Consider the following 288,358-nt stretch of genomic DNA (forward strand, 5'->3'; position numbering starts at 1 on the left):
CTCGGAGCGGAGTTGAATTAAATACATCTCATCTTTGAAGTGCATCGTCCCCGGAATATCGCATCGCACTGTGGCAATTTGTCTACAATTGTAGCATAAAAATTATTACGAGTTGAGAACTTCCGATAGTGTTATCGCATCGGATAGAAATATATTTCCAGATCACACCTTATAACCATAATATCCGGACGTGAAATACTATAGATAGGTTTGGAATTAAATCGGGTCCAGAGATTTTGCATCGGCATTGTGGAACTGGGCGATAGTTGAATGACATTCATCCTGGGAAACTACGATTTCCGATTGAGATCGCACCGGAGCAGTTGTTAACCGATATATATCATAGCATTGTGGGAATTGTTGACAATTATGATAATAAAAGTCTTTCCGAATAGCGATCACCGATTGGCATCACATTGGCTGGATGAACGAATATATTGAAGGGTAGTGTCAAAAGCCCAATTTGTTTGCAGAAGAACGAAAGTAGATGTGAGTAAATCATGAACTGAGGATGAAGAGAAGTGCTTTTGCAAATCGAGTGGAGGAATTCCATTTTATTGGTATTCGGCTTCTGGATAAAATCAGAGTTATATGAGTTGTCATAGCGAAAGACTGGGCGCAGAGGCATTTGCATAAGTCAACATTGAAGCGGGTTGAATCAAGACCAGAACGCGGGATGAATGATTCGATTTGAGGAGTCAGAACTCAAGGGCGACATTTATGTGAAGTTGGAGACAATGAATCGATTGATTATGGAAGCGCACAAGTAGAAGAGTTAGATTTTCTCTGAATGTAGATATTCAAAGTAGAGGTCGAGCACAACACTGATATAGAGCAAAGTCGGGTTCGATAATGGAGAAGGTAAGTAATTGCCAGTTTTAATATCTGGTTTGTTGAGGATTGTCAAAATCGAATGTGTATTGGCATTCAGTCCAGTCAACATAGGGGCGCTGATGGTATTTAAATCAGAGTCTTATCTGGGGATTTGTTGATGATGAATTTGTATATACACGAGAGAGTAAAGATTATGGGTTATGCAGGTTTAACCTACGTCAAAATTATGTAGCATTAAATCATGAATTAACAATGTGATACATAAAGGAGAAGTGGTTGAGTCTTGTTCCTCTACATGAGGGTCAAACATTATGACTAGACTTTCTTCCTATAAATTCACATTATCTTGAGTGGTAATTACATGTGTTAGGTTCATGAAATTAGAAATATGTTTCTTGTAAGTGTGGTGTCTTGCTAATTTTCCCAATGGAACAGGGATGTTCACTTTCTCTAACTCCTTTTCAATACTAAAAGTATGTATGCATTTTTCTACCTTAATTTGTTCATCTGCCTCCTTATTTTCTTGGATTTTTTTGCTTTTACTGTTCAGGAAGCTTTGCCTACTTTGTTTCATTTGGCTTTGCTTGTTGAGATTGTGATGACTCTCATATAATGACTGGAACCGTGTGGATAGGTTCCTTCCCTTTGTCATTACTTTTTTGTGTACTAGGTTGGAACTGATCATCGTTTTGATCTTGAGTTCTAGACCTTTTCCTACATCTCATATCATATCTCTTATGAAATTTAGCCTGCATCAAGTCTGAAAACTTCTTATAGTAAGAATTGATCTCCTCTTCATCTGAAAGGGTTTGAGGATCCAAATCTACACCTTCTTCCTATGCCTCAACTTCTTCTTCTGACAATGTAGAATATTGATTCTCTTGAAATTCTAGTGCTTCTCCCAAACTTTCCTATGGTTCATCCTCTATATACAAAGTTGGTTGAACCTAATCATGTTGATATTTCCTCTCCCTCTGTAGAATCTGTAGAGAGGGACTCTTAAACTGGGGATTGAAATTCTTTGGGCCTTGTTGGATTTGTCTTGGAGGATTTTTATTTTCCAACTCTAACTTTACCAGCTTATTTGAAATTTTTCTAATCACTTTAGTCATTTCATATCACTTTTGCTCTTGCATATATTTTTGCTGCCTTGGAGAACCAACCTCTTCTTTCCTGTTTCTCCTATCTTTTTTTTTTTTATCTGTTAGACTAACCTAAGTAACCACGGGGGATTTGAACCGGTGACATATCGCAAGGAGTGCCTTAACAGCGCACCCATTCACCGTCAATCCAAAGCCCCGTGGGCTTTCTTGTTTCTCCTATCAACATGTCCTATTTTTTCTTTTAATTTTCCTATTGTTTCTAGATTTTCTTCCACCTCTAAAGCATCAGTCTAAATTTGATCAACGGTAGGCATTTTTATTTCACCCAAATCAAAGCCAAAATCAAAATCAAAGGCCCCTGCAGAGACTACCTTTGTAGATATTAGTGGAGGCTTGATTTATGTTGGAAGACTGTTGCAAATTTTGTTAAATCTTTTTATGAATTCAACAACACATTCATTATCCTTTTTCTTTATTCCATTAAATTTTGTTAAAAAGTATTCATGGTGCTTCTTTTCTCCCCAATTCTGCATGAAAACATTTTCTAATTCTTCCCATGTATTAATGGAAATAGAAGGTAAGATTTTAAACCATTTTCTTTCTTCTCCATCTAAAAACAGCCTCATGAAAACATTAAGATATTCAAAATTAAGGTTTTCAGCAAATGCACAGAATGTTGCGATGTGATTTTCATCTATTGCCTCATCTTCTCCAATGAAACGAGGAAAAAGTTTAAAATATTCTTGTGTCATAGCATTCATTGGTTGTGGAAGATTCAAAGGATCATGTTTGTTAAGAAAAAACCCTACTATTTCCATTTCCTGAAGTGGGGGTGGAGGGAGATTTAGTGGATGTGATGTAGATGAAACAAGAGGGATTGTAGTTGTTGAAAATGTTTGTGATATGACTACAAGAACTTGATATGTGAAGGGTATAATGATATATTTAATCTCTTCAAATTCCAAGAAAAATGGGAAAGAAAAAGAAAAGGATTGAGAAGATTATTGCTCTAATTTAGGCTCAGAAAAAGGAAAGCTAGGAGGGGTAAACTCTCCTTCAAAAAAGTCTAAAATATTTGGAGGAACTTTAGGGGTATTTATTTTAGCCTTTTCGAAATGGAACTTGAAGCCATAGGAGTAGATATGGTAAGACTAGGGGTTTTTGGAGACCTTTCTCTCCAAAAATGCTTTGGAAGAAGTCTCTCCAGGTCAGATAAAAATGGTGTTTTCTGTTGGGAAATATGAGAGTGAGTGTGAAGTCTTCTTAGGGCCAGGATTACTAATTATTAATTCCCTCTAATGAGTGATCTTGGCTAGACTTACTTTTCTTACCAATAAAAGAAATTCTCAAAATATACCGAGGGAAAAATGTTCAAATATGTTCTCTAGCAATGACACCAAAATATGTTTTCACCCTATAGACAACCTCTAGGTTGAAAGGAGGTGAGTGCCTATGACATTTACATAGTTCAAATATATATATATATATTTAGTTTTCTATTTTTCCCCAGAGAAAACCGACAAAATGTAGTGCAGTTTAACTCTTGGAAGAATTAACAAAATGCTTCAATTGGCTTGTATATCTATGGTTACAACCCTTTATGACATTGTAGTATGGTGAGAATAATTTCTAAGTATATAGATTTAAATGTATGGGGCTAAACAAAATCCTATACATTAAATCTTAGCAGAAAATATGAAAGAGAAGAAAATGAATTGATGAAACTATGGAGCACATCATTAAGGCTTATTTATGTAAAAACTATAGGTATATTTTTCTTTTCACAACATTGATACATTTATTTATGGAAAGAAACTAGTAACTTCATTAAACGAGTTCCAGAAAGAAGAACAACACAATGAAATAATTAAAGAGAAAATAGGCACATATTATAACCATCAAATATCTGGAATCACTTGAATCTTTATTAATCTTCCAAAAGGCTTTACACATTACACAAAGAATGACAAGAAAAGCCTCTAAGGAAAAAAAATTGAACTACAAAACTTGGGACCCTTCTCTTTGTCTTTCTATCTCTTATTATAGAAGATATTACATTCAAGAATTGTTATAAGTAAATATCAAACTATCTAGCTATCCTATCTATTTTCCAGTTGTCTAACTATCTTCTAACTAAAACTTAAAACTTATACATTATTACAAAATAAAGTCCTCACGCTTAAATATTCACATGGGCAGTGGAAATTTTTATGAAAATTTTAGGGGCTAATATTCACAAGTGGGCTAATTTTATATTCTTTTTCCAAAAAAAGATTTGTTGATTTCCATTTTTTCTAAAAATTATTCGCCCAAAATTTTATAGCATAAAATTGATTTACCTTAAAAATTGCCAAAATTTTATATAGAGTCTATATAAAATTATTAGAAATTTGAATACTTTTACAAAAATATTGACAAACATTTTACAAATTGAATATTATGTACTAGCGAGATTCGGCAAGGTTTCTAAACCTTAAAATAAATTTCCAACCTTAAAATTTTTCTTGGGGAACTTTGCCCCTAAGGCTCAACGCTTAGTTCCTCAACTCCAATTGTATCCTGCTGGAGTAGATGTTCAAAACTCTCCCAAAGGATTTTATATAGAGTTGGACATTGAATCATCCTTTGGAAGAGAACCTACAACTCGGAAAATTTGGTATAATTAGGTGTTGATTCAAACAAGGTCTTCATTAGCCACAACAACTGAAAGTCTCTTTGTAGGAAATTAACCATTATTTTTCCTTTCAGCACTATAGTTTTCTCAAGTGATGACTCTAATCTACACTTTGCACCTATTAGTTCCTACTCATAAAATTCCCAAGAGAGAAAACTCCCATCTATACCCTAGTATCTTGGCATCCCAACTCTCTGTCTTTGAACAAACCTAGAGTAAAAAGAAACAACATTTTTTTTACCACTTCCAACTTATGCTCAGTCTGAATGCACATATTATTTTTCTCAAATCTTCTATCGATTTCCATAATAACTATGATTTTGTCAACAATGTATATCGTCTTCAGTTTTGCTGCAAATTTTTCATTCAAAAATGTAAGGATCTTTCTTGCTTTTTTGGCCTCTTTCTGGATCTCCTTCTTTCATGAAGTTACAACTTTCGTAACATTGGTGATTGTAACTTTGTCTTCAGCAACAACCTGGAAATACCTCCATGTGGAATTCACCTATTGAATTATATCATCCCAAATGACTTTCCTGGCTTCAATTAAGGAAAGGTGTCCCTTCATATACTCTTCATCTCCTTTATCTCATCTTGAGATGACTAGTATTTTTAAGAAATATCTTCATTTTCTAAATTAGCAGATCCTAATTGTTTCTCTTTAACCCCCAAGTCTGTTTGAGATAGTGTCAATTGATCCCATAGTTTTTTCATCTCTACCTCTGAAAGTGTGAGTTCAATCATTACTTGAGTTCAAATTCACTAGACACTACAATTGGGCACACATGATTTTTGAAAGTCTTCTACAGGTCTTGGACCTTTTTCTTTTAAAGATATTATCTCATTATTTATGTCTTTCAGATGAATTATTAATTGTTCCTTTTCTTTCTCTTCAAAAGCCAATTCATCAGTTTGCTTTCTATCACAAGCATTTTGAACTCTTGCCTCGGTGACTTCATTTGAGCTTTTGTTCCTTGTATCATAGTTTTTATAGCTTCTCTCTCGTATGGGTCAACACCTAGCTTAATAATCAATTCTTTGAAGCCTTCATTTTGCAAATACAAAGCTCTAGAATTAGCCTTCTCCTATTTTATTCTGTTTTAGGCCTTTCTAGGAGATTTTATTCCTTGCTAATTATCAATGAGGCTTTGCTTAAATCATTATATATCATCTCACCCAATTTCCTGTCCAAATTAAAACCTTATCATGTAAAGGAGCATCAAGAATTTTTAAGGCTGAAAATGTGAAGTTGGGTTACACTTGTTTATGAAACGCCCCCGAAAAATTCCTAACCTCATTTTTTCAGCCGAGCAAAATTTTTTTTTGGCTGAATTCCCTAAATTTATTTGGTTGAACTATTATACAAACATTTTTCTGAACTTTTGGCCATTTAGACTAACACCGATCATTAAACATAATTTTCGTCGAAGTTGAAAAAGTGGGAAAAAAAATTAGTTTGGCCAAATAAATAATTCGATAGAGCTAGGTTTTTCAGCCAAAAAAATGTTTATATATATCTTGGGTCATACGTTGTTGTGAAGTTTTCTGCTCTATTGATTTGTCTATTGTGTGAAATCCAATCATAGTTGTGTTGTGTTGTGTGGTCTATTGTTGAACGATCTTGTGTTGTGTGGTCTGTTGTCAAGCATTGTTATGTCGTCTGTTGCTGATCATTATTATGTGGTATGTTGTCGAGCACCGTTGTGTGGTTTTTTGTCAAGTGCTGAAACCAACCAGGTGATTGACACATTTTGTATTTTTATGATTTTTTTTAATTTAGTGAAATATTTTTATGATATTTTTGTTATGTTTCTTGTTTTTTCTTTTAGCGTGGAAGATTTCTCAGTGTGTTCATCAACCCTCATCGATGGAAGCTCCTCATCCAAACCAGGTAAGTCGTCATCACCAGTAAATTTTTTTAGTATACAATAAGCTCCTTGTATCAAATAGGAAATCAAGCCAGTAGTAGAGGTTGCTGCTATGACCACCATCATTGGCTTTGTTCATATCTCCTATTTTTATTTTCTTTTATACCAATTGTCTAATGGAAATGGAATCTTGTATTTTCCTTTTTTTAATGATAATGGACATCCCCATTCCTCAAATTTATACCATTGAAAAAATAACAATATCAAAAAAACTTCCTGGTGTTCGCTAGAAAAGCACTGCGAATGTAATCAATCTCAAATTCTTCTCATCTGTGAACCATATGCACCCATCATTTTTCAAACATCATAGGAACATCATTCATTGTTAGGTTGGGCCTTATGATTATAACATCTCGACTTCTCATGACTCTAACCCAAAATACATTAATAGAGAATATATGCAAGCAAATAACATTTGCATTCTCCATATAATAGTAAGAAACATGCCTTGTTCTTTCGTCGTGCTGAAGATAAATATCTAACATAATGTAAGCTTAATCTGATCTAAGTGATTAGGGAAACCTGAAACCCTTGTTCATTTCTATACAGGTAATGTTCAATCTTATGTAGAAGTGTGATGAGTACATGTAACTGATTATGGAAACAACGTATACAGCTAGTGTTACAACATAACTAGTAATCTTAATCATATAGGAAACATAGAACCATTACCATTGTTACTTATATTAGGTGAATAGCTCATATTACACAAAGGTATAAGCTTAGTTATAATATATGTCCCATGTATTGAATATGGGAACATTGGTGATTAATGTACACAATAGATATGGGTTATTATGTTGTAAGTAAGTCGTGATTGATTAGAGTTAGAAGCTTAGATTGTCATAACAAGAAAAAAACATTCATGTACAAGCTCATAATACACTCTCTATGTTAGCTGGGATTTTAAATTCTAATCCTTCTCCATATTTTTCCTTTTCCATTTGGTGAAAATGCTTCAGTAGTTGGCTCAGTCCTTCATTCGGATATGGGAAAATTGAATCTGCACTTATTCTAAGTTCTCCTGAAGAGGGAAATATCTGTTTACAAAAAAATAGATAAGAAATTTCAATATGTCATTCAAACTTATAAGGATTGAACTTATAATACAAATCTAGACAACAATCAAATTTACCTATAACCATTTGCATTTCCTTTGAAGGGCTTCATGGTATGCACCCATCCTTTTTCCAGCATCATAGGAACATCATTCATTGTTAGGTTGGGCCTTATGATTATAACATCTCCACTTCTCATGAATCTAACCCAAAATACATCAAAAGAGAATATATGCAAGTGGATAACGTTTGCATTCTTCATATAACAGTAAGAAACAGACCTTGTTCTTTCGTCATGCTGAAGATAAATCTCTAACATAATGTAAGCTTAATATGATCTAAGTGATTTGGGAAACTTGAAACCCATGTTCATTTCTATACAGGTAATGTTCAATCTTATGAGAAGTGTGATAAGTACATGTAACTAATTATTGAAACAACGTATATAGCTAGTGTTACAATAGATCCAGTAAGCTTAATCATACAAGAAACATATAACCATTACCATTGTTGTTTAGATTAGGTGAATAAATCATATTATATAAAGGTATAAGCTTAGTTATGATATATGTCCCATGTATTGAATATGGGAACACTCGTGATTAATGTACACAATAGATATGGGTTAGTAAGTTGTAAGTAAGTTGTGTTTGATTAGAGTTACAAGCTTAGATTGTCATAACAGGAACAAGACATTCATGTACAAACTCGTAATACACTCTCTGTGTCTGCTAGGATTTTAAATTCTAATCCATGTCTATCTTTTTCCTTTTCCATTTGATGAAAAGGCTTTAGTAGTTGGCTCAGTCCTTCACTCAGATATGGGAAATTTGAATCTGCACTTACTCTGAGTTCTCCTGGAGAGGGAAATCTCTAGTTACAAAAAATAGAAAAGAAATCACAATATGTTGTTCAAACTTATAAGGATTGAAATTATAATAAAAATCTAGACAACCATAAAATTTACCTGTAACCATTTTCATTACCTTTAAATGACTTCATGGGTGACATAAATATCTAGCACCTCAAGCCTACCTACACATTTTCAAGTGCATCATATAGGGCCTTCCTATTTTTCCTAGAAAGCCATTGCAACACAATCACAGAGAGATTATTATTACAGATAGACCTTAAGTTCAATTGATCATTCGACATGTGTAATATGCACCCATATAAAAAAATTTGTTGCTCATAATAAAAATGTTGGTCGTTGATTATTGGTATTGGCCTAATGATTTTTCCTTATTCATGGATGCTATACTATTGTTGTTCACATCCTCTCTTATTGAATGACCAATCTGCCTGTCTAGTGAAACTACTATGTATTTCTGAGAGCTGCTCCAAGCACGATTTCTTCAATTGAAAAATCACAAATAAACCATAAAATACTCTCTCAATTGGACCAAAAATCCTTCTCAATATTACCTTAGAAAATTCTAATTGCAGGTTTATTTTTCTTTTTGAAACTACTAAAATTTTGTTTTCATTTAATAAAAATTTAATAGATTAATGAATTGAAAAGATTCAAATAGGAACGAAAAATTCTGAATTGATGGACTTGATGCTTGATAAAGCACCCTGCCAAGGCTAAACAAAATATCTCCCGGTTTTTTATGCCAAGGTTAAAACATTGTACAAAATAATTTCCACGATGTGATAAGAAGAATAGACTCTGATCTATGTCCTCCTAAGAAATAAAATCACCATATTATTAATGCATCTGCATACTTCTGGCAGAAGATTCAACTACCACATTAAATCCTAGCACAATTAAGAAATCTCTAAATTAAAAAAGATTATTTGTAGCAACAATACAATATAGATATCATATATACTAAAAAATTAAATGTATGATTCCACATTACATACTTATAATGAATCAAAGAATGTACAAATCCTGTACTAGAATTAATTGAAATAAAATTGGACAAAGATTAAAAAAACACTTTTCAAAAATGGGTATTTTCATTTGAGTTGAAATGGTGGTCTCATCACCATCATTGACTTAAATCTTTTAATTACATTTAATTTCTAGGATGAATTAATTTGATTACTTGTTTGAATGGCGAAGGAAAACATTAATGAGTAATTATAGTGTTGGCATTTCTTTGCCATCTTTTTTTGGTGTTTTAGTTTTAATGTTATTGAGTTTCTAACTAGAGTGTTGGCATTTCTTTGTCATGCTATTTTTGGTGTTTTAATTTTAATGTTATTGTGTTGACTTATGCTACCTTGATTTATCTCTTGAAACTATTTCCAAATGCCCCAAAATGCTCTGAAGAGAAGCCCTACGATTATTAGGAGCCCCTACTCGATCAAAATGTTCTATGTTGAGAATATGTGCATAAGATGAACTGTCAAAGCATTAGAAATGATGCACCTATCAACAATTCTAGTATCAGCACATAACATTTTAATTGACAAGATGAAAACTTTGATCGATGAAGAGGATGCCAATGAAAAAGTAGATGACATCATGGCCATTGAACAACCTTGATGCTTCTTAGTAACATATTTTCCATGCTTATGTTGTTATATGTTCATTTACTTTTCTTTATTCATTATGTGTAATTGATATTGCTTCTCTATTTTCTTGGAACATATGTCCTATTAGCTTCCTCAGATGAAACATAATACACTTAATTGAAGTTTATTGTAATTTCTCTTCTCAAGTAGTAGTTTCTTTTTTAGATACATCATTTAAATTTCTATTTTGTTGGGTGCATGAGATTGAAGCTAATTAGAGTGTTGGCATTTCTTTGTAATCTATTTTTGGTGTTTTAAATTTAATGTTAATGGGTTTACTTGTTCTACCTTGATTTGCTTCCCTATTTTACTGGAACATGGGCCATATCATCTTCCAAAGATGAGGAAAAATACACTTAATTGAAGGTTCTTGTACTTGCTCTTTTGAAGTAGTAGTTTTTTTTTTAGATGCATATTTTTCATTTTTATTTTGTTGGGTGCATGAGATTGAAGCTAATTAGAGTGTTGGTATTTCTCTTCCATTTATTTTTGGTGTTTTAATTTTAATGTTATTGGGTTGACTTGTTCTACCTTAATTTATCTCATAGAACAACCTTGATGTTTCTTTGTACATACTTTCCTTGTTTCTATTGTTATATGTTCATTTATGTTTCCTTATCTCGTAGAACAACCTTGATGCTTCTTGGTAACATACTTTCCTTGTTTCTGTTGTTATATGTTCATTTATGTTTCCTCAATTGAAGGTTCTTGTACTTGCTCTTTTCAAGTAATAGTTTTCTTTTCAAGATACATATTTTTCATTTCTATTTTGTTGGGTGCATAAGATTGAAGCTAATTAGAGTGTTGGCATTGCTTTGTCATCTATTTTTTGTGTTTTAATTTTAATGTTATTGGATTGCTAATTAGCGTGTTGCCATTTCTTTTTCATCCCTTTTTGGTGTTTTAATTTTAATGTTAATTGGGTTAACTTGTTCTACCTTGATTTATCTTTTAGAACAACCTTGATGATTCTTGGTAACATATGTTCATTGCTTTTGTTTTTATATGTTCATTTATGTTTTCTTTTTCATTATGTGTATTTCACTTTGCTTCCCTATTTGTTTGGAACACGGGTCTTATCACCTTCCTAATATGAGGCAAAATACACTTAATTGAAGGTTCTTGTACTTTCTCTTTTCAAGTAGTAGTTTCTTTTGAGAACATATTTTTCATTTCTAGTTTGTTAGGTACATGAAATTGAAGCTAATTAAGTGTTGGCATTGCTTTGACATCTATTTTTGGTGTTTTAATTTTAATGTTATGGGGTTGATTTCTTCTACCTTGATTTATCTCATAGAACAACCTTGATGCTTCTTGGTAAGTTCATACTTTCCTTGTTTCTGTTGTTATATGTTCATTTATGTTTTCTCAATTGAAGGTTCTTGTACTTGCTCTTTTCAAGTAGTAGTTTCTTTTTTAGATACATCTTTTTCATTTCTATTTTGTTGGGTGCATGAGATTGAAGATAATTAGAGTGTTAGCATTGCTTTTTTAACCACTTATGGTGTTTTAATTTTAATGTTAATGGGTTGACTTGTTCTACCTTGATTTATCTTGTAGAACAACCTTGATGATTCTTGGTAACATACTTTCCTTGATTTTGTTGTTATATGTTCACTTATGTTTCTTTTCTTCATGTATATTTCACTTTGCTTCCTTATTTGCTTGGAACATGGGTCTTGTCATCTTGCTAAGATGAGGCAGAATACACTTAATTGAAGGTTCTTGTACTTGCTATTTTCATGTAGTAGTTTCTTTTTGAGATACATCTTTTTCATTTCTATTTTGTTGGGTGCATGAGGTTGAAGCTAATTAGAGTGTTGGCATTGCTTTGTCATCTATTTTTGGTGTTTTAATTTTAATGTTATTGGGTTGCTAATTAGAGTGTTGACATTGTTTTTTCATCCATTTATGCGTGTTTTAATTTTAATATTAATTGGGTTGACTTGTTCTATCTTGATTTATCTTGTAGAACAACCTTGATGATTCTTGGTAACATACTTTCCTTGCTTTTTTTGTTATATGTTCATTTATGTTTTCTTTTTCATTATGTGTACTTCAATTTGCTTCCCTATTTTCTTGTAACATGGGTCTTATCATCTTGCTAAGATGAGGCTGAATACACTTAATTGAAGGTTTTTGTACTTTTTCTTTTCATGTAGTAGTTTCTTTTTTAGATACATTTTTTTCATTTCTATTTTGTTGGGTGCATGAGTTTGAAGGTAATTAGAGCATTGGCATCGATTTGTCATCTATTTTTGGTGTTTTAATTCTAATGTTATTGGGTTGCTAATTAGAGTGTTGGAATTTCTTTGTCATCAATTTTCGGTGTTTTAATCTTAATGCTATTGGGTAGTTAATTAATTTATGGCATTGCTTTGTCATCTATTTTTGGTGTTGAATTTTATTGTTATGATGTTGATTTGTTCTACCTTGATTTATCTTGTAGAACAACCTTGATTCTTCTTGGTAAGTTCATACTTTCCTTGTTTCTGTTGTTATATATTCATTTATATTTCCTCAATTGAAGGTTCTTGTGCTTGCTATTTTCAGGTAGTAGTTTCTTTTCGAGATACATCTTTTTTATTTCTATTTTTTTGGGTGCATAAGGTTGAAACAAGTTAAGTGTTGGCATTTCTTTGCCATCTATTTTTTGTGTTTTAATTTTATTGTTATTGGGTTGCTAATTATATGTTCATTTATGTTAAATTTTTCATTATGTGTAATTCACTTTGCTTCCCTATTTTCTTAGAACATGGGTCTATTAGCTTCTTAAGATGAGGTAGAATACCCTCAATTGAAGGTTCTTGTACTTGTTCTCTTCAAGTAGTAGTTTCTTTTTGAGATACATACATCGTTTTCATTTCTATTTTGTTGGGTGCATGAGATTGAAGCTAATTAGAGTGTTGACATTACATTGTCATGTATTTTTGATGCTTTAATTTTAATGCTAATTTTTTAATTTTAAGAAGGTAATGTATAGATATTAAATTTACTAGAATAAAATTGGTTCTATCATTTTTCATTTTTTTCTTCTTTAACTATCGTTTTGAAAGAAGCATATAAATAGAACCATATCTAGCATATAAATAAACATGTATTATAGCTTTAATAAACAAATTTTATAACAAGGCATGAATAAGTGTTAAATTTCCAAGAATGAAAATAAAAATAAATTAAGAAATACTTTCAAACTAGGCATGAATAAGTATTAAATTTCCAGGAATGAAAATATAAATAAATTAAGAAATACTTTCAAATTTGGATGATTTGAAGCTAAGTTGAATGAATTAAATATTTGTAGTTGAGTTGAATTAGAGATCTCTAGTTGTCTTCTTCTTTCAATTGTCCAACCATCCAACCAAGTAGAAACAATCTTTCTTGTTACCTAGCCTTCCGACATATTTGTCTAAGCAATAATATTTTCTACAACCTAACAATACCTATATAAATATATTAAATTCATTTTATTGATTTTTTTTTTTACAGTGATTATAAAACCCATTAAACATGGTTGAGAAATGGGAATTATGCATAGAAGTTTCTTGTTATCCCAATCCAAGGAAAGCAGTGATTATTTATATGCTATGCAATATTGTGATGAACAAATTCCTCCAAAAGAAAAGGAATATACCTGGAAGAACAACAAACAATGAAGCATATTATATTGCATTGATAAAAGGCTTAGGAAAAGCTAGGGAATATGGATCTAATGGAATTGTAGGCTTCACCAATTATGAACTTGTGTACAACTAGATGGTGTGTACCAAGTTAAAAATGAGAGGTTAAAGCAATTGCATGGAAAAGAAAAAAAATATTGTCATTCAATTTCAATCATTTAGCATAAGACATTGTGCAAATGTTAATAGGATGTCTAGTGATCTATTGTATGGGGCAATGCTAATTCAATATTTGTGTTTGAAAGATGAATTACTGTTAAGAAGTTCTCCATCAATATTTATTGATAGACATTGTAATATATATTTGATATGTGTGTGCTTTCTAGCTATCAATGTGTCATTTTTAATGACCATGTGTTTTTTTCAATTCTATACCAAGTGTGCCCTCATTATGTAAGCACAACTTGATGAACTTGACATGTTTTAGAAAATTTTGTATTTAATTTTCAAAATGTGCATGCTTCAACACTAGTGTTTGTAGGCTTTCAATGTTTTTAAATATCAATTTTAAGACCTTAAAATACATGATGCAATTTCAAGGGTTAAATCAATTAAATGCATAAGGTAACTTCAAGGGTTATCTCAATTTTCTGAATTTGTAATCTTTTTAAATAGAAATTTTAATGTTTTCAAATGCATGTTGTAACTTGAAGAGTTACAACAATTTTTTTGAATTCATGATCTTTTTAAATAGAATTTTTTTAAAAATTTGTAAATATACAAGGTAACTTTTTAAATATCATGCATATTTATATATCTATAGATATCCATATCATGGATGCACATTTTCCACATGATTCTTCGAGGTGAACATCAATAGAGTCTCATGCATCTACTAGAGCGGGAGGTTGAGGTTGTGGATCAAAGAGAATATCAAATGAATTGGGGGAGGTCCATTGTTCACATCGTGGTGTATGTGTGTGTGTGTGTGTGTGTGTGCATTTACTTAAATGATAAATAAATAGATTCATATGTATGTACATATGAATATTGAAAATTGATTTTATATTTTTCTAGATGATTCGCTCACAATGTTTTCACGTGATGGTGGTCAACATTCGCTGAGTGGTCATCAATCTCAGGGTGGTCAACATCATTTTGGTAAACTATACATGTCTATATTGCATACATGTATGAATAGATTTGTTCATATTTTTTTATATTTATGAAATTCTATATATTGATCGAGAGCGTGAAAATTATGGTCCAAGTAGACATAAACAAAGTTGGGTGGTTCAAGAAGAAGGCCAGAATTCAATTACTCTTTATCCATCAGATATTTTGAATGAGATTCCTTGGGAGACAACCCTCATACAATGCACATTAAAAAATTGCAAAACTCATTATTCTAAACTGAGGAAAGATCTTGGAAGTTTGGAGCTCCCTACAGAGAGTAGAAAAATGTTGGGATGGGGTCCCTAGGGGCAGAAAGGAATTAATTAATAGTTTTTTGTAACAAATTTTGTAAACGATGTAAAGTCTTTGCAATTTGTGGATGTGGAGTGTGTAGTTGAATAAAAGCCAAAGGGGCTTAGCCAATTGTTTTAAGTAAAGTTATGAGTCAGTTTTGAGATTCACCCATGGTCTGCAGACCATGGCATTGTATGAAAAAATTCTCTAGATACTTGAGTCTTAGCAAAAGGAAGAGGTAACTAGATGGAAAAAAAGATAGAGAATTGGGTTGATTGAAGAGTCCTTGGGTAGAAGCTAAATCAGGAAGGATCTTCTTCCTACGCTTAAGTAGAGGAAGGGAGGCTACGCAGCTGAGTGCACAGAGGCCTAGGTAGAGTCCGCAATTGAGTGCGTGGACCCCTGTAGTTGTGTGCATAGGGATGATTGATTCTGTAAGCCATGAATTAAAGATTAAAAAAGACAAGTTTTTGAAGAATTATTTAGTATTTATGTTCATGTTTGTTTATTCTATATGCCACTAATAAATGACTTATTTTATAAAATATTGATTGAATGCTATGTGATTATCTTGAATCTGACCTAATAATGTACACAATGCATGTTTAAATACTTCTACGAAGTCTCTGATGATTTCTCTTATGTTTACTGACGACTTAAGTAGATTTTCACGAACGCCAATTTAGGATTGCTTTCTCATGCACACAAATTGGTAGATAGGCAGGTAAAGGTCCAAAAGGACTAACCGTGGACCTTCGCAAAGGTTTGAAAGCTGTTACAATAGAGTTATAGTGGCAAGCACTAGGAATATATTTCTCTACGCGAAGATAGATCTAAGGTGTTGGAAGACATCACACTAGTCTCTGTATGTAGAAACTTGGTTCTTACATCCCCCCATAATGCTTTGGGTGAGACTGTAGCTTGTGCTACAAGGGTTGTTTCCAAAAGGGCCAGTAGTGTAGGGTTTTATTAGTTGGCGCAACTAACTTCGAACCTGGGTTAGGACCCCCTAAGCCAACAAATGGTTCTGTTTCTGGGACCAGGATCTGCTTAAAGAGATGTGTGATGTTGCATCATTGGAATTTGACTAAGAAAGAAATTGAAAATTGGTTGGATCGAAAGATTCACGAGTTCGCGGCATAATAGAATAGGAGTCCGCGCCTGTTGAAGGAGGATTGGTTGAATAGATATAAGTATACTAAGATACACAATATCTTCTTCTGCACCTTCCCCATTGAACTATATGAGTGGTTAGCCAAATTGACAGACAATCAAGGAAGGTGGAAGCTAGATAGCCCTATAGTGTGGATTCCAGAATCAGTGCGATGACAAGAAGCTTATGACAACAAGATCGCTTGGGCTATCGATCATTGACTCAATCGAATTCTTAGAGGATTTGTTACAGAATTTGTAGTTGATACCTCAGTCAGCTATAGCAAAGCGGAGGGTAGATTTTTCAAAGGACCATGAGGTAAGTGTTTATTATCATTGAATACTTGGATTAAAATTCTATTATGTGAAAAACGGGTGATGCCATTACCTTGATGATTGGAGCTGTGCAAAGTGGAAGAGTTTTTAGAAATCACGAAGGATCAGTACTAGAGTATAGTCCATTGATTGGACCTCCTTCAAACGATGATGAAGGGGTGGGGTAGACTATGCCACGAAGGGTTGTTCAGCTAATCACTAAGGGGATTCCTAGAATAAATCATCCTTCCGCTCCACCTCCACCTCCACCTCCACCACCACCATTCAACATGGAAAACATAATGAAGATGTCGATCTTCAAGGGCATAGGAAGCGAAGATCCAAAGAAGTTCTAGTTTGTAGTGAATGTTGTATGGACAATGCAATAGATCACCGATGATAATATAAAGAAAGCACAGTTGGTTACTGCTTTTCAGGATAGCGCGCTAACCTGGTACATTAAGTATTGCATTGATAATCCTCTTGCAACACTAGCAGAGACTAAGATGACTTTGAAAAAAGAATTTACTAATCCTAAGTCTAACTTAGAGTCAATGATTGAATTCAAAGAGATCATGATGAAGGTGGAAGAGACACCGTGGGACTTTGATCAAAGGTTGAAGTGCCAGATCAGATAGGCTAACATGTAGATCTTGGATAGCCAACATCATAACTAGTTTATTATGTTGCTTCTACCCCATTTGAGAATCACTCTGTCACAACAGAAGATAGATACACAGGCAGAATCCTTGGAGATCACAATGAGGCTACATGCATCACCTATTTAGGATACGAACCTGGGAGTGTTACAGACCCACTTACAATTAGCAAGCTTACACCTAGATTTACAGAGTTTAAAGAAAGACAAGGATACTAAACCATAAATGCGCACAGAAGTTTGGTGTTTGAAGTGCAAGGGCCATGGGCATGATAAGGATCATTGTCCCATCTACACGAATTATTGTAGGAGAGGGGTTGATTCCCTTCAAACCAAAAGCCACAACAGGGCCGAGCATGGGGGCTGCATTGTGGTGTGCCATTTGTCAAGTTACTGGGAAACATGTGACGGATAATTACCATTTACTTCAAAAGTTCGTTCGGACACCCCAGCAATTGTTCTATAATTTCTGCAAATCTGTGGGCCACAACGAGCGCCCTTTTTGAAGCTATGAGATGATGGGAAAGAACCCCTACATACTGTATGCAAGCATAAACTTGGCCTTGATGTAAAGGCGGCAAAGGAGTATGCAAAGGTTATCAGTGTCGAGGACGGGGTCGAGGAGGAGGAGGACCTGGTAGAGGTGACAGTCAGATTATCTACTACAACTGCGGATAGTCGAGGGCACCATGCGTGAGAATACCATAATCCTACACACCCATCATGTCAATATTGCATACAATTTGACCATACTATAGAAGAATGCCCGGTGCTAATAGAAAAAATGCAAGAGAATAAAATGCAGCCTCAACAATTGACGCAGAATTTACAAATGATGAGGGTTGATCCTCGCGAAGAAGATCCAAGCATTAATATTGTGTTGCGAAGTGGAATGACAACTGGCACTGATAAAGGTAAATAACCTGAAGAAGAGGGATGGGTCCGCAAAGCTCCAGAGAAAGAAGTTAGCTTTGATTTGGATCGCGCTAAGGAAACATTTATGGAAGCCAAGAAGAGCTTCGTTGAGGCCTCCACCTTAGGAAGCTAGGACAAGATGCAAGAAATCAATGCACTTGCAGAGGTTGATCCTTCTGTACTCACTACGTTTTTGGAAACTTGCATGAAGTTGTTGCATAATAGAAAAGTTGTTGAAGGCCTACAGGAATTAATAAATAAATGTTCTAGCAAAGAGATTCACCTGATGGACACTGCATGGTCAGAAACATTGTCAAGCATAAGGCACGAGCAGGGCAAGAGGTGAGGCTAATAGTGCAAATAGGTGATTATGAAATGGATCGGGTCATCTTGGCTCTGGGGTCTGATGTGAATGTTTTACCAAAACAAACATGGGAAAGGATGGGGAGACCTGCGCTATAGTGGTCTTCAATTCAACTCAAAATGGTGAGCCAGTAGAAAATCATCCCCATGGAACAATTATATGGAGTAACAGTTGACATTGAAGGTGCGAGAGCAATGATAGAATTTGACATTATAGAAATTATCGATGACATTAATCCCTACCCCGTGCTCCTAGGAATTGACTATGTTATTGATATGAACGGGGTCATTAATTTGAAGAAGAGGACAATATCATTTGAAACAAATTCACTTCGAGTTATAGTGCCACTGGTTCTGGTAGAAGGGGCGCGCTATACTGAACCACTCTGCGATTATGAACAAAGTGATGATGAACTAGATCAAATTTATAAGATAACAACACGAGACTAAGACTGGATCAATCCAATGGCAGATGGGTGGATTATATGGGACCAGGAGAGTTCCTACACTCATGATTCAAATGAGGAGTTAGAGCATTGGCAGAATTTCTTACATGAATTTTATACATTGCGATGAAATATGATGATGAAGGCGATGCGCTGTGTTTCGTCGGAGGTAAGAAAATTACCTTATTATGATGGTTTAACTAATGTAGATCTATTATTGGGGGAATTTGAGTATGAGGTCCTTGAGGACCACCGCTTCCAAGCATTAGAGTTGGCACTATGCGCTATGCCTGCATGATGGTGGGGTACGCATAAGGATAGTTTTGTTGGATGGAAATATTACAGAAGAATGATGAAGCTACGATTTGGGCATGCTAACACTAGAATAAATAAGAAGTATAATGGAAAGGATGATCCACGCGATCACCTGGAAAAATGGATTAAGGCATGGGGCACAAAACCGCAGCCAGAGTGGGTACACATGTTTTGTCATACCTTGGATACAATCCCCATGAACTGGTATCTTGAAATGGAGCTCTGCCATGGCACCATAGAATGAAATGTATTGAAGGAAGGGTTCTTATTGAATTTTAGTTTTGAGGACAGGTTTGCAAGCATCAATGAAGCACTGCAAGAAATTAAAGCGGTTATCTTTAGAACACCAAAGGAACCTATGGAATGGACCCAACCAGACTAGAGCACCCAGTTGTGCCATGCATTGGAATGATATAATGTGACCACTGAAGAGGAAGAAGAAGACCCAAGGAACATCAATATTCTAGAGGCAGAAGGACATCATGAATTCAAAGGTCCACAAATAGAAAGCCCAAACATCTCCACACCTTTGAAGACAAATCAAGTAAACATTGTCATTAAAGAAGAATTGAAGTTCACAAAAATTGGAGATTATTGGGACAACGCTATAGTAAATAAAGTTGTTGAATTACTTCGTGAATACCAAGATCTCTTTCCCACTAAGTTTTCTTATTTAAAGGGCATCATCGACGATTTGGGCATCATGATGATCACATTGAAACTAGATGCGAAGCCCATTAAACAGAGGCCTTATCACCTTAATCCTAAGTATAAGAAAATGTTCGCCAAGAGATTAATAAGATGCAAGAGGCAGGCATCATAAAACTTGTTGAAGAATCTGATTGTATGAGCCTGATGGTGGCCTAAGAGAAGAAACAAAAAAGAAAAAATAAGGATTTGTGTAGATCTATAGAATCTTAACAATGCTTGTGTTCACGATCCATTCCCAATGTCATTTACAGATGAACTGTTAGACAATTTTGGAGGGAAGCAGGCCTATTCCTTTACTGATGGGTTCTCGAGATATCATCAAATCAAGATCACGCCAGAGGATAGAAGCAAAACAACCTCCGCAACAGAGTGGGGTTGTTTTCAGTACACTGTGATGCCATTTGGACTAAAGAATGCACTTGCAATATTTTCCCATGTAGTCATAGCATCGTTCAAGGAGTTCATTCATAAGTTTCTAGAACAATACTTTGATGACTGGATGGTGTTTGGATTAGTGAAGCGCCATGTAGTGAGTCTGTGCCTCATGATGGATACATGTCACAAATACTAGATATTGTTGAATTTTTAAAAATGCATATTCTCAGTACCTTTCGAGATCTTGTTGGGTCATGTTGTGTGAAAACAAGGATTGATGGTTGACCCTACAAATATTGTGGTAATTGTAAACTTGGAGGCCCCTAGGAAAGTCAAGTAGTTGTGCGCAACGCTGGAGATACGGGATGCTATAAAAATTTATCAAATATTATGCTAAAATTTCTACGCCCATGGAGAAACTGCTAAAGAAGGACATGACATTTAGTTGAGATGAAGAATGTCAGTGAAACTTAGATGTGTTGAAAGAAAATATGGTCACTGCGCTGATCTTAGTATTCCCCGATTGGAAAAGGGAGTTTCATGTACATGTGGATGCTTCTTGCATTGCACTAGGTGCAGTATTAACACAGGACGTGAAGGAGAACTGGACCATCCTCTCACCTTCGCGAGTAGGAAGTTATCGAAGGTCGAAAGAAACTATAAAATAACTGAGTGCAAAGGGCTAGCCATGGTCTACACACTGCAAAAATTCAGGCGCTATTTGTTAGGAGGGAATTTCAAGATGTATACAGGTCATTTTTCCTTGAAATACCCAGTCAACAAGCCTGTGTTGTGGGGGGATATCTACAGATGGTTGCTATTATTTCAGGAGTATGACTTGGAAGTCATTGTGAAGCCATGAAGGTTAAATGTGAGACTTGACCATTTGCTGCGGATTGAAATAGGAGAGAAACCTAGTAACCTAGAGTAAGGGTTTCCAGATGTGCAACTCTTTATGGTGCTTGTAGAGGATGACCATTTTGTAGACATTATTCACTTCTTGACTATGAGGATGACACCAAAAGGATATACAAGTTAGCAGAAGAAGGGATTAGTAGTGCGTGTGGCCAATTTTCAGTTATCACGGGACATTTGTATAAAATGGGTGCAGATGAAAATATTGCGAAGATATGTGTCGTACTTTGAGCAGGACAAAATTCTCACTGAAGCTCATGGGGGAGCTGAGGGAGGCCACTATGCAGGCAAAGAAACTGCACAAAATAATTTTCACACAAGTCTATGGTGGCTAAAATTTCACAAGGATTCCAAGGCATACTATAAGAAGTGCGATGCATGTCAAAGAACTGGCAGACCATCATGAAGGAATGACTTATCCCTACATCCTCAGGTGTCCTTGCAGGCATTTAAGAAGTGGGTGATTGATTTTGTTGGGCCAATTCAGTCCCCTAGAAAGAAAACTGGCGTGTGCTATATTATCATTGTGATGAAATATCTAACCAGATGGGTGGAAGCATAGCTGGTTAAGGATTGTACAGGGGCTACGGTAGAAAAATTCTTGTTTGAGTATGTCTTAACCAGATTTGGATGCTTGAAAGTGTTGATGAGTGACAAGGGTATACACTTTTTTGAACGAAATGATCAATGCATTGACTGAGGAATTCAAGGTCTACTAACAGAAGAGTACACCATATCACCCATAGGAAAATGAAACTGTTGAAGCCTTTAACAAAATTTTGGAGAACGCATTGATGAAGATCTACAACATGTAGTAGAATGACTAGAATGTACACATACCTGCAGTGCTATGGGATTATAGGACTACTTGTAAGAAGCTGATAGGACAAATGTCATTCAGATTGATCTATGGGGTCGAAGTTGTAATGTCGATGGAATACACTGTGCCTAGTCTATGCATAGCAGCTTTGACAGACAATTGATGGTGCTCGAAGAATATCTATTTTTGGTAGGATTCCATCAATAAGTATAGAACAAATGCAAAAAATCATGGCATGATCACCATATCAAGCTTCGCACATTCAGGGTAAGTGATCTTGTCCTATTATATGATGTAAATTCACTAAATTTCCAGGTAAATTCTAGATGCATCGATTAGGGCCATATATTGTCAAAGAAATTATAGATGGAGGTGTAGTTCAGCTTATGAAGCTGAATGAGGAACCCTTCTTGAGAAGAATGAATGGAGTAGGTTGAAGTTGTATACAGGGGATCTCGCGTAGTGACTATATAGCAGCAATATAGTCTTAGTGCTCTAAACAGTCGCAAGGGAGCACAGGACTATAAACTACACTACTCGATTTGAAGGACAAAGCAGTGAGTAGGCTGCACAGAGAGAGGCGAAGATGAAACAAATGAAGTTGTGCTTAGGAAGCTGTGCTATGGTAAAATGCATCATGAAGCCCAATAGGACAATAACCGTTGGAGTTACTATTCATGACTTGATGGCCAAAAAATGGTTAAGAGCAGCAGGATGGCAGTAATTAAGGAAAAAACCTTTGAAGATTTGCCACCAAAACAACATTTATTATCAAAAATTGGGGGCAACAGTTGGATTTGAAATAAAAAACCCCTATAAATTACTCATGTCGGTCCAATAGAGAACACTTTGTGCTCTAAGACTTGTTGATTTTTTTTGTCTGTTGCCTATGAGCCGAGCACTCTGGAAAGAATTCCTGTTATGATCAAACTTTTCTCCCTTAGCCTTCAAGTTATTTATGGAGAGAATTACTGCCACTAACCCCGCCGAAGCACTAATTTCAAGAGTTGTTGTGTCCGGCACAGCAGGACCGAAAGTGTCTAGTGTAGAGGCTGCCTGTGGTGCCAAAAGCACCAAGGTCACTTAGGCCAAAGCAGACTATGGCTAAAGAAAAGCAGCCTACTACAAAGGAAAGTAAACCAAGCATGAAGGAAAAATAGAAGAAGTCAGTGTCATTGCACGTGTCACTGAGGAAGCATACCAAAACACAGGCAAAGAAGAAAAAGGACAAACACCCAGAAAGACTGGTGGATCTGGAAATGGAAGAATTCTAGGAATGGAGGATATTGATGTCGGAGGGGTGGAGCTGAGGATGAGGCTACTTAAGTATATCCCTCTACACAAGGGAAAAGCTAAGGTCACGAAGGATCCCAATACGGGAAAATTTTTAGTGTCAACACATTTGTTGCCTAAGAAAGTTGTGTTCGATGGTCCTAGGCTGGCGCGCATTCCATTTCTCAAAATTGAATATTGGGACCTCGCGAACCATACAAAGTTTCCGCACTTGACAACTCACGAGTACATGTAGAAAGTCTACTTTGAAGACACGAGGGTTACAACTTTGGAGCCCATGAAGTGGGTGTGTGGTGTTGAGCAGTCAGGATTGCTTAATTTGTTGTTAGTGCCACATTATCATTGTTCCCCCATTAATACAGTCTGTGTGTGCCAGCTCCTCATGTTGGTTCATGATGGGTGCCTATGGCTTAGGGAGCCTATTGTCACACGGAATCTGTCAAGGGTGCGGACACGACTGACCTTCCTAGAAGTCTAAGACATTCTAATGACAAACAAGACAAAATGGAGTGATCTTTCTCTAAATACACCTTTTACAACATGAAAACTACAAGTGTTTAGGCTTACCTTATTCCAAAACGCTGTTGTTGAAGTCCGTTCTTGACGATCCGGATGAGCTCCTCCTTCAAGTCAATTCCTGCAACCACAAACAATCAAACAATTACCAAGCACTTGCATTTCATATAATAAAACATATATTCAACATGCAGACCAAGGAACACATGAAATAACTCATTAACACAAGCTATTGAGAAAAATAAACCAGTTTGTATTAATAACGAAACAAAGAAACTCTTACAACCTGGCCTTGGTGTTGTGCAAGTTCCTCCCAGGGTCCATCAAGGGTTTTCCTCTACTTTGACAAAGCTCACCCTCTCCCAAGTAGAATCAAGTGAAGACAATCTCTCCTCACAAAGGCTCTAATGGAAGACCTAAATCCTGCAGCATTTACCCAAAGAAAATGTATAGCTCCAACCTCCTCTCCTTCTGGCTCAATGCCTTTATTTATAGTGTTGTAAAGAGGTTATTCAGGTCCACTATCAATGGGATCATCCTCCTCTTTGGGTGGGATAGCTCCCTTATGGATGGGATAAGTTCCCCCTTAATAGAGATGAATGAACCAACTGGAGGCGCATCCATTTCATCAAACCGACCTCTAGAATGTTCTAGAAGTAACCACAAGTAACTTTTTCAAGATAAAACTCGTGCATTTTTCCTTTTACAGAGGGACGCACCTGTCCCTTAACATACAGAGCGTCCATGGACGCAGATTTTGTGAACATGGTCAGCGTCCCCGCAGGTAAGGCTAGAGAGAACCTGCGACCCCAGAGATAAACATAGTTTTTACAAGACTTTCTCTCTTCTTTGAGTTTGAGATGGATAACAGAGGCATGAGACTTGCCTAAGAGGGTAGCATGACTGTTGATTTGAGCCATACTAACTGTAAGTAGTCAAGGTGACATTTTTTGGTGTAACAGATTGCCCCCTAAAGTGCGAAGCCTGGAATAGAGTAGGGTTTTGTAATTCTAGGAAGGGTGAAGCGCTTTATCATTTCAAGGATTGTCTTGTGGATGGCCTGGTTGGAACCTGCAATTTTCAACACAAAATACATGGATAAGATTGACTATCCCTGAGTCAGTCCTTACAGCAACATTTCTTCAACTTGAACAATGATTTCGTGTTGCAGGCTTGCCTGCAACAAGTCACTTTCTATCGACATCGACACATTATCTAGAAAGATGACTTAGGAATCGACAGTACCTTGAAGTAGAGTAGAGTCGCCAATTTGTCGTGGCGGAAAAAGTCGTTTGTGCGGACACAACTGACCTCCCTAGGAGTCTAAACTCTCTAGCGACAAACAAGACAAAATGGAGTGATCTTTCTCTAAATATACCTTTTAAAACATGAAAACTACAAGTGTTTAGGCTTACCTTATTCCAAAACGCGGTTGTTGTAGTCCATCCTTGCCGATCCGGATGAGCTCCTCCTTCAAGTCAATTCCTGCAACCACAAACAATCAAACAATTACCAAGCACTTGCATTTCATATAATAAAACATATATTCAACATGCAGACCAAGGAACACATGAAATAACTCATTAACACAAGCTATTGAGAAAAATAAACCAGTTTGTATTAATAACGAAACAAAGAAACTCTTACAACCTGGCCTTGGTGTTGTGCAAGTTCCTCCCAGGGTCCATCAAGGGTTTTCCTCTACTTTGACAAAGCTCACCCACTTCCAAGTAGAATCAAGCAAAGACAATCTCTCCTCACAAGGTTCTAAATGGGAGTCCTAATTCCTGCAGCATTTACCCAAAGAAAATGTATAGCTCCAACCTCCTCTCCTTCTGGCTCAATGCCTTTATTTATAGTGCTGTAAAGAGGTTATTCAGGTCCACTATCAATGGGATCATCCCCCTCTTTGGGTGGGATAGCTCCCTTATTGATGGGATAAGTTCCCCCTTAATAGAGATGCATGAACCAACTGGAGGTGCATCCATTTCATCAAACCGACCTCTAGAATGTTCTAGAAGTAACCACAAGTAACTTTTTCAAGATAAAACTCGCGCATTTTGCCTTTTACAGAGGGACGCACCTGTCCCTTAACATACAGAGTGTCCATGGACGCAGATTTTGTGAACATGGTCAGCGTCCCTGCAGGTAAGGCTAGAGAGAACCTGCAACCCCAGAGATAAACATAGTTTTTACAAGACTTTCTCTCTTCTTTGAGTTTGAGATGGATAACAGAGGCATGAGACTTGCCTAAGAGGGTAGCATGACTGTTGATTTGAGCCATACTAACTGTAAGTAGTCAAGGTGACATTTTTTAGTGTAACACCTATCCCTATCACCGACATGTTAATCCATAGGATCCCAAAGATACCTTACAAAGGCACAAACCCTACCAAGGAGTTTGGAGGAAAAACTGGAGAGAAAGAATTGGCAGACAAGATGAAGAAGGAGTTTGGACTGATAAAAAAGTCGCAAGGCTATTCTATCACATCCATATCAGACCCGGTAGTGCATTTGGCTGCTTAGATACTAGCAGGCAAGGTAATGAGAAAATGTCGCGAGGATGAAGTTCCGGTGTCGGTCATTTCACTCACATTGCAGTGCACAAAGGGGGTTCAGTACAACTGGGCCAAGTATCTATGTCAGGAGTTCCTCGTGAACTTTCATGAGGCCCAGGAGGAGAGAAAGCCATTTCACTATGCATGGCTACTATTTTCAATCATTTTGGTTGCTTGGAGATTACTGGAGGATAGTCAGTTTCCTCCGCACAAAGAGGAATTTCCCGAGGCAGCATGATTTGCCTCGTTATGGGCATCAAAAGATCCAAAATGGGTTAAGGAGACAAAGATATTTTGGGTGTTCATGGATATGGACATGCACATGGTGATTATCCAACGGCCAAGATTTCCCCCACCTTGTAAATCCAGCTCTCAGATATGCAGAATTCAAAGTCGATTTTCACAGGGTATCGATCAAAGCACGTAAATACCCTAAGAAGAACTGGCACGCGTTGCCTTATATGGTGATAGATACAGACATCCAAGAAGTCATGGGGTTGTGGCCACGGGAATAGTGCACACCTATGGAGTTAGATGCAGGCACAAGCAAAGGCATATAGAGATTGGCTGCGCAGAAGTAGAAGGACGCTGCTCACCAGGCTGTGTAGACCTTAGCTACGCAAAAGAAGAAGGAGGCTGCTATGACAGCTGTGGAGAAGGCCAGTCTAGAAGAGTGTTATGAAACAAGCTCACAAAGAGATATAAAAGAACGATCAATGCCTAAGAAATCAACTTCTTTGAGGGGGCAACCTCCTTTACATTACACAAATGAAAAATTCTTGGATGATACAAATGACAAGACCTCCTTTCTATATATAGGAGTCTAAGGGGTCCTAATATAATCAGGTTCGACATAAAAATAATAATGTAAGGGCAAAACAATCACAATAGTGGGCTTCTATGGGGCACAATAATAATAATATGGGGACTAAATGGGCACAACAATATAATAAGGGGGTTGCACTAATAACAATAAGGGGTTACACTAGTAGTATAGGGACTTAACATGCCCCTCTCCTTCAAAAAGTGTTTTCCTCAATGCTTTAGTAGTTCTCGATGCTTCTATAAACAATTCGAGTCCTCTCATGTGGAAGCTTCAGTGGGTAAGTTCTTCCACTTGATGAGATACTCTAAAATTGATTGATTTCATAGTTTTCGGTTCTTGTTTCCGTGACCGCTTCAGGTTCCAATATGATTTTTCCTTCCTCGTCAAGTTCCGAAAATATTGTTTGAACTTGGACATTCTGCAACTTTTGAATGAGTTCCCACCCTACTTCGTCATTCTTCCATTCATCCCTTGCTTTGTTTATCGAATTTGGTTGGATTTTTATGCCCACATCTAGCATTTCTGCAACCATATGTTCAATTTCACTCCTTTGGGAATATGAATATCTGTAAGGCCTGATGTTTGGAGGAACACTTCCTGGAATGAAATGAATAGCATGATCTTGATCACAAATATGTGGGAGGCCTTTGGGAATCTCATGTAGAAATTTTGAATAATATGACACTTATTCACAGAGATTATCCTGATTATACACTATTGCGGAATACATGCATAATACATAACCTCCTCTGCGTTGATCATCAATTTAGCAGCATCAAAAATAATGAAACATCAATCGCATGTGCACATTAACACAGTATGTAACCGGGGAAAGCATACAGCTAAAACCCCCAACTATCTGTATATTATAATGATTGAGAACATGTAGCAATACATAGTATAATACCCCTCACAAGTACTCAGTACTATCTCCACCTTTTACACACAAAACTAGCTTAGATCGGATGCCTCAAATCTCCTCCATCGTTTGCCTGCCTCCACTGTGCAATCCTGCATGAGAATAATGATAATGGCTGATCCAAACTCATATTTCTTTGGCTTGGGATCCAAAATCACGTGAGCACAAACTACAATTTCTTGGGTATTTTCCCACACTGTGCAGTCCTCATTGGCATAACTCAATCCCATTGATTGTGCAAGATCTCATGCACAACTATAGTCACAACTGATAACAATCTCAACCTCTAACACCTGTCTCCACTGAACTGTCCATGCACTTTAACTGATGTATTCTTTAGTTGCTTTATGAGTTAATAATTAGTGAATTAATTATATAATTAATTCACACAACTCATCACTAGTGTATTCTGCAATTAGACTAAATACAACTAGTTCAACTAAGTCAAACTAAACACAACTCCACCAACTCCACATCCAACTCCACAGAACTCACATGCATGAGTTCTAACTGAAGTCCTCCATGCAATACCTCAACTAACACATAAGAAACCACGTGATTCCTTCTATCAGTTGCATGTGCCACATCTGTATCTCAAACTGAAGTGCTCCAAGAGGATAAGATAATGTTTATAGTCCACATATTATTATGAGACAATAATATTCGACTGTTCTATTTTTAGCCTGGCAGTCTAAAAATAGACTCCGCCCATATGTCCAAAAATAGAAGTCCATCTTTTTTTACCAACATGACCAATCATCCACAAATAGCATTCCGCAACTCATAGACCATGATCCATATGTCTAAAAATAGACATAGTCTAAAAATATACTTTGCGCCAAAAATAGCCTACAGGCCCACTTTGTGAAGGCAACTCCTTTCCACTAAGCTCCATCATCTTGTTGCATTTTCAACATCTCAAATACCTTGGAATGATTGTCCAATACTTTTTGGAGATCTAGAGAAATAGATGATTTCGATGTGGGGACCTCTAGTGAACATAATTGTGCAATTATGCCTTGTTTTTCTTTCTTTAGAAGCTTTTTCATTCTGTTAGTGCTGATTATATTTCTTGGTTTCCTTCGATACCCCTTAATTCAACTTCCTTCCTTCTGAAGAAAATTTCATGAAAAGTTCTTGAAAATTAAAAGCTACTGTACCCAAGGATTGTAACCATTGGACTCCAAGTACAACATCAACACCACCCATTGGAATGGAAAGCATTGGGCTATTCAATACCTATTCTCTCATGGATAGCTTGATATTATGGCACTTTCCAGAGAAATTTATGGTTCCTCCCCTTGCAACCATAACTTGACACTCTGGTGCTGGATATAGGAAGAATTCAATTCCTTGGCTATCTTACAATGAATAAAATTATGGGTATTGCCCGAATCAATCAACACAATTACTTTTTTCTTCTTGATATGTCCTTCTATCTTGATAGTTCAAGGACCGATAATTTCGGCCAATGCATTACAAGATATGTTTGATTCATTTCTTCTTTCTCTCGGGTTGGTTTCTAGTGAGTATCCTTTTCTTTTGATGTTTCTTGATCCTTTTATTTATGATATTTCACTTCTTGAACCTTCTTCTTCTTGATACATCCTTCTATAATAAGAGGTTGAGGAGTGGTAACTCCTGCCAATGTAGTAAAAGATATGGTCAGATTCATTTCTTCTTTTTCTAGGGTTGGTTCCTGGTGTATATCCTCTTCTTTTAACGTTTCTTGATCCTTTTCTTCCTCCTTTCATAATCTATTTCAAATAATTTCTTCTCAGAACACTTATGACCTTTAATATATTTGCTATCACAATTGTAACAAAGCTCTTTTTCTCTTTTTTCTTCCAATTGTTGTGGTGTCAACCTTGTAGGTTATGGAAGGCTAGGAGAAACAACACTTCCATATTTATAGTTGTGAGTGGTAGACTTCCTTGTCGTCATAATTTTTCTTTCCACTTTTCTTGCCAACCTGTATGCCTTCTCCAATGAATCAGATTCCCAAAGGCAAACCTCATGTTGGATGTTATCTTTTAAAGTCCCTATGAAGATAAAAATCCTTCTCTTCTCTGGAATATCATATACCCTTATATTCAACTTTTGGAATTCCTCAATGTGCTCCACATTAAACCCTTTTGTTTCAGATCTATCAATTGTCTAAACAAGGTGTTGCTCTTTGTCTCCTCATAATGTGCTATCATTTCCTCCGCGAAAATTGACCAAATGATAAGTTATTTACCAGAACAAATCCTGCTATACCATACAAATTGATTTGGTTCTAAATATAAAGATGCAATATGTACCTTTTGTAATAGTTGTACATCATGTAGGTAAAAATATTGCTCCATCTGTAGTATCCAATTTACCGTAACCTTGCCATCAAACTTCCTCATATTATTTTTTCTTGATTTTAGGAGATTGATCTTGAATCTATTGTATCTCTGAAATTTTGGATCTCCATGGTCTGAAATTGCGACCAATCCCTCAAGATGACTTGATTATATACTTTTTTAGTAGAGCGAACTTGTATGAAGTGCCACGTGTCACTGTTTCAACCTTCTGACTTGCAACTGTTATATAGAAAACTATAGGTCGTCCTATTTCTGTAACTTCTTACGAAATTTCAATCTGATACTCAAAGGGAAAGTTATGATGATTCCCCCAGGTCAAATGTTTGGGATGTAACTTGGGAGCCTGCAAAATCCCTAACTTCCTTGGACAATATCCTCCGAAAATATAGAGAGACAAGATATAAAATTCAGACCCGATCTTAAGAAATGTTTCGGCTCAAATGGGTTTTAATTTCAGAGTTTGAACTTTTGTATAACAAAAGTTATAGCAAACATTCCATGATGAACTATTTGATATGGAATTCTAGAGCTTGAAAAAACCCTAACTTCCTCAGATCATATATCCGAAAATATAGTGAGACAAGATCTAAAATTCATACCAAAGGTTCCAAATTATTTCGGATCAAATGGATTTTTGTTAGCTTCTAAAACTTTGTAGAAAAAAAGTTATATCAAAAATGCCACGATGACCTGTTTGGAGAAGCAAAACCCTAGAATCAAATCTCTGATACCAAATGTTATTAAACTAGCTCACAAAAAGATAGAAAAGAAAGATCAACACCTTAGAAATCAGCCTCTTTGTGGGGACAACCTCCTTTACATTATAGAAATGAATAATTCTTGGATGATACAGATAACAAGACCTCCTTTATATATATAGGAGTCTAACAGGTCATAATATAATTAGATCCAACATAACAATAATAATGTAAGTGCACAACAATCACAATAGTGGACTTCTATGGGGCACAATAATAACAATATGGGGACTACATGGGAACAAAAATATAATAAGGGGGTTGCACTAATAACAATAATGGGTTACACTAGTAGTATAGGGACCTAACAAAAAGGAGTGCGTTGCCAAGGCCCAGGCAGAGTGTGAGTAGAAGGATGCAGAGGACATCGAATAGTCTACTTCACACTACACTGATAAACAAGAACTATTCGAGCAAAGAGGAGTTAGCAGTGAAGAGAAAACAACTCCTTTCATCCTGAAGAAGTGCATGCAGGCACAGTAGAGTGGGAAGTGAAAGAAACAAAAGTCTGACAAATAGACGCATGTGAATCCCATGCTGCTGATAGAGGGTGATCTTGACGAGATTAGTGACAAAATTCGGTACACCACGATAGAGGTGTTGCAACAATTCGAGCAGAAATATATGCAAATGCTTGGAGGCATCCAAAAGGATCTGTGCAAGCTGCAGATCCAAGCAAGAAGAATTCAGGAAGATGTAGGGAAGGCAAGCAGAGCGCAATCAAACCTGATGCATGGAAGGAGTGTAGTATCAAAGATATACTGGCCCTAGGACATCAGAATCTTTCCTTCGCCTGAAGGGTCAGTCTGCACAGAGATGTAGGAGCAGTACGTGGTGCTTCACACAATAAAAAACATGGGGTTGAACTTGTCGCACTGCCGCTTGAGTCTCTGAATGCACTAAATCAAGAAGTTGTGGAGTAGCTCAGGATCAAAGAACAATGTGCACTCACTATCATCGGTGAGTTCAAAGTTAACAATCAGCAGATTTTTGTGGAAAAAACTAAGGCCTTGAAGGAGTAGGAAGATTTGCGCACACAACATCAGAATTTTGTCGCAATAATTGAGCAAGCCTACAAATCTATACTTGAGTTGGGTATACCTGATGATGTAGAGGCTTCAGCCAAGGTAAAAAAATTGGCTGCTGCAGTGCATGCTTTGAAGGAGAAGGCTAACAAGGTGACTTTTGACCTTAGGATGCAGTTAACTGAGCTGCAGTTAAATTTGTAGCTGACCACACCTCCGAAGGTTCGGGAATAAAGGAATGTGATGATTAAAGAATCTATGGCTCAATTAGATGTTGATGTTCAAGGGTGCGACAACCTCTTCACTCAGGCACTGGGCCTCTGGGATACATTGTAGGAGGATCCTACATTGCAAAAATTAAGCACGGATCTTAGGAAAGTGCAACAACAATATGATGAAATTAGCACGACAGCATGGACATTGGCATCAGTCCAATGCTTCGCACATTTACAGGAAAGTAAGCCAAAGTTGTTGTACATTTAGGAATTGCAGAAGAACAAGTTTGTGCTCAGTGCACGACTTGAGCCTTAGATAGAGGAAGCCAGCCAATTCTCACAGACCATTATTGAGAAGCTAAAGGCTATGTAGCAGACATAGAGGACTACGCAGCTGGAAATAGAGGGGCAAACCATGGAGAAGTTGGTCTAGGAGGTGCAGCAGGTGATAAAACAGAGTACAGTGGAGCTCCAAGCACTTACTAAAGCATTCAACGAACTCTGCCAGAAAGTAGAACAACCAGATTAGTGACTCAAAGGCGAGTCATGATCTTTGCATTGGGGGCCTGTTGGGATGGGGTCCCTAGGGGCAGAAAGGAATTAATTAGTAATTTTTTTGTAAGAAAATTTGTAAAAAATGTAAAGTCTCCTCAATTTGGGGACGCAGAGCGCATAGTTGAATAAAATTCAAAGGGGCTTAGCCCATTGTTTTAAGTAAAGTTCTGAGTTGGCCTTGATATTCACCCATGGTCTGCGAACCATGGCATCATATGAAAAAATATATAAATAGTTGATTCTTAGTGAAAGGAAGAGGTAACTAGATGGAAAAAAAGATAGAGAATTGGGTTGATCGAAGAGTCTTGGGCAGAAGCTAAGGTAGGAATGCTCTGCTTCATGTGCATAGGTAGAGGAAGGGAGGCTCCATAGGTAAGCGCGCGAAGGCCTAGGTAGAGTCCATAGATGAGTGCACAGACCCCTGAAACTGTGTGTGCAGGGAAGATTGAGTTTGTAAGCCATGAATTGAAGATCAAAAAAGACAAGTTTCTGAAGAATTATTGAGTATTTATGTTCATGTCTGTTTATGTTATATGCCACTGATAAATGACTTGTTTTATGAAATATTGATTGAATGCTACGTGATTATCTTGAATCAGTCTTAATAATGTACACAATGCATGTTTAAACACTTCTGTGAAGTCTCTAGTGATTTCTCTTATGTTTACTAATGACTTAAGTAGATCTGTGCAAACACCAATTTAGGATTTCTTTTTGATGCACACAAGTAGGTAGATCAGCTGCCAAAGGTCCACAAGGACTAATCATGGACCTTCATGAAGGTCTGAAGGTGATTTTAACATAGTTACAATGAGGAGCCCTAGGAATTTGTTGATCTGCGTGGACACAGATCTAAGTTGTTGGAAGACATCACACTAATCTCTGGATGCAAAAACTTGGTTCTTGTATCCCCCCATACTGCTTTGGGTGAAATTGGAGCCTGTGCTATGTGGGTTGTTGCTGAAAGGGCCAGTAGTGTAGGGTTCTATTGGTTGGCGCAACTAACTCCGAACTTGGGTCATGACCCCCTAAGCTAACAAGAAAGCTTAGAAATAGTTACACACTCCATAAGCTCATTTCTTGAAGTTTACGAGAAGCTTAGGCCAACCACAAATTCATTTATTAATATGATGAGGCATAGAAAGGAAGAATCGATGGGTCCCGATAAATGAGGCGAGGTTAATAAAAGAGTTACAAATAAGATGCAAAATATTTGTTTAATTTCAAAGAATGGTTGAAAAGAAAATTTTTGAAGGTGCAATATTTCAAACACTTTGATATAACTTTCCATCTGTATGATAGGTTCCTTGCAATGTATGGAAAGCTACCATGGAATGATGAGGTTCCAATTTATTTTGAAAAATTATTTTATGCATAATTTTTTTGGGGTATGAAACCCTATTACAATGACCTTCCATCCTAATATTATGATACTAGGAAAGGTTGATTATATAGTCAGAAGGGCACATTATGTGATGTTGAATTTCCTCGCCCTCAGCCACCTTTGGTACACCAACCTCCTCGCATGGTAACTTTGCAGTCAGAGATGTATGCCACTTCTCAAATTAGTGGAGAAGGAAGGTATGCCATTATAGATAACATACAAAGTGCATTGATCGGAATTGATATTGGTCTAAATCGACAAAGAGAACGAGCTAATGCACATGCAAGTTTCGTATATAAAAAAATGAGTAGATAGATAATATGAATGGTTAAGAACTTAAAGCATATGCAAAGGCTTGTCATAATGGTTGGCAAGACCTAATTGTTCATGAAGAAGAGGGTGTGGGAATGGTATGTGTCAATGTTCATGGTTGATATTTTAATGTAATTTGTAATGTATGTGTTAATGTTGATTCACATACATTTTGTTATTTTTTTAGATATAATCTAACAAAATTGTATCATATGTTCACCATTTTTAGTTAAATCGTTTGTTGAACGAAAATTTTGATAATGTCACGGTCCCAGGTTCAGGTTCCAATGCAGATATTTTGAGAGATGTTATTTTTTTTAAGAGTTCATGTTGATATAGTTATTATCCTACTTTTATTATATCGGTATATTGTGACTTGGCATTTTTTTAAAAGAAATAATTGAAGGTATATATAATTAAATGTTAACAAATTATGATTCCAGCCAATCTTTTGGACATAGTGCCACCCTCTTCCTCCCTATTAGGAGATGTGCCACAAGTATTGAATATTTCACTTATGTTTTGTTATAAATTGAAGTGCAAGTTTCATTAAAAAATGATTTATAGATTTATCTTATAATTTTAAAATTTTGGAATTTTAGGTTTGGGAAGATTTCCATCATCCAGGGACTTTAGTGATGGAGTCGACAATGGGGATAGGATCATCTAAACAATTTGAAACAATCATGTAACGATTTTTTTAATATTGTGAGTTTATGCATTTTCATACATGCAATTTAAAATTTCTAATATATACATGTACATGTATTGTACAAAGCATCAAGGAGGGCACAATGCAATATCAACACCAAAAGGGCACAATGGAGGGAAAAAACCATGAGGTATTGCATGGAATTTTAAAATAAATATAATTTTGTTTTGATGATCTTACATTCTCATTTAATTTTAAAACATTAAAAATTAATTTTAAAGTCCATAATCTTATGTATATATGAAATTAAACATGTTGTGAAGGGCACCCATGATTCAGAGGAGAGCACCAGGAGGTTGATAGATTGTATATTAGAGCGAGATTATTTAAATTGATGCAACTTTTTATTTGAAAGTTTTTTAACGTTATATTTACTTTTATCATGATATAAATTTTGGATATATTTAAATTAAAAAAATTTATTTTGAATTGATGAAACTTTTTATTTGACAACTTTTTATTATATATTTTAAAATTTTGGACATATTTTAGATGTTGAACTCTTTATTGTGATCTAATACGTGCTAGTTTTGGAGTTTATGTACATTTTGCATGGTACAATTAATGTATGGTTTGATGCTTAAAAATTGGTTTTACATATTTAAGTCCATGAATATGTAGTGCAATGAAAATAAATTTGCATTTAATGCATGCTAATTTTGGAGTTTATGTACATTTTGCATGGTATAATTGATGTATGGTTTGATGCTTAAAACTTGGTTTTACATATTTAAGTTCATGAATATGTAGTGCAATGAAAGTAAATTTGCATTTAATACATGCTAATTTTGGAGTTTATGTACATTTTTCATGGTACAATTGATGTATGGTTTGATGCTTAAAACTTGGTTTTACATATTTAAGTTCATGAATATGTAGTGCAATGAAAGTAAATTTGCATTTAGTTGGTACATTTTGCATTCAATCATTCCTATAATGTTAGTAGATGATTCTTAGGTTTTGTTTAAAGTTGTTTTGTCTTGACTTATTTAAAATGAATCTATTAAAATTGCAAATTACAAAATGTGGTATGCATTTTGCATTTGAATGAATCAAGTATAATTCGATGTAGATGTCTAAAATAATGATAACTTAAAATTGCATTATAAAATATGGTACATGTACATTTTGCATTCATGTATAGAAATGATACTATGGATGTCCCTTCATATGGTACATGCATTTTTCATTTGAATGAATCAAGTATAATTCGATGTAGATGTCTAAAATAATGATAAATTAAAATTGCATTAGAAAATATGGTACATGTACATTTTGCAATCATGTATAGAAAGGATACTATGGATGTCCCTTCATATTTAACTTTTAATCTTAAGTTCTTTGAATGCACATTTACATAAGTTAGATAAAATTGCATTATAAAACATGGCCCACAATTTGCATGATGCATGCATGGCTTGATGCTTTTAAATGTTTTACATATTTGCATTTAGTTGGTACATTTTGCATTCAATCATTCCTATAATGTTAGTAGATGATTCTTCGGTTTTGTTTAAAGTTGTTTTGTCTTCAAGACTTATTTCAAATGAATCTGTTAAAATTGAAAATTACAAAATGTCGTTTGCATTTTGCATTTGAATGAATCAAGTATAACATGATGTAGATATCAAACAATGATAACAATTTTGATGATGCATGTGCATGGTTTGATTCTTTTAAAGGTTTTACATATAATTTAAGTTCATGAATATGTAGAAATGAAAGTAAATTTTCATTTAGTTGGTACATTTTGCATTTAATCATTCATATAATGTTAGTAAATGATTCTTAGTAAATTACTCAACCAACCACAATCACAAATTAACAGAGAAGTAACAGCGCTCGACTCAACCAACTACAATCACAAATTAATAGAGCAGTAACAATGTAGTATACATCACAAATTAACAGAGCAGTAAATCCCCAATACAGGTCTACATAACAAGCAATATACATATAAATTTGTAACTCAATACAAGACCCAATGAATATCACTTTCACATCATCACATTCTTAAGAATGTACAACTTAAGAGTGCACAAAAAGAAATGCTGACAATGTACTTGACTCTAAGTTCTCAAATATGAATCCAAGTATCTAAGAAATTGTTAGGTTGTTCAATTAAAAAAATTCTAATGGAATTCCATCTTCAATGATCCGTTCATGGTCAACTTTTGACATTCTCCATTTTTTAACTTTCAATTGTTTTTTTAATTGAACTTCTATCAACTTTATGTGCATTGCACACACCAAGTGACTATATTGACAACTTATGACATCAGGTTGATAGTCTTGAAAGTAAACATTACTCTCATTTTGGTGAGTTTCTTGGAAAAAATAACCTTTCAGTATAATAGACCCTCTTTCATATATAAAACCGTTATCATCATAATATTCCAAGAACTTCATCTCTTTTTTCAGTACACTGCATCAAATAATACTTGACATTTTATATGTTGTTAGTGGGTGCAACTACAACAAAAAATCTCTAGCACAATAAAAAAAAGTGTAAATTCATATCATAATTTACATGAAATTAATTTTATCAATATGGACTTGATTTTATTATCTATTTCTAGAGCTCTATATTTTAACTATTATCTAGATACTTATACACATTGATTTTAAAAACATAAAACATATATATATATATATATATATATATATATATATATATATTGAAATCAACTGAAACGTTACCTTCTCTAACAAGATCAGAAACGTAATCACCTTCAGATGATGCTATAGTCTCCTTTGATTCCATATGATCCCCTTTGTATTTAGTTTTGTATGTTGCCAAGGTTTTACATACATATTGTTTTCACAAACATCATTGGATTGTGTGTCCTTTATGCAAACAGGACAAAAACAAGAATATTTTCTTTTATCAAATGCAAACGCATTTTGGTAATCCTTTGTTTTAATTGAATGCAATTTTTGAGTCCCTTTTAATGTTTCATCTTCATATTTAATTGATCTATCTACATCTTCGATTCCAATATACCAAAAAAGCCTATATTAAATTCAAACAACAATTTAAATATGTTATTTCAAATACAATTTATACATGTTGAAGTTAATCATTTTCATATTGTTTAAACTATATAATTTATAAATGTTTAAAATTAAAAAATTAATAAAAATTATCATATATTAAAACTATATGCAAGTCAATTTGTACATATATGTACATACCTTTGAACCTCCCTTGATCGGTTAGTCTGATAGCTTAGTCCAACATTGCACCATTGAAAAACTTGTTTAGCTGAAACATGTCTAGTGGTCCATTTGATATCTTCGAAGTGATCATTTTATACATGCCCCTACACCATCAAATTCTCCTTTTCCATGACTAGTCTCAAAGAAATTCCAATGATGTTTAATGTGGGTTTTCTTATGAAAACGACATAACCAAAAGAATGATCGTGAAGATTTGAATTGAATTGTGCATCCATCTGACCATATCTAATTTTCATTGAATTTTATTCCACGACCTTTCAATGAGTCATAAATCTTATCAAAAAAATGTTGTACAAAATGTGTATCATGCATACAATCATCGTTGATTTAAAAAGTGATATTCTTTAATAACATGTCCATTCTCATTAGTGCTTTCCATATCATAAACATTTTGTTCAGCATGTATATATAGAATATGGACAAACACAGTGACTTGGTCAGAATGATAATATTCACTATGTATTTCATTTTTTGCAACAAATGTGTAATTCTTTGCAAAATCAATTATTGACAAAATGGTCCCTAGTGGAAAACTTTCACGGAATTTTTTGAATTGTAAGTCATATCATCGAGCTCTATGCGAATGATTGGTGTACTTATAAATTTTTGTCTCAAATTTCTTCAAAAACTCTATCACGAGAATCTCTTATTCTTTTAATTCAATCATTTTAGCACTTGTACTATTATTTGAACTAATCGATGTATGGATATATTCATATCTCTTCCATTTCACTTTTAGGTTAGACAATGATTGATCATTTATATCAATAGAATATTTGTTGTGAAATAAAGTCAAATTTCCACAATGATCACATTTTTTACCACCAACACATTTCTTTTGGTAAAATAATTCATGACTTTCCCTTTCACATAGAATTTTGGATATGAAACCATGGATAGTGGAAGGAGGAGGTGAATTTTTCCAAAATGTTTTACCAAAATTAAGGAAGGTGTCATAATATAATTGAAATTCCACATGATAATGACAACAACAAGTGTCGCGTACAGTGATAGGTTTAACATACCATGGTTTTTGTTGCACAAAAGTACTGATTGAGACATTAATTCCACAATTCTCTTCTATGAACTTATTGAACAACTCTATCTGAGTGGTGTCCAAGATATGTTTTGCATGTTCTTCATATTGATTTCATGTTATTCTTTGCCACATCACATCCCTTGCTTTTGGTGAAACACGTGAATTTTTCATCCAATATTCATATATTATTTTTTTAACATCTTGTTCAAGTCTACCTTTGTATGGTTTCCTACAAATAACTGTCCAACAAGAGAGCTCATCATTTACATTTATTTGTAATCAAAATTTCCTATGTTTGTGCAATGTCTTCCGTGAGGTCCCTAATATTTTTGCCATAGATTTTACCAAATGATTTTCTTTAGTACTTGATGAAACCACTTCCATTTGTATTGCTCTACGTGCATTTATATTACTTGTCTTTCTAGATCTTCCAATTGATTTTAAAGCACTATTTATATTTTAAATCACATTTTCCTTCACCTTTTTATCTTTCATTGATTTTTGAATACCCAATTGAGTTGTAGCATCTTTTAATTTCTTTGATGTTAAGAGACCTCTCAAAATTTGGGTTTGAAATTTCACACTTTTATCTTTGAAGAACTTCTCAATAATGACTTTAGCACGATATCGTATAATATGGTCAGTTTTTTTATCTCCATATATGTCAGTGTCAACATTTTCTAACATCTCATTATCGATATTGATTTCATCTGTACATATGAAAATTAAATGTAAATGGATATAAATATTCATTAAATAATAAAATTAAAAGATAGAGTTTGAATGAAATTGAAATTAATAAATATGTATCACTTCAATAATACACACACACACACATATATATAATGGTGATTCAACTTCTTCATTTGAATCTCTTTTAACATTTTTAATATCTTCATCAATGTTATGAGGAATATCTCTCTCTGTTTACATTGCAAAATATTTTTCAAATTAGTTCAACAAATAAAAATTGAATTTCACAATACACTAGTTAGATTTTAAATATCATTTATAATATTTACATTAACATACCTGCTTCAACTTCTAGTTGAGATTGATTTTCTCTTTCAAAATTTGTGCATTCTTCTTTCTTTCTTTTGTAATAGTTTCTTTTGTATTCTCTACACCCCTCAATATCTCTTGTTCGATCATATTTTTTCTTGCAATTTCTTTGATTTCCCATGATAATTCAATCTATGTACATTTTTAAAATCCAATTTCAAAAAGTCAATTTCAAAAAATTCTGCAAAAAAGATTCACTTTCGAAATTTAGGCCAAAAAGCTCACTTTAAAAATTCAGCAAAAAAGAGTTACTTTAAAAAAATTCACTGTAAAAATTCAGCCAAAAAAGTTTACTTTCAAAAAAAATCACTTTAAAAATTCAGCACAAAAAGTCACTTTAAAAATTCAGCGTAAAAAACTTACTTTAAAAATTAAGCCCAAAAAACTTACTTTAAAAATAAAGCTAAAATATCTCACTTTAAAAATTCAGCCCAAAAAAATTACTTTAAAAATTAAGTTAAAAAATCTCACTTAAAAAATTCAGCCCAAAGAACTTACTTTAAAAATTAAGCTAAAAAATCCCACTTAAAAAATTTAGCTTAAAAGACTTACTTTAAAAATTAAGGCCAAAACATTTTCTCCAAAAAGTTCAGCCCAAAAAACTTCCTCCAAAAAGTTCAGCGCAAAAAAATATTTACCTTAAAACTTTACTCCAAATGAGTAAAGTGTGTGAAAATGAAGTTTTGGCTCCACTTATTTATATTGTTTCATGCGAAACATTTTTTCGGAGGGTCGCATTGTTTCATTTTTGCGGCCGACAGAAAATATCATAACATTTTTTGTTGAACTTTCAAAATTATTTCGGCTGAACTTTTAAAATAATTTGGCCGAATTATTTTTCCGTTTATTTTAATGGATATTGACGAAAAACACAAGTTCAACTGAATGTAATTTTAATTCGGACAAACTGTTTTAACCTGCAACAACTCGACTTTAATCACGTTTTTCCAATTTCAGAATGATTAAAATCCATCAAATATGATGAATTTGTTTTCAGAACAAAACCCAAAATTTGCATAATTGAATCTAATTTAAGTATATATAAATTTTATGGAATTTCATAGAAATTTGCTAATTTTAATTAATTTTCTAAAATTTTGTGTGCAAAAAATTTCAGAAGGACATTATGATTCAATGAAATCAAAATTTTGTATCTTCCAAAATACACTATAAAAAAAAATATGAAATATTTACAGTTCATTACACTGGTCCGTCTTTTGTAATGGGTAGTTTTTAGATTTTTAGTTTATAACTAATATGTTGAGAAATTGGATGCTTAGCTAAACATCTTCAAAATCTATAGTTTTTTCATATTGGTTCAATTCAAAAAATTCTAGTAATTATGATGTGCATCAGTTGGTTTCATAAATATAATGATATTGAAATAGAGTCTGTCTAGATTGTTGCAACACATTTCGTTTTACAAAAATGCCAAGTTAACAAAGAATACACTAATGCTAAAAAACATGGTGTGTTTTGAATCCCTTGATTTTTAAAAACAAACAGTCAAACAATTGCTAAGTTGACATATCAAATGTGAATAAAAAAATTCTAAAAAATAATTAATAGAAAGCTAATAAAATTTCTGACAACTTTCCTTTTTATTATAAAATGAAATTCTAGACAAAAAATTCATTTGGCTTTTCGAAAGTTGAATAACTTCTAAAAATGATATTTTTTTCTCAGAAAAGGGCAAAAAGTGTAACCTAACTTCACATTTTCACCCTTAAAGATAAATCTAGATTCTTAAACTCAACACCTGAAGGGAGTGACTGTACATTAGGATGCACTAGAGACAATTTCAATTGATTTCTTTATAAGTCCATTGCTGAAAGAAACTTGATCTAGAAAGAAAAATATGCCTGCATGGCCAATTGGGACATCACCTCACCTTTCACATTTTGACTTTTTTCTTCAATGACTTGGTAGTTCTTTAGTGTTGTATCAATCACCAAAGAACTTGCTTCACCTGTGGGTAGTGTCGAATATGTATAACTAGAGGTCACAATAAGCCTAGGGTTTCTGAGATTCATTTGGAAGCTTGGTTGGTTAAAGGTCTCTTCTGTCAACTTGCATTTCCTCGTCACTTTCAGCCTGTAATTTATCTTTCTTTGATGGTTGTACCTCCTCCTCATGTACATCCATTTCTTCTATGGTATTTATTTCTAGATACTTCTCTTTAATTGGAGGAGTTTCATTTTCTAACTCTGAATTAATAGGCCAAACATTTTGATTTTCTTTACATTCAATTTCATGCCTACTTTCTTGGCAGGGAAAATTTTAAGGATGGAAAATTATCTTGAAGTTTAAAAACATTGGCGAATATCACTAGTCCCTAATATGCGAACTATAAAATGTTAATTGATGTATTTGTAAATTTATTCAAATTTATAATGATGTTATATATACTCTCTATATAATGTTGGTTATTTTTAAGGTAAAATAATTTTATATTGTAAAATTTGGGCGAATCATTTTTATAAAAAATGGAAATTGGAGAATAATTTTTTGGAAAAATCATGAAAAATTAGCTCACTTACGAATATTAGCCCCTAAAATTTTCCTTGTTTCTTGGGATTATGGTGATAAATTGACATTTTTTCTTCTTTGATAGATGACCTGGTTAGGGTCATATTGCCATGTTTCTCCAGGCTCAAAATGGAATTCCTTCATCACCTACTCTACCTAAGCAAGAGGTTATGAATGGACCAACAATATTTTCGAATTTAAACATGTAACCTCTGCACCTGGGAAGAAAATGGACTTGGTCAACATGTAGGCTTTGTCTTATGAACTCTAGAGAGAAAATTCTGATGGGTAGGAAAATTGGAAATCTATAAGGCCTCTCTTCGTATCCATACAACCTTATTTATGTAAAATCTTCAAAAAGGTACCAATCTTCTACCCTAGTATCCTTACTGAGTTGTAACAACTACTTTTGATGTGCTAAAATTCTTAGGGGTGGTGCACCATTCAAAATAGTGTGAGAAGTTTCCATGTATGTGGATAAGAAATGGGGGAATCCTTCATTATTAGTATTTCTTTTGACTACATTTTTCCACTAAACTACCAACTTCCTCTATCCTTTAGAATCAAAGGTGCTCAAACCCAAGTATTAAAAGTTATCTATATGAGTATACAGAAGAAGATAGACCAGAATGTATGGAAGAGTGAAGGGATTTTCAATATGGAAATTATTAAATTTAAATTTTATGGATTGATCTAGATATGAAGGTATATCAAAGACCACATCTGGCTACAACATTTGATTTAGGTACCCTAAGGCCATTCTGGTCACATTCCTGTATCATATTCTCCAATTAATGATAAGATGGTAGCTAAGATTCTTTATGCATCTTGAGAGAAGGAATACATTGGGTAAGTTTTAGTCCCTGGAGGAATTTGTGTCCCTCAAGGAAAAATTAGTGTAAACAAGGCTTGTTTTTTTTCTTCAGATAACTGAGTGAAGTTCAAAAGTAGTGAGTCTTCAATGAATGGTTTTGAGTTTTGGGTATTGGGGAAACAAAAGGCTTTATAGATGAGGTCATTTGTAACCTCAAGGATATTCTCCCCTTTAGAATAAGCAACAAAATTCCATTTGCAGATGCTAGCCATATCAAAAATTTGAGGAACTAATAAGTAGCAAGGGTTATAACATGATATAGACCATATTGCACAACCCTAAAATAATCCTCTTTATTTAGAAAACAACCAAAATAATCAAGCTGAAATTCTTCAAGGTTGAGGGGACAAAAAGAATCATGAATTTCACCCTTAGTGTCCATCAAAGGCTCTTTAGTTGTAGGATTAGAAACTGCAGGTTTTGGATCTGATTTCTGACCTCTATTTAGGTTAATCATAATGACAATTAGGATTTAGTGTAGATTCTGAATGCTTGGTGTTGGCATGAAATGGTAGGAGTTAAGGAGGATGGATTATTTTTTGACCTGGACACTAAGTAGAAAAGTTATCTTAATATGAAAAATTATAAGGAACCGATGGGTAAAACTGCTTAACAAACCCTTTAACCTTTCGTGACAAGTTGGAAAATGAATTTTGGTAATGAGTACAAATGACAAGAGAGATGATATGATAGATGAAAAACATGGATGGTGACGTTGGAAGATGAGGTGGAAGGGTGAGGGAGGGAAGAGGGATCACTTGGAAATCTCACTTAGCAGGTGCAGTGGTCATGTGCTGAAATTGAAAGCGGTTTGGAGAAATCTTTTACCACATTTTGTCGCTCCTCTCTAGTAGTTTCTGAAAAATAATTTTGGGTGGAAAAATGAATATTGGTCATTGATCGTAAGATCGTTAGGATTGCAATCTCGCCTTGTGTCATCCCTTCCAATTTTAAAAAATCATGTAATTCGACCCGACACATTTTAGTGCGATGTGGCTACCCATGAATGTAATGTGATCTACTATCAAATTTACACAGTGGTTAACCTTCAACTTTAATTGTTGTTGACCCACTTGCACATTAATTTTTTTCAATCTTGGAATATGTTAGAATCATAATAATAATCAAATAGGCTCTAACCCTTCTACAAATCCATTTTATCCCTATATATATATATATTTCATTTTTTGATATTTTTGGAAGAAACCAAGACTTGGACTACAATAGGGTCAATAAAACCAAAAAGTTGATTAGTTACATTAGCTAGAAAGAGGGAGCTATAATATCATGGATGGATACAATATTAATTAAACTTTGATAGAAAACCCAAATAAGATTGTAATAAAAAAAAGAAGATGATTTATCTAGGGTAATATCCTGTAGTAAGAACTTGAAGAGTTTTGATATCATTGTATCAACAGTTGATTAGTTCGATCTAAGAACACATTTATTGTGTTGACAATACTAATGGTGATAGATATATCATTGTTGAGTGAAAGCTAATATAATTTATCGGAAGCGCATGAAAGAAGAATTATTTTACAAAGAAAGAAGATGTAAAGGCTTGTACAATTAGTTGTGAAGAAGATTGGCTCCATAAGGTGTTTGGTGAACTAATTGATGACACGTTGGATTTAAATCTATTAGAGAACTAGGAATGTCAAAGCTCATTGTGATGTGATGCAGATATGAGACAAGAAGCTACAATAGATCTCCATAAAAGAACAAGTAGTCGTTGCATTGATGAGTATCTTTGACAAGCTTAGGCTTGTGATTATTTCTCCCTGTTTGAGAGGGAGTGATGATCTCCTCCCTGTTTGAGAGGGAGTGAAGGTGGACACATTATTATTCATGTGACATACACTATGGGTAGGAATAATAGTCGTAAGCCTAGTGAAGGCACTGATAATGAGAATGGTGGATTGGATAAGCGTATGGGGCTGATATTCTTTGAGGATTTGTATCTAAGACAAGAATAGTCCCAAGTACTAATATTATTTGAGGATGGGTATCCAAGATAAGAATAGTCCTATGAGGACATACTTTGTGAACATATGGATGGGGTATGTTCCTAAAGAGGTGGTGGTGTCCAAATTTATGCCTCTCAGCATTGTACTATAATCTAGTGGAGAGAGAGACCTTGTTAGTTAAGGCCTTGCTATTTTATACAATGTTGGTTATGATGATGTTTATCAATCCAAAACCTTCTTATGAGAATATTTCAATTTGAAATTATCATGTTGTGCCATTGTGAAAACCTCCCTAGTTAAGTGGGAGCTTTGGAAATGTAACTAGTTTCGATCTTCATAATGTAATTCAAATGTACTATTTATGTATTTATTATATTCAATATTATTAGTTATTTCTAGTCAAAGCATGTTCTTCATTCTTCTAGGGCCAATTGAGTCAAATGAAAATTTATTATGAGTTAAAGTAATGTAATTGAGTCAAAGTCCCATTTGGACTTGTAAAAGAAATAAAATTATTTTATCTTGAGTCAAAAGAGTCAAATATGTCACCACAAGACCAAGTCGTACCTGCTTGAATAGTTCACCTAAGAGGCATATTTTCAACCTCCTTGACATGTATAAATATAAGGTAATTCGATCACCTGAGGATCCAATCAATTCAACAATCCATCGCATCGATGTTTGTGCCAAGATAAGAAAAAAAATTATTGAAGTCAAGGGAGAGAGAAGAAAGTCAAAGGAGAGAGAATATGTGTTGTTTATTCCCTAGTTCTACTCACACATGTGCAATTTCCTGAGGCAAATTCTCTGTTATTGTAGGCTTGAAATTTCACGGACCAAAAGTTTAGGAGATGAATAGATTTTAGAGATTTTACTAGTGTTGAATTTTGTTGGCTTTGAGTTCTTGGAGGTGGCTTGGAGGAGGGTTGACTTGGGTATTTGTGGAAATCTTAGTATTGGTCTTGGGTCTTGGATATCTCACTTTGATCTGATTCTATAAGAAGAGGATTTTCTTGGGCTTCCCCCTTGTAGGGTTTTTCCCTAGCTTGGGGCCTAATTTCTTTTGTTCTTTGTCTCTTATGATCTTCATGTTTTATACATTTTTGTAATTGATTGATGAAGAGGATATAAATTTAATATGAAGCCAACAAACATTCACAAGTAATTATCAAGTTAAGAGAAATCTACCCTTATCTACAAGCATCTTGATTTCTCAATGGTTCATTGAAGAACTCCACCCTCTAGCTAGCCTATGATACCATCAGAGCAAGCTAGGAATAATGAATATGGGTGTATTATATAAGTAGTTCAACCAAGATAAATTCCATTGGTAATTTTGTAAGCTATAGGCACCCATGTTACATGTCTCCTATAGTGTCCAAGAACTTTGTTCTTTGATTCTCTGTGCCTTAGAAGTCTCTTAATCTTGTAATTTTCAGTGACAACATATAGAGTTGTGGTCAATGACATAAAAATTCTTTCATATTTTCTTTGTTTTTCTAGCTCTTTCCATAAGTAAATCTCCTTAATTTCATGGTTAGTCTAGTCTATATGCTCATGACACTTCATTTTATACTATTTTCTCCTTTATAACTCTTATTCTCTTCCCTTTTTCCCAATATCATCTTTCCCATTTGAATTTCCTGTGAATAATTTTCTAACAAGTCCCCCTCCACTACTTCTTGTTTCAATAATGTAGGGGAGACACTTGCTAAAGTATAGGAGTGATGGCTTTAATCTAGGAACTAGTTTTCTCGACTACTCATAGCTTTAATAGGGTGAAGATGATAAGGTAGGATAGTTAGAGGAATAATAAAGGAATCCCTTAGACTCCCTTACCTTTCACCCACTTGTAACATTATAATCATTAGAGGTGTTCACTATTCACTGGTTTTGGTCATCATCATTTTATCAATTACAAAACTAAGATATTTACAATTTTTACAACACCATAATATATATAACTCATAGTCATCAATATAGTAGAAAGTAAAAATATCCATCTATAATTGTAAACAAATTTAATTACAATTTTTTCCAAAAAAATAAATTGAAATTTTACAAAAATCTTAAAATTGATATATATATATATTGCTAAAAATAAATTAAATATTAATGAATATATTTATTTATATATACGTAATAGAAAAATCATTATAGCCTACGGAGCTTTGGATTGACGGTGAATGAGTGTGTTGTTAAGGCACTCCTTGTGATAGGTCATTGGTTCAAATCCCCCGTGGGTACTTAGGTTAGTCTTAACTAAGAAAAAAAAAATAGAAAAGTCATTATATATATTTATACTTAATAATATAAGTTAATAAATAATAATATAGCCATTTGATACACATCAATATTTATAATATATCATTAGAATAGATGTTTTTGTTTTTTTGGGACTTTATAGTGAAAATTTCCTCAAATTGTGCTAACAATTTCAGTAACCACGTCTCCAAAATCTTTGCTCAATCTCATAAAAAATTGCATAAAAAATAGAACAATCTCACTGCCAAGAATTATCAATGCCATTAAATCACTAGTCTTTTACACGAGAAAGACTGAAAATGTGTTTACATTATGTTTCAAAAAGAGAGACATATAATCATCACATAGTCATGGAGAATATACAATCATCACATTAATTTGGATTCACAAGCATAAATGAGTGTTGACCAAGTCTTTAATCCAAATCACGTGAAAATTGATAAACCACCAAGTGACGTGAATATTGATAAACCACCAATGTTGGAGAGGGATGTTTCTATCATGCCCCTTCCCTTAAATATATGTTGTTGACTTTAAAGGAACAAATTTGAAACATAAAATACTAATGGCTAAGCATGGATATATGTAACTGTGTGTGATTATGCTCCAGAACAATAATTACACGAGTGTATTTCGGTGAAAATTAAGGCTGTTTTTTATTACAGATGAATGTAATAAAAAGTGTGGGATGTTAATAATTTTTTTTTAAATAAGATTAATAGTTGCTATAAAGTATAGTTTCTGTCTCTATGGTTAATTAATTGATTTTCTTCACACAGATTTTTGCATAGTGGAAGCTCTCTGCACAAGTATTTGTTCTCCGCGCAATCACTTCCGCACAACCAACTCCTCACAACCTAATTCGATTGTCTTCATTTACATATTTGAAAGAAATTTTAAAACTTGAATTTTTTTTTTTAAATTCAATTTAGGTAATTTAGGTAAAGTAAGAAGCTTCCTTGTGCAAATGCAGATGCAGATTTCCAATTGTGTGGAGCCTCCTTATGAGGAGCTTTGACTGCTGAGTTGTGTCCCACACACTCAAACGAAGCTCCACAAATTTACAATAATAAATTATCATTGATATAATAGTGGCTGATGAAATTTACGTAAAACAAAATCAATTCTTCTGCGAGGGCATTGTGGACCTTCGCATAAGGAACACTAGTTGAAAATACTTGTAGCCCACCTTGCTCCTAAGCACAAAAATTATTAATTAATTAGCTGAGATGCAAAGTAACCATTATGTGGAGGCTTTCATTTCGCTCTGCACCTACGCACAATGAAAGCCTCCACACAACGTATTCTCTACATAATGGAATCCAGACAGTGGCATCTATCGTGTCTATAGTTTGGAGAACGCAATGACCTAACAGTCTTATCCCTACAACCCCCATTGGCATTCGTATTTGTAAACCATAAAAGAATAGAACCAAAGAAAATGGAGGGCGAGTATTGTTTCTACTAAATAATCAATTGACTTGTTCTTATTTTTTTTAGCTCAGTAACTTAGTTAGCACGGAAGTGATAGATCTCTCTCTACACTCAAGTTAGCTGGGGTGCAGGAATAGTTTCATAAGTACACTAGCGTACTTCGTAAGACACGACCGACGTATCTATGTACCAGCACCAAGAAGTAGGACCTGACTAATCCAAAAGGGCGAGATTCAGGGTTTCATCCCTGTAATATCAACATAAGTATGCTAGACTTGGAAGTCATACCCAATCTAAAAGTATGTATTCCTACTGCTCCTGTAATTGTTTGAGCCTTTCTCGATCTCAAACTTAAGAATCAACTAATTCATGTCCAAAAGCTACTATCGTAAGCGAAGGAGAAAATGAAACTTCTACCCTTGCTTATGCTACTGTTGAAACTGGATCAACTGGCACACTTACTTGCACTATCCATGCTACTTGTTTTGTTGCTAGCATTGTTAAGCCACTTGTAGGGCAAAGGGAATACGTGATCGAGAGTGAAACACTTCTTTCCTCACTTTTGGGTGGACGGATAAACAACTTGGATCATGATGGAAAAATGGGCCAGGGCTATGGTTAAATGGGTTAAAAGAAATGTCTTACCCGTAACGAAATGTGTTCCGGTTCCATGTGTGCATCAAGTAGTTTACTGAGTCTCACCCACCTACTAGCAGACGATCGAGATGGAAAACATGAAAAGGAAGTAGCGTTTTGCCTCTATTGGCATTCCATAAAGACGCCCCTTTTTATTAATTAGGGATCAATTCAATATGCTAGATTGCCCGCAAAAGTTTTGAAACTAGCTAAAATGGAGGGAGAGGATTCATAGCTCTCCATCAATAATGTCTCATCTAGCTAGTTATGTTATATTTGGTAATGTCTCATCTAGCTAGTTATGTTATATTTGGTAAGGATTTAGTCTATCTCTATTTTCCATTGATGCTAGTAGATCTTCAATTAGTAGATCTAACTCAGATATTACTTCAATCAATGGGTAAATTGCCTTGACCTCTATTGTTGGTGGAGAAACAATGAGAAATAAATTAATTGGAACTTTAGTTGAAATGGGCTCTTCCAGTGATGGATTTGGATATGATGTTTTCACTCAAGAAACAGGATTTACGAATGATTTCTTTGTTCTAGCCACCTTTTCTTATGGTTCTTTAGCTATCACATTCTCTTTATCTCCCCTTGGAAGGAATGCATGCTTACTATATCTAGTGCTTCAACCTAGTCGACTAGCACATTTACTTGTTCAACTAGTTTCATATCTTGTAGTAGAAGATCCAATAGTTTAAGATCGAGATTTAGATTTAAAATCAATGGCCTTAAAGAAGAAGGGAGGCTTGTTGATTCCTCTAGTAAAAAAAAAAACATATTCTAGATATCCTAAATATTTCAAAATACATAATTGAAAAGCTCATGTCATAATCATAGATTCTTTCTTCTAGCTTGTCTTTGTAGTTGATTCATTTCAGTATCACTGATGAAATCCCATTCAAGCCTTACTCCATAAGCAATGACCCTGCAAATTTTTATCGGATTTACAAACAATGACGAGAATGGTTCACAGTACCAAAAACTGCACCCACTTCATTACAAATGGAGTAATTCTAGCATCATTGTGATCATTATTGCTTGTTTCCAATGTCATGAAAACATGAATATGGTGGATATGCAAAAAATATAAAAGAATTCTTTAGCTTCAAGGGCTTTGTAGCTTTAGGTATGCAGCATAGAAGGAAGCACACAAATTACCCAATATTACACCAAGTGGCTTGCCCACATCATGAATATCATATTACCATTTGTTTTGATCTCGATTTGTCAGGGTGTTGTTGTATTTCCATTTGTGAAGAAAGTTTATTCTTTACTCTCATGGATTATAGGGTGTGATGCTCACATTAATTGATGTAAGAGTCTTAGATATCATTATAATTGTATCATTAAATAAACAAATTTAATTATTTTGTCAATACATTTCCATTGCCGAGGAAGTCCATTATACAGAGGCCCTCTGCACAATGAACTTCCACACATGGAACACCCATTGGAAAGGCTTGGGAACAACCTTGCTCCTAAGCACAAAAATTATTAATTAATTGGTTGAGATGCGAAGTACCATTGTGTGAGGGCTTTCATTGTTCAGAGGTTCGGAGTTACTCCACATCTCTGCATAATGAAAGCCTCCACATAATGGTGTATCCACACACCACATATATAATTTGGAGAATTCTACCACCAAAATGTATCATCCCTACGACCCCCATGGCATTCGTATTTATAGACCATAAAGAGATAGCACCAAATCAAACATAGGGTGAGTAATGTTTCTTCTAAGTAATCAATTGACTTGAGTATGTGTAATCAATTGAGTATGTGTTACTGTAATAAACTTTTAATATGAAAATAGTTATAAGCAAATATTTTTTATATAGTTAATTCAAAAAATTAGATTTAAAGTGTATGACAATGACACACATGACTTAATTAAATAACATCCAATATGCATGAAACAATCTTTTCAGCAATGATAACTGAATATTTTTGGCAAGGAATAAGGATGTATATAGCTAATTATATTGCTATAAGAACAAAAGATAAGGATCAGAGGTTTTGCTTGATAGAGAGACTGAGCTGGATGCATAAGGGTTTAATGTAGGCATGGAATTTCAATATTGGGCTTGATATCTTTCCATCCAATTGTTCGAGATCCATGAAGGTCAGAGTCTCGAGGAAATGACCTATATTAATATTATTTAGATGAAATTTTTTTATAGGAATTTCATTTTGCTAAGTGGGGAGACATTGTGAAAGCTCCGAACAATAATAATATTAATTGGAGATTTGTTCATCCCACTCCCCTCACCTACCTAAAGGATCTGCAATCACGTCATTCCTAACATCATTAGGCAGTGTAGTAGAATAACAGTGTCACTAACAAAAACCAAAAATAAAATTCCCTCGTCCAGGGTGTTGAGAAATCTAGGGTAATCTAAGTTAGGGTGATTTCTCTTAATTTGATCATTTCTTGTGATTTTCTTTTTCTTAACTTGATATACTTGTAATTAGTTTCTTCTTTCACTTGATTATTATTGTGATATTATCATCAAACATCTATGAAACTATGAAGATCAATAAGACAAGAGGATACAAAATGTAGGTTTCTAGTCAGGGCCAAAACCTCTCCCTTTGAGAGGAAAACCCATAAGAATCCTTCTCTTATTATAGAATCTTCAAATTAAGAATTCCAAGATCTAAGACCCTTTAAAAACACCACTCCAAGACCAAGTCAAACTTTCCTTATATTAAATTTATTCTTCAAAGTTAACGCATGTCAACTTGCTATAGAACTGCTTCAACTTCACAAATTTAGACCTACAATTCTTTGACTGCAAGTTTTGCCTAATTATAGAAACCCTAGCTTGCACATGTCGATGGAATATGGAAAGATGGGTCTCCTTCTTCCTTCACTCAGTGTGCTTCGTTCTCCCTAGAATTGTGTCTTGCAAACTTGATTCCTTCTAATAAAAAACTTGGCTTCTTTAGGTGACTGTAATCTGATCCTTGCTACAACAAAATCAATGCCCTAATTTTACATGTGTGAAAGGATGGAACCCAAAAATCATATTTCAGAACTTTGATCTTTTTCCTTTTTTAATTTCCTCTTCTTTATTCATCCTATTAGGTCTTCTTCTTATCCTTATGTGAATTTCTTGGTTACTCTTAGATGCTCTTCTTATGAGGTCGAGTACCTCTTATATATAGTCTTTCTTTGGGGTTCAAACTGCCATTACGAGGCCAAATTGTCCTCTCCTATAGGCTGACTTGTTTATAGCTAAGACGACTTGATCTTGGAGGGTATTTATGACACAAATTGACTTACATAAATTCCTTTGACTTGATACATGATTCCCAATAGAGTCTTTTACATATTACAATGACTATTTGACCTCTTTGACTCTATGAAATAACCCTAGAAGCACACAATGGGTGCTTGACCTAATAACAAAATGACATAGAGCATGAAACCCATGCTCAAAATAATAATAAATTTTCTTTTATCAAATACATAAAATCAAGATTACATAAGACATGATGAAAACCGGACCTAGTTACATTTTCCAAGACTCCCTCTTAACGAGGGAGGTATTAATGATACATATGAGGTACATGGAAATTCTCATAATGAAGAATCTTCACAAGAAGAGTTAGATTTTAAGTCATATCATAATCTATCTTATCATCTTATATCAATGCATCTCATTATATCAACCAGCATTGTCACATAGCAAGGCCTTCACTATCAACTCTATCTCTCTACTAGATTAGAGAATAATGTCAGGGAGATAAATGATTTATAGACACCTTCATCATTGTCTCTTAAGGCATATACCCTATTATGTTCCTATACCAATAGGAGTCATAATTTTTTAATAGCTGAGGTAAATCTGTAATATGTACATACCTTTTCTTCCTGCAAATGTTTTCCATATTCAAAAAAAGAAAAAAAATGTAAAGAGGGTATGTCCTAAAATAAAAATCAAAGGACAAAAAGAGTAAAAAAGGTCAAAAAAGATGAAAAAATGAACCCCAACGAAAAAGAAAAATACCATGAAAGTGTGAAAGTCAAAATGCCACTACCATTTACTTTTGATATAGAATAAAAAGATTGTGTGCAGCTTGTTACCTTTGCCACAATCCATGGATAGTCAATATGTTTAAACTTGGCTATTTCATGTTTTAAATTTCATGTTCATAGATAGAGAAATAAAATCTGACCAAATTGTTTAATCTTGGCAGATAAGTAGATAGGTAGAGTTAATAAAAGGAGCTCAACTGTTTAATCTGAGCCCTTGGATGTAATAAGGTTAGATTTAGATAGATTTCTATTGTAAAAGAAATAAAAGGTTTTGATAAGGGTTTTCCAGCTTAAGTGCACCCTAATAAAGAGTAGAAAAAATGGTAGGATGAGTAGATGGGTAAGTAGTTGAATGGTTGTAGAATTGTGATGATTGATTAGATAAGATCATATCATTTACCTTCATAATCAAATTTTTGAAGTATGGATGATAATTGAGCATTTACCAAAGTACACAAAGTCAATTGATTAACCTCCCTCATTCATTACATTTTTCACTTAACTAATTTCCAAGGAAAATCTTAAAGTACCTAAAACCTTAAGTTAAAGGGGCTCAGAGCATTTCTCTGACTTTTGGAGGGACCAGACCCTTGGCCTAATGACTTATAGGTCCTAAGTACTAAAAGTACCCTCACAAGCATTCACCCCTTCCATAATTTACTCATTTTCCCCTTTCCCTAACGATAAAACCTTAGAAAAGTGATCACCCCCAAGTAAACCCCTTTTCCGAAAAAACCCACAAAATAACACTAAGCCTAAGTTATAATGTGTTTATACAAAGTCAATGAATTATAAATATACATTGTACTTAGCGCTAAATCCATTTACCACTTTCATTCATATTAACATTATTTATATATTAATTCCTGAAATTAATCAATTAGTGGTTAATTAATAATCTATCTTCGCCAATGAAATCACTCCCGATGTCATTAAACCTCCATAATCTGCAATTAATTAAACTAGCCACGCTTAAACCTTTGTCGGGCCCCTCCATTAAACTCCATATCAAATCCCCACCCTGATCAACATACGATTTGGTCCCTTTTGATCCAATGGTCGACGATCATATCAGGCAGCCTCCGAAGGCTGACCTTTACCCGCCTAATATGGGTGGTTTCACTATTCACCCCACTGCAACGTAGCGCCCGATGAATGGTGTCGAGCGACCTCCCCCAAAAACTACTCTAGACTGAAAGCAGTGCGATATGAACCCGCTTACTACCTCCCGCTAGAAGACAAAATATCTCATCCCCCGCTTAACGCCAAATGTACCTTTCCCTTTGTACCCACCAAAATAATTGAATTTGCGAATAAAACTAAAAAACTCATTATTTTTAGTTTTATCATCAAAGAGACCACTCGAACCTCCATGCAAGCACTAGAGTACATGCAACCGTCAACCCATGTCCAATTGTCAACTTGCTAAAGCTGCTGAAACTCCAAACCACCTTCCAGTTACGTGTGCTTCCTGCAAACTGTGCACAGTCGCCCATCACTCCGTTCAAAGCTGAAACCAAGTATTTACCCAAATTCGCTGAGAAACCTTGTTTTATTCCTGAACCTTAACTCAAATTACTTTAAATTACTAAGTAATTCAGTAAAATAGTTGCCTAGTGACTCCAAAATACTCTCAATTAGACCAGTTTTCCCCAATTTCACTGAAAACCCTTCACCCCCGTCCTTGAATCCACAAGAACCAAGGATGGATGCTCCAATTGCATTGAACGTCCTACCAATTTCTACTCCCCACAAGGATTTAGACCATCTCCCATTGGCAGATAAAGATTTTCAAATTAAAGATACCTCTATCCAAGAATCCCCTTTGAAACTATACTGCAAGTACAGAGACCGGTAACTGAACCATGTAGACAAAATAGGTCTTTGGGAATCAAGTTTACCCAAGTACCAATTCCCCAAAGTTCATATCTTCCAAATATTATCCACTATTTCCATATGAACTATAGTCCCATCCAAAGAGTAGTAATGACCCCCAACCATTCTGTATTATTTACCATCACTGCTGAGTCCATAAATAAAATGTTGCAATTGCAACCAAGCCAAAACCTGGCCCCTCTTTCTATTGGAGATTTGCTTAATAGATTCCCTACACTCACCTCAATCAAACTTGATCAGTTATTCTAAACCTTCATTAGGGAAGAGCAATACATTCCAAAGGATCCTCCACCATACATGTCTACCATATTCTCTGATCTTGGCCAAGACATCATAGAAATGATATCCAGTGTGTTAGGCCAGACTACAAGTGAATTTTTTGATGAAATTATTATAGCCTTTATGTCCATTTACACTCCTCGACAGCCATCAGCCATCATGTTTGACTATGCTAAGTTCATTGCAGATAAGATGCATGAACAATTCATGAGGATGGACAATGAAAGAGTGTTCAAATATTCTTCAGTTTTATATCATCTTTTCCTGTATTATCAAGCTGATAAATTCCCAATCACACTCCAAAAGCTTGATACCAGAGGCAACCCTAGATCAGTGGTCTTCTGGACTTCATTAATCCACCTATATGACTCTCAATATTCTTATATTGATTTCATAGATCTCTTTGTGCACCCGGTGGCAACTATGTTATTGGGAAGTCCTCCCCCCAAAATCAGTGTAGATATCAGGAGGGTCCTATAGTTGTCTAAACAATATAGAGTGGGAGATTGGTACTTATACCATAATCACACTAAAATAAGAATATATGGATGTGATTTGGCTCCCTACAAACTACCCAGATACCTCCCCATGAGATTTTTTTCTCTGGAGTACTACAGGAAAATGATTAATTCAGATGAGGTGCATTTTGTGAAGGCCAAGAAGAAAGCTCAACTTAGAATAAAAGATCAGCTTGGCCCATTTATATGTAACAGTAGGGAAGCAGGAAAGGAAGCAGAAGAAATCCTCCAAAGGTTGAAACTGAAACAAAGTTTTATCTGGAGATATGACCCTTTAGAGTTCATTTGCAATAGGAGACAAAAGAACAAATTATCTCCTTATATCCACCACAGAATTCTTGAAATTGAATATGCTAATCAACAAGAATGGGTGGAAAACACTTTGGTATACCAAGATATCACAAAAGTTTTTGTAAATAATGTATTGATTGATTTAGAAAGAACACTTGATGAAGATTCATTTGTACATGTGCCAGGAGAATCCCAATCTCAAAGGGAATCACAGGGACACAGTGGGCAAACAGTAGAAGGATGATCTCAAGAGAAAGAGGAATCAGAGTAGCCAGAGATATCAGAAGAACTTGCTCAGCCAGAACATATCATGAGTAATCCACCTATTTTATAGACTCCTCTAAATGAGGAGAAGAATCCCAAGAGAGATAGAGAGGAGGCCACTCCTTCTAGTAGACCTGTTGCCCAGACTTATGTCAAGAGGCAAAGGTTGAATCCATTTTCAGAACAAGAGTTCACTGAAGAAATAGTTGGAACTGCAGGTATAGAAAGAGTAGAAAGCAGGCAGACCACTCCCTCAAGAGGTACACAAGAACCTTCCACTTCATAGGCTCAAATGCTGGAGAGACAACAGAGCATGGAAGTATCCTCATTCAGAGCTCCAAGTGGCCAAAGCCAAGACATCAGAGAGAAATACAAATAAATAAAAGCTAGGAATGAAAAATTGAAGGCCCAAAGCTATGCACATTACCTCAAAATGGCTCCTACTAATTAGACAAGGCTAATGTTAGCCTTTGATGTGAAAGAAGGTAAAATACAGATGAATTTCATGAAGCCTACTACACAGCAGCCTAGGCCAATTGTAGATTACTTGAAAATAGACTTTGAATTATTTGAAAAGGATATCCATCCTATTGACCAAATAGAATTATACAAGCAGACTGGGGAAATGGTCTATTCCACTTTGACTAGCAAGGGTATTGTAGCACACCAACTCCAAAATTCGTTGAATAATATATCAGTGCAATTCTAGTTAGAGAAGGCCTCTTCACATGATAAAGTCCTTGGATGACTTAGTCATAGAACTGGGGCATGATCCCAAGGATGTGAAAGCTGTAGAAAAGCTTATTAAAAAGAAAAATGATGACATAGCTGCACTGAAAAAGAATCTCAAAATTCCTCCTCTGCATCATCCTCAGACAGCTGAAGTATGGGAAACTCGAAAGGAGGAAGAGCTTATGGACTTAGTCCTTAAGATGAATGATCAATTAAAATAAACAGAGAAAGAGCTGGATAACATGATACAATCTAGACAGAGTGAGTTGGCCAACACTCCCCAGACCATTATTCCTAGATTCTCTACAGCAATACCCTCCACATTGGTTGCTTCCTTAGCACCAACAGTTCCACCAACTACAACCATACCAGTCACAGGTACATCAGCAGGCATAGGTGCATCTACAAGTGCAGGTACTTCCACAGAAAAAATAGTTGAATTGGTAAAAGCCATGGAGGAAATGTCCATCCAGGCTACTGAGCTTAAGAAACTTAGAGAAAAAGTGTCAAGTTTGGAAACTGATTGCAAACTTGCACAAATACAACAGAAAGAAGAAGCTCAAAAGAATCAAAGAATGGGAGAAAGAATAAAAGTCCTTGAAAAGGATTTGACATTGCAACAACCATTAGGAGATATGAAGGATATACTTTTGGCCAACATCATTAAATCTATCAATGATGTTTGGCCATCTATTCAAGTAATTTTTGAACAAACTGAACTGGTAAAAGTGGCTATAGAAGCAATTCACAAGACAATGGAAGAATTGGGAGATAAACCTGAAGAGGCCAACCAATTGATAACATTTTTGAACAGCAGAAACAGGTACCAGCTGGATGAACTGGGAATAGAAGATAGAACAAGAACAATCATAGAAATAAAGAAGATTCTTACCAAGAGGAACCTCATGCTCAGTCTTGAGAAAAAATGCCAGAGCATCCAAGCTGACATTGATAGATTTATGACCAAATTTGGTATTTTAAGAGAAAAAGGACTTCCCAGTCCTATGGTAATACATGACAAGCTGATGACCCAAGATGATTATGTTGAAAGACTAAACAAGTTGGCCAGCAGCCAAGCTAGTACTTCAAGGGTAAAATCTTTGCCCACTGGAAAGGTATTATATGATAATCTGGAAAATCTGTTTTTTCTAGAGCATGAGGTCAAGCACTTGTTCGTCAACAGGCCAAATTTTGCCAAGTATACTGAAGCTGACAAGATATATAGAAAGATGATAAGGATGAAATTACTTGAAGGTGAATGGTGGATGAAATTGATAGATTTACTATAAAGTTACTGCAGTAAATCTATCTAGCAGCCAGGTAAAACAGATCAAACAGGGTTAAAGTGTAGCAGGTAAAGTGTATCAGTAGGTTGAAGACATAAAGTAATTCTAGTACATGGGTATCAAGCAACTGAAAGAGCCAAATCCGAATTACAACAGCCAGCACAGTCACAATAAAAGGGACAACATGAAGGCAGTTTCCCATCTGTCTCTATCTTCATGCCTGAAGATCTTTTTGATTCCCTAGATTAATTCTCATATTGTTATGAGATATTTTGTAACATTTTTTGTATAAGTCCTTAATAGTTCGAAGTAATTAGTGTGGATTAAAATGCATTTCTGTAGACATTTTATATTGAACCAAGGAGCTATTGTACTCAAGACTGGACTGGTTTTGTCGGGTTATGAAATAAAGATAAGGACATTTCACTGGATTCTTGTGCACAATTCAAACCAAATAAGTATTGTCTATTCATCTTTAAATATTGTTTTCTCATCATGTTATAAATATTCACATGTCTCTTATGAAATCTGAAAAGTAAACAAGGATTGATACCTCAGAATTAGCTTAAATGCTCTCTGTTTTAACTGTTTACTTTCTATATGTTTTCTACTAAACTATCTTGGTCTGGGAATCTTAATTGCTCCATACTTCTGTAGTTCCCTCCCCCCCCCCCCCTTTGGTCCATAGTAAAGTATTCTTAGTCCTTCTTTTCTTCATCTTAATCCCAGTTAAGGATTCTTCATTTCCCTTTGCCCTAGCTAGGACTACCTCATCCATTTGAACCTACATATTTGGTTTTTGCTATGCTAACCTACCCTGTGAACTCTTACTTTAGTGATTGATCTGATCCAGTTAAGAGACTCTTTGATTGAATCCATAGCCCAATGTCCTAAATACTTGTTCTACCCATCTGTTTTCTTAATTCCACCACCCAATCAAAACAAAAAAATTATGTGCACTAAGAACTAGCCTAAATTCCTACCCAAAACAAAGTTAAATTATAAAGAGAGATCCCTCTCTGGACTTAGGTTGGCTAGAAACCAAGTCTAAAAGATTATGTTTTTGGTTACCTTAGATTATTCCTTCTTTATAACTTCTAGGGAAGACTTCTGAGTGATAACATACCCCATATAGATGTTCAAGGTATTTACTTTTAGGACCATTCCCATCTTGGATTTACACATCCTCATGAAATTTCCTCTTTGACTATTGTTACCTATTCAATGTCCTATCATCCTCAAAGAGTATTAGAATCAATCTCAGATGCTTACCTAATCCTCCATTATTTCTCCATAACATGAAGACAAGAATGATGTGTCTATTTCTCCCTCTCAACTAGGGTTTATTTACTCATTCCTATAAAAGGAATATACCCAATCTCTCTCTTAAATAGGGACTTGTTACCAAAAACAACTATCTACTCTTCAGTGGAGATCATGGTACTCTCAGTTGCTTATAGGGCTCCTTCTTTACACATCATCAAGTCATGGATGAAATTCAACTTCTTCATCATGGAGCTTTCTTCTTCATAACTTCTTCATAGGACATTGACCATCTTCTTCATCACTTCCCTTCAACGAAACATAGTATTGAACCAATAGACTTGACATCCTTCTCTTCATCGGAAAGTGACGCTTCTTCATCGCCATCTAGCTCTCTTTCATACAACTACCTCTTCCAGTCATGTTCCTTGCAGGATTTTCCATTCAAGTCTATGTGATCTATTTGTAGGTGGATCTTTACAACCCTCTTCTAGTAGCCCCATTTCCAACCCAACTAGATGCTTTCTTCCAAAAATAAAAAATAAACTTTAAAAATGTAATTACCTCTTAATGATGGGATTTCATCATATTATAAGCTTCCATAATATCAACATCCTACATATTGTATAAATCCATCTCCAAGACACTTATCAAGGTTCTCCTTCTTCATTGTGCATATCATGGTCTTCATACCTTCTCCATGGAGATGTCATGGTTAATCCTTAGATGTTGATCACTCATCTTATTTCTAGGTATATCTTTACAAACTATCCTTCTAGCTTCATTATATATTTCCTCCTCAAGATTTCAATTCATAATTTAATCATATAAGGAAAAATTGTTTCCAACCACCTCATATTCTTCATGAGTTCATATTATGTCATTATGTAGAAGAGTTCAAGGCACATTGTATTCATTCCTTCATGTATTATACATAAGGATGAATTCCTTCTTCTTTCATCATGTTAATGAGATAGAGCATTCTAAATATTCTATCTGCAACCATATGATGACATTACTTCATCTACTTATTACCAAATATATATATATATACCTCTTCCTTTCATGTGATCACCTAACTTCCTCCCTTTCCTTTTTTGGAGAGGAAAATGCTTCAACTATCTTTGCACGCTACACTTTTATGTCATCATACTTTCATGCTTCTAAATTGTGGATTCCATACTAGGTGGAATGTGATACTTCTTTAAATAGTGATGAAACCTCTTAACAAGGATTCTAGTGGAGGATTTTGATGACCCTCATTCTACAAATTCTTATTTTTAATGATGATGATGTATCTTTCTTACCTTGCTAGATGACTTTCTTTGACCATATAAACTGCTACTTTAGTTATTCTTCTAATGATGATGTCATGAGCTACTTCATTTTTATCATGTAATATGACATCTTCAACCATATCCTTTTTCATGCTTCTAGAATGATGTCATCTCAATTTTTCTATAAATCATCTTGCAATGCATCCTACCATGATTTGATGACTTCTATATGCTAAAAAAATAAATTAAATGTATGTGAAATACCTCTTAATAGTAGAGTTATTTCACTTCCTCCTTCTTTGTCTTCTTTTCTTCCGGTTCTTCTACTTCTTCAATCACATGGGCTTCAATCCTTTCTTTTCTCTTCTTGTTTCCCTTCTTAATTTTAGGGAAATTCCCTTTGAAGTGCCCATATTCATTAGATTCACAGCACTGGATTTTAGACATATCAATTTTATTTTGAAACTTCTTTCGAGGGTCAAACTTTCCGAATTTCCCTTTCCTCCTTGTCATTGTTGCATATGCTTGTGTTTGTTCATTTGATCCAACATTGTTCTTTGCCTCTAATTTTGTTTCTTCTCTTGCATAATGACCACATATCATTGAATGGAGTGGATTCCTTCTTCCCATAGATGCTTGATCAAACATTGTTTCTCCCAATTGGGCACAACACAACTTGGTCCAGCTTTGGTCAAAGACTCCTCATTTTGAGGAGCAGAGTGTGCAATGTCAGGGAAGTTCTATTTATCATACAATGTTTAGGGGCTTCGAGGTGGGTCAAAGCCCCTCATTTTGTAATGGGAATGGAGTTTTAGTTCATTGTTTTGTTGAGCCCATGTGATGGGGACCATGGTTGTTGTAGTGATGTAATGTATTTAAGTACATGTAATTCTTTGTTGAAGATCATCATTAGATCACATCATCAAGAGAGCACAAGTGATCAAGTCTTTTGTTCTCTATTTTGGGTCTTAAGGAAAGGATTTGTAGCTGAGTGCATGGAGGCCTTAGAAGAGTCTGTAGCTGAGTGCGCAGACCACCTGCAGCTGGGTGCATAGGTAAATAAGTTCAAGTTGTATGTGCTGAAAGATCTATCTTAATAAAGAATAAGAAGTTTTGGTGAAGTCTTTTGTATCTATATATGTTATTTGTGTTCTATATGTTTATGCGAAGTAATTGCAAGTAGTTGGTACGTTAGCACAACTTTTATTGTTTTGTAATGTGTTTATATTAAAATGAATGTGACAAAGTCTGTAGTTAGAATACACTATGCAGTAATGTTATGAATGTTAGAAGGATGATTAAAGTACATAAAAGCGAATTTAAGATCCACTCTGCACTGTTCATCAAGGTTGTAGAAACCTGGTTCTGCAATCGCCCATAGCCACCTATAGTGAGACCTTGACCTTCTTGCGAGTCGTTGCTGAGAGGGTCGATGTATGAGGGTTTTGTTAGTGTGAAGTACAAACCAAACCTGGCTCAAGCCCAACCGAGCCAAAGAATGGTTTTGTTCCTAAGACCAGGATCTATTTGAGGGATGTGGATGTGGCATCCATCAAAGAAGGAAATAAAAGATTGGGTAGATCAGAAAGAATGAGAATTTGTAGTTTAGGAAAACAAAAATCCACGATTGTCAACTGAAGCCTGGTTTCAGAAGTATCTCTTTACAGAACAACATGAGATCTTCTTCGTGGCATTTGCTAATGAACTATATGAATGGGTATCAAAGTTGACCAAGCATAAGACTTGTTTCAAAAATGACGAGCCTACCGTGTGGAGACTTGAATTGATACAAAGACTCAATAATCCTAACAACAATATCTCAAGAGCAGTTGATTTTTTATTGACAATATGCTTGAAAGATTTATTACCGAGTTAGCAATAGACACAACTGTATCTTACAGCGAAGCTAACTGAAGATTTTTCAAGGGTCCGCTAGGTAAGTACCTAAATTATTTGAAGCTGCAGATTAAAATTAGTTTGTGAGAAAATGGTGTACTACGAATGCAGTCAAATTAATGTTTGTATGAAGAGGGAATAATTCTGAACTAGGACCGGGGTCTACGCAAACTAGAAAGTGATATAGAGTACAATGGGAACCAAATTTTTTTATTGAGATTGACTAGTCCCTTGTTAGGTGTGTCTGAGAGTGAAGAAGAAGGAAGTAACCCCACCACCCTGCAGTATTCCCCCTCCCATCTTGAAGGTGTGTCAAAGTTAGGAGTTGAGAAAAATCAGGGCATATTTGGGATTCCCCATCCACCTACTCCTCTTACCCCCCATCCCCCTCCCAATAATTCCCCTATGCCCCCTCCCCCTCCCCCTAACCCCCCAAGAAGAAAAATGGTCGATGACATTAACCTTCTTATCTTTAGAGGAATTGGATTAGAGGATCCTAAGTAGTTCTGGTTGTTAGTTGATGTAGTATGGAAAGCAACATAGATCACTGAAGAATATGTAAACAAGTCACAACTCATCACAACTCTACCAGAAAGAGCGTTGACATGGCACATGAAGTATTTTGTGACTAACCAGGCCGCTTTTTTGGATGATATTAAGAAAGTGTTGGTATCATAATTCAAGAAGCCAAAATTAGAATCACAGTGCATCACAGATCTAAAGGAAATAAAACAGATGATTATTGAGTCTATGTGGGAGTTGGATCATTGATTCAAGTTGTTAATGGGGCAAGTAAGCTTTAACATACCCCTGGAACAACATAAAGAATGGTTTATAGTTGTGCTACTACCACATATCAGGTTACCCTTGACGTAGCAGAAGATAGTGACTAAAGTCGAAGCATTGGAGATTGTAATGAAGTTGGAACCCTCGTTGATCCGATATACTCATGTAGGAGTAGAGAAAATTAAAACTCCACTAGAAAATTTGACCTTGGAATTGCAAGATATCAAGAAAGCTAAAGAAACCAGATTGGAAGTGTGGTGTACAAAATGCAAAGTAGAGGGCCATTATAAGGATCAATGCCCTGTGTTAATAGATTACTTAGCAAGTGGAGAACCTAATATAGTAAACCTAGGATCAAGTTTGTGGTGCGATATTTGTAGAACGAGAGGCAAACATTTCTATGAAGATTTCTATTTATTACAAAAGTATGTGCAGACCCCAAAGCAGTTGTTTTGCAAATTTTGTAAATCAATAGGCCATGATAAGAGAAACGGCTAAAGTTATGACTTGATGTTCGAGCACACTACCGATGCTTATAGACTACAAACTGAAGGACATACACAAGAGGAGACAAGACAACATACTAGTCAAGGAGGTTTCCAAGGATGAGGATGAGGAGTTGGTCGAGGACGCGGCCATATTATCTGTTATAACTGTGGACAGGCAGGGCACTTGTAAAGAGACTGTCAAAACCCTACTACAACCTATAGCTACTACAAATCTTTTTATCACGTGATAAAAGAATGTACCATCCTTATCACGAAGATGTAGGAGAAAAGGAACCAACATCCCACAGCAAATGTTCAAATGATGACCGATGAGCCAAGGGAGGATGAACCGCACACCAACATCATAACAAGGAGTGGAGGTGTGACGAGAGACAATGTGAACGTGTTGCCTAAGAAAACCTGGGAGCTAATCGAAATACTGAAGTTGCAATGGTCATCGATAAAGTCGAGGATGGCCAACCAACAAAAGATTGTCCCTATGGGAAGGTTATCTGGCATCATAGTAGACATTGAAGGAGTCTGAACCATTGCAGACTTCGAAGTGATTGAAATTGTAGATGATAGCAAACCCTATCCAATGCTGCTTGGATTGGATTGGGCTTTTGATAATTTGGTGATAATCGATTTGAAGAAGAGAAAAATGATGTTCGAAAAAGATGATATGAGGGTCATTGTCCCTCTAGACCCCTCAGAAGAAGTGCACTATATAGAGCCTATCCGGGATGAGTATTAAGATGCAGATGTTGACAACATTTATCAAATAATAGATAAGAAAGAAGATTGGATTAATCCTACTACAGATGGAAAGATGGGCTGGGAACAGGATAGTTCTTATAGTTCAGATTCCGAGGAAGAACTAGAAAATTAGCATAACAGGTTATATGAAGTCTCTACCACAAAATCACTTCGCTGCATAACTTCTGATGTATGTGATCTGCCTTATTATCATAGAATTGGAGATATAAGTATGTTTCTTGATGAATATGAAAGATAAATACCATAATAACAAAGGTTGCAAGCTTTGGATGTAGCCCTGAGGGTTGCACCTCCTCGATGGCATGGTACTCATAAAAGAAATATAGCATATTGGCAATAGTGTCAAAGATTAATTTGGATTAGGTTTGGCTAAATCGACATAGAAATAGAAGTAAAGTATGATGGTAAGGTTGATCCCTAGGAGCATATTCATCGTTGCACTTCGGTTTGGAAAGAAAATCCATAATAAGAGGGGGTACATGGGTTTATCCACACACTAGAAACGATTCCTATGAATTGGTATCTTGAAACATAATTGCGACATGGAAATGTGAACTAGATAGATTTCATTGAAGGGTTCATACTCACATTTAGTTTTGAAGATGATTTCTGTGTATAGACTTGGATCTTCAAGTAATTAGAGAAAATATTTTTTAGAATGGAGCTCCATTAACTTGACAGCATGATTGGGTTGCACAATTACAAAATTCATTGGAATGTTATAATATCACTGTTGAAGAAGATCAATATTTGCGCAATATTGATATACCAGAATCAGAAGAACATCATGAAGTTGTTGGACCAAAACCAAAAATATCGGATATAAAACAGCGAGTAAAAACACAAAAAGTGAATATTGGGATAGAGGAAGACCCGAAGTTTGCGATTATTAGAGACTATTGGAATGCAGAAACAATTAGTCAAATCATAGAGCTACTACATGAATACCAGGGGCTATTCCCTAGGAATTTTTCAAAAATGAAGGACATATTATGAGATATAGGCGTTATGAGGATCCATCTGAAACCTTACATGAAGTCTATGAAGCAAAGACCCTATAGGTTGAATCTGAAATACAAAGAAAAGGTGAAGGAAGAATTCAACAAACTGCTAGCAGTAGGGATCATCTATCGACAGTTGTTGTTGTTCCAAGAGTATGATTTTGAGGATGTATTCAAGCTAGGAAGATTGAATGTCGAGCCCAAACATTTGTCGATATTGGAGATAGGAGAAAAACCCACCAGTATCGAAGATAACCTTCCCAACACACAATTGTTCGCAATCAGGGTTGAGAATATTATTCAGTTTCTAGCCACAGGAATGGCGCCCAAAGAGTACACTAAACAATAGAAGGAGTTGATGGTAAAAGAAGTTTATTTCACGTTGATTGCAAGGAACTTGTATAAATGGGACAAGATGAAATACTATGAAGATATGTCCCAGAACATGAAAGGTAGAGTATTTTAGGAGAAGCTCATGGAGGAGTCGCAGGTGGACATTATGTAGGAAAGGCCACTGCACAGAAAATCTTGAGAGTTGGGTTATGGTGGCCTACAGTATGTAAGGATGAAAAAGAGTTTTGTCGAGTGTGTGATATATCTCAAAGAATAGGAAGGCCATCTAGAAGAGAATAAATGCCATTAAATCCATAGGTGATGTTTCAAGCATTTGACGAATGGGCTATTGAATTTGTTGGACCTATTAACCCACCAGGAAAGAAGACTGGCTTAAGATACACAATCATTGCAACTGATTATTTGACGAGGTGGGCTGAGGCACCGAAATCGAAGGCTTGCAGCGCAGATACTTCTGCAAAGTTCATTTCTGAATACATTATGTCCAGATTTGGGTGTCTGAATATATTAATGAGTGACCGAGGCTCACATTTCTTGAATCATACTATTGAGGTGTTGACTAAAGAGTTTCAAGTACACCATCAGAAACGTACCCCATATCACCCTCAAGCAAATGGGATAGTCGAAGCTTTCAATACAATTATGGAGAATGCACTCAAAAAAGTGTGCAATGTGTAAAAATGACTAGGATCTAAGGACTCAAGTGATGTTATGGGCATATAAGACAACATGCAAGAAATTGACAGGCCATGCACCTTTTAGGTTGGTATATGGACAAGAAGCAGTCATGCCTATGGAGTACATTGTGCCCAGTTTAAGAATTGCAGCCTTCACAGACATGGAAGATTATGATATAATGGAGGAGAGGATGGCACAATTTCTTGCTTTGGAAGAGGATAGGTTTATAGCAGGTTTTCATCAGCAAGTACAAAAAGAAAGGGAGAAAGCCTGACATGACAGGCACATAAAGCAAAATACATTACAAGAAGGAGATCTTGTACTCTTATATGATGGAAAATTCGTGAAGTTCCCAAGAAAATTTAAGACACATTGGTTAGGATTGTATATCATCAAACATGTCTCTGATGGTGGTGCAATTTAGCTCACGAAGTTAAACAATCAGTTGATTCTAGGACGAGTGAATGGTCGTAAATTGAAGGTATACAAGGATGACTCTTTCCCTGGAGCTTCATACTAAAAGATGAAAGGAGAAGAGTCTTAGTGTCACTTGTAGTTGAAAGTGGGCACTGAACTATAAACTACTTTGTAGAAGGGAACTTCACCGAAGAAGGCTACTACATGATATTTAGGGGTATGCCGAAGTCAAAAAGAACCACGCCAAAGGAGGATTACTACATGATATTCATAACTATGTCGAATTCTAAAAGAACTGTGACAAAGGGTAGATTAAGTGCAATTGTCAAAGATAACCAGAAAAATATGATCATTGGAAGGAAAAAGTTTTCGTTAAAAGGGGTGGGAGAAACACATTTATGAAGCAAATATGGTCAGATCTAGCACCATACCTACATTAAATGAACAATATCTAAGCTAATCATGAGGTTCGAAATTCAAATTCACTATAAAATTTGTGTCCCACTCCACATTTTACACTTTTCTATTTGGAGAATTCAGTTTGAGAATTTGCAATCAAGAGTGAGTTAAGTGTGTTATTGTATGCCTAAGAGAAGCTTTGAATAAATTTCTCAAGAATTTATAGAGAAAGGGCTAGAAGGAGTCATGGAAGCCCAAGCTGGTCACTCTAGATCATTGAATTTACCCCTGTCCCCAAGGCGTGCAAGGTCACCACAGAAACAAGTAGTTACAGAAGAATAACCCAAGAAAAGACTCGAAAAGAGGTCAGCTAAAGCCTTTGGAGTAGAGCTAAGAATGTCCCCAAGGAAGAAGATAAAAAAAGAGCAGTGGATGAAGAGCAATCAAAATAATAAACCTAAGGAGAAGTTGAAGAAATGAGTACAGTAGGAAGAACTAGAGGAAATCCATGATGGCGAGGAGGAATCTGAGATGCACCAGATGGAGAGAGAGGGCACATAAATTCCCTATGTACTACCACCATATTTTCCACCAAGTAAATTGGGCACCAAGCTGGTTAAGGACCCAAAAGACACAAAGTTTGGCACTTTCACACCTTTGCTACTAGAAAAAGTTCCATTTGAAGGTGAAGTGTTGGGGAAAATCCTGAAAGTAAAAATGGAAGATTGAGACTTTAATGATAGAAGTAAATATCCACAGTTCAAGTTGAGCAAGTACCTACACCAGGTCTATTATCCAGAGAGAAAAGTTATGAGGTTGGAGCTACACCAATGGGATGCAGGATTACAAAGATTAGGCTTGCTAAACATGCTATACGTGCCAAAATTCAGTAGAAGCACATCCAACATAGCTTGTCTTCGAAAATTACTAGTATTGGTGCATGACAGATGCCTTTGGTTGGGGAAGAGGATCTCAATTCATGAGATGCTGATAAGAAGGATTACTGGACTGCCCTACCAAGGGAAGAACCCCACCAAAGAGTTCGTTGACAAAAACCTAGACAAGGAAATGACATAGACAATGAGGGATAAGTTTAGGATTATCAAGACGTCACGCGGTTACAATATCAACTCTATCAACGATAAAGGGTTGTGCTTAGCCACACACATTTTAGCAGGAAAAATAATGAGGAAATGCAAAGAAAATGAATTCCCCATAGCTGTGGTTTCTTTGCCTACGCAGTGTAGCACTGGGGTTTAGTTCAACTAGTTCAGCTACATATGCAAGGAATTTTTGGAGGATTGTTGCAAGGCACAGGAGGAAGGAAAAGAATTTCAATATGCATGGTTGATTTTGATCATTGCGCTATTATCATGGAAGGAGCTAGAGGACTCACAATTCTGTCAATCGAAATAGATGTATGTGAAGTCACGCAGTATGCCTTACTGTGGCATACCAAAGGAGTCTTTGCACGTGTAGGAGAACAAAATTTTCTTTGTTCTATTAGACATGGATTTTCACATTGTGGTGAACCAATATCCCAGGTTATCACCTAGCTTGTATGAGCAGTATCAGAACATCACAACATTCAAGGCAGATTTTCATAGAGTATACATCAAGGCTCGGAAGGATCCAATGGAGACATGGTAGCCTATGCCATATTTGGTCACTAAAGATGACCTGCTCGCAATAATACAATAATGGTTAGCTGAATGGATGAACCCAACCATAGATGACAGTGAAGAAGTGGGGGGCACCACACAGCATGTAGGTCCGAGTGGGAAAGACAAAGGAAAAGAAGTAGAGGAACCAGAGCCAAAGACAAAGCCATAGACAGAACAAGATATGAAGGACTCTCTTAGCAACATAGATCCAATAGGGGAATCACCATTCATCACCAAAGGAGGGTACCTACAGTAACTACATCAGTCGCACAAAAGAAACAGAAGGTGAGAAAATCTAAGGGCATGATACCACTTGGACTCACCGATGGTGACATCGACGAGATTGAAGAAAAGGTCTAGGAAGTAATATTAGGGACCTGGAACAAGGTCGTTGATCGCTACAAAATGATCTTGACAGATGTGCAGCAAAGCATCACGGAGTTAAAGGTACTAGTGCAGACAGCCAGAAAATCGGCACAGATAAATCATCTATTGGAGCCAGAGCGATAGATAGAGCCAATAATTGGATTGAGGATTTTACAGATACTAGGTGGAGGATTATATTTGAATCCATTGAGGACAAAGAGGTAGCAAGAGGGTGGGATTGTATTAACATTAAAATCACCTCACTTCCAACTCAAGTATTACACAATTTCCATCAAAGTATTGCAGATGAATTCAAGGAGCAAGAACAACTTACTTCACTATTAAGCATTTAGGTGGAAAAGGAAAGAGCTTCACTGAAGAAGGCATTTGATCAATTTATCAAAGAAATGGATGAAGCATGCTAGCAACAACATCAACTAGAGGAAGCCATTATAAAATCTTGTAGTGAAGTTCAAGACGCAAAGGTCCTCGAAGAAGAATCGCCAACAGAGAAGGTAGTGAAGCTCGACTTCGCAATAAAGGGGTAAAAGAATAAGCTTGCAAAAGTAAATTTTGAATATGAAGTGAAGATTTATGAGCTGCAAATAAGGTTGCAATGAATCATGCCATTGAAGGTACATGAGAAAAGGGAGATGGATATAAAAACTGCAGTGAAAGGCATCTCCGGAACAATGGTGGATTGTGGAAAGTTACTAGATGAGACTATGTAGATTTTGACCTCACTACAAGAGGATGCAAATATTCAGAGGATTGAAGAGGACCTACAAGTGAAGCAGAAGTGGCTTAAAGAGATCTTGGCAACTGTGAAGACCTTACCAGTCTCGCAGAGGCTCGCCAACATCATTGAAGGGAAGAATCTCCAGAAACAGATTGAAGATCTCTAGAGGAAAGAGAATATTTTGACAAAGAGAACTCAGCCATGGAAAGATGAGGGCCTATAGCTTTTACAAGAAGTAGATTAAAGGCTTAGGGAGCTATGACAGGGGGAGAAAGAACTGTTGCAAAAGATTGTATGACCAAACACAGAGGCATTGCTGGAAGAAGTGTGCCGAGAGGAAAAGCAGGTAGCAGAAATAGGATGGTAGTACAATGTCATATACAATAGCATCACGTTAAATATCAAGGGCATCACAGCTGACTAGCTTGGGATGAGTCACATTTAAGTGTTGGGGGCCTGTTGGGCACGACCCAACTTGGTCCAATTTTGGTCAAAGACTCCACATTTTGAGGAGTAGAGTGCACGAAGTACGTGAAGTTCTATTTACTGTGTAGTGTTTAGGGGCTTCGGGGAGGGTTGAAGCCCGTCATTTTGTAATGAGTATCGGCATTTTAGTTCATTTTTTTGTTTATTCCATGGTTTCTGGACCATATTTTTTGTAGAAATGTAATGTATTTAAGGACATGTAATTCTTTGTCAAAGATCATCATTAGATCACATCATAGAGAGAGCATAGGTGATCGAGTCTTTTTTTCTATGTTTTGGTTCTTATGGAATGGCTCCGCAGCTAAGTGCGTGGAGGCCTTGGAAGATTTTGCAGCTGAGTGCACAAACCACCTGTAGCTGGGTGTACAGGTCGATAAGTTGTATGTACTAAAAGATCTATCTTAATAAAGAATAAGAAGTTTTGGTGAAGTCTTTTGTATATGTATCTGTTATTTATGTTCTATCTATTTATGCGAAGTAATTGCAAGTAATTGGTATGTTAGCACAATTTTTATTGTTCTATAATGTGTTTATATTAAAATGAATGTGACAAAGTCTGTAGTAAGAATACATTGTGCAATAATATTATGAAAGCTAGAAGGATGATTAAAGTACAGAAAAGTGAAGTTAAGAGCCACTCCACGCAATCCCCCAAGGTTGCAGAAAGCTGGTTCTACAATCATTGTTGGCTTTAGGGGGCTTGACCTAGGTTCAGCGTTAGTTAGCCAAACAAATACCTATGCTATTGGCCCTTTCGGTATTAGCCCAACTGAAGTCTCACCCGAAGTAGTATGGGGGGATGTTGGAACCAGGTTCCCGCACCCTTGAGATGGTTGTGATGTCAGTTTATTCCAACCATACCTGCCTTCACACAGGTTTCTTAGCCCTCTTTTCCACTCTTCTTTACCTTCGTGAAAGGGTACAATTGGGAGCAGCCCTAACCTGCAGCTCAAGAACTTTCACGCTGCTAAGGCAGTGAACTGCAATATCTCCCAAACTAGGTTAAGTGTCTTACTTATCTAATTAACCGATCTTAGTTATCTTCACATAAACAGATGTTCTTACTTGCATTCACTTAACCAACATATTTACATACATTTGCACATCATATAAGCATTATAAGTGAAATTCATACCAGACATAACAAGATTCATAAATAGAAAATAAAGATGTAGAAATTGTAGAATACTTCTCTTTATTGATAATTCTGGACGATTACAGACTCGAACTGCCTTGCGCACTCAACTACAGGGGTCCACGCACTTAGCTACAGAGTACTAGGCCTCTACACACTCAGCAACAGAGCTTCTACCTACGCTACAACCCAAGCTTAGACTTCTACTTCAGAGCTATCTCTCATACATCATATCTTCATTCTTCGTTTATTTTGATTCTTCTAGCTACTTAGAGCTTAGCTCTTTTTATACAATCCCATGGTCTATGGACCATGGGTAGATCTTTTACAGCCGATATTACATTTCCAAAATAAGGATGGACAACCCTATGACTCTTTAACACCTACGCTCTCCGCGACCATAAAATGTGGAGTCTTTACACTTGGATTACAAAATTTGACCAAAATATGGGCTTTTAGCCTCAAAACTGCTCTTGGGGGATCCTGCGCCCAACAGGCCCCCAACACAAACATTATGACTCGCCCTTGAGTCACTCTATAGGTGTGGAGTGTTGAAAAGTGTGCAATAAGAAATGCTAAATTTAGGAAGTGCTAAAAATATAACTTCTAAAAATAGTAGTTTGGCCATGAGCATTTTCGCCACCTTTGGTGAGAGGTGAAATTGCTAAAAATAGCATCTTATAAAAATAGCATTTCAGGGTCCCTTCCTATTTATAGCAGTCACTGGTCTATCTATAGGAAGTAAATTCGAATTTGGTTTTACCAGCAGTTTGTTGATGCTTGCATGCATGTGACAACTATTATTTTTAGATAACTATGTATTCACTCATGGATAACTGATGCTTGTCAGTTTTGTCAAAGACCCAGTTGAGATCAGATGTGGGACAATGTACTATCAGATTCTAGGATATTTCTAGTAAGTGTTCCTTGCATGGGGAAGGAAGCTTGTTCCTTCTATGACTGCGTAGTTGGACTTGAGGTGACAACAATTATGATTAGGCCAATTTACATGTGTTTTGTAATTAGACCCCAATCAAAACTGCGCAAGGAAATAGGAGCTTGTACCTAAGGTGCAGCCTTTATATACAAGGTTAGGTAGTCCATGAGCTACATCATCAAAGTACAGAGAGAGCAGGATAGCTTTTGAGCTAATTCTTTTTGGATGTTGTTGAGGATTTCCACTTGATTGATAATACAGAGATGGGGTTTTAGGCTGGTGCCTTTCCTGGATAAATTCTTTTGTGTTATGTGTGATTGATTCCTTCTTATCAGTTATATGTCTTCATGCTTGATGTTGCTCATGGTTGATTAGCTTTCGCAAATTTTATGGTAGATGTAGATCTAGTATTATGCTTTAGTACATTGCATATATCAGTTTGATCTATAGGTGAAATTTCTACATGATATCAGTGAACTAGTTAATTTGTAGAGAAAATTCTACATGGTATCAGAGCTAGCTGATTTGTAGAAAAAATCTACATGGTATCGAAGCATAGGTGATCAAGGAGAGAATAGTATATTGAGAGGAGATTTCAAAGATTTGAGTTTTGGGCCGAGAGTTTGCAAAGAAGATCTGAAAATTTTTGTACAAAATTTTCAACAATAAATAGCATATTTGGATTCCTTGTAGAAAAATACCCCCCAAAAAAAAATCGGCTGAATCGGAGTTCGGATGAGGGAGATATCGATGATTTAAAACAACGCTTTTTGTAGAAAATTTCATTACGGCGGGAAATATGAAACAGATTGGTGTGCTAGCCAAGAACCTGTATGCGCATGAGGTACAAGATGCATGAAAATCCTTGAGAAGAAAGGAAAAGGTTAGATACTTTGGTGGTTGAGAGGGAGAGTACATTACCTTTCAACATGCAGTGCCAAAAGAAGTCTCAGACAATTATGAAGGAGCCATGGTTGGTGCAGCAACTTCAAGAGGTTGTGGAGCAACCACAACAAGGGAAGCTGGGAGGAGATCGAGTAGAGACATCTACGCATGCAGAGACCTCCAGTAGGGGGAAATTCAAGCCAGGTGGGATGAGGGATCACATGCAGCCATACCTCTAGGTAGGAGGTGGGGCGATGTAGATTAATCGTCCCAAGGAGGAGGGGTAGGATCCTTGAGGTACCCAACTTCTTGGATGAGACCTTGCTATGGGAGCCCCGATGTGGAGTAGCAGGAACTGACTGATTGGGTAGAGACAGATGCGAATGGAGTAGCAGAGAGAGATATAGTGCAGGGAATCCCAGGACAGTGCAGAGCATGCAGGTTGTAGCATCGCGAGAGGCACAAGTGTGTTGCACAGTGTAGGGTAGCATAGAGAAGGGTACAATGGTGCAAGATGCATGGAGATGTTGCATTAGCGCAGAGGTCAGAGAGGGAGCACTTGTCAGTAGCAGGTAGAGCTTCAACATCAGAGTAAGTTTCTAGCCCAATAGAGTGGTCAGTTGGGACTTTTTTTGTTCCGAGTGTTGCTGGAGCAACCACACTTGGTAGATGTGTTGCATGTAGAACATTCCAGAGTTACAGGATCAAGTTCGAGAGGAAGCCTTTCTTGTTGAGAGGGAGTGTTAAAAAGTGTGCAATAAGAAATGCTAAATTTTGGAAGTGCTAAAAATAGAACTGCTAAAAATAGCACTTCTAAAATAGCAGTTTGGCCAATGAGCATTTTGGCCACCTTGGGTGAGAGGTGAAACAACTAAAAATAACATCTTCGAAAAATATCATTTCTATGTCCCTTCCTATTTGTAGCAGTCCCTGGTCTATCTATAGAAAGTAAATTTGAATTTGGTCTTACAAATAGTTTGGAATATTAATTAATTAATTCTCCATGAGTTAATTAGTTAAGGAAAATAAAACTTCAAGTATTTGTGAGAACATGCAATTATTTCTCCACTAATTGGGGAATGTGTCCTTGATTTACTCCATTGATTGAGGAATTAAGGATGAGTTCTATATTGGGAGGATTAGTTGACTTAGTTTAACTTAGTCAAGTTCAGTTAGATTAATTTAACAAGTTATTAAATTAATGAGATATGGTTTGTTGATGCTTGCATGCATGTGACAACGATTATTTTCAGATAATTGTGTATTCACTCATGGATAATTGATGCATGTCAGTTCTATCAGAAACCTAGTTGGGATCAAATGTGGGACAATGTATTATCAGATGCTAGGATATTTCTAGTAAGTATTCCTTGCATGGGGAAGGAAGCTTGTTCCTTCTATGAATGCATAGTTGGACCTGAGGTGATAGCAGGTATGATCAGGCCAATTTACATATGTTTTGTAATTGGACCCCAATGGAAACTGCGTAAGGAAATAGGAGCTTGGACCTAAGGTGCAGCCTCTATAAACAGGGCTAGGTAGTCCATGAGCTACATCATTAGAGTACAGAGAGAGCGGGATAGCTTTTGAGCTGATTCTTTTTGTATGTTGTTGAGGATTTCCACTTGATTGATAATACAGAGATGTGGTTTTAGGCTGGTTCTTTTCCCGGATAAATTATTCTGTGTTGTGTGATTGATTCCTTCTCATTAGTTATATGTGTTCATGCTTGATGTTACTCATGGTTGATTAGCTTCCACAAAGTTTATGGTATATGTAGATCTAGTATTTAGTACATTGCATATATGAGTTTGATCTGTAGGTGAAATTTCTATATGATATCAGTAGAGAAAATTCTACACGGAGATATTAGTGTGAAGACCTCCCAGCTCCGTTTGGATGATCGCAACCTCGGTAGTGCACTAAGTGGCTGCCTGTTGGACTTCTTCTACTCGTTGCTCGGTGGTTGCCGCTGAACTGCTACCTTGAATCTTCTACATGAGTTTTCCTTCAATGGAATCTATGATCATATATGCCTCATATATCCATGGTTGTAGGTGCACTTTTAGGACCGCTTCTTTGTGTCGAGCAACATCCACCTGTTCCTTAAGTGCCTTTGCCTCTTGCATCTGTGCAAGCCTCTGTGTAAGGGTGACCATTTGCATAGTCCCTTTAACCTCGTCATACCTTTGTTGTAGCTTGCGTGCCTCTGTCTCCAGGCGCTCTACATTCGGGTCCTCCTGCAAGGTGGTCAGGACCTCGAATGATTGTTCAAAGAGTCACGTGCAGTCTGCTATTGCACTGTTGACTACTACTATTGTTGTTGTAACAGCGGTGCTACATTGTTCCCTGACTTCTAGCAGAGTTGAAGGCTGAGCCTGCAACTATAATTCTACGATCTATAGATCTCAGCTCCATCTGAATCTTGGCCATCTATGTTTGAGCATCATGCACCCTTGTGGCCAACTTGCGGACGTGCCCCTCAACCAGTTCTTCTACTTGAATGTCCAGCTTTGAGACCATTCGGCAAGCTTCCTCCACAACCCACATGATCTGCTTATTTTTTCCACTACCTCGTTACGTTGTAGGCCCAACTGCTCGATGTTGATGCGCTGCTCACTCATCATCTATAGAGCGCAACTTTCCTGGGCCCTAAGTTCTGTGGTGACTCCATCCTGCAAGAGGTGGAGTGTCTCTCGAGGGAGCGTGGCCATATTCAATCCCACCCCTTTCAGACTGCTGACCATGGGCCTGTCGGCCTCATTTTCTATAGTAAGTTCCTCTTCTGGTAGAAGTATCGCATTGGTCACCTTTGTACGTGACATCTCCTTGGTAGGTAAAATGCCGATCGCGAGGCCGGTGGACACTCTGCCAACCTATGGAGTGCGAACCTGCAACTCCTACAACTCTATCTGGAGAGACCCTAATATCAATTGTTGTTTCTCTTTGAACCATTGAATGGCCTCTGAAGTAACATCCCTCACTATTTCTCCAATGTCATGCAAATCCCCCTCAGTGAGGGTGATTGGGTCGAAGGATGTCTTTGACGCCTTGGCTTTATTTCATGGCATTGATATCTGTTGTGGGTGTTGATGCTTGAGTTGGGTGGACATGGTCTACAGGTCCACACCACCTTTTTCTTTTGGCTCCTCTATTTCTTCTTCAGTCCCAGGTGAAGCTGACTTCTATCCTTCGTTCTCTTCTCCTCCTATCTTCTGCTATTCGGCCAATTTCGTGGTGTTGCGTGTTGCCTGGGTCTTGGCATCCACTTACTCTTTCCTACGCTTCTCAGCCAATTGCACCATTCTGAGCTTTGTTTCTTCCTTCTTGCATTGCACGGTAGACTTGTCCGTTTCCACCATGAAGCCTGCTGGAGTGCGCCACTCTAGTGGCCAAGACTGAGGACTACAAAGATAACATCATCAGTTGCCAAATATGGTAAGTTATCTCATGTCTTCATGGGGTCCTTTTGCACCCTGATAAAGACATGGTGGAAACCCACTTTGAACTCTAAGAAGATCTACAAACTAGTGTATACTATGGGCGACAACCGCGGCTTGCGATTGATCCCCATCCGAATACTCATCTCCATCAATATCCAAAATATCTTGATTTCTTTTATGCACTGCACATCCTTGGTCACCCACAACAAATCATACTTCACTGCCTCTGGAAGGTACGGCACGACCGAAGGGAATTAGCTGTCTTCTAGCAGCTCCCATGCCACCAGTATGATTGACAACAGGAGCCACACGTAGTGAAACATCATACCCTGCTCCTGTGCCTTGCGATAGTGCACAAGGAACTTGCCGCATAGATAATTTGTCCAGTTGAACTAGAATCCTTCAATTCATTGGGCTGCCAATGCAATCACAAGCACAGACACCTCATCCACGCAGCACTTCCGCATCACCTTCCCTGCCAATATTTTTGTTTCTACCTTAACTGCAGGGTTGTTAATGCTGGAGATGGCATATCCCCGCTTCTTCTTTTCCAACTTAAATTTCTTCTTCATAGCTCTCGTGAGGGCCAACTCACCACCTTTTCCTTCTGATATATTGGTTGGATCCTCCCCTGAGTAAGGCAGTCATGTGATCCAATGGATCAACTGGTCTGTGATGGGAATGGGCTCCTCCAGCCACAAACACCCATCATGCACCAAGAAGAGCGACTGCCTAATGACGAAGACAGTCATTGGGGCGTGGTGGTAATGCGATACCCAAAGCAGGTTGAGAAACCTAGATTTCTCTGCGCCCTTGAGCCATGTCCGCAGCTCCAATTCAATCATTCCAATAGTCACGTCAATCCGTCAGTGCATTAGCTGCTCAGTCACTAAATGAGGGAATTTCTCGTGATCTGCAAGGTCCCAATCTTCAAACTTTAATACAGGAACCCACCCTAGATGTGGCCCCTCAAAAAAATGTCATCCAGGAGCAACAAAGTTTGCAGGGAGCTCTTGCTCTTGTCTATGTCCTTTGGTGCCTTGGGTTTGCCCTTGCACGGAGGAACATATTTGGGTAACCTCATAATAGGGTCCGCACCTTGGGTTTCAACTTCCATTTCCAAATCCTCCTCATTTGCTTCCAGATTAATGGCCTTCCCCTTTTCCTGCAAAGTGAGCTTGGTCGTCTGTGGGTTTATTGGTGAGACGTGTACCGGTATCATAGCCTGCTTATCCTTATTTGGTCTCGGTATTGTGGGTGATTTAGGGACTTCAACTATCACTCTGGCACTCTTTGGGGTAGCTTCTACTACCTCAATTTCCTACGCGGCTTCCTTGGGTGTTGACATCACTCTATTTAGGAGGGCTTGCGTCACTTTCAGAAATCTCTCAAACGTTGAACTTGCTCTCAAAGCCTCAAAATTTGTAAGGTCCATACAAACCTGATAGCGCAACAATTGAATTTTCAAAATGCCAAGTTTTTTTTGCTGGACAGCCGCCCGTGATTTATAGGGATTTTTGAATTCAAATGCAACCATTCCCCCCACATTTGTCCCATTAATTCTAGATTGGCGGCGAATTTTCAAGAATCTAATCCATAAATTTCACCTTAAATGTCTACTGCCCACTCCTTTTGGCCATAAACCAACCATCAAATCATGAACAATGACTTTAATAGTCACTTTCTAGCATACCTGTGCACTATTTCCATGAGTAGCACAGTTTCCTTTGCGTTGTCATGGACCTTGTGACACTTCGCTGCTTCACGCAGTCCTGAAATCATGCAGCTCCCCAACCCGAGCAGTGTAGTTTATATTCTCGTGCCTCCTTTCAGCTACCTAGAGCACTAAGACTGTGCTTCTGTCACTTAGTCAGATGGTCGACCCACCTGTGTATGGCTTCAATTGACTGCCATTCACCTTTCCTAGGAAGGGATCTCCATTCAACTTAACCAACTAGACCGCTCCTCTTTCGGTAATCTCCTTAACAACATACGGCCCTAACCAGTGCATCATAAATTTTCTGAGGAATTTATCAAACTTACTATCATACAACAAAAGTAAATCATTTACCCTGAATGTGCGTAGCTTGATGTGTCAATTGTGCCATGCCTTTTCACGCTACTTTTGGACCTGTTGGTGAAATCCAACCAAAAATCTCTCTTCATCAAGCTCATCCAACTGCATGAACCTCTCTTCCAGGGCTCCACGATCCATCATACCTGTGAGCACTGTTATGCGTAGACTAGGCACAATATGTTCCATAGGCATTTTGGCATCCACCCATAGACAAGCCTAAAAGGGGTTTGTCCCGTCAGCATTTTTCATGTTGTTCGATAAGCCCACAATATTGGAGGTATGCGTAGGTCCCAATCACTTTGTTGGGCATTGAAAACCTTGTTCAGTGCATTTTCAAGCACTTTGTTGAATGTCTCCACTGTCCCATTAGCCTGTGGGTGACACGGTGTGCTCTTTTGGTGATATACCTGAAATTCTTCCGTTAGTGCACTGATCATCTCATTCAGGAAGTGTGTACCACGATCACACATCAAGATCCTTAGACATCTGAATCACATCAGTATATGTTCAAATAAGAACTTTTTGGTTGTCACGCCCATGCAATCCTTCATCAACTGCGCTTCTGCCCAATGATTCAAGTACTTCGTCGCAGTGATAATGTACCTCACTCCTGTCTTCCCTTGGGGCTAAAAGGGTCCCACAAAATCTATTGCCCACTTTTCGAAGTGTTGCAATGCCATTTGTGGATTCAAAGGCATTTCATTCCTCCATGATGGCCTGCCTGTTCTTTGACATACATCACACACCTTGCAATATGCTTTTGAATCCTAATGAAGGGTTGGCCACCACAATCCGACACGTAGAATATTCTGCGCAGTTTCTCTCCCTGCATAATTTCCTCTCGTGGCACCCCATGATCATCCACAAGGATGCTTCTTCATTCAAACTCAGGTACATACCATCACAATATCTCATTAGTCCCATCTTGTATAGATGCTGAGAAATGATAGAGAAATCTATCGCGTGCACCACTAATTCCTTCTTTTGCTGGACAGAGTATCCTTCCGGTACAGTTCTTGTTGTTAGGAAGTGTATTATATCCTCGAAATGACCATCCACGACACGCACCATAAATAGTTGCACGTTAGGAAATCCTTCTTCCAAGTTAGTAGGTTCCTCCCTTGTTTCGATGCGTGATAGATGGTCTAGTCCCGCGTTCAATATTCCAGGCTTCACAACAACTGCAAAATCGTACTCTTGGAACAATAAGAGCCATCTATAGATTCACCCCCCCCCAACACAGGGTTATTGACTAGGTACTTTAGTGCAGATTGACCCATATACATATTAAAGTGCCCTCCTAGCAAGTAGTGTCGATATTTCTGGAGCACATACGCCATAGCTAGCCCCTTGTGTTTAGTGGTAGAATAGTTCTTCTCTGCTTTGGATAATATGTGGCTTGCGAATGTTATAGGGTGTTCTAAGCCTTCTTTGCCATCCTGTGTTAGTACTGCCCCCAGCACTATACATGATGTATCAACATGTACATGAAACTCTTTCTTCCAGTTCAAGAAGACTAGATTCAGCGCAGTAACCATCTTTTCTTTCAATATATCCAAGCTTTTCTTATAATCATCATTCTAGCAGAATGAGACATCCTTCTTCAACAATTTTTCCATCGGCATGGTGATCTGGGCATAGGCTTTGATAAACTTTCTGTATTATCCCATATGTCCCAAAGTACCGTGCAACTATTTCACACTCCTCGGCGATTCCAAGTTTAGAATCACCATGATCTTTGTGGGGTCTACCATTAGCCCTTATCTGCAAACCACATGCCCCAATAGGTTCCCAAAAGGAATGAAAAACAAACACTTCTTGAGGTTGAGCACGATCTGGTATCTTCGACAGGTATCCAGCATCAAGCGCAAGCTCACTACATGGCACTTAACCAGCCCAAATACAGTCCAGTCATCAAAATAGACCTCCAGGAACTTATGAATAAATTCCTTGAATGTCGTGACAACCATGCACGAAAAGATAGCAGGCGCATTCTTCAACCCAAATAGCATTACAGTGTATTGAAAACAACCCCACTCAGTCGTGAAGGTTGTCTTGCTCCTATCCTCTGGTGTGATTTTGATTTGGTGGTACCCAAAGAACCCATCAGTGAAGGAGTATGCTTCCTGGCCACCTACATTGTCCAACACTTCATCCATGAACGGAGTTGGGAAAGGATCATGCACACAAGCATCATTCAATTTTCTGAGATCCACACATATCCTTATTTCATCCTTTTGCTTCTTCTCTTGCACCACCATTGGGCTTACCCAAGTGGATTCTTCCACTGGCTCAATGATGCCTGCTACTAGCATTTTGTCTAGCTCTAAGCGGACCTTCTCCTTGTATTTCGGATTTAGGCAGTAAGGCCTCTGCTTAAATAGCTTCGTGTCAGGTTTTAAAGTGATCTTCATCACTCCTAGACCTCTGATTATTCCTTTAAAATCCGTAAGCTTGGTAGGGAATAAGTCCTGGTATTCAAGGAGCAATTCAGTGACATTATCACTACCGCGTCATCCCAGTAGTCTCCAATCTTATCAAATTTGGGTTCTGCCTCCATACCAATGTTCCCCTATTTAGTTCTCACCAGCACAGTTATATCAGTGTTCTCAATCTGTGGTCCTTGAACCTCATGGTGGGCTTCTGTTTCTAGAATGTTAATCTTCCGCAGATCTTTGTCCTCCTCTTTAGCAGTTACATTATAACATTCTAGCGTGCAACTCAGTCGAGTCTCCCATTCAGTCTGAATCAGGTCTAAAGGATCCCGCGGTATCCTAAAGATGGTTGCTTTCACCTCTTGTAGCGCTTCATCAATACTGTCAAACCCATCCTCAAAATTGAATGTCATCATGAATCCTTGGGATAACATCCAAGGTATGACAAAATAGGTGCACCCACTTAGGTTGTGGCTTTTCTCCATAAACCTACATCCATTTGGCCAAATGCATGCATAGATCATCCTGCCCATCATACTTGTCTATGAGCCGCATCTCAAGCTTCCCAAATCATGCTCTCATCATCCTCCTACATTCATACCAATCATCAAAGCTTCCCTTGTGCATACCCCACCATCTTGCGAGCATAGCACGCAGTGCCTCGGCCAAGGCTTGGAAGCGTTGCTTTTTAGGAACATCTCTTTCAAATGCATCCAAAATGGTATCTACCTCATTTACACCATCATAAATAGGTAGATTTCTTACCTATGAAGACACATAGTGCAACGACCGGGTCATCATGTTTCAATTCAGCGTAGTTACTTCATGTAACTAATTCTTCCAGTGTTCTATTCCTTCATGTTGGCATTATGATTCTGGTTTGGCTCTATGGTATAGGTGTTGTACTTGATGGCAACTCACTCTAGTGGCAAAACTCCTTTCAGGCTCTTAAAATGATGGAAAATAAGAGGTTCGTAGGTGCATCATTCAAAAGGTGCGGACCCGCAGGTTCGTCATCCAGGGAGTGCGGACATACCCGCAGGTTCACCGTTCATAAGGTGCGGTCCCCCAGTTCACTCACTCCAATGCAGAGAAGCGCGCTCACATGGGGTATCCTATGTTTGGCCCTTGGTATTTAGCCCCTCTTTTACGATCCTATGGTTTTGGCCCATGGTATAGGATCTAATTTATTGAACCCCGGTTTGGATCCCTTGTATTGATTTTTGATGGTTTTGTCCCATGGTGTGGATAAGGGTTTGACATTAAAAAGGGGAAGGAGATCACTTGGCTAGACACTTGTGAAAATTGAATATCTTAAGATCTGAAATTTGGGGTGTTTGGTTTTACAAAGCTAGATCTAAATCAAGGAGAAATCTTAAGGCGAATCTATTGATAAGTCGTGAACTCTCAGGTGCATGATCAGATCTGTGGATCTGACTGACTGTGGCACATGGAAGACTATTAATTTGGCCCTAATCATAGGTTCGCAGGTGATACACAGTGTAATTGCGGGGGTACGCGGTGCAGGAGAAGACACAGTGTGGGGGTACACAGCGCAACAAAACGCGCAGTGCGAGGTACGCAGTGCAGAAAAAAACAAGGTGCGGAGATACGTAGAGGCACAGAAGGATAAGTGCGGAGGTCCGTGATCAGACATAGAGTACAGTGTGTATCTGAGTTGAGGTACGCAATTCAGCAGAAGGAGAAATTACGGTGGTACGCAGAGCAGCAGAAGGATACGGTGTGGATCTGCACAGTTTAGGCACAGAAAAGCTGCGGATATCGCAGGTTCATATCAGTGAAGTTGCGGACCTGTCTTAAAACATTTGTTGGCTGTCTTTTATCTATTGCTGCAGAGTTCTGGGTTTAGATTTCTGGTATTACTTTTCTGTTTACAGCATTTTGAGAAGTTGGGTGATTCATTAGTTGATTATATAAGGAGATTGGGTGATTTGCATGTACTTGATGATTATTTGATCTTCTTGGATCCAGTCTGAAAATTAATGAAATGTGGTCCTTAAAGAAGTAGAAGAGCAAAGGGGGTTGTAGCTCCCTTCCAGGAGAGACTAGAAAATGAGAGAGAGTTGTAGCTCTTTGCAGGTTGTAGCCTGCGTACTGGTAAAGCACTGCACCAGTACAAAATCCTTGTAAAAGAAGTTTCTAATTGAAAGAAGATAGATACATATTGCAGCAGGTGGTTTTCACCCACATTGGGTTTCCACCTTATATCTGGTGTTCTTTGGTGTGCTTATCTATTTTTCTTGTTCTTTTTCATTATTATATGGCACTGACATACAAATTAATGATCAATATCTGAAGAATAAATTAAAGTATAAATCTGCAAGGCATATTGAAAAGAATTTGATAATACTGATTCACCCCCTCCCTCTTAGTATTATTTCCAACAATTGGTATCAGAGCAAGTTCTTCAGAAGAAGCTTGATCGCTTGAAGAAAGATCTTGCATCATGAGCTACTACGAGAGGGAAGCATCAATCAGGCCACCGATTTTTTATGGGACAAACTTCGTTTATTTGAAGGTAAGAGTTACTGCCTATCTTCAATCTCTTGGTACAAAAGTCTGGGATATCATAGATACAGGGTACACTTTTCCATCAGCAACTCCTACAGATCCGGCTGAGAAGAAGAAATATGAAACGAACGCAAAGGCGGTCAATACTCTATTAGGATGCCTATGTCAATCTGAATTTGTCAAGGTAATGCAGTTTAAATCTACAAAAGAGATGGGACAAGATTGTTCTGAGCTATGAAGGGGATGATTAGGTAAAAAGAGAAAAACTTCAAACCCTCAGGATTCAGTATGAAAATCTTAGGATGTATAATGATGAAAGTGTGGCTAACTATTTTCTTCGTGTAGATGAGATTGTTAATTGTATGAAAAATTTGGGTGAAGAAATAAAAGAGGTTGTTGTGGTTGAAAAAGTTCTAAGATTGTTGTCCCCTAGGTTTGAATCTAAAGTTTCTGCTATAGAAGAAAAAGAGAATCTACAAAGCCTTAAAATGGCACAGCTGCACAAAATTCTAACTGCTTATGAAATGAGGAAAGGAGGTCCATCAGACAGGAGAGAAGTTGCCTTCAAGGCTTCAGGCAAAGGCGAGTACTACGAGTCAGGACACATGTCAGAAGAAGAAGAAGAATCAAATTTTGTCAGAAATCTTCAACGGGTACTGAACGGTTCCGAGGTAAGTTACCTTTCAAATGCTTTGCTTGTGGAAGAGTTGGTCACTATGCTGCCAAATGTCCTCACAAGGATAAGATTGACAAAGGGAAGGAACCTGTTAGATGGAAAAAGAAACAGAATGCAACTAACAAAAGTTACTACACTCATGAATACAGTGATGGCCTATAAAATAGTGATGAAGATGAACGAGGTAATTATTATAAACTTTTAATGAATTTTGAAGATGATGATTACATTGATGCTATAGATGTGGATGAATTTTATGAAGAGATTTCTAGACTCAAGACATGTTTAGAAGAAAAGAATGTAATCATTGATACTCTGCAATTTCAACTTGATGAAAAAGAAAAATCTCTTGAAAAGTTAGAATGTGAAATTGTTGGCCTTAGAAAAGAAATTGAGAAAACGAAGGTTCTTAATCTTAAGTTTGTTAAAGGATCTAAAACTCTGGATGAGATTATCAATGTACAACGTTCTCCTCTAATCAAGACAAGTCTGGGTTATAATGGAGAAACATCTCAAGCATCCACCTCAAAGAGTTATCTTGATGCAGCAAGGAGGAATGAGCAAAAGCCCGATGGAGATCATCAGGTAAAGCAGGGACGAATTACATCAATAACAAACAGAGACTACCAAGTAAACCAAGGGCAATGCATCTTAAGGGTGAACAAAAGCTACAACTAGCCACAGGTAAAAACTTCTCAATTTGCTTCAAGAATGGATGACAGTAGAAATTACAATTATTTGGATGGTAGATTTGATAATCGCAGAAGTTTCTTCAATGGCCAATGTTTCTCTTGCCATAACGTTGGTCACAAAGCAGCTCAATGTGTTGCCTATAAGACAATCATGACTAGAGAAGCTCAAAAACAAAGAAGTATGACTGGGATTACGAAAAGGACCTATAACAACTTTTTGACCCTTGAGAATGAAATTGAATGTTCTATTTGTAATAACTTCGGTCATGAAGATTCTGAATGCAGGAGCAGGTTTCGACAGACAAAGGAACAAGCCTCAAGCACCCGAACATGGAAAATAAAGGAACCACAACCAGAAAGATGTGGGATAGCCTTTTATACAGAAGGATAGGAAAATCTATGGTACGTCGACAGCGGATGTTCGAAGCATATGACAGGTGATAAAGAAAAAATTGAATCATATACTGCTTTAGAAAAGGGTAAGAAAGTCTCTTTTGGAAATGATACCCCTTGCAGCCATAAAAGGAAAAGGCACTGCTCAGTTGAAAGAAAAGGTCAAAGCTGGAAATGTTTTGTATGTTGATGGCTTCAAGCATAATCTACTGAGTGTCAGTCAGATGTGTGATCAAGGTACCAAGGTAGTATTTCGATCAAATGGATGTAGCGTTCGTGATCTTGATACACGAAAAACAGTGATCAAAGGCAGAAGAACTCCAAATAATCTATACATATTTGAAGAAGGACAACAACAATGCTATTTGAGCAAGGATGATGAACATTGGTTATGGCACCGGAGGTTGGGGCATTTAAGCTTTTCACAAATAAGGAAAGCATGCAAATACCAGGCAGTTTGTGGTCTTCCAGATATCAAAATTCCAGACAACACCATATGTAGATCATGTCAATTTGGTAAGAAAACCAGAACTAACTTCCCTGAGAAAGAAGGATCAGCCAGCAGGCCTCTTGAACTAGTCCATACAGATGTATGTGGTCCATTTAGGACAAGGTCACCTTGAGGAGAAGAATACTTTATATTATTCATTGACGACTTCTCCAGGATGGTTTGGTTGGGACTTATGAAACACAAGGACGAAGCATTCAAATCTTTCAAAGCCTTGGCTGAAAACGAATCAAATCACAAAATTAAGTGCCTCAAGTCCGACAGAGGTGGGGAGTTTACCTCAAATGAATTTTTTGATTTCTGTGAAGAACATGGAATAAGAATGGAATTCTCTACAGCTAGGACTCCTCAGCAAAATGGAGTGGTGGAAAGGATGAACAGAACGGTCCAACAATTGACTCATTCTATGCTTGATGAGTCTGGGACTCCCGCAATCTTCTCGGGTGAAGCTGCATTTGCTGTGGTTGTTATTCTCAACAAAACAAATGTCCGAGTGAACAACACTCAAACTCCTCATGAGCTCTGTTATGGTGAGACTCCTTTGGTAAAGCATTTCAAAATTTTCGGGAGCAAATGCTATATCAAAAACACTGATGAACAGCTTGGCAAACTTGAACCTAGAGCAAATGAAGGCATTCTCCTTGGTTATTCTCCCCACAGCAAAGCATATAAGTGTTACAATAAAAGACTTGGAATAATTGTTGACAGCATTGATGTAGTGGTTGATGAAAAAGGATACATCCCTAGGCAAGTAAATCATGAAAATATCGAAGAAGATGAAGACTACTCTCCAGATCAGACAAATGATGAAGAAGAACCTCAAAAGGAACCTGAGGAGCAAATAAGGATAGAAGAGAAGACTCCATCCAGGTACGTTCAGAAGAATCATCCAGAATCTCAGATTTTGGGGCAGAAAGAAGCAGGTGTACAAACAAGAAGAACAATTACAGAAGCCTCAAGCTATTTGGCATTTCTCTCCTCCACTGAACCACAAAATGTAAAAGAGGCATGCAAAGATGAATGATGGGTCAAGGCGATGGATGAAGAACTTGAGCAGATCGAAAAGAACAACACTTGGGAATTGGTTCCTAGACCAAAAGATAAGAATGTCATAGGGACAAAATGGATCTTCAAAAATAAGTTGAATGAAAATGGAGAAGTAATTAGAAACAAGGCCAAACTTGTGTGTAAAGGGTATGTTCAACAAGAAGGAATAGACTTCGAAGAAACTTTTGCTCCCGTTGCTAAACTTGAGGCCATCCGAATGTTCCTTGCTCTCTCAAGCTTTCAGAAGTTCAAAGTTTTTCAAATGGACGTGAAATCAGCCTTTCTGAATAGGGACTTAGAAGAAGAAGTGTACATTGAGCAACCAGATGGTTTCATCCTTTGGAATGATCCAAATCTTGTATGCAGACTAAAGAAGGATCTCTATGATCTTAAACAGGCTCCAAGGGCTTGGTACTACCATTTGGACAAATATCTTCATCAACAAGGTTTTTCAAAGGGATCAACAGATAGCAATCTTTACATAAAAATTGAAAATGACAAATTACTAACACTTGTTGTGTATGTAGATGATATTATCTTTGGCAACAATGAAGAAGCTATGAGTCAAAGCTTTGCCTTGGTGATGCAGAAAGAATTCGAAATGTCTTTGCTTGGAGAACTGACATATTTTCTTGGATTGCAAATCCAACAAAATGAAGGCGGGATCTTCTTGTCTCAAACCAAGTATCTCAAGCAGATTTTGAAGAAATATGGCATGGAAGATGCAAAACCAGTATGTACCCCCATGGTCACAGGATGTAGCCTCAATGCAAATGATGAATCAGTAGCAGTGCATCAACCAACCTACAGATCTATGATTGGAAGTCTACTTTATTTAACAGGTACCCGACCAGACATCATGCATGCAGTGGGAATAGTTGGAAGATTTCAGGCAAATCCAAAGGAAACTCATCTTCAGGCAGTGAAGAGAATTTTCAAGTACCTTCAAGGAACTCAAAACTATGGCTTATAGTATCCTAGAGATTTAGATCTCACACTTCATGCTTATAAAGATGCAGATTGGGCCGGAAGCGTGGATGACAGGAAGAGCAGAAGTGGTGGTGCATTCTTTATGGGTTCCAGATTAGTATCTTGGTTCAGCAAGAAACAGAGTTCAATTGCTTTATCTACAGCTGAAGCGGAATATGTGGCTGCTGCATCTTGTTGCACTCAACTCATTTGGATGATGCAGACCTTGCAGGATTTTCAAATCACTTGTACTCCACCTATCTCCATCTTATGTGATAATACAAGTGCAATCAGCATTTCAAAGAACCCAGTCATGCATTCAAAGACCAAGCACATACCGATCAAGTATCACTTTCTCAGGGAACAAGTGATTGAAAAAAAGGTCAAGTTGGAGTATGTTCCTTCTAAGGAATAAGTTGCTACTATACTCACCAAACCATTGCCCAGGGAGACCTTTGAATACCTCAGGCAAAATCTGGGGGTAGTTGGTGCATCATCTTGTTGTTGAATCTCATCTATTGTTGGTTGTACGTGAGGTTCATTTGGGGTATACACATACATTTGCTGGCTTATGGATTGGTCGAAGATCGAATGGCACAGGTTCAGGGGGAGCACATATAATGCATTGTTGGCATTATGGTAGCACAGAAGGAGAACATGGATGCTGATCTAAATATTGCTGCAATATGTCTCTATCTCTTTCTCTTATGGTATATGGAGGATTATGGTTTGTAGATCTGGTTTACCATCAGGGGGAGCATGATCAAAGATTTAAGCATGGTCTCAAGGGGAGCATAACCCTTTGCCCTCAATGTCAAAGGGGGAGAGTGATTGGTTGTTGCCATCAAGTCCAAAGGGGGAGATTATTGGCAATATGATTCTGGTTTGGCTCTATGGTACAAGTGTTGTACTTGATGGCAACTCACTCAAGTGGCAAAACTTCTTTCAGGCTCTTAAAATGATGGAAAATAAGAGGTTCGCAGGTGCATCGTTCAAAAGGTGCGGACCCACAGGTTCGCCATCCAGGGAGTGTGGACATACCCGCAGGTTCACCGTTCATAAGGTACAGTCCCCCAGTTCACTCACTCCAATGCAGAAAAGCGCGCTCACATGGGGTATCCTATGTTTGGCCCTTGGTATTTAGCCCGTCTTTTATGATCCTATGGTTTTGGCCCATGGTATAGGATCTAATTTATTGAACCCCGTTTGGATCCCTTGTATTGATTTTTGATGGTTTTGTCCCATGGTGTGGATAAGGGTTTGACTATAAAAAGGGGAAGGAGATCACTTGGCTAGACGCTTGTGAAAATTGAATATCTTAAGATCTGAAATTTTGGGTGTTTGGTTTTACAAAGCTAGATCTAAATCAAGGAGAAATCTTAAGGCGAATCTATTGATAAGTCGTGAACTCTCAGGCGCATGATCAGATCTATGGATTTGACTGACTGTGGCACATGGAAGACTGTTAATTTGGCCCTAATCAGAGGTTCGCAGGTGATACACGGTGTAATTGCTGGGGTACGCGGTGTAGGAGAAGACACAGTGCGGGGGTACGCAGTGCAACAGAAGGCACAGTGCGAGGTACGCAGCGCAGAACAAAACAAGGTGCGGAGATATGCAAAGGAACAGAAGGATTAGCGCGGAGTTCCGTGGTCAGACATAGAGTACAGTGTGTATCTGAGTTGAGGTACGCAGTTCAGCAGAAGGAGAAATTGTGGTGGTACGCAGAGCAGTAGAAGGATACGGTGCGGATCTGCGCAGTTCAGGCACAGAAAGGCTGCGGATATCCACAAGTTCGTATCGGTGAAGTTGCAGACCTGTCTTAAAACATTTGTTGGCTATATTTTATCTATTGCTGCAGAGTTCTAGGTTTAGATTTCTGGTATTAATTTTTTGTTTACAGCATTCTGAGAAGTTGGGTGATTCATTAGTTGATTATATAAGGCGATTGGGTGATTTTCATGTACTTGATGATTATTTGATCTTCTTGGATCCAGTCTGAAAATTAATGAAACGTGGTCCTTAAAGAATTAGAAGAGCAAAGGGTGTTGTAGCTCCCTCCCAGGAGAGACTGGAAAACGAGAGAGAGTTGTAGCTCTCTGCAGGTTGCAGCCTGCGTACTGGTAAAGGACTGCACCTGTACAAAATCTTTGTAAAATAAGTTTCTAATTGAAAGAAGACAGAGACATATTGCAGCAGGTGGCTTTCACCCACGTTGGGTTTCCACCTTATATCTGGTGTTCTTTGGTGTGCTTATCTATTTTTCTTGTTCTTGTTCATTATTATATGGCACTGACATACAAATTAATGATCAATATTTGAAGAATAAATTAAAGTATAAATCTGGAAGGCATATTGAAAAGAATTTGATAATACTGATTCACCCCCCCCCCCCCCCGTCTTAGTATTATTTCCAACACTTCATCGGAATCCGAAGTGCAAGAACTCTTGCACTCCCATATAATCTATCCATCCGCAGTGGGAATTACCTAGTCTTGGTCTTGCGTTGTTATCTTATAGATGCAACCTAGATCATCATCACTTTCATAATCAAGGACTGGTTCTGTATAGTGTGATCATTCAGTAGGATCCATGGGTATTATTATGTGCAGTGATTTCTTCTCAAAGATCATCTTTTTCTTCTTTAGATTGATTACCCCATTCATATCAGTAGCCTAGTCAATTCCCAGGAGCATAGGGTAGGGATTACTATCATCTACAATCTCTATTACTTCAAAATATGCTAGCACGCTCACTACCTCAATATCCATGGTCACCCCCTGCAGCCGCCCCATGGGTATGATTTTCTGCTCATTTTCCATCCTTAGCTGAATCGAAGACCATTACAATGCAGGTCTCCCCATTCACTGCCAAGTTTGATTCAACAGAACATTCACATCTAATCCTAGGTCCAAAATGACCTGATTCATTTCATATTCTCCTATTTGTGCGGTCAGTCTCATCTCTCTTCCCGTCCTTTTTTTATGCTTGCCAATTTTTCGTACTACGCGCAACTCACCTAGTGCAGTCCTAGCACATCTATTGATGAGTTCTTGTAACCCTTTCACAGCCTTACTATCACGCAGTAACTTCATACAAGTTTCCATGAAAGTAGTGAGCATAGAAAAGTCCATCTCCAGCTCAGGCTTATCCTTTCTTCTTGAAGTGGAGGCCTCAATGAAGCTCTTCTTAGCTTCCATGAAGGCTTCCCGAGCGCACTCCAAATCAAACTCAGCCTCTTTCATCGAGGCCTTACGAACCCATGTATTGCCTTCTGGTTGTTTCCCCTTGTCATTTCCCATCGTGATTCCACTTTGGAGCACTATATTTACGTTCGGATCTTCCTCGTGCAGCTCAGACCTCATCATCTATAAGTTCTGAGTTGGGGAGGTGGTAGCGCCCCTTTGTCACGTATCCTAGCTATTAGCGTAGGACAATCTTCCATCTCATGATCAAACAATGTGCAATACTTGCACGATGGATGTATTGGATTAGTGCAATCACAGGCACAATGTCCTAGTACTCCACAATTGTAGCAAATCAACTGTCCTCAACCTCTACCAGGTCCTCCTCCACCTCGGCCTCATCCATGCCCCTAAAATCCTATCCGTGCCATCCCTATATTCTAGTCAAGGGGTCGTGTTTCGACCTAAATCCTATAGGCAGGAGTTCTATCCATCATCAATTCATATCTCCTACAAGTATGCTCATCATGTCCTACCAACCTACAAAAGTTGCAGAACAACTATTGTGGTGCTTGCACATACTTCTATAGCAAGTGATAGTTATCCGTGGCATGTTTTCCAGCTACCTGATAGATAACGCACCATAAAGCAGGTGTCATTCTAGGTCCTGCTTGAGCTTCCGACCTTAAAGGGATTGGTCCTCCTCCTACAAGGTAATTTGCAAAGACTGGGCAATGGTCTTTGTCGTGATCCTGACTATTGCATTTCAAACACCATACCTCCTTGCATACCTCTGGCTGAACTATCCTGTCCTACTTCAGACTTTGCATCTCAAGGCACAGATTTTTTTAGTTGTGCATGGATCTGATGGACTCCTATATTAGGATCCTACATCAGAGTCTCATGTAGTCTCATGGAAATCTCCAAGGCCACTTCCTGAGTTGTTATCTTTTGCTGCGACAACGCACTCCTTAAGTGTGGTAGTAGTGAAGCCATAAACCACTCATGATGTTTTCCATCTATCAAATTCATGTTGGCTTCATGGATTGTACATTTCAGCCTCTGATCTAGTTCCCAAGGCATCTTGCCTGGTTGCATCGCGATCTCTTTGAAACCCACAATCAATTGCGCCTCAGATTTAGTTCTGCTAAATTCCCTAATTAGTGCTACTTGAATGTCTACTGCTCTAGCATTCGGGTTATCGTTAGAGTACTTAATATAACAGGTTAGCGTGTGATCCTGCAGAGTGCTAACCAGTGTCGCTTTCTTCATATGATCATCTGTAACACCTTGAGCTTCCCATACTACCCTCACAACGAACCAGAATTGCTCAGGGTCCTCATTTTCCAAGCCTTTGAACAAAGGCAACTTCACTGTATTCGCTATACTGAATTGCGATGGAGGTGAAGGTGGTATGGGTGAAGTTGGAGGTGATGGCGGTGAAGTTATAGATGGTGTGGGTAGAGGTGGTATTCACGGGAATCCTTGCCTTATCAACTAAATAGCTCTTTGCGGAGAAACCTTCGTTATTCCTTCTTCGTCCCTTTGTGGAGGTGAAATCAAGGGGCTATACTCTGGACCCTTATTTCCTTCATTTCTATAACATTTTCCACTTCATGTAGTCCCAAACGTCAAGGTAGTTGCATAACCCGTTTTTCGCACAACATAATTTTAATCCAAGTATTCAATGAATTTACGTACTTACCTCACAGTCCTTTGAAAAAGCGTTGCTCTGCCTCACTATAGTTGAATGAGGTGCCGACTATGAATTTAGTCACAAATCTTCCTATGACGCGATCAAGCCAATGATCAATAGGGAGGGTGATCTTATTCTTCGATGCTTCCAACCTTTGCACTAGATCTAGGGTCCACACAATAGGACCGCCAAGTTTCCACCTTCCTTGGCTATCTGCTAGCTTTGCGATCCCCTCGTACAACTTAACTGGAAAGGAGGTGAAAAATATTTCATGGATCTCCGTATACAGCTATCAGTCCAACCACTATTCTTTTGACAGTCGCGGGTTTCTATTTTCTTATGCCACAAACTCGTGGATATTTCTATCCAACCAGTCTCCAATATCCTTCTTAGTCAAATTCCAATGATACAACATCACACATCTTTTATGCAGATTGTGGTCCCTGCGATGGAACCATTTGTTGGCTTGAGTGGGCCTAACCCAAGTTTAGCACTAGTTAGCCAACCAAATCCCTACACTATTGGCCCTTTCAGCATCATCCCATGGAGCACGAACTGAAGTCTGACCCGAAGCAGTATGGGGGGATGCTGGAACCAAGTTTCCGCACCCTTGATATGGTTGTGATGTCGGTTTATTCCAGCTATATCTACCTTCATGCAGGATTCTTAGCCCTCAGTTCCACTCTTCGGTACTTTCACGAAAGGGTACAACTGGCTTTCGCACAGCCTCAACCTACGGCTCAGAGACTTTCACGCTACTAGGGCAGTGAACTGTGATATCTCCCAAACTAGACTAAGTGTCTTACTTATCTTACTAACCAATATTAGTTGGCTTCATGTAAACATATGTTCTTATTTGCGTTCACTTAACCAACACATTTACATACATTCATGCATCATATAAGCATTATAAGTGAAATTCATACCCAACATAATATTTTGCATAAACAGGAAATAAAGACGCAGAAATTTTATAATACTTCTCTTTATTGATAATTCCAGACAATTACAGACTCGACCCGCCCTGCGCACTCAGCTGCAGGGGTCCGTGCACTCAGCTGCAAACTTATAGGCCTCTGCACACTCAGCCTCAAAGCCTCTACCTACGCTACAACCCAAGCTTAGACTTCTACTTGAGAGCTATCTCTCATACATGGTATCTTCATTCTTCCTTTATTTTGATTCTTCTAACTACTTAGAGCATAGCTCTTTTTATAAAATCCCATGGTTCCATCCCATGGTCCGGGCATCATAGGCAGATCTTTTACAACTAACATTACATATCCAAAATAAGGGCGAACAACCCTATGACTCTTTAACACATGCGTGCTTTGCGACCACAAAATGCGAAGTATTTACACTTGGATTACAAAATTTGACCAAAATATGGGTTTTTAGCCCCAAAACTGCTCTTGTGGGATCCTACACCCAACAATCACCCATAGCCACCTCAAGTGAGACTTTGACATTCTTATGGGTCGTTGCCGAAAGGGTCGGTGTCTGAGGGTTTTGTTGGTGTGAAGTACAAGTCAAACCTAGGTCAAAACCAACTGAGCCAACACTCCTAGCTCTTGTAGTTGATATTTTATTTTAGATATCTTCATGACATATGAGGTTACCCCTTCTTTCCTTGATACTTTCATCTTGTATAGTTTGATTCTGAACTATATGATTTCTCCTGCAGTGCTTACAAAAAACAACCCCACCAATTTGCCATATATCTCTTATGATGTCTTCAAATTTGCTACATAGGGGAAGAGAGAATCCTTGATTGATTCAATGGAGATCCTTTGAGCTCTTATTTATCCTTTCATGTACTTCAATAGTGCTTGAGATTGATCTTGTGGAGGTTTGGTGATTGAGCCCTTAACATATTCAATAACTTCATTCTCCATAAGAATTAAATCTATTCTCTTATTCCATGCAAATTAGTTTGATGCCCCAACAAGTTTATTGTTCTCCTTGCAGAAAGATGTCGTTCGGTTTGTAGGTTGAGACATAAAATACAAATTACTTACTTGTAAAATGAAGATACCTCCTTGATGGTTTCTTCCACTAGTTGCTTCCTTGATGATGTCTTCCTTCTTCAAGAATGACAACGCTTCTTCTTCAATATAAGAAGAGATTGTCCTTTTCTTTTAAAGATGTTTGAGATGTGATCCTTTCTTCAAATAGAGGGATTTCACTTTTATTTTGATGATGAAGTTCTCTTCTTTCCTTGGTTCATGATTATCAAATGTTGAGGCTTCCAAGAGTACTCCAATTGTGTAGGGTCCTTGAGGTCTTCTTCTTCTTCCAAGAGTTGTGATGATATGATACTTGTGTGTGATGGATAGTCCTCCTTGATGTTCTTTGATTTCCTTGATGATTTCCTCATGCTTCACCCTTATGTATCCTTTTTTAATTGGATGATCTTCAAGTTTACTTTCCTTGTCACCTTAGCTCTGATACCATGTTGAGAAATTTAGGGGAAACTAAGTTAGGTTGATTTATCTTACTTTGATAATTGCTTGTGATGTTCATTTTCTTACTTGATATACTTGTAATTAGCTTCTTCTTTCACTTGATTATTATTGTGTTCTATCATCAAACAACTACTAAAATATGAAGATCAATGAGAGAAGACGTGTTATAGACATTTTTGGGCACTGCAACCCCAATCAAACACGTCCATAAATCAAGGGCTCCTAGGTCCCTAAAAGTGTTGTTCCATACCCTAAAAGAACAAGGTCAGTTGATTACATCATCTCCCAGAAGTTCTCCATGAAAAACTGCTCAGAACTGGTCAAAACTGGACCATCTCACTTGCTCCATGGTCAAAGTGCGATGCATCCCACCTAATGCACATGGGAGGTGTGATGCATACTAAAAAGTCCTTCTATGGGGTGGTATGGGTGAGAGTGGACAAATGGCAGAGACAGTTTGCATGGTGGATGATCATGGAATCTTCCAGAAGCTTCTCCTGTGACACTTGCTCCTCTGAATTCGCCCAAGGATGAGTAAGAGATCATCAATCTCCAAGTGGAATCAAGAACTATCATGGAGAGGACACTAATCAGAATCCCAAAAGCTGACTCACCCCCCTGCAATCATCTATATATCGATCCCTCATCCCAAAGATCCAGAGGCTGGAACTTTGTATCTTGTAAGGAAGTGTTGTTGGTTTCTTGTTGGAATATCATAGTGTTGGGTGATCTAAGCTTTTCATGAGGTGAAAGAAGGGCTTTCATGGCTGAGGATGATGTTGGGTCAGAATAATTGGCTGTAATCCTCTTTGCTTATTCTTGATATTAATAAAGCTATTTAAGTTTTCCTCCACATTCTTGTATGTTTGATGATATATGCATTTGTGTGGTCAATATACATCTGGTCCTATATTGTTTATGATTGTAGATCTTTGTTCTTCGATAGTATTATGCTGCTTTGATTCCATAGGTGCTCTTTGAAGCTGGGTAGATGAAGGAGAAGCGGCAAGGATCTGTCAGAAGGGAGAGGAACCGAGCAAGGAACCAAGTGCAAGACTGAGGTTGGTGTCCTTCATTCCACTCTCATCTACTTCTCATAAAGGAAAACGAAAGTAGTTTTAGTTTGTTTGTTTCTAAGATAGCTACAAATCTTAGTGGGACTAGCAGATCTGAGTGGACACTATATTTCCCGATAACAAAATGGCGACTCCACTGGGGATTGAATAGATTGTTTTTTTGTCTATATTTGTTTGTTTTATAAACTTACAGATGGAGCCTAAATTCAAGCCAGCTAGCCTTCGAACTGCATTTGCTACGCAAGTGCAAAGTAGATCATTGCTGCTTTAGTCTATCTCCGGGTTTTGTTTATAAACAGAACAATTGATTTGCAAACCTTCCAATTGCCCTAGTGGTGGCTCTAGTAACCTCATTAGATTAGCCCCTATGATTTCTATTTGCTATACATCATTTGCTCGGCCTAAATCCCTGAACTGAGCTGCAAACTGCCACCAAGAGCCAAGTAAAGTCTCATCCTGGTACCATCGCACCCTCTCTTCAAGGAAATCTGGATGCATCGCACTTCCCGTGTGCAGTAGGTGGGATGCATCCCTGTTTCCCTGTGTTACATGTGTGGTGATTAGAAAAGGCTAATTTTGCCTCCAAGTTTTGGTTTTTCTTCACTCCTTTCAGCTCTATTCTGGAGGTTTTCTGTCTGTGATCAGTATACTATTGTGGAAACCCCCCTTCCTTTCCATCATTCTACCTCCATTGTGCAAAGAACTGTGAATGTTCTATGAATTTTCCGCCATTTTCAGTTCTGTTTTACGAAGTAGTAGCATAGTCGAACTATTGTCTTTTGATTTGAAAGTGTCGCAAGTGTCGTTTTCAGTCAAATAAAAGAATTCCGTTGTTCTTGATGGTCTATTATATAGTTACTCTTGTATTTGATTTGAATTAGTAGTTTTTCAAGTGTCAAAAACAGTTTTCAATTCAAAATAGTAAAGTGTCGTCATTATCTTCCTTTCGTTTTGAAGAGAAATTTGTTAGTACTGTCGCTTTGAAAAGATAATTCAGATTTGTACTTAGCATTCTTCTTGTCATTCACGCATTAAGAAAGTTGAAAACAAATACATGCATGTGCATTTGCATTTAGACTGCTTGTTGGTTTGATTTAGGACAATGCATCTAGTGTGTGATCTTTGCTCTATGTTGAAAGAATATCATCTCTCTTTCTTTAGTAGCTAGGATTTTCATTGCAAAAAGAAGATTAAACGATTGTTTAACATCTTAGATTGCATTTTAGGAATTGTACATCTACATCACACAGTGAACTTGAAAGGCAAATTTCTTAATAAAGATCAACTGTAAAATAAATTTAATGAACCTAAAAACGCTTTGGAACCTAACACACAACATCTAGAAGTTTAGGCTAGAGATGTATTCCGGCGTCGTAAAGCCTGGTAACTATCGCTTTCACTGTTGGTTGGGTGATTCCTCCTCTTTGATACGACAAGTGCCAGTATGGACTTGTGCTCCCATGTACCGTCGAGTATATATTGGGAGACCACAATAGGCTATATCCTTTATCCATAGGAAGCTGTGTCTGCTGCCCTATCGATCAAAATGCACTGAACACAGCATTTGGGAAGATTGATTGACGTACCGTAAAAAGTATTTTGCAATTTTGCGATTAGTTTGGTAATCCCTCTATCTAGATTTCTAGAGTAGTCTGTTTCGTTCCTTTTCAGACTCCTTAAAGGAAAAATTCCATCTGAGCACTTGTCACTTCAGGCTCATTAAAAATCGAAAGCTACTAGAGTCATCTTTTGTTTTTTCTCAACTCTTAAAAATTGAAAAAACAAGTTGTGTCAAAGCGTCTAAAATTCATTTAATTTGGAAACATTTTCCCCTTTATTTTTAGTTGATCGAGTAATCCCAATCGTGGAAGAAAGTCAATTGAAACCCCGTCGTTCACGGAGACTTACGAGTCAATCGTCTTTGTCCCCAGAATCAAAACTGTTCCAGACAAAGTGAACTTGTTTAATTGGCTCAAAGTCCCCTGGTCAGGTTGGAACAAGTGTTCCGACACCCTCGGAGACTCCGGTTACTCCAAACATTTCTGGTACTCCTGCCTTTACAGAAGAAGTTCCGCAGCCACAAGAGGACAGTAGAACTGATCCTAGCGTGAAGGCAAACACTTCTATACCTAAACCAGCTACATCCATAGCTGATTCGGAAGGTGTTGTTCCCCGAACATCAGTCGCTGCAGAATCTATACCTTCTTCGGCACCGAAAATATTTTACGGACCTGATGGTCTACCTCTTCCACCTAATTTGATTGCTAGAAGAGATTGTAGAGGATCCACCATCTAGTACTCCATCGTAATTTGGAGTAGGGGTCACTCTATATCCTTCTTCATTAGTAATTAGTTCACCGTTATTGGAAGTTCCTGTAGAATCACTAGGAAACCTTTTGGTTAGACTAGATATGTCTGAACAACCATCGACTTCTATGACTGTGTCATCTGACACAACAGCGGAAGAACTTCCTGCTGCTACTCCAACAATGTTCGTCGACGTATTGTCTGTCATAATTAGCTCTCAATCACTGGATGGGATCCATCCAGGGGCTGTTTCAACGGTATGGTCTATTCCTGCTTGTTCATCCGGAATAATATCTAGAATCTCTTATGTTGAGTCTTAGCAAATTGATCCTTCGCAATATCAATTTGGGCAGTCTGGTCCTCAAAGGCAAATAATTCCCTTAAGAACCGGATTACTGCCGTATGGGGGGCAATATGCCCTTTCATTGTCTCCTCTAGGAGGTCAAACATACGAGAGTTCCCAACAGAATTCAGGTTATGCTGGAATTACATCCAGTGGTTGGATGCCAATACTGCCTCAACAACCAAGAGTTGTATACTCAATGCAACAAAGTATGCCTATGTCAAATATTCCCACTACACCAGCTATTGTGACAGTGTCGCAAGTACAAGTGTTACTTGTTGTATGCCAACCTCAAGTCTCTCAGGTCGCAATCCAACAGCCCCTTGTCCCTGTGACGCCACCACAATCATCGGTCAGTGGCTCCTTAACTGGAGTGACCTAGGCTCAAATGGGTATCATTACCCCTCATCTCAGTCAAACAGCCAGTATTGGGCAACAGCACATGGTCTCTCAACCATGGCTGGTGCAATATCAACAACCACAATTCCAACAAGTTTACCAAGGATCTGAGCACCAAGTCTTTGCCAGTAATGGGCAGCCCTATATTCAAAACCGGCAACATCAACCATTTCATAATGGTTATGCTTATCAACCTTATCAAAGTTATCAGCATCAAATGCACTATGGTGGTATGCAAACACCCACTGTTCAGGCAATCCCATCTTATCCTGGGAACGCTTCGCCAAACCTGAATCAACAGTTGCCCTTCGTGACAACTTTAGAGTTACAAGATCTAAACCGACTAACAAACAATCCAATTGCTTACGCCCCTTGGTGGCCAACGATTCCTCACAAACTTCTGTCAGATATTCCTAAATTTAATGGAAATCTGGGTGAAGACTCGTCGAATCATGTGATGACCTTTCACCTATGGTGTTCATCTAACACTCTAAATGATGATTCGATCGGGCTTCGCCTTTTTCAGCGAATGTTAACTGGCCCAGCAGCAAAATGGTATATTGAATTACCTAGAGCTTCGTTTGATAACTTCAGTGCCCTAGCCACAACCTTTTTAACCCATTTTCAGTTACCCATAAGGTACAAAATGGGAACAAAGCTTCTTACCAATTTCAAGCAAACGACGGCCACTCACATATCCAATCATATTCATCAGTGGCGACGTCATCGTAGAATGGTAAAAACATATGTTCTTGATCAGCTATTGGCTAAATGGTTTATTAAGTCATTGTTACCTTCTATTACGGAATATGTGGCAAAGGGAGGAGTCGTCACTGAAGAGCAAGTAATTGCTCATGCACAATATCTAGACTTGACCTATACTCACTCTGGCACGCTCTACAATAAAATCCCTGATGCTCTTAGATCAAAATTTTCCGTTCCTCCATCTCCTAAATCAAACAAAGACTCTCATGCCAGGGACGGCATGATAGGAATGACCAGCACAAAAATCGTAAATGCCAAGTCGAAAAAGGCCCGTACGGTTTCAGGTCAAAATGCAAATGAAGAACTTCTCGCCTCAGAAGTAAATGCCGTATCGACTGACAAAGGAAAAGAAACCAAGCAACCAGGAGGCAAGAAGAAAAAGAAAGGGAAGAAGAAAAAACAGGAGGATTCATCCCCTAAAAAATCTTCTGCAAACCCTTCTGGAGATAGGAAACCAAAAAGTCCATGCCTAATATGTGATGAGGATCATTGGACAAGAGAGTGTCCGTATAAAGCTGAGCTTAGAAAATTCTTCAAGAATTCAAAAACCTCGGCAGTATTGACTGATCCGTTTCCAAATCCAGGAACAAATCTGGTTGCTAGTGACAATGCTTCCCCGTCCCAAGTGCTAATGTTGTCAGTTTCAAAGCAGCAAAACGATGCTTTGATATCGACAAGGAATAAAGATTACGGGAATCCACAGCTGTCGGACAACAAGGCCAATGATCAACCCAGTAGTTCGACAACAACTTTGACCAAAGTTGTGCCACCCATTATTCCTGAACTAATGATAAAGCTACCAAAGGGAGTAGTACACAAACCGACATTTAATACTCGTGCCAGAGCAGCACAGCATTATAATATAGTGGAGGATATAGCCCAATCGCCATCCGCTATGTCAACACTTGAGGTTCTGCAAAATTGCCCCTCCCAAAAGAAGGCTTTATTATCAGCGATAGGTGGGTTTGACCCAACGGATTCCAATCTTGTGTCCTTTAATCACAAAGGATATGACCCTCAGTTACCAACTCAACTAGCTTTCCTCATTCAAGTGAAAGCCCCCAACAGAACTGTTCATCGAACAATTATTGATAAGGGGGCATCTACATGTATTATGTCAATGAGTTGCTGGAAAACTTTAGGATCTCCACCCTTATCACGATCTTCGACAACATTAAAAGCATTTGATGGACGAACATACACCCCATATGGGATTTTAAGTAACTTGCAAGTCGAACTGGGGGGGAAAACAGTAGAAATAGATGTTGAAGTAATTGATGGAAACCTCGATTAAAACATCCTATTGGGAAGGCCCTAGATATATGTTATGGCAACCGTTGTGTCGACCTATTTCAGGAAGATTGCATTTCCCTTTCAAGGAGGAATTACAATCGTCGACCAACAAACTTTTCTCCCCAATAGTTCAAAAGTTATGGGAAGCATTCCAATGATCCATGGAAGCCCTCATTCGCTTCAAAATATTGGAGTAGGCCTACTAAAAGACCCTATATTAATGGGGACTTTTGCCCTGCCACCTCCAATCAATCTGGCGGAAGTGGAAACGATGGGAACCTACAATATGATATCTTCTATTCAAAAGATCTCCGAAAATGATATTAACATGGATCATTTGCAGGTATTGCCTCTAAGCCCAATAGAAATTTTATAGCAATCAATTTTTCTGGCATGGGAGGCAAACCCAAATCAACGCTCATCAAGCGTTTGGATAGATAGGTCTAAGGAATATGGTACCCCTATAGATCCTTGGTCGCAAGTACATTATATAGACGAAGGAATTGTTCAGTCAATGATGATTGACGGGGCACCATGGGGAGATTACCACCATCGTTCCCATCTTCTGGATTACAAAGAAGATACTCCTAGTGACCTTCATCATCCCTCATTTTTTGATTTTCTATCAAATACTGTAAACATGGTGAATTCCAAGCGAAACTTGTCCAATATTGAAGAGACTATCACCATAAATATCTCGACCAAAACAGATGTTGTAGAGAATATTCATGTCGGCAAATCTTGTTCTCCTTCAGAACTAGAAATATATAATGCTCTTTTTCGCAAATTCAGAAATGTCTTTGCTTGGTCGTATGATGAAATGCCTGGAATTGACTCGAGCATAGTTGAACATGAAATTAAGATGTATCCAGATGTCAAACCAGTACAACAACGGCTACGGCAGGTGCACCCTAAGAAAGCCACCACCATTAAGGCTAAAATTGAAAAACTTCTCCATGTTGGTTTTATTTACCTAGTTCCTCTAACCGATTGGGTATCAAATATTGTTCCTGTTATGAAAAAACAAGGAATGATCAGAGTGTGTGTTGATTATAGGGATGTAAATCAAGCTTGTCCGAAAGACAACTACCCTACACCCTTCATTGACCAGATAATTGATGAATGCACCGGATGTGAAATCTTCTCATTTATGGATGGATTTTTTGGGTATAATCAAATAAATATCCGCCCACAAGACCAGTCAAAGACTGCAATTATTTGTCCGTGCGGCACATTTGCATATCGCAACCTACCCTTTGGTTTAAAGAACGCGGGGGCAACATTTCGGAGGGCAATGAATTATGCCTTCCATGATATCAAAAACATCGTTCAACCATATCTCGACAATCTTCTAGCTCATTTGCAAAAGCAGACCGATCATCCGCAGCATTTGAGAGAGATATTTCTACACTGTCGACACTACAAGATATGACTCAATCCACACAAATGTGTATTTTGTGTCAGTTCTGGTCGTTTACTTGGCTTTGTGGTCTCAAAGGACGGGATTCGTCTCGACCCATGTAAGGTTGTGGCAATCGTTAATTCACCTCCACCTTCAAATTTGCTTTAGATTCAGAAACTCCAAGGGAAAGCAAATTTTCTGAGGAGGTTCATTCCAAATTACGCCAAACTTGCTAAAGGTTATACTCGTCTATTGAAAAAAGGAGTACCCTTCGTCTGGGATCAAGTCGCGCAAACTTCCTTTGATGATTTAAAAGAATCCCTAATAAAAGCATCATTAATGTATGCTCCTGATTATCAAAAAGACTTTAACCTGTATCTAGCTACAGCGGATACAACCATCGCAATGGTTTTAGTTCAAGAAGACAATGGAATTGAACATCCTATATATTATTTAAGTCGAAACTTAAAATATACAGAAAGCAAGTACTCCTATGTTGAAAAGCTAGCTCTCGCAGCTGTTCAAGCGATACAGAGATTTCGACACTATATCCTCTTTCGAAAAACTACCATTCTGTCAGATTGCAACCCCATGACTTATATATTGTCGCGACAGTTGCTGGGGGGAAAATATTCAAAATGGATAGCAATTCTACAAGAGTTTGATCTGGAATTTATAAAATCCAAATCAAAGAAATCCCTAGTTTTCGCGGAGTTACTATGTGATCTCCCATCGTTGTCCAACGATGTAACATCAGAAGAAGCAATCGTGGACGAATCTTTGTTTCTGATATCTTCAAGCAATCCGTGGTATGGAGACATAATAATATATCTCCAAACCCAAACATATAGGTCTAATACCTCCCGCTCGGAACAACGACACATTCGATACCAAGCAAAAGACTACATGATCGTCGGTGATACACTTTACCGTCATGGTGTTGATATAGTTCTGAGGAGGTGCCTCACACACGAGGAGGCCGAAAAAGTCCTGAATGATTGCCATTCAGGCGTGTGTGGGGGGCATCAATCTGGTTACGCTACCGCGAAAAAGATTTTACGAGCAAGATACTTCTGGCCAACAATGTTTAAAGATTGCATAACCACAGTTAGAAGTTGCCATGCATGTCAAATCTTTGATTGAAAAACCAGAATACCACCCGCACCTCTGCAACCAGTAGTTGTTGTTGGGCCATTCGCCAAATGGGGCATAGATTTCGTGACATGTAACCCCACCTCGACCGAGGGGCATGGGCATATCATAGTCGCAGTAGACTATTTTACCAAATGGGCCGAGGCGATGCCTACATTAAACAACAGCGGTGAAACGGATAACCTCTTATTTTTCAATCATGTAGTCTCCAGATTCGGCGTTCCATAGGCCATAGTCACAGATCATGGATCGCATTTTCGCAATCACATGATGGTTGAGTTGGCTGCCAAGTTAGGGTTGTCCCACAACAGCTCTACTCCGTATTATCCACAGGCTAACAGAGAGGTTGAGGCAATCAACAAGGTCTTGAAGTGGATGCTACAAAGGATGATTGGAGTCCACAAAAGGAGTTGGCACCTGATCTTGTACTCAGCCTTATGGGCATACCGGACATCGATGAGGAATGCAACCGGGTTTACACCCTTTCAATTGGTGTATGGCCTAGAAGCAATCTTACCAATTCAGTGTGAAATCTCGTCCCTCAAACTCACAGTCGACCTTCTCCCCGGAACTTCTGAAGAAGAGGCTCGTTTCTTGGAACTAATCCAATTAGATGAAACCTATCGTGATGCCAATTTGGCTAACGAAGCCCATAATAAATGAGTCAAGGTGTAGTTCGACAAGAATGTCAAACCCCGTGTCTTCTCAAAAGGTGGCCTGGTCTTACTTTACGACCAGGAATCCGACAAATTGGGAGCAGGTAAGTTCAAATCCTTCTGGATGGACCCCTATATTTTTAAACATGTATTAGGAAAAGGAGCCTATGAGTTAGTAGATTATGATAGGATTCCACTGGTGAAACCTCACAACGGGTTGTACCTTAAGCGTTACTATGATTGACTCAAGATAGTAACCCCTATGCTTTTGTTACAATTTTGTTTTCGCTAAGGGTAATTGTTCTGGTTAAGTGATCTGCTTTTACATTTGTTGTAGATGTCAGACCTATTGGAATCATTTGTTGGATATGCCGATGGAGCGAGTCGTAGTTCGCGGAACCTATCTTTTGTGGCCTGGACCATCTTCGATCCAAGCGGCGAGTTAGTGAATTTCAGAGGGGTATGTATTGGTCGGTCAACAAACAATATTTCTGAATACAACACGTTGATAGAGCTCTTCTCTAATGCCATTACGCGTGGCATATTCCAACTATTCGTCAGGCTAGACTCACAACTCGTCATCCTACAGCTCACTGGTATCTACTCTGTACGGAATCCAGCTATCTATCGCATGTTCCTAAGGGTCAAGATTTTGGAAAGGCAGTTTGATTCTGTTCAATATCAGCATATTTTCATAAACTTAAACACATTAACAGACTCATTGGCAAATTATGTGTTAGATAGACATTTGCAACATTTATAAAAGAAGCATTTCATCAAATATTTGCATCAAGATCATGTAACTCAACCAAAATAAAGTCCAGGAAATAAAATATATATATATATAACTATTTATGGTTCATACATAATGTTCTGTAACCAAGAAAAAATCGGTCAAATGACCCAAAACTAAAAATGCTAGGGGGCAGCCTAGTCTAATGATGCTGGTGATAACAAGTCACTGCATGTGCAATCATGCGTAAAAGCCTAGTCCATCGACTCGGCACGCCAGTAGTATGTCGCTGCAACCTCAGGGGCAGCTCGTCGGTCCTCACGTCTGGAATACCAAGAGTGAGGCCCTCGACCTAATCCTACAATGCTGAAAGGGTCTCATCCACATCAAGGTTACGAAGGATGGCCCTCCCCACAGCCTCTCCTGCTGGAGCGGCAGCTGGTACTCTCAGACGTACTACTGGCCAAACTGGTCCAACATCTGCATGAGCACATGAGTTTTGATTAGTCCTGATAGAAGAAAGCATAAGAGCATTATAAAAAGAAACGATGAATAGAGATATGGTCAGAGAATTTACCAATAACACCCCACTCCTCACCAACCGGCAGCACCAAATCCGGGTCACCCCGGAAATCCATACCAGCATATGGATACTTGGAAAAAACCATCTCCTGATAGTTAAACCACTCGAAAAAGGTATTAGAAAAGGAAACCTAGGACTGACCAGCGTGTCGGCCCATAAGGTCGACCCATCTCTATATCCGTGGCTCAATCGATAGAGGTAAGCCAAGTCAGATGTACTGTGGCTGCATCAATGGGATCTTTTCCAAGGTGAAAGTGGTCAAAATAGAACCATAGCCGAAGTTCTTCAATTTTCCATTTTTTACCTTGGTCAGTTGTTCTTTCATCACAGGGAGTACTGCGTCACACCAGTGGAACACCTTCGGTTCTAGGCATTCCAAGGCATACTGCATGTAGGACCTGTTAGCCACGTGAGGAGCCAGGATGCATTGCACCTTTCGATATATATATAAAGGGTGCGATGGAGCCAGGGAGAATTTTTAAAACCCCAGAGGCTCAGAAAAATAGGGAAACATGCACATAATTCAAAAAGTAAGGAATGCAACTGAAGAGCTCAAGTTTAGCTCCTACCTGGTCCAAACGGCACTGAGAATCATCCACAGAATCTCTCGAAATCAGCTGGTGAAAATCAAGGGGGAAAAACACCTCCAGAGCTCCAACAAACCAAAGTTCAAATGAAATGGTAAAATGAGGGGTAAAAAACCACTTTTAAATTGCTTTTCACATAATTCAAGTAAAATATTAGTTTTTTAACTCATTTTGAAACATATATTGTCCATTTCTAACCAGTTTGATGAAGCAATTGAACAGGCAGTACAACCATTGAAGGAACAAAGTGATTAATGGTGAAATTAAATCAATGACCATTATCACGAGCAGTTTTTATGTGGAGTTCAAGCTCATTAAAAATTAAACATAAGCAATGAGCAAATGTTTCCCCCAAAGTTTAAGCTCATTAAAAAATGAACCAATTTCTGGTAAATAACCATTGTGAACACATTATCATCAGCTTTTGAGCCTTGGTCGTGTTCTCATCATCACCTCCACTCTATTTTAGCCGATCATTCACCTCCATTTGATTTTTTACCCCTTTTGAGGAACAGCTGCGAAGAGTGATCATGTTAGCCATCCTTGTGACACTACCGTGATTGGAAAATTCCAAACCTTACTTGGAATCAGTTGCTACCTGAAATTATCACTCGTTCCTAAAAAATGAGTCTCCTTTAAGCTCTTTTCACCTGAATCGTAAAATATGAAAAGATTGCCAAGCGATTGGCCTCTCTAGCTCGTTAAAGCGACCGAAAGTGCTATCCCTCCTCTAGATTTTAATGTTTTTGGACCTGAGGGATTATTACACAAAAAGATCGAGTGCTTGTCTTGTTTGGCTCGTTAAAATTACTGAAAAATCATCCCTTTCTTATTATTTTATACTTTTTCGGACTTAACGGATTACATGAAGAAAAAGGATTATTGGAGTTTCCTTTACGTCCCTTTCAGACTCTCTAAAATTGAAAAGGACTGAGTTATCTTTTTCGTTAAACTCGTTAAAACCGAATAGTGACAAACTTGTCCGTACAAACAAGAACAAGTTTCACTGTCGCTAGGCTCGTTAAAATATAGCGGCAGGTTTGCCCGAAGGGAAAATTATAGAACAAGGATATGTTATCCTCCTCAAGCATGACAAAAATAAAGAGGTACTGGTCAGCAATGACTAGGGAAAAATTGGGAAGAAAACTTTATTGGTAGCAAGTTGCTCTTGAACATGACACTTTCACTCCGCATCCAAGTCGGGTTGGGTTGTTCCGTTCACTGGTCATATCACCATTGGTCCATCACACCATCCACATTTTGGGTTAATGCTACCAATCCATCATGTTAGTGTTGCCGGTATGTTCAAGAGAAGTCGCTCAGTGAATTCACCTGTGTCTCATCCGCTGCAATACATTCACGCTCCATTCTTTCATGACTGCCACCCTAAACCCTATATCATCAGACCGTTTTCACCTCCAAAATCATTTACTCCGTTCTGTGTCGTAGATGTGGGATTCATTAAGGTCCTCCTATGGTGGGTCGCTTCTTGTCGACATCAGCTCATTATCCAAGAAGTCGACTTAGGAACAACCCTTTTAGTACTTTGAAGCTTGCATGCCTCAATGGCAAGTTTCTCACTTCCGGTGATAGGTTTACATCAATGGCCTTCAACCGAAAGATTTTGCGTGGTGTTCGACGCTGAGTCCCTTATTCACACCACGCGAATTGTACTGTAGTACCTTGAGGGTCATCATCATTATTGGTGATTCCTCTCGCGCCTGTTAACAGCTTACATCATTGGCTGGTAATCAGGCGATGTCTTTCCATGTTCGATTCCATAACATCTTTCACATGGATCAACTTGTACTCCTAGTGAAGATTGAACGAGTTTGAAGACCCTAGATCTAGTTTCATCCATCCGGGCTGCGATATATTCAGGAAAATAAAGACATCAAATGTACATTGTTGTTGCACAGATGATCATCCGAATCAAATGATGATGACTCTATTAGAATCATCAGACTCCCGCACATACAGTTGTTTGTATTATGTACATGAATATGAATTTATAAATCTAAGCATGGGAATTCCCGTCTCAGCTAGATCATGAAAAATATTATGAAGATAATGTATTGTATTGTATCTTATTACAGGTCGCCTTCCAGCTTGAAAAAACTTCAAATCCTCATGATAATGCATTTCACCCGACATCAAAAGATTAATGACCTCTTGCTCTAGGGGGTAGCTGTTATAGACATTTTTGGGCACTGTAACCCCAATCAAACATGTCCATAAACCAAGCACTCCTAAGTCCCTAAAAGTGTTGTTCCATACCCTAAAAGAACAAGGTCAGCTGATTACTTCATCTCCCAGAAGTTCTCCATGAAAAACCGCTCAGAACTGGTCAAAACTGGACCATCTCACCTGCTCCATGGTCAAAGTGTGATGCATCCCACCTAATTCACATGGGAGGTGTGATGCATACTGAAAAGCCCTTCTATGGGGTGCAATGGGCAAGAGTGGACAAATGGCAGAGACAGTTTGCGAGGTGGATGATCATGGAATCTTCCAGAAGCTTCTCCTGTGACACTTCCCTCTATGAATTCACCCAAGGATGAGTAAGAGATCATCAATCTCCAAGTGGAATCAAGAACTATCAGAGAGAGGACATTAATCAGAATTGCAGAAGCTGACTCACCCCCCTGCAATCATCTATATATGGATCCCTCATCCCAAAGATCCAGAGGCTGGAATTTTGTATCTTGTAAGGAAGTGTTGTTGGTTTCTCGTTGGCATATCATAGTGTTGGGTGATCTAAGCTTTTCATGAGGTGAAAGAAGGGCTTTCATGCTGTAGGATGATGCTGGGTTAGAACAATTGGTTGTAATCCTCTTTGCTTATTCTTGATATTAATAAAGTTATTCACGTTTTCCTCCACATTCTTGTATGTTTGATGATATATGCATTTGCGTGGTCAATATACATCTAGTCCTATATTGTTTATGATTGTAGATCTCTGTTCTTCGATAGTATTATGCTACTTTGATTCCATAGGTGCTCTTTGAAGCTGGGTAGATGAAGGAGAAGCAGCAAGGATCTGTCAGAAGGGAGAGGAACCGAGCAAGGAACCAAGCGCAAGACTGAGGATGGTGTCCTTCATTCCACTCTCATCTACTTCTCATAAAGGAAAACGAAAGTAGTTTTAGTTTGTTTGTTTCTAAGATAGCTACCAGTCTTAGTGGGACTAGCAGATCTGAGTGGACACTAGATTTCCCGATAACAAGAATACACAAAATGTAGGTTGCTAGCTATGGCCAAAACCTCTCCCTTTGAGAAGAAAACCCACAAGAATTATTATCTTCTTATATAATCTTCAAACGATGAATTCCAAGACCTAAGACCATTGACAAAGACCCCTCCAAGACCAAGTCAACCTTTTCTTAGATGAAATTTCTTCTTCAAAGTTAACCCAAGTCAACTTGCTTCAAAACTGCTTCAACTTCACAAATTAGAACATGCAATTCCTCTATTGCAATTTCAACCTAATTGTAGAAACCCTAAGTTGCATGTGTGGGTGGAATAAGGTAATATGGGTCTCCTTCTTCCTTCACTCAATGTGCTTCTTTCTCCTTAAAATTTTAGCTTTCAAACTTGATTCCTTCTAATACAAAAGTCTTCTTCTTTAGGTGACTATAATTCGATCCTTGCTACAGCAAAATCGATGCCCTAATTTCACACGTGTGGGAGGATGGAACCCAAAAATCAGATTTTAGAACTTTTATCTTTTTCTTTTTTTAGTTTCCTCTTCTTTGCTCGTCCTATTAGGTCTTCTTATTATCCTTATGTGAATTTATTGGTTACTCATGGATGCTCTTCTTATGAGGTCGAGTACCTGTTATATATAGTCTTTCTTTGGGGTTTTAACTATTATTATTATGAGGCCAACTTGTCCTCTCTTATAGTCTGACTTGATGATAGGTAGGCTGACATGATCTTGGAGGGTATTTATGACACAATTTGACTTGATACATGTTGCCCAATAGGGTCTTTTGCATATTACAATGATTCTTTGACTTATTTGACTCTATGACATAGCCTTATAAGCACATAATGGGTGTTTGACCTAATAACAAAATCAGATAGAGCATGAAACCCATGCTCAAAATAATAATAAATTTCATTTTATCAAATACATACAATCAAGATTACATAAGACATTATGAAGACCGCACCTAGTTACATTTTCCAACACACGGGAATTATGTCCCATGCGTTGAAAATAGCAACAAGAAATGTTAATAATAAAATAAAGAAATTTCCTAATTTAATTTGTCCTCGAATTAACTTGGGAATAAAATTGTAATTCCATATCTCATGACAACTTGTAATAGTTAACTAAGTTAATTTGGCTTAGTTGGCTCAATTAATTCGAGTTGAGGGTCTAACTAGAGTCATATAGAGTCTCCTATAATTAGGAGCACTAGTTGAGTTGATTTTGGGTTGTAAATATTTAATTCAGTCTAACTAAGTTAAATTCAATTAAAATAGTTCCAACTAATGGAGAAATTAGTGGGAGATCTAGTAGTGGAGTGCTGCCTATAGTAGTGGGGTGCTTCCTACAGTAGTGGGGTGTTTCTTAAAGTACAATGCGCTACTACCTGGAGTGCAATGTGTTGCTTCTTGTAGTACAATGTGCTGTTTCTAGAAGTGGAGTGTGTTGTTTCCTGCAATATAGTGTGGTACTTCCTGCAATCAAGTGTGGTGCTTCTTGTAGTGATCAACTAGTAAAGTGAAGATTCACTCATAATTAACTCATGCATGTCAGATAATAGAAATACCCAGATGAGATTGGAGTTCATTGATAGTGTACTATCAGTTGTAAAATCATCTAAATTAAACTAATGATGCATGCAATCAGAAAAATCCCTATGAGTATTGCCCAATTCATAATTGAGAAATTTCTTAATTAAATAGAGGATAATTCCTTGAGGAACAACGCAAAGAAATAGGGACTTGGGAAAGTAAGAATTTGGCTAAGTATTTGCTTGAGCTTGTCTAGGAATAAGTGAGATAGATAAATATAGTGTAGAGGTTGCTCGGGCTTGAGCAACACATAGTAATATTCTCATATTTTCTAATTAATGCAATATACATATGTCAGGGGTTTTTAGTTGTGTCTTTCCCCAAAACATAATTGTATTATGTGTGATTGATTTCTTTCTCTTATATGCTTCATGATTTCATCAATCATTTAGTATTTCCACTGATGATTAGAGTATATTCAAGTTAATTATTTTAGCATATTACAATTTTCAATTTGAATCTACAAATAATTTCTACATGATATCAAAGCCAAAATCACTATAGCAAAGGATAATACATGTTTGTCTTTTGCAGGAAAAATTGAATTTGCAGTATCATACTTTAGAGCCAACGCGATTTCATTCTATGGACCGTGACTGGAATATGCCCTTGAGGGCATTTTGAACTATATTGCTTGGAAGGATAGGATGGAGGCAGTGTTGGAAGACAATAGGCTTAAGGAATTCATAGAAAAGGATATTCCTAAGCCTCCAATAGCTGATGCTCAGGATCTGGCAGAGTGGAGAAAGTGTGTGGAAAAGGCGAGAAGGATTATCCTAAGAAGATTTTGAGATCATATTGTCTCGAACCTCCATGATAAGGAGACTCCATATGCAATGTGGAAGGCATTGACAGATCTGTTCCAAAACATAAGTGACCACTACAAGCTAGCATTGAAGAAAAAGCTCAGAAAAATCAAGATGTAGAAGGGCAACATAATACTAAAGTACTTGACCAAGTTTGCCCAATGTCGAGATGAGCTTGGAAGTGTCGGTGTTATAGTTGATGAAGACAATCTGGTGAGTTTCACACTTCTAGGCCTTCCCAAGAGCTGGCACAAATACCAAGACTAATTTGGTGAGAGGGAGAAGCTACAAGATTGGGAGCATTTTTGGTCCGACTTGGTGCAAGAAGAGATTCGGCGGAACACCAGAGATGGGACCTCATCCAAAGAAGTGGAAGAGGATTTCACATTAGTAAGCAAAGAAAAGAAATCCAAGGGAAAGCAGTCCTAAGGTGAGGAGGGCGGCGAGAAGAAGGAATTTCCGAACATCAAGTGTTTTCACTATCACGAGTTTGGCCACTATGCCATGAAATTCCCACAAAAGAAAGAAAGCAAGGAGCCTATAGTAGCAACAATGAAGCTCTAGCTTCAAAATTCGAACTTGATTTCACTCTCATTGTATGCATGGAAAGCACTGTAATGGGAAGCATGTGGTATCTCAATAGCGATGCCTCATTTCATATGACAGGGAATAGAGATCTCTTTAGTGAATTTGAGGAGAAAGACCTCACGTAGAACATAGAGTTTGGAGATGATGGGAGGTATAGCATGACAGGTATTGGTATAATTACTTTTTAGAGGGCGTCTAGCTCCCCTCTTAGACTCACATATGTGATGTATGTTCCAAGGCTAAAGAAGAATCTTGTTTGCGTCGCGGTATTGGAAGATCGTGGCTACAATGTGAGATTTAGAAAACAAAAGGTTTTCCTTAAACACATCGACATAGGACAAGTGAAACAAATCGGTGTGTGAGTCAAGAACCAGTATGCACTTGAGTTACAAGATGCATGCAAAGCCTTGAGGAGAAATGAAAAGGTTAGAGACTTGGTGGTTGAGAGGGAGCATGAGTTACCTCTTAACATGCAACCTTATAAGCAGCCTCAATAAGTTGTGGAGCAGAAACAATTGGAGAATCAAAGAGGAGGTTGAGTGGAGACATCCATTCAAGCAAAGGCATCGTGTAGGGGGGGATTTCGAGCCATGTGGGAAGAGGGAGCACATGTAGCCACACCTCTAGGTGAGAGGTGGGCTGATGTGAAGCAATAGTCCCAAAAGTGCAAAAAATTGGGCAGGGTCCATGGAGGTGTGTTTGTCTCATGGATCATTACCTTGCTACGGGGGGGGGGGACCACAATATTCAATAGTAGGAGGATCAGTGTCAGTCAGATACTGAGCAGTGCAGAGCAGAGTTGACAACAGAGTAGGAGGCTCAGTAGAAGAGTCAACAACAACACAATTTTTCGTAGTAGACAGTTGCAGACACGATTCAATTTATTATTGGATTCTTTTTAGTTGCAGATGTTGTAGTGACAACAACAACATTGACAAGTTTTGCATGCATAACATTCCAAAGGCAATAGATTCGGATATATGTGAATCTCTTTCTTGTTGAGAGGGAGTGTTGAAAATAACAAGAAGAAATTTTAAAAATAACATCAAGAAAAATCCTAATTTAATTTGTCCTTGAATTAAATTGGGAATAAAATTGTAATTCTATATCTCATGACAACTTGTAATAGTTAACTAAGTTAATTTGACTTAGTTGGGTCAATTAATTTGACTTGAGGGTCTAACTAGAGTCCTGTAGAGTGTCTCCTACAATTAGGAGCACTACTTGAGTTTATTTTGAGTTGTAATTATTTAATTCAGTTTACTAATGGAAGAATCAGTGGGAGGTCTAGTAGTGGCGTGATGCCTGAAGTACAGTGAAGTGTTGCCTGAAGTGTAGTGTGGTGCTACCAATAGTAAAGTGGAGTGTTTCCTGAAGTGCAGTGTGGTGGTTCTTGCAGTATAGTGTGGTGTTGCCTATAGTCGAGTGTGGTCCTGCCTGCAGTGATCAACCAATAAACTGAAGATTCACTCATAATTGACTCATGCATGTCAAATCAGAGAAACACCCAGTTGAGATTGGAGTTCAGAGACAATGAAATATCAGTTGTAAAATAATCTAAATTAAACCGATGGTGCATGCAATAAAAAAAAGTCCTATGAGGATTGCGCAATTCATAATTGAGGAATTTTCTAATTAAATAGAGGCTAATTCATTGAGGAACAACACAAGGAAATAGGAACCTGGGCAAGCAATAATTTGCCTAAGTATTGGTTTGAGTTTTTCTAGGACGCAGTGAGATAAATAAAGATAGAGCAGAAGTTGCTCGGGCTTGAAAAGAATATTGTAATCTTCTTGTATTTTCTTATTAATGCAATATACAAATAGGCGGGGTTTAGTTATGGCTTTCCCCAAAAAATCATTGTGTTATGTGTGATTGAATTCTTTCTCTTATATGCTTCGTGATTTCATCGATCTTTTATTGTTTCAGCTGATGAGTAGAGTAGATTCAAGTCAATTATTTTAGCATATTACAATTTGTAGTTTGAATCTATAAGGAATTTCTACATCATTAGAGCTCACTCAACCAATAAAAAATTAGAATTAAGATTACTAGAAAATTAGAAAAATATTTTCGAATTTACGAGAAAATAAGCTTTTTTTCTAGACTTTGGTTAGAATTGCAATAATTTCCAAAAAATATTGAAAGTCAATGCACTTTGACACAAGGTGGTTACTCTAGTCCCTAGGGACATAGAGACTAATAAAGAACTTTGGTTTTGAATGAAATTAGAGGTTGGATAAATTCATAATAATGGGATTTATATTGAGAAAAAGAATTAAAGTGGTCTTCCCTAATTTTTGTAAACATCACTTTGAGTTGGCTACTCTAGTCATTTTGCTCTTGCTCTTGATAAGTTTTTTTTATTATTATTCATTCAGTTTATAAAACAAGTTAATATGTATTTGTAAAATTTAATTCAAACATATAAACAAGTTAATATGTATTTGTAAAATTTAATTCAAACATATAAGAAAATTATTGTTGTTTTATAGAAAAGATTTTTAGGTTAATATTGATTTTTGCATTGGATCAATATTATAATATCAATTAAATTTATATTAGCTAATAGAGAAGAATATTGTTATCTTTCCTATCAATTATATTATTGTAATGACTTTAAATCTGGTTTTCTATTCACCAAAATTTTGTAGTTGAATAACCTTGTACCTAAAAATTATTCATCGAACTTTTGCCATAATTATTCGTTATCATTGTGCATCACCATGAAACATTTTATATTATAAAATTTCATAGTGGCATAAAATATTGTGTAACCGGACATGATGAAAGTTTGGTCTAATAATCCAGTGTGGTGACTTGATGATTTGTGATGAAGTTAGGGCTGAGATCTCAACAACAGCCCTAACTTGGAGAGACACTAACGTGTCATGCAATCTATAAAAGAACGGTTGGAAAATGGTTTTATAAACAAGTGTGCGAGGAGAACCTATGCATAAAAATAGGATTGAACACTGGTCAGAAATATTGTGTGTTTTTCCGTTGAGAGGTGGTTGTGGACGCATCCACATTATCTTTGTGAAGAGTCATTAATGAAGAGAAACATGTGTATAGTGAGTGGTGTAAGCTCTCATGTATATACACATGCATAAAATTAATGAAGTGAAACATGTGTATGGTGAAAGGGGTAAGTTATTTGTTTTTATTGGTAATACTTCTTTTTTAGTTTATAAGCATGGTTTTTAGAAAGTGTTTTTCGTGAATTTTTCAGATTTAATTTCTCTATATTTAACAGAAATTTATTGAAATCACAAGTTTGATGGGTATCCCCTGCACAATAAAAATGTCTTAAAAATTTTACATGATGCTGAATCCATATATAATCAAAACTAATTTAAATAACATAAATCAAGATTTCACCACAAATTTTGACACTAAAAACTCAAAAAAACACACTAAAAACAACTCCTTATCAATACAATTAAACGACCTATTATTACATTTAAATAAATATAAATATAACAATAAATAGGTACAACCCTAGGCTGCCCATTATTACATTTAAATAAATATAAATATAACAATAAATATTTACAACCCTACAGCATTAATAGGTCCATAGCCTTTTAAATATTAGTTGACTTATACAACAACGCATGAGGCCTGTTAAAACATTCAATATTAGTTAGTTGTACAACCATTCATAAGGCCAATATTAAAAAATATTCCTCTATTTCTGGCCGGATAGTATAAATCCACATGTATATCAAAGGACATACACCGACCATACCAAGATGGTCGGTGTGCCTTCTGGGCGGTGGTATAAATCCACATGTATATCAAATTAAATCCGTGTACCATTTGTCTGAGGACGCCACATAAATAAGTTCACAACACCGCGTAGAAGATTAGGTCGTTAAATGTCAGTCTGTGTACCGGCACGTTAATTTTTTAACTAATTAAAAAATATATATATAATTTTTTTTTGGGTATGAAATGGGCTTTGGTTTATTATTTGAAATATAGTTTTCAATATATAAATTAATTTAAAATTTTAAAAATGTTGAGAGGTTAAATTTGATGGGTATTTATTTATATTTTATTTATTTAATTGTTAAATATTGATATTTTAAAATCTATATGTTATTTATGAAGTTTATTTAATTTTTAACACTGTGAATTTGATGGGTAAATTCAAAAATTTACCCACATAAATATATATGCAATTCCAAACAATATTACATAAAATAAAAGAAGTTAGCCAAATAAGTATACAAATATTAAGACCCTATGAGACTGCAAGATAAGCCCAAAATGCTCCTATAGTGTTGAGACTCGAGTATAATCATAGATTCGTTGATAGTGGGTCTCTGGACACATAAAATAAAAAAATTCAAAATAAGAGATATTTATTAACATAATTAATATAATCATCAAAATACCAATAATAAGATTTAGACCACAAGTATAAGGTCTCTTGGACTTTTAGGCCCATGAATATCATTGAAAGGTTCCTTAGATTTGTCAAAGGTTCTATCTACTTCAAAAACATGAAATGTATTTATGTGGTGCTTTGTTCATGTGAGACCTCTTATATTGGAGAAATCCATCGCTCTATAAAATAGAAGATTCAAGAGCACGTACGCAACTGACATTAGAAATTGTAGGAATCGCTCCATGTTGAGAAGACAAAGCACCACATTTGTATCGAAGAGTCCCAAGTCATTACCAAGATTGATCATTCCCATCACCTAAAATTCAAGGAGGCCATATAAATTGTGAGAAGATCCAATATATGAATAAGGACAATGGATAGAATATCAACCATTGTTGGATCCTACCCTTCCTAAGCGTCTTCATCCTTACTCCCCTTTCTTTCATTTATTTGGTCTGTTTCATTTTTCTTTTTTTTTCTTTCTTTAATTTTTTAATCTTAATTTATATTTTTCTCATTTTCTTATTCATTTCCAATAATTATCTTATCATTTTTCTTGCATTCTTGTTATAAAATTTTATTCGATCTTAATTTGTTATAGTTTTTTAATCCTTTTTATAGTTTTATGTATTTAAATGTATAACTTTTTATTCTCATATATATATTTTTTCTATTCCTTTTTAATTCTTATATATATATATATATATATATAGATATAGATAGATATAGATATTAATTCATTTTCCATTTCACATTTTTAACAACAACTATTATTATTATTTTATATATATATATATATATATATATATATATATATATATATATATATTCTAATATTAAGATATTTTTTGGTTTGTTAATCTGGTTTTTTTAGTCGATTTATTTATTAATATATTTTTATTTTTCATTTTTTTCTTTTTATTATTTTTTTATCTGTATTTTTTATATTATATTTATATTTCTAATTTTTTATTTTTTTATTTATTTTTATGTCTTTTAGTTTAATAATGATTTAATTTTTTTTTACTTATGATGATGAACTATATTTTGTGGTTCAAAACACATGGATCTGAAAATCATCAATGTGATTTATCCGAAATAGTTGTTCATAAATTTAAAATAGATTAAATTATATGTATTAAAAAATATATATTTTTATTAATAAGGTTTTTAATCACAAAATAAAATATAATAAAGAAAATAAATAAATATTGGATTAATTAAAAAAAATATTAATTAGAAATTTGATTAAAATGGTTTTACTATAATTTTCAAAATTAATAAAATGAGAAAGAAATTGAGAATGTGGAAAACCTAATATAACTAGGAACTCATTCACTTAATAATGTAAATTTGACTTATGACTAATATTCAATTAATTATTTATTTTTAATTTTAACGAAAAGAAATTAAGACTCTGTAACTTGATGATAAACATAACCATGATAGAAATAAAAGATCCTATAGTTTTCCTTTTGAATGAGCAATAAATTAATTGATTGTTGAGCCAAGACTTGCATAAATTTTGATGGGTAGTAACCACTAGTACGTCTACACATTTAGAGTTTAACTCCTAAGACATGTTGAGAAAAACATAAATAGTGGTGGAAAGTAGCTTATGGTCAATATATTATTTATGTGAATATGAGTTATTTTCAAGAATTTTAATTTTCGATGAAACATCACTACACAAATAGAAAAAATCATATATGAGTATTGGAACCATATCCATAAATTGTGGCATAAAATATGTGATGGCATTCAAAAATTGAACTAGTCCCAACCCTTCTTCCAGCTTCTAGGCTAGAAAAAAATTTACCCTTAAAAGAAAATTAAAATATCAAAATTATTAGTCAATCACAAAGGTTAAATTAAATTTCTATATTTCAAAAAAAGGGAATAATTTTAATAACCCGTGATTTTTTGTCAAAATTAGGAGAGTCCAGAGTCCCAAGTAGCATAGACATCACTCTGACAAGTTCATAGAAGAGACCAGTTGGATGACCTTATACGAGTTAAGTCACCGAGTCTTGCAATTCAGAGTCAACTAAAACATGTTATCTAAACAAAGAGGTGATTCTTATGCGGGTGTGTCCTCTGGGCAGGCGACTCACGAATTGCAATGAAAGTATTGATAAATTTTAGTATTTTGATGGGAAACATAGTGCGTTACAAGCATAAAAAAGTTATTAAAAATGTGATCTATATGGAGTCTTCAGAGAGATCATTCCACAAACCGTAAATGATTGTTCTAACTTTTGACTCATATATTCATTTCACTGTCTGAAATCTTATTATGCAACGTGGGAAATTAATGAGGAAGTAAGGCTATGCTATCTTTGAGCCTAATGCTTGTTAACTTATTTTCTTACTTCACACAATCACAATTTTATTTGAAGTTGTTGGGAATGGGTCCTCTAGGGTCAATTTTGTGGTTAAAAGCCCAAGTTTTGGGGCTAAAGGCCCAAGTTTTGTATAAAGAATGTAAAGTCTCCAAACTTTGTGGTCGCGGAGCGTGAAGATGTAAACACTCAAAAAGGGTTTTCGCCCTTAGTTTAGATAGTTTGTGTCGACTTGATGATATCTTCTCTTGGTTCGCGAGCCGTGGGAATGTATAAAAAGGGAGTATGAGAAGAGTCTAAGGCAAGCTTTTAGTAGAGTTCTAAGTAAGTTTGTGGGCCTGTGAGAGCTAAGAGCAAAGAGTCTTAGCATAGGTAGAGGCTATACAGTTGAGTGCACAAATGTCTAGGGTAGAAGTTCGCAACTGAGTGCGCAGACCCCTGTAGCTGTGTGCACAGGGAAGTTAGAGTCTGTACTGGAGATCTGAACCATCAATAAAGAGAATTATTCTAGAGAAATCTGTGTATGAGCTATTTTACTATTGTTATGAATGTTGCGATTATGTTATGTTGAGTACTGGATTTATGGTTTAATGTTATATTGATGCACGATTCTATGTATTTTACGTTGTCATATGAATGCAAGTAAGAATATATGTTTACGTGAAGATAATCATAATACATGTTGAAGTTAACCAATACTTAAGCTCATCTGGGTAGACACAGAAGTAAGGGTAATTACAGAGGTGTGTAAGTGACTAAATTGACTATTTAGGGTCTAGGAAGGACGATCAAAGACTTTCGAGAAGGTTTCAAAGCAAAATAAGAGAAGTACTTTGATAAGCCCTAAAGGGCTTATAGGTTTGCATGAAGGAAGGGTTATCATATAAAACGACATCACAACCATCTCAGGGTGTGGAATCTTGGTTCATGCATCCCCCCATACTGCTTCGGGTGAGACTTCAGTCCGCACTCCGCGGATTGATGCCGAAAGGGCTAGTAGTGTAGGGATTTTCTTGGCTAACTAACGTTGAACCTGGGTCAGGGCCCATTAAGCCAACAAATGGTTCCGTTCCCGAGACCGGGATCTGCATAATGAGATGTGTGATGTCATGTCATTGGAATCCAACTAAGAAAGAAATCGAAGACTGGTTAGATAGAAAGATCCACGAATTCGCGATGCAAGAAAACATGAATCCGTGGTTGACGAAAGAACAGTGGTTGGAAAAATAACTGTACACAAAAATACACGATATCTCGTTTTGTTCCTTCCCGATCGAGTTGTACGAGTGGATCACGAAATTGGCAGATGGCCAAGGAAGGTGGAGGCTTGATGGTCCAATAGTCTGGACCCCAGAGTTAGTGCGGAGATTAGAAGCCTCTGAAGATAAGATCGTGCGCGCTATCAATCATTGGCTCGATCGTATCATAGGAGGGTTTGTGACAGAGTTTGCAGTCGATACCTCTGTTAGTTATAACGAAGCAGAGCGCCGCTTCTTCAAGGGGTCACGAGGTAAGTATTTAAAATCGTTAAATACTTGGATTAAGATGTTATTGTGTGAAAAGCGGGTTATGCAACTACCTTGATGTTTGGGGCTACGCGAAGTGGAAGGACATTCAGGAACAAGGAAAGAAGAGGCCCTGAGTATAGCCCGCTAATTGAACCCCCTTCTGAGTGACGACGAGGAAGCAACACAGGCATATCGGTAGAGCGTTGTTCATTTGATAAAGCAAGGATTCCCACGAATACCCCATCCACCCACACCACCTCCATCTTCACCTCCACTACATACACCTTCGCCTACACCACTGCCAGCTCTGCCATCATTCAATATGGCAAACTCTGTAAAGCTACCTATTTTCAAGGGCATGGGAAATGAAGATCCAGACCAGTTTTGGTTCATCGCGAAGGGTGTATTGGAAGCTCAAGGTATCATGGATGATCAAATGAAGAAAGCAACATTGGTTAGTGCTTTGTAGGATCGCGCACTGACATGGTACATTAAGTATTGCACTAATAATTCGATATCTACGTTGGCAGATATCTAGACTGCACTGAATAAGGAATTCAGTAGATCTAAGTCTGAAGCGTGATCAATTATGGGATTCAAAGAGATCATGACGAAGCCTAGTGAGACACCCTGGGATCTGGATCAGAGATTGAATTTTATGATCCGTGAGGCTAACATGAATCTGACTGATGGGCAGCACCGCAAATGGTTTATGGCTTTGCTCCTACCTCATCTAAGGGTTGCGCCATCACAACAGAAGATTGGGACCCAGGCGGAAGCTTTGGAAATTGCGATGAGATTGCATGAGATACTGATGCAAGATGCTAATCTGGGGATTCAATAGATTCATGCACAGTTGAAGAATCTTTGCCTATAAATGCAAAGTCTGAAGAAAGATAGAACAAATCATCCTGAGGTGCACGAAGAAGTTTGGTGCCTAAAGTGAAAAATCCAAGGGCATGACAAAGATCACTGTCCGGTTTTCGCAAATTATGTTGTAGCAAGGGGACCAATGCCTCTAAGGCTGGAAGCTCTAGCAAGGCCAAGTACAGGGCCTGTGCTATGGTGTGCTATATGTCAGGTAGCTGGAAAACGCGCGATGGACAATTTCCATTTACTGCAGAAATTCGTACAGACACCACAACAACTCTTCTGCAACTTCAGTCAATAAGTGGGTCATGATGAGAACAATTTCCATAGTTACAAATTAATGATGGATAGAACACCTGCGTATACAGTGCAGGTAGAAACGCGTCCTCTAGACCAAGGTGCTGGAGGAGCATGAGACGAGTATCAGGGGCGTGGACGAGGTCAAGGTGGAGGAGGACCTGATAGAGGTCGAGGGCAGGTTATTTGTTACAATTATGGGGGACCAGGACATTATGCACGAGACTTCCTGAATCTGACACGTCTATCATGCCGCTATTGTACTCAGTTTGACCATGCAACAAAGGATTGCCCTATATTGTTGGCTAAGATACGCGAAAAGGGGGCACAACCTCAGCAGCCGACTCAAAACCTACAGATGATGAGGGTTGAGCCTCGCGAGGAAGATCCTAAGGTAAATATTATGCTGTGGAGTGGAGCGACGACTCGTGAAGATAAGGGGAAGCTGCCTAAAGAAGGTGAGTGGGTTCGCAAAGCACCAAAAAAGAAGATCGGGTTTGATCTGAAACACGTAAAAGAAATGTTTATGGAAGCCAAGAAAAGCTTCGTTGAGGCCTCTACCTCAGGGAATCAGGAGAAGCCGGCTAAAGAAATGGACCCGTCCATGATTACCACATTCTTGGAGACCTGCACGAAACTGCTACACAATAGCAAGGCTATGAAGGGACTGCAGGAGCTGATCAATAGGTGCGTTGGGAAGGAAAACTCTACTGATGGACCACGAGTAGTCAGAAAGATTGGCAGGCATAAGACAAGAACGAGGCGTGAGATGAGGCTGACTGCACAAATAGGAGGATATGAGGTGGATCAAGTTATTTTAGATTTTGGATCGGATGCAAATGTTTTTCCAAAACAGACATGGGAGAGAATGGGGAGACCTGCGTTACAGTGGTCTTTGATTCAGTTAAGGATGGCGAATCAGCAAAAAATCATGCCAATGGGGAGGCTGCAGGGGGTAACAGTTGATATTGAGGGTGCGGGCGCATTAGCTGATTTTGAAGTGAGAGAGATTGTGGATGACAACAATCCCTACCCGATGCTCCTTGGGATCGATTGGGCCACTGACATGAATAGGGTAATCAACCTGAAGAAGCGAAAGATGATATTTGAGAAGAAATCACTCTGCATAGTGGTGCCACTAGATCCTGCAGAAGGACCGCGCTATACTAAACCAGTCCGCGATTGTGGAAGTGAGGACAATTTGGACCAGATTTACAAGATAACAATTCAAGATCAAGATTGGGTGAATCTGATAGAAGACAGACATATTGCATGGGACCGCGAGAGTTCTTGCACATCAAATTCAGATGATAAACTGGAGCATTGGTAGAATCGACTACATGAAGTATCTATGTTGTGTTGTAATATGATGACCAAGTTGTTGCGCTGTGTATCATCAGAAGTAAGAAATCTGCCTTACTATGATGGTTTAATTGATGTTAATCACTTTTTGGATGCATTTGAGAGAGAAGTGCCGGAGAAACATCACTTCCAGGCCCTGGACTCGGCGCTGCACGCTACGCCTGTGAGGTGGTCAGGCACACATAAGGACAATTTTGGTGATTGGCGGGTATACATAAAAATGATGAGAGTGTGGTTTGGTCAACCATAAGTCTAGCTAACAAAAATGTATGATGGTAGGAATGATCCGCGAGACCATTTGGCCAAATGGACTGAAGTGTATGGAGCGAAGCCTCAGCCAGAGTGAGTCCATCTATTTTGTCATACCTTGGATGTTATACCGATAAATTGGTAATTGGAGATAGAACTCTGTCATGGCACTGAAGAATGGGATGTTTTGCGCCAAGTATTTTTTTATGACGTTCAGTTTTGAGGATGGGTTTGAATGTATCGACAAAGTGTTGCAGGAGGTTAAGGCAGTGATCTTCAGAATACCATAGGATCCTCTAGATTTGATTCAACCTGATTGGACTACCCAGCTGAGCCACGCACTGGAGTGCTACAATGTAACAACGGAAGAAGAAGACAAAGACCTGAGGAAGATTAATATCCTAGATACTAAAGGTCACCGTGAAGTTGAAGGATCGCAACTAGAGAACCTAGACATAACCGAGCTGCTCAAAACTAGATAGGTGAACATTGGCACGGAGGCAGAGCCGAAGTTTGCAACGATTGGGACTACTGGGACAACGCGACAGTAGATAAGGTTGCCGAACTACTCCATGAATATCAGGATCTATTCCACATGGAGTTTTTAGATCTGAAAGAGATAATAGGGGACTTGGGTGTCATGAAGATCACTCTAAAAATGGACACGAAGCCAATTAAGCAAAGACCTTACCGCCTCAATCTGAAGTATAAAGAAAGGGCCCGTTTGGAGTTGGATAAATGCTTGCAGTAGTTATCAATGAAATAGTCGAGGAGTCTGATTGGGTAAGCCCAATGGTAGTTTAGGCCAAGAAAGAGAAGGATGAGATACTGATATGTGTAGATCTCAGGAAGTTTAATGAAGCCTCTGTGCATGATCCCTTCCCAACTCTGTTCACTAATGAGGTGCTGGATAATGTTGGCAGCCAAGAAGTATATTCGTTTACTAATGGGTTCTCAGGGTACCATTAGATCAAGATCGTGCTAGATGATAGGAGTAAGATGACCTTCATGACTGAATGAGGATGCTTCTAGTATACGGTGATGCCTTTTGGGCTGAAGAACGCATCGGGAATCTTCTCGCACGTAGGCATCGCAGCATTCAAGGATTTCATTCACACATTTTTGGAGGTATACTTTGATGATTGGACAGTGTTTGGACTGGTAAAGAGCCATGTAGCAAGTCTATGCTTGATTCTAGATACATGCTGGAGGTACCAGATCGCACTCAATCTGAAGAAATGTTTGTTCTGTGTCCCTTTTGGGATCTTGCTAGGCCACATGGTATGCAGACAAGGCTTGATGGTAGAACCTGCGAAGATCACAGTAATAATCAATTTGGAGGCACCAAGAAGTGTGAAATAGTTGCGCACACTGTTGGGGCATACAAGGTACTATACAAAGTTCATCAAAAGCTATGCCCAGATCACCGCACCGATGGAGAAACTATTAAAAAAGGATGCTACATTCTGCTGGAATGAGGAATGTCAGAAGAGCTTGGATGTGCTCAAAGATAAGATGGTCATCGCGCCGATCCTAGTCTTCCCAAATTGGAAGAAGGAATTTCATGTGCATGTGGACGCGTTGTGTATTGCACTGGGAGCAGTACTGACATGGGCTGGTGAGGGAGAATTGGATCACCGCATAGCGTTCGCAAGTAGGAAGCTATCTAAAGATGAGAAGAATTTTTCAACGACAGAGCGCGAAGGTCTGGCCATGGTATACGCGCTCCAAAAGTTTATGCTCTACTTGCTAGGTGGATAGTTTAAGATGTATACCGATCATTCTGCATTGAAATACTTGGTGAACAAGCCTGTGTTGGGGGGGGAATATGAAGATGGCTATTGTTGTTTCAAGAATATGATTTTGAAGTTATTGTGAAACCAGGACGATTGAATGTTGGACCAGATCATCTATCGTGCATTGAAACAAGAGAGGAGCGTGCTAAGTTGGAGGAAGGACTACCTGACGTGCAACTTTTTGTAGTGCGCATCGCGGACAGTCACTTTGAAGATATTATACACTTCCTAATGACGGGAACGACTCTAGAAGGATATACTAGCCAACAAAAGAAGGAATTGGTGGTGCACGTGGCAGACTTTTTTGTCATTGCAGGACACTTGTATAAAATGGGATCAGATGAAATACTGCGACGTTATGTGCCAGAATTTGAATGAAAAAACATCCTTGTTGAGGCTCATGGAGGAGTCACGAGAGGACATTATGTGGGCAAAGCAACAACGCAAAAGATTCTACGCACTGGGTTGTGGTGGCCGACACTGCATAAGGATTCAAAAGCGTATTGTAGGGCATGTGATGCATGCCAAAGGACTTGCAAACCCCCGCGAAGGGATGAGCTACCACTAAATCCACAGATATCATTACAACTCTTCGAGAAATGGGTGATTGACTTTGTGGGACCAATTCATCCTCCAGGAAAGAAAACGGGTGTGCAGTACATCATCACTGCGACTGAGTATTTAACCAGATGGGTGGAGGCACAACTTGTAAAGGTCTATACAAGCATGACAACAACAAAATTAATCTTTGAGTACGTGATGACAAGGTTTGGTTGTCCAAAAATTTTAATGAGCAATAGCGGTACGCATTTTCTTAATGACACAATCAGCGTGATGATGGAGGAATTTCAGGTTTACCATTAGAACAACACGCCATATCACCCACAGGCTAATGGAATGGTAGAAGCGTTTAATAAGATTCTAGAGAGCGTGCTGACAAAGGTTTGTAATACGCAAAGAAATGACTGGGATGTGTGCGTACCCACAGTGCTATGGGCTTACAGAGCAACTTGTAAGAAGCTGACTGGAAAATGCCTTTCAGGCTAGTTTATGGCATTGAAGTTGTGATGCCAATGGAATACATTTTACCTAGTCTGCGCATAGTGGAATTCACAGGAATGGTGGATTGCAGAGCCATGGAAGAAAGGCTCACGTAGCTGGAAGAACTGGAAGAAGATAGGTTATGGATGGATTCCATCAGCAAGTTCAAAAGGAACGTGAAAAGGCATGGCACGATCGACACATCAAACTGCGCACCTTCAAGGTAAATGATTTAGTGTTATTATATGACGCAAGTTTGATAAATTTCTAGGAAAATTTCAGATGCATTGGCTGGGGCCCTATGTCATCAAGGAGATTACTGATGGTGGAGCAGCTCAGTTGGTAAAGTTGAATGGAGAGTCATTCCAAGGGAGGGTGAATGGTAGCCAATTGAAGCCATACATCGGGGATGCGGTCAGATGACTCTATGGTGGAAGCATAGTCTTAGTGCTCCAGGCAACTATAAGGAGACGAGAGACTATAAACTACACTACCCAGGTTGTAGAGATGCGCCATTGGGGTACTGCGTAGAATGGAGGATTGTCATAGTATCAGCAGAAGCATGAGGGGAACTGCGCTATTGAAGGAGAGACTGCGCACGGAAGTCGAAAAGTGACCGTTATGGTCATTGTTCATGACTTGACAGTGGGAAAATGGCTAAATGGAGCGAGGGGGCAGCAATTAAGTTAGAATTTAAGAGCAAGATCTTTGAAAATCTCCTGCCACTCTTGCATTTATGAACCGATTTTGGGGGGAACAGTCGGATTCAAATTCGAAATTTCCTATAAATTACGGATGGCCAACCAACGAAAAACACTTGAAATTTTGAGAATTGAGGTTTTGAGCTATCAGGAGCGCATGAACCTTGATTATTTCGAGGCTTTGGTAGTGAGTGAATTGTTTGAGAAATTGTTGAAGGAGACTCAGCAGCTTTTAACTAGCATTATGTCGGTACCTGTGGAGACTGCAAGTATTGGGGAAGCCATGGCAGCTGAAGGAGTTGTCCCAGAGGTAGCGAGTGTAGAGGTACCTGCAGAAGTACCCAAATTGCCAGGGTTGCCCAGGCCGAGGCCTATGCTGCCCAAAGAAGGTCCTAAGATGAAGAAGGATAAGAAGAAAGCAACACAGCCGTGCGAGAGTCGCTATGGAAACACCAGAAGAAAGAAAAGGATACTGCACAGGAGAAGGCCAAGGTAGTAGACCTGAAACCCGATGAGGACATTGAGGACATCAAGGTGGGTGTAGAAGACGTTGATATGGGAACAAAAGACGTTGACATTGAGGGGGTAGACCCTATCTCCAAGCTGCCACCATATCTCCCTTCACGCCGAGGCAAGACGAAGGTACCAAAAGACATCAACGAGAAAAAAATCACACTGTTCACCTCATTGCTACTAGAAAAAATCACATTCGAAGGACCACGCTTGGTGCGTATCCCCCTTTTGAAGCTGGAGGACTAGGATTTAGCAGATACAAAATGCTTTCCCCACTTGGAGACTAATACATTCATGCATCGTGTCTTCTATAGGGACTCTGGTGTGACCGTGCTAGAACCAAGAAAGTGGATAAAAGGGGTGGATAAGGCAGGATTATTGAACCTGCTATGGGTGCCGCATTACAACCGTGCACCCATAACTTTGATAGTGATCAAGCAACTATTATGCTTTGTGCACGATGGGTGCCCGTGGTTAGGAGATCCAATACCAATCACTCACATGTTGATCCACAGGATCACCTTGCTCCTAAACTCAGGTTTGAATCTGGCCATGGCATCTGGCGGAAAGTTGAGTGAGCGTGACCTCGCTGAACGTATGAAGGACAAGTTCAAGCTTGCCAAAAAGCCGCACGACGACTCCATCTCCAGCAAAACTGATCCCGTGGTTAAAGGAGCCACTCATATCTAGCAGGGAAGATTATGAGGAAGTGTCGTGCAAATGAAGTGCCGACACCGGTGGTTTCTTTAGCAGCCCATTGTGCAGAGGGCATACAATTTAACTGGGCTCACTACCTCTATAGTGAGCTCCTTGCAAACTGCAGAGAAGCACAGGATCAAAGCTATTGGGTCAAGAAAAATATATGTTTTCTCCTTGGTAATAGTTTTATTTAGCACCCATCCTCACATGATTATCTTTGTTTATGGATAAAAGTAGAGGAGATAACAGTTAAAGTTGGGTAAAATTAATCAGTAACAAATTAGATGAATCTAAGCAGGAAAAATTGATTTGTACTATATTTATGTGCAGAAGACGTGAATTGGAAAATAGTTATTCAATCAACAGAACATCAGCATCTTATAAAGGAAAAAGACGGTGTCTAAGGCAAAGCAGGACAATGGAATACCGGGCAAACTGATGCTATTTTATGATGAAATTAGATCGAGTATTGTGAAATCCTCAGGATCCCCTGATTCCGACGATTTTATTTTATCTATTTACTTTCCTAATTGTTATATTTAAGGCTGAAAGGAAAACTGCATGACTAGTTCAGAAATTCACATTTCATATTATTCTTTTGGACATATAATATTGTTGCTTTGGTGATGATGTAACTCTGTTATCCATATTAATGAAGAAGAATTCGTTTAAATCATAATTATATTCTTAGTATCTCATAGCGGAGACTTTTGGCTACTCTGGGCCTAGTCAAGAGAAGATCTACTGCTTCACCTGTGCTATAATCTTTTCTATTTTATTCTTTACTGTTTGTTAATGTTAAGTTAATATCATTTTGATTATCATGAGGATTGTCGATTCAATTTGCTTTTGTTGTTCATTCGATATTCATATTTAACCGTGTGTTATATATGAGTAATGTTTTTGGTTAGATTTGTTATGTAGTTCTAGCATTAGATCGTTGATTCGTTCCAAGTAATGTTATCATATATTTCAGAGATAGAATTGATCGCTTTCCGCAATATAGTTATTCGTTGTTAAGATATCATTTTCTATTCAATTATTAGTTGTTGTTCAATTATCATTTGTTGTTCAATTGCTGTAGTCTCTTTAATAATTGAGTGAGTTAGTTTCAATTCCATTTAAGGCTGCCAAGTGTGATTCGTTATAGTTGTATTCAGATTCATTTTCTTTCATGATAGGTTAAGTAGAATTGCAAAGTATGTTATGAGTTTCTTTCAGAATTGTTTGGATTGAGTTTGAAAAGATAGTCATTAGCAATTGCAACGATTTGTTATTAGTTAACCTCTAAATTCACTGCATATATAGTGATGACACTCTTGAAATAAAAAGAATTTCCTTGGGTTGACAATTAATGTAGGAATTAAGATTGCCTGTAAAAAAGGCATCTTAATGCACCAATATTTTGGCACTGTTTCCATGGAGAGTGTTTCAAAGTGATTTCCTTTGTATCTTACTACAAAGGAATTGGGTTTTAAAAACGGGAGGTAAGAACCTATGTACCTAGCACGTAAAGTGCTTGCTTACCAGCCCTCTTTTCAGCAAAATCTTAGAGGTTAAATAGGAATAGGTTTTTATGAATGACTAGGAATAGAAAGATAGAAAAAGATCAGAACCCCCCACCTAAATCCATAAAACCCAAGGGATCAGTGAACCTTGGGAGAACGAACTTTATAGACGAAATTGTAAGAAAAGAAGAGTCTCAAGCATTAATAGGATTCTGGGTTGTATCTTGAAAATGTCCTATTGTAACCCCTTAGGCATCAAGCTAACCATTTGTAGCTTACACTGAGATTCAAAGCCAAATTAGAGGATCTGAGAAGAGTCTTCAAATTACAACAAACTTATGTTCTGATCCTCTACAAGAGGGAAAGTCGTGTAACTTAAGAGAAGGAGAGGGAGAAACTACTGGAACTGCTAAGGAAAGACCTCAGCTATCGGAACAAGGGTCTCCTGTGATCCCAGATCTAGGCAGTGATACAAAGCCAACCTAGATTGCTAATCCTCCACTTACTCAAAAAGCACCCCCTGAAATCCCTGAAGGATATTGGCACATCTTTGACCAAATGGAAAATCAACCACCTCAAGGTCAAACCTTGACATTGGAATACCCCATAGTTGACCAAGTAGCTAATGCCCCCATGAAGGCTATTCCTCTGCAGAGCATCCCAACTTTTCATGGGATGATCATAGAGAATCTGGATGCATTCCTGTATGAATTTGATGTCCTCTACAGAGGGTATGACTACACCACTGACCCTCAAAAGCTAAAATTGTTCCCTTCTACTCTGAAAGGAGCATATTTAAGATGGTTCATGGGTCTGGGTGGACATACTATTAATTATTGGGATGATATGAAGAATTCCTTCCTCACAAGATACCAGGACTTTTGCAAGGCTAGGGAGCTAAAATATGAAATATTTAAGATGGCTGCAAAGGATAATGAAACTCTAGAAGAATACATCAAACGGTTTCATTATAACTTGCAGAGATCTCCACACACCACCTTACCAAATAAGTCCTAAGATCTATCTTAATTAAAGGAATGAAAGAAGAGTGGATAGAAACTCTAAACTTAATGGGGAAAGGGGATATTTCTTAAGAATATTATGATGAAATCATTTGCTTGTGTATCAGGTGTTCATGAGGAAGCACATGCATAGGAGCAGGAAGTCAAGATTCCATGAGAAGAGGAAACAAACCCTACAATGGAGGCATACCACAAATGGAAATCGGTAACCTCCTGGAAGATTTCAAGACGGACATGGGCACCCTCACGATGCAGTTGGATGTTGTACAGGCTAAACAGAAACAAGCCTTAGCAGAACAAAACTTGGTCATTTTTTTCCCACGCTGTCAAAAGAAGCACAACAATAGGAGTGTCCATTAGACATGGTTCAAACATGCACCATCTGTACCAAGGATCATGCCACTGAATAGTGTCCATCACTCCCGAGGCTGAAAGCAGTGTTCAAGGAAGCAGAAGAAGAGATAGAGCTAGTGTATCTAATGAACCATCATTGATAGTGGTAGGCCAAACCTACTGGTATGTCATAAGATGCATCCCAATTCTTTCCTTCTTCACACTTTAATCAGAAACAGAACCCTAGGGCAGCATGGTAAGGCCAATCACCTTATTCGAATTGGCAACCTCATCCATTCCCTATGACACCATGGTCAACTCAATCCTTTGTAGATAATGGTTGGCCAAATTCTCCTTTTACTCTTATTTGGCAAGGTAATCCCTATCAATCCCAGTGGCCTGCCTCCACTTCTCAAAATCTGAACTGGTCTACAAATTGGCAGTGACCTTTGGGAATATCCAATACTCCTATGGGGACAGGTCCTCAACCTCAACCTGCATTGTCAGCTCCTTATCCATTACAGCAAAATCCTCAGCCTCTTCTGCACCCTCAACTGCCAGCCCAACTGAATCTGAATCCCAATAATAGATAGATTCAACTGGTGCAGATTGTCGAAAGCTCAGACTATGAGATTGAACAAAAAGAATGTAATGAACTAAGATTGAGGTCAGGACGTATCATCACCCCTGAGGAAAATAGGGATCAACCATCAATTGAGATCGAAACACCACCTGTACATATACCACCAGCTGTAATAAATACTGAAATAAAACAAGGAGAAGAGACAAATCAGCATAAATATCCTGAGGAACTCATAGTCACTTCCCCCCCGTTCCCTGAAAGGCTTGACACAAGAGGTTGACGAAATGAGGTTATAATTGGAAAATAGACTAATGGTTAACTTTATAACCAATTAGATTTACTTAATGGATTTTGTACGTGGCTTTATTTTTCCTAAGGGTCCCGCTTTTCCTCCTAATCACTGCTGGTCCCACTTAACTTTTCCTCGGAAGCGAGCACTTCGATCCACATCATCGATTTCAGATTTCTAGATCCAACGACTATCGTGTTGTATCACGCACCAACTAGCCGAACAATCACCACCATCAATTTACCCCGCTTGATCCAACATTCATCGTGCAATCTCTCGTAGACTCTAACACGATCGTTACCAAATTGAGAGCATGCGAGAAAAGCTATTTTGGTGTGCTATGTGTCAAGCGCTAAGGCTAATCACGTGGAATCGAAACAATACTACTTACCACTTTATGAGTGCTCGATATACCACTTCCCGCTCATGAAATACAACCCATGTCCTTATTACTTAACTTTAATAAAGACGATTTAAGTAAGGTTTAGCGCTTTAACCCCAATATTAACCTTAAACATGAATCGACATTAATTAACAATAAAACACATAAATGGTTGTGATTTATAAATAATACGTTTAAATAGAGGAAAATACACGATAGAGTTCAGAACGCCGATACATAGTTATGAATGAACTTTTGCACTAGGATTAACATGCAACCCCATTCTTCATCCTTTATTCAATGAAATATAAATTATAGAGTCTTGGACCTTGTGACCTGATTACAACAATTTCCTGACCTCTGTTCTATCTCAAACCCTATCTCTGTCACTCAAAACTCTCTTTTCAACACGCTATCCTCTATCATCTCCTCCCTATCATTACATTCTTTTTCTCTTTTATGAATTGAATCCTATCCTAACTGCACTAACAACTCAATCCCTATTTTAATTAATCTAACAATTAAATCTCTATTCTCAAGCTCTGTTACACACCTATGCTAACAACTTATCTCTTAGTCTAAAATAATACAATATTCCAATTATTACAATAATGAAGTAAAGATCACTTTTGAGAGGTCCAACCCTCTCTACTAAAACTGACTTTGACCACTCAGGTCAATGAAATTCATCTCACTTTAGCCACAACATGTGAACATACAATTACAATGCTGGCTAACTCTGGATGCTCCTGCATCAGACTCCCAGGGAAGAAAAGAATCATCCCTCAGACTTTCAGGGTTTACTCCATACTTCTGCAACTCTGCTGCTGTTAACCAACTAGCATCCCCCATTGGTTGTCCCTTCCATTTGACAAATTACTGAAAATAAACCTGTCCTCTGGTTCTTTTGGAGACTCTTTTCTCCAAAACAACTTCCACCTCTTTCTTGACTATCTTTGAAATTTTTTCTTCCCAGTTTAAAGTTTGAACTTCATCTTTTGTAGATTCCTTCTGTAGTTCTGACTCGATCTCTTTGTATGGATAAAAATCTGCAACATTGAAAATATGTGATATTCCAATTCCTTCTGGCAATTCAATTTCATAAGCATTAGTTGAAAACTTCCTCACAATCCTGCATGTTCCTATCTGTTACAGGGAAAAGTGTCTACACAGAACTGCTTATCCCACTAAGGTGTGGTAGCTACCTTAGAAACAAACAAAGTAAAGCTACTTTCGTTTTTCCTTTATGAAATATAGATGAGAGAAGAACAAAGAATACCAACCTATGTCTTGTACTTATCTCCTAGTTCGATTCCTCTCTCTCTTGATAGTCCTTCGCTACTTGCTTCCTTGTACGCCCAGCTTCACAGAGTACCTGTAGGATCAAAGTAGCATAACACTATACAAGAACATGGATCTATAGTCATAAACAATCTAGGATTAGATGTAAATTGACCATACAAATGCATAAAACATAAATGACACAAAGAGTATGGAGAAAAACATGAATAGCTTTTATTGATAATCAAGAAAGAGCCAAGGGAGTTACAACCAGTTGTTCTGACCCAGCATCATCCTCTCAGCATGTAAGCCCTTCTTCACCTCATACAAATCTTAGATCACCCAACACTATGATGTTGTCTCAAGAAACCAACATCAATTCCTTACAAGATGCAAAATTCCAGCCTCTGGATCTCTGGGATGAGGGATCCATATATAGATATCTGTAAGGGAGATGAGTCAGCTTGTGATTTGATTAGTGTCTTCCCTCTGATAGTTCTTGCTTCCACTTGGAGATTGATGATCTCTTACTCATCCTTGGTCGAATTCAGAGAGGCAAGTGTCACAGGAGAAGTTTCTGGAAGATTCCATGCCTCTCCACCTCGCGGATTGACACTGCCATTTGTCACTTCTCGCCCATCGCACCCCATAGAAGGGATTTTTGAAATGCAACGCACCCACAGAGTGTACTTAGGTGAGATGCAACGCACTTTGCCTATGGAGCAGCTGAAATGATCCTGTTTTGACCAGTTCTGAGCAGTTTTTCATGGAGAACTTCTGGGAGAAGCTGTAATCAGTTGACCTTGTTCCTTTAGGGGTTAGAACAACACTTTTAGGGACTTAGGAGCCCTTGGTTTATGGACATTTTATGCTTGGGGTTGCAGTGGCCAAAAATGTCTATAACGGTTGCCCCCTAAATCATGAGGTTGTTAATCTTTTGATGTCGGGTGAAATGCTTTATTATGAGGATCCGAAGTTCTTTCAAGCTGGGAGGAAACCTGTAATAAGATACAATACAATACATTATCTTCATAATATTTTCATGATCTAGCTAACGCGGGAATTTCCATGCTCAGCTTTATAAATTCATTTTCATGTACATAGGACAGACAATCGTCTGAGTGTAGACTGATGATTCTGGTAGAGTCATCATCCCTTTGATTGGATGATTATCTGTGCAGCAATGATGTACATTTGATGTCTTTATCTCCCTGAATATATATCACAGCTCGGATGGATGAAACTAGATCCGGGGTCTTCAATCACGTTCAATCTTCACTCGAAGTACAAGTCTATCCATGTGAGAGATGTTCTGCAGTCGAACATGGAAAGACATCCCCTGATTACCAGCCATTGATGTAAGCTGTTAACAGGCGCGAGAGGAATCACCGATAATGATAATGACCCTCAAGGTACTGCAGTACAATTTACGTGGTGTGAATAAAGGACTTGGCATCGAACACCACGCAAAATCTTTCGGTCGAAGGTCATTGATGTAAACCTGTTGCCGGAAGTGAGAAACTTGCCATTGAGGCATGCAAGCTTCAAAGTACTGAACGGGGTGTTCCTAGATCAACTTATTGGATAATGAGCTGATGTCGACAAGAAGCGATCCGTCATAGGAGGGCCTTAATGAATCCCACATCAATGACACGGAATGGAGCAAATGATTTTAATGGAGGTGAAAACGATCTGGTGACATAAGGTTCAGGGTGGCGGTCATGAAAGAATGGAGTGTAAATGTATTGTAGCGGGTGAGACACAGGTGAATTCTCTGAATGACTTCTCTTGAACATATCGGTGACACTAACGTGATGGATTGGTAGCATCAACCCCAAATGTGGATGGTGTGATGGGACCATGGTGATGTGACTGGTGAATGAAACAACCCAACCCGACTCGGATGCGGAGTGAAAGTGTCATGTTCAAGAGCGACTTGCTACCAACAAAGTTTCTTCAAGTTTTCTTCCCAATTTTTCCCCAGTCATTGCTGACCAGTACCTCTTTATTTTTGTCAAGCTTGAGGAGGATAACATATGCTTGTTCTATAATTTTCCCTTCAGGCAAACCCATCGCTATGTTTTAACGAGCCTAGTGATAGTGAAACTCATTATTGTCTTTTATGGACAAGTTTGTCGCTATTAAGTTTTAATGAGTTTAACGACAAAGATAACTTGGTCCTTTTCAATTTTAGAGAGTCTGAAAAGGGACGTAAAGGAAACTCCAAAATTCCTTTTTCGTCATCTAATCCCTTAACTCCGAAAAAGTATAAAACAATACAAAATGGATAAATTTTTGATACTTTTAATGAGCGAATGAAACAAGCGCTCGATCTTTTTGTGTAATAATCCCTCAGGTCCAAAAAGATTAAAATCTAAAGGAGGGATAGCACTTCCGGTCCCTTTAACGAGCTGGAGAGGCCAATGGCTCGGCAGTATTTTCATATTTTACGAGTCAGTTGAAAAGAGCTTAAAGGAGACTCGTCTTTTGAGGAACGAGTGATAAAATTGGGTAGCAGCTGATTCCAGGTAAGGTTTGGAATTTTCGAATCACGGCAGTGTTACAAGGATGGCTAGTGGTATCACTCTTCGCAGCTGTTCCTCAAAATGGGGTAAACAATCAAATGGAGGTGAATGATCGGCCAATACAGAGTGGAGGTGATGATGAGAACACGACCAAGGCTTTAAAGGCTGAAGTACTACATTCACGATGGTTATTTACCGGGAAATAGTTCATTCTTTTAATGAGCTTAAACGCGGGGAGAAACATTTGCTCATGACTTATGTTTATTTTTTAACGAGTTGAACTATGTGCTAAAACTGCTCGATTAATCCAGTCGAAAAATAAGAATGTCTCATACATGAAAATGACAATTTTTAGAGTTTTGCCCCACATCCTTTCTTTATGCAAGTTAGGAAATGACCAATCCTACGAGTTTAAAGGGTTAGAGGACCTACAAATTTAAAAAATAAATGGTCGCTCTTCGCTTGCACGCCAAAAGGTTTGCATGCCCCCAGGTATAAAATAAAGCTTCAACATCACCTTTCATTCTATCGACAAAACATTTGTTTTATTAGGAAAGGTCTACCTCTTTCAGGTTACCAAAGATTGTTCTATTCACACCACAAACAAAACACTTCTTTGGCGATGTCTACCGAAATAGACAAAGGTGAGACAATCTACTCACATAACTTTGACGAGGGAATCTTATTCCAGTCTAGCCCCCTTTTCCAATCACGGATGGGAGTAAAAACTAGTCATATATCTCTCGCGGAAACCTACCCTATACCTGAAGTTTTCCTGCCGAAGCAGACCAGGGTGCATGCCCCCTGGGTTTCATTCATGTCCCCCAAATCACTCGCGCTCATTAGGTGGACGGACTGGAGATTGATGAGACATTCCTTGTGTGAAAAGACCATCTAGGGATGGTATATGACTATTTACTATTCGTGATCCGGGAAATGAAAGCTGGTCTACGAGCTTGACCACTCTTCCTTCGTGCGGAAAACACATTACTCTAAAGAGTGATGAGACAATTGCTCCCATGCAATAAATATAGTCTCATCCAAGGAGTAGATTATAATCCAGGGGTCCTTGGACTACCATTATGTTCATTTGAACGGTTTTCCCTCTCAATGTTATGGGCACATTGGGAAGGATCCCTAACGGTCGACTGGTTCCTTTGTCAAAGCCTGTTAGATTTCTCATCTCAGGCAAAAGTGATGGCGAACCAAGCGCTTTCCAAGCAGTCAAGGAAAGGATACTCACAGAAGCCCCTTCATCTATGATGGTACCGGCTATAACCATTCTATATATTTGAGCAATGATTCAGAATGGTACACTAGCCGGTAAATGGGGTCTGCCGAGTTGATTCCAGTCGAAGGAAACAACTAGGTTGCTTGGAGGTGGGATCGAATAGATGGTCGGGTATGACTCTGACGAACTTCCTTCCTACAGTAAAGGAATGGGTAAATTTCCCCCATGTTCATCGGAGTTTGTGCTTACGAAAAGAATTTGGACGGTGTCATCCTTGTTCTCTTCGGTGATTGTATCATTTGAAGATGGAACCTCTGAAGGCAAGACCGGGTCAACTGCTGCCTCGACCTTTTGACTTTCGTCTGGTATGGGTTCAGATGGTTCATCTTCAATGATAGATTCTTCAGCCGACCACTTGGGCGGGTCAGCCGATTTTCAACTGGTGACAGACTCGGCAAGAGTTTTTTATATCCAGGAGGGAGTCTTAATGGTGAAACCGGACGATCATCCAAAACTCTTTTAGCCTCATCTAAGAAGGGACAATCGTGGATGGCATGATCGCCTTCGCACAGTTTACAAGGAAATCTATATTTTCCTTTTTGTCCTGGGGCTTCACTTTCACTAGTTGGCGGTGTGTTTTCAACATGATCATCAGAGGTTGACGACACCGGGTTGTGCAAACGAGGAGACCAGTCCCTTAAGATCTGAGGGATGCAGGGACAATATCTATGATAGTGGTCTCCTTTGCAAATGACACATGGCGATTTAGGCCTGGTCGGTGCAGTGTGTGGATTTTCGCTAGACAATGCTTGGTTGCCCCCTTTCGCTTTTGGCTCCTTCTTCTTCTTCTTTTCCTTCTTCTTCTCAGGTACTTGATTTTTGGCTTTACCAGCCCCATCAAGCGAAGAGGAAGGAGGAGAGGAAGAATTGGAGGAAGTAGAAGGTTGGTGGGTAACTCTGGATTCGTCTAGTTGCTGACTCGATTGTTCAGGAATTGCAGTGTTCTGAACGACAGAGGTTGAGAAGAGCCATACGGGCAAGCCGATTGTCAATCCTGGAAGCGACAATGTGGCCATATGGGGTGCACCAACATCTCCCCAAGAGGAGAAGGGACTAGGATTTCCTCCAAGGGGAATTCCTTGGTTGGTGGATTCCATTTTCTCAACCTAAGATCAACGTAGGAAAGGGTGATGATTATTCTGTTTAAAATAAATTTTAGACGCTTTGACACAACTTGTTTTTTCAATTTTAAAGAGTCGAGAAAAAACAAAAGATGACTCTAGTCGCCTTCGATTTTTAATGAGCCTGAAGTGACAAGTGCTCAGATGGACCTTTTCCGTTAAGGAGTCTGAAAAGGAACGAAAGGGACTACTGTGGAAATCTAGGTAGAGGGATTACCAAACCAATCGCAAAACTGTAGAATACTTTTTATGGTACGGCAGTCAATCTTCCCGAATGCTGTGTTCAGTGCATTGCGATCGATAGGGCGGTAGACACGGCTTCCTATGGATAAAGGATTAAGCCTATTGTGGTCTCCCAAAATATACTTGACGGTACGTGGGAGGACAAGTCCGTACTGGCACTTATCGTCTCAAAGTGGAGGAATCACCCAACCATCAGTGAGAAAAATAGTTACCAGGCTTTACAACGCCGGAATACGTCTCTAGCCTAGACTTCTAGATGTTGTGCGTTAGGTTCCAAAGTGTTGTTAGATTCATTAAATTTATTTTATAGTTGATCTTGCTTAAGAAATTTTCCTTTCAGGTTCACCGCGAGATGTAGATGTACAATTCCTAAAATGAAATCTAAGATGATAAACAGTATTTTTTATCTTCTTTGTGCAATGAAAATCCTAGCTACTAAGGAAAGAGAGACAATATTCTTTCACAAAGAGCATAGAGCACACACTATATGCACTGTCCTAAATCAAACCAATCAAACAGTCTAAATGCAAATGCACATGCATGTATTTGTTTTCGGCTTTCTTAGTATGTGAATGATAAAAAGAAAGCTAATGCGCAAATCTGAATTACTTTTCAAGCGACAATTACTAACAAGTTTCTTTTCAAAATCACAAATGAAGACAATCACAACACTTTACGATTCGGAAATGAATACTTGCTTTCAACGCTAGAAAAACTACAAATTCAGACCAAATACAATAGTAATAGGGTAATCAACTATCAAGAGCAACCAAACTCTCTCCTATGAATGAAAATGACACTTGCGACACTTTCAAATCAAGAAACGACAGTACAATTACATTACTTTTTGCAAAGAAAAACTGAAAATGACTCAACAAATACACAAAAACATTTACAGTTCTTTTGCACAATGGAGGCGGAATATCAGCAAGGAAAGGGGTTTCAAACAGAGATATACTGATTACAAACAACAAAACTCATAAAAAGAACTGAAAAGAATGAACACATAAACCAAAACTGAGGAACAATGCCTACTCTGATCAGCGCACCTGTAACATAGTGAACTTGAAATGCAGCGCACCTACTACACTCGGGAAGTGCGCTGAATTTCAGATTCACAGAACAGAGCCTGCGCTGGGCTAGAGACGAGACTTTTCTTGGGTTCCGGGTCACAGTTTTCAGTTCAGTTCAAGGGTTTTGGCCGAGCAAATGGTAATCAGTAAACCAACAATCAGGGGTAGATCTAAGGAGGTTACTAGAGCTACCACTAGGGCGATCAAAGAGTTTGTAAATTAGTTGTTTAATTCATAAACAAATCCCTGAGATTGACTGAAGCGACATTTATCTACTTTTCATTTGCATAGAAAATGCAGTTCGAAAGCTACCTGGCTCGACTTCAGGTTCCGTCTGTAAGTTTATAAAATAAACAACAAGGAAGATAAACAAACAACCTAGTCGTTCCCCAGCGGAGTCGCCATTTTGTTACAGGGAAAAGTGTCTACACAGAACTGCTTATCCCACTAAGGTGTGGTAGCTACCTTAGAAACAAACAAAGTAAAGCTACTTTCATTTTTCCTTTATGAAATATAGATGAGAGAAGAACAAAGAAGACCAACCTCTGTCTTGTGCTTATCTCCTAGTTCGATTCCTCTCTCTCTTGATAGTCCTTCGCTACTTGCTTCCTTGTATGCTCAGCTTCACAGAGTACCTGTAGGATCAAAGTAGCATAACACTATACAAGAACATGGATCTATAGTCATAAACAATCTAGGATCAGATGTAAATTGACCATACAAATGCATAAAACATGAATGACACAAGAGTATGGATAAAAACTTGAATAGCTTTTATTGATAATCAAGAAAGAGCCAAGGGAGTTACAACCAGTTGTTCTGACCCAGCATCATCCTCTCAGCAAGTAAGCTCTTCTTCACCTCATACAAATCTTAGATCACCCAACACTATGATGTTGTCTCAAGAAACCAACAAGAATTCCTTACAAGATGCAAAATTCCAGCCTCTGGATCTCTGGGATGAGGGATCCATATATAGATATCTGTAAGGGAGATGAGTCAGCTTGTGATTTGATTAGTGTCTTCCCTCTGATAGTTCTTGCTTCCACTTGGAGATTGATGATCTCTTACTCATCCTTGGTCAAATTCAGAGAGGCAAGTGTCACAGGAGAAGTTTCTGGAAGATTCCATGCCTCTCCACCTCGCGGATTGACACTGCCATTTGTCACTTCTCGCCCATCGCACCCCATAGAAGGGCTTTTTGAAATGCAACGCACCCACGGAGTGTACTTAGGTGAATGCAATGCACTTTGCCTATGGAGCAGCTGAAATGATCATGTTTTGACCAGTTCTTAGCAGTTTTTCATGGAGAACTTCTGGGAGAAGCTGTAATCAGTTGACCTTCTTCCTTTAGGGGTTAGAACAACACTTTTAGGGACTTAGGAGCCCTTGGTTTATGGAAATTTTGTTGTAGTGCCCAAAAATGTCTATAACACTATCTTTTTCATCATTAGTTTATTATAAGTACCAACAAGAAATGTTTCTTTTCTCAAGTATACCATTACTAGATCCCCCAGTTCGAATTCCTTTTCTCTCCTCTTCATATCAGCTCTCTATTTATATTTACCGCTGCTTTCTTGCAATTTTTTTTTGACATCTTCTTGTAGTCTCTGCATCTTCTCTACAAACTCTTCAACTTTTGCACTTCTTGTCTCCTGTTTACCCAAATTTCTGAGTTCATACACACCTCTTGGATTCATTCCAAAAACAATTTGAAATGGACTCATTCTAGTACTTCGGTTTGGAGTGTCATTATAAGCAAAATCAGCTTGAGCAAGTGCTAAATCCCACTGATTAGGATTTTGATACACTAAACTTCTCAATATGTTTCCCAAACATTTGTTTACCACTTCAGTTTGTCCTTGGATAAGATAATCTAACCACTGACTTCTGTTATGAATTGCTGGATTTTGTACAATTGCATAAATATCTTTGAATTTTGCATCATCTTTATACATATCAACCATTTCTTCAAATCCAATAATATCAACTCTTAGTTCTTGTATAATGAAATTTACCTTGCTCAAAGCATCAACAACTTTGTTCAACTTACCACTTGTGTGTTTTATCAACAAAAGTGAAAGTCTGTAAAAAATCTACCCACTTGGCATGTTTTTGGTTCAATTTTGGCTGGTTTTTTATGAACTTCAATGCATGATTTTTAGAATATAATACAAACTCCTTTAGTAGCAAATAATGTCTCCATTTTTTAAAGCTTGTGCAATAGCATAAAATTCTTTATCATAAGAAGAATACTTCTTCCTAGCTTCATTTAGTTTCTCACTAAAGTAAGCTATTGGTCTATGTTCCTAACTCAAAATTGCTCCAATTGCAACTCCACTAGCATCAGTTTCAACTTGAAAAACTTTCTCAAAATCAGGTAAAGTTAAAACTGGTTTCTCTGTGATTTTCTTCTTCAGCAACTTAAAATTTCTATCTACTACTTCTGTCCACTTGAATGGTTGATTAGTCTCTTTGATTGTCTCAATAATTGGTGCACAAATCTGACTAAAACCTCTGTTAATTTTTCTATAAAACTTGCAAGACCATGAAAGCTTCTTACCTCAAATATGTTTCTTTGAGTAGGCCAGTTTCAAATTGCTTGGACTTTCTCTGGATCCATTTTCAAGCCTTCTTTAGAAACTACAAATCCCAAATAGATTAATTTTTCATGAAACTACATTTCTTTAGATTTATCAGTATTTTCTCCCTCTGTAGAGTTTTTAAAACCAACTTAAGATGCTCCAGGTGTTCTTCTTTGCTTCTACTGAAAACTAAAATATCATCAAGGTAAACAATAACAAATGTTCTTGCATATTCCTTCAAGCCTTCATTCATTAATCTCATGAATGTGATAGGTGCATTAGTGAGTCCAAAAGGCATCACTAACCACTCATACAAACCACTATTTGTTTTAAATGCAGTCTTCCATTCAGCTCCTTCTTTAATCCTGATTTGATGATATCCACTCTTCAAATCTATCTTAGTAAAATACTTTGACCCACTCAAACAATCCATCAAATCATCCATGCATGGTAAAGGAAATCTATACCTGATAGTAATCTTGTTTATGGCTCTAGAATTTGTACACATACGCTATTTGCCTCCTTTCTTTGGACTGAGTACTATTGGTACAACACATGGACTGAGACACTCTCTGATCAATCCCTTATCCATTAGTTCTTGCACTTGTCTTCCAACTTCTGCATTCTCTTGAGGAGTTAATCGGTGTGCTACTTTGTTTGTCAAACTTGCTCCAGGTATTAGATCAATATGATGACTAATACTCCTAATTGGTGGTAATGCATTTGGCAACTCATCCATAATAATTCAGCACAATCATTCAACAGAGTTTTGATTTCTTCAGGTAAATCATCTATGTTTGTGGAATTTAAAATTACCTTAGGTCTCCCTATGACAGCAAAATGCATTTTTGCACCTTTTCCAACTTATTGCAACAACTCCTTTCCACTCATTAGCATAACACTGTTTCCAGGTACCTCTTTGCCCACTTCATCCTTTAATGGTAGCAGTGTGTGTTTATTTCCATCCTTCTCCAAAGTGTAAGTATTTCTTCCCCATCATGAATAGTGTTTCGATCAAACTTCCAAGGTGTTCCCAGCAACACATGGCATATATCCATTGGAATTACATCACACAATATTACATCCTTATAAGTACCAATCTGTATCTCTACCTTGCATTTTCTGTCACAATAATCTGAAGTCCTTTTTTCAGCCATGACACTTTGTAAGGAGTAGGGTGTGCTGTTTTCACATATCCTAGCTTGTCCACCATTTCTGTAGAAACAAGGTTATCAGTGCTCCCACTATCAATTATCACTTTGCAACATTTTCCCTTGGACTTGCATGTAGTTCTGAATGAACTCTTTCTCTGAGCTGGTTCTCATGTCTCTTTCTCTGCCTTAAGCAATACCCTTTTCAACAACAAGGATTCTCCTACTTGAGGTGATTCTTCCTTGTCTACAATTTGAGGTTTTTCTTCCTTTGCCTCAGCCACATTCACATTCCTCTGACTTGTTGCTTTATTATGAGGACAGTCCCATGATCTATGTCCCCATTCTCCACATGTATAACACTGAATTTCTCTTCCTTGTCCCCTTCCTCTGGGTGCAAATCTTCCTCTATTAAAGTCTCCCCTCTATGGTGGTTTGCTACTTGAACTTCCTACTTCACTTTGATGGTGCTGAAATCTTGGTCTAGTAGTTCCTATACCTCTTGCTAAACTTTTTCCTCTATTCCTTTGATTTTGTTTCCTCAACATCTTCTCTTCTTCCTTCAAAGCTACTTGATAGGCATCTTCAATTGTCTTCGGCCTTAGCAAGATAATTTCATCCTTTATATCGTAGCTTAAGCCATTGATATACCTGGATACCTTCTCTTCGTCATCCTCTACATGTCTTGCTCTAATGTTCAACTTGTAAAACTCTTCTGTGTACTCTTTAACAATCATGATTTTTTGTCTCAAGTTTTTCAATTGTCTAAAAAGATTTAACTGATAATTTTTTGGCATAAATTTGGCTTCCAGTTTACTTACCATTTTATCCCATTGTTTGATCTTGGCTTCCCTTTCCTTGCTCTAGATGTTTGTAATTCATCCCACCAGATAGCTGCATGACCCTTCAATCTGGTAACTGCAAATTTCACCTTCTTTTTGTCATCAACCTCCTCCTCATAGTCAAAATACTTGTCTAATGAACTGATCCAGTCCATCAACTCTTCTACATTGAGATTCCCATCATATAAAGGTATTTCCACCTTTGGTATTCCACATGCTTTGGCCAACACCTTGATAACTTTGGCAACTTCACTTTTAACCTCTTCTTCTTCCTCAAAAGATTCTTTTGTTGCACTGGCATCTCCTTCATCAGTTGCTCTCCTCTGAGCAGTCTCCATTGTCTCCATCCTTGTACGTAGACTTCGGATCTCATCCAGTAGAACTGCATTCACTATAGGTCTTCCTTAACCTATGCCAGCACCTCTCCTCGATGGCATGTTTGCTGTAGCAAAACTTAATCTCTATGCCCTGATACCAAAATGACGGAAGAGGTTGACAAAATGAGGTTATAATCAGAAAATAGAATAATGGTTAACTTTATAACCAATCAGCTTTACTTAAACGGATTTTGTACGTGGCTTTTTTTTTCTTGAGGGTCCCTCTTTTCCTCCTAATCACTGTTGGTCCCACTTAACTTTTCCTCAGAAACAAGTGCTTCGATCCGCACTGTCGATTTCAGCTTTCTAGATCCAATGGCTATCGCGTCATATCACGCACTAACTAGCCGAACGATCACCATCGTCGATTTACCCCGCTTGATCCAACATTCATCACACAATCTCGCACAGACTCTAGCACGGTTGTTATCAAACTAAGAGCACATGCGAAAAGCTATTTTGGCATGCTACTTGTCAAGCGCTAAGGCTAATCGCATAGACTCGGAACAATACTACTTACCACTTTATGAGTGCACGATATACTGCTTCCCGCTCATCAAATACAACCCACGTGCTTATTACTTAACTTTAAGAAAGACGCTTGAAGTAAGGTTTAGCACTTTAACCCCAATATTAACCTTAAACATGAATCAACATTGATTAATGATAAAACACATAAATGGTTGTAATTTATAAATAATACGTTTAAATAGAGGAAAATACCTGATAGAGTTCAGAATGCTGATACACAGTTATGAATGAAGTTTTGCACCAGGATTAGCACACAACCCCATTCTTCATCCTTTATTCGATGAAATATAAATTACAGAGTCTTGGCCCTCGCAACTTGATTACAAAAATTTCCTTACCTTTGTTCTATCTCAAACCCTATCTCTATCACTCAATACTCTTGCTTCCATACTCTATCCTCTATCATCTCCTTTCTATCATTACATTCTTTTTCTCTTTTATGAATTGAATCCTATCCTAATTGCACTAACAACTCGATCCCTACTTTAATCAATCTAGCAATTAAATCTCTATTCTCAAGCTCTGTTACACACCCATGCTAACAACTAATCTCTTAGTATAAAATAATACAATATCCCAATTATTACAATAATGAAGTAAAGATCACTTTCAAGAGGTCCAACCCTCTCTACTAAAACTGACTTTGACCACCCAGGTCAATGAAATTCATCTCACTTTAGCCACAACATGTGAACATACAATCACATTGTTGGCTAAGTCCAGATGCTCCTACATTAAGGTTAATGATACCTAAGCCGATTGTTTACCCATATTTTGATCTTGTAGGGGAGCTAAAAAATCTTTGTATAAAAATTCTGCTCCTCCAGGCCATCCAAGACATTCCCATCTATGCTAAAACAATTAAAGAGCTATGTGTAAAGAATCCTGTGAGGAAAGCAAAAAATTCACCCACCATTCATATTGTAGGAACCTTATCTGTTTTACTCTTGGGAGGGGAAACTCTAGTAAAGTATGAAGATATCAGGAAGCCCATAGTGATAGTTCAAATATATGGCCGCTCTTTTCCCAATACACTAGTTGATTTGGGTGCAACCATTAACATTTTAACATAAGAAACCTGTTAAGAACTTGGTATTACAGCCTTGGAACCAACCACCACCTTACTAGAGCTTGTTGATTGTTCGATGGTAAAGCTAGAAGTAATTTTACAAGATATTATGGTTTTTGTTGATTCATGGGAATATCAATTAGATTTTCTTGTTATAATCCCGAAGAGTCGATTGGATGGGCACCCTCTGATACTGGCCTGACCTTTGTTGGTGACAAATGATGCATATATAGGTTGTCGGGAGGGAAGCATGACTATTGTAAAGGGGGATGCTGTAAAAATTCTTGTTTTATATCCCCCTGCCAAACCAAGTCTACCCATTGTAAAAATATGTAAACAACCATCAGCATACTTAAAGGAAAGCATCCGTTAACCACTCACAGTAGCAGAGGTACTTGAATTCAAAGATCAGGCTAACGATGACGTTATCAACAACTTTATCCATCAGCCAGCTAATGTGAGCACTGTAAAGTGTCAAATGATAAAAGAAATTCTAGATAATGAAGCCTTGGAAGATCCCTTGAAGGATATCAATGATCAACACATCTAGATGACTATTGTTCATAATAGCAATCCTATGGAAATTGAACCAGGAAAAGTTTTAAACATTAATGATAGCCTAGAAAGTGATCAGCAGCAAAATCTTATTCAGGTCCTGCAAAAATATAAGGGGCCTTTTGTCTAGGATTATCTTGACATGAAGGGTATAGATCCAGACCTGTGTACACATCACATCTATACTGAAAAGGATGCTCGCCCTATGTGACAACCTCAGCGGAGATTGAATCCGCATCTCAAAGACATTGTGAAAGAAGAGTTACAGAAGTTGTTGGATGTGAATTTCATTTATCCTATTTCGGATACCAAATAGGTTTCTCCATTGGTGGTCGTCCCCAAGAAAAATGGGAAGTGGTGTATCTGTGTGGATTACCGGTAATTGAATAAGGCAGCATAGAAAGATCACTTCCCTCTTCCCTTTATTGATTAGGTCCTTGATACTTTTGCAGGGAAGCAGTTCCTTTCCTTTCTAGATGGCTTCAGTAGCTACAATCAAATTCAAATCGCCCCTAAAGATCAAGACAAAATAAACTTCACTTGTCCTTGGGGTACGTTCGCTTACAAAGTGTTACCATTTGGCTTATGCAATTCCCCAACCACGTTTCAAAGAGCTATACTCAACATTTTTTCCGACCTGATAAATGAATGACTTGAGGTATATATGGATGACTTTAATCCATATGGAGATGACTTTGATCAAGCACTGCAAACATTAGAAAATGTTTTAGAATGATGCATTGCTACCAGGTTATGTTTAAGAAATTTCAAGTGTCACATGATGATGACCGAAGGCGTAATATTGGGACATTATATTTCTGCATCAGGGATATAGGTAGATCCAACAAAATATAGGTAATTCTATTACTACCTACACCCTGTACTCAAACGAATGTAAGTAGCTTCCTAGGATATGCAGGCTATTATTGCAGGTTTATTAAAAACGTTTCACAAATTGCTTTGCCTTTATATGATTTAACTAGAAACATTGATTTCAAGTGGTCTGAGAAATGTGACACAGCTTTTACAGGTTTAAAGAAACTAGTCTCGACAGCACCAGTATTATGAGGACCAAAATTGGGATCTGCCTTTTCACATATCCACAAACGCATCATATGCAACGATAGGCGCTGTCCTCGGCCAGGAGGAGGACATAAAACCATATGCTATATATTATATTAGCAAAAATATTACTGCTGCAGAGATCAATTATACAGTAATAGAAAAAGAATTCTTAGCTGTCATTTATGCCATAAAAAAATTTAGACATTATATAATAGGCTACCAAGTTTTTCTATATACCGATCACTTTGCCATTCGGTGTTTAGCTAACAAACCTATCACAAATGGTTGAGTGACTCATTGGTTATTGCTCTTGCAGGAGTTTGACATCACTATCAAAGATCGTCCAAGGAAAACCCAGTTGTTTATTTTTTGTCCCGAGTTTCGAAGATAAATGATCCACTGGCAGTGAATGAAAAATTTCCAAATGAGCGTTTGTTTTCTGTAGCAGTCAAGACGCTATGAAATGCAGATGTGGCAAATTATTTGGCAGTGTGGAAGCTCCCCGGGCATTTTACAACAAGGGAAAGGAAACATATCGTTTAGTGCAGTGCCTGATTCTCTTGGATTGAAATATATCTTTTTCACACAAGGTCCGATATGTTTATATGCAGATGCATTCGTGAGGATGAGATTTATGACATCCTGAAGGCTTGCCATGATGAGCCCTGTGGGGGACACTTCATAGATTGAAGGACAGGGCATAAGGTACTGCATATGGGCTATTATTCGCCCACTATTTTTAAAGATGCTAAGAAATATGCCTAGGCTTGTGATAGCTGCCAAAGGATGGGCCGACCCAACCAATCTGATGAAACTCCACTGCAACCCCTTCGAACAATGGGCATTGGACTTTGTTGGTCCATTCCATCCGTCATCGAATCAGAAAGCCTACATACTGGTTGCCACAGATTATGTGATGAAATGGGTGGAAATAGTAGATTTACCAAGAGCTACAGAGGAAGTCGTGATTAACTTCCTCTTTGGGCTATTCGTGCGGTATGGTTTACCACGGGAAGTGATAACAGATGGGGGAGGGCAATTTGTAGGACACAAGATTACAACCACTCTCAGAAATCATCACATTACACACATGATCACTTCCCCGTATCACCCGTAGGTGAACGAGCAGGTCGAAAGCACCAATAAGGTCATTGAAGCAATTTTGACCAAGACAGTCTCAACACATCGGTGAGACTGGGCTGCTAGACTGCTAGAGGCCTTGTGGGCCTATCGCACAACTTGGAGGAATACTACTGGATACTCTTCATACCAACTCGTGTTCAGCAAAGAACCTATTTTTCTGATTGAATTTGAAATAAAGACTCTAATAATGGCTCAGGAAGTGGGACTAGATTTAAAAGAAGCCCAAACCAAGTGGTTTCATTAAGTCAACGAACTAGATGAGGCTCGACTGCTTGCTCTGCAACGGACTGCAATTATTCAACAGCAAAGGGAACGTGGCACGATAGCCTTATAAAAAAAAAAGATGTTTCAAAAAGGGGATTGCACACTTCTCTATGACTCCAGGTTCCAGGATTTTCCGGGAAAGTTGCAAACAAGATGGGTTAGCCCTTATGAAATTCAGGAAGTACATAACAATGGTACTCTCAATTTGACTACCATTTACAAGGCCAACCATTCTTTCAAGGTGAATGGGCATTGGGTGCATCTCTACCACAAACCACTCACGAAGGAGTCTTTCTGCGAGCAAGTACATGAGGACCCCTCCATGAAAATTTTAGCTGTAGGGAGCGATGACCCAACAACTTTTCTTTGGTAAAATTGTGATTTTATTTAAATTGTAAATAATGTATATGTTCCTCTGATTGATTGCAATTCAGTAGGCATTTCCATGTAAATATGAGATTTCTTTTTGTTTTTGGTAAGTGTTATTCAATTGATTGAATGATTGATTTTCAATCAATTGAATAGAAACATTTTGTTTTCTTGCTATTCAAATGATTGAACGATTGCTCTTAAATCGATTGAAAAACACTTTTGTGTTTTTATTTGTTGTTCAAACGATTGAACAACACTTTCGTGTTTTCTCTTTTTTCATTTCTGTTGTTCAAACCATTGAACAATTTCTTTTCAATCGATTGAACAACACTTCTACATTTTGATTTTGCTGTTCAAACGATTGAACGATTTTTGTTCAATCGATTGAACATCACTTGTGCGTTTTTTATTTACTATTCAAATGATTGAATGATCGTTGTTCAATTGATTGAACATCACTATCGCGTTTTCTTTTTTCGATTTTGTTGTTCAATCGATTAAATAACACTTTTTCGTTTCTCTTTTTTTCAATTTCATTGTTCAAACAATTGAACGATCACTGTTCAATCAATTGAACAACACTTTTGCGTTTTTTATTTGTTGTTAAAATGATTGAATTATTGTTGTTCAATCGATTGAAAAACACTTTTGCATTTTCTTTTTCGATATTTTATATTCAAATGATTGAATGATTGTTGCTCAATTGATTTAACAACACTTTCACGTTGTTTTATTTTCGATTTTTGTTGTTCAAATTATTGAACGATTATTGTTTAATCGATTGAACAAAACTTTTGCATTTTTTTATTTATTTTTGCTGTTCAAATGATTGAACGATTGTTGTTCAATCGATCGAACAACACTTTTGCATTGTTTTCTTTTTTGATATTTGTTGTTCAAATGATTGAACGATTACTGTTCAATCGATTGAACAACACTTTTGCATTCTTTTGTTTTCGATTTTTTTTGTTCAAGCGATTGAACGATTGTTGTTTGATCGATTGAACAACATTTTCGTGTTGTTTTCTTTTCAATTTTTGTTGTTCAAATGATTGAACGATTGTTCAATTGATTGAACAACACTTTTGCATTCTTTTATATTTTTGTTGTTCAAACGATTGAACGATTGATATTCAATCAATTGAACATCAATTTTGTTTTCTTTTTGAGTTTGTTGTTTAATCAATTGAACAACACTTTTTGTGATTTTTATGGGAAGAAATGTTATTTCTTTTATTGTTTCATTATCGGTCATTATGTCATCTTTTTTTTTTCTTTTATGTTTTGAATAAACACCATTTGAGTGGATTTGTGCTTAACATAAAGAAAAAACAATAATGCCAATACCATTATGATCTATGAAGCCTTTTTATGGTTATCTTTATTCAAAAGCTGATATGGTGCATCTCTATAATGACTGGTTGAACATATTTTCTTTGGACACATCATAAAATGATTCATTATTTTAAAACCATGCTGGCTTATTTTTCACACTTTCAAATGGATAAATCCCTTTGATATGATGATATGGGGGTAAAAGTATAAACTTTCATTGGAATTTTTCTTACTTCTTACACCATCCCTGACTCTTAAGGAGTAAATGAGCCTCCCTCTTTTTACAATAAAAGCATCAAAATATGAAAATACAACAAAAAGAGGATAGGGGGTCTCATCACGAGCCAGCCTACCATGATCATAAGGATGTAACAGGTGACATTCCATGTTGGCCACCAAACCAAGGTAATGACCTTCTTGATAATTAAAACTATCAGAAGGACAGGGGGTCTCATCATGAGCCAACCTGATCACTTTGATATATCCTAGTGAATGGCACTATGATTATTTGGTCACCATGCCAGCATAGTGGTCTCTTTATGACAAGAAAAGAAGGAATCATCTACATGCTAAAAGGAGGACTCTGGCTCATTTGTGGGGTGAAAAAGCAACCTTGTCGACACCATGAACATCTACTAGAAGCAGTGGCTTTGCTTGTGGTATCAGAGTATTATCTTACATTGCCAAATGCTCTCTATTCTATTACCACCTATGGATTTGTTTCTAAGGAAATTTCCCATTTGAACATCACTCTTACAAGCCAACATGCATGGTAACTTATGTTATATATTCATTATATTATATTTTTCCAATCACTTTATGACAATCATTAATACTTACCGCCAATTATGTGTTTGTTACTAATACCACTTAAGGTGAAAATATTTTGACATAATAATTTAAATATCTATTTTTTATTTTTCGGCCATTTTACCTCTGATACATGTATTGCTTTAATTTATTTGTCATAAATTGCGTCACTTTTATGGATTGGTTGCCCGGATTTATAGATTACCAATTCGTTCTATTTCTTTTCACATGCTTGGTAGACGTGGATGCCCTTTTCTCATTGGAGGGGGGATGGTTTGCGTGTGAACAACATGTGTGACAATTATGGATAATTGAGTGATAATTATTAAATTGATTTCCGGGTAAAGGACTGCATGATGATTGTGTATGTGTAATAATTATCAAAGTATTTCTAATTGGAGAAAAGACGGCGACCATTATGGATGGCATGCGGATTTATTATGAGCCTGTGTCAAATATGGCTGACGAGACAAATGACTTGACTGTATATGTTGTTAATTCCCAAAACAACGTCATTTTCCTGTTAATTGCTTTAATGTTCTTTGTTGCTGTTCTAAACTGTGAAAGTGAAAGAGAAGTCCATACGAGTGAATCAGTCACATGAAAACAAAAACAATGAGAGGTAGAGCTATTTGAAATGAACCCAGAGTGCTCATGGTATCAGACTAGGTTCGTGCAATTCTCAAGCGCACCGACTGGCTACAATATCTGAATAAATTGCAAGGATTTCATGAAGAAATGACACTCGAATTCCTGCACAATTCGCAGAATGGAAACACCATAGTAAGAGGCAAGGACATAACAGTCTCTGAAGCGGTCATAGCCGAGGTCATTGGACTTCAGGCTTAGGGAACAAAGTGGACAGACAAGCACGTCCTTCTGCACAGTGCGGTCGCAGTGTTCCAGGACCCATGCAAGCAATTGGTGCGAATAGGAAAAGGGATTCACGCTTCAGTGTTAAGGCAGCCATGGAAAGAATTGGCAGTGATTTTGCAATGGTACATCACATGCTACAGTTGTCAAGATGTGGTAAAGCCTGGCCAACTCAAATTGTTAGCCATCCTAAAACATAAAATTTCAGTTAATTTGTCGTTTTATTTGAATTCCCTATTGCATGATGTCGCTCATCGAGTTAGGAAAGCTAAGGACCCACACACAGTCATCAGTCATCATGGACTGATCAAATTGATTATCATGCATGGACTGGCCCAGTAGTAGCTAACCTGGGACAATATTGTAAATCCTACTCTGGCCCCACCTCCAGAAAACCTAGCAATAGAACAACAAGGGCCAAGAACCCCAGGTTCGAGAAGGACACTGAAAAGAAAGAATTCCTCTGTGCCCTTGAACCCAGCCAAACATAGGCGCTCTGTGTGGGTGAGGTCCCAGCGACATACCCCAATTTAAACAAATGAGGCCGAGCCATCTCATAAATGACCTCCAAGTCTGCAAAATGCCCCTTTGTAAGACTATGAGGAAGAGGTGGCCAGGGTATGGGAAAACATGGGGATATTTGGTGAGGGAAGAGAATAATATGAGAATGTTGAAGGATAGAATTGTACCCCCAACCAGTTTGCCTCTGTCGATAGCCCTGATTGTGATCAAACCCTACCATTTACTGATTTCTTGGAAGAACAGAGGGAACCAGTCCCTTCTGTGGAAAAACCCCTTGAAGCCGAAGTATTTGAAAAGGAAGCCACTAGAGAAGAAAATCAGACAACAGATACCGGTCCATTGGACCCCCCAGCTGAAGAAAATCATACAGATGAAACCTTGGGAGATGGAAATCAACCAGGCAATACAATATTTTATAAGTCCCCTAAGAACGAGGCCTACCCAAAAGAAAACCTGGAGAATGATACCTTCTCAGGAGACACCATTTTATTGGGGTCTCCTAAGAGGAAAATTCATGACGAAGAAGAGCCAGAAGGTGAAGCTCCATCGGGAGATACAGTTCCAATTGAAACCCTCCCTAATGCTGACACAATACCACCTGAGCATGAACTTGAGGAAAATGCAGTTGCACCACCGCCAGTTGGAAGTCCCAGAATAAAGAAGTCCTACAAGGAAAGGCTCAAAAAAATTCTTAAAAAGTATAGAAAACATAAGAGAATAATTGGGCAACTTAGACAGTGGTTAAAAGAAGAAATCAGAGCCAGAAAATTGAAAGTGGAAATGGAGACCACAGGAACACAGACAAAACATTGTTCTAGAAAAGATGTTGAAACCCAAACTGAGATTCTTTTGGTCTGTTCAAAGGAAACTCAGATAGAGCCATGTCTTGTAGAGGACACTGAAATGCAGACTGAAGACCCCTGTGTTTGTTCACAGGAGACCCAAACGGACTACCCTACTATGAACATTGTCATTCAGGGTGATGCTCAAGAAAGCATCCAAAATGATTTTTTCATAATTCGAGAAGCAGTCGAGGCTGCTGTCCAAACTGAGCCTATGGAGACACAAGATAATGAGGAGACACCTACTTACATTCCATTAGTAAGGGAGGCATTTATTAGGAGGATGCAAAATGAACTACTGAAGGTTTAGTAGGAATTAACACAACACAAAGAAGAAGTAGTGCCCCTACGTATACATCAAGAATTAAGGAAAAAAATTGAGGCACTCACAACTACTAAGGATGAGACCTTTGCTTCGTAGAAGGCTGAACAGAAAAAGGTTGAGAAAGCACAGGACAAGTTAGAAAAGGCTAAAGAGCAGTTGGAAATTGTCAGCTCTCTTTATTTAGACAGCCTGTCATGTAGAGCTCCTGCTACAAACTATGCATTATTCCTCCTGGAAAGGTACCTCCTATGAAAATCAAAGTTAAGGCTGGCAAGTCTGTGGAAATCAAAACTACCCTGAACTTTGTCAAGTGCTTCAGAGAGCAGAAAGAGAAGGTACAATGCCTCCTTTGTGAACTTTACATGCACAATTTCTTTTTGGAAGATGACAGAGACAACAACCCTAACCCCTTTATAGGGGATGTCCAATTCCATGCATTTCTTTCTTTTGCTACTAACCAACTCAAGTGGTCCAAGGCTCACAATAATTTTAGAAAGCGTGAATATCGAATTGACCTATGGGTTAGGGGGGAACGTACAAAACCCCTACATCTCTATGTCAGGCACAAGCAATTTATGAAGCGAGCTAGTGTTGTAGGCCAATTAGGGCCATTCCACATAGATATTATACAAGCTGGAAATGAGTACTTCCAAGAGATCAAGGATGAAGCCTTGTTTGTAGCTAGACAAAGGTGGGAGGTCTCCAACAATACTGTTAGAAACTGAGAACCATTTGGATAACGGAACTTTAAAGCTGCCTCCTCTCATTTCCATAAATACAGTAACATGGTCTTAACCATGGGGCCTGAATGGATAGGATGTCGGTATAGAACCCCAATCATATGGTATCCTCCAGATAAGTATCGCAGTGACTACAACTTGAAGGATCAAGAAGTAAACTAGGATTTCACTGTACTTAAGAAGAAAAATGGCTTCAGAGTTTATAAGGAGGAGGTATACCCTACCTATTCCCTAACCCAGCGACACCTAAACCATTTAATTGCATGAAGACATGCAACAAGGTAGGTTGGGGAGTATGTTGGGCCAAGAAAAAGGTATGTTTTCTCCTTGGTAATAGCTTTATTTGGCACCCATCCTCACATGATTATCTTTGTTTATGGATAAAAGTAGATGAAATAAAAGTTAAAGTTGGGTAAAATTAATCAGTAACAAATTAGATGAATCTAAGCAGGAAAAACTGATTTTGACTATCTTTATGTGCAGAAGACACTAATTGGACGATAGTTTTTCAATTAATAGAACATCAACATCTCATAAAGGAAAAAGACAGCGTCTGAGGCAAAGCAGGACAGCAGAAGACCGCGCAGATCGATGCTAGTTTATGATGAAATCAGATCGAGTATTGCGAAATCCTCAAGATCCCTTGATCTTGAGGATTTTCTTTTATCTATTTACTTTTCTAATTGTTATATATAAGGTCGAAAGGAAAACTGCATGAATATTTCAGAAATTCACAGTTCATAATTATTCTTTTGGACATATAATACTGTTACTTTGGTGATGCTGTAACTATGTTATCCGTATTAATGAAGAACACTGCATTTAAATCATAATTATATTCTGAGTATCTCATAGCGGAGATTTCTAGTGACTTTGTGCCCAGTCAAGAGAGATTTCTATAATCTTTTCTATTTTATTCTTTACTGTTTGTTAATGTTAAGTTAATGTCATTTTGATTATCGTGAGGATTGTTGATTCGATTTTCTTTTGTTGTTCATTCGAGATTCAGATTTAGCCGTGTGTTATATATGAGTAATTCTTTTGGTTAAATTGGTTATGTAGTTCCATAATTAGCTCGCTCATTCATTCCAAGTAATGTTATCATAGATTTCAGAGATATAATTGATCACTTTCTGAAATATAGTTATTTGTTGTTCAGATATCATTTGTTGTTCATAGTTGCTGTTCAATTGGAATTTGTTGTTCAATTGACATAGTCTCTTTAATAATTGAGTGAGTTAGTTTCAATTCCATTTAAGGCTACCAAGTGTGATTCGTTATAGTTGTATTTAGATTCATTTGCTTTCATGATAGGTTAAGTAGAATTGCAAAGTATGTTATGAGTTTCTTTCAGAGTTACTTCTTTCAGAATTGTTTGGATTGAGTTTGAAAAGATAGTCATTAGAAATTGCAATGATTTGTTATTAGTTAACCTCTCCATTCACTTCATATATACTACTGACACTCTTGATATAAAAAGACTTGCCTTGGGTTAACAATTAATGTAGGAATTAAGATTTCCTGTAAAAAAGACATCTTAGTGCACCAACAAAAGCAAGGCTTTCCACTACGCATGGTTGTCACACTTCGATTGTACTGGTTGCGTGGGACTTACCGAGGATAGTCAATTTCCTTTGATTGCACCAGAGATGCCAGAAGCAGCGAAGTTTGCTTCGCTCTGGGCCACGAAGGACCCCCAAGGGATCAAGGATAGCAAGATATTCTAGGCTTTTATGGAATCGAGCATCCGCGCCGTCATCAACCGCAAGCTGTGGATCTCACCGACTATCTTTGAGTAGTTGTCTGAATATGTGGAGTTCAAGTTGAGCTTCCACTGTGTGTCCATCAGAGCGCAGAAGGACCCTGCACAAAAATAGAATTATCTTCCATACTTGGCGACGGATGATGCAATTGCCATGGTTTTGGAGAGTTGGCCTACAAAGTGGCGTAAGGCCTCAGACTTGTCAGCTGGGACTAGTAAGTCTACCACAAAGCAGAATAAGGAAGAGGCTAGGTTAAAGATAGAGCAGTTGGATGAAAAACAAAGGAAGGAAGCTGATGATAAAGCCACAGTAAGGTGCACATCGAAAACACAGGTAAAAGAGGAGGAGGAAGAGGATGATCGGGACTCTAATAGGAGTCAGAAGTCACCTTCATCATAGACAGATGAGGAGGAGCAGCGCTCAAAGCAGGGAGGAGAAGACCTAGAGACTACTCCATTCCAGGTTAAGCACACATGGGAGCAGGAGAAAGTAGGGCCATGAAAGAAGTCCAAGTCTAGCAAATCATCCCTAGAACCAATCACCTCGATAGAGGGTGATCTGAACAATATCGGTGATACAGTGAGGGACGCGACTACAGAACTGTTGCAACAGTTCGAGCAGCAACAGAAACAAGCCTAGGTCGTCATTCAAACAGGTCTACGCAAGCTGCAAATCCAGGCTACTAGGGTGCAGACCACCGTAGGGTAGGGCAGCGTGGCGTTGAGCCGTTTCGCATTGAAAACCTTAGACATGGCAGAGATGGTTCGTACAATGGATCTGCGTGCTGTCACACTACTAGATGGAGCATTGACCGCAGAAACCAAGGTTGACAGGGCCATTGTCAGCACCATCAAACAAGTGGGGTTAAACTTGGTCGTGCTTCCAAGTGAAGCCCTTCACACCCTGTTGGATGGTGTGATCGTGGAAATACGGGCTCAAGAACAACGCGCTTTGAACGTTATCAGCGAGCAGAAGGTGAACAATGCACAGATGTTCACCGAAAAATCATCTATGATTTATCTTCTTAAGAAGATCACAGAAAAGAATGAGCGCACAACAATTGTGGTGGCTGAGGCATGATGGAGTGTTCCAGAGCTAAACATCCTCGAAGATGCACTAGTCAACGTAAGGATCTGGAAGCTCGTTGCAGGTGTGCGTAAGGCACGAACAGAGCTGGCTAAGGTTCAGTTTGAACTGAACCTTAAGATCACAGAACTTGAGTTGAGGGCTCAGCCCTCAACTCCGCAAGAAGTCAGAGAGTGGTGTGTGACCGCTGTAAAAGATGTTGTTGCAAGTATTGACATCACAGTGAAGGATTGCACTGCACTCTTTGAGCAGGCGCTCGAAGTAGTGACCAATCTGTAGGAAGATCCCAACCTGGAAAGACAAGAAACTGAAGCACGGGAGCTGTAGCAGAAGTATGATGAGGTCAAAGCGATGGCGCGCACCATCGCCATCATGCAAAGGTTGGCAAAATTGCAAGAAGCAAAGGTATTAAAGGAACAAGTGGATGCAACTAAGTGCAAGGAGGCAGTACTGAAGGCTAGATTGGGGCCTTGGCTGGAGGAAGCCTATCTATTCACTGCTTCCATTGAAGGGAAGTTGGCCAGTCTATAGCCAACACAACAAAAAATACAGGCAGATAGCACAGAGCTAGTGATAAAGCATCTGGTCGAGCAGGTTAAGCAGGCAATGACCCAGTGTAACACCAAGGTTGCAGTCGTACAGGTGGAGCTGGGAAGTCTTTGTGACAAGATCTCTGCATCAGCTGAGTGACTCAAGGTGAGTCACCATATTTTTTTTGGGGGCCTATTGGGAACGGGTCCCCTAGGGTCAATTTTGGGGTTAAAAGCACAAGTTTTGGGGCTAAAGACCCAAGTTTTGTATAAAGAATGTAAATTCTCCACATTTTGTGGTTGCGAGTGTTATCACTCAGGTTGTCCTTCTGGTCGGCATCAAAAGGATACGGCCGAGGTAACCACAGAACAATCTTTGGACTGCAGGTTCTAGCCCACCTGCAATTAGAGAGGGCTCTCTCTTTTTTGATTTAGCTTTGTTGATAATGTTTTTAGGCTAGTTATTGAGTTCAAAGGGTTTTGTTTTGTTTTTGGTGGGAAGGATGATGCTTTCAAGTAAAGAGGCAAGGACAGCATGAAAGTTCTAGAACCATTGGGCGTGGAGTCAAAGAGTAGGATTGCTGGTGCATTTTCTTGGTCACAAGAGGGAATATGGAGCAAGCTAGCTGCGTATGAAACAATCATTCAAGGTAAAAGGGGTGGATTAAAGGCTAAGGAATGAGGGGCAATTTAAGAATCTCTCATTCAGATTAGCAGAAAGAAGACAAATGAGCCCTATCTAGGAGCAGTTAAGAATTCCTAGATAACAGTCATTCATATATGAAAATAGGTCAAACATGAGCCATAACAGAATTCATGTTTATGCCTAATTCAAGAGGAAAACATTAAGAAGCCACAGAAACTGAGCATAGAGTGCAACCAAGCAAGTTCTGAGCCAATCCTTTGTTCTGTGACTCGACCATGTGTGAAATTGAAATAACAGAGATAAGGAAAACTTATTGATTCATATAGCAGCACAAGAATTCCACATTCAATTCTTCAAACCATTAGACACAGAGCAGACAGTCATTCCTCGAAAGCTTTTCAAGAATCTTTGATTAAGTAAAACATCTCCGATATCCAATGCGAGTCTCTAATGAGGATTATCAATCAACCAACCCTTTAAACAATACAGAGGGTTGGTATATATAGGGAAAATTATCCAAAAACTAACCTATTACAGCCGACCTAAACAGGTCTGAAAGAAAATGATTACTTTAACCTAATCTTATCCAGAAATAAATGCATGAAAATATCTTTGGGCTGCGCTGAGGGCAGCTGTATCAAAACTGAGTTAATGTCTGTCCTGGGTAGCCCAGTGCAGTCCTTCTGTAATAACTGCAATTTTTCCTTTATCTCCACCTCTAACTTGGTTTTGCTACTGTTTTGTTGGCATTAATGTGCACTAATCCCGACCAGATAGGGTTTTAAATGCCCTTAACTACTTTTCTGACTTTGATGAAGGTTTTTAATTTTCACCTGATTTGATGTTGCTGAACTGATACTCTCTGTCGCTTCCTGATACTCTTTGGCGCTGATCATGTAGTCTTTAAAATCTTCTGAATGGTTTAGGGTGTCCCATCGATCCTTCATGGCAGCTACTCGGCCTTCTGTTGCTTTAAAAAGTGTGTTTGCCCCCTTCTGAATGCTTCGCGAAGAAAAACGGGTCATTCTGCGCCTTTCGGGCTTGCTGGGGGCTGCACGATAAGGGGCTTTCCATTTTGGCCCATTTCCTATCTAGGCGCTAATCGCGCATGAAAAATTGCCTCAAAATCTGAATCTGGGCTTCCTAAGCATGATTTTTGCCTTTCGCGCCTTTTTGAGTGATGACGTCAGCATGACATCAGCGGGTGGGACCCAATACGGTGGGTGATGTGGCGGGATGACGTCAGCAGTACGGCGAGTGACATGGTGGTACGCAGTGGCAGTGACGTGGCAGTACACAGTGGCAGTGACGTGGTGGGAGGCCGACGCAGGCAGATGACGCAGTGGGATGACGTCACTAGGTGGAGGACGTGGCGCTGATGTCACCCAGGGGAGGGCGTTTGGCGGTTTCGGGCGCATCGCCTTTGCACTGAAGCGGTTTGGGAGGAGGGGGCTCCGCCACACCCAGGAGGGCGACGCGTGGCAGGAGTACGATGGGAAAACCGCCGAACTCCCGGACGCTAACCCTCAGCGTGTTGGCGTATGAAAAGACCTGCCCACCGTAGATCTTGGGCGGGCCAGATCTAACGGCTGGTGAGACAGTTGAAGCAGGGGAAGGTTAGTGACGGGGCCCGTGCGTTATTTTATTTGTTTATTCATACGGCGGGGGGGGTTTAAACATTAATAAAGTGGGTTTTTGGGTTTATATCGAGCGGGGGTTAAATAATAGTTTAACGTTTAACATAACATTTAAACATTTAACTTTGGGAATAATGACTGCGGAGGGTAGAGATATGAGGCTTTGATGAGTGAGGGATAAGGTATATGTTATTAGCCTAATGAGAGGTTAGGTTAATTGCAAGGTTGGGAGACGGAAGAGTTAATAGGAGCCCCAAACGGACTGTTATTTGTCAGACCTAAAGAGATATGGCTATAGTGCCAAGGGAAGGGGATATTACTATTTTTGGGATTTTATATAATTTTTGTAGTAAGTGGGGATGGGGAATAGTTAGGGAGCTATATAGTAGAATTAGGAATTAATGTGAATTTATGAAGTGAAAGTAGAGCATAAGGCTAAGTTTCAAAAGTAAAACTTAGACATAGGGGTAAATGAGAGTGAGAAATGATTTTACACAAGAAATGTGGCTTCTTTTCATTGAAGAAAGCCAATATTTACCTTGATGTTTCACAGAAATGAAGTAAGACTAGGACTTGTTGGGCAGATCCCAAGGTCCTTTAGGGGGATGTTAGTAAGATACTTTTAGGGGGAGTGAAGGGAAGTTAGACATGCTTCTAGAATTCTGCCACCAAAACACTGCTTTGCTACCTCTACCACTAATGAGATGAGCTTTCCTTGTCGAGGCCAACACTGAAGGTGATCTTGCTTCTGCAACCCCAGGCTACCTACCCAGCCTAATACACCTAGCATTTTTTGTTACTTCAGGAAGGGTGCACTTAGACTTGCAGACCCTACTTTACAATTTTTCTTTTTGACTGCCCTCCTATCTAAATCTATCCTTATTTCTTCCAAGGGCCCAGATTAAGCAATTGGAGTCCTTTGTTTCTCTACCTGTCTACAAATCTGCCAAGATTAAGCTGTTTGGACAGATATCAATTCTCTATATTCTAAAACAAGAAATTGAAACCTAGGGAAGCCAAGATTAAGCTGTCTGGACTTCCCTTAACAGAACATTCTTCAAAAATGGTTAAGTCATCAAAATTGGAATACAGCAGTGGCATTTGGACTGGCACACTTTCATGGCCTCTTCTTTGGCCTTTTTCTGGAAATATGGAGCATTGATGGATGCAAAGTATGACATATTTGGCATGTAAAACTGTCAATCATGAAAGATGAACACCTGTTGCAACAGGAGGCTAACAGTGGCTCCACTTGGGGATGGCTTTTCCTTGTGAAAAGCCAAGAACAACAGGTCAGACTGCCTTGATCTTCTTATTGTTGTTGTGGATGGAAAAACTTCTTTATGCTGGCTGTTTATAGTGTGAAACTTTCAAATATGAACAACTCCCTCCTCAACTGAATTACCATAAACTGCATAGCATCGCCTGCTTTCTTCTGCGTGCTTGATGTTATGTACAGTATTGCTTGAGCATTATGCCTTTGAAAAACAGAGGTCAAAACTGATGTGTTTCCTTTAGCTCTGGTCTAGAAACAGTTGCTGATGTGAAATTTAAAGAATGCTCCTCTCTTATTGATACTGTTTGACTGAAGACTGCAAGCTGCCCACTGTTTTCTTTCACCATAAATTTCTGTGGTATGATAGTGCTACTATTGCTGTTTTACCGAGTTAAATGTAGAGACAGAGCTTTAAAGAATGGAATATTGGCAATTGGCTGTGTCTTCACAAACATTACTGCTGCTCCTCTAACACTCAGATTGCTTACACATAAACTAAAAAACAGAGCGCTGATATATACAAATATCAATGTACAAAGGATATATACAGAGCTGGATTGTATCCCTTTAAAAGGGATCATGGTAATGTTTCAGCATTCGGCCATTCACAGGGCCTTCTTCAGCTGTGCTGCCCTCTACAGATTTGAGAAAATATGTGTTATTTCCCTGAACAGCAGAAATAATGAATGGCCCTTTCCATAAAAAATCAAATTTTGCATGTTTTCCCTTGTCTTCTCTTCGTGAATCCCACCTTAGAACTTTGTCACCCATATAGAAATCCTCAGCCTTAGCTCTCTTATCAAACATCCTTTTGAGCTTTTCTTGCAAAATCTGAGCTCTGTCATAAACTTGCTCTCTGGTTTGCTGAAGGTGAATGGTTTGGTTGATTCTTCGTTGAATGTCGTTTGGTTTAGCCTGAATCTGCTGTAACAGTCTGATAGTAGGGATGCCCAAAGATGAAGGAAACCTGGCTTCCATGCCATATACTAGCTCATAAGGGCTCATCCCAATGGATTTCTTTGTCGAAAGTCTGTCTGCCCATAGGGCATTTGTGAGCTTTCTATGCCAGTTCTTCTTGTTTTCTTCTAGCACTTTATTTATGATATTAATCAGGCTCTTATTAGATGACTCAGCCAAGCCATTACCTTGGGGGTAATAGGCTGTGGAATGCCCCAAGGTGATGTGAAATTTGTGGCAAAAATTGATCATTTTTTTGGATTTAAAAGCAGCGGCGTTATTAGTAATGATCTTCTCAGGGCAGCCAAATCTAGAAAGGATGTTGCACTCAAGGAATTGGATAATGATGGTGTCATTGGCTTGTCTGCATGGGATGGCCTCAACCCACTTGGTGAAATAGTCGGTGGCTATTAAAATCCATTTGTGCTGGACTGAGGAAGAGGGATGGATTTCTCCAATGAAGTCAAGACCCCATTGTTGAAAAGGCTTTTCAGTTGAGATGGGTCTAAGGGGCATGTGCAACAGCTTTCTTTTGCCTTCAAAGGTTTGGCATTTGTGACATGAAATGGCAAACTTCTTTACATCTGCAAAAGGAGAGGGCCAATAAAAACCAGCCCTTAGAATTTTATCAGCAGTAGATTTCCAATACAGATGTCCTCCACAGTCACCTGTACGGAAATATTTCATGACATTGTTAGTTTCATTCATGATTAAACAATTAAGCATTATACCTTCATGATTTTTCCAAAATAATGCACCATCTATGACACAAAACTTTGAAGCCTTCATTCTTAAAAATCTTTTCTTAGTTCTGGACAACCCTAGGGGAGCAAACAGGTTTAACAAAACAAAGCATATATCAGCATACCATGGGGATTGCAAAAAGGTTTCACTGATCTGTGGAGTCGCCAGCTCCTGCTAATTGTCCAATTGGTTAATGTCTAAGGCTTGAAAGTTTGTTTCGGACATCAGTTTGGCTAAACCTTGTCCCTTTATGAGCTTGGTTGGTTTTATTTCTATGTCATACTCAAGGATGTTTGCAATCCATTTGCCTCTTTTTCCCTCTAATCCCTCTTGGGTTAATATGTCTTTTATAACAGCATTTGGGACATAGGCAATTACATGTGAATATAAAATGTACACTCGGAAATCCTTGATTGCTTTGACCAGGGCATAGGCCTGCTTTTCCATGATTGGGTATTTCAAAGGGGCATCTCTTAAGGCTCGGCTGAAAAATGCAATTGGCTTTTCAGCTCCCTGATCATCCTTTTGCAGAAGAACGACAGCTATAGTGTGATCAGATGCAAAAGAAAATATGATAAAGTCCCTATCAAATTGTGGACTTGTAAGGACAAGGGCTTGGGTTAAGGCAGATTTTATGCCCTCAAAGGCTTGTTTGGTTTCAAGAGACCATCTTACCTTGGCATCCTTTTTTAAAATGTTGCTTAACAGTCTTATCAACTCAACTAGATTTGGAATAAATCTCCTTAGGAAATTGATCTTTCCCAAGAATGCTTGCAACTCTTTTATGTTTCTTGGGTATGGGATTTGGAGGATGGCTTGGATTCTTTCAAGATCAATTCTAATCCCGTCCTTTGATATGATATGGCCAAGGAGTTTGCCTTCTTCAAGGCCAAAGAGGGATTTTTTGGGGTTCAAGGAAATGCCATATTTCCTGCATGTCATGAATATTTGTCTTAAATGTTTCAAGTGCTCTTGATCAGATTTAGAGAAAGGGGTTAGATCATCAAGGTAGACAACTAGGAAATCATGTATTTCTTTGGAAAATGCAATATCCATTTCCCTTTGAAAGGTAGCACCGACGTTTTTAAGTCCGAATGGCATCTTCACATACTTAAATGTTCCCCACGGTGTGGTAAAGGCTGTCTTGTCTTGGTCATCCGGGTGAACCAGTATTTGATTGAAACCTGAAAAGCCATCTAGCAAAGAAATTTTAGATGATCCCACTACTCTTTGTAGAATATGATCCATTTTGGGCAATGGGTAGTGGTCTTTTAGGGAGACTTGGTTTAAATTTCTTAGGTCTACACAGTGCCTAATCTCTCCTGTCTTTTTTCTTGTAGGAACAAGATTGGATACCCACTCAGAAAATCTGATGGGTGCTGTTATCTCAAAATCAGACCCTGATAGGCTGCTGGTCAGGTTGACTCTAAGTAACTATTTCAAACCTACTTTAGGCTGAGGCTTAGCCTCCTCAACCTGAGAGGGCTCTCTCTGGGTGTAATAATGATTTTGATTAAAACTAAGATGGCTAACTCTTGTAGAACAACTGTGACAAATATGAATGCTGGAAATACATCAAACAAGTATCCATTGGGCCTATGGAGTCAACAATACTTCAATACAACAAAGATCTTGACCTTACATGGAAGTCAGGGCATTCAGCATTTGAATATTCATAATATACACTCATAAGGAACCACACAGTTTATAGATGCATACAGGAAATCAGAGCACATTCAGTGAATTCTGAGTGATTATACATCCATACCACTATAAACAAAACTAAGAAGAAGACAACATCACACATTCTGAATATGAAAAATCCTTCATGAATCCTGAGAAGTAAAATAAAAATTATATTACTAAAAGTGAGTCTTTACATAAGCCAAATACTATGCTCTGTTATAAAGTTTTCCAACCTTGATTACATTGCTGTTTCAGCTATATATAGAGTTTTTATTCTAACTGATCGAGATTCCTCCTCCAGCATGAGGGGAATTCGAAAACTACTTCTAATGACACCTATCAACCATTTAACTAAATAATAAATACAACAAAGTGATGACTGGAGTTTTTTTTAGAGTTCTAAATCCACTATGACTCTAACTCCATATTACATGCATGATGGCTTCTCCTCGTTCTTTGACACCTGGTCCTCTTTCAGTTTGGCTGAGCTGGATGTTTAATGCTCCATGTTGACCCTGAATACTGTATCTTTTTAACTGTTCAGAAATATTAGGAGACTACCCTTGCTTCTCGGCTTCAGTTTTCCCCATTATATTCGAATGCACAGAAGCATGTCCTTTAGCCTTTAATTACCCAAAATGTGGAAGACTGCCACGTTCTTGATGCGTGGTAAGCTTTGTCCATGAACACGTGTGCAAGCCAAAGTTTCTTGCAGGCAACCCGTTTGATATATCTTGAACAGTGATAAAGGGGCTTTACACCAAAAATTTAAAATTGGATTTGATTCTTCAACCTTTTTAAGCACCCACCTGTCTTGACCTGATTGACTGTTGACAGCTCCAGATGATGTCTTGCATACCCTTTAGACGTTTTCCTTTCAAAATTCCCGCTTATGATTCAAACTGCTTGAATTGCGTAAAAATCATCACCTACAGCAGTTTCGTAGCGCGCTACGAAACTGCTGAGTTTTTTTTTAAAACAACTTGCTTTTGACCCGAGACCTTTATTAGTCGAGTATTTGATTGCCAAAAACTCCCCTAAACTTTCCACATGCCGAACAGGAATTTATATTTCCTCAGAAAGATAAGATTAAGCAAATTTGTCAAAATTTTGGAAACAAAATTTTACTTAAAATGAAAGCTTTATTTAGCAGGTAGCTGGCTTAGCTGTGCCTTCAAGTCTTCAATTTGTTTCCTCATAGCCTTATTCCCAGCTCTCAATTGCATATTGATCCTTCTTATGTATTTAGCTTCTTTGATTGCTGGTACTGTCCATGTGTGAAATTGTGAATGGCCATCAACCACTGAATTCAGCTGAGCTTCTACAGCTTCATTCCCTTCCCATAGGGTTTTATAATATTTTGCATGTATGGCTGCATGTTTTCTAGCGGCTTTCCTCAATTTAGCAATTTCATACTTAGCTGATTCCAATTGTCTCTGTATGGCTGCTATATTATCTTCTTGAGATGCAATGACTATTTTGCCCATGTCTTTTTGTATCTCTTCCCCTGTTTCCTCTGTTCTTGGCAGTGCTTCCTGTACCCACTGGAATCTCCTTGTCATAGGTCTTCTTGGTTTGAAAACGAACTCTTCAGCTGGCTCATCAAATCTAAGCCTTTTTGAGGCCTTGGATTTCTTGGTTCTTTCTTGTTCTGACTGCATCAATTCGACTTGAACTGGTATAGATTGCTCAAATTCAATAGCCTGCAATAAATCATTTAAACTTGCCTTGGACACTGGACTTTCTTCAACTGCTATAGCTTTACCTTTTTCCTTCATTATTTGACTTCTTGTTCTTACCCTTGAGACTGTTTCAGATGTGCTTGTTTCAGGTACAGTCTTTTTACCCTGAGCCTTTTCCTTAGTTGATTGCTGAGCTTGATCTTGGATGATGAGTGGCTTCAGTGGCTTCACTGGTTTTCTTACTTGTGATCTTACTTGTGACTTTGTAACTCTTTTAGCTCTTGCTTCTGTTTGAAGCTCAGCTATTGTAAAATCCCTGGCAGGTTGGGGAGTGAGGCCAGTCTGGCTTTTGAAACCAGCCATAAAAATGAATGAATTCCAATCCCTGTCTATCTTTTGAAGCCCATCTAAAACTAGTAATTTGATCAAACCATGATGAAACAAAGAGGTTTTAGAATCCTCTTTCCTCAGCTGTACCTTATCACACATCTTACTCAAACTACGGAAAAGATAAAACGGTAAGTCTATGGAGACCTTCCCGGTGAAATGCAAAAGTAGTTTGAAATGGTAAGAATAAACCTTGTTATACCTTCCTTCACAAGTCAAATATTTCTGTATGCAGGTGAGTAAGAGAGAATAATGTTCTTTGACATAATTCCTGGGCACTCCTCTACTTAAATCTTCATTTACATAATCATCCTTCAAAAACTCCTTGCAAGGATTCATGTCAAATTTGAAATTTTTGAACCATTCCTCTTGTCCTCTTGGGATCTCTGTCACAGCAGATATCACTTCTGGAGAAACCTGCACTTCTAACATAGCTACCTTTGAATTCAAACCCGTGAAGTTAAGTGCAAATTCCTTAGTTACCTGTGCATGTCCTCCTTGTAACTTTTTGCAAAATTTCCAGCACCCAGCCTTTTTAAACGCTTTCTTCACCTCTTCATTTCTCAGCGTCATATCCAGGCCTTCAGGCTCAGTCCTTAGAGGTTTGCCGGATCTGTGCTCCTTTTTCTCCATTGATTCTCCCAAATCCTCGCAAGCAATAACTACCAGCTCTGGTTGGAATTGTATTTCAGCTTCTCTCTGAATTCAGCCTCGCTTGAATTATCAGCCTCGCTTGAATTTTAAACTCTTCCGTTTAAAACCTTTCAAGATATAATCTTGCAGATTTTGTCATTCATGCAGGACTTACGGCCATCATTATGGTTTATGCACGGTAAAATTTCTTGGGAATAATAACTTGTGCATATCAACAGATCTAGTGGTGGTGATAGTGGCAATGAGTGGTAAAGAGAGGTACATGAGCTGACATGAGAGGACATGGCCTATGACTCACCTAACGGATTCGATATTTCGGGAAAGATTCGCTGTGAAAAGTATGAATCCATGATTTCGCAGCGCGGTCAGTTTAAATTTTGATGATGTGCTACGAAACTGCCTAATCATGAAGTGCTGCGAAACTGCCTAGTTATGATTGCGCTGCGAAACTGCCTAATCATGATTGCGCTACGAAATCACGAAAAGGCACGGTGACTCATATAAGACAAGAGGTGACTATAGAACAATGATGGGTAGAGGGGAACCAATGAGAGTTGAGAACAACTTGAGTTAAAAACTCTTTTAAAAACTCCAAATCCTACGGGAATAAAATTAAAAATGAAAATTTGAAATTAAACTAACACAGACCTTTGTCATCGGGCTAGGATAGAAAATTACATGTATCAATTTTTAGTTCTAAGTGATAACAGGTGCTATGATACCTGCTTCAAACATTCTTTTCACTTCCTTTTCAATCAAAGGGAGAAGCATGGGATTGGTTCTCCTCAGTTTCTGTTTGAAGGGCTTTTGGTTTGGTTTTAAGGGAATGGTGTGTTGGATTACTGAGGTGTCATAGGATTTCAAGTCCTTATAACTCCAAGCAAATACATCTTGGAATTCTTTGAATAAATCAATATATTTGGGCTTTTGATTAGATGGCAGATTTTTGGATAATTTGATCATTTTGGGATTCTATTATGTCCCAATGTTGTGTTCCTCTATAGCAGCGTTTAGGGGTTGCATTTTTGGTTTCTTGGGAACATCATTAGCATCAAACATGTCTTCCAATGGAGTGAGGCCAGCAGGGAGTAAGTTGTCTTTCAGATCAATGATCTCGGCCTCTGTTTCGGCTATTTCCTCCAAATGCATCAGTTTTAGTTCTTCGATATTTGTTTTATCAAAAACAGTTGGGTTCAGCATTCGTTTGGCCATTATAGGCATTACAGCCTGCTGATTTTCATTGGTTTGCTGTTGTTCATCTGTCATAGCATCCATGTCAATGTTAATATTTGAAAACTCATGCTCAAGGGTGAGGAAATTATTAATCTGGGCATCATTCTTGAACACTTGCCAATCTTTAACATTATTTGGGATAGCAGGCCTATGTTTTATTTCAGCAGTGAAATGATGATTTGGTTTAAAAGGAAGCTTGCATGTACTAGAAAAAGTGGCCAGGCTGTGTGCATGAATGTTATGCTCTCTTGAAATCTTGGCAAGCTTGGATTCAGTGAATGTGTTGAGTATACTAGTGGAAGCAGTCCTATAGGCCCTCATTCTATTGTCATTGGTAACAAAATTACCTTTCATCTATTGTATGATTAAATCAGAGTCACCTAAAATGGATACTTTTGCAGCTCCTAGAGCTTTGAGCAGTTTAAGGCCTAAGAGGAGAGCCTCATACTCTGCCATGTTATTAGTGCATTTGAACTTTTGTTTGTAGGCATGGCCTTCTGCATGGTTGTTATGTGTATTGTGAACCCAGACACCTGCCCCTACTCCTAACTTGTTGACAGAGCCATCAAACTCTAAATACCATACGATTTCTTGCTCGTATTTAGTGTCAAGAGTTTCAGTCATTCTTGCAGTGGACAGATTTGAATTTTCTGTTTGGGGAGGTTCTTCTTGTAAGCTAGTTGCCTTGCTTGTTTTGACAGTTATATCAGTACGGGCAACTAATTCTTTGTTGATGTGTGTGTTCATTCCTAAAGCCAACGACTTGTCATCAATTGGAGGACTTTTTTCATCATTAAATAAAATAAAAGAATCCACATCAGAATGGATTGAGTAAATGGGAAAATTTTCAGGCTTGCTCTCACTAGTTACCACATATTTCATCAGTGTTTCTCTATACAGTCTCTTTGGTTGCCCAAAGACAGATATAGTGGCATAAGAGAGATCTAATTGGAGGGATCCTTGGAGTTTTGCCCCCCAAGATCTTGACAGTAACATGCCATACTTTGGTGGAATGTCAGCAACCACCACATCCATGAGGATTGTTTTGTTAGGAAATTGGACTAAGGAGACACACAGGTCTTTGATGAGGCCTAAATACTTGACCTGACTTGATTCAAAGGAGAATAGATCTTTGTAGGGTCTTGTAACATCAAGGTTCAGCTTTTCCATTACGGCTTTAGGCATAAGGTTGTGTGAGGCACCTGAGTCAAACATGGCATTGTGCAGGACTTTTTCATGTATATGTAAACTGACATAAAAGGGCAAGACAGATCCATATGTTGATTTTCCATTAACTTCTGGACCAAACAACAACTCAAGTTGATCATCAAGAACATTCACATCATCCTTTACCTCCGGCATTTGAAGTGACCTTTGAATTTGTTGCCTATACACATCATGTTTGGCCAGTTCGGATAAGGGGATGGATATATTCAATTTACCTATTTCTGCCTCTAAGTCAAATGATTTTTCAGATTGGGTTTTAGTAATGTGAGAAGCAGGTTTCCCTTTTTCCATTGGAGTATCAGTAGCTTGGTCTTCTTTATCAGTGTTATGGGAAATGTTTGATTGCGGCTTTTCTGTTTTAGGAGGGCTTTTTGGAATGTTGTCCACATTTTCTTTCGAGGAAGAAGGTGGCCGAGGCTGGTCAATAGAAGGCTGCATTTGTGTTATGTCCTCTACAGTCACTTGATGTGGGTTTGGGACAGGTATATCAGCTGGTTCTGTTATGACAGCCTTGCCTCTAGTCTTGTTGGGCTGTTTGCCATCCTTTGGTTTGTTAGGTTCAGGAATGTCAATGGTCCTAGTTCTCAGCTTATATTGTTTGTGGACCTCATACACAGCAGTATCATAGCCTTGTTTAAAATCAAAAGACTCACCAGACTTAGTCTGAAATTGATTAAAGTCATGCTCATCTTGGTCTTGTTGAGTTAGGAAAATTTGTTGCTCAAGCCTCGAATCCACCAGGTTCATGTGAGTGTCCTCTGGGGGTTCACTAGATGTAGATGCTTCTGCATAATTTTCATGAAAAGGTGGTCTTATATCATGGTCTGGACTAGACCTACTAGCATTTGTGTTCTGTGTTTTCCTGAAATTTGGGTTTCTTATTGTATTGGGCTATTGTCCTTCCCATGATGATTTCCTCTCAGCACTTTCTACTCTGTCTCCCAGCCTTTGCATGCCATTGATAATAGCATCAAGTTTCTAATATAAGGCTATGGGTTCTTCTTTGAAAGTGGTTCTTCTCTCCATTCTAGCTCTATTTCTTTTGGCAATCAGGTTGGCCTCTACGCTAACAGCAACATTCTGCATCTCTGCAAGGGTTTTAGGGGCTCTTTCTTTTAACTAGTAGGCCATATCTGGGTCGAATCCATCAGGGAATTTATACAAGGCAAGGTCAGGTGGAGGTCTCAAGTTCTGTGGTATTGCATTATAGACATTATTGAATCTAGCACAGTAATCTAGGACAGACTCTTGAGGGCCTCTTTTTATTGTATCGTACTCAGCAAGTATGTGCAAGGGGCCTTTCTTTTTCTCCCATATGTTGGTAAAGGATTGGTAAAGCTCATCCGGGGTGGTTATGGAATTTGCAGCAAGTGATCTGAACCAAGTTCTTACATCACCTGTTAGACTTTGAACAAAAATTTTCATTCTCACACTATCATCATCTATTTCGTAGTTCTCAAAGTAATCTTACATTTTCTTTGTATGCTGAAGGGTTGTGCAAGTGCCAGTTCCATCAAAATATGTGATTTTAGTTTGATAATCCTGAGGCATAGCCCCAGGGTTTGCAGGTAATTGCAGGGGTGCATGTCTATTGGCCATGTTTACAGGGACAACTGGAACAACTGGGACAATTGGTACAACATTAGTGGTAACGGGAGTATGTGTAGTGAATGGAGGTGTGGAAGGAGTGCTTTGGGGAGCAGATGATGAACAAGGGGAAGTAGGGGTTGAACGAAATAAGACTTTGACAAGGGTTGGAACGCTGCTTGGGCGAACTGCTTGAGGACTATTATCAGCAAAATCGTCTCTTTGTTCTTTCTTCCTAAGGATTTTTGGGATTAAGTTCGGATTTTCAAAAGCAGCTGGTGGATTTGGGTTTGGATTTGACCTAGTATAACGAGAATTCTTTTTGGGAGCCAGATTCTGAATTTGTTTTGGTACTTTCTGTGAATGTTTTTTAGAATTGGCAAGGAACTAATAAAATTTCGGGGACAACTATCTGTAGTTTAAAACTAGTATGAAGATTGGCTGAAGCAGCATTTATTTACTCCTGTAACGACAAAGCAAGAACAGTTTCAAAGGCTTGCTGGTCGACATTCAGACTTCATCTGTAGTCTTAAGGAACATACAACATTGATTTTAGTTCTTCCGGAGTTTTCCAACTTGATTTGTGAAAATAACTGAGGATTTCCCTAGTGGAGTCGCCATTATGTTATCACTCAGGTTGTCCTTCTGGTTGGCATCAAAAGGATACGGCCGAGGTAACAACAGACCAATCTTTGGACTGCAAGTTCTAGCCCACCTGCAATCAGAGAGGGCTCTCTCTTTTTTGAATTAGCTTTGTTGATAATGTTTTTAGGCTAGTTATTGAGTTCAAGGGGTTTTGTTTTGTTTTTGGTGGGAAGGATGATGCTTTCAAGTAAAGAGGCAGGGACAGCATGAAAGTTCTAGAACCATTGGGCGTGGACTCAAAGAGTAGGACTGCTGGTGCGTTTTCTTGGTCACAAGAGGGAATATGGAGCAAGCTAGCTGCGTATGAAACAATCATTCAAGGTAAAAGGGATGGATTAAAGGCTAAGGAATGAGGGGCAATTTAAGAATCTCTCATTCAGATTAGCAGAAAGAAGACAAATGAGCCCTATCTAGGAGCAGTAAAGAATTCCTAGATAACAGTCATTCATATATGAAAATAGGTCAAACATGAGCCATAACGGAATTCATATTTATGCCTAATTCAAGAGGAAAACATTAAGAAGCCACAGAAACTGAGCATAGAGTGCAACCAAGCAAGTTCTGAGCCAATACTTTGTTCTGTGACTCGAGCATATGTGAAATTGAAATAACAGAGATAAGGAAAACTTATTGATTCATATAGCAGCACAAGAATTCCACATTCAATTCTTCAAACCATTAGACACAGAGCAGACAGTCGTTCCTCCAAAGCTTTTCAACAAGCTTTGATTAAGTAAAACATCTCCGATATCCAGTGCAAGTCTCTAATGAGGATTATCAACCAACCAACCCTTTAAACAATACAGAGGGTCAGTATATATAGGCAAAATTATCCAAAAACTAACCTATTACAGCCGACCTAAACAGGTCTGAAAGAAAATGATTACTTTAACCTAATCTTATCTAGAAATAAATGCATGAAAATATCTTTGGGCTGCGCTGAGGGCAGCTGTATCAAAACTGAGTTAATGTCTGTCCTGGGTAGCCCGGTGCAGTCCTTCTGTAATAACTGTGATTTGTCCTTTATCTCCACCTCTAACTTGGTTTTGTTGCTGTTTTGTTGGCATTAATGTGCACTAATCCTGACCAGATAGGGTTTTAAATGGCCTTAACTGCTTTGCTGACTTTGATGAAGGTTTTTAATTTTCACCTGATTTGATGTTGCTGAACTGATACTCTCTATCGCTTCCTGATACTCTTTGGCGCTGATCCTGGAGTCTTTAAAATCTTCTGAATGGTTTAGACTGTCCCATCGATCCTTCATGGCAGCTACTCGGCCTTCTGTTGCTTTAAAAAGTGTGTTTGCCCCTTTCTGAATGCTTCGCGAAGAAAAATGGGTCATTTTGCGCCTTTCGGGCTTGCTAGGGGCTGCGCGATGAGGGGCTTTCCATTTTGGCTCATTTCCCATCTAGGCGCTAATCGCGCATGAAAAACTGCCTCAGAATCTGAATCTGGGCTTCCTAAGCACGATTTTCGCCTTTCGCTCCTTTTTGAGTGATGACGTCAGCGGGTGGGACCCAGTACGGTGGGTGATGTGGCGGGATGACGTCAGCTGATGACATCAGCAGTACGGCGGGTGACGTGGTGGTACACAGTGGCAGTGATGTGGTGATACACAGTGGCAGTGACGTGGCGAGAGGCCGACGCAGGCAGATGACTCAGTGGGATAATGTCACTGGGCGGAGGACGTGGCATTGACGTCACCTAGGGGAGGGTGGTTTAGCGGTTTCGGGTGCACCGCCTTTGCACTAAAGCGGTTTGGGAGGAGGGGGCTCCGCCACACCCGGGAGGGCGACGCGTGGCGGGAGTACGGCAGGAAAACCGGGAAAACGTTTTGGCTTTGCTTAAGGTTTTGATGATATTAAAATAAAATATCTAATTTGTGAGTTAAATAGTTTGTTGGGCATTTTCCCGGACGCTAACCCTCGGCGTGTTGGCGTATGAAAAGACCCGCCCACCATAGATCTTGGGCGGGCTAGATCTAACGGCTGGTGGGACGGTTGAAGCGAGCGAAGGTTAGTGACGGGGCCCGCACGTTATTTTATTTGTTTATTCATACGGTGGGGGGGGTTTAAACATTAATAAAGTGGGTTTTTGGGTTTATATCGAGCGAGGGTTAAATAATAGTTTAGCGTTTAACATAACATTTAAACATTTAACTTTGGGAATAATGACTGCGGAGGGTAGAGATATGAGGCTTTGATGAGTGAGGGATTAGGTATATGTTATTAGCCCAACGAGAGGTTAGGTTAATTGCAAGGTTGGGAGACGAAAGGGTTAATAGGAGCCCCAAACGGACTGCTATTTCCCGGACCTAAAGAGATATGGCTATAGTGCCAAGGGAAGGGGATATTACTATTTTTGGGATTTTATATAATTTTTGTAGTAAGTGGGGATGGGGAATAGTTCGGGAGCTATATAGTAGAATTAGGAATTAATGTGAATTTATGAAGTGAAAGTAGAGCAGAAAGCTAAGTTTCAAAAGTAAAACTTAGACATAGGGGTAAATGAGAGTGAGAAATGATTTTACACAAGAAATGTGGCTTCTTTTCATTGAAGAAAGCCAATATTTACCTTGATGTTTCACAGAAATGAAGTAAGACTAGGACTTGTTGGGCAGATCCCAAGGTCCTTTAGGGGGATGTTAGTAAGATACTTTTAGGGGGAGTGAAGGGAAGTTAGACATGCTTCTAGAATTCTGCCACCAAAACACTACTTTGCTACCTCTACCACTGATGAGATGAGCTTTCCTTGTCGAGGCCAACACTGAAGGTGATCTTGCTTCTGCAACCCCAGGCTACCTACCCAGCCTAATACACCTAGCATTTTTTGTTACTTCAGGAAGGGTGCACTTAGACTTGCAGATCCTGCTTTACAATTTTTCTGTTTGACTGCCCTCCTATCTAAATCTATCCTTATTTCTTCCAAGGGCCCAGATTAAGCAATTGGAGTCCTTTGTTTCTCTACCTATCTACAAATCTGCTAAGATTAAGCTGTTTGGACAGATATCAATTCTCTATATTCTAAAACAAGAAATTGAAACCTAGGGAAGCCAAGATTAAGCTGTCTGGACTTCCCTTAACAGAACATTCTTCAAAAATGGTTAAGTCATCAAAATTGGAATACAGCAGTGGCATTTGGACTGGCACACTTTCATGGCCTCTTCTTTGGCCTTTTTCTGGAAATATGGAGCATTGCAGGATGCAAAGTATGACATATTTGGCATGTAAAATTGTCAATCATGAAAGATGAACACCTGTTGCAACAGGAGGCTAACAGCGAGCACGAAGATGTAAACAATCAAAAAGGGTTTCAACCCTTTGTTTAGATAGTTTGTGTTGACTTGATGAGATCTGCCCTTTGTCCGCGGGCCATGGGAATGTATAAAAAGGGAGTCTTAGAAGAGTCTAAGGCAAGTTCTTAGTAGAGTTATAAGTAAGTTTGTGGGTCTATGAGAGCTTTTGAGCAAAGAGTCTTAGTGTAGGTAGAGGCTTTATAGCTGAGTGCGCAGAGGCCTAGGGTAGAAGTCTACAGCTGAGTGCGCGGACCCCTGTAGCTATTTGCGTAGGGAAGTTAGAGTCTGTACTAGAGATCTGAACCATTAATAAAGAGAATTATTCTGGAGAAATCTATGTATGAGTTATTTCACTACTATTATGAATGTTGCGATTATGTTATGTTGATTAATGGATTTATGGTTTAATGTTATATTGATGTGCGATTCTATGTATTTTATGGTGTCATATGAATAAAAGTAAGAATATATGTTTACGTGAAGATAATCATAATACATGTTGAATTTAACCATTACTTAATTTGATCTGGGTAGACACAGAAGTAAGGGTAATTACAGAGGTGTGTAAGCATTTGAATTGAATATTTAGGGTCTGCGAAGGACGATCGGAGACTTTCACAAAGGTTTCAAAGCCGAATAAGAGAAGTACTTTGATAAGCCCTAAAGGGCTTATAGGTCTACGTGAAGGAAGGGTTAGGGTATAAAACGACATCACTACCATCTCAGGGTGCAGAAACTTGGTTCTTTCATCCCCCCATACTGCTTCGGGTGAGACTTCAGTCCACATTCTATGGATTTATGCTGAAAGGGCCAGTAGTGTAGCGATTTTCTTAGCTAACTTACATTGAACCTGGGTCAGGGCCCATCAAGCCAACAAAATCCATTACTTCAATGAGTTTTTCTCACTTTTTTCTTGGTTTTTTTGTGTATGGAGAAGGTAGTAGTTGGTGTTGGTAGCTTCAAGTTTCAACATCAACTTCCAAGTGACATAGTTCTACTTTCTACTTAGATCTTTATCTTCTATTTGTTTAGTTATCATTTTGATTTTCATAGTCTGATAGAATTCATTCATGCATTTGAGTAGCTTAGGAAAAGAGTCTTCTTTTTCCTTTCTATTGATGGTATCCATCCTACTCCATCCAAATACGAAGGTGTGAACTTCTAGTCTTGTGTTTTTCGTGCATCGTACTAGCTAAAATAAAAAAAATATTAATTGTTAATTTCTTATTATTAATATTTGACATTCATATTGCATTCCAAATTATTTTTGATAGCCATAAAATTGAAAGAATCACTAAATAGAATATGGCGAGGGTTATTTCCATTATGAAGAGAGGCATACACAGTGGCAAATGTTTGTGAGAAGGAAGCTACATTTTGAATGTTACGTGCTCGATGTTTTGATCCCTTATGTGGGATAATCATCAAGAGACTCAAAGGTTGATGATGATCCTGCATAAGGGATTGATAAATAAAGCACATAACATTCAAAATGTAGTTTCCTTCTTAGGTTTTGTCCATGTTATTTCAGGCGCATTCATTACAACACATGTACACTGGTAGGAATTTTTAATAGAGTTAGATTTAAAAATATAAGGTTTTATGAATGAAAAAACTTTAGAAAAAGCGTCTATCATTAATAAAACATGATGTGGCCTTTATGCGCTTTTGAGATGTAGGCAACACATGTAAATTAAGATTCTTTAATAGAGTTGCATATAGATAAATCTAAAATTTTATCAATGAAATCCTTTATCATTACAGAAAAAATGATGTCGCCCTCAAGGTTTTTGAGATAAAGGAAGAAAATGTTGTTTTGATGTGAGGACCTTACCTTTGTTTGCACCTTATGATAGAGTATTTAATATTGCAACCATACACCTTTATTATCTTTTGCATTTTTTCTTCAAACTTGCTTGGTAGTGAAAATCTCTTCCAATTCAGTTTTCCCTCTATAGTATTTATTCAATCTTGCTTTTGTAAAGACCCTCACTACTATGAAATTTTTGTTATTAATTAAGCCAATATGATTTTTATGGTAAGGTTACTCCTGACGACAATGTAGCAGATTCGTCGACCTAAGATGAATATGCTTTCCAGTGTGACTCATCATTGACCCATACACCAATACTATTTCAAGTTGTTGCATGTATGATAAAACATATAGGAACGGTAGTTCATTCCAGCGTAATGTAAACAAGGTTTTGGAAAGACTGGTGATGAATGTTTATTACAGCGCATTCGATCTTTATAGTGTTGGTGATGTGGGATTTAATAGTGCTGTTTATGGGCTTGTCCAGTGCAGAGAAGATTTAGGTCCCTCTGATCGTCAACACTGTGCATCTACAGCGAAGACACGGCTTCTTCAGGGATGCAGTGGCACTTATGGATACATTCAACTAAACGGCTGCCTCTTACGTTACGACTATCATAGCTTTAATTACTGCAAATCTATAGAGAGACTGAGGACTTTTACTACTATAGTTTGGTCTTATTATGGAAAGAACAAAAATAGAAACCGTAGTATCTTCCAGCAAAGTCTAAACAAAGTTTTGGAATCATTGGTGGAGAACGCTAATACCGCAGGATTCAATACTTCCAGTGTTGTGGAGGGGGCAAACAAAAACAATGTGTTTTATATGGTAGTCCAATGCAGGGAGATTTAGGTTCCTCCACTTGCAAACCATGCACATCAATGACCAAAGAAAGTCTTGTTGAAAAATGCTACAATACTTCTGAAGCCATTCACCTAAACCGCTGCTTCTTATGTTATGGCAATAATGATACTTACAACTATATGTAGAATATGTAGATTATCCCATCAGAGGTTTCATGTAATAGTGGCAGGAGAAGTTAGCCACAAGAGTTCAAAAAAGTTATGAATGTCCTGCTCTCAAATATTACCATTGAAGTTGTGCGGACTCCCAAACTTTTCGCTGCAAATTTAGTGGGTTCGCCTTCGAATTTAACAGGGCATATCTACAGCTTAGCGCAATGTTGGGGACATCTGTCCCAAACAAGCTGCAGATCATGCCTAACGTCTGCCTTGGAATATATATTCTTATGCCAAACTGGAGCTCTTGCGGCTCAAGTCGCACGTGACAAATGTTATTTGCATTACAAGGTTTTTGAAATTTTCAACACTTCCGTTTTCTCGCCGACACCCCAAGCAGAAATTTCTCAATTTTCAGGGTTCTTCTTTCATATTTAACAATAATAAGGAGTATACAATAGCTCTGTAATGTTTTCATTTTTTCCAACAAAGCATAGCCAATTTACAAATATTTCTTGTGAAAATTTGCTGAAAGAGAAAATGGGAGCAATCTCTTGCCGAGAAAGGGCCATCCGGCATCCAGTATTTTCTTTCACATATTTTGCAATGATTAGGGTTATATTTGTTTTGTAAAGATTTCATTTTAGTGAATTAAAACACTATTTACTGAGATGTCATGAGAGCGTTTGCAGAAGGCAAGGTTCTTGGGACAGCATTGGGCATAATAACTATTATAATTAGATATACTATAACCATAGGCCTTTGGCTATGGTATTTCTCATCTAGCAAAAAAAAATCAGGATCGGATTTCTAGAACCCAAGGTTCTAAAATTGTTCTTTAGTATTTCAGTGTTATGATCCAAGATGTGGCTGAATTGTGTGTCTTGTGAATTGTTTGTCTATTTCTTTACTGCATGAATATATACATACCCCCACATTATTATTTTTGCATGGAATTAATCATATCTAAAACTCTAATCAATCTGTAGTTCATTTTCAAGTACGATATTTTGAGAGAAGCTACTTCTAATTTTAAGATGGAGAATAAACTTGGCAAAGGAGGTTTTGGATGTGTCTTTAAAGTGATAATTTAAAATTAGCATTCACCCAAATGAACACAAGGACTAATTGCTTTGCAACATCTCCCTGTTGTGTAAATAATTCATTTTTATAATAGCCCTAAGTGTTGTGTGTGGAGCATGACTGTTCAGAGGTCTTTGTTTCAGCCAGATGTATACCCCAGGAAGTTTGTACACGCCTACACGCGGGGGGGTGTGGGGGGGACTTGTCCCCCCCGTGGGGGTCTGGGGGGGCCGATCCCCTCCAGCTGGGGGGTCCGGGGGCCAACGGTCCCCCGAAGCCAAAAATAGATGTAAAATTCCCTTGTAAAAGTATAGTAATTTCTAGTCAATCTGGGCCGTTCATTAGGCGGATGATATGACAGTAGAACTTATGTTTAGTTTAGGGTTTTTTTCCTAGAAGGAAACCCCTCTCTTTGTATGAGGGCATTGTATTTGAGGCTGTGATATAGATGTGTATTCTCTGAGCGAGAAACAAAGAGGTGAGACTGTGAGAGAAAACAGAGGATATTACAGCGGATTTGTTGTAGGTTGTGTCTCTTCATTTTACTAGATAATAGAAAGGAAGGACTAGCTGTTCGAGGTGGACGTAGCCCAAACTGGGTGAACCACGTATATCTGTGTCTCTCTTGTTTTACGTGTTTTATGTTTCTATATTTCTATAATATTTTATGTGTTCCATTGCTCCGTAATATATAATTTTCTAACATTGAGACCAAGATCTATAATTAGGCTCTAAGGCTTAAAGCATTACAATGGGACATTGGCATATATATTATTACATATCGGAGTAGTTAAAACAAAAGATATCATTTGTCATATTTACAAAAGCCGAAGCTCGAAGTCTCAAACGATATTATAAAGTGACATATATATATATATATATATATATATATATATATATATATATATATATATATATATATATATATATATATATCTATATATATATATTGCAGAGTTTATATAAACCATTAAGCCAAAGTCTGACCATCGCCGCAGTCCAAACACATGCATGGAATATATCGAGAATCATTTATTGGAGTTTTATATATGTAACAAGTTTGAAATTGTAGGGACCAACCCTAAAAAAAATAAATTGACAAATACTAAAAATACAACCATAAAAATAACATTGGGAACTCAAAAATAATTAAGCAATATATAAAACTTTCTTGAAATTCTCTTTATTGAACATATCATCTAATTTTACATGTTGTTAAATAAAACCATAATGAAGTCATATAAAAGAATACTATAACAACATAGGTATTGTTCACCAGGAGATGAGATTCAAACTTGACTTGCCGTTATTTTCCTTCATTCATGTCAGTTGCCTCCAAGTGTGAATGTTGATGTGCTTAATCTGAATGCAATGACCCACCAGTTGACCTCCCAGCCTACTCCTTGGGTACTCTCCTTCCCCGCGGACCCCCGAGCTGCAATGGGGTTGTACAATGGAGGAATGTATTAGCTGGTATAGAGGAGCACAACTTGGCTCAAGAGTCCCCTCTCTAATGTTCTATACCTCACCAAACTCATTATAGCTCATAGTCACTACTCTTACATAGTCTTATCCATCCAAAAATAGGGTAATCAAAAGTCCCTTCTCCCATGGCTTGCCCCTTCTTTTATAGGAGTCCTCATAGGTGAAACTTGAAATTTCATGAATAATTGATTATTTTTTTATAATTCAATAGTTTGATTATTTACCCACCCATGTGTCACTCTCCCATCAAGGATCTCCAAAATTATTTACTTAAATTTTAATTTAAAAATAATATTTTTCCTCACCTCAAGAAGATTCTTATTTCTTCTCCTACTTGTCTCTTCATCCCCCTTTCTTACTCCTTAATTTGTGTTCATTACTAAAGTAAATTGATGAGTCAAGATTTGATCCCCTATCTACTCCCTAATTTCACTCAAGTTATCTCTTAGATGGATATTCTTATGTTGGTTGTTGCCACATGGAGGTTCTCTATATTTCTCTAAAATTTAATTCATTAATCTTATTTTAATTCACCATCCCCTTCTCTTAATTAGGTTTAACTATTTTAGGATTAATATTTATCCTTATATTTATGTCCCTCAGTCCCCGTTTCACCTAATTAAACTACATTATCTACCTAATATTTTCCAACATGGGAAGGGTAGAGTTTTTAAGGTAAAATATTTTACTTCTTCCTATGATCCTCTTAACCCAATTTTATTCTTGATTTAATTACCTCGGTTTCTAACATCATTTACCCTTGATGTGAATTTACATGGTTTTCATTTCTTGATCATATTTATTAATTTATTTATTTTTAATGATTCCAAGGCTGCCAAGTTTGGTCGTGCCCTTCAAGAACTTCCCTTGAAGTTCCAAGAGTGCCACGCCTAACATTTGTTTGTGATGCCAAGGGTGCCAAGTTCGTCATGCCCTTCAAGAAATTCCCTTGAAGTTCCAAGGGTGCCACGCCACTTGCCCTTCGAGCATTCAGTGGCTACAAGGGGAAAGTATAGGTGCAACGATAGAGACCCTATCATCTCTTATGTTGCCTGCTATAGTGAGACTAATGGTGTCAAGGATCAAGGAATCCACCTTGATGCGCGCCCCCCGATAAAATCCTCATGAGCGACCGAACTTTGGGTCCTGCCCTCATGACATCGTGATCTTCAAGGCAAAGGTGGTTCAACCTTTCCAGCCCAAGTCACGGTGGGAGTGCTAATGGGTGAGATCAGGGACACTGTCCCACCCATCCCATGCAGTTCCATCCAATTGTACAACCCCATCACCTATATGTGAGTCATTCGGCCAAGCAACTAATCTATGCCTGCAACCACTAACATATATCAGAAAACATATATAGCATGTTTCAAAATTGACTTAGAATTTCCAATATAAAATAATATAAATTTTCATCAAACCAAGTGTCATCAACTAATCATATGCGAGTGCCTATGGTGGTTTGCTGCCATACTCAATAATCATCAGTAACAAGGTTTCTCAATGTTAGTCATTGTCATAATAGCATCATTAACATCACCTAGTCATTCGCATCATAGTTCATTGTGAACCAGAACTAATGCAAGTAGGTAACATAGGGGACACATCGATCATGGCTATCATCATCATAACATCAATGGAAACATACATATCCATCAAGGCTATCAACATCATAACATTGATAGAAAACATACCTATCCATAAAAGCTATCATCATCATAAATTCAATAGAGAACATACATAAACATCACAACCACTAATAATAGAGTCATGTGTCTAGATCCTCAACCTGAGGTCCTCAAAGAATAAAGTGTGGGCCTTAGGGATAAATAAATGTTAATGTCATATCATTGTCAGTCGACTAGAGTGGGGCACTACATACACCCCCTCTTAATACTAGACTTCGTCTCGAAGTCATTGGAATAGGTAAGGAAAACAGTGATGCATCTCCTTGGCGTCCTCCCATGTAGCTTAAATGGGACTATAATTGTCCCACTGGAGCTTAACCTGGTCCACTAATGCTCGATCCTCTAGTCAGTCCCAACTGAGAGGTGTTTAGCAAGGTCTTCCGTATAAGAATGAAAATGGCGCCATCTTGATGGAACTCTGATAACTATTATTGTAAGAAAATTACACGAGGGGTAAAAACTCTTCCCATCTCTTTTGTTGGTCCAAAAAATACATCCGAAGCATGTCTTCAAGGATTTGATTAGTCCTTTCTATCTTCTCATCTGTCTCAGGGTGATAAGTAGTGCTGAAGTTCAACTGGGTTCCTAAGGCTTTTTGGAAACTAGTCCAAAACCTTCCTGTAAACACTACTCCCCTATCAGACATGATCTTCCTAGGCACTCCATGCAATCTCATAATCTCATCAATAAAAGCTCTGACTATTTCCAATGCCTTATATGTAGTCTTAACTAGTATGAAATGGGCTCTCTTGGCCAATGTGTCCACCACTACAAATATGGAATCATGTCTTCTTGAGGTCATTGGTAGTCCCACAATGAAGTCCATTGATATAACTTCCCATTTTGATTTTGGTATCTCATGGGGTTGCAATCATCCTATTAGATGTTTGTGTTCAACTTTTACTCGTTGACACTCTAAGCATATTTCTACCAAGTTTACGATGTCCTTCTTCATCCCTTTCCAAAAGAAGAGTGGTTTTAGGTTTGCACTTATCTTCTTAACTCCAGGGTGTGCCATGTATACTACGCAATGTGCTTCATTCAAGATTAACTGGCGTATATCTCCATTCGGTGGTACATATATCCTTCCCTGAAATCATAGTAGCCCATCATTATCAAGGGATTATTCTTCATATTTTGGAAGCCTCATCTCATCCTCCCTCATAATTTTGCTAACCTCTTGGTACCAGGTGTCTTTAAATTGTAAATCAAGCAATTTCTCCCTCAAATTTGGAGCTTGGTAATGGCGCTTGCTATCTTCGAAAACCCTTCGATAAATCTATGATAGTACTTTTCCATGCCCATGAAACTTCGTATTTCTTGAACATTGTTTGGTGTTGTCCATTCCATGATGGCCTCGATATTTACCTGGTCTACAGCGATACCATCCCTAGAGATAATGTGCCCAAGATAGTGAATATTGGTTTGGTAAAAGGAACACTTTGACAACTTCCCATATAATTGGTTTTCTCTAAGACATTGTAGAACTATCCTCTAGTGTTTGCCATGCTCTTCTGGGGTCTTTGAGTAGATCAAAATGTCATCTATAAAGACTTGTATAAACTTGTCTAATTAATCTCGAAATATTTCGTTCATCAAACTCATGAAAACACCCCGGGCATTTTTCAATCCAAAGAGTAAAACTACAAATTCATATTTCCCAAATCTTGTCTTAAAGGCTGTCTTCGGGATATCTTCTTCCTTGATTCTCAACTGATGATATCCCGACATCAGATCTATCTTTTAAAACACAGTTTCCCCCCTCATTTGATCAACAAGTCATTTATGCTTGACAGAGGATATTGATTTTTTATCGTCACTTTGTTCAATTGGCAGTAGTTAATGCACAGTCGCCAAGACCCATCCTTCTTCTTAAAGAAAATCACAGGGGCTCCCCACGAAGATATGCTAGGTTGTATGAACCCCAAGTGCAACATTTCCTTTAATTAGATCTGCAATTCCTTTAGTTCTAGAGCCGACATACGATAGGGTTCCTTTCCAATAGGCTCAGTGCTTGGTTTAAGGTCGATGGTGAAATCAATTTCCCTTTTTGGGGGTAGCCTGAGTATTTCTTCAGGAAATACATCCTTAAATTCAAAAAGAAATGGATTTTTATCAAGGTTTCATAATCACTGATGAGCCCCAATTTTTGGTAACAATTTGGGCTCATTTGGCCTACTTACCTTGCTCAACCCTTCATCTTTTATCACTTATGCATTCATTTCTTAGTATATTCGTGTTATTTGTAGGAAGAAGGGCCGGCATTATATCTATGTGGCTAATACATGATGATTTCAGGTTTTTTGGCATTAAAGGGAGAAAAGACCATGCAGAAGGAGACAAGGAGACAGCAAAGGTGGCATTGCAGGTTTATAGGGAGGTTGTCTACAGCCTTAAATGACCTCCCTCGTGATCTCCACCCTAACTCCGAGCTCCAACAGCTTTCCCCACCGAGCTTAAAGGCAGCCAACGGATTCTACAGGAACAACAGTTTACAGCAGTTTACTTTTAGTTGGACAGCCGAGCTCCACTAATTGAGGAAGCCAACTTGATCCTCATCATGTATAAATATTAAGGCCGTGGCCTTTGATAGGAGCTTTTTGAACCTTTGAACTACTGTTGCAATTTCTAAGCACGAGCTACAGCTCGATTTTTGCTTTTTGTAAGCCAGTTTTGGCATGATGTTAGACTCATGATTATTCAATAAAGGCAGGCAGCTTTGGATTCAATTCTGAGTTTTTAAGGGAGCTATAGCTCTCAGGTTAGGGCCCAACCTGAGAGCAATAGACCTCCTTTTCCTTGTATTGTTATTTGTCTTTCCTTTCAGCACTTCATTTCTTTGCTTTGACATGCATTTGAAAAACACAGTCTGCTGATTTAATTTCTTTAATGTGATTGAGTAGGATTAGTTTATGGTTAAAGTGCTTTCAATAGCTTAGATTAGAGTAGGAGGATTAGCATTCATTAGAGCTCCAAGAAAAGGTTGACAGTGCCCTCACTGCCATCTCTGTTTAGAGATTGGGGGTGTAGACCGTACCAACCACCAAAAAACGCAGTCTTATACTTTCATTCAAGCTGCAACATAGTCATTTCAATTGTAGATCCATCCATGCATTCTAATCTTGAGCAGTACTTCTTCATTCCAACTCCATGCACGATTTTTCTCTGAAGTTTACATTGTTGTTCGTTGATTTAATAACACAGTTAGGATAGGTTGATGAATTCTCGGTTTTGTGCAGATTTGTTTCCTTTACACTGCGTTGCATCACTCTGTTATCTTCTTCTTCTTCTCAATGCGCCCAAGTCACCTACCCAACCTCTGTTCAGCTCGTTTGCCTTCCAACACTTCTACTGTTCACGTAGCTCCATCTTTTTGGACTTTTCATTGCTTCCACCCTTCTATCCACCAACCAACTGTACCCACTCTTTCCTCATCTCATATCTCTGTCCCTGAGCCATCATAAGCTCCCTTTACATCCTACCTATCCACCCATACAACTCCTCCACTCCTCCATCACCCAAACCTCCAACCACAGAACATCCTGTAGAAGTTAGCAGACTTCCTGTAGAAATCCCGAGCTTCCTGTAGGATCCCCTGCAGACATCCTGTAGAAACCTGTAACCTCGGCTGCGAAGCACCTGAATGTTGTGGACTTCTGTGGAACAATGTTAGGGATCCCCTGGAACCTCTCCTAGCCCTCCTGACCTTTCCCAAGCTTTCTTTCCCTTCGAACTACCCCTGCACAATCAAACCCTAATAAGAAACAAAATCATAATAACTCCAACCACTTAAGCAAAAATATAAAAACAATGTTCTTTTCAATAGAAGTAGTTTAAATTCATGCATCTCATATCACTAGAAGTAATGGCATCATTTCTAGAAGTTTGCACTCCCACCATTGCATCATAGAGATTAAACTAGTCAGATTAGGGTTTACTAGGGTTTCCATGTTTTGTTGGCTTTCAGTTCATTATTGCAAAGTAGGTTAGTTTCCTTTGAGATAGCCTTCGTCCATCATTTAGAAAGCTTCTTCTGAGAACATATAGAAGTTGGCTTGAGCCCTAGCGGACTTGTGCCAGCTGACCAAGTGACAGCTGCGAAAAGAGCTAGTACTTGTGCATACAGCACCGTCGCTTCCAAGTTTGTTACGAACTACCGGGTTGATAAAATTAGAGATAGGAAGCTCCAGGAGTTGTACCATTATTGCTGCAATACTGGAGCCCACCATCTTTTTGGCGTCGTTGCCGGGGAAGCGTCAGAGTATTAGTAATTGTTGCTTTTCTTCTATTTTCTTACTCTTGCCTTCTGCTAAGTAGTTTATTTCATTTCCATTCTGCAAAAGTAGCATAGACATTTCCTGCTTTCATAGATTAGCATTTCCTGCTTTCATAGATTAGCATTTCAATTCTGCCATTTCATTTCTGCAAGCGTAGATTAGTGTTTCAATTCTGCAAGCGTAGACTAGCATTTCCATTCCTGCAATTTCATTTGAGCAAAGTAGATTAGTTCTTTCCTGCTTTCAATTTAATTTTGCATCTTTATTTCAGTAAGATAGTTAGTTGTAGATCAATCTGTTTCAGTTTTGCAGGTACCAAAGAAAAAAGACAAAAGCAATCAAAAAAGTCTTTCCATTTCATGCCTCGTAGGAATCGAGATAAAACAGGCAAATTCTTACCCAACACCCCCACCACATCACTGAGTCACCCTTCTCTCTTCTTCGGTGACAGTGATCCAGAAGAACCTATAGGTGAACCTCCTGAGATATACGAAGATCCTATAGCAGAAGAAGAATTAGAGACCATCCCATCTGAAGCTATGGCTGACAATAGAGGGGAAGACGAGAGAATAGAAGGTGCCTTCCCCATCCGAGAGACCAATGGAGAGATGAAAATGAAGAACATTAGCCCCTCTGCTTTACCTCACTTCCATGGACTGACTACTGAAGATCCTGATACCTTCCTGTTTGAGTTTGTTGTCCTTTGTAGAACCTATGACTATACTGAAGATGAGCAGAAGCTGAAACTCTTCCCTTCCACTCTTAAGGATGCAGCATTACGCTGGTTCATGGGCTTACCTGGGAATAGTATCACTACTTGGGCTCAGATGCAGCAAGCTTTCAATACCAAATACCGGGACTACTGTAGGTCCAAGGAAACCAAGGGAGAAATCTTTCGGATGACCATGGGAAATGATGAGTCCTTAGAGGATTATGAGGAGAGGTTCCAACTTAGCTATAAGCAGGACAGGTGCACACTTGACCCTGAATCCCTCAAGTTGGTCCTGCTCTGAGGAGTCCCTGAAGACCTCTTAGACACCCTTCACATGTTAGTTGGGGGGGACATTTACTAGCTGCCTTATGAGGACATCAAGACTGTGTTTAGAAACCACTCCAGGGCAGCTCGGAAACGAGGTAGAGGAAACCTCCTCCCAACTGGTGTCCCTTTCTCCAAACATGAGTTTGCAAATCAATTGGAAGATCTTAAGAGTGAGGTGAGACAGACCATTGCCATGCAGCTGGACACATTCAGGATCCAGCAGAAGAAGGAAGAAGCTGAGAGAGCCTTGGCTATCTTCTGCCCTAGATGTACAAGGATACACCCTAAGAACGAATGTCCATTGCATTCGGTTGAAGTGTGTTTCGTTTGTGAGGAGGACCATCCCACAAACCAATGTCCAACCTTACCTGGATTTAAAGCCATGTACCAAGGGACAGAAGCTCCCACTGAACCTCTCTATTACCTCAACCAAAGGAGGCCACAAGGACCTAGACCTTACCAGCAGGGGATGCAAGGGGCACCTCAAGCTTATTACAGCCCCAACTAATCGACTCCTATGCCTTCCTGGGGTCCCCCTGCTCATCCTTCTTGGTCTATGCCTCCTCCATGGTCTTACCCACCTCAGTACCATACTCAACCCACTACTCATTCCTATCACTCACATGCCTAGCCACAGCCTCAGTGGAATGCACCTCAGTCGGGGTGGAGGCCCCAATACAACACTCCTCCTGCCATTTTGCCTCCACCACCAGTTCAACCTCAACCATTACCTCTTGCTCCTCCAAGGCAACCTCAAATACCTGCTCAACTAAACCCGAACCCCAACAATAGACAGGCCCAGCAGGTATACACTGGGGAAACATCATGCCCTACTTATGCTGTGGAGATCCAGGAGATTAATCTTCGATCTGGAAAGACTCTTCCAGATCGCCAACCTCCTCCCCCAGAGGATGAGGAAGATAAACAAGAAAGTGAACCAAAGGCTATTCCACCCTTTCCTGAGAGACTAACCGCCACCACACAACCCAACCCAGAGGAGGATGAGCTTCTGGGTGAGCTCAAGCAGTTGTGTGTGAAAATACCACTTCTCCAAGCCATCAAGGATGTGCCAATATACAACAAACTGGTTAAGGAAAAGTGTTTTAAACACCCAGGTAGGCAAAAGAGAGATGCTTCAACCATCAATGTCTTAGGACAACTGTCTGACCTTATGTTAGGACAAGTCATCTGCCCAAAGTATCTAGATCCTGGGAGTCCTGTAATAGATGTCCACATCAATGGCACCATCATACCTCACACCTTGATTGATCTGGGGGCTGCCATTAATGTGATGACCAGGGATACCATGCTCAAACTCAATCTTCAGGGTTCCTTGAGGAAGACCTCGACAGTTCTGCAACTAGCAGATCGCTCCACTGTGACTCCTGAAGGGATTGTGGAGGATGTCTTGGTTTCTGTCGACTCTTGGGAATACCCTGCAGATTTCTTGGTTCTGCAACCCAAGGCAAAGCTTACTGGATATCCTCTTATTTTGGGAAGTCCTTGGTTAGCCACTGTAGATTCTTACATAAGTTGTCATGCAGGAAATATGACCATAAAAAATGGTCCTATGTCCAAGCAGCTAGTCCTATACCCTCCTGCCCAATCTTCCTTAGAGCATGACTTACCACTTTGGTTGGAGGAAGGAGAAGAGGATGAAGTGTACTCAGCACCTTTGTGCACCCTAGATACCACTAGAAGAGACCCCCCAACCGAGGATGACTTGATTGAGACCTTGATCCAGAATTCACCTTCCAGTGCACTATCCTTAGAGAAATTGGTGGAGGATGCCCAAGCCAACACCTTAGTGGATCTTTGTACGACCAACCCTGTCACTCCCAGAGTCAAGAATGTGGAGTTCGGCCCTGAGAGAACGTTAAAGATCAGCTCCTCCCTATCTCCTCCCCAGGAAAAGGAGCTGTGTAGCCTGTTGGCCAGCCATCTAGATGCTTTTGCTTGGAGCTATAAGGAGATGAAAGGAGTCCATCCTTCGGTCTGTACCCATCACATATACATCAAAGAGGATTGTAAACCAGTTAGATAGCCTCAAAGGAGAATGAATCCAGCCCTTAAGGACATCGTTAAGGAAGAATTGCAAAAACTGCTGGATGCCGGATTCATTTACCCCATCTCAGATAGTGAATGGGTGTCCCCTCTGGTGTTGGTTCCCAAGAAAAACGGGAAGTGGAGAATCTGTGTGGACTACCGAGAACTGAACAAAGCTACCAAGAAAGACCATTTCCCTCTACCTTTCATAGATCAAGTGTTGGATGGACTAGCAGGAAAGAAGTTCTTCTCTTTCCTGGATGGGTTTAGCGGGTACAACCAGATTCAAATCAGCACGAAAGACCAAGATAAGACCACCTTCACTTGTCCTTGGGGTACCTTTGCCTACCGAGTTCTTCCCTTTGGGCTATGCAATGCTCCTTCTACCTTCCAGAGAGCTGTCCTGAGCATCTTCTCGGGGCTGGTCCATGATGCAGTGGAAATCTATATGGATGACTTCACTCCTTATGGGGCCAACTTCCAGGAAGCATTATCCAATCTGGGAAAAGTCCTAACCAAATGCATTGAGATGAACCTGTCCCTTAGTCCTGAAAAATGTGAATTCCTGATGACTGAAGGGACCGTGCTAGGCCATACCATTTCTTGCCAAGGGTTACAGGTGGATCCTAACAAAATTTCTCTCATCAAGAAGGTTCCACCTCCTCAAAAGGTGAGGGATGTTCGGAGTTTCTTAGGATTAGCAGGGTATTACATGAGATTCATTAAAGAATTCAGCAAGCTAGCCTCTCCATTGTTTGGCCTGTTGGCAAAAGATGTGGAGTTTAAATGGACTGACAATTGTCAAAGGGCTTTGAATGAATTAAAGGACAAGTTGGTGTCAGCCCCAATCTTGAGAGGTCCAAACTGGGCCCTACCTTTCCACATCCACACTGATGCCTCGAACAAAGCCATAGGTGCAGCTTTAGGACAAGTTGAACAAAAACTTCCATATGCCATTTACTTTGTTAGTAAAAACTTGTCCAAAGCTGAGCTAAATTACACTGTAACTGAGAAAGAGTTTTTGGCTGTGGTCCATGCACTGAACAAGTTCCGACACTATATCACTGGCTATCAAACATTTGTACATACAGACCATGCTGCAATTAGATATTTAATGAATAAACCAGATGTGAATGCTCGTATTATTAGATGGTTACTTTTGTTGCAGCAGTTTGATTTGACCATTGTTGACAAACCAGGTAAAGAAAATGTTGTTGCTGACTTTTTATCTAGATTGGATTTGTCTGCAGATGAGGATGGAACAGTGGATGACCAGATGCCCGATGAACATCTGTTTGCTATCTCAGCACTCTCTCCATGGTTTGTTGATATAGCAAACTACCTTGTTTCAGCACAGTTCCCTCCGCACCTATCTTCAAGAGAGAAGAGCACAATCATCAGAAAAAGTGCCTCATTTACTTGGATCAGGGGCAATCTGTTCAATCTTGGCCTCGATCAGATCTTAAGGCGTTGTGTAAGGGAGGAGGAAGTCTTTGATATCCTCCTCACCTGTCATGATGGGCCTTGTGGAGGACATTTTGCAGCAAAGAGAACTGCCTTCAAAATCCTGCAGGCAGGCTACTATTGGCCCACACTTCATCAAGATGTCAGAAGATATATCAGCCAGTGTGACCAATGCCAAAGAATGGGGAAACCGACTCAAAGGGATGAGATGCCTCTCCAACCTCAAGTGACTCTTGAGCCATTTGAGAAGTGGGGTATGGACTTTGTGGGTCCAATCAACCCTCCTTCGAGGAAAAGGTCTTACATCATTGTGTGTACTGACTACCTGACAAAGTGGGCAGAGACTAAAGCAATCAAAGCAGCAACAGAAGAAAAGGTGGCCGAGTTCTTAAGAGAAAACATCTTCTACAAGTTTGGCTACCCAAGAGAGCTAGTTACCGATCAAGGGAGCCAGTTCACATCCAACCTAGTTGAAGATCTACTAGCTCATCACAAGATCAAGCATAGGACTTCCACCCCCTATCACCCTCAAGCAAATGGGCAAGTGGAAGTCACCAATAGAGCATTAGAAGGGATCTTGACTAAGGTGGTGAGCAGCAACAGAAAAGACTGGGCAGATCGCCTGGTTGAGGCCACATGGGCTTACAACACCACCTGGAAGACCACCACCGGCTTCACACCTTATGAGCTGGTCTATGGGAAGAAAGCTTTGCTGTCCATTGAGTTCGAGTACAACACTTTGAGGATGGCATCTCAGCTGGACCTAGATCTCAGCCATGCACAACAAGAAAGGTTATTGCAGCTGAATGGACTGGATGAGCACCGAATGCAGGCCCTCCTTCACTCGGAAGTGGTTCAACTTCAGAGAAAGGTGTGGCATGACCAACACCTCAATGACAAGCAATTCCAGCCAGGAGATTGGGCACTGTTGTATGACTCCAGATACAAAGATTTCAAGGGAAAGCTGAGAACCAGATGGTTGGGACCATATGCAGTGGAGAAATGTCATGACAATGGATCTGTCCTTATTCGGACCATTGATGAGGAAGCCATCCCCATGCTTGTCAATGGGCATCGATTGAAGATCTACAGGAAACCTCTCTCAAGACAAGAGTTCATCAAAACTATGGAGAAATCAGTGTTGGTCATAGAGAAGGGTTCTGCCTCTCCTTTGGGCATACCCTGAAAGATCTAAAAAAAAAATAAATAAATAAATAATAAAGATCCTTGGGTGAAAACCTTTTTGAGGCGCCCAAGGCAGGTGGTAGGGGTGAAAACTTCATTGAGGCGCCCCTATTGTCTTTTAAAAAAAAAAAAAAAGATTTGAAAAAAGATCCTTGAGTGAAAACCTCTCTGAGGCGCTTAAGGCAGATGGCAAGGGTGAAAACCTCATTGAGGCGCCCCTGTTATCTTTCAAAAAAAAAAGAGAGAAAAAACAATAAGAAAAAAGGTCAACAAATTCATAATGTAAAGTTGCATGCAGGTTGCAGGTGTACTATGGAGGAGAGGAAGCCTCTCAATTCAAAGCTAAGGATCCTTATCATGCTGTCAGGAGACCTCACCAGCACCTCCTCCAAGAATACTCATTTTCTCCAAGGTATGTGCAATTTTATCACGGCTTGAGTCTTCTACAGGAAGACGCAGATTTTCTACAGGAAGGTGTAGACTCTCTATAGGAAACGCAAACTTTCTACAAGAAGCTCTGTATTTCTACAGGAAACTTCCTGTAGAAGTTCAGGACGGCCCAGAATCCATTTTATGAGGAGATCTAACGACTAAGGATCGGTTTGGACGCATGCAAGCTATTGTTATCTCCCTTGCACATTGTTGTCACCTCGTCCTGCCATCCTTGTCGACGTGCAACGAAGTTACCTGCACCAGCAAAGCAGATCGATGAGTTATCAAGAAAAAGCAATTTTTAAATAAAAAAACCGCTGAGATCTCATACCATATCCATCCCAGTCATCTAGAAGCTCTGGGAGCGTGATCGTGAGGCCAGATCCTTCGTCATGCATCATGCACCCAAGGAGGAAGAACTGTTACAAGACATCCCACGGGAGTCCTGTAACAGTTAAGCCCGCTAGAGTGTATACTATTCACAGCGCTGGCCATATGCAATGAAAACGCGGGCGCATGCAGCCAAGCATCAAATCCATCGTTGGCAGCCTGTAAATGTGAACCTCCGGGCCTGTGCAAATTCACCAGCAACAGATAGATCCATTCATCATCGTCCAAAACCCGAAAAATCGTGTTGCAGCCGCGCAGGTAAGTGTCTCGACCCTTTCTTCTGTCAGATTGCATGAATTTTACTTTGAATTGTTTGCAAAGTGTGAAGTGAATGGGTTGAGCGGCTGTATGGCCAGTTGACTGGCCACGTCGACCGGTTAATGGTCCAGTCGGATGTTTGGGTGGCGGCCGTGACAAAAGGAATGGGCAGCACACACGTGAGAGCAATCCCCGTCGGGAAAAACGTATTTAGCAGAAGAGACGGCGGCGGATCTGCTGAGGGATGATGCGGCAGTAAGTGAACTCGCAGGCAAATGATGGGACGACGTCATCCAACGGTCCGGCGGGGACAGCTCACCCCCGCGCCACGGATTCCGCCGATTCAAATCTAATCGGCTAGATTGCCCGCATGCATTTATCATTCACCGTTTGAAACTCAAGTGAACATCCGGATCCCTCTGCAGTTCGAAACTCCGAGCCTTTGGCCATCAGAACGCCTGTGAAGCAACACTGAGAGTGTAGACCAACTGCAGTCCTTCCCAGAAATCACGCGCTGCTCCTACAGGAAAGCTGTTTCTACAGAAAGGCGGGTTCCTCACGTAAAAAGGTGGCAGATAAAAAGGTAACCCTGAACTCTCCATGCAATTGGTTTTTAAAGGTGGCAGAATCGTCGTCTACAGTCTGGTCATAGAAATTTGTTGCAAGTATTGTCTGTTGTGCATAGACTGTCATTCTACAGGATGTCAGTGTAATTAAACTGTGTTAAGGTCCTCAGGGATAATTTTTGTGGATTATTTGCACGACGGAAGCGTAATTCTATGCTCTGTCCCAATAAGCTAAACTTCTTCCGCATTCGCCACCTCTAGCAACAGTTTTTATCATGCCGGGTGGGTTTATTAGACGGGAACCCACTGATTCATCAAAGTTAAGAGAAAAAGAGGAGGTGGTGGAGCTCTTCACACGGGTGCAATGGATATCCTTTTGTGACAAGTTGCAGGGTTATGACGACGAAGTGGCAGAAGAATTTTTACAAGCTTTGAGGCCGAAATCCAAAACATTGGCCACCGTGAACTTCAGGGGCCTAAGCCTCAAGCTCACCCTGCAATATATCAGTCGAATTACTGAACTTCCAATGGGTTTGCCATGGGAAAAGGAAGAAAGGAAGTTGAGCCAACAGGCAAAGAAAGAATTCTTTCCACCTGAGGAGGAATTCTCGAAGGACAAAAATGGGGTGCGTAGAACCAGTTTTCTACCACCATGGAATGAAGTTAGCCTGCAGATCATGAAGTATATAACCTGTGAAGGCCGTTTTAGCATTGTGTACGGGTATCACTTCAGGTTGCTCACTGAATTGAGACACCAGATTGATCTTCCTGTAGAAAATAAACTGAGCATCCCTTATTTCCTGCTACAGTCTCTAATTGAGTGTGCCACAAAGTTAAAAGAAGGCATACCAGATCAGGTAGCCCACCATGGATTGATCAAACTTCTTGTGGAGGATGCGCTTCATTCATATAAGGTTCCCCTCTCATGGGAAGCATTCAGAAATTTGACAAGAGATGGAGACATAAGGATGTTGACTGAAGAAAGTGGTTCCTCCAGCAGTGAGGAAAAAGAAGCAGTGGCCACGGGAAAGAAAGAAACAGGCCAGAAGACCCTGACCACAGTGCAGAAGAAAGAACAAATGAGGAAGCACGAGAAAAAGGATGACAAAGAAAAAGATGACACACCCATCTTGTCAGCAAGAGAGAAAAGGTTGCAGAGCAGAACGGACAAAGCTGAGAAGGTCCACATCAGCACAAGTACCTCATCAGCACCCGCAACCCAACCAAAAAGCAAAACTCATGCAGCAAAGCAAGCCAAGGTGGTGACACCTGTGTCTACAGGAAAGCAGAAACAGGCTTCTACAGGAAGCCCGAAAACAGAAAAAGGGTCTTCTACAGGAAGCCTGAAATTGACTAAAATAGGGTCTTCTACAGGAAGCCCTGAAAAAGTAAAACCCAAGGAGAAGAAGGCGGACATTCTAGCAAGGGAGGTAGCAGCTGTGCTGGCCGCCCTCGGCACGCCACCTAAGCCAAAAGAGAAGAGAAAGAGGGAGACCCCTCTATACTTTGAAGCTCGAAGAAGTGCGAGAATAAAGACGGGCAAGCCACAGCCCCCATCCAGCAGCCAAATCACTACAGGGGATGCCCCTACTTCGCCCAGTGAGAAGTCCCCCTCGAAGATATCGGTCACCTATGAGAGGGGGAGCCCAAAAACAACTACTTGGAAAGGAAGGTTAGACCAATCGGCTTCAAAAGCCCAGCCCAAGGTCAAGAAAACAGAGAAGAGGGAAGGAACGACACCCTCATCGCCACCCAGGGCAGAACAGGCAGAGCCACCAAAGGTAGGAAAGAAAGAGCGTATTCCGGAGCCTAGTTCTCGGCCAAGGACAAGGAGCAGGAGCAAAATTGCTCAAGAATGAGCAAATATTTTAGCTGGGGGGTGATGATGAGCCCCAATTTTTGGTAACAATTTGGGCTCATTTGGCCTACTTACCTTGCTCAACCCTTCATCTTTTATCACTTATGCATTCATTTCTTAGTATATTCGTGTTATTTGTAGGAAGAAGGGCAGGCATTATATCTATGTGGCTAATACATGATGATTTCAGGTTTTTTGGCATTAAAGGGAGCAAAGACCACGCAGAAGGAGACAAGGAGACAGCAAAGGTGGCATTGCAGGTTTATAGGGAGGTTGTCTACAGCCTTAAATGACCTCCCTCGTGATCTCCACCCTAACTCCGAGCTCCAACAGCTTTACCCACCGAGCTTAAAGGCAGCCAACGGATTCTACAGGAACAGCAGTTTACATCAGTTTACTTTTAGTTGGACAGCCGAGCTCCACTAATTGAGGAAGCCAGCTTGATCCTCATCATGTATAAATATTAAGGGCGTGGCCTTTGATAGGAGCTTTTTGAACCTTTGAACTACTGTTGCGATTTCTAAGCACGAGCTACAGCTCGGTTTTTGCTTTTTGTAAGCCAGTTTTGGCATGATGTTAGACTCATGATTATTCAATAAAGGCAGGCAGCTTTGGATTCAATTCTGAGTTTTTAAAGGAGCTATAGCTCTCAGGTTAGGGCCCAACCTGAGAGCAATAGACCTCCTTTTCCTTGTATTGTTATTTGTCTTTCCTTTCAGCACTCCATTTCTTTGCTTTGACATGCATTTGAAAAACACAGTCTGCTGATTTAATTTCTTTAATGCGATTCAGTAGGATTAGTTTATGGTTAAAGTGCTTTCAATAGCTTAGATTAGAGTAGGAGGATTAGCATTCATTAGAGCTCCAAGAAAAGGTTGACAGTGCCCTCACTGCCATCTCTGTTTAGAGATTGGGGGTGTAGACCGTACCAACCACCAAAAAACGCAGTCTTATACTTTCATTCAAGCTGCAACACAGTCATTTCAATTGTAGATCCATCCATGCATTCTGATCTTGAGCAGTACTTCTTCATTCCAACTCCATGCACGATTTTTCTCTGAAGTTTACATTGTTGTTCGTTGATTTAATAACACAGTTAGGATAGGTTGATGAATTCTCGGTTTTGTGCAGATTTGTTTCCTTTACACTGCATTGCATCACTCTGTTATCTTCTTCTTCTTCTCAACGCGCCCAAGTCACCTACCCAACCTCTATTCAGCTCGTTTGCCTTCCAACACTTCTACTGTTCACGTAGCTCCATCTTTTTGGACTTTTCATTGCTTCCACCCTTCTATCCACCAACCAACTGTACCCACTCTTTCCTCATCTCATATCTCTGTCCCTGAGCCATCATAAGCTCCCTTTCCATCCTACCTATCCACCCATACAGCTCCTCCACTCCTCCATCACCCAAACCTCCAACCATAGAACATCCTGTAGAAGTTAGCAGACTTCCTGTAGAAATCCCGAGCTTCCTGTAGGATCCCCTGCAGACATCCTGTAGAAACCTGTAACCTCGGCTGCCAAGCACCTGAATGTTGTGGACTTCTGTGGAACGATGTTAGGGATCCCCTGGAACCTCTCCTAGCCCTCCTGACCTTTCCCAAGCTTTCTTTCCCTTCGAACTACCCCTGCACAGTCAAACCCTAATAAGAAACAAAATCATAATAACTCCAACCACTTAAGCAAAAATATAAAAACAATGTTCTTTTCAATAGAAGTAGTTTAAATTCATGCATCTCATATCACTAGAAGTAATGGCATCATTTCTAGAAGTTTGCACTCCCACCATTGCATCATAGAGATTAAACTAGTCAGATTAGGGTTTACTAGGATTTCCATGTTTTGTTGGCTTTCAGTTCATTATTGCAAAGTAGGTTAGTTTCCTTTGAGATAGCCTTCGTCCATCATTTAGAAAGCTTCTTCTGAGAACATATAGAAGTTGGCTTGAGCCCTAGCGGACTTGTGCCAGCTGACCAAGTGACAGTTGCGACAAGAGCTAGTACTTGTGCATACAGCACCGTCGCTTCCAAGTTTGTTACAAACTACCGGGTTGATAAAATTAGAGATAGGAAGCTCCAGGAGTTGTACCATTATTGCTGCAATACTGGAGCCCACCAATCACCCTTATCATTTAGTGCTAACATTGAGAACATTTGACATCCCTTTCGCGTATATTTCATTAGTTGTATGGAGGAGATGAACCTCAGGGACACTCCTCGGTTCTTTCCCCTAAATCATTTTCTTTGGCCATCATCGTTTGTGAAATGTAGAATCTTGTATTTTTAGTCTAGGAGTGGTTCATGTCATTCCAACCAATCCATTCCTATAACTACGTCATACACTCCTAAAATTGTAGAGTACAAAGATACCTTGGTCTTACATACACCCAAGTCCACTTCACAATCCTTTACCATCCTTCCTACATTTCTTTTCATACCACATGCCATTTCTACATGTCTAAATTCATATTGTGCAATTGCTTTATGTTTAGTCCTTGATAATGCATTTAGAGAAATAAAGGAATCAGTAGCTCCTAGATCTATTAAAATGACAAAACTCATACCATCAATCTACTCAAATAGTATGCTTAGACCACATCATGTCATGTAAATGGTAGAGGTGGTTGGTAGCATTATCATAACATAAATTGAGAATGTCCTTAGTAAAAAGAGAGAGAGAATAAGTTTCTAATGTTTTATGATTTCAATATTGGAAGTACCAAAAACCCTAATATTAATAATAAGCATAGGTAAATATTGTGTTATATAGCATACCACTAGAATAGGGTAATTATTATATTACGTGCATGTATGATAGGGATACCAATTCGAAATAATAATTAATTTGGGCTTACATTAATGATTATTTATATATAATTTCTTATATAGCTAAAAGTGTATGGTATGACACAATGTTATACCTTAGTATATAAGATATCTAAGAACAAGTATTAATAATGAAATAATATATAATAATAAATTCCATTATTTATATGGAAAAATGATTAAATAATTAAAAAAAAATGTAATGATTCTACCATGAAACATAAATGACTAGAATAGTGCAAGAGCTATTTGAGATATTATTTACATTTAGGTAAAGAAGCATTTTTACCGATAGTTATTGCCCACAATTATTTATGCAAAATGTTTTTTTATTTTTTCAATAAGAGATATGATAATTGTTTACCTGTTTTACTTTAACATGGTTGTTTTTTGTTCTCTTGAATGCAACAAACTTTTTTTGTAAAAATTTACAACGCTGAGACAATCAACGCAACTCAAAATTTCATTTTTATTTTTTCTTGGAAATTTCTTGGACTTTAACCTATTCAATTTTTATCCTTAAAGTTATTATGAAATATAAATAAAAGAGAAACAACAACAGACTATTTATTTCAACAAAATCCAATCTAGAAATAGTAGTTTTCAGTTGATTTCTTCGAACTTTTATTAAATATTAACAAAAAGAAATCTTACTATAAATAAACTCAAAACGTGGAAAGAAAAACTCAAAAATTGGAACCCTACATATTACTCTATGGAAAAGAATCACATTAAATCACTCTTTTGTTTAAACCCTACCATTTATTCCTCCATTGTGGCTAAACTAGAAGCAGGCTCTATCCGACAAGGCTGTCTCTAACAAGTCAAGGGACTGGAGAGTGCATACATTTCAGAAACCAATACACTTTGAGAATGTTAATAGGTACACTTTTATAAAACAATGGATATGTTTAATAATTCAATATGTGTTTCATAAGTCACATTTCAATACTTGTTTTATAAATTTTGTTTTAAATTTAGTTTACATGGTCATACAATACACACGATAATTTTTTTTTACAATAATATTTCAAATAACTAGATAATAGTATCTTCTTATTTCCTGGAAAATAAGGCAGAACATTGAGGCAGCCAAATTCCAAAGCAAGAGCAAGAATTATATTCTTATAACCAACCACAACAAAAAGAATATGAAGAAAAAGCCCTTTCGTAATCCAATGCCCAGACGTTTGATAATCCAATGTACATTGGAATACAATTTTCAATGCACGATTTCATAATATACCATGTATTTAATACCAAAAAAAAATGAAAAAAAAAACAATACAATAATTTCAAACCCTAAAATTATGATACGACAAACCATAATATAATATAAGTAAACTCAAAAACTGAAACGGTAATGCAATGAAACCCCTTCCGGCAAAGAATCACATTAAATCATTTTATTTTATTTTTATTCAGTTCTCCCTAACAACACCTTTCTATTTGGCAGCATGCAATATATTTTGTCCCATATTGATAATGCCATTTAGTATGGGGAGGATGTTGATGTCAAGGTTAAGGATTTTGATCCTGAAAATGAAGATTGTGAGTGAGACTTTCTGTTATCACAAAATCAGTACTAAGGGCTACAACCAAGCAAGATTTTATGTAACTCTTTCAACCAGACTTTAGACTAAGGATTAGCCTCCTTAGTCAGAGAGGGCTCTCTCACAGACTTTTGATAAAAATCAATCACAACAACAGATGGCTAACTCTTCACACTTTTATGAAAATAAAGCTGGTTGGAAACACAAAACAACACTTCTTCCATTGGGCTCATGGAGTCATTCACTTCTGCAGTAAACTATTGATCACTTAATCATAGAAGCCAAGGCATATAACGTTTAACACTCAAAACATTTCTCCAAAAAACTCAACTCATAAATAAGCACAGGAAGTCTGAGCACTAGGTGAATTCAGAGTGATTGCATATTTAGTGAGCTGTAAAATACATAAAAGATAATGACAAAACCACACATGTTCTGAGCCATAAACATATAATGAATCTTGGGAAGAAAAAGTAACTCTTGTATTACTGTCAAAGTCTTCTTACACAAGCTGATAAAAACTCTGTTTTTTATAAAATCTCCAACCTTTTTTACATCAGAGTCATTTCTATATATAGGAAAACCAAAAATACAACTACTTGAGACTCCTCAACAAGCATGAAGGGAGCTCGAAATCCTATCATTAATTGCCTTATCCATATCTAAACAAACTAATTAATTACAAAGGTATTGCGCTGTGAAAACATAGAGTCCCATTCCCATTGAAACTCTAAGTCTATCTCCTCGTGTGCATTGATGCTTTCTTGAAATTTGACACCTATATCACTTCAGTAATAGCCAAGACATGCTGGAGGAACATTCACTGAATGAGCAGCTTCGGATACTTGATATGTGGATGACTCATCAACTGATAAGGATCTGTGCCCTATTTTCACGGTCTCTGCCTCCCATTAGTCTTCATGCATTAAAAGACTATGCTCCAAGCCATTTAATTCTTTTAATAACCACGCATAATTCAATATGCCTTATGATCTGGACACTTTGTGAACTGAACAGGTGTACCACTCAAAATTTCGGTAACCCTACCAGAACCCTAATAATTCGGCTATAAAGTAACTTTAGGAAGACTTTAACAAAAGACAAAAATTTCACTTTTTCCTTAAATACTCACACCTGTCACCTTTTGAATATCTGAATAGCTTTGTATAATCTCCATACTAGCCTCAAGTCATCCCTTTTAAGATTTGCTGACCTCAGCATCAATTTCATTTTTTCACATAAACAGTCATCTACAGCAGTTTCGTAGCGCGCTACGAAACTGCTGTGTAAATTAAAAAAAACACAGTCTTCCTTTCATTCAAACCAAACTCATAATTGTTTGCATTGAAGCATATACGTTTTCAGTGTGATTCTTACTAATGCAAGTAACAACAATGAGCCTGACATCTTTGTCTTGGTGCCTTAAAAACTCTGGCTTTACCAACGCACTCATGGATGGAATCACTGCCACATTTGTCAACATTGACATCTTCAAGGATGTTCCCATCCTCAAACTGTGTTAAAGATTTTTCATTGCAAGACAGCTGGTCACCTTTAATTTCACCCATATCATCCAAATGAGGACTGAATCCTTTGTTTTCAATTCTAGTTTGAGATTGAATTATTTAGCTTCAGCTGCTACGAAACTGTTGTTCTGCCTGAAAAATAGCTCTTGGGACAGAGCTCATAACTTCACACAGAAAACGTATTTGGAAAAACTGAAGGAGGCTTTTGTGAACCATTCCGTGCTGAACAAAAACCTCTTTTAGTTTTAAGGAACCTTACTCCAGCTGCCCAGAATCGATCCTTGAAGAAGATGTGTAAAACAGGAAATTAAAAACTGCACCTACAGCAGTTTCGTAGCGCAACCTTTAGTCACTCGTTTCTCCCAGCTCATAATCAATTTGAAGAAACTGAAAGAGGTTTTTCTAGTTCAGTATGTTAGGAATAAAAACCTCTTTCATTTTTCTAAAATATTCTTTCAGCTGCTCTAAATACCTCCTGGAAGTTGACTGCTTAAAACAGATAACTATGCCTGTAACAAACATCTCCTACAGCAGTTTCAAAAACACAATCTTCATCAAAAACATGTTCTTCAGATAAAAATGATTAATGGCTTCATTACTGTAGCTACTTGAAGTACATTCTGTGCTAACATTTGTTGGCCTTTCTGGAAAAGCATTGCCATGACTGCTGGAAGACTTGTTTGCAAATTTCACAAGATCCTTCCCACTGCTCAAAAGAGATGCAGCTGCATCTGAACAGCAACAGGGTTTTTTCCTTGTAGAACGTGTGACATTACTCTCTTCAGCATCCATGTCACCTTTATTCCATGTGATTTCTTCAAAACCTTCACTAGGAATAAGATGAGTTTTAAGAGGATAACTAAAAGCACCTTGAACTAACAGCTGCTTGGAAGAGCTCCCTATATGAACAATTTTTTGCCGATGTTCAGTTTATGCATATGCTTCTTGTTGCAAAGAATTAGTTTGTGAAACAGAACATGAATCAGAGATATTTGCAACACTGGGATAACCTATGCTTCCATTAAAATAATCCTTCAAGGTTGTGCTCTCCATCGGAGAATGCATAGGGGAATCCTCACACCGGAGGTTTTCTTATTGTGTTTGCCCATTCCCTGTCAATATCTGTGCTTTGAGCGGGGCTGATGATACTTACTTCAGCAAAATCACTACAAAAATTCTCTCTCCAACTCATGCAGCCATTTCCCCCATTTCGTAGCGCAGCCAGTGCAAAATATGAATTATGCACTACGAAATCACCTAAAACATGCCGCGCTGCGAAACTGTTAAAAAGGCTTTATGTGCATCAAACTAATGTGAGCGATTTTGAACTTTTGGCATTGGAATTTTCAGTGATAACACTTTCTATGGAGATGGACGAGCATATGAGAACAGTCTTCAAGCACAACAAAAATAATCACGCAGATTTCATTCAGGGGCGAAGATAGAGTCACTGATCGGGTCAAGGGAGCCAAGGTTTTGAAGTTTCTACAGAACGATTTACTGCCCTTGACTGCGGAACCTCCGGTTGAGCGAAAGGAATTAATCAATGTAAGCACCGGTGATATTACAGTGAAGAAGACCGAGGATAATAGTACTGAGAAATCCATGAAAGATGAAACAGAACTGGAAATCTCAGCTTTTCATTTTAGCGAAAAATGATTCGAAAACTGAAGGAACAAACTCAGAAATCCGAAAAATATTTTTTTTGTAATCCACAAATCTGAAAAGGCTTGAGTCCATTGTTGTTTAACGCTAGGGGTTTCAGATTGGCATATAATTTCTGGGTAAATGTTTTTTTTTTATTAAACAGATGCAAAGGATTTCAAAAGAAGCACTGAGCTTTAGGGCCTTCCCATTCAATAAATCGAAGGGAATTTTGTTACAGGGTTTGAGGCCATTGTTCTCACTGCATAAATCAATTTACTGGGCTTATATTCATATTGAGAAGGGTTTTTTATCGGTTTTCTCACTGCATATTTAAGATCCAGGGTTTTATATTTTTGCTGCAAGCCTTCAGGGATTCTAAATTTCTTGCTTCCAAAATCATAAGCTAACCCTTTGATGTTTGCAGCGATTAACAAATTTTCCAAGGAGAGTTATTCTATTAAATTTTGGCATAAAAAAAATTATTTTGTGACTGATATATTTTTTCCACATGGTTTTAAGGCTTGTTCTCTGTTGTGGGTTTTATATGCACTAATCCTTATGATTTTCAGTGAGCAGATAAGGTTTTGAAGGGATTTCTATTTGCAAATTTGTCATAAAGTTTCACCTTTTTTAGATCTGGCCCCATATAACACAAATTTCTGTGAAGACGGCAAGGTTTGAGCTCATTTTTTTCTGCTAGTTGAGAGCCTTAGAGGTTATTTTCTTTATCTGGTGCAAAGAGAAATCTAAGGAGGATTTGACACTCAAATTCTGAAGGGAATCAAAATCAGAAAGTTACAAAAAGTTCCCTTAAAATTCAAATTGAAAATTTATATAATCGGTTTTCTAAAGCTAGCCACATTTTTTTTAGTTAATTCTTGCTAAATATTAGTCCTGGGTTAATTGTTGGTGAATGCAGATATAATGTGATCATTGGAGAGGATTTCTTCATTTTTGGTGCGGAAGTTCTGTGACTAACTTGTATCTTGCAGAGAGAACGGTATATTGTAAAATAGACCCGAAAAAAGATGATAAAAATGGAAGTGCTATAATACTCTCCAAGACCTTTTCTTTTAACATCCTTTCTTGAGATTGCATTCTCTTTGGAATATTCATATAGGAGTTGCATATCATAACCATTTTCAAAAAAAATAAAAATTTGGAGTAATACATGACAAATATCTGTTTTAATGCGGCAAACTTGTTAACCAAGCTAGACCTAGATAAAGAATTCAGAACTGCCAAACAAAAGATGCATCAACAATAACACAAAGAAGGTCATCAAGACCTTCAAGGAAACTGTGCTTCCAACCTGCAAGCTTTCAGTCTATCGAATATTATGCAAAGTTGAACAACCATATCAGATGATACTGTAGCAATGTGGAGATGTGTAGGCTCACTGAACAAGTCATATTTTCAGATCCATATATGTTAGCACCAAACAACCATTGGACTTCTCCTTATCTTGATGATGATGCTAAGGCGGTACGAGAGGATAATCAATTGAAGATGGAAGTTGTTGAATTTAAATCGAAGTTTTGTGAGAAGACACAAGCACTTATTCATGGAGACTTACATACTAGATCGGTTATGGTAACAAGCAGCTCAACTCAAGTTATAAATCCAGAATTTGCCTTTTATGGCCCAATGGGTTTTGATATAGGTGTTGTTATTGGAAATTTAATTCTTGCGTTCTTCTCACAAGATGGCCATGGAAACTATGAGAACCAATGCCAGGACTATTAACAATGGATTGTTAAACTCATAGAAGAAACATGGAACCTTTTTGAAGTGAAGTTTATTTATTTATGGAATGCAAACACATAACACTGTGGAGATGCTTATCTAGAAGTTATATATAATAATCCTGAGTTTAGATTGCTCGTGCCGCAAAAGTATATAAAAGATCTATTTCATGACAGCCCTTGGATTTGATGCTGCAAAAATGATCAGGAGAATTGTTGGGTAGCTCATGTAGAAGATATTAACAAAACTAGTCATGCATGCATGGGCCCATAGGTCTCAAGGGTTCAACTTGGCTCTGATACCAAGTGTAGGGACCAACCCTAAAAAAAAAATTGACAAATATTAAAAATACAACCATAAAAATAACATTGGGAACTCAAAAATCATTAAGCAATATATACAACTTTCTTGAAATTCTCTTTATTGAACATATCATCTACTTTACATGTTAACTAAAACCATAATGAAGTCATACAAAAGAATACTATAACAACATAGGTACCGTTCACCAGGAGACGAGATTCAAACTTGACTTGCTGCTATTTTCCTTCCTTCGTTGTCGGTTGCCTCCAAGTGTGAATGTCGATGTGCTTAATCTGAATGCAATGGCCCACTGGTTCACCTCCCAGCCTACTCGTTGGGAACCCTCCTTCCCCGCAGACCCCCAAGCTACAATGGGGTTGTACAATAGAGGAATGTACTAGCTGGTAGAGGAGAGCACACCTTGGCTCAAGAGTCCCCTCTCTAAAGTTCTCTACCTCACCAAACTCACTATAGCTCGTAGTCACTACTCTAACATAGTCTCATCCATCCAAAAATAGAGTAATCAAAAGTCCCTTCTCCCTTGCCCCTTATTTTATAGGAGTCCTCATAGGTGACACTTGGCATTTCATGCATAATTGATTATTTTTTTATAATTCAATAGTTTGATTATTCACCCACCCATGTGTCACTCTCTCATCAAGGATCTCCAAAATTATTTACTTAAATTTTAATTTAAAAATAATATTTTTCCTCACCTCAAGAAGATTCCTATTTCTTCTCCTAGTTGTCTCTTGATCCCCCTTTTTTACTCCTTAATTTGTGTTCATTACTAAAGTCAATTGATGAGTCAAGATTTGATCCCCTATCTACTCCCTAATTTAACTCAAGTTATCTCTTAGATGGATATTCTTATGTTGGTTGTTGCCACATGGAGGTTCTCTATATTTCTCTAAAATTTAATTTATTAATCTTATTTTAATTCACCATCCCCTTCTCTTAATTAGGTTTAACTATTTTAGGATTAATATTTATCCTTATATTTATGTCCCTCATTCCCCTTTTCACCTAATTAAACTACATCATCTACCTAATTTTTTCCAAGATGGGAAGGGTAGAGTTTTTAAGGTAAAATATTTTACTTCTTCCTATGATCCTCTTAACCCAAGTTTTATTATTGATTTAATTACCTCGGTTTCTAACATCATTTACCCTTGATGTGAATTTACCTGGTTTTCATTTCTTGATTATACTTTTTAATTTATTTATTTTTAATGATTCCAAGGCTACCAAGTTTGGTCGTGCCCTTTAAGAACTTCCCTTGAAGTTCCAAAGGTGCCATGCCTAATAGTTTATTTGTGATGCCAAGGGTGCCAAGTTGGTCGTGCCCTTCAAGAAATTTCCTTGAAGTTCCAAGGGTGCCACGCCACTTGCCCTTCAAGCATTTAGTGGCTGCAAGGGAAAAGTATAGGTGCAACAACAGAGACCCTATCATCTCTTATGTTGCCTGCTATAGTGAGACTAATGGTGTTGGGGATCAAGGAATCCACCTTGATGCATGCCCCCTGATAAAATCCTCATGAGCGACCCAAATTTGGGTCCTGCCCTCATGACATCGTGATCTTCAAGCCAAAGGTGGTTCAACCTTTCCAGCCCAAGTCACGGCGGGAGTTCTAATGGGTGAGATCAGGGACACTGTCCCACCCCTCCCATGCAGTTCCATCCAATTGTACAACCCCATCACCCATATGTGAGTCATTCGGCCAAGCAACTAATCTGTGCCTACAACCACTAACATATCATCAAAAAAGATATATAGCAGGTTTCAAAATTGACTTAGAATTTCAAAGATAAAACAATATAAATTTTCATCAAACTAGATGTCGTCAACTCAACATATGCGAGTGCCTATGGTGGTTTCTTGTCATACTCAATAATCATCAATAACAAGGTTTCTCAGTGTTAGTCATTGTCATAATAGCATCATTAACATCACCTAGTCATTCGTATCATAGTTCATTATGAACCAGAACTAAAAAGTAGGTAACATAGGGGACACATCCATCATGGCTATCATCATCATAACATCAATGGAAACATACATATCCATCAAAGCTATCAACATCGTAACATTAACAGAAAACATACCTATCCTTGAAAGCTATCATCATCATAAATTCAATAGAGAACACACATAAACATCACAACCACTAATAATAGAGTCATGTGTTTGGATCCTCAACCTAAGGTCCTCAAAGAATAAAGTGTGGGCCTTAGGGATAAATAAATGTTAATGTCATATTACTTTCAGTTGACTAGAGCGGGGCACTACAGAAACTTATGATATGTAAAAATGCTGGAACTTTTGATATGGCCCACTTTATTCCACGTAACAAGTCCACCTCCGCTGGACTCATTTTCCATGTATTTTGCTCCATTGTCCCAAATCAGAGAATCCCATTTATCAGAGTTTGATATATGGCATGTCTCAAAAAACTCTAATATCATTATACTCCCGACCTCCAATGACCCAAGCATACCGTGTCATATAACGCAAGTTCTCCTATCAGATCCTTTCCGATATAGTTGGTTCATCCTGCGGACCCGATAAATAATTTAAATCTTCTTTATTATCAATATCGTGTCCACTCATTATATCGGGATTTTTAATAATTCTGCAAGTTTGGTCTCATTCCTGGTAAGTTATGTACTGACTTTTAAAAAGCATACAAAAAATAATAATATAAATGGTAGAAAAAAATAAATATTAAAATATAATTTTAAGTCAGAATTCTATTATAATTTTAAGTTATGTACTGATTTTTCCTTGATTCGTGAGAATAATAAAATAAAAAACGTAGAAAAAAATAAAATATTAAAACATAATTTTAATTCAAAATTTTATTATAATTTTAAATATTAAATAAGTCAACTATTAATTTAATGACTTTCTATTTTTTTATTTTTTAAATAAAATTAGTACTTTATTATCATTTATATTTATATTTATTATAGAAAATAATACAAAAAAACAGTGAACTAATCTTCATTTATTATAATATTGCCTAGTCACAATTTTGAAATTGATTCCATTATGCTAATGTAACGACCATATTAATAACTTACTCATTTCCAATCACGGGTTAGAAAAGTTTTTATTACATTTTTTGGCCACCAACTTAAGTGTCCCGTGTGGAGAATGATTTATGTTGACACAATCCCATATCTTGATGTGGTCACAAGTGCAATATAAAGAGGACCACACTTTAATATATCCATCACCGTCACTCTATTATCTAGCGTTTCAATATCTCGCACATCATCTTAGGCATGAATGGTTTTCCCAAACATAAAAATGATTTGTTTGAATTATTGCATTATGAACGTTGTCTGATAAGGACTATCTTTTACATGTCACTTGAGAGGATTCAAATCATCCCACAAGGAAATCCCACTAAACCAGAGGAGGTAGTCAATACAATGAAGCATTTGTTGGATTTTCATCCCAAATACGAAGGCTTGCTTGTAAAATTGGATGGGATTGGACCATTGATTTCAATTTTGAAGCCAGTTGAGAAATAACTGAGGGAGAAGATTTATAGTATTCTTTTTAGTATTGCAATTTTGGGAGACGAGTATAAGGTAAGGTTGTGCCCCATTTTTCTGTGTTGCTTTCAGTTTATAACCATTATTTATTCAAATGCATCTCTAAGTTTGGAATGTTTCAAGTTAGTTGCTTTGTTTGCTCTGTTTTACTCTAAACAACCAATTATTTAGTTTTACTTATGTATCAAGCCTTTGAAAGAGAAAAACTATTAATTTATAATAAATTAAGAATCTAGATAAATATATTCAAGGGTTGTATTTCAATTTTGATAAATTAAGAATGTAGATACAAATATCCAAGGGTTGTATTTCAATTTTTATAAATTAAGAATCTAGATAAAAATATTCTTACTTTTGTATTATTTCTATAGTTTGCCTAAGGTTGACCCTAAACTTTGTAAATAAGTTTTCAATTAGATGATATTCAAGTTTCCTTTCCTTGTCACCTTAGCTCTGATACCATGTTGAGAAATCTAGGGGCAACTACGTTAGGGTGAATTCTCTTACTTTGATAATTTCTTGTGATGTTCCTTTTCTTACTTGATATACTTGTAATAGCTTCTTCTTTCACTTGATTATTATTGAGTTCTTATCATCAAAAATATACCAAACTATGAAGATAAATGAGACAAGAGGAGACAAAATGTAGGTTTCTAGCCAACGCCAAAACCTCATCCTTTGAGAGGAAAACACATAAGGATTCTTCTCTTCTTATATAATTTTCAAATGACGAATTCCAAGACCTAAGACCCTTGACAAATACCCCTCAAAGACCAAGTGAACCTTTCCTTAGATGAACTTTATTCTTCAAAGTTAACCCAATTCAATCTGCTTCAAAACTACTTCAACTTCACAAATTAGAACCTGCAATTCCTTTACTGCAATATTAACCTAACTGTAGAAACCCTAGCTTGCACATGTGGGTGGAATATGGTAAGATGGGTCTCCTTTTTCCTTCACTCAATGTGCTTCTTTCTCCTTAGAATTTAGGTTTTCAAACTTGATTCCTTCTAATACAAAAGTATGCTTCTTTAGGTGACTATAATTCAGTCCTTTCTACAGCAAAAACGATGCCCTAAATTCACATGCGTTAGAGGATGGAACCCATAAATAAGATTTTAGAACTTTGATCTTTTTCCTTTTTTTGTTTCCTCTTCTTTGCTCATCCTATTAGGTCTTCTTCTTATCCTTATTTGAATTTCTTGGTTACTCTTGGATGCTCTTCTTATGAGTTCGAGTACCTATTATATATAGTCTTTCTTTGGGGTTTGAACTGTTATAATGAGGCTGACTTGTCCTCTCTTATAGGCTGACTTGTTGATAGCTATGCCGACATGATGATCTTGGAGGGCCTTTATGACACAATTTGACTTACATAAATTCCTTTGACTTGATACATGATGCCCAATATGATCTTTTGCATATTACAATGACTCTTTGACTTCTTTGACTTTATGACATAGCCTTATAAGCACACAATGGGTGCTTGACCTAATAACAAAATGACATAGAGCATGAAATCCATGCTCAAAATAATAACAAATTTTATTTTATGAAATACATCAAATCAAGATTACATAAGACATTATGAAGACCAAACCTAGTTACATTTTCCAACACAGGGGAATTATGTCCCATCTATTGAAAATAACAACAATGAATGTTAAAAATAGCATCAAGAAACATCCTAATTTATTTTGTCCTTGAATTAAATTGGGAATAAAATTGTAATTCCACATCTCATGAAAACTTGTAATAGTTTACTAAGCTAATTTGACTTAGTTGACTTAGTTAATTCGAGTTGAGGGTATAGCTAGAGTCATGTAGAGTGTCTCCTACAATTAGGAACACTAGTTGAGTTTATTTTGAATTGTAATTATTTAATTCAGTCTAACTGAGTTAAATTCAGTTAAAATAGTTCCAACAGATGGAGAAATTAGTGGGAGGTCTAGTAGTGGGGTGTTTCCTACAATAGTGGGGTGTTTCATGAAGTACAATGGGGTGCTACCTGAAGTGCAGTGTGGGGTTTCCTATAGTACAGTGTGGTGTTGCCTGAAGTGTAGTGTTGTGCTGCCTGCAATATAGTGTAGTGCTTCCTACATTCAAGTGTGGTGCTGCTTGTAGTGATCAAATAGTAAACTGAAGATCCACTCATAATTAACTCATGCATATCAAATAAGAGAAAGACCCAATTGAGATTGGAGTTCAGGGACATTGTACTATCAGTTGTAAAATCATATACATTAAATTGATGGTGCATGCAATTAGAAAAAGGCCTATGAGGATTGCACAATTCATAATTGAGAAATTTCCTAATTAAATAGACGCTAATTCCTTGCAGAACAACGCAAGGAAATAGGGACTTGGGCAAGCAAGAATTTGGCTAAGTATTGGCTTGAGCTTATCTAGGAAGTAATGAGATATATAGAGATAGTGCAGAGGTTGCTCGAGCTTGAGAAAAACATTGTATTCTTCTCATATTTTCTGATTAATGAAATATACAGATGGCAAGGGCTTTTAGTTGTGGATTTCCATAGAAAATCATTATGTTATGTGTGATTGAATTCTTTCTCTTATATGCTTCATGATTTCATCGATCGTTTATTGTTTCCGCTGATAAGTAGAGTAGATTCAAGTCAATTGTTTTAGCATATTACAATTTGTAGTTTGAATCTACAAGGAATTTCTACATGGTATCGAAGCCAAAATAACTATAGAAGAAGAGAATACGAGTTTTCCTTTTGCAGGAAAAATCGAATTTGCAGTATCATAGTTCAAAGCTAGCAGGATGTCATTCTATGGACTTAGACTCGAATATTCCCTTGAGGGTAGTTCAAACTATATTTCTTGGAAGGACAGGATGGAGGTAGTGTTGGAAGACAACGAGATTAATGAATTCATAGAAAAATATATTCCTAATCCTCAAGCAGCTCATGCTCAAGATCTGGGAGAGTGGAGAAAGTGTGTGGCAAAGGTGAGAAGGATTATCCTAGAAGTAGTTTGAGATCATATTGTCTCAAACCTCCACGGTAAGGAGACTCCATATGCGATGTGGAAGGCCTTGACAGACCTGTTCCAAAACTGAAATGACCACAGGAAGTTGGAACTGAAGGAAAAGCTTAGAAAAATCAAGATGGAGAAGGGCAACACAATACCAAAGTACTTGACCAAGTTCACCCAATGTCGGCATGAGCTTGGAAGTGCCAGTGTTACAGTTGCTGAAGACGATCTTGTGAGATGATGTAGTAAAAACAAAACACCCCCATTTTATTCTATCATAGTAGACATGGGGACCCTTTTGGAATTGTATGTAGACTTTGAGTGTGATTGCTTCATTTCAAGTCTAATTTTCTTTTTATTTAGACTTGTTTTATTTTATAGTTTGCCTAAGTTTGATTAATTTTGTTTGTTAATAAACTTTGTAAATAAGTTTTTGTTTTAAACATCTTAATTAATTAGATTAATGAATAAAATAGCCCCGTGAGACCAAGATGTGTGCATAGGTTTTAAGCCTTAATCATTAAACAATGTGGCATATTTATTAAATATATATTGGAACTTTTGGACATTGAAATTTTGATATAAGAAGAATCCTTTTGGAAATCTCTGATACCCAAAGTTAGGTCCATCATATTAATGTGGCTCTTTTCAATAAACATATATTATAAAGTGGCCAGGCCATAAAAAATATGATAATCAACAGTTGGAGTAAAGGACCCACATTCCACTTCATTGTCTCTTCTTGATCTGGAATTTATCCAGGATAAAGAATGGAAGGTATTACAAACTTATGTGCATGGATGTGCCTATGTTACTTATGCAACGGATCAATAAGATTGCTAGAATACATAGACACTGAGGCAATCAGAGATAACATAACAGTCAAACTTGTAAACAAAACAAGTTTAATAAGGAGTTCACCCAATGCTCTTGGGCTACGTCTCTTGGTCCAGCCTTTCAGTGGTGGCCTCTCTATTATGTTTTCAAGCAATGTTTTTACAACAGTGAGCTCGATTCGAGACTCACTAAACAGAATGAAGTCAATATGAATGGAGTGGACAGACTCTCCTTACTGAAACTCGACCTTTAAGGGTCACAGTGGTATGACAGGCCTATGCCAAGGAGTTCAGTTGAACCTCTCAAGCCTTCAATGGAGTACACAGACTCTCTGACTCTCTCTGGCTCTGTCTGGCTCAATGCTGCCTTCAGGTCAGCTAGGCTTCTACTCTCTATTCTCTGCTATTAGCTTTTTGCGTCTCTTTGATGTCTACCTCTCTGTGTTGTCTGCTTTTGTTAGTTCATGGCTTTAAAGCTAGTATGTTCCTTGACTGCTCGTTTCCGCTTCTTGGCCTTCTGGCTTCCTTTCCTCTATCCGTTCGAATTCCTCTGCTCTGCATCATCATCACTAGGTAACGCCTCGCAGGGAGGTGGCCACCTGTTTTGCTAACGAGCTGGGTGTCAGATTCCCTGAATCATATTTGAATGGTCGTTAAATCTGTTTTCTTCAAGATCACCCGTGAACACGAATCGTTTGCCAACTCATCATCCACGTCAGACTTCAAATCCCCTGTCATCTTGCTTTTTGACCTGTCAAATCCAGTCAGTCATCGGGACGCATCTCCACCATTGATCTGGGTCCCCCAGATTCTATGGTCATTCTTCATATCAGGCGGACAAGTCACACAACATTTACCCATCCGATGCAGGCAGTTTTCTCTCTCATCCGTTGGACGCGTGTCGCTCGATGTATGGCATCGGGCAAGACTCAGTAAAAACTGTTTACCTCCTCGAAGCCTTCTGATATCCTGCCGATTTGGGGAATCCCATGCTACAGAACCAAAACAGTTACTTTTCCGAATTTTATAGCAATTTTAGGTTTGGGCACTTCGGGCCTTTCCTTCACTAAGGGGGACGCCTTGCGATACGTGATTAGTGATTAGCGCTAATCGCGTATTAGGATCCACCTCTATTTCCCGAATTAGCCTCCGGTTTTTCTAATTTTGTGCCTTTGCGCTTTACCATGGGCCAACAGTCTGCATGCTCAACCGAGGGTCCTCGTTGCTCCACTCTGGCCACAACTGCAATTGTTATGAGGATTCCTTCTGATAGCTTCGATCTTTTCTATGACTTGAATCTTTTAGCATAATTTGAAACAGTCATGAAAACTTAGAGAGTTTTCAAGATCCAATTCAGATCACGGCCTTCCCACTCAAAAAGCTTTTGGACCACCAAAAGTTGGTTTTCTTTCAAGTATCAATCAAGTGAGGGTATTACTTCGTCGCTTGCTAAATTTCTATCCATTTCGCATTGCTTGGCTTTGAACCTTTGAGTCTGATTCTGAGGTACTCAACATCCCCTTTGCATGTAGTTCGTACCTTCCTGTCCAGAACTATATCTTCCTGCAACTCATTAAGATATTCAGGTAACAGATCATCAATAGAAGGCAATTGACTCTCCTCTTCGGGATCTTCAATTAATGAAGGTTCAAATAGTCTCAAGCTATCTGCATTAACAACTGAGTAGATGTGAATGTAAGCTGGTAGATCAAGGTGAAAAGCATTCTCACCAATTTTCTCAAGTATCTTGAAAGGTCCATACCTTATTGGCTTCATCTTCTTACCTTCACCTTGCATTCTGTCTTTGCTGATATACAGCCATACTTGGTCACCAACTTGGAAAGTATGCTCCATCCGATGCTTGTCATGCCTTGCCTTGTACTTGGCTTGGTTCTTTTCCAGCTATTCCTGGACTGCCTGGTGAATCTCTTGGATTTGTTCGTGAATTTGGTTGCCTTGTCCACATCACTGTGTCCATCAACTGCTATGTCTTTACCAAAGACAAAATCCAAGGAAGACCTTGGTGTGAAACCAAAACAGGTCTCGAAAGGAGATCTCTGTGTAGAAGAATGTTTAGCTTGGTTGTAAGCATGTTGCACATAACATAAATGTTCATCCCAAAGTTTGGGATGCTTGCTGCAATAGCCTCTGAGCAACTGGATCACTGTCCTGTTGACCACTTCTATTTGGCCATCTATTTGCGGGTGAAAAGTTGTGCTCTTCTTCAGCCTAGTGTCCATCAATTCCCATAAACTTGACAAAAATTTCCCAACAAATAAGGTATCTTAATCAGATATTATGGAAGTGGGTAATCCAAAATGAACCCATACATGCTGAAAGAACAACTTTGCAGTTTTTTCAGCTGTAATCTGTTTATTACAAGGTATTAAAATATGCATTTTGCTGAACCTATCCACAAAAACATATAAATAGTCATGACCTTTCCTAGATTTGGGCAGTCCTCCAAAAAAATCCATGGAAACACTTTCCAAGGATGAGAAGGAACTGGTAGTGGAGTGTACAAGCCTAGTTTTCTATTGTTGGGCTTGATTTTAGCACACATGGTACACCCTCTTACATATCTAGAAACTGTCTCATTCATTTTTGGCCAATAACAAAATCTTTGCAGCTGTGCAACTATTTTACTTGCACCAAAGTGACCTAATATTAGAGAAGTGTGTGCTTCTCAAATTATCTTTACTCTTTCAGTTTGTGGAATGCATAGCTTCCCACAATGATACAAGAGTTGGTCCTTAACATGATAATCCAATTCTTCTACTCGTTTGCATTGACTAAAAGTTGCATATACATCTTTAAAATCTATATCTTGAGCATATTGTTCAATGTAGCTTTTATGCAATACTGAATTATGCTTAAGTATAGTAGATGCACTTATAATTGGTCTAGATAACATATCTGCAACTTTATTGTGTATGCCCTTTTTATATCTGATGACTAAATGAAACTGTTGTAGAAAACCCATCCATCTATAGTGTCTTGATTGCTACAACTTAGTTTGGGAGTCTAGATATTGAAGTGGTTGATGATCAGTATGTATAACTATCTCTTTGCCCATTAAGTAATGTTTCCACTTTTTCACACTTTGTACTAATGCATACAATTCTTTATCATACGTAGGATAGTTAACTACTGCAGAATTAAATGTCTCAGAATGATAACATATGGGTTTACCATTCTGCATCAACACTGCTCCCATGGCATAGTCACTGGCATTTGTTTCAATCTCAAATGGTCTTTGAAGATCGGGCAGTGCTAGTACTGGTGTTGTACTAATCTTTTCTTTCAAGGTGTTGAAGGCTTTCTGTTGTTCGCTTCCTCACTGAAACACCTTGTTAAGTCCTGTTAAAGCATGTAAGGGAGCTTCAATTAAGGAAAAATCAGAAATAAACCTTCTCCAATATTGTGTTGCTCCCAAGAAGCTTCTAACTTCTGTAGCAGATTTGGGCTTAGGCCAGTTTACAATGACTGCAACCTTAGAGGGATCTATCTTCAATTCACCACCCCCTACTATATGTCTCAAATAATTCAAATATGTTTTGCCAAATTCACATTTTGAGAGTTTAACATGAAGTTTTTCTCTTTTCAAAACATCTAGAGTCTGCTTAACATGCTTTAGATGTTCTTCCCACGTTTTGCTAAATATAAGAATGTCATCCACATATAAAATAACAAAATCATCAAGAAAAGGTCTGAGTACATCATTCATTACTCTCATGAAAGTAGCAAGAGCATTAGTTAAGCCGAAAGGCATAACCATCCACTCATACAATCCCTGCTTTGTTTTGAAAGCAGTCTTCCATGCATCTTGCTCTGCGACTCTGACCTGATGATAGCCACTATGAATGTCTAACTTGGAAAAATAAACAACTTCTTTCAACTGATCTAATAGATCATCTATGCGAGGAAGGGGATAATGATTTTTGATCGTTATCTTATTCAGTGCTCGGTAATCAATGCACATTCTCCACGAGCCATCTTTCTTTTTCACCAAAACAATTGGAGACCCACATGGTGATGTGCTAGCTCTGATGAACCCCTTCTCGAGCAGCTCTTGTACCTGCTTCTTGATTTCTACATTCTCTAAAGCGGACAACCTGTACATTCCGATGTTAGGCAATGGAGCATCTTGCTACAAATTAATATCATGCACTATTTCCTTTTTGGGTGGCAGACCTTTAGGTTCTTGAAACAATACATCATATTATGAAACAATTTTTTTTAAATCAGCTTGCTGTCTAGCATCACAGCCCTCAAATACATTGGTTTTATCAGGTTTCTTTTCCTTTACAACCATCAGTAAAAATTGTTTGCATGAATTTACAATTCGTTTCATCTGCCCTGAGTTTATGAGAGTATAATTATTCTTGATCTTATGAGCTCTTACAGTATACTCGATTCCATCTTTAACGAGTAGATACTTGTTCTCAGCTCTATAGAAAATAACTTTTCTATCATACAAGTAAGGACTTCCTAAAACAATTCCACATATATCCAAAGGAACTATATCTAACTCAACCTCATCTACAAATGCTAACCCAAAAGAAAACTTAAGTTTACATTGTCTAGTCACTTGTAGCTTTGCTTTATCACATAGCCAACCTAATGGATATGGTTTCTTGTGAGGTGTGGTTAGTAATCCCAAATTCTTTACAATTGCTTCAGAAATTAAATTTACTTGTGAGCCACTATCAAACAAAGTATCAATCTTTTGATGCTTGGAAATAACTCGAATATGAAAAATCTCACGTCTTTTTCTCTCATTTTCTTCATTATCAGTAGATTGTGCAGAATTACTAGTAGATGCTTAAGAATTTTTACCTTTTATACCTATGGCTGCGATTGTTGCTTCATCTCCTGAGTCTAACCCCAAATCCTTTTGAATAGCTGCAGCAGGCTTCTTCTTCTTGCCCTCGAACTTCTTAGGTTTCAGCTCTGGATGCAGAATCTAGCAGTGTTCATCATCATGCCCATCCTTCTTTTAGTGAGTGCATGAGGACTTGCTCTTCTGTACAGTGTTGGTCTTCCTCTCTTTCCATTTCTGTTTTCTTTTAACCTTATTTTTGCTTGCAGTGGGTTGGGATGATCCCCCAACTTCTGGGTTCCTATTCTTACCTATAGCTTCTAGATGCGTAGCCTGAACGGATACCTCATCTATGCTAGTGGAGTTAAACATGAGGATAGTGTGCCTCATGTAGCTGTGTAGACCACCTATATACTTCAACAGAGTCTCCGGTGAGTCTAAAGAAATTCCTAGAATCAAAGCTCTTTTCCTAAATTCTTGGGTGTAACCTTGTACACTTTGCCCTTTTAGTTGTCAAAGAGTTTGCCAGCTCATCATGGCTTGCTGCATGTAGGCTAGTGGATAGAATTCTTTTTAATCGCAGAAACAAATTCACTCCAGACAGAAATAATCTTACCATGTTTCTTCATGTCAACTTCGGTCCTGCCTTCCCACCATACCAAGGCAGTGCCTCAAAGGCGTAGGCTGGCCAGCTGAATCTTACTCTTGTCTGAGTCAATGCTCTGCACTCTGCAATAAATATCAATTTGTCTAATCCAATTATCTAGCTTCTCTGCATTCAACTCTCCATCATGTATTGGTAAATCAAATTTAACATCTAATTTAATCAAAGATGTCTTTTGTTTTCCAGGGCTATTAGGAGGCGTGAGAAATTTTTCTTCTTTCCCTTTGCCTTTGGAGTGGTCATGGAGGAGAGATTCTTCTACTGCTTTGTCTTGTTTGGAGCTTGATGGATCTTCATCTCTATGTCTCTTAAAGTCCCTATACATTTCCTCCACCATGGATTTCAGGGTCATAAAACTATCCATGAATTGGGGATCTGATTCCAAGCGATTTTCTTCTGACACTTTCCTCTCAGAATAGACTCTTCCAATTTCTGGGTTAGTTTCAACCAATTCTCCTTCTCCTAATTTAAGCTTTGATCTAGTTAGCATTCAACAAAAAAATCCAGCACAAGCTTGTCTAACCTTAGTAAACCTAAGCTCTGATACCACTTGATCTGGAATTTATCGAGGATAAAGAATGGAAGGTATTCTAGACTTATGTGCGGGGATGTGCCTATGTTACTTATGCAACAAATCGATAAGATTGCTATAATACATAGACACTAAGGAAATCAGAGATAACATAACAGTCAAACATGTAAACAAAACAAGTTTAATAAGGAGTTCACCCAATGCTCCCGGGCTACGTCTCCTAGTCCAGCCTTTCAGTGGTGGCCTCTCTATTATGTTTTCAAGCAAAATTTTTACAACAGTGAGCTCGATTCAAGACTCACTAAACATAATGAAGTCAGTAGGAATGGAGTGCACAGACTCTCCTTACTGAAACTCGACCTCTGAGGGTCACAATAGTATGACATGGCTATGCCGAGGAGTTCGCTTGAACCTCTCAAGCCTTCAATTGAGTACACAGACTCTTTGACTCTCTCTGACTCTGTCTGGCTTGATGCTGCCTTCAGGTCAGCTCGGGTTCTACTCTCTGTTCTTGCTATTAGCTTTCTATGTCTATTCACTGTCTGCCTCTCTGTGTTATCTGTGTCTATCAGTTCATGGCTTTAAAGCTAGTCTGTTCCTTGACTGCTCGTTTCCACTTCCCGGCCTTCTGGTTTCCTTTCCTCTGTCCGTTCGAATTCCTCTGCTCTACGTCATCATCACTGGGTAACACCTCGCAGGGAGGTGGCCACTTATTTTTCTAACAAACTGGGTGTCAGATTCCTTGAATCATATTCAAATGGTCATTAAATCTATTTGCTTCAAGATCGCCCGCGAACACGAATCGTTTGCCAACTCATCATCCACGTCGGACTTCAAATCCCTTGTCATCTTGCCTTTTGACGTGTCAAATCTGGTCAGTCATCGAGACGCATCTCCGCTGTTGATCTGGGTCCCCCAAATCCTACGGTCATTCATCATATCGGGCGGACAAGTCGCACGATGTTTACCCATCCGATGCGGGCGGTTTTCTCTCTCATCCGCCGGACGCGTGTTGCTCGATGTGTGGCATCTAGGGGGACTCAGTCAAAACTTCTTACCACCTCGAAGCCTTCTGATATATTGGCAGTTTGGGGAATCCCATGCTACGGAAGCGAAATAGTTACTTTTCCAAATTTTATAGCGATTTCAGGTCCGGGTGCTTCGGGGCTTTCCTTCACTGAGGGGACGACCTGTGATACGTGAGTAGCACTAATCGTGTATCAGAATCCACCTTTGTTTCCCGAATTCACCTTCGGTTTTGCCAGTTTTGTGCCTTTGCGCTTTACCATGGGCCAACGATCTGCGTGCTCTACCAAGGGTCCTTGTTGCTTCGCTCTAGCCACAACTGCAATTGTTTTGAGGATTCCTTCTAATAGCTTTGATCTTTTCTAGGACTTGAATCTTTTAGCATAATTTGAAACAGTAATGAAAATTTAGAGAGTTTTTAGGATCCAATTCGGATCACTTCTCCCGCATATCAGGGATTTCCTTTTGAGACACATTTAGAAAACTCCGATAATATCATTTTCTGATACTCCGATATGGTTCCTCACTAATATTCTGATTTTCCAATCCTTCGATATGCCAATCCGCTAATATGCCAATACACCTTGCCTCTCTGACTTTTGATAATCATATCCCTCTGATCTCTGATATTTTGATGGTCATGATCATTGATACTCCGATATCCTCATATCTCTGATTTCTAATATTCCCAATCCTCTGACCCTCCAATAAAACCCTCCTATCCATATTAGAACTTCCATATTCGAACTTCCTATCTGTTGTCACTCTTTTCAACCTCCGATATATTGGACCCGATAAAACTATTAAAGGGAGGTGAATGTGATATCAGATCTGCTCCATATCAGAGCCACCCAATATCGCAACTATTTCATTTTGTCTCATTTTAAAAGTTCCGATGAGCTTACCCCTGATACCACTCAGCTCTTTCCATGTATAAGTAAAATCCACTTAATTAATTTAAAAATGTCTTTTAGAATAAGTATAGTTGAATCCATTTTTATGGTTTCATCTGTGTTTTCGCTATTTTAATAAAAAAGCCAATTATTTACCATTGACATTGTTCTCTGTTTGGCAGAGAGGCTTCTAGGGCCGAAGAAGAAGTAGATTCAGTCAAACAAACACCTCCAGATCGTACAAAGGGAACTTAAAATGAAAATGGGTGGATGAAGCTGTTACTAAAAGATCACCATGCCTATAAATTTCACCTATCAGTGTGAAGGAAGTTGTAAAATCTTATCAGAGTGCTAACCAAACTAGGCGATCTTCTTAACAATATTTAACCCTGGTAATCTATATTCTAGATAGAGGAGGAATGACCTGTTGTAGAAAAACGACCCCATTCATTTACTTTTATTACATTATTTTTGAGAGAATTGGGGGAGACCATTATCTATGTAAATCTTGTATAAATACCCCTGAATTCAATGCAAAAGGGGGAGGTCATGATACACTCAAGGGGGATTCTCTATAGTTGTTCGATTTGTGCAATAACACTACTATTATGTACATAAAGGCAGATTATAGAGAAAACAGAGGGTTTATGGCTCTATTCTCATTGCTTAACACTATTGTAGGCAATGTCATTATGGGTCTGAGCTACTGGGGGATTGCATATTTTGTAATAAGCTTTGGCACTATTTAATAAATTTCCATTCTTGTGTACTATTACAGGAATGATGAATTTTCATATTTTTGTCAAAGTTTTATAATTGGTTTTGATCTATATCTTAAGTAGTATGTTTCTTTGATCTCTAACACTACTGTTGAGTCATATTGTGATATGTTGTTGAAGTCTCGTAGGTGCTATCTCCAAGAGGCAGAATGAGATCGAAATCATACTTAATTCATTGAATTATACTTTTGGTGAATGATAACTATTTATTATTCATTTAAAGGTGTATTTTGTGTTTATGTGTATTAATTGAAATGAACTATTTATTTTGATTAATACAAATTTTATAATGAATTATGTTTAATATGAATTCAGTCTTGTAGGTGGACTTGCCTTAATAAATATTTATTAAATTAGATCCATTTACATATTTGTTTTAACCTTTTATGAGTTTACAAACTATTTTGGAATTCATAGTCAAATATTAATTCTGGAATCATTCATAAACCAATCCTCCCCCTATTTTATTTAATTTTCTCTCGGATTGGGAGAAGGTTATCCCATTCTAGTTCAAGATCTAGATTTTTCATGTTTTAGATTAGTTCTACATTTACATCTTATTTTTCATCTATTCCTCTCTTAAAAAGGAAAATAAATCATTTAATTGTGGTTTTATCAACCTTTTTAAATCGATCAAACCTTTGTGTTGATTTACTTTTGAACCCACATCTTGAAGATCGATGCAAAGGAAATGTAAAATGATGTAATTTAGGTGTAAATATATTAATTATTAGTTTATGTTATATTAGTTTTAGATTATATTATATTTATGTTTAACGGTAATTGGACCCTAACTAGTCAGAACCACCAAAATCAATGGATAAGGAGCTGCTTTAAGTTCTCGACCGAGTCGTCTCCCCTGCTGTTGACATAGGACATTTTTTCCGATCAACATTTTTTGTACTAGAAGGAGGGCCAATGGTTCATTCTTTGATTGGATTTTTTTTCTAAAAATCCTTTAACTAATCATGGCTCCTTTATGCATTCCTACGTTGGGTCATTCTTTCATCTCATGTAAACCTACTAGGGGCATGTCCAAGAAGCAGATCGTTAGGCGAATTTTGAGGTCTAAAATGGGCCTCCTAAGAAAATGTACAACCAAAATAAAATTTATAATAACAATAGGATTCAAGACGATGATCTCAACCATGGGCGAGATTCACCATTTTTGGAGTAAAAAAGTAAAAAGATTAAAAAATAATAAAATAATAAAACTACTTTTTCAACTCGTATTTTCAACTTAGCTCTCTAAGTTTTTACACAAATTTCAAGAGGGAGTACTCATTGGATGCAAAATTTAATTCCCGTCCAAGGAGTACCCATGTTGCATACTTTTGATGGACCCTACTACACTAAAAAAGAGAAATACATGAAAAAACACGATTGCAAACACATTTTTCATTTTTCATGTAGTAAGGTCCATCAAAATTATGGAACATGGGTACTCCTTGGATGAGGAATCAAATTATGCATCGAACAAGTGTTTCCACTCGAAATGTGAGTAAACCCACAAGGAGATAAGTTGAAAATACGAGTTGAAAAAAATAGTTTTTTCTTTTTTCCCTCTAAAATTTGATGATGTAATCTAATCTTTTTCTAGTACTTCCACTATTATTTTATAATTTCCTTAAGAGGCCCATTTTAGACCTCAAAATTCCCCTAATTATAATTTGAAGTATGATGGTGAGAGTAGGTTTTTTTCCTTGGATCATCTTTGGCGTTTTGTAGATAAATGTGAGTCTTACAATATTATTAATAACAAAGATATCTACGAGTTGTTTACTCTGACTTTTCAAGGACATATTCACAAATAGTTCAAACTGTTAGAAAATTATATATTACAGAGTAATGGAACACATAAAGTATTGCAGAAATATAAACACAAAGTATGCATAAGACAAGAGAGACACAGATATGTGTGGTTCACCCAATTTGGGCTACGTCCACGGAGAAACAACCAATCCTTCCTTTTATATTATCCAGCAAAATGAAGAGATACAACCTACATCAGATCCGCTGTAATTCCCTCTTTGCTCTCACACAATCTCCTCTCTCTTTCTCGCTCAGAATACAGATCTACATAGACACAATACAATTACCTCATATATAGTGAGGGGTTGCCTTCTAAGGAAAAAACCCCTAAATTAAACATAACTTCTTAATGAACGTCCCAGATTGACTATGAAATTACAACGTTTTACAAGGCAATTTTACATCTAATTTTAGCTTCGGGGGCACTGCCCCCGATCCCCCGCTAGGGAGGTATCCAAATAATTGTTGTCACCGCCGCCCCCGCTGGACCGCCCTAGCAGCATACATTTTACGGGCGGAATTACCGCCACATTATGAACTGGGGTCCAATGTGTCGATACCTCTAAATAAAGAAGATAATGAGGGTCCACGCCCAACACAAAGTACTCCTTGGATGAGGAGTTAAATTATGCATCCAACAAGTGTTTCCACTAGAAATGTGAGTAAAGCCATAGGGAGATAAGTTGAAAATACGAGTTGAAAAAAATAGTTTTTCTTTTTTCCCTCTAAAATTTGATGATGTAATCTAATCTTATTTTATTATTTCCAACATTATTTTATAATTTCCTTAAGAGGCCCATTTTAGACCTCAAAATTCCCCTAATGCTAATTTGAAGTATGAAGGTGAGAGTAAAATGTTTGCCTTGGATCATCTTTGGCATTTTGTAGATAAATGTGAGCCTTGTAATATTATTAATAACAAAGATATCTGCGGGTTGTTTACTCTGAATTTTCAAGGACGTATTCACAAATAGTTGAAAGTGTTAGAAAATTATATATTACAAAGTAATGGAACACACAAAATATTGCAGAAACATAAACACAAAATATGCATAAAACAAGAGAGAGACAGATATATGTGGTTCACCTAATTTGGGCTACGTCCACAGAGAATTGGAGAAACAACCAATCCTTCCTTTTATATTATCCATCAAAATGAAGAGATACAACCTACAATAGATCCGTTGTAATTCCCTCTTCTCTATCACACAATCTCCTCTCTCTTTCTCACTCAAAATACAGATCTACATAGATGCAATACAATTCCCTCATATATAGTGAAGTGTTTCCTTCTTTGGAAAAAAACCATAAATTAAACATAACTTCAACCGTCAGATCTCCGCCTAATGAACGGCCCAAATTGACTACAAAAGTACAACATTTTACAAGGTAAGTATACATCTATTTTTAGCTTCGAGGACACTGCTCTCGATCCGCCGTTGGGGGGGGGGGCTCCAAATAATCGTCGTTACTCCCCCCTGGATCCCCCTGGCAGTGTGGCCATACCTCTAAATAAAGAAGATAATCAAGCTCCACACCCAACATTCTCCCACTTGGAGACTGATTATAGCAACTCCACCGCTACTTCATTTGCTGGACAACACCTCCACTTTGGACCTGGTTGTTTCTAATCTTCTTCATCATACTTGAAGACCAATTGAAACTGAGTGGAATCTCAGATTCTCCCTGGTTACAACTTTTGTAAACATATCTGCAGGATTCTGGCTGGTGTGTATCTTTTCTAGCTTCAACTGTCCATCTTCCAACACTAACCATATGAAATGGTACTTGATTTGTGTATGTTTAGTCTTGGAATGAAATGAATAGTTCTTTGCAAGAAGTGTGGCACTTTGGTTGTCACGGTATAACCATCCCAACTTGTTATGTGGAATTTTTCATCTACGGATAAATACAATTTCCCTAGGTGGGTAGCTACACCTAGAACAACATATTTAAAGCGCTTAACCTTTGTCTATAGAAGATAAATAAGACAAGGGACCTACTTGTTATCTTTCTCTTTCCCTTTATCTCCTTTGTATGGTTCCCGTCACTCCTTCTCAGACTTAATCCGCTCAACAAGTACCTGCAATCATAAACAAAGGACAAAAACCAATCAAAGCAAGAGATCTATCTACTATAAGCAAATGGAATCAAAAGTATTTACACATATAATCATCATACATAAAGACAAGAATATGGGAAAATGTGTAAACAACTTTATCAAGTAAAAGGAAGAATTACAACCATGAAGTCCGATCCATTGTCACTCTTCCAGCTTGGGTTCCAACCAACATCACATCAAAAGCACAACACTCTGGTAGCATAACAATACTCGCTTACAATATCAAACCTCACACCAACAATATCTCCTTACAAATTCTCAAATTCCAGCCCCTGATCACTTAGATGAGTTCTCAATTTATAGGAAAATGGAGGAGGTTTGGTCATAAATGAGGGTATTGAATGGCCTTCCAAACTTAGAGTTAGTTTCCATGGAGGAATGGATGAGAGGATAGGAGGTTACTTAACTCATTCCCTATCTAATTTTGAGCTCATAGGAGATGATAAGTGTGGGAATCTTCTAGAATGCTCTAGAAGATAAGATTATTCCCAAAACCCTATGAGGATTTCACTCAATCTCACCCAGTGCAGGTCAAAGTGGGCCTAGGTGCTTTGAAATGCACCTTGACATGGGCCTACCTGCATTGAAGCGTACATACCCCTCACCAAGGCCGCACTAGTCCCTCAAGGAGGCATTTCTGAGGGGATTCAGGCCAAGAAACTCTCAAGGAATGAGGCATTCAAAGTGATGACTTGTTTAGGGGATGTAGCAACTGAATTAGGGTTTGATGAGCTCTAAAAGTACTGATCTGAATGATGGGAGTGATGTGCCTAAATGGATCTATAACAGTTTCCCCCCTAAAGCATGAAGACAAAAATGTTAATGTCAAGTGATATGCTTTATGATGTGATGAGGAGGTTCCGAAGTGGATGGTGACCTGCATCAATTACAATACATAATATCATGATATTTTGATTTTTTTTTCATGAATTGTTGAGGGAAGGCATACCCATGCTCAGCATATAAACTTTCATTACATTTACATAGATTGTTGTCTACAGATATAGACCCATGATAGGATGACCATCAGTGTAAACCCATTGTACGAATGATTTGGTACTTTCCTAAAATCACAGCCCAGATTGATGAAACTAGATACGAGGTCTTCTATCTCGTTCAATCATTCACTCAAGTACTAGTCTAACCATGTGAATATGTGATCTAAAGTCGAACATGGGAAGACACCATTTGATTACCAGCCAATGATGTAAGTCGTTAACAGACGTGAGAGAAATCACCGATAATGATAATGATCCTTAAGGTACTGTAGTACATTCTGCATGGTGTGAATAGATGTTTTGATGTCAAACACCATACAAAGTCTTTCGATCAAAGGCTAGTGATGTCAACCTATCACCGGAAGCGAGAAACTTGCATTGATGTATGCAAGCCTCAAGGTATTAGAAGGGTGTTTCTAAGTCAACTTCTTAGATAATGTGTTGATGTCAAAAAGAAGCGACTCATCGTGGGAGGGCATTGATGTATCCCACACCAATGACATGAAATGAGTGTAATGATTTTTGGAGATGGAATGTGACTGACGACACAAGGTTCAGGAATGGCAGTCATGAAAATGAAGGTTTATGAGTATTGCAAAGGATGAATTTAACTGAATGACTTCTCTTGAACATGTCGGTGACACTGAATGGATTTGCAAAATTGACCCAAAACCAAAGCAATGGATGGTATGATAGACCAAGGTATGATGACCTTCAAGTAGATAACCCAACCCATATAGTCATAGTGATGAAGTGAAAGTGTCATGTTCAAGAGCAACCTGCTGCCATAAAGTGGTTTACCCCTTTTCCCATTTTCCCCAGTCATTGCTAACCAGTACCTCTTTATTTTTTATCAAGCTTGAGGAGGATAACATATTCTTGTTGTATAATTCCACCCTTCGAGTGAATCCATCGCTATGTGATGTTTTAACGAGTCCAGCGAAGGTGAAACTCGTTCTTGTCATGATGGACAAGTTTGTCGCTATTTGTTGTTTTAATGAGTTTAACGATAATGATAACTCAGTACTTTCATGTTTAGAGAGTTTGAAAATGGACAAAAAGGAAACTCCACAAATTCTTTTTCGTAGATTTGTCTCTCAAGTCTGAAAAAACATAAAATAATACGAGAGAGAACCTATTGACTATGTTCGATCAACGTATTCCTTTTTCGTAAATAATCTATCTAAGTCTAAAAAAGGGTTAAACTTATAATGAGTAGATGTTGTTTCCAATCCGTTAACGAGATGAAAAGGACAAGCGCTCAGCAATATTTTCATATTTTGAGAGTCTGAAAAGAGCTTAAAGGGGACTCCGCTTTTAGGAATGAGTGGTGTCTAGGATAGCAACTAGTTCCGGTGATGTTGGAACTTCTCAAAACATGTTGATTTATGTGAAGAGGCTAGCTAATAAGACCACTCATTGTAATTGTTCCTCAAAAAGTGTAAAAGAACCAAGTGAATGTGTATGATCGGCCAAGCAGATAGTGAAAATGGAAGGAGAAAAACCAAGGCTCATTTGACGGAAGAGGCTGATAGAATGGAAATCACGAGGGTTAAAATGGATATGGGTTCATTTTTACACAAGCTTGAACCATAGGGAACTATGCTTGGATTCAGTTTCATGTTTACACAAGCTTGAAAAGAAAAACCATGCTTGGATTTAGTTTCATTTTTACACAAGCTTGAAACGGAAAACTATGCTTGAGATTGGTTTATATGCCCCCAACATGATGACTCGATTCTAGGTGCATGCCCCCCAAGCTTCATTGCATTCACCTAAGTAGACTACTCATGGCTATCAGGTGGATGGAATGAAGGTTCATTTATGAGATCAAGTGAAAGACTCGACTAGGATTTTACAAGATCTAATCAAAGACTCGACTTGGAACTTTTCTCTAGTGGGCCTTGTTCATTTTTTAATGAGCTTGACACAAGATAAGGAATTCTGCTTAGATTCCTTGTTTCATTTTTTAACAAGCTTGATACAAGACAAGGAACTATGGTCTGAGAGTTGTTTCTTTTTCTAATGAGGCTAACATAGTAAAAGCAATATCCTCATATTCCTTATTTCATTGTTAAACGAGGTTGACACAAGACAAGGAACACCCATTTCATTTTTTAATGAGATTGACACAGTAAAAGAACTATCCTCATATTCCTTGTTTCATTTTTTAACGATCTTGACACAAGACAAGGAACTATGCTCATTTTCCTTGTTTCATTTTTTAACCAAGTTAACACAAGACAAGGAACTCTCTTCATATTCCTAGTTTCATTTTTTAACGAGGTTGACACAAGACCAGGAACTATCCTCATGACCTTTGTTTCATTTTTTAATGAGGTTGACACAAGGCCAGGAACTATCCTCATATTCCTTGTTTCATTTTTTAGCAAGGTTGACACAAGACTAGGAACTGTCCTTGTATTCCTTGTTTCATTTTTTAACGAGGCTGACACAAGACTAGGAACTATCCTCATATTCCTTGTTTCATTTTTAATGAGGTTGACACAAGACTAGGAACTATCCTCATATTCCTTGTTTCATTTTTTAATGAGGTTGAAATAAGACCAGGAACTATCCTCATGCCCCTGTTCATGACCCATAAGAGGTCATGACTTCCAAGAGGTTCTCATCAGATGGGATAACAATGCTTTGGAAGGGATCTGTAACAAGGAATCCAAGATCTAGTTCCAATGCCCCCAGTACATAATGTACAACATCACGGAATTGATGTAGGCATGGAACGGGTTACCACATAATTGACCCATGGCAGGGAAGATACCATTGTAACAAAAGTACCATTTAGCGAAGATGGTTGACTAGAAGCCATATTTGGACCGGGAAATGAAATCTGGTCAACAGTGACAATTCTGCCTTCATGCGGGAAACACATCACTTGAAGGAGTGTTGAAACAATAGCTCCCATGTCATAAACATAGTCGCACCCAAGAATTAAATTTAATCTAAAGGACCTAGGACTACCAACACATTGAGATAAACAATTTTTCCTCCAAAAGCAATAGGCAACTCAGGAAGGATCCCTAATGGTTGACTGGTTCCTCTGTTAAAATCCAATAGATTCTGGGTAACAGGCACAAGTGGCGGCGAACTGAGCGCTTGCAAAGTAGTGGAGGAAAGGATACTCACATATGCACCTTCATCTATAATAGTGCCAGGTACAATCATATTACAAACTTGTACTATTTTCTGGAAAGGCACATAAGAAGGAAGACAACATCCTGCCAGTCGATTCCAATTAAAGGAAGTGACCAGACTACTTGGATGGGGTACCATAATAATGGGAAAATTACCCCCTTGAGTTACGAGGATGAGAGGATTTTCCTCCTATCTTAATGGAACGGGAGGGTTGCCTCCAAGCTCATTGGAATCTGAAGAAACGAAAAGAACCTGAGTGGTATCATACTCACTCTCTACAGGAAAGGTACAATTAACTAAAGGTGAAATCGGGTCAACTGTTTCCTCGACCTGTGATTGGTCAAGTATAGACTCATGGGATTCACATTCAGAGAGAGTGGTTTTGACCGACGGTTGATTTGGGTCAGTCAATTCATCAACTAGTGAAGGATTAAGGGAGAATCTCCTGTAACCAGATGGAAGTCGCCATGGAGAAGCAAGACGGTTATCCAACACTTTTTGGGCTTCATCCATATAGGGACAAAGGTGAATGGGGTGATTCCCTTCACATAACCTACAAGGAAACTTAACTTTACCCTTCTTTCCATGAACTTTACTACCACTAGTTGATGATGTGTCACCAGCATGATCTCCAAAAGTTGATGACACATGAAAATGTGAACGAGAAGACCATTCTTCTAAGATCTGGGGAATATCAGGAAAATTTTGAATAAGATGGTCTCCCGTACAAAGTTTGCATGGATATCTAACTTTTTGAGGCTTATCAGATGGTTTCTCATTAGAAGTTGCATTCAAAGCAATGGTTTCTTGGTTTCCCACCCGCTGAATTTTCTTCATCTTCTTCTTCTTCCCTTTATTCTTCTTCTTAGCCACCTGGTTACTAGTGTTAATACTTTCACCAGGCGAAGAGGAAGAAGGGGAGGAAGAAGAAACTGAGGAAGAAGGAAAAGGGTCAACTTTAGGATCAAATGGAGGTAGATTTTGTCCAGTTGGAGGAGTACTCGATTGCAGAGAAATCATGACATTTTGAACCAAGGAGGTTGAAAACAACCATACTAGCAAGCCAATGGTAAATCCTGGAAGGGAAAATGTAGCCATATAAGGAGCACCAATATTTTTGAAAGGAGGAAAAGGACTAGGATTCCCATCAAAAGGAATTCCTTGGTCGGTGGACTTCGGAGTTGTTGCCATATGTCTCAACCTTAGATCAAGTAAGGAGTGAGTGTGGAGGATGTTATCCGCGGTTAAATAATTTTATTTTAATCAAAATAACATAACAAAACAAAAAAAGGTTGAACTAGGCAAAATGATTACCAAGTAACTGTGAAGTGCAGAATACCTCCCAGCAAACCGAGAAGAATGGGCAGGCAATCTCCCTGAATGTTGTGTTCGATGTATCTGAATGTACAAGGCAGCCAACTCGGTTACCCAATGATGGATAGAAACCTAATGTAATCCTCCAATATATACCCGAAAGTACGTGGTGGCCCAATCCATGTTAGTGTTGTCTAATGCGAAATTGCACAGTGAGAGCATTCCTTTATACTTTACATATTGTAACACCGCCCTGTATACCCGAAGGTACGTGGACAAGCTACGATATACTCATGTATGTGGAATGAGGTATCACACTCGGAATGTATCGTAGATAAGTTAGTGACAACTGCTATGTTCTACGACGCTGGAACACATCTCTAGCCTAGACCTCTAAATGTTATGCATTATGTTACAATGCTCCATTAGATTAATTGAGATAACTTTTAAGTTGATCTTCTTAAGAATTTTCCTTTCAAGGTTCACCATGTGATGTATGTTTGCAATTCCTAGAATGCAACAAATATGATAAGCATTTTTTTCATTCAATTTGAATAATAAAAACCTTAGCTAATAGGGATAGAGCAATCAGAACTTTGACAAAGAGCAAAGAGCACACCTAATGAAATTTCCCTAGCTATTCCTATCAAGCATTCACAAACGACAATTTGGAAAATGCAAGTTTTTCTTTTCAATTCCCTTAATGTTAAGATGAACAAAAGGAAACTAATGCACATACAATCAATCAATCTTTTTGCAAGAATGAATACTTTACGACAGTTCCATTTCGAAATAAATGAAGACTTTTATGACACTTTCTTTTGAACAAAGATTAATCGATTATAAACTAACTTTGACAATGAATTCATAGTGATAAAGAAATCATTTAAGAAACACTAAACAATCAAGGCCATAGTAGGGCTAGGAAAGGAAACACAAATTGATTTCAGAAGTACAACAATCATTGATCTTTCAACAAGCAGAAACATAAGGAAATTTGGGAAAAATCAAGTCAAAGCTAGGATTTTTGAGCTAAGGAGGATCAGAGCATCCCTAAATGGGAGACAATGCACTTCAGAGCACTTTCCTCAAGCCAAGGGTTCTCTGCAGTGCTATGTCTCTTCACCAAACCTGCGCTAGTGCCAGAGAGGCCATCCTAAGCACTTTCAAGCACAATTTTTACCAAAAAACACTTCAAAAAGGCTGAAACAAGATCAATGGAAGCAAGTAAAGTCTACTAGGGTTTACTAGGATGAAGGTAAACTACTGGGAATGATGATCGTTCCCTAGCAGAGTCACCAATTTGTTATGTGGAATTTTACATCTACGAATAAATACAATTTCCCGAGGTGGGTAGCTACACATAGAACAACAAATTTAAAGCACTTAACCTTTTTCTATAGAAGATAAATAAGACAAGGTACCTACTTGTTATCTTTTGCTTTCCCTTTGTCTCCTTTGTATGGTTCCTGTCTCTCCTTCTCGAACTTAATCCGTCCGACAAGTACCTTCAATCATAAACAGAGGACAAAAACCAATCAAAGCAAGAGATCTATCTACTATAAGAAAATGGAATCGAAATAATTTACACATATAATCAACATACATAAAGACAAGAATATGGGAAAAGGTGTAAACAACTTTATTAAGTAGAAGGAATAATTATAACCATGAAGTCCGATCCATTGTCACTCTTCCAGCTTGGGTTCCAACCAACATCACATCAAAAGCACAACACTCTGGTAGCATAACAATACTTTCTTACAATCTCAAACCTCACACCAACAATATCTCCTTACAAATTCTCAAAGTCCAGCGCTTGATCACTTAGATGAGTGCTCAAGATAGGAAAATGGAGGAGGTTTGGTCATAAATGAGGGTATTGAATGGCCTTCCAAACATAGAGTTAGTTTCCATGGAGGAAGGGATGAGAGGATAGTAGGTTACTTAACTCATTCCCTATCCAATTTTGAGCTCATAGGAGATGATAAGTGTGGGAATATTCTAGGATTCTCTAGAAGATAATAATATTCCTAGAACCCTATGAGGATTTTGCTCAATCTCACCCAACAAAGGTTATAGTGGGCCTAGGTGCTCTGAAATGCATCCTGACATGGGCCTACCTGCATTGAAGCACACTTACCCTTGACCAAGGCTGCGTTGGTCCCTCAAGGAGGCATTTGTGGAGGGATTCAAGCTAAGAAACTCTCAGTGAAGGAGGCATTCAAAGTGATGACTTGTTTAGGGGATGTAGCAACTAAATTAGGGTTTGATGAGCCCTAAAAGTACTGATATGAATGATGGGAGTGATGTGCCCAAATGGATCTATAACACAACTCCTGCTTCTTACCCAATTCATCCAAAAGCCTTTGTAACCAAATAATTTCTTTACTAGCCCCTGTAGCAGCAACATACTCTGCTTCCATCATTAAGAGTGCAACAACACTTTGCAGTTTTGAAACCCAACTGACAGTTGTTCCACCTACAATAAACACATATCCTGTGGTGCTCCTCTTGTTATCTCTATCACTCGCCATATCTGCATCAACATATCCCTGTAGAGAAATGTTTGAACCACCAAAGTATAATGCTTGATTTGTGGTACCTCTCAAATACCTAAGAATCCACTTCACCGCCATCCAATATTCTTTTCTTGGATTGTTCATGTACCTGCTTACAAATACCACTGCATGTGCAATATCAGGCCTTATGAAGACCATTGCATACATTAAGCTTCCAACTGCTGATGCATATGGAATTTTGGACATATAAGTCATTTATTCTTGAGTCTTGGGACACACCTCTTTACTTAGTTTGAAATGGCTAGCCAAAGGTATACTAACTAGTTTTGCATTCTGCATATTAAATCTTTTCAACACCTTTTCTATGTACTCACTCTAAGACAATGTTAATTTTTTTATTCTTCCTGTCTCTAGTGATTCTCATACCAAGGATTTTTTTTGCAGCACCTAAATCCTTCATTGCAAATGAGTTCGCCAATTTTCTTTTGAGCACATTTATTTCTTGCATGTTAGAACCTGGAACAAGCATGTCATCTACATACAATAACAATATAATATAGCTGCCATAATTTTGCCTTTTGAGATAAACACAATGATCAGAGTGACATCTAGTATAACCTTGTTCAGACATAAGCCTATCAAATTTTAGATACCACTACCTTGGAGCCTGTTTTAATCCATACAAGCTCTTATTCAACCTGCACACTAGTTTCTCCTTCCCTTTTACCTCATATCCTTGTGGCTGCTGCATATATATCTCTTCCTCCAAATCCCCATGGAGAAAGGTTGTCTTTACATCTAACTTCTCAAGATGCAAATCTTCAACTGCTACTAGACTTAAAATAGTTCTGATTGAAGTCATTTTAACAATAGGAGAAAATATCTCATCAAAGTCTATACCCTTTTTCTATGCAAACCCCTTCACCACAAGTCTAACTTTATACCTTTTTCTACCTCCATCTTCTTCCTTCAACCTATAAACCCATTTATTCTGCAATGTTGTTTTACCTGCAGGAAACCTGACTAAGTCCCAACTCTAGTTATGTGCTAAGGCATCCATCTCTTCTTTCATGGCTTACTCCCACTTCTTCCTGGTTTCTACCTGCACTGCTTCTTCATAACATTTTGGTTCACCCGAATTAGTCAACAATACATAATATAATGAAGGAGAGTATCATTCAGGGGGTCTATTTATCCTGGTAGATCTTCTAACACCACTTTCAGGTGTTTGAGGTTCTTGTTGTTGTTGTGGTTGTTGTTGCTTTTCTGGCTATTGATCATTCTGATTTTTAGGCACCTTCACTTTTTCTATGATCTCATCAGGCACTGTGTATTCTCTATTTTCTTTTTCCTATTTCTTTTCCTGCATCTGATCCTTATACAAAACCTTTTCATTGAATTTGACCTCTCTCCACCTAATGATTTTGTTTTCTTCATAATCATAAAAGCGATAACCAAAATCATTAACACCATATCCAATAAAGGTACATTTCTTTGATTTTGCCTCGAGCTTTGTTATATTTTCTTTATTAATGTGGACAAATGCTTCACAACCAAAAGTATTTAAAAATGGGTAGTTTACCTTTTTACCTATCCATGCCTCCTCTGGAATACCACCATCCAAGGAACTTGAAGGCCCTATGTTTATTAGATAAACAACAGTATCTACAACTTCTTCCCAAAATTGTAAAGGCAATCCTGCATGCAATCTCATGCACCTTGCATGCTCCATGATTGTCCTGTTCATCCTTTTTGACACACCATTTTCTTGTGGTGTTCCTGGAACCATCTTCTCTCTGTGAATTCCATTCTCTGAATAATACCTATCAAACTCTTTGCTACAATATTCACCTCCATTGTCTTATCTAAGACACTTCAACCTTTTTCCTGTCTCATTTTCAACCAAAGCTTTCCATTTCTTGAAATTATCAAATACATCAGATTTATTTCAAATACAATAAATCTAGTTTTTTCTGGTTGCATCATCAATAAAAGTAACATAATAATGAGAGCCACTGAGAGATGATACCTGAGCAGGTCCCCATACATCTGTATGCACAAGCTCTGATTTTTCTCTCTTCTTTTCTTTCCCAAGTCTGAGGAATCTCACTCTCTTTTGTTTTCCATAAACACAATTCTCACAGAATTTTAAATCAACATGCTTCAAACCTGACAACACATTTCTTGAGTGAAGAATCTTCATCCACTTCTCACTCATGTGCCCAAGCCTATGATGCCACAATGCCATATCTTCTCTTGTAGAGGTTAAAGAATTAATAGAATTAGAAATACCATTGCATAAAGACAATGTACCAACTTTTTCTCCTTTTGATATTACCAAGGCTCCTTTAGTGACTTTCCAGGTTTTGTTTGTAAAAATAGTCACACAACCTTCACCTCCCAACTGCCTTGTTGAAATGAGATTTTTCTTCAGATCTGGAACATGCCTTACCTCCTTCAATAGCCATTTATTTCCATTCTATTGTTTTATGAAAATTGTACCCATTCCAATGATTTTACAGGGTTTATCATCACCCAATCGAACCTATCTAAAATCTCCTTGAACATAATCATGAAAATGTTTCCTATCAAGTGTGGCATGGAATGAGGTCCCTGAATCTACCACCCAGGCATAAATAATATTTTCTAATGAAAGAATCAAAGAATCTTGCAACACATCACCTGTCACATTTGCTTCATGATTGTTTTCTTATTGTGCGTCTCCTTCTGTTCCCTTCTGAGACTTGCAATCCTTCTTCAGGTTTCCTTTCTTCCCACATTTCCAGCACACTATCCCCGTTCTGGACTTGGATTTTCCTTTCCTTAACTTACTATGATATCCTAGGCTCTTTCCTCTTTCCATTTTTCTTCCCCTAGCCTCTGTAGTCAAATCATTACCTGATGTCTCACCAGAGCTTTTCCATCACATTTCCTCACTAAGGATTGCACCAACAACATCATCAAACTTTAAAGTACTATATCTAGAGACAGAGTTACTAATTGCCATAAGTAAACTATTCTGACATTCTGGCAATGAGCACAGAAATAACATAGCCCTAACTTCATCATCAAAAGTTACCCCTACAGAACCTAATTGACTAGTAACCGTATTAAATTCAATTAAATTATTAGCAATAGATCCACCTTTTGACATATTCATATTAAATAAATGCTTCATAAGAAAAACCTTATTTGAGGCCGAGGATTTTTCATATAGTTTGGCCAATGTTGACATTAAACCCTCTGTTGTCGTTTCTTTTGAAATATTAAATGCTACAGATGTTTCTAGGCACAACCGTATTGTTCCAAGTACCTTTCTGTTGAGAATATCCCATTCTCTATCTATCATACTCGTCAGCTTCTTTGTCTTTCCACTTAATGGTAGGTACAAATCTTTCTGATACAAATAATCTTCCATCTGCATCTTCCAAAAATGGTAGTTTTGGTCGTTAAATTTTTCGACCCTAAAGCTACCATTTCTCCCACTCGAACCAGGAACCCTTCTCTCCTGCGAGTTTTTCAGCCAAATAGACCTTCGACTTTGATACCAGTTGTTAGAAAATTATATATTACAGAACAATTGAAGACATAAAATATTGCAGAAATATAAACACATAACATGCATAAAACAAGAGAGACACATATATACGTTGTTCACCCAATTTGGGCTACGTCCATGGAGAAACAGCCAGTCCTTCCTTTTCTATTATCCAGCAAAATGAAGAGATACAACCTATAGCAGATCTGTTGTAATTCCCTCTTTGCTCTCACACAATCTCCTCTCTCTTTCTCGCTCAAAATACAGATCTACATAGACGTAATACACTTCCCTCATATACAGCGATGGGTTGCCTTCTAGGAAAAAAAAACCCTAAATTAAACACAACTTCTACCATTAGATCTCTGCCTAGTGAACGACCCAGATTGACTATGAAATTACAACATTTTACAAGGCAATTTTACATCTATTTTTAGCTTCGTGGGCGCTACCCCCGATCCCCTGCTAGGGGGGGGGGATCCAAATAATCATCATCACCCCCCTGGACCCCCTTGGCGACGTACATTTTACGGGCAGCATTGCCGCCACATTACGAACTGGGGTCCAATGTGGCGACACCTCTAAATAAAGATGATAATGAGGCTCCACACCCAACACAAAGTACTTCCAGCAAGATCAATTCATTCGTGGAATCACTTCATGAAGGTATTTCTAATCAATCATCAAAATTATAATTATGACAATTTGTGTTTTGAATTGGACAATTTGTGCATGTATGAAGATGAATCTTCAGACGAATTTTACAATAGATTTTGGGCACTTTGTTATAGATTCCATCTCAGTGATTTACCTTCAAGTGAAGATTTGATTGACCATTTTACTTATCTTGTTTCTTTTAATAATTAAGATACTCAATCTGATAATGAAGAACAAGATACATCAAGTTCATTAGTTAATCTTGAATTTGCAATTATTGAGCCTATAAATAAACATGAAAATACATCACAACTTTTGTCTTCAAGAAACTATTTTGATTTCTTTCCAATAATTGAAATCGATTATACAATAAAATATGAAGGTGAAGTTCAAACAAATAATTATTGTAAACATCAATAAGGCCCAATCGAAATTAATCAAGAACAAGAGATGAATAATGGACACGTAAATCTATCTTCTCCCAAGGTAAATTTAGAACTAGTTTATACCTCCACAACTAAACGGGATTCATTTAGCCAAATTATAATGCTGATAATAATGTTGTGAATTACTAGGATGAACATTTTTAGCCATCATTATATTCTAGCAATCATTATTTTCTTTATCCATATATCTTTTCACATCATATTACATTAAATAATGGCCTTCATAATCCTTCAGTTGAAACTAGATCTGTAACTAGTTTTGAACACCTCGAGATTATCATCAATTCAAATGATAATTCTTTGTTCACTAACACTGTTACTAAACATTCCTCCCACATTTTTAATGATATTGTTAATTCAAATCAGATATATAATTCTCAGGAAATGGAAGACATATATGATGATTACCCAGATGTTCATGATGATGATTCTCATCTTTTACAAAGTGAACCAATTTTAAAAAAATATTTCAATCAAGAATATTCACACACTTTAATTGTGTCTCCTCTCGCTGAAAACGAATCAAATTATGAACATTTTGATGAAACTGATTTACGTGTTTCCAATGTAATTCATTCTAGTTCTTCTTTGGGAACTTGTTTTGATGAAATTTTGTTAGAACACTCTTCTAGTGGAAAACCTATTTGGTTCCAGAGTTTCCCTTGTAATTATAATATAAGTAGTGTTTGGTTAGATTTTTATTCCTCTTTTATTTTTCAACTCTTTGATATTCTATGTTGGTATGTTAAATTGCTCGCTATTGCACACACACAAGATACATTAACAAAAAAGGATAAAGTTGAAACACAGAGCTTTATTTATGAACATCAAGAGCCATTACTCTTCCAATTTCGTCCAATGTTCAGTTCATATCAATTTTCTTCTCCTTCTCAAAATCATTGCCAACAAAATTTTGTACTTGAGCGTGTACCTTTACAACATGACCAACCATCTAACACAATTGATGACCTTCCATCATATGTACATAAAACAAACAATTTGATGTAGGTCATTACATTTAAAATAATATTTTCAGAATTTGGCCTATTATCCTCTTCTCCATATCACTTCCAATCTCTAACTAATATCCATCCATATTTTTATGATGCCATCGAGATCTGGTTGGAAGAAAATCTCCAAGAGAGGGTGAATGTAAATAATTTACTTCTTGTACATACATTAACAATAGTTGTACATAATGTTTTCAAATTTATTTCTATTGGTTTAAGTAGATTTATACTTTTGTTATAATGTTTGATGTATATATTCATGCAGAAAATAAGATGCTTGAATGGCTTCATTGGAAGCACAATTTCACTTAGTCTTAGTCTACTTTTTAGATTAGCATTAACATTCGTTTATAAATTAGTTTAAATTGAATAAGAATATGATTTTGAACTTTGATTAATACATGGGAGAAAATGAAGATTCATCGGGTAAATTATGATCGAATTCTTCCAGCTACACATTTATATGCTCATCCTCATATGGTTTGAGCTTTATTTCAACTTTTCTTTTCTCTTTTAATCATTATTTCTTTCTTATATTTTGTTGTTCTTGTTGCAGGTTCCCATGGATTTGATTTGTAGATTCAGCTTTGCTGGCAACTAACATTTCGAAAGAACAATTATCATATGGCATTAGGGAGTTTTCTCTTTTCTAATTTTACGTACATTTTGAAATCGATTGTTAGTATTATTCTTAAAATTGAATGTATAAGGACTCGCAAACTATCTTTAAGAAAGATTTGTAAAAGTAAGAAAACCCCTGTCAAAACATACAACAACAACTATAAATCAATAACTATGCTTTGAAACAAAAGAGCTTTATTAACAAATCATCATACAAGATAAAATCAACATAAGCTCATTTTTATGTTAATCCTCTATTCATCTTGTAAGATGTATCTCAAGGTTTGTTTTCTTGATTTCCTTATTTCTAATTTGATAAGAATTTTAGGCTTAGCTGGATTGTCTTTTCATTCCATTTCACAATAACATGGAATAATGTTTTCTCTTTCAACTTGGAATAATCATTGCGCAATTCATTTTTATGGTCTAATTTATATTAACATAAGATAATTTCATTTATGTTCATTTCAGCTTTACTAACCAAGTAGAGTCCCTTGGTTTTTGTTCTTTGAGTTTAAATCTTTCCATTATTTGTTAATGAACTATCTTTAACCCCTATCTTTAAAGAAAGTAAAACACATTTAACAATAGTTACTTAAGTTCATGAGTTATTTTGGCGAACAAGTTTAATCAAGTGAATAATAGTCAACTTAAAGCGTTTTACACCATCCCTTGCTCTTAAGGAGCAATATGCCACCCCATCTATTAAGTACTCTCTATGAGATTAACATTAACCATAGTTAAACATAAAAACAAAAACGTTCAATTGAAGGATAGGAGGTCTCATCACGATCCGACCTACCATGATTATAAGTTCTAACATTGTGACATTACCATTATTGGTCACTAAGCCAAGGTAATGGCTTTTGACCACAAGGTTGAGAGACAAGCGGTCTCATCATGAGTCGGCTTGTTCACCATGTTAGATCTCGTGAATGGCTTTATCGTTAGCTAGTTACCAAGGCAAGACAATGATGTTCAGTTGGTATTCAAATAAGTTTAAGATGATCCTTTTCAACTATGCATTTATTATTAATAGATGGGACACTGGCACCTAAAAGGGTTAAAAGGTATCCCTTTCGAGGCTATAGATTCTTGCTGGAAGTAGTGGCCATGCATATGTTATGGAGGTTAAATTAATACTATGTTCTCTTGATTAGCTTGTTTACTCAAAAACTGATGCCCAACTAAGCCAACTATTGTACACTTACTAAAAATTTCAATTCATGGGGTAAATGTTTACAATTTCATGAACGACAATGGTATATCTATTTATTTGACAACATATATTAGGGACAAAATTGTTAGGATATCTAAATTTGAGCATTTCAAATTGTCTAATTATAATTCCTTCATTTTTAAAATAGGTTTTATATCTTTACAACAGAGATAACTGCTTTTCCCTAGTGTGTCTCCATTGTTGTGGTGAAAACACAACACCCCCATTTTATTCTATCATAATAGAAATGGGTACCCTTTTGGCATTGCATGTAGAATTTGAGTGTGATTGCTTCATTTCAAGTCTAATTTGATTTTTGATTTACATTTGTTTTATTTTTATAGTTTTTGTAAGTTTGATTAAGTTTGTTTGTTAATAAACTTTGTAAATAAGTTTTTGTTTTAAACATCTTAATTAATTATATTAATGAATAAAATAACCCCCGAGACCAAGATGTGTGCGTAGGATTTAAGCCTTAATCATTAAACAATGTGGAATATTCATTAAATATATCTCGGAACTTTTGGACATTTATAGTTTGATATCAGAGGAATCCTTTTGGAAATATCTGATACGTAAAGTATGATCCATCATATTAATGTGGCTCTTTTCAATAAACATATATTATAAAGTGGTTAGGCCATAAAACTTATGATAATCAACTGTCAGAGTAAAGGACCCACATTCCACGTCATTGTCTCTACTCCCGCATATCGGAGGTAATGCATAACGGGAATTTCCTTTTGAGACACATTTAAAAAACTCCGATAACATCATTCGCCAATACTTCGATATGGTTCCTCGGTGATATTCTGATATGCCAATCTGGCGATATGCCAATTCGTTGATATGTTGATACACCTTGCCTCTCCGACTTCTAATAATCATATCCCTCTTATCTTCGATATTCCAATGGTCATGATAATCGATACTACGATATCCTCATATCTCTGATCTTTGATATTCCCAATTCTCTGACTCTCTCATAAACCCCTGCTATCCATATCGGAACTTCCTATCGACTGTCACTCTTTTCAACTCCCAATATCAAATATATGTTACAAGATCTTCAATAGAATGGACCCGATAAAACTATTAAAGGGAGTTGAATGTGATATCATATCTGCTCCATATTGGAGCCACCCAATATCGAAACTATTTCTTTTTGTCTCGTTTTAAAAGTTTCAATGAGGTTACCTCTAATACCACTCAACTCTTGCCACGTATAAGTAAAATCCACTTAATTAATTTAAAGAGGTATCTTGGCATAAGTATAGTTTAATGCATTTTTATATTTTGATCTATGTTTTCACTATTTTAATAAAAAAGCCAACTATTTACCATTGACTCTGTTTTCTATTTGAAAGAGAGACTTCCAAGGCCAAAGAAGAAACAAATCTAGTCAAAGAAACTCCTCCAGGTGGCACAAAGTGAACTTAAAATGAAAAGGGGTGGTTGAAGCTGTTACTAAAAGATCACCATGCCTGTGAATTCCACCTATCAGTGCGAAGGAAGTTGTACAATATTATCAAAGCGCTAACCAAACTGGGTGATATTCTTAACAATCTTTAACTGTGGTAATATATATTCTTCTAGAAAGTTCCAACTACAGAAAAATGACCCCATTCATTTACTTTTATTACTCGGTTGTTGAGATAATCAAGGGAGGTTATTAGCTCTGTAAATCTTCTATAAATATCCATGAATTTGATGCAACAGGGGGAGGTTGCGATCCACTCAAGGGGGATTCTTTGTAGTTGTTCAATTTGTGCAATAGCAGTACTGTTATGTACAAAAAGGCTGGTTATAGAGAAAAAAAAGGGTTTCTGGCTCTGTTCTCATTGCTTAGCACTATTGCAGGCAATGTGATTGTGGGTCTAAGCTACTCCAAGACTGCATATTTTCTAATAAACTTTGGCACTATTTAATAAATTTCCATTCTTGTGTACTATTATTGGAATGATGAATTTTCATATTTTTGTCAAAGTTTTATAATTGGTTTTGATCTACATCCAAAGTAATATGTTTCTTTGATCTCTAACACTATTGTTGAGTCATACTGTGATATGCTGCTGAAGTGTCACAGGATCTATCTCCAAGAGGCAAAATGAGATCAAAATCATACTTAATTCATTGAATTATACTTGTGGTTAATGATAACTACTTATTATTCATTTACAAGTGTATTTTGCTTTTATGTGTATTAATTGAAATGAACTATTTCTTTTGATTAATGAAAATTTTATAATGAATTATGTTTAATATGAATTCAGGATTGTAGGTGGACTTACCTTAATAACTATTTATTAAAGTATACTCATTTACATAGTTTTTTTAACCTTTTATGAGTTTACAAACTATTTTGGAATTCATAATCGAATATTAATTCTAGATTCATTCATAAACCAGTCCTTTTTCCTGTTTTATTTAATTTTCTCTCAAATTGGGAGAGGGCTATGACATTCTAGTTTGAGATAGGTTTTTCATGTTTTAGATTAGTTCTGCATTTACATCTTAGTTTGCATCTAGTCCTCTCTTAAAGAGGCAAATAAATCATTTAATTGTGGTTTGATCAACCTTTTTAAATCAATCAAACTTTATGTTGATTTACTTCTTTAACCCACATCTTAAAGATATATGCGAAGGAAATATAACATGATGTAATATAAGTGTAAATAGATTAATTATTAGTTTAGGTTATATTATTTTTAGATTAGATTAGATTTATGTTTAAGGGTAACTGGACCCTAACTAGTCGGAACCACCAGATTCAACGAATAGAGAGCTGTTTTAAGTTCCCGACCAATTGGTCCCCCCTGATGTTAACAGAGGAAATTTTTATCGATCAACGTGAGCTTAGAACTTCTAGGCCTTCCCAAGAGCTAGCACAACTACTAGGGCTCAGTTAATAGGAGGGAGAAGCTACTGGAGTGGGAGTGTTTATGGTTCGACTTGGTGCAAGAAGAGATTCGGCGGAACACCACAGCTGGGACCTCATCCAAAGAAGTGGAAGAGAAGTTTGCATTAGTCAGCAAAGAAACAAAATCCAAGGGAAATTAGTTCCAAGGCGAGGAGGGTGGTCAGAAGAAGGACGTGTCGAACTTCAAGTGTTTTCAGTGTCATGAGTTCGACCACTACGCCACAAAATGTCCACATAAGAGAGAAAGCAAGGAGCCTGTAGTAGCAGCAACATGTGAAGCTCTAGCTTCACAATTCGAACTTTATTTCACGTTCATTGCATGCATGGAAAGAATTGTAATGGGAAGAATGTGGTATCTCGACAGTGGTGCCTCGTTCCATATGACGGGAAATAGAGATCCCTTCATTGACTTGGAGGAGAAATACCTCAAGCAGAACATAGATTTTGGAGATGATAGGAGATACACAACCGATATCGGTATAGTTACTTTTCTGAGGGAGTCTAGCTCCCCTCTTAGACTCACAGATGTGATGTATGTTCCAGGACTGAAGAAGAATCTTGTTTCCATCGTGGTATTGGAAGATTGTGGCTACAATGTGATATGTAGCTAAGGAATTTTTTCCTTAGACACATCACCACGAGACATGTGAAACAGATCGGTGTATGAGTCAAGAACCTGTATGCAATTGAGGTACAAGATGCATGCAAAATCTTGAGGAGCAAGGAAAAGGTTAGAGACTTGGTAGTTGAGAGGGAGCATGAATTACTTCTCAACATGCAGCCTTAGAAGCAACCTCATCAAGTTGTGGAGCAACCAAAATTGGAGGATCAAAGAGGAGGCTGAGTGGAGACATCCACTCAAGCAGAGATGTCCAGTAGGGGGGAATTTCAAGCCAAGTGGGAAGAGGGAGCACATGAATCCATACTTCCAGGTGAGAGGTGGGGCGATGTGAAGCAACAGTCCCATAAGTGCAGAAAATTGGGCAGGGTCCATTGAGGTGTGTTTGTCTCATGGATCATTACCTTGCTACGGGGGTCCACAGTATTCAGTAGTAGGAGGATCAATGTCAATCAGATACTGAGGAGTGGAAAACAGATTTGACAACAGAGCAAGAGGCTCAGTAGCAGAGTCAACAACAACATGGTTTTTCCTAGTAGACAATTGCAGAAACTGTTGATTCAATTTACTTTTGGATTCTTTTCAGTTGTAGATGTTGGTAACAACAACAATAGTGACAAGTGTTGCATGCAAAACGTTCCAAATGTATGAGCTTGGGATAGATGTGAATCCCTTTTTTGTTGAGAGAGAGCATTGAAAATAACAACAAGAAATGTTAAAAATAACATCAAGAAAAATCCTAATTTAATTTTTCCTTGAATTAAATTGGGAACAAAATTGTAATTCCACATCTCATGACAACTTGTAATAGTTAACTAAGTTAATTTGACTTAGTTGGCTCAATTAATTCGAGTTAAGGGTCTAACTAGAGTCATGTAGAGTGTCTCATACAATTAGGAGCACTAGTTGAGTTTATTTTGAGTTGTAATTATTTAATTCGGTCTAACTGAGTTAAAGTCATTTAAACTAGTTTGAACTGATGGAGGAATTAGTGGGAGATCTAGTAGTGGGGTGCTACCTGTGGTAGTGGTATTTTGCCTATAGTAGTGGAGTGTTGCCTGCAGTAGTGGGGTGCTACCTGAAGTACAATGGGTTGTTTCCTGAAGTGCAGTGTGGTGTTGCTATAGTACAGTGGGGTGCTGCCTGAAGTGCAGTGTGGTGCTGCCTGCAATACAGTGTGGTGTTGCCTATAGTCAAGTGTGGTCCTACCTATAATGATCAACCTGTAAACTGAAGATTCACTCATAATTAACTCATGCATGTTAGATCAAAGAAACCACCAATTGAGATTGGAGTTCAGGGACAATGTACGATTAGCTGTAAAATCATCGAAATTAAACTGATGGTACATGCAATCAGAAAAAGGCCTATCAGGATTGCGTAATTCATAATTGAGGAATTTCCTAATTAAATAGAGACTAATTCCTCAAGGAACATCGCAATGAAATAGGGACTCGGGCAAGCAAGAATTTGGCTAAGTATTGGCTTGAGCTTGTCTAGGAAGTAGTGAGATAGATAGAGATGGTGCGGAGGTTGCTTGGGCTTGAGAAAACATTGTAATCTTCTCGTTTTTTCTTATTAATGCAATATACATATAGTAGGGGATTTCACCCATGGATTTCCCCAGAAAATCATTGTGTTATGTGTGATTGAATTCCTTCTCTTATATGCTTTGGGATTTCACGGATCATTTATTGTTTCCGCTGATGAGTAGAGTAGATTCAAGTCAATTATTTTAGCATATTGCAATTTGCAGTTTGAATCTACAAGGAATTTTTACACCATCAGAACTCACTCGACCAATCAAAAAATAGAATAAAAATTACTAGAAAATTAGAAAATTATTTTCAAACTTACAAGAAAATAGGAAAATTAAGCAATTTTTTCTAGACTTTGGTTAGAATTGCAATAATTTTGGAAAAATATTGAAAGTCAATGCACTTTGACGCGAGGCGATTACTATAGTCCCTAGGGAGGTAAAGACTAATAAAGAATTTTGGTTTTGAATGAAATTAGAGGTTGGATAAATTCATAGTAATGGGATTATATTGAGAAAAAGAATCAATAATAGTCTTCCTTAATTTTTGTAAACATCACTTTCACTTGGCTACTCTAGTCATTCTACTCTTGCTCCTAATAATTTTTTTATTATTCATTCAATTTATAAAACAAGTGGATATGTATTTGCAAGAATTAATTAAACATATAAAAAAGTTATTATTGTTTTATAAAAATGATTTTTGTATTAGTATTGATTTTTACATCACCCTGAATCAAATATTACAATATCAATTAGATTTTTATTAAGTAATAGGGAAGAATAATCGCTATCCTTCCTATCAACTATATTATTGTAATAACTTTAAATCTAATTTTCTATTCACCAAAATTTTATTGTTGAATAACCTTGTACCTAAAACTTATTCATCAAATTAGTGTAATAACTTTAAATCTAGTTTTCTATTCACCGACATTTTGTTGTTGAATAACCTTGTACCTAAAAATTATTCATCAAACTTTTGCCATAATTATTCGTTATCATTGTGCACCACCATGAAACATTTTATATTATAAAATTTCACAGTGGCATAAAATATTGTGTAACAGGACATGATAAAAGTTTGATCTAATAATCCAATGTGGTGACTTGATGATTTGTGATGAAGTTAGGGCTGAGATCTCAACAACAGCCCTAACTTGGAGAGGCGCTAACGTGTCATGCAATCTATAAAAGAACGTTGGAAAATGGTTTTTAGTAAACAAGTGTGCGAGGAGAACCTATGCATAAAAATAGGATTGAAGAATAGTCAGAAATATTCTATTTTTTTGCCGTCGAGAGGTGGTTGTGGACGCATCCACATTATATTGGTGTGTATAGTGAGTGGTCTAAGCTCGCATGCATAAAATTAATGAAGTGAAATATGTGGATGGTGGGAGGTGTAAGTTATTTGCTTTTATTGGCCATACTTATTTTATAAATTAGTTTATAGATTTATTAATACAAATTGTTTTTAGTATGAATTTTGGAAGTTTTTTTTGGTGATTTTTTTGGTTTAATTTTTCTAAAATCTGGAGAAATTTATTGAAATCACAAGTTTGAGCTACACAATAAAACTGTCTTAAATTTTTTTTATGGTGCTAAATCCATATATAGAGTCAAGAAACTAGTTTAAATAACACAAATCAAGATTTCACCCCAAATTTTTCCACCAAATTTCAACACCTAAAAATTCCAAAAAATCGCACAAAAAACAACTCTTTATCAATACGGTTGGGCTACCTATTATTACATTTAAATAAATTTAAGTATAACAATAGATATGTACAACCCTACAACATTAAGGAGTTGTCTTTAGTGCAATTTTTGGAAGCATTTCTCGTGGGGTTTTACTGTCTAATTTCTCTAAAACCCTGCACGAATTTATTGAAAATCACAAGTTTGATGGGTAACACTTGCATAAAGCAAGTGACTACGAATTTATTGAAATCACAAGTTTGATAGGTAACACGTGCATAAAGCAAGTGACCTAGGGGTTTTTCAGGGCGCTGAATCTATGTATAATAAAAAAACTAATTTAAATAACACAAGTCAAGATTTCATCTCAAATTTTTCTGCCAGGCACTAAAAAAATCCAAAAAATCACACTAAAACAACCCCAAGATATATATTCAGTAAAATATTAGTAAAATTATACAACCATGCATAAGGCCAATATTGAAAAATATTCCTCCAGTCCTGGCCGGATAGTATAAATCCACGTGTATGAAAAGACATACACCGACGATAGCAAGATGGTCGGTGTACCCCAGTCCACGTCGTTCTGGGCGGTGGTATAAATCCACCTGCGTATCAAATTAAATCCGTGTCCCATTTGTTTGAGGCCCTTAATGAAGAGTATGCCACATAATTAAGTTCACAACACCGCGTAGAATATTCGGTCGTTAAATATATATATATATAAATATAAAATATGTCAGTCTGTGTAACAGCACGTTAATTTTTTAAATATATATTATTAAATGTCAGTCTGCGTAGGAGCACGTTAATTTTTTTAACTAATTTATATTTTTATATTTATATATATGAAATCAGGTTTTGACGTCAAAATTTACCTCATATAAATATATATGCAATTCTAAACAATGTTGTATAAAATAAAAGAAGTTAGCCAAATAAGTATCACAAATATTAAAACCCCAAAATGAGACTGCAAGATAAGCCCAAAATGTTCCTATAGTGTTGAGACTCAAATGTAATCATAGACCCATTCATAGTGGGTCTTTGGACAGAAAAAGTTTGCAATCCCTGCACCTATTAAAATATAAATAATTTTTTTGCCTCACTTTAAAATAAAATAAATAGATTAATATATTTGTTAAAAATATTTGACCATAATTATAAAATAAAATAAAGAAAAGAAATTCAAAATAAGAGATATTTATTAACATAATTAAAATAATCATCAAAATACGAATAATAAGATGTAGACCACTTCTTAAGAAGTATATGGTCTCTTTTACTTTTAAGCCCATGAATATCATTGAAAGCTTCCTTAAATTTGTCAAAGGCCCTATGGACCCCAAAAACATGGAATGTATTTATGTGGTCCTTTGTTCATGTGGGACCCCTTATATTGGAGAAATTGATAGCTCCATAAAATAGAGGAATTCAGGGTCACGCAACTAACATTAGTATTGTAGGACTCGCTCCCCAATTTTGGCTAAACATGTTGAGAAGACAAAGCACCACATTTGTATTGAAGAGTTCCAAGCCATTGCCAAGAATGATCATAAATAAAATAGAGGAATTCAGGAGCAGGCAACTAACATTAGTATTGTAGGACTCGCTCCCCAATTTTGGCTAAACATGTTGAGAAGACAAAGCACCACATTTGTATTGAAGAGTTCCAAGCCATTGCCAAGAATGATCATAAATTGTGATAAGATCCAGTACATGAATAAAGACTATGAATAAAATATCAACAATTTTTGGATCCCTATCCTTTCATCCTTACTCCTTTTTCTTTCACTTATTTGGTTTGTTTCATTTTTCTTTTTTCTTATTCGTTTAATTTTTTAGTCTTATTTTATATTTTTCTCATTTTCTTATTCATTTCTAGTAATTATCTTATCTTTTTTTGCATTCTTGTTATAAAATTTTATTTAATCTTAATTTATTATAATCTTTAGAAATATATCTTTTTATTTTTCATATATATTCTTTTTTCTATTTTTTTAAATTCTTTTATATATAAATATATTTTCATTTCATATTTTTAACCATTATTAATATTAATATTAATATATTTTTAATATAGATACATTATTATATTTATATAATCCTTTAATTCTTACTTTTTACCTCTTATTTCCTTACTAATTTTAAGCTCCTGCTAATTTACTTATTTATTTATATATTTTTATTCCTTTATTATAATCCTTTTTTTCATATTTTTCATTTTATTATATATTTTTATTTTTTTATTATAATCCTCTAATTCATATCTTTCATTTTATTTAATTGATTCGTTTGGTTCATAATTTTAATTTTTAATATTAAGATATTCTTTGGTTGGTTAATCTGGTCTTTTTGGTAATTAAATTTTTTAAATATGAATAATATAGATATATTTTTATTTTTTATTTTTTTTATTAATATATTTTTATTTTTTTATTATTTTTAGTTTTTGATATTTTTTTATATTTATAGTCGTTTTAATTCATATATATCTAATATGAAGATTTAAAATTTTAATATTCGACATTATTATATCAATACAATCCTTTAATTCTAACTTTTAACTCTTATTTCCGTAGATTGATTTTAACCTCTCGTTTATAATTGCACAATTTTTATATATTTTTATTTTTTTATTACAATTCTCTAATTCTTATTTTTTATTTTATTTAATTCATTCGTTTGGCTTACGTTAAGATATTTTTTGGTTCGTTAATTTGGTTTTTTTTTTATAATTAAAATTTTTAGATATAAATAATATAATTATAATTTTTTTTTATAATTAGTCGTCGGTTTATTTATTAATATATTTTTATTTTTATATTTGTTATTTCTAATTTTTATTTTTTTGATATTTTTTAATCTAATGATTTTAATTTTTTTTTTATTATTATTTTGTTAGCTATGATAATGACTACATTTTGTGGTTCAAAACATATGGATTTGAAAATCATCAATGTGATTTATCTAAAATAATTGTTCATAAATTTAAAATAGATTAAATTATATTTATGTCATATCACCAGATTATTGTAAATATTTTATTTACCACAGTTAAGGAAAAAGAATATTATCTGTTAAATAAGTTTATATTTTTGTTTTTCAGTAAATGGAGAAAAAAATGATTTCCTAGTAACAGGGATATCATGTAACTTCTGAGGAGGGAAGTTAAGAGATAGATAAAAAAAACAGTTGCAAAACCCTAATTTCCCTATTCCCCAACCGTGGAATGGTTTCGAGGAAAAAGGGGGGTAGTCCGCTGTAGAGGACAGGTAGTAGGAATGGGGGAAGGGTTTTACCAGGTTTGGTGAGGATCAGATGGTAAGGGCGCAGAGTGCGTGCAACTAGCAAAGACGGTTGTCTTTGAGTAAGCTAGGGGGGAGACTGGTCTCAAAAGACAGTCTCATGGTCGGGTGGAGGACTAGCTGCAGAGAGCAGGGTGACCATATCTAGGAAACAGAAAGAGGAAGTGCACTTATAGAAGACAACATAGATATGTGGCCCTAACTTGATCCAAAAGAAAAAGAATGTTTAATTTTTGTAAGTTGCAATTCTCTAGAGCAGTGTGTAAGGGTACAAAAATAGGGAGGTTGGGAAGTTCTTTACTCAAAAATTGTTAACTGGGTATGAGTGGACAGGCAGAAGAAAAGGGTCAAACCCAGAAACTACATCGTAACCATCTCTGTTTAGATAAAATTTCTCCTCTCAGATTTGAGACTAAAAATATGCTAGTAATTTGGGCATTAACAGTATGTGGTGAGGGCAGCCAAAATGAATTTGTTGTGAAGAATTATACCTCATATCATAACCAATTTCAAGAACCTCAGAAAAAAAAAACCCTTAGACAGACAACGAAAACTAAGACAGTCGCTCAAGGGTACCTTAAGTAACCAAATAAGAGAACATTGTGCAAAGCCTAGTCAGACCCGAACATAGAAGAGAGTGCAGCATTGGTTAAAGACGAGTGTTATCCTCAAGTGGCTTAAAGTCTTTGGACTGAGCCTATTTTTCTGTAACAGCCATATACGTATATAAGTAGAAAAACCATCTTTGCCCAACCACAAAGTTGCTTCTACCATAAAAAGGGAACACCATTCTAAAAAAAAGTGACCATTACAGGTTGTGTTTGGGGTGTCGTAACAATGTTTTATTTACTTATATTAAGAAGGGCTAGAAAATAGTATGGCTCAACAGGAGACCACTCTATAAGCAAAATCTAATGGTGGAAAGACCCAAAGGAAAACTGGTATTGAGTAAGAAGGAGCAACAAGTTGGGTAGGGTTACTAACCTTCCACACCTAACTTTTCCACATCATACAAGGCTCAGAACTTGGTAGCAATCGGAAGCTAAAGAGGAAGAAGCTACAGGATGTGATGGAAGAGCAGGATTCAGACAATCTCGAAAAGAGAAAAATACATGCAAAACCAACCTCAAGACGAATACTTAAATCACTATAAAGTTGTGCATACATTTACATCTTAAATAGAGAACAGAACTTGAGGAAATGTTGTGCGAAACCCTGAATTTATAAATTAAAAGAGTTAAAACATTTGTACAGAGAAGTCGCAATGTGGAATTATTTGTCAAGCATAACCAAAGAGATTACCCTGCCAATAAAAGTAATACATCTTTCCCATAAGTTACAGTCCAGTAGGTAAAGAACTACTATGCTAAGAGCAAAATGAACACAGGTGTGCATAAAACTGTATATACAATCATAGGGTCCGAACAGAGGAACTGTAGTCGGATGCCCAAACCCTAGTATTCAAATTATATAAGTCAGTGCAATAGAAACTGGAGCTTGGAGGGGATGAAAATACCCTCCATCCCCTTGTTCATTAAATTATAAAAGAGACCTGGAGGAATTATTCTCCTTGAACATAAGAGAATCTCTGAAGCAGCAGACAAGGCCATGGCCGGAAAGATTTCCATACCTGGAGCTTTGTTCCGGACAAAGGTGGGGTTTTCCCCTAGTCATGCCTAGGCCCTCAAGCGAAGGATAGGCGCCCAGCCTGTACAAGTGCAAACCATGTATCACAAATTAGACCACAGAGGAAGCCAAGCAGGCTGCAGTAACAAAAATCTAAAGAAAATTAACTTTGCTCCTTGCCAAGGAACTTACCCACTAAAGGGAATCCCTGGCCAACGAATGAACAACATTGTTTCGGAGCTGAAGGACACTTCAATTACCGAACTCACCTGCGGATATATAACTTTAGTGCCAAACAAGAGTCCTTCAATAAACAATAAAAACAAACAAAGGAGCGCATAGTCAAACGGATGCAGACGAAACATGACTGTGTTCGTTTATTTACCTGAAGAGTTGGTGACAAATCTGCCAGCATTCGAGCAGGGACTATAAGTCGGATCTCTAGTCTGAATGCACAGGCTAAGCTTGAGTAGGCCCTCAGAGAGAGAGAACTGCCTAACCAATGAGCCAACTCCCAAGACCGACGATTGAATAGGTAGACAACCCAGGAAAAACCTCAGCCACCGTACGATAGCAAGGAGCGTTCCCCACTGTCGATTAGGCGGGGATTACCATGCAAGGAAAAAGATTAGACATGCCTGCTGGCCTCATACAACATGAAGCCAGGCAGGAGTTAATACACTTGGTAACGAATAAGGTATGCCATGTGATGGCAGAAGGGAAATTAAAAGTTACCTCATTATTGAATGCCGCGAGGTTAACATGCATGAGGCCATACAAAGACTTTTATAAAATCAAAAAAAGCAGTACACTAGCCCTTAAGTCCAATGTTAAGTGGAGTGCATATAGTGGCATAAATAAATAAAATCCTATAGTTATCTAGGGGTACATAGGATTTTTATATATATAGTAAAAAAAAATATCCTTTGACGTGGAGATATTACAAGTGGTATCAGAGCTTAGGGACAAAAACTATGGCCTCTGGGGACTGAAAACTATTAACCCACTATATTTACAACTTATTTCATCCTTAATGAGTATATAAACAAATAGATAATGTGATAACCCTTCCACTGTTACTTGTTTTGTGGTAAGCACAGGAAAATAGAGGACTAACAACATGAGGAGAACAGACAACATGTCCCATAGGTTTGGGGCGGGTTAGGGGCCTGCGATGGGTCCTGGAAGCAGTCCCGAGTTATGGATTCAGCTGGGTGAGGAGGTGCACAATACCAATCTGGAAATTTTGGAGACAATATAAGAGCTAAAAAATGAAATGGCCTGGTTACGGGAAGATAATTCAAGGTTAACTATGGAACAGGAGAGGATCATAAAAAGCCTATCCGATAGACAGAATCAACAGCCACCAAATCCCAGTGCTGAGTAGGAAAGAATGTCAGGAGAACAGAATCCCCACACAGAACCCGAAGAATCAGAAGGAAGGGAGGAGGAACGCTCGGATAATGCTTCCAAATAGTAGACATCCAAAAGGCAACGGATAGAGTTGCAAGGGGAATTCCGTAAAATCAAGCCACCACACTTTGACGGAGAACAAGAGGAAGCAGTGGAGGCCTGGTTGATTAATATGAACAAATACTTCCGGCTATATGAATACGATCACAACCTCAAGGCACGGTTGGCCATTTTCCAATTATAGGGAAATGCCACCTTGTGGTGGGAAGAGGTTAAGACGGTAAAGGGAGTAAGCGAATAGAATATCACCTAGGAGAAATTTCAAAGATACTTTAAGGAAAGGTACCTGACCGAGCGCTTCTATGATGAGAAGGCAGGGGAATTCCATGACCTGCATTTGGGGCAGCAAACTATGGACGAATTTATCACTCGCTTTACTTCCTTACTCCGTTATGTGCCCTATATACGGGAAGAAAAAGTTAAATTACAGAGGTTTTTCAGTAGCTTACCATTGAGTATGAGGGAAAGAATTGAATTTGACAACCAAAAGACGATGGACGAGGCTATACGCAAAGCCTGAATTTGCTACCAGCAAAGCAAGTAGAAGGGAGAGATCCTAGGTAAGAAATGGGTTGATAAGAAAAGCGGAAAGTTGGTTGGAAGTACTAAAGGTAATCGTGGTGGAGGTATCAAAGGATTCGCCAAGGGGCATATCAGTTAAAACTCAGAAAAATTCGCTCCGATTAAAGCCCCCCAATGAGTTCAAAACCAGTGATCAACCCGAGAAAATAAACAACGAAGGGACAGCAAGGCCCCCAGTGCAATGTTGGGGCTGTGGTGGGCCCCATTACGTGAAAAACTGTCCCCAGGGAAAAGGAGATGAACAGGTTTCCCAGGTATATGAAGCCTCTACAGTTGGCGATGTAGGACGGAGTCTGCTAAAGATTAATGCCACTTTGGAAGATCACCAGGTGGAGTACTAGCTGACCATGGTGGAATTTGAAAGTAAACTCTTAGACCTTGCTGTAACTGTTTTAATTGACCCTGGTGCAACGTTAAGTTATATTAGTCCTAGAATTGTGGAGCATTGTAAGTTGTAGCCTGTTAAGTTTAAGGACCCCTGGCTAGTTCACTTGACAACAGGGGCAAAAAGACGAGTAATGGATAAGGTCAAAAACTACCCTTTAAAAATAGCCGGACAGTTAGTCACCGCGGATTTAAATGTACTTCCCCTTGGCTCATACGATATATTGATTGGTATGGACTGGTTAGAAAAACACCGGTCCATAATTAATTGTAAAACTAAGACTATCAGTTATAAGGATGAGCTTGGAATAAAACAAGAGATGCAGGGGATTAAGCAGCCAGTGCAGATTCGGCCCATAACTGCCTCATAGTTAGCAAAATGCATCAGGAAAGGATGTCAGATTTATGCCATCCAAGTGGGGTATGCCAACTCAAAAGATAAAACAGCCACATTCGAGAATATTCTTGTGATACAGGAATTTGCTGATGTGCTTCCGGAAGAGATACATGGACTGCCACCCAAAAGGGACATAGATTTTACCATCGAAATGGTGCCAGGAGCAGCCCCAGTCTCTCGAGCACCCTACAGAATGAGTGTACTAGAATTGACGAAGCTGAAGATGCAATTACAAGAGCTGTTGGACAAAAATTAGATTCGCCCCAGTGTGTCCCCTTGGGGAGCCTCGGTATTATTCGTTAAGAAAAAAGATGGGACCCTCCGCATGTGTATGGACTATCGTCAATTGAACATATTGAAAATTAAAAACAAGTACCCACTACCCCGCATTGATGAACTGTTTGACCAGGTGAGAGGGGCAACAATTTTCTTGAAGATTGATTTGTGATCAAGGTATCACCAAATCTAGATTAAAGAAGAAGACATAGCTAAGACAACTTTAGAACTTGGTATGGCCACTATGAGTTTGTGGTGTTACCCTTCGGGTTGACCAACGCCCCCGCGACCTTTATGTGCCTGATGAACAGTGTGTTTCATCGGTATTTGGATAAATTTGTGTTGATCTTTATTGACGATATATTGATTTACTCTTAGACTATGGAGGAGCATCAAGAGCCCTCCGGTTAGTATTGCAAACCCTCCGAGAACACCAATTATACGCTAAGTTCAGTAAATGTGAATTCTTTAAGGAGCAGATACAGTATTTAGGCCACATCATCACTAAAGATGGGATCGCCGTGGATCCTGAAAAGATAAGGACCATTATGGAATGGCCAGTACCCAAAGATGTGGCGGACATCCGATCTTTCATGGGATTGGCAGGTTATTACCGACGGTTTGTAGAGGGATTTTCAAAAGTAGCTTATCCAATCACATCCTTGCAGAAAAAAGGAAGAACCTTCAAGTGGACTCCTGAATGTCAAAGAAGTTTCGAACAACTCAAATATCTACTCACCATGGCACCTATTATAAGTATAACTGATCCTAGTAAAGATTATGTGGTGTGCACTGACACAAGTAAGGAAGGGGTAGGAGGTGTGCTGATGCAGGAAGGAAAAGTGATAGCATACGAGTCAAGGAAGTTAAAAGAGCATGAGCAGAAATATTTTGCTTACAATCTAGAATTGGCAGTTGTAATTCACGCTCTAAAAATGTGGTGACATTACCTTATGGGAAGAAAATTTCTATTACTGATAGACCACCACAGTCTAACCAATTATTTTAGCGAGCCCACTCTAAATGCAAGGCAAGCATGGTGGGTGGATTTCTTAAGCGGTTTTGATTTTGAGATCAAACATTTAAAGGGGAAGTAGAATCGGGTGGCGGACGCTCTGAGTCGAAAACTGCAATGCCTATACGATATTTCTTGTAGTAAAGGGAAAAGCCCCTTCGGGGAGCTGATTAAAAAGGCAGCCAAACAAGATGTTGTTTATCAGCAAATAAAACAGCAATTGCAGCAATCAACCAGCAAAGAAAAACAACCAGATTATGCTTTGGATGCTGCTGGGATGTTGTATTATAAAGGAAGGTTGTACGTGCCCAATCAGAACAATATTAAAAATATGATATTGGATGAGTATCATCAGAGTCATTATGCTGGGCACCCAGGATATCAAAAGATGATCACTGCACTTCAAAAAGAATATTATTGGCTGGGTATGGAGAAAGACGTGGCTGGTTACTTGGCACAATGTCTAGAATGTCAGCAAATTAACGCAGAACACCAACATCCTGCAGGTTTATTACAACCGTTACCCATCCCAGAATGGAAGTGGGAAACCATCTCTATGGACTTTATAACAGGTTTGCCTAAATCAAAGAAGAATAATGACTCCATCATGGTGTTTGTGGACAAATTAAGTAAGTCAACACATTTTATACCGATGCAATCTACATATAGAGCTGTGCAGATCACCCATGTATTCATCCAAAAGATATTTAAGCTGCATGGGTTACCAAAGACAATAATTTCAGACTATGATGTAAAATTTACATCGATCTTTTGGAAGACATTATTTGAAGAATTGGGAACTCAGCTGAACTTTAGCACGGCTTATCACTCTCAAACTGATGAGAAAACTGAACGGGTGAACCAGGTGGTGGAAGATATGTTGAGGGCATATGTGATACAACAACCAACCAAGTGGGAGGAATATATTCATTTGGTTGAGTTCGCATACAATAATGGCTACCGCACATCATCGCGGATGAGCCCTTTTGAAGTACTGTATGGGCGGAAGTGTCGCACCCCCTCAAGCTGGAGTGGACCGGAAGACAAATTGATGGTAGGTCCTGAAATGATTAAGGAGATGGAGGAACTGGTTAAAAAGGTGCACTCTAATCTAAAGGCAGCTCAGGATAGGCAAAAGAACTTCGCTGACTGGAAAAGGAGGTTTAAGGAGTATCAGGTTGGTGATCATGTGTATGTGAAAATTCAAGCAAAAAAGAGCACACTACAGTGGAGCGGGTGCGCTAAGTTGGCACCTCGATACTGCGAACCATTCCTAATCATAGCAAGAATTGGGTTGGTGGCTTACCAACTTGCTCTGCCTAGTCACATACGAGTCCACAATGTCTTTCATGTCTCTGTATTAAAAAAATATGTTTATGATCCTAAACATGTGATTAATTTTCAAGATATTTAGGTAAAAATTATCTTCGGTAGATCAATCTAAATGTTTTCTCTTAAAGGAAAACTGACTCAGGATGTTGCATGTTGCAGGTAGAACTGGAAGGAGAAATCGGAGTTGAACCACTAAGCATCCTAGATCGGAGAGAAGTCACACTGCGGAAGTGGGATATTACCCAAGTTAAAGTGTAGTGGCAGCGCTTTGGGCCTGATGAGGCCACTTGGGAGGATGAAGAACTTATGAAACAGACTTACCTAGGGCTATTTGTAAACCAAAGACCTCAGGACAATGTCTAATTTCAGGAAGGTGAGATGTCATATCCCCATATTATTGTAAATATTTTATTTACCATAGTTAAGGAAAAAGAATATTATCTGTTATATAAGTTTATATATATATATATATATATATATATATATATATTTCAGTAAATGGAGAAAAAAAAATGATTTCCTAGTAACAGGGATATCATGTAACTTCTGAGGAGGGAAGTTAAGACATAGATAAAAAAAAAACAGTTGCAAAACCCTAACCGCCCTATTCCCCAACCGTGGAATGGTTTCCAGGAAAAAGGGGGGTACTGTGCTGTAGAGGACAGGCAGTAGGAAAGGGGGAAGGGCTTACCACGTCTGGTGAGGATCAGATGGTAAGGGCGCAGAGCGCGTGCAACTAGCAAAGACGGTTGTCTTTGAGTAAGCTAGGGGGGAGACTGGTCTCGAAAGACAGTCTCATGGTCGGGTGGAGGACTAGCTGCAAAGAGCAGGGTGACCATATCTAGGAAACAGAAAGAGGAAGTGCACTTATGGAAGATGACACAGGTATGTGGCCCTGACTTGATCCAAAAGAAAAAGAATGTTTAATTTCTGTAAGTTGCAGTTCTCTAGAGCAGTGTGTAAGGGTACAAAAATAGGGAGGTTGGGAAGTTCTTTACTTAAAAATTGTTAACTGGGTATGAGTGGACAGGCAGAAGAAAAGGGTCAAATCTAGAAACTGCACCATAACCATCTCTGTTTAGATAAAATTCATCCTCTCAGAATTGAGACTAAAAATATGTTGGTAATTTGGGCGTTAACAGTATGTGGTGAGGGCAGCGAAAATGAATTTGTTGCGAAGAATTATACCTCATATCATAACCAGTTTCAAGAGCCTAAGAAAAAAGAAAAAGAAACCCTTAGACAGACAACAAAAACTAGGACAGTCGCTCAAGGGTACCTTAAGTAACCAAATAAGAGAACACTATGCAAAGCCTAGTCAGGCCCGAACATAGAAGAGAGTGCAACCTTGGTTAAAGACCAGTGTTATCCTCAAGTGGCTTAAAATCTTTGGACTGAGCCTATTTTTCTGTAATAGCCATATACGTATATAAGTAGAAAATCCATCGTTTCCCAGCCACGAAGTTGCTTCTACCATAAAAAGGGAACACCATTCTAAAAAAAGGTGACCATTACAGGTTGTGTTTGGGGGTGTCGTAACAATGTTTTATTTACCTGTATTAAGAAGGGCTAGAAAATAGTATGGCTCGGCAGGAGACCACTCTATAAGCAAAATCTAACGGTGGAAAGATCCAAAGGAAAACTGGTATTGAGCAAGAAGGAGCAACAAGTTGGGTAGGGTTACTAACCTTCCGCACCTAAATTTGCCACATCATACAAGGCTTAGAACTTGGTAGCAATCGGATTCTAAAGAGGAAGAAGCTATAGGATGTGATGGAAAAGTAGGATTCGGACAATCTAAAAAAGATAAAAATACATGCAAAACCAACCTCAAGACGAATACTTAAATCACTATAAAGTTGTGCATACATTTACATATTAAATAGAATACGGAACTTGAGGAAATGTTGTGCGAAACCCTGAATTTATAAATTAAAAGAGTTAAAACACCTGTACAGAGAAGCCGCGGTGCAGAATTCTTTGTCAAGCATAAACAAAGAGATTACCCCACCAATAAAAGTAATACATCTTTCCCATAAGTTATAGTCCAGTAGGAAAAGAACTACTATGCCGAGAGCAAAATGAACATAGGTGTGCATAAAACTGTATATACAATCATAGGGTCCGAACAGAGGAACTGTAGTCGGACGCCCAAACCCTAGTATTCAAATTACATAAGTCATTACAATAGAAACTGGAGCTTGGAGGGGACGAAAATACCCTCCATCCCCTTGTTCATTAAATTATAAAAGAGACCTAGAGGAATTATTCTCCTTGAACATAAGAGAATCTTTGAAGTAGCAGATAAGGCCACGGCCGGAAAGATTTCCATACTTGGAGCTTTGTTCAGGACAGAGGTGGGGTTTTCCCCTAGTCGTGCCTAGGCCGTCGAGCAAAGGATAGGCGCCCAACCTATACAAGTGCAAGCCATGTATCACAAATTAGACCACAGAGGAAGCCATGCAGGCTGCAGTAACAAAAATTCAAAGAAAATTAACTTTGCTCCTTGCCAAGGAACTTACCCACTAAAGGGAATCCCCGGCCAGCGAATGAACAACACTGTTTCGGAGCTGCAAGACGCTTCCATTACCGAACTCACCTGCTGATGTATAACTTAGTGCCAAACAAGAGTTCTTCAATAAACAATAAAAGCAAACAAAGGAGTGCATAGTCAAACGGATGCAGAGGAAACATGACTTTGTTCGTTTATTTACTTGAAGAGTTGGTGACAAATTCGCCAGCATCCGAGCAAGGACTGTAAGTTGGCTCTCTGGTCTGAATGCATAGGCTGAGCTCAAGTAGGTCCGCAGAGAGAGAAAACTGCCTAACCAAATGAGCCAACTCCCAAGACCGACGATTGAATGGGTCGGCAGCCCGCAAAAAAACTCAGCCATCGTAGGATAGCAAGGAGCGTTCCCCATCGTCGATGAGGCGGGAATTACCATGCAAAGCAAAAGATTAGACATGCCTGCCGACCTCGTACAACACGGAGCGGCGTAGGAGTTAATACACTTGGAAACGGATAAGGTATGCCATGTGATGGCGGAAGGAAAATTAAAAGCTACCTCATTACTGAATGTCGCGTGGTTAACATGCATGAGGCCATACAGAGACTTTTATAAAATCAAAAAAACCAATACACCAACCCTTAAGTCAAATATTAAGTGGAGTGCATATAGTGGCATAAATAAATAAAATCCTATAGTTATCCAGGTGTACGTGGGATTTTTATATATATTGTAAAAAAAAATATGTATCATTTGACGTGGAGATATTACAATTTATTAAAATATATATTTTTTATTAATAAGGTTTTTAATCACAAAATAAAATATAATAAAGAAAATAAGTTAATATTAGATTAATTAAAAAAAATATCTTCTAGAATCTATTTATTAATTAGAAATTTGATTAAAAGGGTTTCACTGTAATGTTTAAAATTAATAGAATGAGAAAGAAATTGAGAATGTGGAAAAACTAATATGACTAGGAACTCATTCACTTAATAATGTAAATTTGACTTATGACTAATATTCAATTAATTAATTATTTTTTATTTTAAAGAAAGAAATTAATGATAAAAATAAAAGATCTTATACTCTTCCTTTTGAAGGAGCAATAAATTAATTGATTGTTGAGCCTAAGACTTGCATACATTTTGATCGGTAGTAAGTCTACGCAATTAGAGATTAACTCTTAAGAAGTGTTGAGAAAATCATAAATAATAGTGGGAAGTAGCTTATGGTAAATATACTATTGATGTGAATATGAGCTATTTTCAAGAATTTTATTTTTCCACGAAAAAATCACTATACAAATAATAAAAATCATACATGAATTTTAGAACATATCCATAAATTATGGTATAAAATATATGTTGCAATTAATATTCAAAATTGAATTCACCTACTCCCCGCCCTTCTTCCTGTTTTTGGGCGAGAAAAAGATTTACCCTTAAAAAATTAAATTAAATTAAATATGTATATTTCAAAAAAATATTTTTTTATAACCTGTGTTTTTTTTTCAAATTAGGAGAGTTTCGAGTAACACATACATCACTCGGACAAGTTCGTCGAAGAGACCAGTTGCACGACCTTATACGAGTTAAGTCACCGAACCGTGCAATTCAGAGTCAACTAAAACACATTATTTAAACAAAGAGGTGATTCTTATGAGGATGTGTCCTCTTGGCAGGCGACTCACTCACGAATTGCAATGAAAGTATTGATAAATTTTAATATTTTGATGGGAAACATAGTCCCCGTTGATGTTATAAAAAATGTGATCTATATGGAGTCTGCGGAGAGATCGAATGATTGTTCTAACTTTAGACTCATGTATTCATTTCACTATCTGAAATCTTATTAAGTAAGGTGGGAAATTAATGAGGAAGTAAGGCTATGCTATATTTGAGCCTAGTGCTCGTTTAATTTATTTTCTTACTCTACATCATCCCAATTTTATTTAAAGCCATTACTTCAACAAGTTTTTCCTACTTTTTGCTTAGTTTTTTTTTGCTATAGAGAAGGCAGTAGTTGGTGTTGGTAGTTTCAAGTTTTAATTTCAGTTTTCAAGTGATATATTTCTATTTTCTACTTAATTCTTTATGTTTATTGGTTTAGTTATCATTTGGATTTCATAGTCTGATAGACTTCATTCATGCATTGATAGACTTTATTCATGCATTCAAGTAACTTAGGAAAAGAGTCTTCTTTTTCCTTTCTATTGATGATATCCATCTTACTCCATCCAAAGACTAGGGTGTGAATTTCTTATTATTAATATTTAACATTCATATCGCATTTCAAATTATGTTTGATAGCCATAAAATTGAAAGAATCACTAAATAGAATATGGCGAGGGTTATGTCCATTATGAAGAGAGGCATACAAAGTGGCAAATGTTTGTGAGAAGGAAACTACATTTTGAATATTACATGCTCAATGTTTTGATCCCTTATGTGGGATAATCAGCAGGAGACTCAAAGCCTAATGATGATCCCACATAAGGGATCGAAAAATAAAGCACATAACATTCAAAATGTAGTTTCCATCTCAGGTTATGTCTATGTTATTTTAGGCCCATTCATTACAACACAGGTACACTCATATGAATTTTTAATAGAGTTAGATTTAAAAATCTAAGGTTTTATCAATGAAAAGACTTTATAAAAAGCATCTAATAAAAAATGATGTGGCCTTTATGGGCTTTTGAGATGTAGCCAATGCATGTAAAGTAAGATTCTTTAATAGAGTTGCATATAGATAAATCTAAAATTTTATCAATGAAATCCTTTATCATTACCTAAAAAATGATGTCGCCCTCCAGGGTTTTGAGATAAAGGAAGACAAAGTTGTTTTGATGTGAGGACCTTACTTTTGTTCTCACCTTACGATAGAGTATTTAATATTGTAAACATACACCTTTATTTATCTTTTGCATTTTTTCTTCATACTTGCTTGGTAATGAAAATCTCTTCCAATTCAGTTTTTCCTCTTTTCAATCTTGCTTTTGTAAAGACCCTCACTAGTATGCAATTTTATTTTTATTAATTAAGCCAATATGCTTTTTATGGTGAGGTTACTCCTCAAGACACTGTAGTAGATTTGTCAGCCTAACACGAATATGCTTTCCAGTGTGACTCATCGTTGGCCCGTACACCAATATTGTTTCAAGTTGTTGCAGGAATGATAAGACATATAATAATGGTAATGCATTCTAGTGTAATCTAAACAAGGTTTTGGAAAGACAAGTGACGATGTTTATTACAATGCATTCGATCTTTATAGTGTTGGTGACGTAGGATTGAGTATAGTTGTTTATGGGCTTGTTTAGTGCAGAGAAGACTTAGGTCCCTATGATTGTCAACATTGTGCATCTACAACGAAGACAAGGCTTCTTCAAGGATGAAGTGACCCTTATGGGTACATTCAACTAAACAACTGCCTCTTACTTTACGACTATCATAACTTTAATTACTGCAAATCTATAGAGAGACTGGGGACTTTTACTACTGAAGTTTGGTCTTATTGTGGAAAGAACGAAAATAGAAACGGTATTGTCTTCCAGCAAAGTCTAAACAAAGTTTTGGAATCATTGGTGGAGAACGCTAATACGACAGGATTCAATACTTCCAGTGTTGCTGAGGGGGCAAACAACAACAGTGCGGTTTATGGGGTAGTCCAGTGCAGGGGAGATTTAGGTTCCTCCACTTGCAAACAGTGCGCATCGACGGCCAAAGAAAATCTTGTTGACAAATGCTACAATACTTCTGGAGTCATTCATCTAAACGGTTGCTTCTTACGCTATGGCAATAATGATACTTACAACTATCTGGAGAATATGCAGATTACCCCATCAGAGGTTTCTTGCAACAGTGGCAAGAGCAGTCAGCCACAAGAGTTCAAAAAAACTGTGAATGTCCTGCTCTCAAATATTATCACTGAAGCTGTGCGGACTCCCAAACTTTTCGCTGCAAATTTAGTGGGTGCGCCTTCGAATTTAACAGGGCCTATCGACGACTTAGCTCAGTGCACTACTACACCAAGGGCACTTTTGAGACATTTTTTTAAGACAAAAGAAATCTTTTGTCTTAAAAACTCATTTTTTATTTTAGTTATTTTAGATTAAAAATTAATATCAATTGATTTGTCTTAAATATAAACTTTAAGACAAAAATAGGTTGAGACAAAAATATTTTAAGACAGAACTTTATATTTAAGACAAAAATAGTTTAAGTCAAAAATATTTTAAGACAAAAGTAGTTTGAGACAAAAATATTTTAAGACAAAACTTTATATTTAAGACAAAAATAATTTAAGACTAAAATATTTTTGAGACAAAACTTTATATTTAAGACAAAAGTAGTATGACACAAAAATTTAAAGACAAAACTTTATATTTAAGACAAAAATAGTTTAAGACAAAAACAATTTAAGACAAAATTATTTAAGACAAAACTTTATATTTAAGACAAAAGAATTTTGAGACAAAACTTTATATTTAATACAATAACCACTTTAGATCAAACCTATGTTTAATAAGATATTTCACTTCGAATGAAAATGGAGGGCAGCGTTGAGTTTCAGGGTGATCTGCACGTGCATTCTGAACTGGAGCTCCCGCGCCCTTGCTTCCTTGGTCTCTGCGGCCCTTCGCAAGCCCCCTGCCTGGCAGCCCCTGCTGCTGGGCTCTCAATCCTTCCTGGCATCCCCACAATCGGGATTTGCCTCCCTCCTCCGGCTAGTGCTGCTGCTGGCACAACGTCTGCGTCTGGGTTTTACGATCGCAAAGGAGCGTAGCCACCATGAGTGCATCTGGGGGTGGGGAGCCTTCTCCCACCCCACCAATCTCTTCAGAAGAAGCATTCAAAAGATTTCTCTCACAGAAAGGGAAGAAAATTTTGATTCCAGAAGTCCCGAAATTCATAAAAAAACTGGAGGAATTTCCTGAGATCGCCCTGCCAGAAGACCAACCGATAAAAATTGCCCTAGCCCTGGCTGACAGAAGGTTGGTAGGACAATTTATGGGACACTGGCCCTCTACAAAAACAATAGATGATTGGATCCAACACAATTGGAGGCCCCAGCTAGAAAATAATGTGATCTGCTATGTTGTCAGAAGAGGGTATTTCATTTTCCAGTTCACCTCCAAAGAAGATCGAGATTTGGTTTTCAGAAACGGTCTAAATTTTATCGGAAATCAGGGTCTGTATCTTAATAAGTGGACCCCCGACTTTGATCCCTCAATTGATACCCCTAAAGAGGTCCCAGTCTGGGTCCAGCTTCCTAATCTTCCGATCTATTGCTGGAGCTATCACACCTTGCAAAAGATTGGAAATGGCCTAGGCCATTTCATTGACAAAGAAGATAAAAAGGGCCAATATACCTGCACAAGAATCTGTGTGGAAGTCGATCTAGAAGCTGGACTGCTCGAAGCAGTAAAACTTACAGTCGGAAAATGGCATCACTATCAAAAATTGGGTTACGAGAAACTGCCTTTCAAATGTAGAACCTGTCATGAACATGGACACTTCCAACGAAATTGCCCAAAAGCTCCAACCGAGGACAAAGTGGATGAAGAAGGATGGAAAGAAATAAAAAAGGGCAAGGCAGTCCCAAAACCAACTGAGAAGAAAAATTCAGGGCCATTGGTGAAGCCTCGGCCTAAACCAAAAGCCAAAGAAGTTCCAAAAGAGGGTTCTTCCTCTGGGGTAAAGATAGATGCCATTGGAACCCAAGAGGAAGACCCATCGAAGAAAGTGAAAGAAGTAGAGGGAAAGTCAACTCTTCCTCCATCAGAGGATGAACAAGGGGAAAAAGAAGAAAACGAGGAGCGCATCATTCTGGGCTCCAATTCTGAGGGAGATTCAGAAGATGGAGTCTGAGATTCAGACAGCTCGCAAGTCACTCCTATCAAGTTAGCCAGGGGTTGAAAGTCTAAGAAGAAACAGAGAGAGGAACAAACTTATCTGGATGTTCTCCAAGGCTCTCAGAAAACTCTCAAAAGGAATGACGAATACTAGATCTAGGCACAAGTATGGTCAAGCTCCAAAAGAAGCCACAACCTTCCAAGCCCGTAAATAATGAAATACATCTCCTGTAATTGCAGAGGGTTGGGCAGTAGGTTGAAAGAAGAAGCTTTGAAAGACATTGTAAGGATGTACTCACCTGAAATTCTTCTCATCCAGGAGACAAAACTGGAGGACCTTCTACTCCTCCAAGAAAGCAAAGCATTCTGGCATAAAGGCCAAGGCAGAGCAGTCAGCGCTAGAGGTGCCTCTGGAGGGATTGCCTCCTTTTTGGATAGCTCCAAATATGATCTGATTCACAAAGAATGTTGCCCCCATTGGCTACTCACTAAGCTCCTCCATAAAGAGTCTGGCCACCAAGTAAGTATGTTCAATCTTTATGCTCCGGCCTTACCATATGAGAAAAAAAATTGTTGGGACTCGCTCCAGTCCTATCTTTTCTTGCACAACCCAGAAAATATTATTATTGCAGGTGATCTGAATGCTATGCTAGCTGCAGAAGAGAAAAATGGGCGCTCGCTGGTCAGGGACCCAGCTAGAGAATGGGTTGAAGACCTCATTTTATATTGGGAATTGGAGGATATCAAGCCCACATCTGGGAAATTCACCTGGTCAAATAAAAGGATAGGCCCCAGCCACATTTCTGCTCGTCTGGATAGATTTCTAGTCCAATCCTCCTTCTTGATTTGTGGTCTAATGGCCACCTCTAAAATTTTGCCGAACTACACCTCTAACCATAAACCCATTTTGCTTGAGCTCTCCTTGGATGGAAATCTTGGCCCCATTCCCTTTAGATTCAGTTCTCTATGGATTCATTAAGAAGGATTCCAAGAGGTGGTCTCCGAGGCCTGGAATCAGCAAGTTCAAGGATCCCCTTTCTTTGTGTGGGAAGAAAAAATGAGGAGAGTTGAAAGGAGCTCAAGGAGTGGGCTAAAAGGTTGGAAACGCCCACCGCCAAAAGAAAGGAGATGCATGACAATTTAGCAGGTCATTAATTAACAATGGAGAATTCTGATGTAACTCAAATCCTTCTTCAAAAAGAAGTAGAGCTGCAAAAATATCTCCATAGAGCAAGTAGGGATGAAGAAGAGTTCTGGAGATAGAAGTCCAGAAATCTTTGGTTACAGGCCGGAGACAAAAATACAAGCTACTTCCATAAGCAAGCTAAAGCATGCAAGCACTTCAAAATAGTAAATGAAATTCACTATCAAAACACTGTTGTTAAATATTCTGAAGGCATAAAGCGAGTAGCCCACTCCTTCTTCAAAGATCTTTACTCTACCCTGGAAGACCCTCCTATCGATTCTCAAGCCTATCCAATTGATCTTATTCCTCACTGTGTTCAAGATTCTGACAATATTATGCTGACTGCTCCGATTAGTATGAATGAGATTAAAGAAGCTTTGGATTGCATGGATCCGGATAAAGCCCCGAGCCCTGATGGGTTCACTGCAAGGTTCTACTTGACTTGCTGGCCTACAATAAAAAAGACCTTTTGAGAATGACCCGTAAATCTCAGACCCGCACCAAGATTGGAGGCAGTACCAACTCGACCTTCCTTGCCTTGATTCCAAAAGACAAAGGCGCCACTGTTTCAATAGATTTAGGCCCATCTCTTTGTGTAATACAAGTTATAAGCTGATTACAAAAATAATAGCCAACCATATTAAGAAAATTCTGCCGGTCATCATCCCTGAAAACCAAGGAGGATTCATAGAAGGGAGAAAGATTCTTGACAATATTGTGCTGGTGCAAGAAGCAATTCATTCAAGCTGTCATCGAAAAGAGAAAGGCATGGTGATTAAGCTAGATTTGACAAATTCCTTTGACAAGGTGAGACATGATTTCCTGTTTTCTGTGATGGAGAAATTTGGCTTCTCAAAAGTTCTCATAACTTGGGTGAAAGCGTGCATTGCCTCCCCTTGGATAGTGCCTCTGGTTAATGGTCATTCAACAGAATTTTTCTAGGCCTCGAGGGGGCTAAGACAAGGTTGCCCTTTGTCCCCGCTTCTTTATGCCATTCAAGCTTCAGTGCTCAGCTTCTAGCTAGACTACTGTCAACAGATCCAAACTCTGCCAAGACTGAGAATGGCTCACAATGTTAAAGACATAAATCATGCCCAGTTTGCTAATGATACATTATTTCTTGGAGGAGCTAGCATAAATTCTACTAGAACCTTCAAGAAGGAGCTATACATTTATAGGGAGGTTTCGGGAAACAAGATTAACTATCTAAAAAGCACGATCTATGGTTGGAATTGCTCGATCAGATATTTGACAGACATAGCAAGGCTATTAGAAATGGAAAGAACCCTAACCTGGGAGTCATTTAAGTATCTTGGGATTCGAATCTTCAAATCAAATCCTAAGGTAGCTCACTGGATGCCCCTGCTAGACAAGCTAAAACTCAGAATACAAGCTTGGGGAGCCTCATGGTTGAATAATGCTGGGAAGGTAATCCTTATGAAATTTTTTCTCATAAGTCTCCCAGCTTATCAGAACTCCATTCTACTAGCCCCTGAAACCTTTATTAGTAAAGTGGATGGTCTCCTGAGAAGATTTCTGTGGGAGGGAGGGAAAAATAATGAAAGAAGGCTCCATTTAGTTAATTGGGACACTATTAAGAAGCCATTCTTGGAAGGAGGTCTCCAAATGCGGGATTTGGCAGCCCAAAATCTTGCTCTGGGCTCCAAGCTCCTTTGGAACATTGTTTTTGGGAATCCTAGTTGGAGCAAGAGAGTTCTGTAGAAAAAATATTTTCATGGGCAACATTTGAGGTGCTTGGACTAGCCTCCTAAAATTTCCAAAGGATCACCATTTTTCAAACTCTGTCTCACAACTTCGAAACTTTCTAGTCATAAGCTTTATTGGATCCCAGGTAGTGGGAAAAAAATAAAAATTTTGGAAGATTCAATTCATGGAGATCAACTCTTGAATCATATGGCATAACTAGAAAATATCAGAGCTTGGCTTCAGGCTAGCAATCTGGAAGCCCTTTGGGACATCTCCAATTGGAAAAATGATGCAGAAAGTCTATGGGATGGTTGGAATTTGGGGGAGGTCCCTCATTGGCTGGATGGTGAAGCCAATTTATTGTTGGATTTGCTCCAAGGAAAATCTCCCTTAAAGGCCTCTTCTAAGGACAAAAGAGGGTGGGGTTCTCTTTCAGGCTCTTACTCAGTCGAAGAAGGTTACAAAAGTATGATGGCTATCCCTAGCGTCCCCCCAGAGCCAACTCAATGGAAATTTATTTGGTCTTTTCCTTCTCTCCCCAAAATTGACTTCTTTTTTTGCTAGACTCTGGCACATAAAAGTATCCTCACTAGAGATAACCTAAGGAAGCATGGAATGCAAGGTCCCTCCAAATGCCCTCTTTGTGCATCGGATGAAGAAACGGCTAACCACATGTTCTTATTGTGCCCCTTTGCTCAAGAAGTTTGGAAGGGTGTCCTGATGTTAGGACCTGACAAAATAGAGCTTCCAGGAAATATTCAGGACCTGCTAAGAAACTGGGCCAAGTTATCCCCGTTCTATCTCTCCAAAAAAAGCCTTCTCAAGACTGGCTAGATGTGGATCCCCAAATTCTCATGCTGGAAATTGTGGTTGGAGAGGAACAACAAAATATTTAGGGAGGAGAGTTGTAACCCGATCAAAATTATCACTAAGATCAAAGCTCTGTTGGGGGAGGCCTTAGAAACCAAACCCACCATAAGACATGGCATGATTCTAGACAGCGAGGAAGATCAATGGTTAAAAGAACTTGTTCCAAATCACCAGAATAGATCCATTCCTCCTGCTAAATCCCCTTATCATTGGGAAATTCGTCTAGAAGAACAAAAATTCATCAAATGGAGATCTGCTTTGGATGATCACTGCTTATTCTTCGATGGGGCCTCTAAAGGTAACCCGGGAAAGGTGGGTGGGGGAGTTATCTTAAGCTCAGGTTGATCAACTGAGCTACGCTTTGCTTGGGGTCTGGGGCATGAAACAAACAACAGAGTATAGGCTCTTGCTCTGTGGCAAGGTCTAAATCTGGCTATCAAGAAGAATCTCCTCTCCATATCAATCTTTGGAGACTCCAGACTAATTAGACAGGCTATGAACTCTCAAAAGATCCCTTCTCAGGTGCAGTTAGCCCCCATCCTCAAAAAAATCTGACTACTGTTGCCAAAGTTCCACAAAATCTCCTTCTATCATGTTCTGAGGAAGTTAAACTCATAGGCAAATTTGGTAGCCAACCTAGGCTCTCTCAGGAGCAAGAGATCTCTATTAGTAAATGATGTTGAATCAGACTGCAACATTCCTTAATTCTAGAGTTGTATGGGCCTTTGTTCCTTTCAGAATTTTGTTGATTCAGATTCTCCAGACTTCGAGATCGAATCATTTTGAGCAGGCTGCTGTTAGGAAACACGGACTCATCCACAAGGGAAAATTCAGAACGCAATCGTGGCATTTTCGATCTTTTTTTGTCGTAGGAACTCACTACTACGTCTGGGTAGGTGCTGGGGAGTTCACGAGGGCCTCCTCAAGGCCAATTTACTGCTCTTTTCATTCTTGAACACTATATAACACTTTGCCAGACATTTAAAAAAGAAAACACAGTGATTCTTGGGATGATCCAACACTCTGGCACGTTGGATCTCCTCTTTGCAAGCTAGGAAGCATAGCTATGTCACGGAAAGAAAAAGCAATGGAATTTCAAAGCACCATTTTGAAACCAAATCAAGTTCTTTTTCAAGCCTCTATCTGTATTCATAGTGTAACTCATTCAAAGAACTATTCAAAAGCAAAATCTTCTTTCCCCGCCGACTGTAACAAGGAAATACCGGGTTTCAGTGTTAAAGTCCTCGGTAGCTGATTTGCCGAATTTTAAATAAAAACTAACCATTTATGTAAAAAAAGATAAAATGGAGAGCAGAGCGCTTAGGGTTTGACGCTGCTCTGCAACTGGCAGACCTTCATAGACTGTGTCATTTTGCCATCAACCTTCAGCCATAAGGTAGCTACAACACAATAAGGAACAGCTATCATGCAATGGAACCCCCTCTGGGGGAGGACGTGATGCCTCCTCCCGCTGATACAGAAAATGGCCTGCGACAGACTGAAAATGTCAGGATTGACCATCCAGAAGATACAGCAACAGAGAATGAAAATATACCAATGAATAACAACACAAATGAAGAACCACGAGTGACGTTAAACACCTGCAAGCCGGTAGCAATTGACAGACCCAAAATCGAGCTCCCAAGTCAGTGCATCAACACTCAGATCCAGTTTATGAGGGATCATGCTTTGATAGGAAAGTTCATAGGCCTTTGGCCAACAGATAAATCTTTGCACGGCTAGATTGCAGCCAAATGGAAGCCAAAAGGGCACATAACACTGCAGTTAGGGCCTAAGGGCTTCTTTACTACCATTTTCAATTGTCTGGAGGACCGAAACAGGGTATTGGATGGAGGACCATATTTCTTCAATGCAACAGGGCTATACCTAAGAGGATGGATCGAGCTCTTTAACCCAGACAAAGAAGATCTAAACTGGGCCCTAGTGTGGTTGCACCTTTATTCTCTCCCTTTGGAGTATTGGGATGAAGACTCTTTGTGAGACATTGGGAATGGTTTAGGTGAATTCATCAAAGTGGCAAAGGATCCAAAGTTGAAGTGATACACCTCCTATGCACGGATCTATGTATACATGCACCTCAGCAAAGCTCTCCCGGACGCGGTAAGCCTCTACAATGATGATTATGAATGGTTACAAACAATATATTATGAGCATGTACCATTTTGCTGTCGAAAATGCCACGCCCTGGGCCATTTATTCCGAGACTGTCCCTCCAATATGAAATCCATGACCACCCATTCAATGGACAAATCCGACTCAGATGGGTTCACAAAAGTTCCCAATCTCAAAAAGACCCATAAAAAGCCCTCTACCTCAGTCAAAAAACCTATCACTGGCACCTCCTTGCCTTCAACTGTTGGCATTATGGCACAAGATTGGAGCTATGGCACAAGTGTTGTCCTTGAGGGCAACTCACTTTGGTGACAGATCTCAGTACAGGCTCTCAGAATGAAAGAAAAAGATATATACGCAAGTTCACCTAGATGAAAGTGCGTATACACGCGGGTTAGATGTTACAAAGGCGCGTATACGTATACACGCACTTTCACACAAGGAAAAGCGCATATATGTTGGAGAACTTACTTTTGGTCCATGGTAGTTAGTCCTTGGTATTTGAACCTATGGTTTTGGACCATGGTATCTCATCAGAAGTGTTGATCCCAAGTATTAGGTCCTTGGTATTGGTTTATTATGGTTTTGGACCATGGTATTGTGAAAGGCCTAAGACTATAAAAGAGGAAGGAGATCATTTGGAAAAAGATGATCTGAATTAATTGAATATCTAATAAGTGTTAGATCTGAAATATTGGTGATTGAGGTTATGGTGCAGATCTGGATCTGAATGAAGGAGGAACCTTAGCGCAAAGAGAAGGATAAGTTTTATTGATGGGTCATAATATTTAGATTTGAATGATAGTATCTTTGTATGATTTTGATCTGTTATATGTGGCGCATGCTTGATCTATAAATCTGATAATCTGGGTTAATTAATGTCTGAATATTTGAAAGAGAGAATTATATTTTATAGATCTGTATGCAGGTTCAGTGAAGCGAAGGCACGTATACATGCTGGTTCAGTGAATAAAAACAGCGTATACGCAGGTTTCTCCAAACACAGAAGCATATGCACGCAAGTTTCAGGTTATTGAAGTAGCGTATATCTTTTGAGTTGTGATCTAGCTGCTTCTATTTATTACTGCAGTGTTCTGGGTTCAGAATTTGGTGTGTGGTTACTGTTATTGTGTTTTGGGTACAACTGTTAGAGAAGTATCTACTTGATTCAGTTCTAATTGGTGAAAAGGAGATTGTTTGATGCAAAAATTCTTGATAATTGATTGATGTTCATGGATCCAGTCTGAAAATTCATGAAACGTGGTCCCTGGAAGAAAGAGAAGGTTGTAGCCTTCTGTAGGCCAGCACCTACGTACTAGTATCTTGGCTAGTGCAAGAGCTAAGGGGGTTGTAGCTCCCTTCCAGGAGAAGCTGGAGAACAAGAGAGGTTGTAGCTCTCTACAAGTTGCAGCCTGCGTACTGGTAAAGGACTGCACCAATACATTGTAAAAATAAGTTTCTAATTAAAAGAAGATAGAGACGAATTGCAGCAGGTAGTTTTCACCCACATTGGGTTTCCACCTTATATCTTGTGTTCTTGTGTGTGTGATTGTCTATAGATCTGTTTTACTATTTCTGGTTACTATTTATTTGATCCTAATACACAAATTAATGATCAACATTAGTAAGATAAATTAATTTATAAGTCTACATTGCATACGCGGGTTTCCTTCTCTGTAGCTGCGTATATACATGGTTTTATCTAACTGAAGTAGCGTATATGATCTGGGTTTGAAAAAGAAAATAAGTGACTTGATAATACTGATTCACCCCCCCCCTCTCAGTATTATTTCCAACAATTGGTATCAGAGCAAGTCCTTCTGAAGAAGCTTGATCGCTTGAAGGAAGATCCATCATCATGAGCAACTAAAAGAGAGAAGCATCTATCAGGCCACCAATTTTTGATGGGACCAACATCGTCTATTGGAAGGTAAAATTCACAGCCTATCTGCAATCTCTTGGTACAGAAGTATGGGATATCATAGATACAGGGTACACTTTTCCATCAGCAACTCCTACAGATCCGGCTGAAAAGAAGAAATATGAAACAAATGCAAAGGTTGTCAATACTCTATTAGGATGTCTATCTCAATCGGAATTCATGAAGGTTATGCAGTATAAATCCGCAAAAGAAATATGGGACAAGATTGTTCTGAGCCATGAAGGAGATGAACAAGTAAAATGAGCAAAACTTCAAACCCTCAGAATTCAGTATGAAAATCTCAGAATGCACAATGATGAAAGTGTGACTAACTATTTCCTTTGTGTAGATTAGATTGTTAATTGTATGAAAAATTTGGGTGAAGAAATAAAAGAGGTTGTTGTGGTTGAAAAGGTTCTAAGATCTTTGTCCCCTAGGTTTGAATCTAAAGTTTCTGCAATAGAAGAAAAAGAGAATCTACGAAACCTTACCATGTCATTGTTGTGCGGAATTCTGACTGCTTATGGAATGAGGAAAGGAGGACCATCAGACAGAAGAGAAGCTACTTTCAAGGCTTCAGGCAAAGGAGATTACTATGATCCAGGACACGTGTCATCAGAAGAGGAAGAATCAAATTTTGTCAAGAACCTTCAATGGGGTGCTAGAAGATTCAGAGGTAAGTTACCTTTCAAATGCTTTGCTTGTGGAAGAGTCGGTCACTATGCTACCAAATGTCCTCATAAAGATAAGATTGACAAGGGGAAGGAACCTGTTAGATGGAACAAGAAACAGAATGTAAATAAGAAAAGCTATTACACTCATGAAGATAGTGATGAACTTTCAAATAGTGACGAAGATGATCAAGGTAACAAATATAAACTTTTAATGGCTTTTGAAGATGATGATTTCGTGGATGCTATAGATGAAGAAAGTCTTTATGAAGAGATTTCTAGACTCAAAATTTGTTTAGAAGAGAAGAATGTGATCATAGATACTCTACAATTCCAACTTGCTGAAAACGAAAAACATCATGAAAAGTTAGAATGTGAAATTGGGGGACTAAGAAAAGAGATTGAGAAAACAAAAGCTCTTAATCTTAGATTTGTTAAAGGATGTGACACGTTAAATGAGATTATCAAAGTGTAGTGCTCTCCACTAATCAAGACAGGTCTGGGATATAATGAAGAAACAAATCAAGCGCAGAAACCATCTACCTCCAAGAGTTATCTTGACGCTGCAAGGAGAAGTGAAGAAAGACCCAATGGAAATCACCAGGTAAATCAGGGAAAATTTACTTCAAAAATGAACAAAGACTACCAAGTAAATCGAGAGCAATCTACTTTAAGGACAAACAGAAGCTACAACCGGCCACAGGGAAAACCTTCTCAATTTGCCTCAAGAATGGATGTCAATAGGAACTACAACCATTTGGATGGTAGATTTGATAATCACAGGAGTTTCTTCAATGGCCAATGTTTTTCATGTCATAAATTTTGTCACAAAGTAGCTCAATGTGTTGCCTATAAGACAATCATGACTAGAGAAGCTCATAAACAGAGGAGTATGACTGGGATCATGAAAAGGACCTACAACAACTTCTATGCTCTTGAAAATGAAATAGAATGTTCTATTTGTAACAATTTTGGTCATGAAGATTCTAAATGCAGGATCAGGTCTCGGCAGACAACTTAGAAGGAGCAAGCCTCAAGTGCCAAATCATGGAGAATCAAAGAACCACAACCAGAAAGATGTGGTATAGCCTTATATGTGGAAGGGCAAGAAAATCAATGGTACATCGACAATGGATGTTCGAAACATATGACAGGTGATAAAGAAAAACTTCAGTCATATAGTGCCTTAGAGAAGGAGAAGAAGGTTTCTTTTGGAAATAACACCCCTGCTCTCATAAAAGGTAAAGGTTCTGTTAAGTTGAAAGAAAGGGTCAAAGCTAGAAATGTCATGTACGTTGATGGCTTAAAGCATAATCTATTAAGTGTCAGCCAAATGTGCGATCAAGGAACTAAGTTAATATTTCAATCAAATGGATGTAGCATTCGTGATCTTGATACAGGAAAAACAGTGATCAAAGGTGTAAGGACTCTAAATAGTTTATACATATTCAAAGAAGGACAACATCAATGCTATCTGAGCAAGAATGATGAACACTGGCTATAGCACAAAAGATTGGGGCATCTTAGTTTCTCACTAATAAGGAAAGCATGCAAATACCAGGAAGTTCGTGGTCTTCCATACATCAGAATCCCAGACAATACAATATGCAAATCATGCCAGTTTGGTAAGCAAACCAGAACTAACTTCCCTGAAAAGGAAGGATCAGCCAGCAGGCCGCTTGAACTTGTCCATACTGATGTATGTGGACCAACTAGGAAAAGGTCACCTCGATGAGAAGAATACTTTATATTATTCATTGATGACTATTCCAGGATATGTTGGATAGGACTTATGAAGCACAAAGACGAAGCCTTTGAAAAATAAAAAACATTCAAAGCCTTGGTGGAGAACGAATCAGATCTCAAAATCAAATGCCTCAGGTCGGATCTAGGAGGAGAAATTTACCTCGAATGAATTTTTCGATTTCTGTGAAGAACATGGAATAAGAAGGGAATTCTCTATAGCTAGGACTCCTCAGCAAAATGCAGTAGTGGAAAGGATGAATAGAACGGTTCAACAAATGGCTCGTGCAATGCTTGATGAGTCTGGAACTCCCGCAACTTTCTGGGGGTGAAGCCGCATTTTCTGCAGTTGTTATTCTCAACAAGACAAATGTCCGAGTGAACATCACTCAAACTCCTCATGAGCTCTGGTATGGTGAGACTCCTTCGGTAAAATATTTCAAAATTTTTGGAAGCAAATGCTATATTAAAAATAATGATGAAAATCTTGGCAAGTTTGAACCTAGAGCAGATGAAGGCATTCTCCTTGGTTATTCTCCTCACAGCAAGGCATATAAGTGTTACAACAAAATACTTGGAAAAATTGTTGACAACATTGATGTAGTGGTTGATGAAGAAGGAAACATTCCAAGGCAAGTGAATTCTGAAGATCTTGAAGATGATGAGGACTATCCTTCAACATCAAATCAGAAATGTGATGAAGAAGAAGCTCAAGAGGCACCAGAAGAACAGATAAGAATAGAAGAGAAGACTCCATCCAGGTACGTTCAGAAGAATCATCCAGAATCTCAAATTTTGGGGCAGAAAGAGGCAGGTATACAAACAAGAAGAACAATTGTAGAAGCCTCAAGCTATTTGGCCTTACTCTCCTCCACTGAACCGCAAAATGTAAAAGAAGCATGCAAGGATGAATGTTGGGTCAAGGCAATGGATGAAGAACTTGAGCAGATTGAAAAGAATAACACTTGGGAGTTGGTTCCTAGACCAAAAGATAAGAATGTCATAGGGACAAAATGGATCTTCAAAAACAAGTTGAATGAAAATGGGGAAGTGATTAGAAACAAGGCCAGACTTGTCTGTAAAGGGTATGCTCAACAAGAAGGAATAGACTTTGAAGAAACTTTTGCTCCCGTTGCTAGACTTGAGGCCATCAGAATGTTCCTTGCTCTCTCTAGCTTTCAGAAGTTCAAAGTATTTCAAATGGATGTAAAATCAGCCTTTCTGAATGGAGACTTAGAAGAAGAAGTGTACATCGAGCAACCAGATGGTTTCATTCTTGGGAATGATCCAAATCTTGTATGCAGACTAAAAAAGGCTCTCTATGGTCTTAAACAGGCTCCAAGGGCTTGGTACTACCGTTTGGACAAATATCTTCATCAACAAGGTTTTTCAAAAGGATCAACAGATAGCAATCTTTATATAAAAATTGAAAATGACAAATTGCTAATACTTGTTGTGTATGTAGATGATATTATTTTTGGCAACAATGAAGAAGCTATGAGTCAAAGCTTTGCCTTGTTGATGCAAAAAGAATTCGAAATGTCTTTGCTTGGAGAACTGCCATATTTTCTTGGATTGCAAATCCAACAAAATGAAGGCGGTATCTTTGTGTCTCAAACCAAGTATCTCAAGTAGATCTTGAAGAAATATGGCATGGAAGATGCAAAACCAGTATGTGCCCCTATGGTTACAGGATGCAACCTCAGTGCAAATGATGAATCAGCAATAGTGCATCAACCAACCTATAGATCCATGATTGGAAGTCTGCTTTATTTGACAGGTACCCGACCAGACATCATGCATGCAGTGGGAATAGTTGGAAGATTTCAGGCAAATCCAAAGGAAACTCATCTTCAGGCAGTGAAGAGAATTTTCAAGTATCTTCAAGGAACTCAAAACTATGGCTTATGGTATCCTAGAGATACAGATCTCACTCTTCATGCTTATACAGATGCAGATTTGGGTGGAAGCGTGGATGACAGAAAGAGCACACGTGGTGGTGCATTCTTTATGGGTTCCAGATTAGTATCTTGGTTCAGCAAGAAACAGAGTTCGATTTCTTTATCTACAGCTGAAGCGGAATATGTGGCTGCTGCATCTTGCTGCACTCAACTCCTTTGGATGATGCAAACCTTGCAGGATTTTCAGATCACTTGTACACCACCTATCTCCATCTTATGTGATAATACAAGTGCAATCAGCATTTCAAAGAACCCAGTCATGCATTCAAAGACCAAGCACATACCGATCAAGTATCACTTTCTCCGGGAACAAGTGTTGGAACAAAAGGTCAAATTGGAGCATGTTCCTTCTAAGGAACAAGTTGTTGATATTCTCACCAAACCACTACCCAGCGAAACTTTTGAATATCTCAGACAGAAGCTGGGAGTAGTTGATGCATCATCTTGCTGTTAAAACTTGTCTGTTTCAGAGAAAAATGGGTGTACGCGAGTTTCCTGAGGAGGATCCGCGTACATACGCCTGTTTGTGCAGAGACAGTCGCGTATATGGAGGGTTGATGGATATCAGTAGGAACAGGCTCTGGTTGAAGATAGTCTGATATGGGTCTGACAGAGACCATCTGGCACAGGTTCAGGGGGAGCAGATAAACTTCTAATGATGCATTGTTGGCATTATATTAGAAGCTTTTGGTTCTAGTTCACAAATGTTGTTGGTTTCAGGTGGAACAAATGCAGAGGGAAAACAGAAGGAAATCATGGTTGCTGATCTGAATAGGTGATTGACAAATGCTGTTGATATAAGTTATTGGTGAATTTCATAAGTCTTGCTCTATATATTTCGTCTCTATGTCATGTATCTCTTTTATGGTGTCAAAGTCATGTAACAACCTATTTTGGTTTCCCCACTATGCCTGGGATGAAAATGTAATGTACTTGGTTGTCATATGTAAATTTATGATGTATCCCCACTTGGTTGGGTGGATGATCCCCACTTGGTTGGGTGATGGATGTATGTATTGAGTCTTTTGGTGATAGGAAGGTCCTTTATGATGTAAGGTTCTTCTTGAAAAACATCTTTTTGCAGATCTTGCCTATAGTCAGGGGGAGCATGGTCAGCACAGCAGGGCAAAGATTTCAGCATTTACTCAGGGGGAGCACAACCCTTTGCCCTTGATGACAAAGGGGGAGAATGAATTTAAGGATCTTGGGGTTTCCATCAAGTCCAAAGGGGGAGATTGTTGGCATTATGGCATAGGATTGGAGCTATGGCACAGGTGTTGTCCTTGATGGCAACTCACTTTGGTGACAAATCTCAGTACAGGCTCTCAGAATGAAAGAAAAAGATATATACGCAGGTTCACCTAGACGAAAGCGCGTATACACGCGAGTTAGACGTTACAAAGGCGCGTATGTGTATACACGCACTTTCATGCAAGGAAAAGCAAGTATATGTTGGAGAACTTACTTTTGGTCCGTGGTAATTAGTCCTTGGTATTTGAACCTATGGTTTTGGACCATGGTATCTCGTCAGAAGTGTTGATCCCATGTATTAGGTCCTTGGTATTGGTTTATTATGGTTTTGGACATTGGTATTGTGAAAGGCCTAAGACTATAAAAGAGGAAGGAGATCATTTGGAAAAAGATGATCTGAATTAATTGAATATCTAATAAGTGCTAGATCTGAAACATTGGTGATTGAGGTTATGGTGCAGATCTGGATCTAAATGAAGGAGGAACCTTAGTGCAAAGAGAAGGATAAGTTTTATTGATGGGTCATAATCTTTAGACTTGAATGATAGTATCTTTGTATGATTTTGATCTGTTATATGTGGCGCATGCTTGATCTATAAATCTGATAATCTGGGTTAATTAGTGTCTGAATATCTGAAAGTGTGAATTATCCTTTATAGATCTGTACGCAGGTTTAGTGAAGCAAAGGTGCGTATACACGCTGGTTCAGTGAATAAAAACAGCGTATATGCAGGTTTCTCCAAACACAGAAGCATATGCATGCAGGTTTCAGGTTATTGAAGTAGCGTATATCTTTTGAGTTGTGATCTAGCTACTTCTGTTTATTGCTGCAGTGTTCTGGGTTCAGAATTTGGTGTGTGGTTACTGTTACTGTGTTTTGGGTACAACTGTCAGAGAAGTATCTACTTGATTCGGTTCTAATGATGAAAAGGAGATTTTTTGATGCAGAAATTCTTGATGATTGATTGATGTTCATGGATCCAGTCTGAAAATTCATGAAACGTGGTCCCTGGAAGAAAGAGAAGGTTGTAGCCTTCTGTAGGCCAACACCTACGTACTAGTATCTTGGCTAGTGCAAGAGCTAAGGGGGTTGTAGCTCCCTTCCAGGAGAAGCTAGAGAACGAGAGAGGGTTATAGCTCTCTGCAGGTTGCAACCTGCGTACTAGTAAAGGACTGCACCAGTACATTGTAAAAAGAAGTTTCTAATTAAAAGAAGATAGAGACAAATTGCAGCAAGTGGTTTTCACCCACATTGGGTTTCCACCTTATATCTTGTGTTCTTGTGTGTGTGATTGTCTTCAGATCTGTTTTACTATTTCTGGTTACTGTTTATTTGATCCTAATACACAGATTAATGATCACCATCAGTAAGATAAATTAATTTACAAGTCTGCATTGCATACGCAGGTTTCCTTCTCTGTAGCTGCGTATATACGCAGTTTTATCTAACTGAAGTAGCATATATGATTTGGGTTTGAAAAAGAAAATAAGTGACTTGATAATACTGATTCACCCCCCCCCCTCTCAGTATTATTTCCAACATCAACAAGCAACAACTTTGAAATCCTGCTCCAGCCGGAGGTTCATATTTTAGATAATCAGAAACAACCTGAAGCCATTCCTAAGACTTCCGCCCATTCTGCTCCATCAAGCTCAAAGAAACCCCTCACTTCTAAGCAACCTGCGGACACCAAAATGCCCTCTCCTAGTAACATGCAGAAAAGGACTGCTCAAGGTATGGAGGTAGATAGCACTCAGATGCAGCTCACGATTGTAGATGATATAGAGGTAGAGCAGGAAATAGTACAACACATGGAAGAGGAACCAGAGAGCTTTGACATCGGAGATCTAGATATACTGTGACTTGAAAAGGCTTGTAAGAAAAAGGAATATGACAAAATTCCTAGGCAACAGCAAGAGAGCTTAGAAGTAATTCTCTCAAGAGCACAAAAGCAAAGATCATTAGGCGTCCAAACTGGTAGTTAGTGGGATGGAAGAAATATCTTCAAAGACAACAAGAAATGAGGACAAAAAATCGATCTTCAGAGAACCATCCGTATAGGGGAGATGCTGGTGGAATCTGGAAGATACTCCAAGCTCACCAAATACTGTAATCCCCTTCCCAATCGTGAATCATGAAGCTCATCTCATGTAACATCAAAGGGCTCAATAGCCTAAGGAAGGGATGATTAATAAAGAACATTCTACAACAAGAAAAGCCTAAAATTCTCTTCTTGTAGGATACCAAGTGTAATTCCACAACGTTGGATCAGATCCTTGCCAAAGTGTGGCCAGGAAGCAAAGAAGTGGTGGTGGAAGCCATGGGAGCCTCAGGAGCTCTAGCCATTGTTTGGGATGATAGAGCTATAACACTTACCAACATACATGCCAATAAGCACTTTATTCAGGCAAAGTTTCGTTTAATAGGGACAAATGTTCATGGACACTTAACTAATGTCTACTTCCCCTAGGAGGCAACAAACAAAGTAGACACACTGAACACCCTAACTCAGATAAACTTAGAAAGATCCCACTCACTTTGGATCACAGGAGGGGACTTCAACATGATTACAAGATTGGAGGAAAAGAGAGGAGGACGGATCAAGCTAGATTGTGAAAGCACGCACTTCAAAAACTACATTCATAACAACAGGCTTATAGATATGGAATTCAACAATGGAGTTTAAACTTGGAACAACAAGCATGCAGATGCCTACCAAATTGCATCTCGGTTAGATAGATTCCTGATCTCTGATAATGCAATACATCTTGGCGGGGATCTCTTGGCCTCTATATTGCCACTCTCTAGCTCGGACCATTGGCCTATTAGGCTTCACTAGCAAAGATTGAGAGACAATGTTCGCAGGCCCTTTTTCTTTGAAGCCTTTTGGTTGAATCACCCTGATTTTCATAACCTGATAATAGAGACATGGAGAAATTTCACACCACCAGAAGGCGCAAAAATGTACAAGCTCCAAAAAAATTGAAGGACCTACTCATGCCCCACCAGCTTTAGGATTATGTAGAGCAACCGATGATCAAAGTAAATAAAATTTGGGAGGAAGTTCACAACCAAGGTTATAGGCAATGGTTATGCTCAAACATCATTCTTGGGCAAGCCACGCAATCCATCAAAGATAGCCTGGATATGGAACTCTCAAACAGGAAAATTCGCCAATCAGATAAGAAAGACATCATCAGATGGGGTTATGAAAGGAGAGGTACCTTCACTTCCCGGGAAGCATATCATATAATACTAAGGGACCATACTGTCAAGGATAGCCTCTGGCACAAAATTTGGGAACCACCAATTTGGCCAAAAATCTCCACCTTTCTTTGGTTGCCGTGCCAAAATAGAATCCTTACTTGGGATAATCTAAGGAAACGAAGTTTTCACGGACCTTCCATCTGCCCAAATTGTAAATAGGCAGAAGAAACTAAGGAACATCTCCTAAACTCATGTTTGTTAGAAACCCGACTTTGGGAGAAGGTTAGCTTCAAATGTCAAAGAGATGGATGAAATAAGGAGAATTCAACCAGCACTATTCGTTCTTGGGCACCTCGCCCTTACAAAAGAAAAATATTAAATGCCTTATGGAAGCTAATACCAGGTTTCATCATGTGGACAATCTGGAAAGAGAGAAATAGCCACATCATCAAAGACCATTCCTCTCCCATAGAAGTTCCATGGATCAATATATGTCAAAACATATGACAAACCTTGATGCTCCAAACGTGGCTTGATGATGATTTCCCATCCACACCACAGGAACAAAATATATGGCTGAACTGGAACCTTCAGTGGAACCTGAGTAGGTAAACCTAAGGAAAATCACTCCCTCTGGTGATACACCTGACAAATGCACTCCACCCCCACCACACATGGTACTGCTCAAATTTGATGGAGCGTTAAAGGGAAATCTAGCTAAAGGAGGATTTGGGGGAATATTTAGAAATCACAAGGGCAATGTTCTCCAAACATTCATGGGGTCAATAGGTTGGGATACAAACAACTCAGTTGAATTAGAAGGAATTTGGCAAGGACTTCTCCTGGCTCAGAACAATAGATTCTTCCCACTCATAATTGAAGGGGACTCTCAGAACTTAATTAACATGATGAACCAGATATTACAGGGAACTCCAGCACATAAAATGGGTAGCAGTTGGAGATTGGTGGAAAGGCTGGAAAAAATTGAACAATGGCTACTCATTCATAGAGCAATTACCATTAGGCACACTCGTTGAAATGGTAACAAAGTAGCAGACCTCCTAGCAAACATTGGCGTTGAAAGTGGTAAGACTCTTCATGTAGAAGCTCTTAGCACTATAGCCAATACTCATCAATTGCAGGATTTCAATGATCTAGTGCAAAAGGAAAGGGTAAATGCAGAGGAAACGCACCCGGATGCGGGTTTCAACATCGTCATTTAAATGACAAGACGGGTCGCCGGTGGGTTGGGAAGCCATCTAGCTAAGTGCTTCATCCCGAGAGCTCACTGCAGATGGATTAAAAACACCTTGCAGGTGACATTTATTGACTCCAAAAGCTGTGACGAGCTCACCTCCTTCAACACCATGGCCCCTGCAAATCATTTTGTTACTCCTCCCCTTTTCCATGGTCTTTGTCCTCCACAAGCGGCTAAACCGTGTTTCAGAACTGCTATAGGCAATTGCTGCCTAATTCTCGCTTG

This window comes from Pinus tabuliformis, chromosome 5_2 (assembly GCF_031772625.1).
Source record: "Pinus tabuliformis cultivar Carrire ecotype Pingquan chromosome 5_2, CPIR1, whole genome shotgun sequence".
Classification (NCBI taxonomy): domain Eukaryota; kingdom Viridiplantae; phylum Streptophyta; class Pinopsida; order Pinales; family Pinaceae; genus Pinus; species Pinus tabuliformis.